The sequence below is a fragment of the Durio zibethinus genome, chromosome 22 (genome assembly GCF_047325235.1).
Source record: "Durio zibethinus cultivar Kanyao isolate XHJ-2024 chromosome 22, ASM4732523v1, whole genome shotgun sequence".
Lineage (NCBI taxonomy): Eukaryota > Viridiplantae > Streptophyta > Magnoliopsida > Malvales > Malvaceae > Durio > Durio zibethinus.
The window spans coordinates 1,641,985-1,927,611 of NC_143183.1; the positions used below are offsets into that span (position 1 = coordinate 1,641,985).

The 285,627-nt window shown below is 31.4% G+C and overlaps 25 protein-coding genes, 4 non-coding genes and 4 pseudogenes across 52 annotated transcripts; 20 read left to right on the forward strand and 13 right to left on the reverse strand.

Annotated features, from left to right (window-relative positions):
* Positions 1-4,574: 4,574 nt before the first annotated feature.
* LOC149512431 (uncharacterized) lies at positions 4,575-6,744 on the forward strand (annotated as a pseudogene). The gene is made up of 6 exons (XR_016331900.1): positions 4,575-4,656; positions 4,850-4,934; positions 5,049-5,192; positions 5,324-6,000; positions 6,085-6,429; positions 6,554-6,744. The product of XR_016331900.1 is annotated as an uncharacterized LOC149512431 (transcript).
* A 13,543-nt stretch (positions 6,745-20,287) lies between these two features.
* Positions 20,288-24,546, forward strand: LOC111307641 (alanine--glyoxylate aminotransferase 2 homolog 3, mitochondrial-like). Its single transcript, XM_022905695.2, has 9 exons — positions 20,288-20,654; positions 20,881-21,111; positions 21,361-21,531; positions 22,605-22,748; positions 22,862-23,041; positions 23,516-23,741; positions 23,860-23,973; positions 24,059-24,145; positions 24,223-24,546. Exons 1-9 carry the CDS (start codon positions 20,397-20,399, stop codon positions 24,264-24,266), a joined length of 1,455 nt encoding a protein of 484 aa, XP_022761430.2. The 5' UTR covers positions 20,288-20,396; the 3' UTR covers positions 24,267-24,546.
* A 3,636-nt stretch (positions 24,547-28,182) lies between these two features.
* Positions 28,183-31,935, forward strand: LOC111307642 (alanine--glyoxylate aminotransferase 2 homolog 3, mitochondrial-like). The gene is made up of 9 exons (XM_022905696.2): positions 28,183-28,556; positions 28,767-28,997; positions 29,248-29,418; positions 29,997-30,140; positions 30,254-30,433; positions 30,913-31,138; positions 31,253-31,366; positions 31,451-31,537; positions 31,617-31,935. Exons 1-9 carry the CDS (start codon positions 28,299-28,301, stop codon positions 31,658-31,660), a joined length of 1,455 nt encoding a protein of 484 aa, XP_022761431.1. The 5' UTR covers positions 28,183-28,298; the 3' UTR covers positions 31,661-31,935.
* Positions 31,936-44,191: 12,256 nt separating this feature from the next.
* On the forward strand, positions 44,192-57,497 carry LOC111307643 (regulatory-associated protein of TOR 1-like). 5 transcript variants are annotated; one of them, XR_016331993.1, is made up of 24 exons: positions 44,192-45,055; positions 45,970-46,072; positions 47,536-47,618; positions 47,699-47,857; positions 47,959-48,075; positions 48,201-48,358; positions 49,261-49,415; positions 49,516-49,660; positions 49,745-49,823; positions 49,992-50,093; positions 50,497-50,580; positions 50,673-50,783; positions 51,209-51,562; positions 51,659-51,848; positions 52,365-52,949; positions 53,101-53,418; positions 53,499-53,628; positions 54,875-54,999; positions 55,083-55,228; positions 55,329-55,430; positions 55,522-55,633; positions 56,002-56,087; positions 56,509-56,593; positions 56,729-57,497. XR_016331993.1 is itself a non-coding variant. In XM_022905698.2 (24 exons), the coding sequence occupies exons 2-24, from the start codon at positions 44,789-44,791 to the stop codon at positions 57,065-57,067; spliced, it is 4,023 nt and encodes a 1,340-aa protein (XP_022761433.2). In that variant the 5' UTR covers positions 44,254-44,440; positions 44,775-44,788; the 3' UTR covers positions 57,068-57,497. The 5 variants fall into 5 exon arrangements, 4 of the variants coding, with proteins under 4 accessions (XP_022761432.2, XP_022761433.2, XP_022761436.2 ...); XM_022905698.2 differs by lacking the exon at positions 55,522-55,633 and having other exon boundaries at positions 44,254-44,440; positions 44,775-45,055; XM_022905697.2 differs by lacking the exon at positions 55,522-55,633.
* Positions 57,498-57,650: 153 nt separating this feature from the next.
* Positions 57,651-62,821, reverse strand: LOC111307644 (TOM1-like protein 6). Of its 3 annotated transcripts, none has more exons than XM_022905705.2 (9): positions 62,462-62,821; positions 61,956-62,034; positions 61,750-61,848; positions 60,810-60,923; positions 60,504-60,661; positions 60,319-60,400; positions 60,130-60,215; positions 59,478-59,756; positions 57,651-59,078 (listed from the first exon to the last, which is right to left on the reverse strand). In XM_022905705.2, exons 1-9 carry the CDS (start codon positions 62,590-62,592, stop codon positions 57,908-57,910), a joined length of 2,199 nt encoding a protein of 732 aa, XP_022761440.2. In that variant the 5' UTR covers positions 62,593-62,821; the 3' UTR covers positions 57,651-57,907. The 3 variants fall into 3 exon arrangements, with proteins under 3 accessions (XP_022761440.2, XP_089607792.1, XP_022761441.2); XM_089751666.1 differs by having other exon boundaries at positions 61,183-61,848; XM_022905706.2 differs by lacking the exon at positions 59,478-59,756.
* Positions 62,822-66,355: 3,534 nt separating this feature from the next.
* Positions 66,356-68,797, reverse strand: LOC111307567 (protein LURP-one-related 15-like). Its single transcript, XM_022905585.2, has 3 exons — positions 68,314-68,797; positions 67,791-68,012; positions 66,356-66,649 (listed from the first exon to the last, which is right to left on the reverse strand). Exons 1-3 carry the CDS (start codon positions 68,590-68,592, stop codon positions 66,503-66,505), a joined length of 648 nt encoding a protein of 215 aa, XP_022761320.2. The 5' UTR covers positions 68,593-68,797; the 3' UTR covers positions 66,356-66,502.
* A 6,706-nt stretch (positions 68,798-75,503) lies between these two features.
* Positions 75,504-78,523, forward strand: LOC111307224 (putative disease resistance protein RGA3). The gene has a single exon (XM_022905238.2). It carries the CDS (start codon positions 75,524-75,526, stop codon positions 78,071-78,073), a length of 2,550 nt encoding a protein of 849 aa, XP_022760973.2. The 5' UTR covers positions 75,504-75,523; the 3' UTR covers positions 78,074-78,523.
* Positions 78,524-78,692: 169 nt separating this feature from the next.
* LOC111307225 (probably inactive leucine-rich repeat receptor-like protein kinase At5g48380) lies at positions 78,693-80,295 on the forward strand. Its single transcript, XM_022905239.2, has 2 exons — positions 78,693-79,092; positions 79,210-80,295. Exons 1-2 carry the CDS (start codon positions 78,817-78,819, stop codon positions 80,098-80,100), a joined length of 1,167 nt encoding a protein of 388 aa, XP_022760974.2. The 5' UTR covers positions 78,693-78,816; the 3' UTR covers positions 80,101-80,295.
* A 1,638-nt stretch (positions 80,296-81,933) lies between these two features.
* On the forward strand, positions 81,934-89,242 carry LOC149512432 (probably inactive leucine-rich repeat receptor-like protein kinase At5g48380; annotated as a pseudogene).
* A 2,855-nt stretch (positions 89,243-92,097) lies between these two features.
* LOC149512433 (probably inactive leucine-rich repeat receptor-like protein kinase At5g48380) lies at positions 92,098-93,474 on the forward strand. The gene is made up of 2 exons (XM_089751996.1): positions 92,098-92,260; positions 92,378-93,474. The coding sequence occupies exons 1-2, from the start codon at positions 92,237-92,239 to the stop codon at positions 93,224-93,226; spliced, it is 873 nt and encodes a 290-aa protein (XP_089608122.1). The 5' UTR covers positions 92,098-92,236; the 3' UTR covers positions 93,227-93,474.
* A 1,781-nt stretch (positions 93,475-95,255) lies between these two features.
* LOC111307645 (probably inactive leucine-rich repeat receptor-like protein kinase At5g48380) lies at positions 95,256-97,543 on the forward strand. 5 transcript variants are annotated; one of them, XM_089752005.1, is made up of 3 exons: positions 95,256-96,433; positions 96,554-97,232; positions 97,331-97,543. In XM_089752005.1, the coding sequence occupies exons 1-3, from the start codon at positions 95,537-95,539 to the stop codon at positions 97,336-97,338; spliced, it is 1,584 nt and encodes a 527-aa protein (XP_089608131.1). In that variant the 5' UTR covers positions 95,256-95,536; the 3' UTR covers positions 97,339-97,543. The 5 variants fall into 5 exon arrangements, with proteins under 5 accessions (XP_089608131.1, XP_089608130.1, XP_022761442.2 ...); XM_089752004.1 differs by having other exon boundaries at positions 95,259-95,960; positions 96,048-96,433; positions 96,554-97,543; XM_089752006.1 differs by having other exon boundaries at positions 95,261-95,960; positions 96,252-96,433; positions 96,554-97,543.
* A 3,624-nt stretch (positions 97,544-101,167) lies between these two features.
* Positions 101,168-102,582, forward strand: LOC149512434 (probably inactive leucine-rich repeat receptor-like protein kinase At5g48380 pseudogene; annotated as a pseudogene).
* A 3,107-nt stretch (positions 102,583-105,689) lies between these two features.
* Positions 105,690-106,520, forward strand: LOC149512435 (probably inactive leucine-rich repeat receptor-like protein kinase At5g48380 pseudogene; annotated as a pseudogene).
* A 2,179-nt stretch (positions 106,521-108,699) lies between these two features.
* LOC149512436 (uncharacterized) lies at positions 108,700-110,274 on the forward strand. Its single transcript, XM_089751770.1, has 2 exons — positions 108,700-109,727; positions 109,840-110,274. Exons 1-2 carry the CDS (start codon positions 108,831-108,833, stop codon positions 109,933-109,935), a joined length of 993 nt encoding a protein of 330 aa, XP_089607896.1. The 5' UTR covers positions 108,700-108,830; the 3' UTR covers positions 109,936-110,274.
* Positions 110,275-122,895: 12,621 nt separating this feature from the next.
* Positions 122,896-124,096, forward strand: LOC111307646 (2-alkenal reductase (NADP(+)-dependent)-like). The gene is made up of 5 exons (XM_089751439.1): positions 122,896-123,033; positions 123,077-123,107; positions 123,256-123,422; positions 123,534-123,616; positions 123,691-124,096. The coding sequence occupies exons 1-5, from the start codon at positions 122,896-122,898 to the stop codon at positions 124,094-124,096; spliced, it is 825 nt and encodes a 274-aa protein (XP_089607565.1).
* A 1,170-nt stretch (positions 124,097-125,266) lies between these two features.
* LOC111307648 (2-alkenal reductase (NADP(+)-dependent)-like) lies at positions 125,267-128,960 on the forward strand. Its single transcript, XM_022905710.2, has 5 exons — positions 125,267-125,669; positions 126,266-126,443; positions 127,553-127,719; positions 128,054-128,136; positions 128,472-128,960. Exons 1-5 carry the CDS (start codon positions 125,430-125,432, stop codon positions 128,848-128,850), a joined length of 1,047 nt encoding a protein of 348 aa, XP_022761445.2. The 5' UTR covers positions 125,267-125,429; the 3' UTR covers positions 128,851-128,960.
* Positions 128,961-128,966: 6 nt separating this feature from the next.
* On the reverse strand, positions 128,967-137,810 carry LOC111307647 (ACT domain-containing small subunit of acetolactate synthase protein). Its single transcript, XM_022905709.2, has 12 exons — positions 137,512-137,810; positions 137,185-137,398; positions 136,647-136,730; positions 136,491-136,559; positions 135,237-135,320; positions 134,961-135,113; positions 133,337-133,423; positions 132,275-132,379; positions 132,068-132,190; positions 130,869-131,021; positions 129,428-129,493; positions 128,967-129,269 (listed from the first exon to the last, which is right to left on the reverse strand). The coding sequence occupies exons 1-12, from the start codon at positions 137,727-137,729 to the stop codon at positions 129,186-129,188; spliced, it is 1,440 nt and encodes a 479-aa protein (XP_022761444.1). The 5' UTR covers positions 137,730-137,810; the 3' UTR covers positions 128,967-129,185.
* A 6,616-nt stretch (positions 137,811-144,426) lies between these two features.
* On the forward strand, positions 144,427-150,926 carry LOC111307649 (integrin-linked protein kinase 1-like). Of its 3 annotated transcripts, XM_022905711.2 has the most exons (12): positions 144,428-145,210; positions 145,736-145,810; positions 145,926-146,030; positions 146,854-146,939; positions 147,217-147,337; positions 148,032-148,111; positions 148,324-148,386; positions 148,507-148,628; positions 148,741-148,826; positions 149,175-149,299; positions 149,571-149,702; positions 150,742-150,926. In XM_022905711.2, exons 1-12 carry the CDS (start codon positions 144,791-144,793, stop codon positions 150,746-150,748), a joined length of 1,422 nt encoding a protein of 473 aa, XP_022761446.2. In that variant the 5' UTR covers positions 144,428-144,790; the 3' UTR covers positions 150,749-150,926. The 3 variants fall into 3 exon arrangements, 2 of the variants coding, with proteins under 2 accessions (XP_022761446.2, XP_089607966.1); XR_002692160.2 differs by lacking the exon at positions 150,742-150,926 and having other exon boundaries at positions 144,427-145,210; positions 149,175-149,450; positions 149,571-149,703; XM_089751840.1 differs by lacking the exon at positions 150,742-150,926 and having other exon boundaries at positions 149,571-150,733.
* A 147-nt stretch (positions 150,927-151,073) lies between these two features.
* Positions 151,074-158,760, forward strand: LOC111307650 (uncharacterized). Of its 3 annotated transcripts, none has more exons than XM_022905717.2 (14): positions 151,074-152,951; positions 153,057-153,369; positions 154,479-154,625; positions 154,716-154,804; positions 154,926-155,018; positions 155,719-155,845; positions 156,381-156,445; positions 156,582-156,756; positions 157,033-157,227; positions 157,354-157,401; positions 157,649-157,795; positions 157,889-157,971; positions 158,309-158,424; positions 158,518-158,760. In XM_022905717.2, exons 1-14 carry the CDS (start codon positions 152,410-152,412, stop codon positions 158,607-158,609), a joined length of 2,232 nt encoding a protein of 743 aa, XP_022761452.2. In that variant the 5' UTR covers positions 151,074-152,409; the 3' UTR covers positions 158,610-158,760. The 3 variants fall into 3 exon arrangements, with proteins under 3 accessions (XP_022761452.2, XP_089607964.1, XP_022761449.2); XM_089751838.1 differs by lacking the exon at positions 158,518-158,760 and adding an exon at positions 158,135-158,223 and having other exon boundaries at positions 158,309-158,357; XM_022905714.2 differs by having other exon boundaries at positions 158,309-158,760.
* LOC111307653 (mogroside I-E synthase-like) lies at positions 158,746-160,704 on the reverse strand. The gene is made up of 2 exons (XM_022905723.2): positions 159,590-160,704; positions 158,746-159,468 (listed from the first exon to the last, which is right to left on the reverse strand). Exons 1-2 carry the CDS (start codon positions 160,238-160,240, stop codon positions 158,746-158,748), a joined length of 1,374 nt encoding a protein of 457 aa, XP_022761458.1. The 5' UTR covers positions 160,241-160,704.
* A 958-nt stretch (positions 160,705-161,662) lies between these two features.
* LOC111307651 (zinc finger BED domain-containing protein RICESLEEPER 2-like) lies at positions 161,663-166,615 on the forward strand. 3 transcript variants are annotated; one of them, XM_022905719.2, is made up of 5 exons: positions 161,663-161,794; positions 162,145-162,278; positions 162,437-164,407; positions 164,483-164,556; positions 166,082-166,615. In XM_022905719.2, exons 2-4 carry the CDS (start codon positions 162,248-162,250, stop codon positions 164,554-164,556), a joined length of 2,076 nt encoding a protein of 691 aa, XP_022761454.1. In that variant the 5' UTR covers positions 161,663-161,794; positions 162,145-162,247; the 3' UTR covers positions 166,082-166,615. The 3 variants fall into 3 exon arrangements, with proteins under 3 accessions (XP_022761454.1, XP_022761453.1, XP_089607965.1); XM_022905718.2 differs by having other exon boundaries at positions 162,216-162,278; XM_089751839.1 differs by lacking the exon at positions 164,483-164,556.
* Positions 166,616-166,676: 61 nt separating this feature from the next.
* On the reverse strand, positions 166,677-168,588 carry LOC111307652 (UDP-glycosyltransferase 74F2-like). The gene is made up of 2 exons (XM_089751842.1): positions 167,881-168,588; positions 166,677-166,807 (listed from the first exon to the last, which is right to left on the reverse strand). The coding sequence occupies exons 1-2, from the start codon at positions 168,577-168,579 to the stop codon at positions 166,700-166,702; spliced, it is 807 nt and encodes a 268-aa protein (XP_089607968.1). The 5' UTR covers positions 168,580-168,588; the 3' UTR covers positions 166,677-166,699.
* A 17,578-nt stretch (positions 168,589-186,166) lies between these two features.
* Positions 186,167-188,347, forward strand: LOC111307654 (uncharacterized). Of its 3 annotated transcripts, none has more exons than XM_022905727.2 (4): positions 186,167-186,341; positions 186,549-186,808; positions 186,898-187,216; positions 187,443-188,347. In XM_022905727.2, the coding sequence occupies exons 2-4, from the start codon at positions 186,621-186,623 to the stop codon at positions 188,169-188,171; spliced, it is 1,236 nt and encodes a 411-aa protein (XP_022761462.2). In that variant the 5' UTR covers positions 186,167-186,341; positions 186,549-186,620; the 3' UTR covers positions 188,172-188,347. The 3 variants fall into 3 exon arrangements, with proteins under 3 accessions (XP_022761462.2, XP_022761463.2, XP_022761459.2); XM_022905728.2 differs by having other exon boundaries at positions 186,556-186,808; XM_022905724.2 differs by having other exon boundaries at positions 186,566-186,808.
* Positions 188,348-190,784: 2,437 nt separating this feature from the next.
* LOC111307655 (BTB/POZ and TAZ domain-containing protein 3-like) lies at positions 190,785-195,726 on the forward strand. Of its 2 annotated transcripts, none has more exons than XM_089752016.1 (6): positions 190,785-190,953; positions 192,029-192,400; positions 192,775-192,905; positions 193,357-193,663; positions 194,433-194,746; positions 195,472-195,726. In XM_089752016.1, exons 2-6 carry the CDS (start codon positions 192,059-192,061, stop codon positions 195,599-195,601), a joined length of 1,224 nt encoding a protein of 407 aa, XP_089608142.1. In that variant the 5' UTR covers positions 190,785-190,953; positions 192,029-192,058; the 3' UTR covers positions 195,602-195,726. The 2 variants fall into 2 exon arrangements, with proteins under 2 accessions (XP_089608142.1, XP_022761464.2); XM_022905729.2 differs by having other exon boundaries at positions 192,034-192,400.
* A 1,993-nt stretch (positions 195,727-197,719) lies between these two features.
* Positions 197,720-200,611, reverse strand: LOC149512437 (proton pump-interactor 1-like). 2 transcript variants are annotated; one of them, XM_089752015.1, is made up of 8 exons: positions 200,482-200,611; positions 199,957-200,260; positions 199,471-199,665; positions 199,158-199,283; positions 198,895-199,065; positions 198,421-198,615; positions 198,223-198,321; positions 197,720-198,095 (listed from the first exon to the last, which is right to left on the reverse strand). In XM_089752015.1, the coding sequence occupies exons 2-8, from the start codon at positions 200,248-200,250 to the stop codon at positions 197,928-197,930; spliced, it is 1,248 nt and encodes a 415-aa protein (XP_089608141.1). In that variant the 5' UTR covers positions 200,251-200,260; positions 200,482-200,611; the 3' UTR covers positions 197,720-197,927. The 2 variants fall into 2 exon arrangements, with proteins under 2 accessions (XP_089608141.1, XP_089608140.1); XM_089752014.1 differs by lacking the exon at positions 200,482-200,611 and having other exon boundaries at positions 199,957-200,358.
* A 623-nt stretch (positions 200,612-201,234) lies between these two features.
* On the reverse strand, positions 201,235-206,394 carry LOC111307656 (putative disease resistance protein RGA1). The gene is made up of 4 exons (XM_022905731.2): positions 206,010-206,394; positions 202,304-205,857; positions 201,761-201,948; positions 201,235-201,602 (listed from the first exon to the last, which is right to left on the reverse strand). The coding sequence occupies exon 2, from the start codon at positions 205,808-205,810 to the stop codon at positions 202,769-202,771; it is 3,042 nt and encodes a 1,013-aa protein (XP_022761466.2). The 5' UTR covers positions 205,811-205,857; positions 206,010-206,394; the 3' UTR covers positions 201,235-201,602; positions 201,761-201,948; positions 202,304-202,768.
* A 136-nt stretch (positions 206,395-206,530) lies between these two features.
* LOC111307657 (sm-like protein LSM36B) lies at positions 206,531-209,441 on the reverse strand. Its single transcript, XM_022905732.2, has 4 exons — positions 209,186-209,441; positions 207,842-207,997; positions 206,930-207,043; positions 206,531-206,841 (listed from the first exon to the last, which is right to left on the reverse strand). Exons 2-4 carry the CDS (start codon positions 207,954-207,956, stop codon positions 206,795-206,797), a joined length of 276 nt encoding a protein of 91 aa, XP_022761467.2. The 5' UTR covers positions 207,957-207,997; positions 209,186-209,441; the 3' UTR covers positions 206,531-206,794.
* Positions 209,442-211,313: 1,872 nt separating this feature from the next.
* LOC111307659 (acyl-coenzyme A thioesterase 2, chloroplastic-like) lies at positions 211,314-215,911 on the forward strand. Of its 2 annotated transcripts, none has more exons than XM_022905736.2 (5): positions 211,314-212,182; positions 212,390-212,567; positions 213,783-214,252; positions 214,891-215,019; positions 215,538-215,911. In XM_022905736.2, exons 1-5 carry the CDS (start codon positions 211,511-211,513, stop codon positions 215,676-215,678), a joined length of 1,590 nt encoding a protein of 529 aa, XP_022761471.2. In that variant the 5' UTR covers positions 211,314-211,510; the 3' UTR covers positions 215,679-215,911. The 2 variants fall into 2 exon arrangements, with proteins under 2 accessions (XP_022761471.2, XP_022761472.2); XM_022905737.2 differs by having other exon boundaries at positions 213,855-214,252.
* Positions 215,912-216,237: 326 nt separating this feature from the next.
* On the reverse strand, positions 216,238-221,954 carry LOC111307658 (formin-like protein 2). 2 transcript variants are annotated; one of them, XM_022905735.2, is made up of 5 exons: positions 219,844-221,954; positions 219,526-219,725; positions 218,452-218,696; positions 216,550-217,412; positions 216,238-216,466 (listed from the first exon to the last, which is right to left on the reverse strand). In XM_022905735.2, exons 1-4 carry the CDS (start codon positions 221,361-221,363, stop codon positions 216,591-216,593), a joined length of 2,787 nt encoding a protein of 928 aa, XP_022761470.2. In that variant the 5' UTR covers positions 221,364-221,954; the 3' UTR covers positions 216,238-216,466; positions 216,550-216,590. The 2 variants fall into 2 exon arrangements, with proteins under 2 accessions (XP_022761470.2, XP_022761468.2); XM_022905733.2 differs by having other exon boundaries at positions 216,238-217,412.
* An 8,561-nt stretch (positions 221,955-230,515) lies between these two features.
* On the reverse strand, positions 230,516-230,711 carry LOC149512438 (U2 spliceosomal RNA). The gene has a single exon (XR_016332207.1). It is a non-coding gene; the product is annotated as a U2 spliceosomal RNA (small nuclear RNA).
* A 7,344-nt stretch (positions 230,712-238,055) lies between these two features.
* LOC149512439 (U2 spliceosomal RNA) lies at positions 238,056-238,255 on the reverse strand. The gene has a single exon (XR_016332214.1). It is a non-coding gene; the product is annotated as a U2 spliceosomal RNA (small nuclear RNA).
* Positions 238,256-243,922: 5,667 nt separating this feature from the next.
* Positions 243,923-244,119, reverse strand: LOC149512440 (U2 spliceosomal RNA). Its single transcript, XR_016332210.1, has one exon. It is a non-coding gene; the product is annotated as a U2 spliceosomal RNA (small nuclear RNA).
* A 34,748-nt stretch (positions 244,120-278,867) lies between these two features.
* LOC149512441 (U2 spliceosomal RNA) lies at positions 278,868-279,063 on the reverse strand. Its single transcript, XR_016332208.1, has one exon. It is a non-coding gene; the product is annotated as a U2 spliceosomal RNA (small nuclear RNA).
* Positions 279,064-285,627: the final 6,564 nt, after the last annotated feature.

A 285,627-nucleotide genomic window follows, 5' to 3' on the forward strand; every position in this document is an offset into this window, starting at 1 on the left:
AATGGTTAATGCTGAGACACCTATGAGTAATGACCTAGTGATGGTGGATGAAATTTGTTAGTGCTGAAAAATTCATTGAATGATGGTCAAGTGATGATCGATTGATGAAGCTTATTCCAAAGCATTGAGAAACTGAACAAGGAAGAATGTGAGTGGAAAAGATAATTTAGAGTTACACTGGTTTGATCTTAGAAGAGCAGTGTAATTGGATCTCTGAAGAATCAAAGGGCTTGATGCCTAAGAAAAGAGCTTGAGAAATTTGAGTACCATACATTGAACAGGAATTAATTGGCCAACATTTGCATAGCATGCATTGAAATTCATATGCATTTGCATAGCATACACTACTTTCAGGAAAGTATAGTGTATAAATTCAAGAAGCAAAGGTGTTCCAACATCCCATATAGAGAAGACAGATATGAAGATATTTTGTAAGTTTGAAAAGAAACTTGTCAGGTAAGTTCCAATCCTTGAAATAGGATGTCTTTTGGTATCAGGGTTGATTTATAAGACCTTTGGGCATAATCTCCTGAAATTCCTTCAAACACAACTTTCAACTCCTTTGGACATGATTGTCAAGGAGCAATTTACTTTTTAAAGTTTCGTTGCCTCTGTTTAGAGAAGCAATTTACTTTTCAAAAGTCGTGGTGCCTCTGTTTAGAGGAGCAATTTATTTTTCAAAGTCGTGGTGCCTCTGTTTAGAGGAGCAATTTACTTTTCCAAAGTCGTGGTGCCTCTGTTTATAGGAGCAATTTATTTTCCAAAGTCGTGGTGCCTCTGTTTAGAGGAGTCTGTTTAGAGGAGCAATTTATTTTCCAAAGTCGTGGAGCCTCTGTTTAGAAGAGCAATTTATTTTTCAAAGTCGTGGTGCCTCTGTTTAGAGGAGCAATTTATTTTCCAAAGTCTTTGAGCCTCTGTTTAGAGGAGCTTTGGTAAAAAAACAAAAAATAAACAAAAATAAACAAAAAAACAAAAAAATAAACAAAAAAAGCAAAAAGAAAACACAAAAAAAACAACAAAAAACAAAAAATGACAATGTTGAGTTGAGTCTTGATTGGGTGTCTACGTCTTTGCACAATTTCTGTTTCACAGAAAATGTGCAAAGAGGGGCAGCTGTAGACACCCAATTGGGTCCAGGCCCAGATCAATTGGGCCTGACCCAAATGGGTAAAACCAATTTAATTTCTATCTGGTATTATTTTTATTATTTTTTTTCTTTCTTTTGTATTTTTATGTATTTAATTATTATTATTATGTATTAATATATGTATATCTGTATTTATTTATTTTTTTATTTAGAATAGATTTATATGTATTTTATTTATATAGATATATTTATTATATTATTATTATTATTTGTAATATATTTTTGGATTTATCTTATTTTATTTTTTTAATTATCTGTCAATTTTATTCATTTATCTCATTTTTTTTATTATCCGATTATTATTTTTTTTTCTTTTTTTGGAAGGTTGAGATTGAAGCTGAAGAATCCTACTGGGAATGGGGATTCAATCAGAAGAGTCCAGATTGGATTCAAAGATTGAATCCCCATCCAAAGAGAAATTGGGATTGATCAGAAACTCCTGATCAATCCTTATAAAAGGCACCCTCCTGGAACAGATTAAGAACACACAGAAGAAAACAGTGAGCCAGAGCTACTGATTTGAGAGGAAAAGGCGTAGAGAAGAGTATAGAAGGCTAAGAAAAAGTTTAGGAAAGTTCTAGGAATCATCAGAAATTTTTTGGAAATTTTTTGAAATTTTTTTTTTCTGGGAATTTTTGGAAAATTCCAGATTTCGGTTGAATTTTTTGGCGAAGTTTAAATTTTTCGATGAAAATTTCGGCCAACCTTGAAGTTTTTAGTGACCTGCCCAGTTTTCGGCCAAGAATCCCAGAAACTGGTGATCTTTCGGCCAACTTTCGGTGAACCTCTGGTGAAATTTCCAGATTCCGGTGACATTTTCCAGAATCCGACGAAAATTTCATCGGTGTTCTTCAGCTTTTAGAGAGAAGAGAGAAAAAAAAGAAGAAGAGAGAGAGAATGGAGGAGTGTTCTACCAAAAAACAGAGGGAAGTGCCTTTTATACCCTCTCAAAATGACGTCGTTTTGGCCTTAAGTAACCCAGAAGATCCGCGCGTTTTACCAAGATCCGACCCGACCCGAGCGTCGACCCGCTTCCTGACCCGCGCGTGCCTTCCCCCCTCCGAGCCAAGCCGAGCCGAGCCGAGCTCCCAAGCTGCTTCTTCGAGCCGTTTTTTTCTTCCTTGAGCCGAGCCGCGATCCGAGCCGCTCCAGGTTTTTTTTTTTTTGAATTTTTTTTATTTTCATTCATTTGTTTTTTTTTTTATTTATTACATTAGGTTTATTTAATATTCTTTTTATCTTTATTTTATTTTTATTTTTTTTTTACTTTTCTTTATTTTTTATTTTTATTTATTTATTTTTATTATTCTATTTTCTTTAAATAAAAATCAAAATTTCCAAAAAAAAATATTTTTAGGGAAAAGTTGAAAGTATCAATTTTCCTTGAAAATCAAAATTTCAAAAAAAGTATTTTTAGGGAAAAATTGAAAGTATCAATTTTCCTTAGAAATAAATTTTCAAAAAGGGATTTTTGAGGAAAAGTTGAAAGTATCAATTTTCCTTAAAAATCAAAGTTTCAAAAAAAATATTTTTGAGGAAAAGTTGAAAATATCAATTTTCCTTAAGAATAAATTTCCAAAAAATATTTTGGGGAAAAGTTGAAAGTATCAATTTTCCCTACACAAGAACAACCATCATTTCCTTCCTTTCTATTTTGATTTTGATTTTGATTTTTCTTTAACTAATCCGACGACGGAGCCTCTGTAAGTGAAACAGTAGTTTTTCTTGCATTCTCTTGAGGTGAGGGAATTTCTCAATTTTTTGTTAAAAGTATTAAAGTCAATTGAGAACAATTTTCAATAATTAATTACTTGGTAAAATTTTAAGGCTTACTGGATAACATAAATTTAAGCTGGTACCATCATTTGATGGGCGTTGTGAGGGTGCTATAACCTTCCTCACACGTAACCGAACTCTCGAACCCTGTTCTGGTTAGCAGACCTGAACCTATTCTTTTAGGGTCCCTTAAGCTTAGGTGTTCCCTGAAAGGACAGATTCCTTAGGTGGCCAATCGCACCTAGATAAAAAAGATTGGTGACGACTCCCTAAAGTAAATGTCTAGCGATAGATCTCTGGATCTAGACGTTATGACATCAGATAATCATTATTTTGTCCGAGTTGACCTCCCCTAGGTTCTGCCCTAAAACTCTCGGCCTCCTTAAAACTTTTACTAAAAGACATGGTTAAGAATATGTATAAAAAAAAGTAGAGAAAAACTTTAATGTTGGAAGAAAAGCTTTTGAGATAAAAAAAATTCAGATTAAGCTGAAAACGAAGAAAGAAAAAAGGTGGAAAATAAAAGCCCTAATAGTCTTTTATATATCTACGTTACAAATCAAATGAACAGCACAAATTGCACCATGTGTCAGATTGAAGAATGAAAGATGTCTTTTCATTCTCCTTCTTTAAATTTTCCCATTTAGATTACCTATCTCCTCATTTAATGCCATCATATCGATAAAATTAGATGAATCCCAGGTCAAACCAACCAAATTGAACAACTCTCTAAGGCAGACCGAATGTTTAGTTCATCATAAAGGTTCAAAGCAAAAACTCGAATCCAAACTCCTAAAATAAAACACAAGTCTCACGTCGACCAGACGAACCCCACGCTAATCTCGAACAATTCCGAATAATTATCACCTTTGTAACCTTCAAACCAATTGTGTAGTCAACCTAAGACATGCTTAAGATCAAACAACCACAAGGTCAAACCCCAACTTAAATCTAGTTGTCCCCAAATATCGATCCCCTTTTATGACATCAACTTTGAAGAATCAACTTTCACATCATTTCTTTTTACCTACCTACCCTAATCAAGTGCGTCAATCACACATTTAGCAATCTAATACTCAGACTGCTTGATAAAGAGACAGAGTATTAGAGGCATTTGGTGGTCAAAAGAGTATAGTGGTCTTTTTTCATATTATAAGCCTTCAATAGACAACTGGGAGTAATTTTGTCATTTGTATTAACCTGATATGTCAGGTCGTCTGATACATCAGTGCCACATCAGCTTAGCATTGTCCTTATTATCCCTCAATGGTCCCTCATTGTTTACCTATAAATGTAAAGGTTCAGGCACCATTAAGATAAGTCTCAACTACTCCTATTTCTTCTTATTACTCTAATTCTGATTTTATCTGTTATGACTTATACATTGGAGTGTAAATGCAGGGAACAGTTCCTGTCTTTGTATCAACCGTCCTTTTTTTTTGTATTTCCAAAATATGACCCTGAGATCGGAGCTTAACACAAACAAGAAAGTAGGTGAAGTAGAAGGAAATGACAATAATGACCTGTAGCCAGAAAATGCGATCAGGGGCACTGAAGTTGTTATTTTGAGATGCTCTTCGAAGTTTGAGTCAATCAAGTTCCTAAAGCAATGAGGGAAGAAAGAAACGAAAGAGGTTTAGAATGAGGAAGTATGTGTAGGAAACTTTCAATGGAAGAGAAAACTCAAAATGTAAAGGCAATCCCTTACATACTTGATCTTTCAATTATCTTATGTGAGAGGTTAAAATGGGATGACTTAATTAAAATAATTGATAGTTGATAGGATATTTTCATAAAGCTCAAGAAAAGTTCACTTGGATAATAGTTAGTTATATCTAATGATCCGAGACAAATGTAAATCATATTTAATAATCCCAGACAAATTAAATATCATATAATCAATTTTTGAAATGACTGCTTAATTAGATGTATATGATACTTTGGACAAGTCCTTTCTATACTTTGAACAAATCCTTTTTTTGATGAAGAGTGAGTCATTTTCTTGGAACTGGTGACGTGATTATCGAGATGTGCCTTATATGGATAACCCCAAGATATTATCAAGTTGACCGCTAACAATTGACTTAGACATAACAAATATATTATTACATTGACAAATAATATTGCCAAACGTTCTGTTTATCAACCGCCGCCTCTGTTTCTCAACCGCCGCCTCTGTTTCCCGCCAAATTCATCTACCATTTTGTTCTTTAAAGAAGATGAAAGCAACCTAGAAACCCATTTCCAGCCCTGCTGGGTATTCTTCAATGAGTCCTCCAATCTCTCTGAAGTAGTTTTACTTGTATAAGAGAATTTTGGGTCTTTTTTTTCTTTGGCTTAAAATGAACTTTTTTTATTTGAATAATTGAAATGTTTGGATTTTTTTTAGAAACAACAAACTACTGCTTAAAAGTCTTTTGGCAATGAATCTTCAGCTGAAGAAGCAAGCAATTTTCTTGGGCAAAAAGTTTAAATGAGAAGCAATCTCAATCTAGCTACGAAAAAACCTTTCCATCACTGAATGTTAACATTGGTTCTAGTTCCATAGTAGGAACTTTAATCAAAGGAGAACTAGGATTGGTTCAGGATTGGGGCTGAGACAAGAAACTGTTAATTCATCTGAACTTGCAAATAATGAAGGCCTGCAGGAAAAACGTTCTTTGTTTAGTAATATTGACGGCCAAAGTAGCGAATCCAACAATCGAGTAGGTACCAGGAATTCTGATTGTTCTGAGGGTAATTAAAGGAGAACTAGGATTGACCCTGGATTGGAGCCGAGGCGTGAGACTGATAATTCATCTGAACTTGAGGGAACTGCAATTATTGCAAGCCTGCAGGAAGAACATTCTTTGTCATTTTGGAAAGAAGAAGATTCATATTATTTATGTCCGAAAATCTCCTTCGGGCCGAAGCAAATCCAAGAATGTAATTGGTACCAAGAATTCTGATTGTTCTGAGTGTTTGCCTAGGTTGAAAGGTTCAACATCTGCCTTCCTAGAAGTAGAGGTTTCAAAACACAAGAAATCCTAAGGCCTGGAATGGTTTTGTTGAAACATTATATCTCCCTCCGTGATCAGGTTTGTCCTTAAGGCTTAGATTTAATTCAAATAGCTTTCTCACTGTATTGTTATCTTTTATTTGTTTGTTTACTCATTTTTCAGATCAATATAGTCAATCCTTGTCAAACACTTGGTGAAGGCTCGGGGGGATTTTATAAGCCCGGCAACAAAGATGGAGCAGAACTTAGTGTCTTCATATGATGTGTCTTGGTCTGAACTGGGATCCTCAGTCAAGAAAATATAACAAGCGACATCCAATTGATGATTGCGAGCCATCCAATATTCCACATGAATTTCGTCTTCTGGTTCAACGAGCAATCCAAGATCCACATCGCCTTATCAAGAAGGATTCCCATATAGTCAATCCAGAAGATGAACTTCCTTCAATGTCTCCAAACAGATGAATTCTAAACTTCTATACTAGATACGGGCGACTTGGTTTCTATCAGGGCTGTTCTTATTTATCATTTCTTTTACTTTCTACTCAAGCATTCTTAGTTACAAAAACGTATTCACCGTTGAACATCAAAGATTTGTGAAAGTTTTACAATAAAAATAAGCTTCACAATGGAGGATCGAGATGGAAGCAGAGAAAGTCTCCATAAAGGATTACCAGTTATCTCTTTCTCTATTGGTGATTCCACTGAATTCCTAATTGCCATATAGAATAGGAGAAATCTGTATTTTGAAGCTTCCTTTGGTTAGAAATGTGTAATACAGAAGCAATATTTATAGAAAGGTCAGCTGTTTCCAAATTTTCAATCGTTTGGTTCTGTAATTCTTTGCTGTTTCTGCCTGAGTACCTGTTCTTTTTCTGCTTGCTTGTGGAAGGCACTTTGCTTCTTATACCAGCATGTGCCATGTATGGTTGAAAGGATAAATACCGACAACATCGATCAGTTCTTTAATTAATTGATGAAACTTCATTGACTTATTACATGTGTGCCACACGATTGGCAACATGAAACATGTCAAAACAAAATAACCTATCAAAAACTTTATAATATTCATGCCTCGCAGTGAAATGCATCATTGGCTCGTAACAAGATTAAGATGCCCTGTTATCACAATATGTGGTGATTGTCTGGCAAGTCGGTTCCCATCCTTTTGCTTATCAGATCATCATCGTATTAGATTTTTAATACATCTTTCTTTTGAGAAAATATGAATTATTTACATCTTATTGATTTGCGAATATGTTGTTCAAACTTCATAATCAGCTTTAAGGGTGATCTTATTTTCAAATTTTCAGGCTAACTTCTTATTTTTCAATGCAAATCAGTCGCATTTACTAACATATGAGTCTCATTTGTCCACTCACATTGTGAATGATATTTACTTTGAGAATGTCAAAATATGCATGAAACAGTATAATTCTTATAAGTGACAGAAAAAACTCCAAAACCCGAATGAGAAAACAGGTTGCACAAACTCAAAATTTAAAAGTCAAAGCTTAAACTTGAAATGATATAAATTTAAAAGAATCCAAATCTTGCATGCTCTCAACCCAAGATGGATTTAAACCCAGAAAACTTTGAACCCAAATGATCTCATCAACCCTATATTAACCCGATAAAAAGCCCATAATAACCAGAACTTAATGTTAAAAATGCAAAATAAAATTATCAATTTTATTCTAACTTAAATTTAAACCCAATTAAACTTGAAATGACTTGGAAACAATTCAAACTTTAAAAGACAAATCCAAAAACAACTCAAAACTTGACGTGGACCAAAACGAGCTCAAACCATGATGTGACTCGAACTCAAAATCTAATTGACCCTCCGGTTGCTGCCTCAAGTGATCCTCCACATATCCTAAAAATAAAGAGTTAAAGTCTTCCACCTTTTGGTTTAGTGATTACGGAGGTCTTATGAAGATATAAAGATCCTGATTTTGAGTCAAGATTTCCTTCCATTTTTCTCTTATAAGAGTTATACCCTTCCTCGAATTTTAAAAAAAATGAAGAATTGCAAACCCAAAGAAAATGGGGCATAACACATCGATAATCCCTAACAAGAGTATGTTTGCTAAATCACCCCGTTAATGGTCGATTAGATCTTCCATTGTTGGAATAACATTAGGTGGTTGATATAATCATTTTCAAATCAATCACCATCCTTGCTGATCACTTTCCTATGGAGTTTTGCTTTTGTTATTGTACCATCTGTTTGAAAGGTTGTTTGTCTTTGCCCTCTAAATGGGATGCCAATAAAAAAAACCACTACTCCAAGTCTGAAATTTAATTAATTTATATAATATTTTTAAAAAATACTATTTAATACCTTACAAACAAACGATAATTTTTTTTTTTTTATTTTAAGATTGTGACTTTTTATGTAGAAAAAAATAGCATGCTATAAACTAGACAGGATAGAAGAAGAAAAAAATGTGGAAATCCTACACGGCAAAACATACAACGTTGGTGTCATCTAATGAACTTTGATGTTGAAAGCCATCTTTTGTCCAACAAAAACTTGGGTTTACATATGAACTTACACACGTCTCCTTAGGCCTTCCAAACACACGTCTCCTTAGGCCTTCCAAACGTCATCATTATGGCCTAAATTCTAAACAATTATCCATCAATATTATAGCCTTTGTGGCTGAAAACGATTATCACAACGTTAAAAAAATTATTTTATGTTTACTTTGCTCTTGGAGATGATTCGTTATTGATTCACAAGCAATTTATTGCTGAAATATGATTAAATTGGCATAAGCCGACTTCACTAAAACGCATATTCATTTTTTTTAAGGAGATTTGAAATATTTTCTTTAGACAGAAATCATATGCCCTTCATAGGCATTAACTTCTTTATTTTTTCTAAAAGAAACTATGTACTAATCATTTAATTAAATATTTATACAAATATATAATCGAATCAAGTTAAATCGATCCATTATCATATTCAAACTCAGTTCAATTTTAAAACTCCAAGATTGGCTCCAACTTGATCGAGTTTCATTTTTTATACTCAAACTTGATTTGTAATATATTCGAGTTATTTAAGTTTGTCTTAATATATTAGGTAAAATTATAAATCTACATAAAGTAATATATTTTTATCATTTACTAATTTTTAGCACGTGCGTGACTCATATGTAATTCTTATCTTTAAAAATTTATTTCAATAAATAATTTTTTTGATATTATGATAATAATGATAAATACTAATAGTTTAATTTTGATTTTTGTATACTATAAGTAAATTTTGAAAATTTTTTATATAATTTTGATTTTGATAATCTTTGATAAAATTTTGGTAACCTTCAATATATTTTGGTAACTTATGATGTAATTTAAATAACTATTAATACAATTTTAATAATTTTTTATAAAATTTTAATAACCTCTTGATGTAATTTTAATAAATTTTTGATAACTTATAATATACTTTTGATAATTATCGATAAAATTAGTGTCATCATATATTTAATAATGGATTCCTGTAAGAAGGCAAGGGTTCAGTTCTAATGTAAAATAATTTTCATTTTATATAATAGCATTATCTTTTCATTCAAATTTAGAATTTTTTCACTAAATTTTTTTATTGAATAAGTTTAAGGTAGGTTTATTCTAGACTCTCAAGATAAAATTTTTAGCTCCATTTCTACTAGTAACCAATATTCAATTCCCGATAACTTCAAGTTTTAAAAAAATTATCAATGATTGACAGTTTAGTTATCATTAATTTATTATTATGTTATCAGTGATTTACTATTAAGTTATCAATGATATATTACTAAATTATCATAATTTACTACTAAATTACAATTGATTTATTACTAATTTATAAATAATTTACTACTAAATTATGACTGATTTACTATTAAATTGTTAATGATTTACTACTAAATTACTAATGATTTATTATAAAGTCATAACTAATTTATTATTAATTTATCGGTAATTTATTACAAAGTTATCAATGATTAACTAATTTGCTACTAAATTATCATTTATTTATCACTAAATTATTAGTGATTTACTACTAAGTTATTAATAATTTACATCTAAATTATCAATGATTTACTATTATATTATTATGCATTTATTACTATATTATCATTGATTTACTAAATAGCTTTTAGTTATTTACAACAAAATCATCACAAATTTACTACAAAATTAGCCATAATTCATTATCAAGTTATCATTGATTTATATTAAATTATCCATGATTTACTCTTAAATTATCATTAATTAACTATTAAGTTATTGATGATTAACTATTATTAGGTTATGTTGATTTACTTTTAAGTTTATAATGATTAATTACTAAACTATCATTTATTGACTATTAAGTTATTTACGATTTACTACTAAATTTATTAATTTATTATTACTATTAAATTATAATTGATTTACTATTAAATTATAACTAATTTACTATTAAGTTATTATCGATTTATTACTAAGTTATCAATTGTTAACTACTAAATTATCACTTATTTTTTTACTAACCTATCATTAATTTACTAATATGTTGTTATATATTTACAACTATGAAACATGAAATTTAAAAATCCATTAATAATATATGAGATAATTTTTTTAACATAATAACATTATTGTTTTATTCAAGTTTATAATTTTTTCACTAGTTTTTTATTAAATATGTTCATGATATAGGTTTATCCTAATTCCTAAAATAAAAGTTTTGACTTCTTTTCTGTTAGTACTCAGGGTTCAATCCTTGGCAACTTTAAGTATAATAAGCATTGTCAATAATTGACAATTAAGTTATTAATTATTCACTACTAAGCTATCAATGATGTATTACTAATTTATGAATAATTTGCTACTAATTTATGAATGATTTGCCATTATATTATGAATGATTTACAAATCATTGTTAGTGATTTACTACTAAATTATTGATAATTTATTACAAAATTATTACTAATTTAAAATTAAATTATCTATAATTCACTACCAAGTTATAACTATTTTATATTAAATTATACATAATTTACTATTAAGTTATCAATGATTAACTATTATGTTATCAGTGATTTACTACTAGTTATATTGATTTACTCTTAAGTTTTAAATGAATAACTACTAAATTATCAATTATTTACTACTAATTTATAATTTATTTCTACTAAATTATTTATTATTTACTACTATCAATTAATTAATATAAAATTGAAACTGATTTACTATTAAATTATCACTAATTTACTATTAAATTATCAGTGATTTATTAGTAAGTTATCAATAATTAACTATTAAGTTATCACTCATTTTTTGCTAAGTTATCCTTAATTTAGTATTATGTTGTTATGCATTTATAATTATATTATAATTGATTTACCATTAAAGTAATGCATTTATTATTGTATTATTACAGATTTATTAAAAAGTTATCAACTAGTAACTATTAAATTATTATTCACTTACTATTAAGTTATAATTAATTTATTATTAAATTATCTATTATTACTACTAAGTTATACTGATTATATTTATGTTTTTAATGATTAATTATTAAGTTATTAATTATCCACTTAACTATTAAATTATTAATTATCCATTACTATGTTATCATTGATTTATATATATCCAAAAAGAAAATGATCGCAATATATGCTAGATGATGTGATTCTCCATAAAAATTTTCTTCTACTAAACAAAAAAAATTGTATGTTTTTATTATTGCTTTATTGTTATTACCATATTCAAAATGATTTTTTAATATTTTGATGCCAATTAACTTCTCCATTTTGGAAAGAATACAAAATATTATAAAGGATCATAACAATTCAAATAATGTTTAACTCTATATTATTGTTTTGAATGAGTATGAACTATAATATCTCTTTTAAATGAAATGTTTGAATTATTTTTCTCAACCTATATAACAGCAACTTGATCAATAAATTAACGATTATAAACTCGTTAATCTAGATTAGCGTTTCTACAATATAAATTTCAAAATCCTCAAAAGGAGATATATTCTTTAATCTCTATAAGACTTAAACATAAGCATTTTCTTTTAGAATTATTATTAGCATCTCCATCACTTTTGCACTAAATTTTTCATTGTGTTGTGTTCTCATTCTATTTTAAAATTTATTACCTGTGTCATAAAAGTATAGCTAAAATAATATAGATTAATCAATTCAAACTTAAAATAATTCAAAACTCAGATTAAGTATAGATAAATTTTTTACTCATTTTAAATTTTAATTTAATTAAAAATAATATAATACACATAATTATAAAAATGAACTAACTTGACTTGATTTCAATTGATTTTAAAAGTCAATAACTAAGTAATTATTTAAACCCGAAATGATTGAATATAATCATAATCCAAATTAAAATAGTAACCTAATCAAAATCTAATATTTCTTATTTATCTTTCGTAACAATTTAAAAGTTTTTTATTTAAGAATTTTTCCCTTTCTCTTCAATATCTTATTTTTATTGTCTTTATGGTTGAATTAGTTAATTAATTTTAAAAGTATTTTTAAAATGAAATTGCAATTATAAGTAATTGAATATTTTTTATTTGAATTTAAGACTATTTAAATCCAAATTTTTAAATAAAGAGAAACATACACCAATTATTAAGCCAAATTTACTTAGTTGTATAAGTAAATAATTGAGTACACTATAAATAAAAGTAGATAATAAAATTTAACTCAACCTAATTGGTCACTGATCATTATTCTAAAATCCAACTCAAAATAATAAAAAGTTAAAATTCAAAATAATTGAAATATTAAATACACAATTAAATAAAAGATTTATCAAATAAACTTTGCTAATAAATGTCTTTAAATCACTTTTAAGTTTAGTTAAATTATAATTTATAATAATATTTTTCTATTAAATGTAATAATGATAATTAATTCAATAAATTTCAATTCCTTTTAACAAATATTACCTTATATAACACCTTAAAATTTTTTATACAACTGTAAATATTCTTAAACTGATATAAAACAGAAAATGAAGGAGTATACAATGTTTTTCTAAATAAAAAAGTTACATATTAATCTTAAAGAAATTTGAAACTACTACATTTGTATAATTTTCATTGAATATCATATAACACTAACCTTTTTTGTTATACGAAAAAGATGCAGTTATACATAACTAATCAATCTTTCATCTAATTTTTTTGCTTAGGATAATCTTTCATTCATGCTTGTATCAATTGCATATAATTGTATGTTTTCTCAATTGAAAGCTTAATTTTTCCTTTATTTAAAAAATTTTATTATACATAAAGTATTATTATATAAAAATATTAAAATATATATTTTTAAAAATAAAATAAAATAAAATCCCAACTTTGGTACTTATCATGTTTTATTAAGAAAATTTCAATTCTAAGAATAACAAACTTGTTATGTAATACCTATATAATTTATACTAATTTCATTTTCAGTATTAACAATATAAATTTTCATGAATTAATATAATTTTGGTATAAACGCATTCAAAAGATAGTTCCAATGAATTTAGTCACACCTTAAAAAAATTCACCAAAAACAATTAATTTTACTTAACTTGATAATTTTTTATTGAAAATAATTAATGTTAGATCATTCAACCACCTAGATGACAAAAAAGTGAGCAATTTAAGATAATTAAGAAATATTAAATAATCTTAAGATATAAATTAATTATATATAAACAATTTAAGATAAAAGTTGAGAGAAAATTAAAACAATTATTGTTTGAATCAAGGTGAACAATTTTTATAGCAAATTAATAATACCTAATCTTGAGCTACTAGTAGCTCCACCATCTCTTAAATTATCTAATTCTATAAGTGAAAAATCAAATTAAAGTCATAAATCACATAATGCTAATTGCTGGTGAAGGAGGTGCAATTAATTTTATGTTAGTTTTTTTTTCATGAGAATAACAATTATAAAATTCTAAAGAAAAAAATACAAAAGATAATTTAATTATTGGGATTAAAATGATTTAATTATGTTATCAATATTTGAATGATAAACTCCTAAAGCATATAAATAATAAAATCATAATCTTACATATGTAGTTAATATATCAAAACAAAAAATTGAAAGGCCAAAAATTAAAAAAAAATTGCTTAAATGATTTAATTATGATTATTTTTAATGAATTTATTTATCAACATAAATTGCATATTCAATAGCTTTTGCAATAACTGAAGCAACAAATTTCACGTAATTGTTTTTAGTCTTATCTACATTAAACTTTTATATCGTTTTATTTGTATTTTCATTTAATGTGAAAATTCATTTTACTTATAAAAAAGGAATTTAATAATAAAAATAAAATCATTTAAATTTAAATTTAAATTTATACAAAATTACTAATTGTATTTTAATCAATCACTTTAAATAATTTTGGAATTAAAAGTTAAGGGTTTAATTAATTACTTTTAGCACTTCTTTAATTTAATTATAAAAAAAGAATTTAATAATAAAATTTTCATTTAAATTAAAATTTATAAAAAAATTTACTAAAGATATTTTAGTCAAATCACTTTTAATACTTTCAAAATTAAAATTTTAAAATTTTAAATGATTTAATTTCTCATAAACTCTATTTTTAATTCTTATTGATTTAAATTAAACTTAAATAAATTAATAAAAATTATATATTTAAGGATAAATTTGTTAATTTAAAAATTTATAGAGGTATTTAAGTCGATTATTATTAATATTTTTTATGTTCACACTTTTATACATATATAATTTATATATACATAATAAAATATATATAAATAAATACTCGATAAAATTACAAGTCTCTCAAATTAAGTATTAAATTATTTAAACTCGACTCCACTCATTATTTGAATAATTCAATCTTGATCTCTTTCGCTCTATAATAAATAAATCAAGCTCGAATATTCACTAAATCAAATGAGTAACTCACAAATAGCATGACTCGTTCACACCCTACATAAGTGCACTAAAAAGTATATTCTTTGCTATTGCTTTCAGCTTGGATAAGATTAAAATGTTTGATGTATAAAATATTTTAGAGGGAACATTATTATAAAACGACAGAAGTATCTAAGCAAATGATGGATTAGGTACATTATCCTTTAACGATTAATTCCCCATCTATCCCGAGTTTTGTACCAGATACATTAGCTAGAGACCTTGATTTCTGAATTTAGATTTGCTTTTGGGGTAAAGGGAATGGCCATTATCTTGAATAAAGGATAAGGTCTTGTTGCCCTTTGATAAGACTAAAAGAGAGGTTCTAAATTAGATTTGAGTTTCAAGTCGCACTATTATAAATTTTCTCCCGATTTCATCGTAGTTTTTTAATTTATTTGCTTAGTTATTTATGAGTTTTACATTTAATAAAAAAGAAGCGATCGCAATCAAAAAATAAAAAAAAAATAAACCGTAAATATTAAAATTTAAAATTATTAGATGTCAATAATTATATAAATTAATTAAATAACTTAAATTTCGGTTTATGCGATAAGTAACATTGCCTTCACTAATCTTAGACATGACACAAAATTTTCTGTCGGAGACACCAATTCGGTGCAGTTTGACTGATTTGCAAAGACTGTAATTTCTGAATTTAGATTTCTTTGTGGGGTAAAAGGGAATTACCCGGAAACTTAAATATGCATAAGATTAACATTAGGTTCTTCCTTAACCTAAAATTTGAACCAGGTTCATTAACTGATGTCTTAATTTTAATTTAGTATTGCTAATGGGTTAAAGGGAGCATAACCACATTTTTTTTTTTTAATTTCGATCCTCTAATCTTAGAGATACCATATAATTTCTGGTGTTGATCAATAATTTGGTGTAGTTAATTTGATCTTTTAAACTAAGCGAAATATTCTAATTTTGAAATATTATAGTTTGAGAAATTTATAAAAAAAAAAAAAAGAAAACCAATTTTTTCTCTCAAATTTCAATGTCACTGACAATTCGAACTCAGTATCATGTTTACAGTTTATACTATTTTTTGAGAACCTCTACGTTAATGCCAAACTCACCGTATGCTTAAGGCTGCATTTGGAGCTAAATGGAACTGCGTTTGTTATGAAAATTCGTGTCAATTGTACTGTACAGTGTAAAAATATACATTTGGTAACATGAACGCACGGTACAAATGGATTCTCACCGTGCTGAATCTCAAAAATATAACTGGTGCTTTGTGCTCCAGTGAGAAAACTCACCTCTACCAATTCCTATCTTTCCAAATAAGCACCTTGTTTCATTTTTATTTTCTTTTGCTTTTACTCCTGACGGCATAAATGTATAGTTAATTATTGTCTTTTTTTTTTTAACTTTGATTTTTTATTTAAAAATTTTTAATATTCCTTCCCATTTCCATTTTTTTTCAAATTTTATAATTTTTTTATAATAAATATAATTATTATTTTAATGTGAAAAATAATTATTGTCTTCTAAATTATTATCAATTTGTGTAAATATATTATTAATTTTTAAAAAATAATTTTTTATTATTATCAATTTTATTAATTTCTAAAATTTAATAACAAAATTATTATTTGAAATAAAAATAATTTTAGTAATTTTAATTATTTATTAATTTTATAAATATCAAATTATAATTTAAATTTTATTATATATAAATTTCAATCTAATATTCTTAATTGTCATTTTTTATTTTCAATACATTTCATCTCACTACTATTGCTACTTTTGTATTTAAACACACATTTCACTATTGATATTAATTTCATCGTTATTATATTTAATCTTATCACTACAATAATTAATCTCACATCCATCATTATTTTCAATTTCACCAAAACTAATTTCATCACCTATCCAAATGAACCTTAATAAAGACTTCATGTTAAAAACAACAACGATAGCTTAACTTGTGAGGTAAAATAAGTAAATAAAATTAAACTTGTTAATGGGTTGGATCAAATTAAATCTGGTTAATTTTTGAAATCCTTTGACTAGGGTCTAGTTTGGCCTATCAACTCAAACATATTTGATTATTTATTAAAAATATTGAATATTAAAAAATTACTTTTATATTAATATTTTATATATTTTTAAATTTAATTTAAATATTTTATTTATTTATTAAATAATAATTCAATTTGAATTGGTTTGAATTTCAAAACTCATATTCAAGACTAACGGTATATAAATCTATACGTAATAAAAAAAAAGTGAATCCAATCAATAAACCTAGCTATCTCAAAAATAAATGTTTTTTAATTCGAATCTTACTAATGACCTTTCACTTATATTACTTAATGCATGACTTATGCAAAACACAATATTTTTTATCCTACTCGGAATGATTGATTAGCAACTTAACTATCAAGAATTTCGTTTTAAAAAATTGTTATTGTCACAAATGCATAAACTATTTTCTTTTTCGTGTCTTGCTTAGGTGTGGGGATAACAAAGAGCAATTATTGACTTATATTATATGTCACAATTAATTTGACTAATCGCATTTCCTCATTCTACATAGCTTTTCTCATGGTTATTTTGGCAATTAAATATAAAAATAAATTAATATCATGAACAATCTTTAAATTATTGAAATATTTAATATAATATTTAAATTTTAAAAATCTCTAATATAATATTGAATTATAAATTTTTTAAATAATATGATATTTAGGTATTATTTATCTGTCATGTATTATTATTTGAAGTTAATCATATTAAAAATTAATATCATTTTAATTAATAAATTTATATTTTAAATATCACATTGAACATTTAATTATACTTTAAAAATCGTTAATAATATTAGCTTTATAAAAATAAACTTAAACCGGTAAAATATAGCAACATTGATTAACCATTAATTAATGAAATTAACTTTGTTGGAATAGTGTTTATATATATATATATATATATATTCATTAGCTGGTTTTGAAAATAGAATATTTGACATTAATTGCATTAGTGAATTATAATTGATTGATAATTGTCAATATTTTATAGTATTTTGAATCTTTCCCTGAGACCCCTTCTCAACAAAGAATATATGATCATATTTTTATTTGATACCTTCTCGATAATGAATTATCATCATTTTTATTTCTATTCTATGATTGATTATCTCACTTGAACTCAAAAATTGAAACGAAATTCAAGTTAACTAATAATTTTTAATTTGAAATCATATTTATGATTAATAGTTTTTCTAATAAATACTTCAAAGTGAAAAATAAAATAAAATATAAATAAATAAAATTCATAGTGTCGCAGTCATCTCATAAAACACTCTATTTTAGCAAGCTGCAGAAAATATTTAAGTCACAGTTTTCACTAGGGTTATAAATAAATCAAATATGAATAAATGAACATATATTTGTCATTTTTATTCATTTATTTTTAGAGGTATTCATATTCAATTCGTATTCGGTTTATTTAAATAGTAAATTATTTGTATTCGATTTGTGCTAAATTCAATTAAGTTAAATGAGCTCGTTCATGAGCATTAAATGAGAATATTCATTTAAATTATATAAATATATATACATATATCTATTTATTCGTATTCGATAAATAATAAATTATTTGTATTCGATTTGTACTGAATTCAATTAAGTTAAATAAGCTCATTTATGAGCATTAAATGAGAATATTCATTTAAATTATATAAATATATATACATATATCTATTTATTCGTATTCGATAAATAATAAATTATTTGTATTCGATTTGTACTGAATTCAATTAAGTTAAATAAGCTCATTTATGAGCATTAAATGAGCATGTTCATTAACATATATAAACGAACATATTTATAAACAATAAACAAATCATTACCAAATAAATTCAAACAAATAAATTATAAATGAACATAAACGAACCTAAACAAATATAAACAAACCTTAAAATAGAATTAAGATAAACGATAAAAATATAATTTTATTAATATTATTATAAACAAACAATAAACGAACAATAAATGAATAATAAACGATAAACAAACTTTAAATAAGTTTGTTTATGAATATAAATGAACTTAACAAACCTCTATTCGTATTCAATTCATTTAATAAATGAATATAAAAATATTATTCAAAATCTGTTAAACTTAATAAACGAATATAAGCGAACAAAAACCAAACATATTTACGAACAATTCATCGAAAACTCTGTTCATTTACATCCCTAATTTCCACATGAAACTTGAATTGCTTATTCCTTGTGTTTACTCTACTAGATAAATCTAAATGCTTAAAACATTTTTCTTCCGTAAATACAGATTTTAAACCTAAAATACAATAAATAGTTTACAAACAAATTTATATTTTTCTTACATATTTGGTTGATTATTAAAATAATATACCTAAAAAATTAATTGAATTTGAACTCAAAACTTAAGTCAAATAATTTATATAATCATTTTTAATAAGTGATATCCAATAAATTTAAAGTTTAAATATCAATATTTATAATTTTTTATCTTCAAATTATAATTATTTTTATAAAAATATTAATTGAATTCATTTAAAACTTATAAGTATAAATTGGAGGCCACATGCAAAGAAAAAAATGATAAATCTTAAATAAAGTTTACTTAAGCATTTTTTTTTCTATATTTGAATTCGGCTTAATTTTTAAGTAAGATATACTATATTTACATAAAGTCAAATGCCCTAATACCTTGTCTAATAATTTATAAATTATAGTAAAATTTTTAATATAATAATTAAATTTTAAAAATTTTTAATTTGATATTTGAACAATAAATTATTAACTTATATAATATTTGAAGAGTTATTTGTCTTTCATGTATTATTATTTGAAATTAAACATATATAAGTATCATATTAATTAATAAATTTATAATTTAGTTATCATGTTAAAAATTTTAAAGTCAAGATATCATATTAAATATTTTATTATAATTTCAAAGTTATTTATGATATTAATTCAATTTAAAACTACAGAAATAATAAAATAATAATTTATATAAAATATATTAAAATCTTAACTAATAGGGTTATTGATTGTTGAAAGGTGGAAATTTTGTTTTGTTTTTTTTAAGGGTAAAAATTTTATAAACTTTCCATTCTCATTTTTTGGTAAAAACAGTAGGGCACTTATCAAGTTGTCATTTATGAAATACTTATAAATTTCCCAAAATTATGAGACCCTGAAAATCAGATATGTCGTGGCACTGTTTCATTGGACAGCTAATTATAGGCTGGGCAAGAAGTCAAAAGTGTAATTTAAAGACGAAGAGGGGCATTTTTAACCTCTTCCTCAGCCGAAAGATACCAATAACTCAAGAACACGTCAACAAGGAGTTCCTTGCCTATATAGATTTTCCTTTCTCAGTCCTTTCTTCCAAACGCCACCTCCTCTGTCTCTCCTTTAACATTGCCTCTTTCCTTACAGCATTAAATACTCCAAACACAGTCCCACGTTTTCGGAACTGTTTTTAGCTTAACGGCGGAGATGAAGATGCAGAGATTTATTCCTGTGAGCAGTGTCTTGTTGGAAACTAAATATTCTCTGCGATGGTGGCAACGACAAAACCGCTGCTTCTCTCAGGTGGCTCGAAACGAGGTTGCTGACAACGGTGGCGTTGTTGTTCCAAAAATGCCCCCATTTGATTACTCTCCGCCTCCTTACACCGGTCCCTCCGCCTTTGAGATCCTCTCCAAACGCAAGGAGTATCTTAGCCCCTCCATGTTTTACTTTTACAACAATCCCGTGAGTTTTTATTCTTTGTAACACGCTATCCATGGAGTTCTGAGATACACAACCAAAAATCAAATATATTTTTTTTATTTTTAAGATTCAAAAAAGCAACGTTTACAACGTGTTTTTTTCATGCAACTCATGTATTTTAATTTGAAGCGTTATTAACAATCTATTTTATATATTATTTTTTATTATAATTAAAAATAATGAATATTATGGTTTTTTTTTTTTTCAGCTGAATTTAGTGGACGGGAAGATGCAGTATTTGTACGATGACAAGGGGCGAAGATACCTGGATGCATTTGGAGGGATTGCTACGGTGAGTTGCGGCCATTGTCATCCTGAAGTGGTCGACGCAATCGTCAACCAAACCAAGCGCTTGCAACACTCCACTGTCCTCTACCTCAACCATACCATCACTGATTTCGCTGAGGCCATTGCCAACAAGTTGCCCGGCAATCTCAAGGTCATTGCTCCACTCGTTTAACTATCACATCATCAATGGTTTCCATGGCTTTCTCGTTGTATTTCGAATATACCCTTGTTTTTGCTTTGAACATTAATCAATATACAAGTGAAAATAGGAATACCCCATCGTTTCTTTTTTCATTATTCATCAATTATAGTTGATAGATTTGCTTGCAAGTTGGATTTTTCAGTTTCGTGTGTTCTTTTTGCATCTTAAATTTGCGTTTCTATATTTGTGGCTGTGTAGGTGGTATTCTTTACAAATTCAGGGACAGAAGCGAACGAGTTGGCAATGATGATGGCAAGATTATATACTGGATGCCATGACATAATATCACTGAGGAATGCGTATCATGGGAATGCAGCGGGGACCATGGGAGTCACTGGCCAAAGTAACTGGAAGTTCAATGTTATACAGGTATATGATGCACATTTTTATTTTATATTCCTGAAATTTGATGCTGTTTTTTGTTCCTTGGATATCATTTCAGTGTTGACCCAGATATCAATGTGTGATTAAAATAGTTGAAAATGAAATAACATAACTATCTACCGAAAAAAAAAAAAGAAGAAATAACAAAAGTAGGTGGTGGTTAGGACCTTTTGATGTTGATATATTGTTTAATTGAAATTTACTTCCAACGTTTACTTACCATAGAAAACTTTGTCCATTATTGGTATCATGTTTTGAGGAGATCATTTATCAGAGTGCCTAAAATGCTAAATATATGCAATTTTAATCTTTTGAATGGAAAGTAAAGACAAACTTTTTTTGTTTAAATTTTAATGTATTTATAGAGTGTAATGGAGAAACTGAATTCATTGAAGATAATATCTCAATTGTGGAAAACTATCTGCATTCTATTTAAACTTATCGGCAAACTTGTGAATAGATTTACCCCAAAGTTGCATGGGTCAAAAAAAATTTTTAATGCATCACATGATGTTAGATCTTTTTATCACATGGACCACTTTTTGTTATCTTGTACAGTATCAGGTCCATAATTTTGACAAGGAGTAGCTAGCGAACCATGCGTATGATTTCAGTTACAACAAATGCTGATATAAAGACAAAAATTCACCTCCATATCTCTCTCATTTCTAAAATTCAATCATTCCCATATCTGATAATAGCTAATGAATCATTCATTAGAAAAGAGGTTTCTGTTATCTTTGGTACACATATATGTTCATGCGTTTTGGTGATATGCAAAGTACATAGAATTAAAATCAAGTCAACCTAATTCTCGCAGCATGCCCAAACTAGTTCTTGTAGATTTTCAATGCCTATAACCAGATGTTATTGCAACCATATGCGCTATTCAATCTGATGGATAAACCATACATTGGGCTTATGTGCTTGTCATATATTTTAGAAACATGATATGTTAGAGTTCCTTTTATCATTTGAAATATACAAAGTTTTGGTATTATAAAATTAAACTTAATATGTCTACATAAGTATAGCTAACTCATAAGTATGTTCATCAGAGTGGAGTTCATCATGCCTTAAACCCGGATCCATACCGAGGTGTCTTTGGTTCTGAAGGAGAGAAGTATGCCAACGATGTCCAAGAACTTATCCAGTTTGGAACTTCTGGCAACATTGCTGGTTTCATTTCTGAAGCTATACAGGTAGTCACCAATATTCACCATCGCCCTCAATTTTGACTTCCTGCTATCAACTTTCCATGATTTCCGAGAGAAGACAACACTACCTAACATTCCTTCTATTTTTTCATTGACAGGGAGTTGCTGGAATTATAGAATTGGCCCCAGGTTACTTGCCTGTTGTTTATAACACCATAAAGAAAGCTGGAGGTCTTTGCATTGCTGATGAGGTCCAGGTTGGGTTTGCTCGCACAGGGAGCCATTTCTGGGGATTTGAAAATCAGGGCGTTGTTCCTGACATAGTGACAATGGCAAAGGTTAATTTTCTCTTTTTCTTGGTTATAAAAATGTACTAGCTACCTCCCTTTGCTCGATATGACAATTGTCTTATTGTGATGGTAGCTTTTTCCCAATCTTGGCTTCTTATTCTGGATTATGGCCGGAGATAGGAGAATCTCATGCCAACCGTTCTATTTGTTTTAAATTCATAAGCAGTGGCGGATAAACTAGTAGGCTAAACAAGTACATTGTTGAAAAGATACAAAGTCACATGCCTTGCTATTGTTAGCATTTTGTATAACAAATTGAATGATGATTGAGATAAAAATTAGAATAAGTCACCATTATCTATTTTCACTTCAACAGTTAAAGGTAATTGTATTAGTTTCATACAATACAGGTTAGCCTTGTCTTAGAAGCTGGCCTGCATATAGCTATAGAGTGCATTGGAAATAACATACCTCCCCATTTACTTCTTCCGTGTTAACATGTTTCTTTAATTACATGGACAGGGCATTGGAAATGGCATCCCTCTGGGTGCTGTGGTAACCACCCCTGAGATTGCAGAGGTCTTGACCCGCAGAAGTTACTTCAATACCTTTGGTGGGGGTCCTGTATGTACTGCTGCAGGGTTAGCCGTCCTGAATGTAATCGAAAAAGAAAAGCTTCAGGAGAATGCATTTGTTGTGGGGTCCTATTTGAAGGAGAGGCTAACTGCACTAAAAGATAAATATGATCGTAAGCTTATCCTTTCTCCTGTTTATTGAGCATTAGACATTCTCTTGCCCCTCCTTACTGAGAAAGAAAACCAACAGTAACTGGCATTGCTGACTGTACCATTTACGGAAATCTGCAGTTATTGGGGACGTGAGAGGAAGAGGATTGATGCTTGGAGTTGAATTTGTCACTGATCACAAGCTCAAGACTCCTGCAAAGCTTGAAACTCTTCATATAATGGACCAGATGAAAGGTTAGGAATCTTCCAATCCCCACAGGAATCCTGCCACGGATTATACTTGCTTCAAGTTACTAATAAACCGATTTTCTTATTGTAGATATTGGAGTGTTGGTTGGGAAAGGTGGATTTTATGGCAATTTATTTAGAATTACCCCTCCTCTCTGCTTTAACAAGGAAGATGCAGGTCAGTTGCTCCTCTTTGATGATTCTTATAGCAATTAGCTCCCTTGTGTTTGTAATGCATATGATTCCTGGTTGCAGATTTCCTTGTAGATGCGATGGATTACTCCATGTCAAAGATGTGAAGGCTCCAAATTCAAATGTGAATAAAGATATCTCTATGATCATTCACAAGTTGTTCTAATCAGTGCTGTAATCAGAACATCCCCTATTGTGAGTGAAAACTATCAATGCAGATACAGATTTCTTTCTTCAATAAGTTAAACAGACATTGCTATGGTTTTGAAAAGCCATGAGTCCACAACTGGTTGTCTCTTCAGTTGATGAGTCAACAACTGGTTGTCTCTTTGTTCAAACTCTCTTTAGTTGAACTAGTTGCAATAAGAGTAAAGTTTGGTGAGTTAATTTTCCCTTCTCTCCCTCCCGTTTACTTAAAGAAACGGTTTGAATTGCCCTCTCATAAAACACTCTTTTTCGCACGCCACAAAAAATATTCAAGCCACGGTTTCCACATGAAACTTGAGTTGCTTGTTCCATGTGTTTACTCAAGTAGACAAACTTGAGTTGCTTGTTCCATGCTCAACCATTTTCTTCGGCAAATACGGATCCTAAACCTAAAATACCATGAATAATTTACAAATAAGTTTATATTTTTCTTACATATTTAGTTAATTATTAAAATAATGTACTTAAAAAATTAATTGAATTTAAATTTAAAACTTAAGTCAGTTTATTTATAGAATTACCTTTAATAAATAATATTTAATATTTTTTAAAATTTTAAATTTCTTTTTTATCTTTAAATTATGATTTTTTTTATAAAAAAATTAATTGAGTTCCTTTAAAACTTAGTAGTTGTAAATTGGACGCCACACGCAAAGAAAAATGGTAAATCTTAAATAGAGTAAAAATACTTTGATAATTTTTTTTTCTAAATTTGAATTCAATTTTTTTTAATTCTTTATTTACCCTTAAACCTCTTTGTCTTATTATATGCCTAACTAAAAAATATATTATGTATCTAAATTCTCAAAACCGTAATTTTTAAGTGTCAATTCTAGTGACATAACAACTCATTCAATAAATAATTGACTGAAATTGACATTTTAAATAAGATATTCATGCATGTACCTCAAGTCAAATGCTCTAATACCTTATTTAGATTACTTATAATATTATCTAATAAAATTTTATATTTCTTTTCTATTGCTCTTCATTTAATATTGCAAAAAATAAAGAAATCATATGCACATATAAAAAAAAAATCTAATGGTTTAAGGGTTGTTTGTTTTTGTTTCCATCTTCTATTTTTTGTTTTTATTTTAAGTTTTTTTAAATTAAAAATAAAATATCTTTCGTAGATTGTTTTTATTTTTTATTTTTGAAAACTAAAAAAAAATTAAAAAAAATTTTGAAAATTGACATTTTAAGTAAGATATACATGCATGTACCTCAAATCAAATGCTCTAATACCTTATTTAGATTACTTATAATATTATCTAATAACATTTTAAGTAAGATATACATGCATGTACCTCAAGTCAAATGTTCTAATACCTTATTTAGATTACTTATAATATTATCTAATAAAATTTTATATTTCTTTTCTATTGCTCCTCATTTAATATTGCAAAAAAGAAAGAAATCATATGCACGTAATAAAAAAAATCTAATGGTTTAGGGGTTGTTTGTTTTTGTTTCCATTTTTTGTTTTTTGTTTTTATTTTAAGTTTTTTTAAATTAATAATAAAAATATGTTTCGTAGATTGTTTTATTTTTATTTTTGAAAATTGCAAACAAAATTTTAAAAAACTTTGAAAATTATTAAAAGCACAAAGATGGTGTTTTCAATTTGACATTTTAAGTAAGAGATACATGCATCTACCTAAAGTCAAATGCTCTAATACCTTATTTAGATTACTTATAATATTATCTAATAAAATTTTATATTTTTTTTCTATTGCTCTTCATTTAATATTGCAAAAAAGAAAGAAATCATATGCACGTAATAAAAAAAAATCTAATGGTTTAGGGGTTGTTTGTTTTTGTTTCCATTTTCTGTTTTTTGTTTTTATTTTAAGTTTTTTTAAATTAAAATTAAAAATATGTTTAGTAGATTGTTTTTATTTTTTATTTTTGAAAACTGAAAACAAAATTTTAAAAAATTTTGAAAATTGTTAAAAGCACAAAGATGATGTTTGCAATTTTTTGAAAATAATTTGATTCTGTTAGCACATGAGTACTATTCACAAAAATTACAATCAAACAGGTGATGCTGCAATTATTATATTAATAAAATAATATTTTTATTATATAAATAATATATTAATAAATAAATAATGCATTATATAATTAATATAATATATGATATTAATAATATATTATTTATTAATATATTATATTATTATATAAATAATAATATAATATATTAATAAATAATATATTATTAATATCATATATTATATTAATTATATAATGCATTATTTATTTATTAATATATTATTTATAAATAATATTATAAACATATAAATAAATAATATTATATTATATTAATAGATATTATTAGATAATATTATTATATTATTAATCAAAAATAGAGTCTAAAAACTTTAACCATTTTCTCTTACATATTTTTATTTTCACATTTTTAAATTTAATAAATTAAAAATAAAACAAAAATAAAACGAAACAAAATTTTTAGAAAAATAAAACACACAATAATATCAAACAATCCCTAATAATCAAATCTTTCCCTAATCACATGGGTTATACTTTATTTTCATTTTACTCTCAATTTTTCTGTTTTTTATTTCCATTTAGACAATGGTAGTTTTATTTCCATGAATGGTATTTCTTTATCATGTACTTTTATATAATTCTACTATTTGGTTTTAATTTTATTAACAAATGAACGACAAACAATTTTTAAGATTATTATTAAATTTATTAATCAAAATTATTTACAAATAATTATTTAATATATCATTATGGTGGAGTTTTATCCTCTATTAATAGATAGAATTAGAGGATTAGCAACGGATAATACAGTAATACTTTATTTGTCCCATTTTCTCTCCCTATTTGAATTTCATATAATCAAAAGATTCTGTATTTTAATTTAAAATTAAAATTAAAATTTTTTCATAAAATTGACGTACAAAGATTTTTAATGTTAAGAAATAAAAAAAAATAATTTTGAAATATCAGAAGTAAGAGAATGTCAGCTCCTTTTAATATTCCGTACAAAATGACTTTAAAAAAATAATTTTTATAGTTTTATTTAGCAAAAAGTTTATTGAATACAAATTGAAACAAAAAAAATAATATTTTAATTTTACTTATAAAATTAAAAAGGGTTAGTATTATAAGTGAACTTTAAATTATAATGAAAATTTTAATATAATACTTAAAATTTAAAAATTTTTAAATAATATTTAAATAATTAATTTATTAATTAATATAATATTTAAAAAATTATTTATTTTTAATATGTCATCATTTAAATCAATTACGTTTAAAGTTGATATCATATTAATTAATAAATTAATAATTTAAGTATCATATTAAAAATTTTAAAAATGAAGTATCATATTAAATATTTTATTATAATTTAAAAATTATTTATAATATTAATTTAATTTAAAACTACATAAATAATAAAATAATAATTTATATAAAATATATTAAAATCTTAACTAAGAAAGGAAGGTAAAAAATTGTTGAAAGGTGGAAATTTTGTTTATTTTTTAATGTAAAAAATTTATGAGCTTTCCATTTTCTATTTTTGGTAAAAACAGAGGACACTTGTCAAGTTGTCTAATAAATTTCCAAAAATTATGAGACCATGAAAATTAGATATGTCGTGGCACTGCTTCATTGGACAGCTAATTTTAATCCATCTAAGAAGTCAAAAGTGTAATTTTAAAGATAAAGAGGGGCAGTTTTAACCTCTTCCTCGACCCAAACAAACTAACAGCTCAAGTACACGTCAACAAGGAGTCTCTTGCCTATATTAATTTTCCCTCCTCGGTCGTTTCTTCCAAACACCAACTCCTCTGTCTGCTTTAAAATTGCCTCTTTCCTTACAGCATTAAATCCTCCAAACACAGTCCTACATTTTCGGAACTGTTTTTTTTTTTTTTAGCTTAGCCGCGGAGATGAAGATGCAGAGATTTATTCCGGTGAGCAGTGTCTTGTTGGAAACTAAATATTCTCTGCGATGGTGGCAACGACAAAACCGCTGCTTCTCTCAGGTGACTCGAAACGAGGTTGATGACAAAGGTGGAGTTGTTGTTCCAAAAATGCCCCCCTTTGATTACTTTCCGCCTCCTTACACCGGTCCTCCCGCCGCTGACATCCTCGCCAAATACAAGGAGTATCTCAGGCCCTCCATGTTTTACTTTTACAGCTATCCTGTGAGTTTTTATTCTTTGTAACACTCGATCCATGGAGTTCTGAGATACACAACGAAAAATCAAATAAAATTAAAAAAAAAACTTTAATATGTGTTACTAAGAATCAAAAAAGTGATACTTTTGATTTTTACAACGTGTTTTTTTTTTCATGCAAGTCATATTATTTTTATTGTAATTAAAAATAATGAATATTTGGGTTATTTTTTCCAGCTGAACGTAGTGGGTGGAAGGATGCAGTATTTGTTCGATGACAAGGGAAGAAGATACCTAGACGCATTTGGAGGGATTGCTACGGTGAGTTGCGGCCATTGTCATCCTGAAGTGGTCGACGCAATAGTCAACCAAACCAAGCGCTTGCAGCACTCCACTGTCCTCTACTTCAACCATACCATCACTGATTTCGCTGAGGCCATTGCCAACAAGTTGCCCGGCAATCTCAAGGTCATTACTCTGCTCGTTTAACTATCACATCATCAATGGTTTCCATGGCTCTTTTGTTGTATTACGAATATACCCTTGTTTTTGCTTTGAACATTAATCAACATACAAGTGAAAATATGAATACCTCATTGTTTCTTTTTTCATTATTCATCAATTATAGTTGATAGATTTGCTTGCAAGTTGGATTTTTCAGTTTTGTTTGTTCTTTTTTGCATCTTAAATTTGGGTTTCTGTTTTTGTGGCTGTGCAGGTGGTGTTCTTTACAAATTCAGGGACAGAAGCGAACGAGTTGGCGCTGATGATGGCAAGATTATATACTGGATGCCATGACATAATATCATTGAGGAACGCGTATCACGGGAATGCAGCAGGGACCATGGGAGTCACTGGCCAAAGTAACTGGAAGTTCAATGTTATACAGGTATGATGCACATTTTTATTTCATATTCCTGAAATTTGATGCTGTTATTTGTTCCTTGGATATCATTTAAATTTACTTCCAATGTTTACTTACCATAGAAAACTTTGTCCATCATAGGTATCATGTTTTGAGGAGATCATTTATCAGAGTGCCTAAAATGCTAAATATATGCAAGCATTAGTTCCTTTTATCACATGGACCACGTTTGTTTTCTCTTACACCGTGGTCCATAAATTTTGACAAGGAGTAGCTAGCGAACCATGCACGTGTTAGAACGTGCACATATATGTTCTTGTGTTTTGATGATATGCAAAGTACATACAACTAAAATCAAATCAACCTAATTCTCTAAGCATGCCCAAGCTAGTCCTTATACGTGTTCAATGCCTATAACCAGACGTTATTGCAACCATATGCCTTATTCAATCTGATGGATAAACCATACATTGGGCTTATGTGCTTATCATATATTTTAGAAACATGCCTTTTATCATTTGAAATATACAAAGTTTTGGTATTATAAAATTAAACTTAATATGTCTGCATAAGTATAGCTAACTCATAAGTATGTTCATCAGAGTGGAGTTCATCATGCCTTAAACCCGGATCCATACCGAGGTGTCTTTGGTTCTGAAGGAGAGAAGTATGCAAAAGATGTCCAAGAACTTATCCAGTTTGGAACTTCTGGCAACATTGCTGGTTTCATTTCTGAAGCTATACAGGTAGTCACCAATATTCAGCATCACCTTCAATTTTGACTTCCTTCTATCAACTTTCCAAGATTTCCTAGTGAAGACAACATTACCTAACATTCCTTTTATTTTTTCATTGACAGGGAGCTGCTGGAATTATAGAATTGGCCCCAGGTTACTTGCCTGTTGTTTATAACACCATAAAGAAAGCTGGAGGTCTTTGCATTGCTGATGAGGTCCAGGTTGGGTTTGCTCGCACAGGGAGCCATTTCTGGGGATTTGAAAATCAGGGCGTTGTTCCTGACATAGTGACAATGGCAAAGGTTAATTTTCTCATTTTATTGGTTATAAAAATGTACTAGCTACCTCCCTTTGCTAGATATGACAATTATCTTACTGTGCTGGTAGTTTTTTTCCCATCTTGATTTCTTATTCTGGATTGTGGCCAGGGAACGGAGAATCTCATGCCAACCGTTCTATTTGTTTTAAATTTATAAGCGGTGGCAGATAAACTAGTAGACAAAACAAGTACATTGTAGAAAAGATACAAAGTCACATGCCTTGCTATTGTTAACATTTTGTAAAACAAATTGAATGATGATTGAGATCAAAATTAGAAAAAGTCACCATCATCCATTAGCACTTCAACAGTTAGAGTAAAGGTAATTGTATTAGTTTCATACAATACAGGTTAGCCTTATTTTAGAAGCTGGCCTACATATAGCTATAGAGTGCATTGGAAATGACATACCTCCCCATTTACTTCTTGCCTGTTAACATGTTTCTTTAATTACATGGACAGGGCATTGGAAATGGCATCCCTCTGGGTGCTGTGGTAACCACCCCTGAGATTGCAGAGGTCTTGACCTGCAAAAGTTACTTCAATACCTTTGGTGGGGGTCCTGTATGTACTGCTGCAGGGTTAGCCGTCCTGAATGTAATCGAAAAGGAAAAGCTTCAGGAGAATGCATTTGTTGTAGGGTCCTATTTGAAGGAAAGGCTAACTGCACTAAAAGATAAATATGATCGTAAGCTTATCCTTTCTCTTGTTTATTGCGCATTAGACATTCTCTTGCACCTCCTTACTGAGAAAGAAAACCAACAGTAACTGGCATGACTGTAACATTTATGGAAATCTGCAGTTATTGGGGACGTGAGAGGAAGAGGATTGATGCTTGGAGTTGAATTTGTCACTGATCACAAGCTCAAGACTCCTGCAAAGCTTGAAACTCTTCATATAATGGGCCAGATGAAAGGTTCGGATTCTTGCAATCCCCACAGGAATCCTTCCACGGATTATACTTGCTTCAAGTTACTAATAACCGGTTTTCTTATTTTAGATATTGGAGTGTTGGTTGGGAAAGGTGGATTTTATGGCAATGTATTTAGAATTACCCCTCCTCTCTGCTTTACCAAGGAAGATGCAGGTCAGTTGCTCCTCTTTGGATGATTCTCATAGCAAGTAATTTCCCTAGTGTTTGTAATGCACATAATTCCTTGTTGCAGATTTCCTTGTAGATGCGATGGATTACACCATGTCGAAGATGTGAAGCCTCTAAATTGAAATGTGGATAAAGATATATGATCATTCACAGGTTGTTCTATCCAGTGCTGTATCAGAACATCCCCTATTGCAAGTGAAAATTATCAATGCAGATATAGATTTCTTTCTTCAATAAGTTAAACAGACATTGCTATGGTTTCGACAAGCCATGATTCAACGATTCGTTGTCTCTCCACTTGATGAGTCAACAACTCGTTATCTCTTTGTTCAAACTCTATTTATTTGAAATAATTGCAGTAAGATTAAAGTTTGATGGGTTAATTTTCCCTTCTCTTCCTCCCCCTTACGTAATCGAAAGAAACGGTTTGAATTGCTGATATTATCTTCATCCATTTCAATCAAATTAGTTGGAAAGAAAAGAAAGTGTGAATAACGAGTTGATCTCTTCTTTCCCTTCCTTCTTTCCATGCCTGATAATGGTTTAGTTCAGGTACAGGAATTGTAATAAAGAAGAAAAGCATAATGAAGGAATTTTTTTAGGAAAAATGAACGATATTGTACTTCATACTGGATATTGATAGCGAATCGTATGCATATGGCTCGTCTTTGCTTAACTTAAATACTAAAATACATTCTAACTTCTTTGTCTTCATGTTACTATAGCTTATATTATATAACCTGGCTGCCGAGGCCTTCGTCTCAAGTTAAACAAATCTTGTTGGTGCAATATATTAGTAAAATCAAAATCGATTAGAGATGGATTTATACTCATCTAAACTCCAACCTGATTTCTTAATAATTTCATACAACTTCAGGTTTAAAAAAAAATCATAATATCTTCGACTTGATTTCGATTTTCCAAAAAAAATTGTTCTTATCATATTAGGACAAGTCGATATGCATTATTTTTTCATCCCTTATTTGTATAATGTAGCTATAAAAAAATTAAAAACTGAGCAGAAGATTTCATCTCAGAGATGTAAAATAAATCATAGGATGGACAGGCCTGGAATGCTCTATGAGATAGAAGAAGAGAAGAAGGCTATATTTATCCTATTATTATGTAACTCAAAACAAAATCCTCAAGTACCAAAAGACCAAGCACAAGAAAGACAAAATAAAGTACTATGGGCGCTCTATTCATATGCCATCTCACTTAATCGCTTTAAGGTTGATAATAACGTTTCAACGAAAGGTGTTGAATTCAACATTATTTACATACATAGAACACTCACTAGTGTTGTATTTTACTTTGTTTGCATTAGTATGTATCATTTCATTCATTATATTGGGAAGTTCCATGTTATGCTATATTTCATGTTTTACATAAATGGATGGTAAAATCTACTTTATAATTAAAAAATTATTCTTGCCTAGAATTTTTTATGTTCTTAGTAAGTCTAATAATGGATGGTTAATTAGATAGACAGTAAAACTAGAAATAAGAAATAAAAACTATTCTTTGGTATAAAGTAAAACGAGATATGAAGAGAATTGTAAGAAGAATTTGTAAGTGTTGGTATCGAAATCTAACCTTACTCAAATCTAATTCATAAAAAAGGTGAATGAGCCATTTAAACTAAAACCCAAGTTCAAAAAACCATATTTAGATGCTCGGAATGTTATAAACAATCATGCATAACTCGTCAAAAATTTACTCATTTTATCTGAAATCGGGTAATCTTAAACTTCGAATCTTTTTTGAGTATTTCTTAAAATTAGATTAAAAACCCTGATTGGATTCGAAACAATGAACAAAAATAGAGATTGTTAACAGATGAACCTTGTGACATTATTAATCATACATAAATCTGCTAGTCAGCAGAATTTAAACCGACTCAAACTGAGAATATCAGGTAATAAATAAAACTAAGAAGAGAAAAACCAGAATGAACTCAAAATTGAACATTCTTGCAGCAAAAAGAAATAAAAGCAAAGAGGACCAATAATTTTCATGTTGGAACAGCCATTGAAGAGGGCATGGGATAGTATCTCCTGTACTGATTTGCAGAGGGTTGGCGAGCCATCAAGCTTGAGAATCTGAAGGCTGACATGAGAATGTAAGCCAAGTCCATGAGCAAACTTGAAAGCTCTTGGAACATGCTTATGCTCTTCCTTAACATCACACTCATCACTACCGAGACTGTTTGCTCAAATCTAGGCATTTCATTCGTTGATCTGGGGATGAGAAAATTTCATACTATATATTGAATGTTGCATTATTATTTTTAAGTTCTTAAATCAAACATAGTTTCTCTTGTTTTTACTAAAGTACCCCTCTTCTTTAATTTTATTTTTAAAAACAAATAATTTAATTACAAAGTAGAAGTGAAATAATTACTTATAGCAAAGTTGTTATTTGCTAGTGTTAAATTTTGAAAACACTAAATTTAGGAGTTATCTCAATTAATTTATATAATTATTTTTAAAAAATAATATCAAATAAATTTAATATTTAAATTATTATTTATTAAAGGTAAATCTTTTATCATATAGAATAATTTTTTAAATGACTAATTATATCCTCGGACAATAATAATAATAATAATATTATTATATTATTATTATTAATACATTTAATTTTCTTAAGAAAAAATTTAATTAGAAATTTTAAATTCAATTTTTGATGTATAAATAAGGTGGCTAATTAAATGGGGGAGAGCAAGCTATCTTGCATTTTGCAGTTTTTATTGCAAAAAGACAAAAACAAGTTAAATTTAAAGATCATAGATAATTTTTTTTTTAGTACAAAGTTATTATCAAGCATTTTGGACACTATTAAAATGTAAATTTTATTTGACAAATTTTGTAAATTTTAAGACAAAAAAAATGGTATGGGGCAGAAAAGTAATTTCATCCGAGTATTTAAGAGGCACTGGTGCGCAGACGTAGATGAGGACATTATGGGCTCATATTGTAGTTGCGGCGGCCATTTTCACGCCGTCCGTACGCCCAAATTCAATAATTTTGATTGAAAAATGTCGACACTATTTCGAAAGAGAGTACTAAGAAAAACAGTGTTTCTCCACCAAAATAAAAAAACAAAAGAATAAGGAGAGACATTGTATTTGCCCACATAAAATAATGCTAATTATTGAAGTTTTCCTTTTTGTTTGCTTTAATTTGTTAGCAAAAAATAAGATAAAACAATTCAATTTGAAACTCAAATGTTTGTTTTTTGTGGAAATACATTTTTTATAGTATAAAATTAATTATTCGTCTAGGGAGCAATTAAACTCATAATTAAATATTAATTTTATATTCTAAATTAATGAATTATTGTTTTTAGAGTTAGGTACATGATAGTATCACGAACTTAAAGAAAAGTCTTGAATCTCACATTAAACATAATAAGAAGGTCACTGAGGTATAAAAGGGTTCACACCACTTCTATCTTGTGAGGCGTTTTCGTATGACAAAATCATGAGGTCAAAGGGGTCAGAATGGACAATACCTCACAAGGATGCGAACCGTAGCAGAAAGACTGATTTGAGACGCCGGAAGGGTGAATGCCCGGGTTCCGAAGCCGCGCGGATTCAAAGCTTAAGTCTCGACTTGTGACAAGTAGTATCAGAGTCAACCCTAAATCGTTCGATTCACGCCAAGTACTTTGAGGCAAGTAGGTAGGGTGACCAGCTTCTGTGACGAGAGCGTCACAAGGTTGGGTGCAGGAAAATGTCACGAACCTAAGGAAGAGTCATGAATCTCACATCGAACATAATATGAGGGTTACTGAGATATAAAAGAGTTCACACCACCTCTACCTTGTGAGGTGCATTTCGTAGGACAAAACCGTGAGGCCAGGGGGGTCACCTCTGCCTTGTTAGGCGAATTGTGTGAACCGTGACAGGAAAGCTGATCTGGAATGCCGAAAGGGTGAATATCAGGATTCCGAAACCATGCGGATTCGAAGCTTAAGTCTCGACTCGTGACAATAGACAGATCAAACTAATTTGTGCTTGTATTTTTAGTTTCATAGTCACCATATTTTATGTTTTTTTATATAACAAAGTTCGTAAATGAAGATAAAAAAATTAGAAATGTTGAAATTTGAATTAATTAAAAATATTGTCGAGTCAAATCAAATCAATAAAATAAATAGTTCAAACTCAATTTAAAATTTGATATTCGAAACTCAATCTAAATTTAATTAAGTTTTAATTTTTAAATTTTAATTCGATTCAAAATAAAAATTGAATTATTCAAATTCATTCAATTAAATTTATTTAATAAATTATAATAAAATACTTTAATTGAATCAACTAGTTGAATCAAAATCGAATCTTTTAACGGTTTAATGATCGGTCCGGTAATTAAAACGCTAAATATGTTCTTAAATACATTTATTTGATTATGAACAAAAGCTAAGAAAGAAAACATTACAAGGCTGCAAAATCTAATAAGTGCTTCTACTTAGCAGAAGGACCAAAGCAATACCTCTAGAATGGGGCTCCCAAAAGATTGCTAAATTTACAGTTTTTGTGGAAACCATGACTGGCTGTCAAAGAAGCTGTTTGTGTGCCCTACCTACAAAGATGTAAAGCAAAAATCTGTGGAGTGAAGAACATATTCATGGGGCCAAATAGATTGAGTGTGAAGCCTGTGATGAGCTCGGAAACACACCAACTGCCTGGCAAACCGACCATCAAGTGCCAGCCATGAAGTTGGTACTCTTTAAATTTTCTCATTAAAAAATGGGCCCTTTTGATTCATCATGGTCTGTATTGGACTACCCATGGACCAGAATTATCCAGCTTCGGTTTGATCAAGTTGTGCACCTTCACAACTTTAGTGGGCTTTTTTTTTTAATTTTAATTTTATTTAAATTTGAATTGAATCAAAAGTATATTCATTATTCGTGTATTTATATTATATAAAATACTAAAATTTATATATTTATATTATATTTTATATAAAAATTATATGTTATAATTTTTGTTAATACGTAAAACATAAATTATACTTTATGATTTTGTTAAACTCACATATATTTATTGTTAAAATTTTAAGTTGTATTATTTTTATATTTTATTTTCGTATTATATCACCATATTATATTTTAAATTATTAAATCTAATAAAAAAGGTAAGAATGGATTAAAATTTTGAATTACTTTCTTGCATCTCCTTTATTACTATTTTAATTACTTTTTAATATTTTTTTAAATATACTAACCAAATTATGAATGTTATCATTTTATTTAGATAAATTTATATATTTTGCTCTAAAATATATTTTTAAATTTTAATTTGTATTTAAATAGAATCTTAACATTTAATTTATATTCAAATAAATTCTTAATATAAATTAATTTTTTATTTTAAGTAAAGATTTATATCAAAACAAATCAAAAGTTAAAATTTTATTTGGAGACAATAAAAATTAAAAGTTTATTTAAAAAATAAAATAATTCAAAAAAAATTTAATATTTGAACCTCTTCAATACAATTCTAAACACCATTCATAAATGTAAGGTTCATGATTCATGACTTCATGAATATATTGAAAAGTAACTAAAGATATTTTAAACCAAAACCTCTTGGAAGAAAATGGAAAATTTATGAAAAGTGAGATTGACATCATTCATGACCTACACAATTTCATCACTATATATAAACATAGGGAAATTAAAGAGTTTTTGACTTTTTGGATCACAATCATAGTCAATGTTTCATCTAGTTCCATTAGTTTAATTTATGATTCATGATGATTAAGACAATTGAATTTCTTTTAGGGGGAAATGGGTGTGACAAGAGACTAAAATATAAGATGGATTTTGCTAAAGTAATATCGAAAATCATCCATTTAATATAAAATCATTCTTGTAAATGATATATTAATTAATTTTAAAGAGTGTCCTAAAAATATGCATTAACAAAATCCATGAAAGATAAGAGCACTAAGAGCTTTGGAATGTTCAAACGACAGCTTAAAGAGAAAATTTCTAGTCAAAAAATCAAGTGGATCACTAAATAATTGTGATTTTTTTCCACTTTGACAGGATTTAACAGTTTGTGATATAATAATCAATAATTAGAGAGCAAACCGGGTTGGTTTAATTGATAAGATTATTCATTTAGTCGGTAAAAAATGCCCGTCGCAATAATTAATTAATAGTTAATCATGATTTTGAATTTGATCAAGTATTTATTAACTCATTTTGATGTTATACATTGCAAATTCAGGTGATTTAGCAAGGTCTAACAGTAATTAATCAAATCCCATATCTTCTGATTTTGACACCATAATCCAAACTCAAAGTCCAAATCAATTCATGTGTAACTTGAGTTAAACACTTCAACTTATTATAATGTTAATGTGGACAAATTATAATATTATCCATCCATGTGTAGTTTGAATTTCAACTTATCACTAAAATTAAAAATTTAATATTTTATCAAACCTAAATATAACCATTATTAAAATTTTAAATAGTGTCATTTTCATGATTTATTTTTGTATCGTATTTTAAATTGTCAAGTTTAATCAAAATGATAAGATGGATTAAAAATTTGAATTACTCTCTTGCATCTCCTCCATTACTATTTTATTCATTACTTTTCAATAAGTTATATATATATATATTTCAATAAGTTAAAATAAAAAAAAAAATCTATGAATTTTATCATTTTATTTATATAAATTTATATACTTGTATTGCATCAAAATAAGTTTTTAATTTTTAATTTGTATTTAAATAAGTTTTAACATTTAATTTGTATTTAAATAAACTTTTAATATAAATCAATTTTTTGTTTGAAGTAAAGATTTATATAAATACAAATAAAAAATAAAGATTTTATTTGGGTATAATAAAAATTAAGACTTTATTTAAAAAATAAAATAATGAATGCATTGAAAAGTAGCTAAAGAGACTTTAAATGTTGGAAGACAATGGAAAAATTATGAAAAGTGAAGATTGACATCATTCATGACCTAAACAATTTCATCACTATATATGAACATAAGGAAATTAAAGATTTTTTTTTTTTTTATCACAATCATAGTCAATGTTTCATCTAGCTCCATTTGTTTAATTTATGATTTACGATGATTAAGACAATTGAATTTCTTTTCACTAAAACAATCACATTGAAAATTTGAGGTGGCAAAGCACTAAATAATTGTGATTTTTTTCCACTTTGACAGGATTTTACAATTTATTTGATTTAATTGATAAGATTATCCATTTAATCGGTAAAAAACGTCCGTCTCTATAATTAATTAATAGTTAATCATGATTTTGGATTTGATCAAGCATATATTAGCCCATTTTGATGTTATCCATTGCAAATTTAGGTGAGTTAATAAGGTCTAACAGTGATTAATCAAATCCACTGTCTCCTGATTTTGACACCATAATCCAAATTCAAAGTCCAAATCAATTCATGTGTAATTTGAGTTAAAATTTCAACTTATTATAATATTAATCAGGACAAATTATAATATTATCCATTCATGTGTAACTTGAATTTCAACTTATCATTAAAATTAAAAATCTAATCGACAAATTATGTATAATTTTATTTATGTATTTTTTTTAATTATCGACAAAAACAAATTACGGAGTTTTTGGCTAATTTTCACCCCATTGATTCACAGGTCCCTATCAAAATAAATAAAACATGTAAAAATTAACAAGTAATTGTCAGTTGTAATCGAATCAAGAGAAAATTTTCAGACATGATCTTGAATAAAGTTTTGCCATTCATGTTAACGTTTTTGCAAGTACCCGAAGGTAGACAATGGATAAGACAGTGCCCAAGACGTGGACGGTCTTGTCTTAACAAGTGATTAATTAAATTAGTTTATATTATTATGCTTTATTATAAGAGTTTACCTTTGAAATTGATCAAGTGATTCTACTGAAGTGGCGACGCATTTGTCATATGTGCCTTTTAAAATTGTACTAATTCTTATTTCAAGCTTATCTTTTTAATGTTCAAATTCTTGAAACCTAGATTATCCTTCTTTTTTTTTTGTTGTATTTCAATATAAAATTAAACAATGAAATTAACAACTAATATATGCAAGGATCAAATTATGATCTTCTAATTTCTTTATTTTATATATGTCTATTTAAGGCTTCATCTAAAAATGCGGTGGCCAGTCAAAGCTTTTCGATGCAATAAAATCTTTCCTATCACTATTAGAAATTAAACATAATTTGGTTGTATTTGTTACATAAAATGATGAATTGAAAAATGATTCAATTTAGATAATAATCTTATCTCTTATTTAATATTATCTTAGGTAGGTATGATTAAGGGTGTAAATGATATATTAGTACTCGTAAGTTACTCGGGTTCGATTCGAATAAAATTTGAATTCCGTTCGATTATTACCGAGTCGAGTTTGAGCTCGAGTAGCTCGCTTATCGATTGAGCCGAGTTTGAGTATTCTTATACCCGGCTCGAGTAGCTCGCGAGCTTAATCGAGCTTTTATATTTAAACTTTTTTTTATTATTTTAATTAATAAAATATCTCGAATTTGAGTTCGAACTCGAGTACAAATAATTAAACTCTTGTCGAATATAAGAATAAAGTTTATTTTAACATATTAATCGAGTTTAATAGAGCGAGTTCGAGTAGCTCGATTTCGATCACGAATCGAGCTCGAACTAAAAAAATGAAACTCGATCGAGTTCGAGCTGAATATCAAGCCTCGAGTTGGGAGCCGAGCTCGAGCTCGAGCTCGAGCCGTATCGGTTCGACTCGACTCGATTACACCCCTAAGAATGATGCATATATATATATGTCATTCTCCTAGCATATTGAAAAAGTGGGGGTTTATTATAATTCTTAATTACGGAATAGATGACCGTGTATCTAATAAAAGAAATCCTAATAAAATTGTGTTTATTACATAAAATGATAAATTGAGTAAGATAACAATCTTATCTCACATTTAATATTATCTTTAAGATTAAATAGAAGGCATGATGCATGCATATATAGATATAGATATAGATATAGATATAGTAAGTCATCCTCCTAACAATAGCATATTGAAATTTTGGGGAGTTATTACAATTCTTACTTATGAAATAGATGATTGTGTATCTAAAAGAAACCTCAATTAAATTGTGTTTGTTGCATAAAATGATGAATCGAGTAAGATAATAATCTTGTCTCACATTTAATGTTATCTTTAAAATTAGGAAGGTGGGATGCATATATATATATATATGTATGTATATATAGGATAAGTCATCCTCCTACTATATGAAAAATGGAGGATTAATATAATTCTTAATTATGGAATAGATGATGGGTCAATTTGATACTTGGATATGTCATTTTTATGTTTCCTATTTTACTTATATTTTATTTTTAAAGCTTTTGGCAAAAGCATATATTTTATTTTTTATTCATGTATTTTGTTCTTTTTTGTATTAATTTTGAGTCTCTTTGTTCATTTTGAAATTAGAATCCCATTTTTATTTTTTATTAACAGAATCATATTCTTTTATGGGTTAAATTAAGGCTAAATAAGCCAAAATAGTTTCTAAAATTATAACATATTATTCCACCTTCAAAATGAAGCATCTCAAGTAACACTTCAATGTAATTTAGCTTAGCTGGCTAATAACAAAACTACATTGATTGGTCAATATCCTTACCATTAATCTCTTTGGATTTCATGTCTTTCTCTCTTTAAATAAATAATTTATTATTTATTATTTTCATAAAGAATAAAAGAAAGGAAATGATAACATAATTTATCATGTCATTGTATTATTATATCATTTTGTGAGTTAAAATATGAGATGCTAAAATGAGGGTTAAATTTAATTAGAAAATAGAAACCCTTCCCCTTTAAATCCTCCTAATTTAGAGGGTTTAAGAAAAAATTTTGAAGTTGAAGCCCTCCTTCATTAAAATTTTTTTCCAAATAAATGATATCTCAAAATCTAAAAGATAGAATGTAGTTATTAATATTATTATTAAAGATTTAAAAGAATCAAATTTAAGATTGTAAACAAATCGAATGTTATTCATGATTTATTCGTTTTATGATTTATTCATTTAATTAATTAATTTTAAAATATTATTCGTAATAATTTATTAAATTTAATAAACAAATTCAAATCAAATTTATTTATAAATTGTTCGTCAAATGCTTTAATCTTTTACACCTAATTAGCTAAGATGTTTATAAACTAAATAAAACAGATTTTTTTGCTTAACTAATGAATCTTAAAATATTATTTATGATTATTTATTATATTTAAAATGAATATAAATAAATAACAAAAATAAAAATTATTTAAAAATTATTCATCAAACGATTTATTCATTAAAGACCTAATCAAATCCCTTATCAATTCACAAATAAACTTATTTGTTAATCAGAAAAATATTGTTTCCTCTTTACTATATTCAAATATTTTCTAAGGAGTGGAAGAGTCAATCTCACTCTCACACCTGCATCAAATTGAATGATATTATTAATGTTATTAATAATATTATTAGAAATTTAAAAGAGTCAAATTAAAGACCGTAAACTAATCAAATTTTATTTGTGATTTATTCGTTTTATGATCTATTTATTTAATTAAATGAATTTTAAAATATTATTTATAATAACTTATTTAATTTAATAAATCAATAAAAATTAAATTTATTTATATCATAATAAATTATTAATTATTTAGAATTACATAGGATTCATTAAATTATATATGAAATTCATATTTATAAATGATGAACTTTAATATAAATTTTTATTGTAATTAAAAAATTACTAGATTATATTAAAATTTATTGCAATTGGAATGCCCTTATATATCACTTTTAGATTGTCACGGATGTTATAGGTACTAAACATTATGTCACACACAATTTTTAAAATGTTTTATTTAAATAAAAAGGTTAATTAAATTAAATATTTTAAGTGCTCAATTGAGCTCAATAAATAATATAATTTGTTTAGATTCAATCACTATTTAGCAACTTTAAATGTAAAACTTAATTAAAAGATTTAAGTTCAAATATGTTTTTGATAATACATGCAAAATTTTAACATTTAACACGAATAATAAGATTGTAAGAAGGATTAATCATGTTCTTGGCATAGGATAATTCATTCCTCTTTTATTATACTCTTAAAAATTACATTAATAATTTAAATTATATAAACTTTGATAAAATTAATTTTAATCAATAAATAAATTATTATATCTTAATCTTTGCAAAAATTAAATATAAGATATGATAATATTATTTAATCTAATCCTATTAATAATATCATCTTATCCTATCATCTTATAATCTTATGCATCAAACACATATAAAATATGAGGAGCGAACATAACTTTCTTTTAGATTAAGTACATAAGGCTTTTTATTTAAAATATCTAATGGAAAGTAAATTTAAATATGCTTTAAAAAAATAAGTTTAAATATAAAATATTTATGTTGATGGAACTAACTGAGAAAATTAATAATATGAAAATTTCAGTTAAAATAATATGTAATGTATGCACAAATTTTGGTCAATATTTACTGAACAGTGAAATTTTGGTAAAAATTACAAATAAAAATGTTTATTCAAATAAAATATCAAAACATATTTAAATTGATTCAAATTTTATATATTTAATTTATGTAAATTTAACTTTTATTTTATAATTTTTTATTCTTAATAAAAATACCTTGCGTAAAAAACTAATTAGGATGCCTATTCTTTTCTTCTTTGCTAATGATAAAATTGGTTTCTTTTTTTCCTTCGCTTCATAAGTTATATTTGGAATAAATCTTTATTAGCTTATTCAAAGCCAAAGGCCAAAGGCAATAGAATTTTTGGAAAGATGACAACTAGTCGACAACAATTCAATATCAATGGAAAAAGAATTGATGCAAGCATGCGATCCAACATTTCTTTCTTTTTTTTTTTTGGTAAAGAAAGCAGAAATTTAAGAATAAAGAAATGAATTATAAGTATTACATTTTAAAATTTAAAATTATTGGATATTATTTTAAATAAAAAGCATGGAATTCAGTTATCTTATGCAAGAACTTTACTTCTTATTGTATATATATTTTTTATAATCTTCTTATTATATTCTAAAGAACACATTTGATCCTATATTAAAAATTAATAATTTGATAAATATTAATAACTTTCCTATTATGTGTAACATAAAATAAATCCAAGATTAATGGTATAATTACTTCATTAAATAGTAAATATATTAAAAAAATGGACCTAATTAAAAGGAATATGTGATGAAAGAAACTAGGAAAACATATTATTAATAATTTTAAATAATTATTAATTATTTTAAATAATTTTATTAAATTAGTTATTATTTTGATTAAATTTGATTATTTATGTATTGATATAATGTAATTATTAAAATTTACATATTAATATAATATTTTATATAAAAATTATATATTATATTTATATCGACATAAAAATTTAAAACATAAATTTTTAATTTTAATAAATTTATATATAATAATTATTAAAATTTTAAATCCTTCACCTTCATTATTATTATTATTATTTTTTATCACGCTCTCATTGTGCTTTAAATTATAAGTCTGATTTTGATTGCCAGGTGAAAATAGATTTAAAAAAAAAAAAAAAAAAAGATACTTAAAAAAATGAGAAAATGGAAAGAGACGGAAAGAGAACAGCAACGCACGCACACACACTGAAACAGATAGTCACACTGACTTTTGACAAAATCCTTCTTTTGAGAGTTGATACCCCTCCCTTTCTCTCTCTTTGCTTTTTTTTTTTTTTTAAAATTTTTTATTTAATTTCTTGTGCCGCCATTGTTCTATGCGTCACTACCACCATCGTCGCCGTCACGTAGGATTCGAAATCCTCTCTTTTCCCTTTTCTTTTATTTCCGCAAATTTCGGAGCTGGATTCTCTCTCTTTCCTCTGGCGAATCTCCATGCGCCGCTGGTTCAGCGGCTTCGTTGATTGAATCCTCTCTCCTCTTCTCTTCTCTCTCGATCTCTCTCACTTTCTCTCGTCGATAGGTTTCGAGAAAAAAGGCCAGGGTTTTTGCGGATATTATTTTTTATTATTAATTAAATTTTCACCCGAGGTCTTTTTTCTTTGTTTATTTTTTTTTGGGAGATTTCGATGGCATTGGGCGATCTGATGATGTCGCGGTTTTCGCAATTGTCGTTGGCAGTATCCAATCATGTCATGGACGGCAGCGGCTGCAGTGGCGACTACCATGAGGATGATTTTGCTCCCGCTGACGCGGCCTCTCAAAGGAGGGATTTCGATACTGCATCCACCAGCGATTATGCCAATGCCGCTACCTCCTCCGCCGCAGCAGCGCCTAGAACGATGGCTTACTTGCTTCAGACTATTGTTTTATGCGAGCTTCGGCATGCTGCCTTTGAAGCATCCACGCCCGCTGGACCCTCTGATAGTGGCCTTGTCTCCAAATGGCGCCCTAAGGACCGAGTAAGTCATTTCCTTTCCTCCTCGTTTTGTTCTTTAGTTATTCCATTGATCTGACTCATTATATCTAATCATAGGCTGAAAAAAATGAGAATTTATTAAGACTGCTGTAGCAAAAGATGGGTATGAAAATTTTGATAGGTTATTAGAAATGATATATGTATCACATCACAATTGCTAAAATCAATCCATATCCATGTCACTTATGGTATGAAAGTAATATGTGAATATGATTTTAGTGCATTGAATGGAAGAGGGGAGAATTCTCGGATGTGCTAGCCTAGCATTATGGAATTCTTAGTGCAATTAAGTTTCACTGAGATCCTTGAATTTGGTGTGGGCAAGGGGGCAATAGCAGCATTCTATTGCTGACTTGGTTCTATGTAAAAGCATTAGAGTCATTAGGAAGTTCGATAGTTTGTACAATAAATAATCTACTTTTTTTTCCATTCCAGTATAACCTTTGCCTTATGATTCACTGAGGAGAATGAAACATATTTCAAATAGTTGGTTGTGCATGAAGTCATCTGATGAAAACACTAGATGCCTTCAAAGGAGAAATTTATTTTGTTCAATCCTTTTGTCTTTTCATCTGTGATAAAGTAACATTTCCCATAACTCCTCTAGCTTTGGGTTTTAAACATGCCATGGTGAAATCTATTCTATTTTTATCTCTTAATGTGAGCTTAGAGTTTAAAAGCAAAATAAGGAGAAAATATTGTGGAAGATTGTTATGTCTTCTTAAAAAGATTTCTAAAGCCTAAGCATGTAGAATAAGGAAGAATACAATAATTAGATAATAGTATGTTTGTTCTTAATAAATATTACAAATCACCCAATAAGAGTTATTTTCCCTTTAATCTGTCATGATATAGAAGGCTTGAACATATTCACTTGACTCTCAACTTTATATGCAGATGAAGACAGGATGTGTAGCTCTAGTTGTATGTTTAAATATTAGCGTTGATCCACCTGATGTAATAAAAATATCTCCTTGTGCAAGAATGGAGTGCTGGATTGGTATGTTTTCTGTGACAATTCTCTCCTCTTGTTTTTGCATGTTTACTGTTTAATGGTTCTTAACGCATTGATGCTCACTATTATTATTTGGTAATCTTTAATAGGGTTTATTTTATTTATCATGCAAAGGAACGAAATGCTAGTGGCTTATTGGGCATGCATGAATTTTATTATTGGCTATTGAGTTTGCCCTTGACTGTTACTTTCTCTACTCCATAATAATTGTCCTTATTTCTGCATTAGAATGTCTAAAGAGAATTAAGAGAATTCTTGTCCAAGAGTACTAATTACAGTCAATCTTCCAACTAAGCTCTTTTCTCTGTAACCTTTTATCAGTTGAGAATAAATGAAGTACCTCCATTTATTTAAGGGTAAATAACTATATGTAGTTTGGATTCATTTGACATATATTTTAAAAATCTTTGAGCCTTTTCAAAGAGGAAGATAAATGGGCTGTCTTACACAGGCTTGGCATTCCAGAGCCCCATACCCACGTCGGTGTGATACAACATGGATTTGGCTGCGGAATTCGCATCCCACATGGCTCTAGTTTTTCAGACTTGGCTCTTTCATTGAAGCAGTAAATAAAAAAACCAATCCAGAAATTGAACAAAAATAGATAACCAGATGGCATCATAAAAGAAAGCGTGAGAGGAAGTATAAGAGGGAAAAAAACAATGTAAGCCTATGTTTCATCATAAGCCCATTTAAAAATTAAAAGAAAAGAAGATGAGCTGAACTTTGGTTTTGGGGCAATATAGGCCCAAATTTTTTTATACTTTTCTCATACAGGGCCCCAATAAACATGAGGTTTTGTTTGATTCAAATTGATTTTTCAAAATTTCTAACCTTACAAGTAGTATTATATTCCCTATAAATTTTTACTAGATCCCTGTACCCGTATCTTATTTTTGACACTTTTTTAGCTGAATCCATAAGTCCAAATATTTAACAAAAGAAGGGATTGACACATGGAGACATACACATGTCAGATAGTCATACCTGAGTCAATGTAACATAGAAATTTGGAGCAGCAGGTGTACCTTTCTTTAAGCATGTATTTACTGTGGTATGGTGTTAGTGGTAGTGGCAACCAAGCAACAGAAAATTGGATAGAAATTTGGAATAAGAACTATTGAGTTTTGGGGGTTAAGAAACTGTTGCTTATAGTGGGGTTGTCGCTCTATGAAAATGGTATGCAATTAGCATGGAATCTCAAGAATGCTTATCTATTTATTATTTCGATATATAGTTTATGTACTAGCAATTATTTATTTGGTTGCCAAGAAGTTTGAATCCTAGTATTGAAATTACACAAAATAAATTTCCATTATATTTTTTCTTCCATCATCCATCTCCTGGTGACCAAATGGTGTAAACTGTAAAAAAATGTGTTTTATTTTTAATTTTTTTCTTTGGGAAAGTTAGTTTGCTCCACTTTTTCTTTCTTTGATTGTTGGCAGATCCTTTTTCTATGGCACCACCAAAGGCACTTGAAACTATTGGGAAAAACTTGAGAGATCAATATGAGCGGTGGCAGCCCAAGGTGTGAACACCTTACCGTACTATGTTTCCTTTGAGGTTACTCTATGAAGTTTATTATCTAATTCTTTTTTTTATGACCAGGCTCTCAGTAAGGTTGAACTTGATCCTACAGTGGATGAAGTGAAGAAACTTTGTAATACTTGTCGCAGATATGCCAAGTCAGAGAGAGTTCTATTTCATTATAATGGACATGGTGTGCCAAAGCCAACTGCAAATGGTGAAATCTGGCTATTCAATAAGGTGTTCGTTTGTTTAACTATTATGCAACAATTCTTGTTGCTTCTCATTTGCACTATTTGCGAAATTGTATTCCTGCTCTGCCTGATCTTTTTTGTGTGCAGAGTTATACACCGTATATTCCTTTGCCTATCAGTGACCTTGATTCATGGTTAAGAACACCTTCTATATATGTTTTTGATTGCTCTGCTGCTGGATTGATTGTTAATGCCTTCATTGAGGTATTTGCTTGTGTTCTGTCCTTAAGTTGTTGGTAGTGTATTTTATGGTTTCCATATATTCAAATTGATATTATTGTCTTCTTTCTCTAGCTTGATTTGATTTTTTAAATGAATTTGGTTGATAGCTTCTTGACTGTGGCACTTCTAACTACCCTGGATCTGCACGAGACTGCATTCTATTGGCTGCATGTGAAGCACATGAGACCCTTCCTCAAAGTGCTGAATTTCCTGCTGATGTATTTACATCATGTCTTACTACACCTATCAAAATGGCATTGAGATGGTAAAACTTCTTGTATTTTAGGTCTTTTTTTTCATTTGCAAAATGTTGGCGTTTTTGATATCCACACTGTAGATAAGTAATGACTCTACATCTTTCAGGCTCATAAAAAGTGTTCATCTCTCCCTTTTTTTGGCACATTACTTTTGTTTTTTTAATGTTTTGAGAAGTAAACTCTAGACCTTCATTTCTTTTTGTTTTCTGTTGGAATTTAGAATTTAATGAGTTAGTACTGTCACTATAGATGGTATTTGTGGGGATTGAAATTGTGTGAGATGCTTTGTGTAAAATGTCATGATGCACTGTCGTTTGGTGGCTATTAGCTGTAAATTGACTGTTGCACATGTCTTTTATCTGTAAGGTTTTCAATAGTTGCTTAATAACTCCTAGCATGATATTGAGGTCAAAGTAGTTTTTCACCTATTTAGAGAAGATGAAAGTACCTATCTGTTTGAGGAGTGATTTTCTCCTTGCAACTTTGATGCCTTGAAACAATTCCCTTTAGTTTGCAGAAGGTGCTCTATTGGTAGTTATCAGGAGATGTGAACATGACCTTGCACCTGGGATATGTTGGAAGATTTATAAGGTGTTTTTGTTATGTTGATCTGTTGTTTAGCAAGTTTTATGTGATATGATTAATTAGGACTAAGTACTACATTGAATACTCAAATTAATATGTCTATTTGCTAGGCTAAAGATATCTCCTTTGTATATACGTTTTGAATTAGCTTTTACTAATGTTCTCTGTTTACTTCTTGCTGTTTCTGGATTGTTATAACAGGGGTATTCACCTTATTGTGCGTTTTTAATTTTGCAGATTTTTTTCTAATTTAATTATATTTGATTATGTTGTGTAAAAATGGGCTTACTAATTTGCTGTTTCTGATGGTTATCGTCGTGCCCAGGTTTTGTACACGTTCATTATTTCACGAGTCTCTTGACTGTTCACTTATAGATAAAATTCCAGGCCGTCAAAATGACCGTAAAACACTTCTAGGGGAGTTGAATTGGATTTTTACTTCAGTGACAGACACAATTGCATGGAATGTTCTTCCTCATGGTACTTCTTTGAGTCTCTTGATCAGTTGTGTGCTTTCTTTTATAGAAGTGGTCCTTGTCTTCTGATTTATTTAATCAAACACTTCTTTTTTGTGATGCAGACCTTTTTCGGAGATTGTTTAGACAGGATTTACTAGTTACCAGTTTGTTTAGAAATTTTTTACTTGCTGAAAGGATCATGCGCTCTGCAAATTGTTCTCCAATTTCTCACCCAATGTTGCCACCAACTCATCAGCACCATATGTGGTACTACAGGGGACATTCACTAACTTTACAACTTGTTTCTTAGTGTTTTTTTTTTTTTTTTTAATTTTCTTCTGTGCACCCCAGGGATGCATGGGACATGGCTGCTGAAATTTGCCTTTCCCAGCTACCATCTTTGGTTGAGGATCCTAATGCAGAGTTCCAGGTGTGTTTTTCTTCAAAGTCCTTTGCTAACATGAATTTGTTGCTCTGAATTTTCCTGATGTGTACTGGAGCTAGACTAGAATTACTAGAGTAGCAGGACAAGAAGGTGCTTATTTTCAGTTCCTTGTCTTCCCTTATCATATCTGAGATTTCTTTTGCTTTGTTTCAGCCAAGTCCATTTTTTACTGAACAGCTGACAGCTTTTGAGGTATGGCTTGACCATGGATCTGAGCACAAAAAGCCACCAGAGCAATTGCCTATCGTTCTTCAGGTGCTGTATGATTTCCTGGTCCTTCTAGCTATTGTTTGGTTGTCCTTCTTATTTTATTGTGGTTTTAAATTTAGTCGGATATATGTTAAACAATTTTATTCTATTGAGTCCTCAGTTATCTAAGTTAATATTTGATGGTAAGGTGGAGAAATTCTCCTTCAGAATTGCCACTGCCCATTGGCATAGTTCCTAATAACTTCATTTTTGGATTGAAATCCCATTACTAGGAATTTGAGCTGTTGTGTCTGTTTAAAGAGTAGTTTATTTTGAAGTATACCCATTGATAGGTCAGTCTGTTATGCAGGACTACTAACATTGACATGTCCAATGAGTTTATAGTTACAATGGCTTAATTATGTAAAAATTTAATATAATGATTGACAGGTCACCATTGATGTTTCAGGTTTTGCTTAGTCCACGCCATCGATTCCGTGCACTGGTTCTTCTTGGAAGATTCCTTGATATGGGACCCTGGGCTGTAGATCTGGTAGTTATTGATGGGTGTACTCTATTCTATGTGCTCTTTTTTGTGTTCCATTATATGCTGTTGTTTACTTCAATAGTGGTTTCCTTTTTTAGGCCCTTTCTGTTGGAATATTTCCTTATGTTCTGAAGCTGTTGCAAACAAGCACACCAGAACTGCGTCAAATCCTCGTGTTCATTTGGACAAAGATTTTGGCACTTGATAAGGTGTGTCCACAGATGCTTCATGGTTTTGTGATGAATATTTGTTTGCTTATGCTGATATAGCTACTTATGCATACTATGCAACTTATATACTTGTGCTAACATTTTGAGTACTATGCGCATGCCTGCCTTTGAGCCTAATGTTTAGGTCATTAAGTGCTCTATTGTATATGGTGGAAGCTTCTATATAGTTGGCCTATGGTATGTGTTTAAAATTGTTGTTGTAGTGGTGAAAATTCTAATGTTTCACTTCTTGCTGTTGCCCAAATAAATATGTGTTGATGGTCCGCTGTGTGTGTTTGTTCACACTTAGGAATTTAATCTGCTTCTCTTATTCTATTTGATGTCTTATTGCAGCAGTATATGTTAGCAGATTTACCTCACCTTATACTGTAGTAATTTTGAAAATTTATAATCTTGGATTGCAGTCATGTCAGGTTGATCTGGTAAAGGATGGTGGTCATGTTTATTTCATTAGGTTTCTTGATAGCATGGAAGCATATCCTGAACAGCGTGCAATGGCTGCATTTGTTCTGGCTGTAATTGTGGATGGGCATAGACGGGGCCAGGGAGTCTGTATTGAAGCAGGGTTAATCCATATGTGCTTGAAGCACCTTCAAGATTCCATGCAAAATGGTGCACAAACTGAACCTTTATTCCTTCAGTGGCTTTGCCTGTGTCTTGGAAAGCTGTGGGAAGATTTTAGTGAGGCTCAGATAATAGGTCTTCAGGAAGATGCGCCAGCAATATGTGCTCCTTTACTTTCTGAGCCTCAGCCTGAGGTATATCTTCTCTCTAATTTTATATGTTTTTTAATAAATGGGTAGTTTCTATTTTGCTTGTTGCAGGTATTTGTAATCATAGGTGTTTTATTTCAGGTTAGGGCTTCTGCAGTTTTTGCATTGGCTACATTGCTTGATGCTGGGTTTGACCCATTTAGAGATGGTGTTGGAGGGGATGAAGAATGTGATGATGATGAAAAGAGTAGAGCTGTGATTATTATTATTAAAAGCCTCTTGAATGTTGTTTCTGATGGAAGCCCTCTTGTCCGGGCAGAAGTTGCTGTAGGTATATGGTGGTTATCTTGTTCATATTTCATATGTTAGGATTGATAATTGCTTAGATTGTTCTCCCCAGTTTTTAACATTATCATGACATAATTGAATGAATATGACAGAAACTTGGCAGTATGAAGCACCTCGAAAAGTTTCTGTAGCTTTTTTGCTAATGCCTGAGGATTACCTGTAATATATTCCAAATTCTGGATCATTGTGGGCCTCCTAAAAATTTTCAATATTCATGTTTTTGTATATAACATTTCTGTGCTATGGTGTAATGCAAAACATTAGAGCAACTTGCAATTGTGGTCACATTATACTCTTTGTTGTACAAGTTGTCTATCAGCATCTGACACTGTGATTAGAACCTAATATTTGCATGTTTTGTGCTAACATGATTCTGTCTTTGAATTGCTTTCTTTCCTGATTCGGGGTTGTGACTTGTGAGTTGGTGTTTTACAGATTTACTGTTTTTCTAAATTAAGTTGGTGGATCAATGTTGATGCCTTGTGTTTTTTCTTGGCAGCTCTAGCACACTTTGCCTTTGGACATAAGCAGCACTTCAAGTCAATTGCGGCTGCATATTGGAAACCTCAGCCTAATTCCCTTTTGAATTCATTGCCTTCACTGGCTAATATAAATGTTACAGGAAATGGAAATATAGTCTCATCCCAAATAGGGCCTTTAATCCGAGTTGGAAATGACAGCTCAGCAGTAGTTCGGGGTGGAAGAGTTTCCACTAGCAGTCCTCTTGCTACCTCTGGAATCATGCATGGGTCTCCATTGTCTGATGATTCATCTCAACATTCTGATTGTGGAATATTAAATGATGGTGTCAGTAATGGGGTTGTTCATCATTCAAGGCCAAAACCTTTGGACAATGCAATGTATTCACAGTGTGTACTGGCTATGTGTACTTTAGCTATGGACCCGTCTCCACGCATAGCAAGTCTTGGCCGACGGGTTCTTTCTGTTGTCGGGATTGAACAAGTAACAAACTCTGTGAAGTCTGCTGGTAGCAGTGCTCGGCCTGGTGAACCAACAACTTCCTCACCCTTTCCTAGTTTTGCTGGATTAGCTCGTTCTTCTTCATGGTTTGAAATGAAGGGAGGTAATGATTTTGTTCTCTGTTAATTTCTCATAATGCTTATCCTGAAAACTGTCACCTTTGCTTTTCCTTGATATCTGCTTGCAATAGTGCTATATTTTATTCTATTTAGACATTAAAGTTACAAGATTTAATTGGGAGATGATGTTCACAGGTCATCTGCCTTTAACGTTTAGAACACCTCCTGTTAGCCCTCCTCGACAAAATTTCTTCACTGGCATGCGTAGAGCTTGCTCTCAAGAGTTCAGGCCACATCTGATGAATTCTCCTGACTCAGGATTAGCTGACCCACTTCTGGGTTCTTGTTCTGGGGGGCGCAGTTTTCTTCCACAATCAACTATCTATAATTTTAGTTGTGGCCACTTCTGCAAGCCACTTCTTACTACATCAGATGATGGTGAAGAACCATCGGCCAGAAGAGAAGAGCGGGAGAGATTTGCAATGGAGCATATTGCTAAATACCAGCACTCCTGTATGCCTTTTAACTTTGTTTTTGGTTTGTTTTGCCAGTTTTCACTTTGAAACTAATAGGTTTCTCGTTTTCTTTGCTAGCTGTTAGCAAACTTAATAATAATAGTCAAATTGCTAGCTGGGATACTAGATTTGAGACAGGTACAAGAACAGCCTTGGTGCAACCTTTCCCTCCTATTGTGATTGCAGCTGATGAGAATGAACGGATTAGGTTTGTGATTTCTGTGTTAATGGATTCCTGTAGCAAGTCAATTCCAGTTTTGAATGTTAAATGATTTGAGATAACACGCCATTAAGAATTGATATGTTCTCATGTTCAGTCTGTGGGAATCTATCTATTAAGTGAAGGTGATAATTTTAGGCCAAATTAGAAATGTGAGCAGGGTAGCGGAAACTTATTGAAAACATTGGTAGTTTGGGATATTCACTTTTTTTTATTAGAAAATATATTTCCTTAAACCTTTTACTAGAAGCTTTAGAGTAACCTATTAGGTTCTGAGTAATGAAGAATGAAAATGCCCTTGAAGTTTTAATTGAGGAATGGGCATGTCACTATTTCATGCCCGATATAATTAACTAGGAACGAGAGTATATGCCATTGTGAGTTTTTCCATGTAAGATACTCTAATTTGCTAGCATTGACCTGTTTTTAAAATTTTAGAGCATGTTGGTTCAAGTACTTGTACAATTCAAGAACAGTTTGTCTTTATCCCATGATCTCAAAAGATTTTCTCTTCCATTTCTGAAGCAAAACCATTGGTCTTAGTTTTTGGAATTTATCCTTGTATTCAGTAGATATGATACTTCACTGATTTTGGAAGAAAATTTGAGATGTATTTTTAGTGTAAAATTCTACATACTCAGTTAATAAAAATTTGTTATTCAATAAAAAAATTAGTATCTATTAATGAGATTTATTTTTGATGTGTTTTTTGTATAATACTATATAATTCAATGAGTTACAACTTGTCATCTCATTGAAATGTTACTTATTGAAATTAACATTTATTTGTAAGGTTTTTAAAATTTTTTAATAAGATGGTGAGCTGTAATCATTGATGGTGCAAAAAGTTATACACCAGAAATGCATCAATTTGAATCTTATTAATATAGATTTTAAAAAAGATTTGGCAAGGTGGCCAATTGTGATTCATATTCACATGGTATGAATAAGATATAAACTCTTAACTTTAAGAAGATTGATATTTTTGGTTTCTTATAAGATCTGTTGCTAACCTATAATTATATAATGAAAAAGTAGAATTCTCTTATTCATGACAGGTGATATATTGTAAATTGCTTTCTGCAAGTGGCTCTTGTTTTGTTACTGAAAAATGAACAATGCTTCTGAAATCAGTTAGCTGAGTTTGGTACTACTTTTTGTTTTCTGTGACACTTTCACCATTTGTTTTTGCAAATTATTTGCTGAAATTTAATTTTTTGGTTTTTCTTTTCAGGGTATGGAATTATGAGGAAAACACCCTCCTCAATGGTTTTGATAATCATGATTTTCCAGAGAAGGGAATTTCTAAACTCTGTCTTTTGAATGAGCTTGATGACAGCTTATTGCTTGTCGCTTCATGTAATATTCTTTTCCACCTTTTTCTTTTAATGTTTCATGGTGGCTTTGTTTTGTTAAATTAATTTAGGGCTTATCTCTTGCAGGTGATGGAAATATCCGGGTTTGGAAAGATTATACACTGAGGGGCAAGCAGAAACTCGTTGCTGCATTTTCTTCAATCCAAGGTCAGAAACCTTGTGTGCGGAGTTCGAGTGCTGTTGTAGACTGGCAGCAGCGATCTGGATATCTTGTATGTACTTATTCTAAGAATGTTATCTCTAAGAAAGTGTTCCTTGCTCATTGTTTGATGCCTAATATAGTATTCTTCATTGCTTTGATATGACAACTAGTATGCTTCTGGAGAGATATCATCCATCATGCTTTGGGATCTGGATAAGGAGCAGCTTGTTAATTCAGTACCGTCAGCCTCGGATTGCACTGTCTCAGCACTGGTGGGTCTTCAATCTCCTTTGCATTTATGCTCATAGTTTACCTCATCAAAGTAGCAATCTTATAGAAGTTACAAGTTTGGAAAAATTACAGCATATCACTATCGGATTGGCAAATAAGAAGCATGCTGTATTGGATAACAAGCTATGCTGGAAAGTTGTTAAGTTTTATTAGTTTGGATGCTTTCCTGAATGTTCAGAAGGAGGTTAGTTATATGTCAGATTACTTGAATCGTACCTTACCTTTGCATTTGATTTAAGTTATTTCTTGGGTTTGATGTGTAAAGGAAGGTAATTGTTTTGTTGTTTTTTTATTTGGTTTGTTTGTTCTTTTTGTTTTTCTGACATACTTTTCATCTAGGAACTGAAACTGCATTCCATTCTTGGTGAAGAATAAAAATGGCATATGATTTTTCTTCCACTTTCATTAAAGATCTAACTCTTCAAGGTTATCTTGTCATGACTTGTAGTATTGACCATTAATAGTTTTTTTTCGTTCTTTGCTTTTCTTTGTTTTCACAGTTTATTTCAGTTGCCTATTTTCCTCATTGATTTCCTTTCCCTATATTTACAGGCTTCTTCTCAAGTTCATGCTGGTCAATTTGCTGCTGGTTTTGTGGATGGTTCTGTAAGACTCTATGACATTCGGACACCGGATATGTAAGCACTCTATAATGAATTCTTTATTTTTTTCAGAAGATAATGAATGATATTCTTCTGGAATGATGGATTTTTCCTGTTTGTGATATCATTTTGAGCTTCGAATGATGTGACCTTCCCCATTGTTGATTTTATTCCTGTGACCTTACCAGTTTAACATAGATTCCCTTCCCATTAACTTTGTCAACTAGTGGAAGTGAAATATTTTACAACTAGTTTATTACTATCATTTCACTCATCCAACAGTCATCACCATACACTTGATATTGCTCTCATAAACTTGGGAAACTTGACTGCTTTTATAGTGCTTAACACCTCCCCTCATTTTTACTTGCCTCCCTCTCTTTTTTCGGAAGAAAATGCTCTCTCATGTTCTCATCTGTATTTTCTGTCTGACCCAAGATTGTTATTTATGTTTTAGGCTGGTTTGTGCAACTAGGCCGCATACTCAGCAAGTGGAAAGAGTTGTGGGTATTGGCTTTCAACCTGGACTTGATCAAGGAAAGGTAAGCAGCCCGCAGGTCTTACGTTTGGTAAAAGGGGTGTTCAAATGTTGTCATCATCTTCTTCCCTGTTGAACATTTCATTGTGGTTTTGATTGAGGAAATACAGATAGTTGATGAACTTTACATGTTTTTCAGATTGTTAGTGCATCCCAGGCTGGCGATATTCAGTTCCTTGATATTAGAAGTCAAAGAGATACTAACCTTACAATCAATGCTCACAGAGGCTCACTTACAGCTTTAGCTGTTCATAGACATGCCCCAATAATTGCTAGTGGCTCAGCGAAACAGTTAATCAAAGTCTTCAGTCTGGAAGCCGAACAACTAGGCATCATTAAATACCAACATACCTTCATGGCCCAGAAGATTGGTTCTGTGAGCTGCCTTGCCTTCCATCCCTACCTAGTGTTGCTTGCTGCTGGTGCTGCTGATGCCTGTGTTTCTATCTATGCTGATGACAACTCTCAGACAAGATGAATGTTCAATTCTTTCCCAATTTCATAAATTTGGGAGGCAGCAAACGGTGGTTGAAACATTGTTAGCACAAATTTCATGGAGTCAGAGATCCAGGTTAATGGGTGCAAAAATTTGAGTTTGGATCATTAAGCGTTCGGTGTTCTGATGCCACATTTACAATTTGGGTGTTCCTGGAAATTCAGGGAGCACAATCCGCTGATTGTAATGCTATATATATAGAGACATATTCATTAGCCTCCGGTGGTGATTGTTTCACACATGTTTGGAAGAAATCCTATCCTGTATATGGGCTTTAACAAATAATTTGTTATATAATAGGTAAATCCATGTAAATAGTTTTCCCATTATTTCATCCTTTTCAGTGTGTTCATTGTTCCAACTCTTTGTTTAATTTGTAAAAGCAGCAAACAGACTTTTGTCATTATCATAATTTAAACTAGCGGAAGAAGATAAGTTGTGGGCAAGCCCGAACTTTCTGCCACTCCCCAAGTCGCTGCCACTTTAATTGTAAAGTCTAGCATCAACCATCCCAACAAATATTCCCCAACTATATCTGGTTCTAACAAATAACAAATTTACAAAATCAGATCAAACTTTGGTTGGGTTCGTAATGAAATCACCTTAATTGACGAATCACCATAATGGTTGTTTTAGTAAGAACAAAAACTATGACATTCTACTTAATTCTGGAGGTGGCAGTGACAGAAGGCTATAAACATCTTAGGCATCACACAAGGAAACAATAATGAATCACATATCAATCTGAGAGACAATTCCATCTTAGATACGGATTTAGACCATATTCGTATGGACATATCGATGCATAAAAGCCACAATGTCTCATTTCCTTCCACCAACCATACTTTGAGTAGTACCCGACAAGCTAGGGGATGTATTGCTCGTCGTCTTAAGCCTTCCATTGGCATTTCCAAGCACATTCAAATCTTCAAACAATCTGTATGATGGAATAAAGGGCTTCTGTCCTGCCACAGGAGCGGGATTCCTAGGTCCCACACTCGCCCAAGAATCCCCATTCATTGGTGCTCCATTGCTGCCTTTTACGGGGAATGAATTAACGTGCTGCAAGGGTCTGCTCCCTATCACAGGATTTGATGTGGTAGAATTCACTTGGGGAGTAGAAAACATGTTATTAGTAGAGGATAGATGATTTTGGCTGTTCAAATAACCTGGAGTTGCAGCCCATGGTGGAGGGGGATACCCAGATGAGTATTGAGGATATTGAGGTTGAAAATGTGGCTGATATTGAGGTTGCAAGAAAGACTGGGCTCGAGTTTGGGATTGTGCTTGGACCTGCGGTTGAGTTAGCTGTTGTGCTTGGTGCAGAGGTTGGGGCTGGGGATGGGATTGCGGCTGCAGATGGACTTGGGATTGTGCCTGTAACTGTAGTGATTGGGACTGTGGCTGGAGTTGAGGTTGGGGTTTAGTTTGGAACTGAGATTGGGCCTGATGCAGTGAATTTGACTGGTTTTGAGTTTGGGATTCTACCTGGAACTGGCTTTGGGATTGGGATTGTGGGTGAATTTGAGGTTGGGACTGTGGTTGTACTTGTACCTTCTGTGGGGAATGATATTGTGGCTGCACTTGAGGCTGAGACTGAGGCTGAGGCTGGGCCCAGGGAACAACATAACTATTATAAGGCAGCTGTCCCTGACTTCCAAGGTATGTTTGGGAAGTGTAAGGATATCCCTGGGTGCTAGGAGGAACAGGAACCTGATGCATATTTTGGTGAGATGCAGGTGGTGTAGAAGGGGTATGGGGAGAGGAAGCAGATGTTGTTGACAAGGTGAGGCTTAGAAGATCAATCAAGTCCTGCTCTTTTGTAGTCCTAACGGGTGCAGGTCGATCTAGCAAAGCTAATGCATTGCTCGGAGTAGAGGTTGAAGCAGTTGGCATATTCGAAGTTGTCAAAGTAATATTGTTGATTGGCACAATAGCTTCACTTGTTCCAGCAGATGTACTCTGAGAAGACGTGGACTGTGCTCTGGAATGCCTGCACTCGCAATAAACGTGAACCAGTCAAGAACTGACCTAAACCTAACACATTTTAAAACTATGATGTTTGATCACAGATGAAAAGAAACAAGGTCAACAAGCTCTTGGCCTTTTATAAAGGATGATAATAGTTATCAAGACTTGAGATGGGTTCTGCCGAAAAGAGTTGACTAGTATGTCTAAACAATAACCTAAAACCAAGTTCTGTGTTTCTTTTTTTTTTTTTTTAATAAAAGGAAAGAACAAATAAATTATCATGGGCTGTGAATTGTGATTAATGCTCAGATTCTCTATGTGGATTTTGCCTAACTACAAGCGATATTCACTAACAAAAAATTACTTATTTCTAGGATTGTGACAGGAAATATACGATGAATTAGAGGTTAGCAAATGAAACCTTCTAGCTAGCTGGGCAAAATCATCTTCCTCTTCTTCCTCTTCATCAATCTGGCTTCTTGTCACAGAAGCAACGGGTGTAGGTGGTCTAAAATTAGGTGCTGGACTTGAATTCTTCACTTCATTTGATTTGTTGGAGTTACTTGCTACAGTTGGCTTGGAGTTTACACCAGTATATTCAATTGGCAGGGGGGAACCTGAAGCTATGGCATCATGTTTTGCTAGTAAGCTTTGCAGGCCATCATTTAGTTCAAGACCTCGAGCTAAAAGTTCCTCATCCCTGCCACATAGCCAAGAAAGAACTTTTGTATTTACACATTGACCGCGTGCAAAAGAAAGAACTTCTGACTTTTATAGAAATCCACACACAAGTCATGTGCAAACAAAGAAACATAAGCATAAAGGTGGATGCCATAGATAAGATGACCATTAAGATGATGATAATTACAAAAAAAAAAAAAAAAAAGCTTTCAGGACACAAGCTTTTATGTTCCATGGTGCATCCCATTGTTAGCCCTAGACCTCCCAAATAGGGTTCCAATAATTGGGCAGAACAATCTGATAGAGGAATTAGTGAACAGAGATAATAGAGAAGGCTATGTACTGAAAATCATTAGCGCCATTTAAAGAAGAGAAATTTGGAGACAACTAACCCAGTGGTTGTAAGCATCTGCATAAGCTTTTTTTGGTTGGAACGGCATCGGTTGACAAGATCAACTATCACTTCATCTTTTACTGCCTGCCAATACAGACAAAAAGTACAGTTAAAGATTTCACTCTCAAATTAAATTAAATAAAGGTTTGATTAAAAATAAAAAAGGTTTTATTATTGTTGTTCATACCGCACGTTCACTGGGGTTTACAGCTTGCAGCATGTCACTTAAGAGGTCCATAACATCCCTCATAGATTCCAAGCTAGACAAACTAAGATAATCAAAGACAATTTCAGCCAAAAGAAAGTAGTGAGACAAAAACATCTATAGATGAACAAACAAACGTTATAAACAAAACTAAAGTGAATTTAGACCTTAAACTTTCAATCTCTGTAGCCATTGTTTCGTCAAGCCTTCTAGAAGAATTGCTTGGCATTCCATAACCAGGATGATTCAGGGTTGGATGCGTAGCAGGGGGTGTAAAGATAGGAGCTGCGTTCGATGAACGCTTGGGAAATTCTACTCCAGAACGCTGCCATTTGTACAGTTATATAATATTAGAATCACTAGAGTAGTCAAATACGATGAGAGTAATTGATCTTAGAAGTGGAAATCCTTGGATATCATGTCCTTGATGCCGGTCCAGTATGAGACATAACTACTTAAGGTGCTATGCTTACCCTTAGCTCATCATATGCCCAGTAGTACTGAGGATATTTACCCCCAGGACCACCAAATGCCTCCTGCCAAGATTCCAACAAAGCCAAGATTTTATCCCTCACAAGCATATCAGCCTGCAGAAATCAGGGAGTCAGGCTCATTAAAACTGACAGATAGATGGAGATTTTAAATAGAAAGAGATGGCAGATGAAGCATTTAGATCAGATAAAGTTCAACAAACAATAATAGTAATAAAAACTGTCATATATCAGCAAAACAATGTGAGAACAAGATAAAAATAAATACAAATGAGATGCTAAATCCATGCACCAAAAGTCAAAACATGCATAAAAAGCATTTCAGCTAAACCAATGACTTGGTCAAGGAAATCACCTCAAAAGCAAAATAACCGGACAACCACTACAATTCAACATTCATAACTAGCTCAATGATTTTCAACACCCATCACTTTTGGAGTCATGTCATCCTTCAGAAAAATTCCTGTCCTCACAGATAACATGAACCAAACTTAAATTTGGGATGCAAATAAGGCAGCTAGCATGTACCCCATTGGTTCACAAACACTAGTATCAGTCCCCAGTTGAAAGTGAATGCTAAGCACCTTCAATGGAGAAATAAGATTTGTCTTCCTTCAAAGGACATATGTTACATCATTAATTTTCCTCCAACATCTTACCACATGCACAAATCTTCATCCAAGAACTACATTCGCAGCACTCTTGCTTTTATTGTAGACTTTTGCTCCATAGCTAACAATGACCCCTTGAAACCTAATGGCTCTAAACTAGTTCTATGCATTCTAAAGACCATTAAATTAAGATAACTATATACGAGCAAGAATCCTTTTCGAAAAGGAAAGAAAGTAAGCAATAATAGTTTTAACCAGAAGAACAAGACCAACAATTCTTGTTATAATCAAATCAGGAAGATCAAAAGTACCCTCTTCTTCACAATTTTGACCATCTCCCCCAATATATTCCTCTCAGCAATCTGAAAATGGACATAGTCACCACAATTCTTCACCATCGTCTCCAAAAGCTACAAATGGTAAATGACACGCTGTTAATCCACAAATACACATGATACATGAAATCCCCAAAAAACAGAAAAGCAATTTTGAAAAATTATTTTCCAATAAAACTTACCGTTAAAGCAAGTAATTGCACTTTAGAACTCTTGTGTTGCAACCTTTTCTTCACAGCCTTTACAACATCCTTTGCTTGCCTGACAAATTCAACATCCACAGATCATATCAGTAAACTAGAAATTTTTATATTTTTATCAATTAAATGTTTTTTTTTCCTCAGAAGGCCTTTCACTTTACAGTAATGGTTGAGAAAATTTCACCACTTTTTCTTCAATTAGCTTCATCTATTTCAACACAAAAACTAGCTTTAAAATATCAAAAAAAGCAGAGAAAATTCAATAAATTCCATCAAAGAAAAAGAAAATCAACATCCATAATTCAACTATATTAGATACATAAACCAAAAGAAAAACAAGAAGATATGGGAAAATTACAAAACAACAAAATTAAATATCAACATAAAAGCATGCACGTGGAAATTAAGAAATTAAACAGAAAAAAAAAATCAAAGTCAACTCCTTTACAAAAATTGACGAAGAAGAAAAAAAGATTGAAACTTTTTACCAATGATTAGAATTAACAGAATCGCAAATATCGATGTTAATAGTCCAATCGGGACCGATTAGAAGATCGCTCGTTGCCTTGTCTACTGCTACTGTCGCAGCTGACGATGAAGCTGATGACATCATCATCATCTTTTCTCTTCTCTTCTCTTCCTTTTCCTTTAAAAATAACAAAATATTTTCTGCTTGTTTCCCGAGAAAATTCCACCAAATGAACAACAACAACAACCTCAAAATTTTCCCTAGAAAATCACACCAACTTTTCCTTACCTTCTGTTTGGATGCCTAGAAAAAAACAAAAAAAAAAAAAAGAAACTGAAAACCCTAGAGAAAAATATAAAAAGCGAAATTCTTTCTTTCTCTCGTTTTCTCGGCTTTCCTTTTAAAGACCTTCCAAGCAAGAAAATTTCATTTCATTTGTAATTTGTAATTTTCTACGGAAAATTCGTTTCTTTTTATTATTAAGCTTTTTTCTCCTCCATTAGTGAGCTTACCGACGCGCTCTATTATATCGTGAAAAGAACGCGCTGCGTTGGTGCAATCTTATCTCGTTAATGGTTTAGCAGATTACGAGGAGCCACTGTTGGAATTAATGTTTGGTGGTGAAGAAAGTGAATTTTCTAGGAAACTTCTTTTTATCAACTTTTGACTATAATTTAAATGTATTTATATAATTAAAATTAAATTAAACGTCATCGTAGAATTTATTTAATTAATTTTTTTATCCAAAGAAGACAAATTCCAGTTAAAATTCACATCCACATGTTTTCTTCAAAAATTTTTAATTATTAAATCACTAGGTAAAAATTATTTAATTAATATTTTCATATGTACGAATAATATTAATTAAAATTATACTATATAAACATTTTTAATTAATAAATAATTACAAAAGATCTTATTTAATTACAATCAATCGGTTCTTATAAATATCCTTTAATCAAATCTTTTTAAAATACAATTTAGGAAGAACATTTTTTAATTTAATTATAAAAAAAATTGTCAAATAGAGCCGATTTTTTTTAATTTATTTATTTTTGTAAAATAAAGTGTGAGATGGGACATGAATTTCCTAAGAAATTAACGGAAAATGCCAATTATTGTAACTATGTAAAGAGCAAGTGACGAGAAAGTTATTGGAAGAACAAAAGAAGCAAATCAATTATGAAATATGCCTTTGGCTTTGAATTTTTATGGGTTGGAAATAGAATTTGGAATTCCATTTCCAAACATCTATGATACTTCATTTATTCAACAATTTGTTCAATTATGCTACCTTTTGTCCAAATTTTAAATTTCGTAATTATGATCTCATTATTTTTGTAAAAAAATTTAATTTTATAAAATTAAAATTAAATTTTCTAATACTTATAATTTTTAATTATTTTTAAGTTACGATATAATTAACATAAAAAATATTAAACTTAATAATCGTTGAGATTTTAAGAATAAAAATTTTAAATTCTAATTAAGTCGTAATCCAAAAAGAAAATGATAGATAAATAAATGAAAAAGGCGTGAGGAGGATGATTTGATTATCTTGTTGAAGGAGGTGGAGGCAACTAACCTTTTTCTTCACATCAAAAATAATAACAAGGACAATACTAGTCAGAAAGATAATAGATTATATGTGAGATTTGGTTAATTTTAATGGAAAAGGATTGCGACATTTAATTTTATAATAGTGGTTGGCGGCGTATATCTTTGACTCAACCAATATTGTTATATGTCAGATGTTACTCCAATAATTAAGCACTAATATGGAGTGGCTGTCATCCAGAGTGAGAAAAAAAATGAAATAAAAAATTATTTAAAATCATAGCACACGATTTATTTTATTTGAATTAAATTTGAATAATAAATATATATATTAAATTTAGATTAAATTTTAAATTGAGAAATGAAAACTTAATTGAATAAAAAAATTATATATTTTTATTAATTTTTATGTATGTTTTAAATTTTTATAAAATAAAAATAATTGATTATATATAAATTTATTTAAATATATTAAAATTTATATTAAAATAATATATAAAAAATAAAAAATAAATTAAATAGATAAAATTTAATTTAAATAAAATCAATTTAAATTCAAATCGAATTTGACAAATTTTATTACTCGTAATCCTACTTAGCCTATGCCCAACTACGTATTTATTCTTGCTGCATTTAGTCTTGGTCTTCGGAGAATAAGAAAGCATAGCCAATTAAAGGTTATTGGAGTTGATCAGTATCCCACTCACTCACCCAAAAGAAGGCATACAGGAAACAAATCCTTTTCGAATAATTAAGTTTTTTTTTTTTTTGTCTTTTCCTTTCCTTTTAATTCATTATTTTATTTTTAATATTTAATATTAATACGATCTGAATTTTGAATACTAAAATTTATTAAAATTATTTTAAAATTTATATTCTTGATAATAAAAATTTTCAATCTATCAATCTTTATTTTTTAATTAATTTTTTATTTTAATGAAAAATCTTACGAACTTAATTAACCTAAATTACAATTCTTACGTTTTGGGTTTTTCCGTTGTTGGTGTGGGAAACTATAAGCAAAAAGCAAGTCAACGGTTATGTGTTCCCATCATTCCTTGTGTGACAGCCATCATGATTTCAGGTCTTCCATGGAAATACAATAATTCTCCATCAAATTGCAAAAGCAAAAATTTTTCTAGGCATTGATGATGGGTGCAATCAAGGTATCCTACCCTCCCAATTTCCCCTCTTTCTCTTTCAATTTGTGGATGTTGACATGTGCTAAGCCTAAACCAAAGGGGTTGCTCGCAACGGATAAAATATACATGAAATTTTTTAAGTGAAATCTATAAATTTTGAAAAAAGACTTAATAATAATTTTAGTAAAAAATTTAAATCAATAAATTAATAAAAATTAATAATACTAAAAAAATTATTTATAATTTAAATTTGATTGATACTTATTAAATGATTAAAAATTTATCAATATTTTTATTAAAAATATTTATATAAAAATATATATATTTATTAATTTTTTTAAATCGATATATTTAATTTATGTAATGAAATATTTAATATATCAATTTTAATTTTTATTTAATCATTTTTAATAAAAAATTTTACGAATTTTACTTAAAAATTGTCTAAAAATTTCTTGTTGGCAACTATCACAGCCTAGGATACTCCTGCTTTCGAAACAGTCTGACCATGCATAAAAGCACAGCAGGCATGCAATCGATCACCCCCAGCAAAATTAAAGGCACCATTGTGAACACATGCGCAACTATATCCACATATTGTTGGCCCATGCTCCAGCAAAAATTACTGCAGATGGTTAATCAAGGTTAATTACATACTACTAATTACTTTTTGACAGCTTTTCAAATTCAATTCGAAGGCATTTTTTATCCACCAAGGTTAAATGTATGCAATTTAACTATAATTGTCAATAGGACAAGTCCAATAAGGTTTGTATTAGATTATTTTGAGATTGTCAACATTTAAATTTGAACTATGATTATTAGAATTAAAAATTAAGTATTCAAACAAATCATGTATCTGTTGATTGTATCACATTATTTTGAGTTAAAAAGAAAATTAAGTTATTTCAAATAATTAATCATTTTGAATTTGTATTAATTATTTAGACTTAGACACTTTAATTTAGTGGGTTCGAATTTAAATTCTTTTGAGTCAAAATTATAAATTTTTAAAATTTAAATTAATTTAAATTTGAATCATTTCAAATTAAAATTTTTGGTTTTTCAACTTTGGATCGATATATGTTAAGGTCAAATAACTTCAGAGTCATTAACATTTTTCTAATTAAATCGTGTTTGATTGTGTCAGATAAATTTTTTCTTGGGCTATCTTTGTTAGCTCTAAATTCAAATAAGAAAATAAAAACTAAAAATGAGCAATTAAAGTAATTTATTGAACATACATAGATATCAAAAGGAGTACAAAGTTCAACATTATTTAATATGTCGAGATAATGATATGTGGATACATATACAGCAAGGTTTCCTCTCAAAGGGAGGAGGATAGTGGTGTTGTATGTTCAGTCCTCGCCACTACGATCAGCATTGATTTCATCAAGAACAACCACCAGAGCAACAATGAATGCGTAATCAACATTAGGGTATGCAGTAACTCCATAAGTGTCTGTGTCAAATACCATGGTTTTCACGTTGTGTTTTCTATGCATCTGCATATGTGTTGCACACACCCATTAATGACTTCAAGCTAAGATTTCCAATCAAACTCTTAATTGTTATATTTTATGATTATTGAACGGTGTAATAATAATATTTTTTGTTATATATATATATATGTATGTATGTATGCATGTATGTAAGTTTCATCAAGAACCATTAGGGTATGCAGAAACTCCATAATTGTCTGACTCAAATACCATGGTTTTTACGCTGTGTTTTCTCTGCATCTGCACATATGTTGCACACAACCATCAATAACTTCAAGCTAGGATTTCCTATCAAACTCTTAATTCTTGTGTTTTATGATTATTAAACAGTGTAATAATATTATTGTTTGTTTTATATATATGTATGTATGTATGTATGTCTCATCAAGAACCATTGGGGTATATAGTAACTCCAAAATTGTCTGTGTCAAATACCATGGTTTTCATGCTGTGTTTTCTCTGCATCTGCATATGTGTTGCACATACCCATTAATGACTTCAAGCTAGGATTTCCAATCAAACTCTTATTGATTCTTATATTTTATGATTATTAAACGGTGTAATACTATTATTTTTTGTTACATGTATATGTGTGTGTGTGTTTCATGTCTATTACGTTATTATTATTGGAAAATCCTGCATAAAAACTTAAATTTTGGTTAAAAAAGATTGAAAGTATGATTTGTTTAGTACTTCGACTAGTTTTTTATGGTCAACGGAAGGATCATGATATATGAAATCCCACCTTCATCTAAAAATTTATGAGAAAGTGAGAGTTATACTAAGTGTCTGTTCGATGCTAGAGTCGTGTTTGGCCTCAAACACGTTGCTAGTGTGGAGAGAATGAATCCCCACTGCACTAAAGTTCATCATCGAATGAGAACTTAATTACATGAACAGTGGAGAAAAAGGGGAAGTTTTTTTTTTTTTTTTTTGGGTATTTAGGAGGTTAAGGTCTAAAGAAAATTGGAGAATGAAAAGTTACAAGGGTGGGATCGATCCCAAACCTTGTTGGAATCCATTTCTTAAAGAGAGTAGGTTAACTATTTGATTAAGACACGCCCACATGATCCAAAATGATATTTGCTCTTCCAAAATGATAAAAAGGGGATGCAATTAAATTAAAGCGTTTACAACTAATTACCTCTGCAATTATGGTGTCTCCAGCATAAATAGTGCAACTGCTCTCATGCCAGCCCCCTTTGATCCTGAAATCAGGCTGTGATTCACTGGTATTGGATGCCAAGAAAACGTCTAATGTTGTCTTGAATTGGAGCATAGAAGATTTCTTCACACTGAATAGCAAATCATTGGAGCTGTTGCTTTCTCCTTTAAAAACTTGCCATCTCCTATGTACTGTCAATATCTGACAAATCACATATAAAAATGATGCCTTAAGTTTCAATCATAATTCATAAATTTTCCTGTATCTACCAATGAAACATTTAATTTCACTTGAAATATACAATTTCCAATCATATAATGATTTAATGATCAATTAAACAAAAGAGCAAAAAAAGAAAAAAACCATAGTTTTAACGGTTAACGTCTTCTGTTTCTGATAAAAAATTGAAAATTTTAGATCGAAATGAGTTCAGACATATAAGAGAAACATATATTCTGTGTCTTTTAGGACATATTTGGTCTAAAAGGGTAACAAAATTTACCTTCTGTTTGAGAGAGACGAGAGGATTTCCAGCGGCGTCAAGTAAAACGCGACGATCACGAAGGCTGAACAGTTTACCTTTAACCTTGAAAATAGGGTTACCATTAACGTCGGTAATATCAAAGTTATTTTCTGCAAGTGTAAATACTTTCTGTTGTATTTTAAGTTCCACGGGGTATGTGGCTAGGAACTGTTCTCCAATCACCACAATGGGGTTAGCCACCGGTGTATAGGCATTGGCCGGTGCTGGCACTGGCAGGTTTCCTCCTATTGCTGCCATTGAATTTATTATCAAAAATTTCAGGGAGAATTTGAAATTTTCTTTTGTTTTTTTGGGTTTTTGATCAGAATTCTTCCATTAATATTTGCAATTATATATGCAAATTGATCAAAAAGCCAAAGGCGTCGGTAAAACTTGGAATGGTAAATGTGTGTGAATTCCAGGAGATTTCTGTTGCAACGTTACGTGTTCGAATTAAATTCTTTCGCCGGTTACTGGTTTGTTTGGAATGAGGCCAAGCCGGCCATGAATTGTTTTGTTGCAACGCTTTCACGTATAACAATGCAAATTTGTTTTTTACCTTTTTTTTTCTCAAATTCAACTATCACAAAAAGGGACAGATAATTAACTTAAAGAAATGGATAATTGACTATTCGCTACAAAACAAACAATTAATTTTCCAATAAAGTTTGTACAAAAAATTTAACTATCTGGCAGAAGATGTATTTAGATTCTGTTTGTAAAATAAAAATCATAACTGAAAAATGATTTTGAATGGTGAAATTTTTGCATATTTGCTGGTTGTTTTAGTTTGGATTGTCCAGTAATTTATATTCTTCTTGATTACTTATATCAAAGATTAGTATTTGATTATGATTGTAATTGATTTGTACTTTTATACATAATTTCATTAAAAAAATTGAATACTCCCATTGTTCCTAATATAGTACTTTCTTTCATATTTGATGAAAAAAATAATCTCAAATAATATTCAAACCGAATATGTCACGTAGCAAAAAAATTAAATTATCTCTCTTATGTAAATCTAATAGGAATCAAACAAATATAGTTAACAAATAAATTACTAAATTACAAGTACAAGAATATAAGTAATTTACGTGAAAATCTTCTCAAAATAAAAAGTAAAAATCATGAGCAGTAACAAATAATATTCATTATCAAAATAATGAGAATACACAATTTTTTTTAGCTAGAACTAGAGGTATACAACTATAATATCTCAAAATTAAACAATTTTGATAAGGAAACAATCTTGTAAGAGAAAATTGAAAAAGTTTCAGCAAATTTAGAGATTAACAAATACTCACAAAATTAGTAGGTAAAAAACTCAAAACTCGATCTCCACCGTTCAGACTGAAGAATAATGAGTTTTATACACACAGATAAAATTTTAGCCAATCGGACAACGGATTGACCTTGATTAAACTACTTGACTGAAACTGCACAACACCCTCTTTTCTCCATTTTTTTTTCTATTTTGCCGCTACACTCTTTTGTTTCCTTTTTTAGTCATATAAAGGTTTAAAACCCTATAACTAAGAATGAAAGAACTAAAAAGTCCCTGGTGAATGGGCTTTAGTTTTAGGCCACCTTCACATGAAGGAAACTAAGTCCAACAAATTTCTCATTTTCCAGCTATGTAGAGGGAATCGCCTTTCCGATGATCAAATGACAAACTTCAAGCTTCTCCCTTGGTAGCTATACCAACTCAGAAGATTATTCTCATGCAAAGACTTTATCTCATCTTGCATGGCATCAACCCACTCTTTTTTGTTTTCATTTTTCATGAGCTCTACATAATATTCGGGTTCTCTCTTGTCAGTTATTAATACATGCTCATCAACAGAATATCATGTGAAAGGCTGTCGATCTCTAGTAAACTTTCTTATTGGAACTTTTAGTAAAACCTCCGGCTGACCTCTGATATTGGTGACTATTCATGGGTATCATCACCCACCTCAACCTATGTAAGACTGGTATCAACATCACTTGTATTATATTGATTATCCTCAATATCTTCAACCTCTATAGGCACATGTGTTAGAAGAACTAGATCCAAGTTAATCAAACCATCACTGCATCATGGAACTAATGTATCAATCTTTTGAATATATTCAATGCTCTGGTCTTCAACAAAAACAACATCCCTGCTTCTCACAAGTTTCTTCTACATTGGATCATAAAACTTATAGCCAAACTCATCTTGGCTATAGCCAAGGAACACACATTGTCTAGTCTTAACATCAAACTTGGACCTCTCATCTTTGAGAATATGTACAAAAGCCTTACATCAAAAGTGCGCAAGTGATCATAGGACAACCTTGCCTGACCAAATTGTATTTAAAATATCAAAATCTAGAGGAACACATGGTGAGAGATTCAAAACATGTACAACTATACTCAAAGCCTCACCCCAAAAAGATTTTGATAACTGTACTTATGAAAGCAAACGTTTCACTCTTTTTATTAGTGTGTTGTTTATCCTTTCAGCTAACCTATTTAATTGAAAGTTTTAGGAGGTGATTTTTGATGTCTAATACTTTACTTTCTATAATACTCATCAAAAGGTCCAGTGTACTCACCCCATTATCAGTTCTTATGCATTTCAATTTCAACCCTATTTGTCTTCTAACTAAAGCATGAAATTGTTTAAATACATATAACACTTGGTCTTTTGATTTCAAGGTATAAGCCCATATTTTCCTTAAATGATCATTTATAAAAGTCACAAAATAGATGAAACCACCAAGTGTTTTTGTTCTCATAAGATCACAAACATCGGAATATACTAAATCAAGTATACTTGGCTTTCTTGATGGAAGGGATGTCTTGAATGCAATTCTAATTTTTTTCCCTGCCAAGTAATGATCACACTTCTTTAAGGATACATTCTTTATTCTAAAAAAAATATTTTTCTTAGCCAAAACCTTCAAACCCTTATCATTTATGTGACTAAGTTGCTTGTGCCAAAACTTAGTTGTATCATTATTATCTATTGCATTGATAATGGAATTAGATACTTTTACTTGCATCAAATACAATAAAGAGTGCTTCATACCCCTAGCTACAACCATAGAACCTTTAGTGAGCTTCCATGACCATCACAAAAAGTGTTGCAAAATTCTTCATCATCAAGTATCCTTGCAGAAATTAAATTCATGCAAATATTGAAAATGTGTTTAACATTTTTTAAGATCAACATAGTGCGATTATTGGTCTCTAAGAACACATCTCTCATACTAATGGCTTTAGTTGAGCCATCATTACTCATTCTAACACTCCTGAAATCATCAAATGTGTAAGATGTAAAATAGTATTTTCAAGATATAGCATGAATTTTGGCATTAATATCAATCACCCAACTAATCTCATGGTATGTAAGATTAACAATATTATCATCATATAAAATAAGGAAGTCATCTATGATAGTAACAACTTTATCAGCATCATTACGATCATCATTCTTCTTTTCTTTATCTTTGTCACTATTGTTGTCACTTTTCAACTTTCGACAATACTTTTTATACGCCCTTTTAGACCACAATACTAACACTCAACAATGGCAAATTTGTTAGACTTACTCTTGCTTCTGTCTTTATTTTTCGGACCTTTGCTTTTATTCCTCCCTCTATTTTTTATGACTAAGACCTCAGACTATGAATAAGAACCTTGTGACTTTCTTCTCATCTCTTCATTCAAAACACCACTCTTAGCCAGATCCATAGTAATAATACCATTTAGGGCTAAGTTAGATAACATTGTTCTAAATGTCTCTTATGAGTCCGACATTGTACCAAAAAGCTATAAGCCCTATATCTCATCTTCAAACTTGATATTCATGCCAGCCAATTGATTAATAATACCTTGATATACATTCAAGTGATCTATCATAGGAGTTCCATCTTGATATTTCAAACTCATCAATTGCTTAATTAAAAACAGTTTATTATTCCTAGTTTTTTTAGCATACAATTCCTTAAGCATGCTCCAAAGAGTACATGCATGTGTCTCTCTACTAACATATTTCAAAACATTATCATCTACCTGCTGTCTAATATAATCATATATCGGTCGATGAAACAAATTCATTCGACATTTGTTTTATTTTCAATAACAAATATAGGCAAATAATAATTCTTCATATAAAGCAAGTCTTCTATCTTCCCTTTTCACACATGATAATTTGAACCATTCAAATTAATCATTCTACTTGTATTGGCTTCCATTATTCAACATAATGCACAAATCAAATAGCCTGAACTCTGATATCATTTTGATAGAATAAAATAATCTCAAACAATATTCAAATCGAATATGTCATGCAGGAAAAAAATCAAATTATCCCTCTCTTGTATGAATCTAGCAAGAATTAAACAAATAGAGCTAATAAATAAATCACCAAACCACAAGCACAAAGACATAAACAATTTAAGTGAAAACCTTCACAAAACAAGGAGTAAAAACCACGGATAGCAATAAATAATCTCCACTATCAAAATAATGAAAATAAAAAGTTATCTCTAGTTAGAACTGGAGGTATACAACTACAATATCTCAAGATTAAACAATTTTGGTAAAGAAATAATCTTGCAAAAGAAAATTGAAGAAATCTTAGCAAATTTAGAAATTAACAAATACCTACGAAATTGGTAGGTAGAAAACTCAAAACTCGATCTCCACTATTCAGACTGCAAAACAATGAATCTAAACACACTAATAAAATTTCAGCTCAATCGGACAACAAATTGATTTTGATCAAACTACTTGATTGGAATTATACAAAACCTTCTTTTCTCTCTTTTTTTTTTCTCTATTTTGCCGCCACACTTTCTTGCTTCTTTTTCAGTCATATAAGGGTTTAAAACCTTATATCTGAGCATAAAAAGACTAAAAAGTCTTTGGTGAATGGGTTTTAGTTTTAGGCTACCTCCACGTGGAGGAAACTAAGCCTACCAATATTTAACTTGTTCGGGGTTCCTTAATTAAGAGAGTGGTATGATATTTCTTATTGTGTAGACTTTGTAATCACTTCTACCACTAAGATTTTTGAATAATTATTATTCTAATGTTTGAGAGAGTTCATTTCATTATAATTGGCATGGACTGACATTATAACAGCTAATTCTGAAAGCTGAAATCTAGTATTTGAAATCAGTAAATGGGGTCTTTCCAGTGGATAATCAGAACTGTTTATCATGCCAGGAGAGATAATCGGTTCTTCATTTGCAGATTCTCTAAAGAAATCAGGCAGAGGATGTTGAACATATCAGGCATTCAGAGAAAGGTGGGTGATTGAAATCTGAATTTAACTGGCCAGCGCTAAGCTTAGGGGGAGAGCTTTGATTACTCTCATGGCCAGGATTGCAGAGAAAGCTGTCATCGATTATGCAAGACAGGAAAAAAAAAATAAAAGGTTGGCTGGATTTAGCCTTCTGTTTCTACTCCACAGCATCGAAGGACTCACCCGAGGGAAGCTTTATGGACTTAAAGGCGTTTCCAAGGAGTCCGTCAACTCTGCTCTTTGCCAGAATGGGGGTTTCAGCCCTGGGATTTTTGCTTAAATTGTATTATAAAGTGTTTTGTTTCCATGTAATATCTTAACTGTATGCTTGTTGCTGACCATTTCCTACTTTTTCTGGATAAATAAAAATTTTTGCTTCTCCCAAAAAAGGGTTATTCTTGTAATGCTAAGAGGCACTTGCTGCATTTTGTTCTTACAGCATTCTATAAATTCTGTCCACATTTTCGCTGGTGTCCTTCGAGTGCAAAGTTACAAGTGCTTGTCAATCAGCTCTCATTTCATAGTTAAAAGACTAGAAAATTTCTTGAAAAACAGAGTTTGTGAGCAAAGCATTGCTAATATCCACATCACCAAAGCTAACAACAGTCAATTAGAGAGTCAAGACATGATGGTTGTTTCTGGTTGCAGTCATGCTCAAACGTTGGTCCTTATCAGGTTGCCGTGCCCAGGGGTGTAACTGTAGATCATTGCCAAGCGTCTTTACTTTAGTCTTCTGTCCCTGAAATCAAACATCTTCATCTTTCTCATTTTTCCTTGCTTAATTACGTGGTTCATATATAGACGCTATTATCTTAATCAATCACATTTGCTTGTTAGATTCCCAAGTCGGCCTATTGACTTCCCAAGTCTTCAATTCCAACTCGTTTCCAAGTCTCAATGAATGCTTAGAAAGCAAGGGTTCAAAATAGTCAATGTTGGCTCAATTTATTGAGCAAATTTCAATTTGAAATAGAAGGAGTCAATTTTCTATCTCTTTTTTTCTTTTTTTTCACATTGAGATCTTAACATCAAGGTCTCAAAGTGATCTTGGAGATAACAGCAAAGTTTCCTTTTAACTTCATTTTTCCAATTCTCAGAAGTTCCAAGCATTTATTTACTTTCTATAATATGGAAGTGGTTGGTGCAGTTGTGGAGGTGATACTATCCAAGGTGATTTCAGTTGCAGCCGAACAGATTAGCCTTGCAATGGGTTTCAAGGAGGAGTTGACAACGCTCCATGACTCACTTACTATCATCCAAGCTCTACTGCAAGATGCGGATAAAAGGCAAGAAGAAGAGAGGGCCGTTAAGCTTTGGCTCGAGAAGCTTAGAGATATTGCTTATGAAGCTGACGATGTACTGGATGAATTTGCTTATGACCTTCTTCGAAGGAAGGTGGAGATTCAGAACAAAATGATGGAAAAGGTCAGCTGCTTTTTTTCGACTTCAAATTCTATAGCATTTGGTGTCATGATGGCTAAAAGAATTAGAAAGATTAATACATCTCTTAGAAACATCAACAACCAAGCCAATCTGTTTGGACTCCAGAGGAGAGTAACTGATATGATTATTCTGCCTAGAGGAAACCAAGTGTCCCACTCTTTTCTTGGAGATTCAACCCAAGTTATTGGAAGGGAATATGATGTTTCAAAAGCAATTAACCTGTTGATTAACTCGACTTGTCGACAAGCCCTCCCTGTTTTATCGATAATAGGGATGCCAGGTCTTGGAAAAACAACTTTAGCCAAATTAGTTTGCAAACATGAGCAAATACAAGAACATTTCAGTAGAATAATATGGGTTTGTGTATCTGACGATTTTAATGTTGAAAGTATTTTACTAGAGATGTTGGAATCTCTTACCCGAAATTCGTTTGCCATTAAAAACAAAGATACTACACTTCATAAAATGCTTGAAGTATTGGGAGGGGATAATTATCTTCTTATACTTGATGATGTATGGAATGAGGATATGGAGAAGTGGGAAGATCTAAGAAATTGCTTGTTGGGAATAACAAGAAATATGGAGAGTAGAATTATTGTGACAACTCGAAAGGAGAATGTAGCGTTGGCTATGGGAACACTTCCTGGTTATATGCATCATCCGCACAGACTTGTAGATGAAGAGTGTTGGTCAATAATCAAAGGGAGAGCATTTACCGGAAACTACTCTTCCATACCTCTAGAATTGGAGGTTATTGGAAAGGAAATTGCTAAAAGATGTGGAGGTGTGCCATTGGTTGCACGGGTTATAGGTGGAACATTGAGCAATAAAAGTGACAAAGATGAATGGATGTCAATCAAAGATAGTCCTGCTTGGTGTTCATTTGAAATGGATAATGGCATTTTACGTGTACTTAAATTGAGTTTTGATCGGTTACCTTCATCATCCTTGAAGCAGTGTTTTGCATACTGCTCAATCTTTCCTAAAGACTTTGAAATTAAAAGGGAAAACTTAATTCAGCTTTGGATGGCTGAAGGGTTTCTTCAATCCTCTGAAGTAAGTAAGGTGGAGATGGAAATTATCGGTAACAAGTATTTCAATGACTTAGTATTGAATTCCTTGTTCCAAGATGTGGAAAGGGATGTATATGGAAACATTAAAACTTGCAAGATGCATGACTTAGTTCATGATCTTGCTCTGTTCGTTTCAGAAGCAGAATCCTTGGTTTTCGAGAAGGCTGGTTCCATGAATAATGCTTCTCGTATTCGACGCTTGAGTGTCATTTCCACCGGAGAAGAGGCACCAACTATTCCAGAAGCTGTTGCTACAAAGTTGCGTTCTTTGTTTTCCAAGGTTGATATCTTCAACAGTATCTCAGAGGAACCCAGAAGCCTCCGAGTCCTAGATTTTCAGAATCCTAACGTTGAGAAGTTGCCAGCTTATCTTGGCAAATTGAAGCATTTAAGGTACCTTAACATTTCAAGAACTAAAATCAGAAAGTTACCGAAATCTTTCACCCGACTCTACAATTTGCAGACGTTAAGACTCATGGACTGCAGTCTCGAGAGGCTTCCCAAAGGAACAACAAGACTGGTTAGCTTGAGGCATATTTATTTTGATGAGGAAAAGATTATGCCAGTCAAGATTGGATGCTTAACAAACCTTCGAACATTGCCATTCTTTTATGTGGGAGTGGAAAAAGGACACCAAATTGAAGAACTTGGTTGCTTGAGCCAACTCAGAGGAGAATTAAAAATATACAACCTTGAGCATGTAAAAGAGAAAGCTGAAGCCATTAGAGCTAAGTTGCAAGAGAAGACAGAAGTATATGAGCTGGAACTGTTATGGAGCTTCAAAAGAGAAGGCTATAGCAATGACAAGGAAGTATTGGAGGGCCTCAAGCCTTGCTCAAATTTGAAAAGCTTAATGATTGTAAATTATCAGGGAGACAGCTTACCATCGTGGATGCTGATGACTGTCCATGGTTTTGGCTACACATTTCCCCTTGACAATTTGGTTTCTTTGAAACTAAATAAATGCACGGAATGCATAAACATTTCGAGTCTTGGGCAGCTGCGGAATCTAAAAATTCTTGAACTAGATGGAATGGAGAGGGTGAAATGCATATACAACAGTGACACAGCAAGCAATAACTGGGGTTGGGGTGAGGCAATCACACTATTCCCTTCATTGAGACGATTCAGCTTAGAGAATATGAGCAGTCTTGAAGAATGGGTACAAGGTGTGGACCTGGGGACAGAAGGAAGAGAAGACATCGTCTTGTTTCCACACCTTGAGGAGTTAATTGTCTTGAGCTGTCCAAAGTTGAAGTGTGTTCCAACAGAGAGAGGATTGACATCTCTTCAAGCATTTCATGTTTGCTACTGCGACGAATTAAGAAATTTAAATGATGGAATATCTGCCTCCAAAGTTCTAAAAGAATTAAGATTGTGGAGGTGTCATGGTCTGATCTCTGTCCCCAAAGATATAGGGGAACTTCGTTCTCTTGTCCATTTAGAAATCTCTTTTTGTCCGAAATTGACAACAATTCCGGATGAGATCTTTGGTTATCTCAGCAGTTTGAAGGAACTAAGAATTGGTTTTTTCTCAGAAGAGTTAAAGGAATTTCCAGGCCTCAATTCAATCCACCTTCTGCATGCGTCTCTTGAACACCTGTACTTATTTGGATGGAAAAATCTAAAGTCTCTACCACCTCAACTTCAACACCTTGCTGCCCTTAAATTGTTTGTAATATGTTTTTTCGATGGAATAGAAGCTTTGCCAGAGTGGTTGGGAAACTTATCTTCCCTTCAAAGACTACGAATCAGTAATTGCAACAATGTGATGCGGCTACCTTCTATGGAAGCCATGACATGTCTCTCCAAATTACAGGGACTTGAAATTAACAGGTGTTCAGCATTGACAGAAAAATGCACCAAGGAGAGTGGCCCTGAATGGCGAAAGATTGCTCACATTCCTTACATTCAGATTAATTGGCAATGCATTCAGTATTGAGCATGCAGCCTAAATCCTTTGAGAAACCTTCATTTTCAGTAATCGTTTGAGTGAGTAACCTTCTTCATATGTATGTTCCTTCGTATCAGTCCATTGTACTTTATTGGTCAAAAGTTTCCCTCTAAATGATGTGTTTATAACATTATCAACTGTTGCACGACTTAATTATTTCATCTGTTGGTTAGTTTGTACATCACCATGGGACAATGCATCTTGAGCTGATCACACGGGAGGATCAAAGTCAAATGAACTTTGATCAATGGGTTATTGATCTCTGAATAAGTTCTAATCTCAATGATATAATTGATAAATCCTTAATTAAACGAGGATTTTATCTTGCAATCTTTCAAAAAATTTTAGAGTTGCATGGAAACTCCCCCAAGTCCTCCTTTCAAAGTGTTGACCCATAAGTCTAACTGAAGGCGCATGGAAACTCCCTTTGTTTTTTCCCTCGCCCACTAATTCATTTTCTCTGCCTTGTGATTTACTGCTTCAGGACACGCTTCTAAGCTTTAATTTCCATGACTAAGGCTTAGGACTTGGCGACTTGCTTTTGGCTCTGGATTATATGCTTGGAAAATGCACCTTCATTTCCCCAGGTTGTCACTATATATGAAAAGGGAACTTTTTAAATTCATTTAACTCTTATTTGCTTTTCAATCATAAACCTAGGCTCGTTACTTTTTCCAGCCTTGTATTTTAATCTGTTCTTTATTTATTTCTTTAGAAACTTCTTCATCTCCATGACCTTTGATCATAACAGGGGTCTTTGTGGTTGGTCTTTGGAGCCATGCAAAGAGCAAAAGTTGATATTTGATAATTCTTTCAAGCTTGGGTTTATAATCGGGTATATTGTTTTCACACTATCAGCTATGACTGTTTTTATATCCTACTGTGTCCCTCGGACACAAGTGAAAGAGGCGAAGAATGTGGTATTAGCATCCTCACTGCTTAATAGGAAGAATAAGAAGAAAAAAGCTGACCAAGACAATGAATTGCCAACTTTGCAGCTTCTACAGGTATCTCTGTTTTCTCTTTCCTCGTGCAAGTTTGTGTTTGTTTGCAATTACATATAATTGGAATATGGGGATTATGTTTAATTTGGTACTGATATTGGAGATTGGTTTCTTGCTCAGATCCCTAAGTTGGAGAGGATGGTTCCTAGTATGAGTTTTACACAACTCAGTAAAGCTACAGATGACTTCAGGATATCCAATATTATTGGGGTTGGAAAGATGGGAACAATGTACAAGGCAATTCTCCCAAATGGTAGGTTGATAGCTGTCAAGAAGTTAAATGACTCTCAACTGATTACTGAAGAATTTGTATTTGAATTAAAGACATTGGGTAGTTTGAGACATGTTAACTGTGTTTCACTTTTGGGATTCTGCATAGAATCAACTCAAAGGCTTCTGGTTTATAAATACATGTCAAATGGAAACCTTTATAATTGGCTGCATCCTGTGCAAAAGGAGGCAAAGATCCTGGAATGGCCATTGAGGGTCAAAATTGCAATCGGATTAGCAAGAGGTTTGGCATGGCTCCACCACATCTGTAGTTTTCGAGTAGCTCATCTTAAACTCAGCTCAAAGTGTATTTTACTTGATCAAAATTTTGAGCCCAAGTTATCAAATTTTGGGAAGGCAATGCTCATGCATCCAAATGACATTGGTTTAAACAGGCCAAGGGGTTTCTCCATAAATAGGGAGTTCTGGGAGTGGGACTTTATTAAGAAGGATGTTTTTGCCTTCGGGATTGTGCTTCTTGAGCTGATTACTGGGGAAGACCCTAGCAAAGAAACCAAATGGAAAGAAAGATTCAGTGGGAACTGTCAGCTTTCCAATCATAAATCTCTAACTCAGCAAGGACCTGATAATGGTGAGATCTCACATTTACTTGGAGTGGCATCCAAGTGTGTTCAGCCATTTCCTGAGCGAAGGCCAACAATGCTCGAAGTGTACAAAACATTAAGGGTCATTGGAGAGAAATATGGCGTAGTGGATTATTCTGAGATTGATAGCCGCTGAAACTTGCTATATGCTAAGACTGCATCAAATGTGATTACACTCATTCTGATGCTGCAAATAATTCTCTAATATGGATCAAACCGAGCAGGCTAATAAATTTGCAAGCGTATCAATGTTAGAAGAGAGAACTTGTTTTTAAATTCACTTGTTATGCTGATTTTAGAGATACAATAATGAAAATTAACATTCTTTTCATGTGTTTCAAGTTTCAACATAAAGTTAGATTCCTACCCAAAAAAAAAAAAACATATAATTGGATGTAATATATTTTAAAGGGTACAAAAATGCCCTTTAATTATAATTAAAAAATATCCTCACTCTTTTTTTTTTTATTGCAATCAATTAATCCCTCCAATATCTATTTACATACTAATTAAGCTTTTATTTGAATAAAAAAATAATTCCATTAATTTTTTGCCAAGATCAAATTCAATGTTATATTAATAAATGGATTAAAGTTGCCACATAAGGCAATTAATATGTGTGAAAATTAAAAACAAAAATTTCTTCCTTTTTTTCTTTTTTTCTCTATTCTCTCTTTCTTTCTCTCTTTCGTAGAGTTCTTTAAAGGTTTAATTAACTATAGTTTAGAATTGATTGATTAAAGTTTGCTATATGATTAAAATTTCATCTATTTAAGGGTTCAAATGAATCTTATATAAATAATTAAAAACACAAAGCCCTTCACAAAAAAGAAAAATATCCAATGTGTATAATCTATTATTTTGACACATGTAAGATTTCAAATAATCGTCATGTATATTATATTTATTGAGTTTTATTTGATTTCATATAAATTTTAAAATATTTTAATGCATTAAATATATTTATTTTCTCTTAAAATTTCTTTTAATTTATTTTTTTTTTACATATGTATGTAATGTAAAAATTGACTCCTAATTAATTATTTAATATAATCATATTTGATTAAATATAATATCCAACCGAATAATTAATGTAACCTATGTATAAATATAAACAACAAATATATTTAATTAAATTTTCGTTATTAAGTTAATGAAATAAATTATTTCTGACATCAAGACTGCTACTTAAAAAACATCTTTAGTTTTTAATATAAACTTACACAATTTTTTTAATGAATTATGAGAAAATTTTCTTGATTCCTTTTCCAATTTTAAGCATGAAATTAGGAAAAAAAACATTAAAAAAAGTTGTTAGTAAACGATATAATTTTCATTAAAAAAAGAAAAATAGTATATACCTTTAGAAAAGTGAAATATTTGAGACTTTGAGGATGAGATCCTAAATTTTGGAACTTTTGTAAATTTGTTGGTCTCAATTTGACTTTTGTGTTTAAAAAAATGACTAGTCTTATATGTCCATATTTCAGATTTAATCCTGATGGAAAAAGAAAAATTGATGAATTAAACATTTTATTCTAATTAAAACTCCCAAGTCTTCATTTCAACGGTTGACCCATAAGTCTGACTGAAGGCGCATGGAAACTCCTTCCTTGGCCCCCAGATTTCCTTTCTCTGCCTCTTCGGGACACGCTTTCTAAGCTTTAATTTCTACGAATAAAAATTTTTGGCTTTGTAATAAATGCTAATTGGAAAATTTAGCTGAATTCTACACGGTTTACTTCTTGGCTTTGATTAGTCGAAATTGAACGTTCTTCGTTCTTACTTTATTTTCCAAGTTATTAGAGTAGTTGGTATAGAGATTGATTGAGACTCTGATCAGAATGGCACTGTCATGCTCACAAGTTGGCTTTAAATTGTTATTGCAACTCTCTTTCCTCCATTCATTTCACTCTTTTCTATGGTTTCTTTTTCCTAAATTTCATCTCTACCTAACTTTCCTTAGCAAATGATATATTCTTACATGCAAATGGCTCCAAACACAAGACGTGGCGGTTAAGTATTGCTTCATATTTTGTTGTGGTCATTGTTGGGTGCTGTTAGTATGTGCTACGTGGACGATATCAGGTGCTTGGAATCTATAAAACATTCCTTGGATGACCCTCATGACCGCTTTAAATCTTCATGGAACTTCGACAACATGACCGAGGGTATTAGCTGTCGATTCGTTGGGGTTGAATGCTGGCACGTGGACTCGAATGAAGTGCTAAGCATTATTCTAACTAACATGGGTTTGAAGGACCAGTTTCCGCGGGGCATTGAGAGATGCTGGAGGTTAAAAGGATTAAACCTTTCAAATAACGAGCTTTCAGGACCCATTCCATCAAATATTTCAAAAATATTCCCATGTGGAACTGCACTTGATCTCTCCTTCAACAGATTCTCTGGTAACATACCAAAACAAATATCAAATTGCAGTTTTTTAAGTACACTGAGACTTGATAACAATCAACTAACTGGCCTTATTCCGCCAGAACTTGCTCTGCTAAGCCGGATCAGGAAATTCAGTGTTGCTAACAATCAATTATATGGTCCGGTCCCTAACTTTTCTTTTAGCGAGCGTTCCTATACAGGTAACCAGGGACTATGTGGTGTCCCTCTGGAGCCCTGCATTAATAGACCTAATTTCAGAGACTCCTTCAAAAAAGGTTTTGTGATAGGTTATGCCTTTTCTGTAGTTTCAGTTATAAGCATTTTTATGTCCTACTGTGTCCCCTGGGTGCACCGAAATGAGAGGAATAAACCGCTGCGGCCATTTATGTTGAATCCGATATTGAATAGGAGGAGAAACAAGAGAAAACATTCACATCAGACAAGCCAAATGCTACATCTGGATCTCCTAGATGAAGCCAGCAAAGAGTTACACCTTTTTTTCTCCCTTTATTTTCTTCAAATTCAATATTTGTAGGAGCCAACATGCTTGTGTGTTCTTCCTGTTGCACTTGAAGCAATAATCACAACAATACGGAAGCAATAGATAACAATCAATAACAAAAAACGTAGGAAAAATAAAGCACACCAAGATTTACGTGGAAAACCCTCCAGTGTAGAGGAAAAAAACTACGAACCACCAGAAAAATCTTCACTATCAAATAATAGGTATACAAAGTTCTTCTCTAGCTAAAACTAGAGCTAATCAACAACTAGAGAAACAATTGGAGAAATCTCACCAAATAAGTGACTCAACAAATACACCCTAGATTTGTTCCTAGAGAGCTTCAAACCCGATCTTCATCGTTCAGAATGTAGAACTCTGAATTATAAACCTCCTGACAAGGTTCCAACTCAATCGGATCACGGATCGACTTCCGTTCAACCAACTCTCTCTTCTTCTTTTTCTCTCTGCTTTTCCTGGCTTTTCTTCTTTTTCTACTTGGTTTTCGACACACCCTTAAAACAACCCTACCTCTTTTTTATTAAGTAGCTAAGGCTCTGTATAAAATGAAAGATCAAGGCCTATGGCCTTGACTTGGTCCAAAACCACTTACATGAGGCTGGACCCCATTTTCCTAACAATCTCCTCCTCCAGCCCCATTAGGAGAAGATTCATCACCATAGCAATTTCATTTGGAACTTACCTTGGCCAGGGAACTCATTCCAATCAAGTTACTGCAAAGCTTAAGCTTTTCTCTGGGAAGTATCTTAGTCAACATATCTGTTACATTCTTATCAGTATGGACTTTCTTCAAAAGCAACTGTTGTTCTTCAATCACTGAACGTAACCAATGATATCTAACATCAATGTGCTTTGTTCTAGCATGGTACATGGCATTCTTACTCAAATTTAAAGCACTCTGGCTATTATAAAATACCACATACTCTTTCTGATTCAACCCCAATTTAAGAAGAAAATTTTTCATCCAAAGCATTTCTTTACATGCTTCGATTGCTGCAATATACTCAGCCTCTGTAGTTGACAAAGCAACACACTTTTGCAACTTAGATTGCCAAGATACAGCTCTTTCTGCAAAAGTGAACAAATACCCTGAAGTAGATTTTCTACCATCAAGATCGCCTGTCATGTCAGTATCAGTAAATCCTTCTAGAACTAGTTGTGAAACTCCATAAGTCAGGCACATTTTTGAGGTACCCCTCAAATATCTAAAAATATATTTCATTGCTTCCTAGTGAACATTTCTCAGATTAGAAAGAAATCTACTCACTACACCAACTGCATGAGCAATGTCAGGCCTTGTGCAAACCATAAGATACATTAAATAATTGACTGCAGAAGAATAAGGAATACTAGACATAGCTAGTTGCTCTTCCTTAGACACTGGACAAGATTTCTTACTTAGATGAAAATGATTGGCAAGTGAACTGCTAACTGATTTAGCATGTTGTATGTTGAATCTACCAAGCACTCGTTCAACATACTTTTCTTGTGACAACCACAATTTTCCAGCTCTCTTATCTCGGATAATGTCCATACCAAAAATCTATTTTGCTGGACCTAAATCTTTCATATCAAAAGACTTAGACAATTGTTCTTTCAACCTGTAAATCATACTAGCATTTTGTCCTACAATCAACATATCATCAACATATAATAATAGGATAATGAAGTTACCATTAGAGAATTGTTTAACATACACACAAGAATCTGTTACTGTTCTTTTATAGTTATGATTCACCATAAAAGAATCAAACTTCTTGTATCACTATCGTGGACCTTGTTTCAAGCCATACAAGTTTTTCATCAATTTGCAAACTAAGTGCTCTTTCTCTTTCACTTTAAAACCCTCAGGCTGATTCATATAAATGTCCTCATGTAAATCACCATGCAAAAATATAGTTTTAACATCAAATTGCTCAAGCTCAAGATTTAAACTAGCTGTCAATCCCAGTACCACTCGAATAGAACTCATTTATACAACTGGAGTAAAAATCTCATTAAAATAATGCCTGATTTTTGAAAAAAAACCTTTTACTACCAATCAAGCTTTATACCTCACTAGTTTGTCACCATCTTTTTTCAACTTGAACACCCATTTATTCTTTACTGACCTCTTTCCTGTTGGAAGTTTAACAAGATCATAAGTACCATTTTTCGCAATGACTCCATCTCTTCTTTCATTACTTTTAACCAGTGCTCTCTATCTGAAGTAGTCTGCACATCTTGAAAGCTTTTTGGCCCTCCTTCACTAATAACTAAAATAAAATCTAAACTTGGATACCTGGTAGATGGCCTGCACTTTCTAGTAGATCTATTAGGCTGAGACTTTACATCACTTGATGTCGAATGTAGCTCTTCCTGCTCAACACTCTCAGGTAGAGAGGATTGCTCCCCTTGCTCAAAACTAATTGTATCTGGCTCATCACCTACTATGACTGGCTCATTCATATCCTCAAGTTCTGTTTCTTGCTCATTTTCACCATCTGTGGCTCTTTCCTATGAAATTTTTATCGGTGTTGAAATATCACACTCAATAGTAACTCGTGTAGTCTTCTCATTTTTCTCAAGGTCTGCTATGATGGTTTTTTTTTCATGAAAGATCACATCTCTTTCTGACTGTCTTTTTCTTTACTGGATCTCATACCCTGTAACCAAATTCTTCATCACCATATCCTACAAACACACACTGTGTGGCTTTACTATCAAGCTTTGATCTCTACTCTTTCGACACATGCATAAATGTTTTATACCTAAAAACTTTCAAATGAGAGTATGAAGTATCTTTTCCTGTCCACACTCTTTCTGGAATGTCAAAGCCTAAAGAAACTGATGGTGACCTGTTAAGTAAATAACAAGCTGTATTGACTGCTTCACCCTAGAATGTCTTTGGTAATTTTACCATCCTCAACATACATATGACTTTTTCCACAATGGTGCGATTCATTCTTTCAGCTATACCATTATGCTGTGGTGTTCTAGGTTCTGTCATCTCATGCCTGATCCCATGCTTTGAGCAATACTCTTCAAAGCCTTTAGATGTGTATTCCCCACCATTATCAATTCGAATACAGTTCAAGGGTAACCCTGTCATCCTTTCAACCATGGCATGAAATTTTTAAAAATACTGTAGTACCTGACTTTTGTATTTCAACATATACACCCAAGTCTTATGTGAAGCATCATCAATAAAAGTAATAAAATATCTGCTACCACCTAATGACTCAACCTCAATTGGACCACATACGTCAGAATAAATTAATTCTAATCTATTTTTTTTCTCTGAGAACTTTTACGAAAAGAAACTCTATGATACTTACCAAACAAACAATAATCACATGAATCAAGAGACATACCTTTGGTCAAGGGAATAAGAGACTGCCTTGCCAAAACCTGTAACCCCTTTTCACTCATGTGTGTCAACCTCTTATGCCATAAGTTTACTGAAGCATCATTTTCAACGGTATTTACCTGGTTACCGTTCAATTGCATCCATGTCTTATACATTGTGCAGCATAGTTTTCCCCTTGTAACTACCATAGATCCTTTGAGAAGCCTTCACTGTCCATTCTTTTGTCGACTTTCATATCCCTCCTTATCAAGGACATTAATAGCAAGCAAGTTCATTCTCATATCTGGAATGTGTCTGACATCCCTCAAAGTCAATATGTAGCTTGTACTAGTTTGTACAATAATATCACCAATCCCAATAACTGCGATACACTCTTGTTTCTCATCTTAGTATAACCAAAGTCTCCTGCTTTATAAGTTGTAAACAACTCTCTTTTAGGAACACAATGATATGACGCTCCTGTGTCAACTATCCACTCAATGTCGGGATCACTAACATGATTACAATCATCATGTGTACAAATCAAAGTAACTGAATCACTATATGAATTCACTGTTGCAACATTGCCATCATCTGAACTCTTGCTTTTCTCATCTTTTCACTCTTGCTTTAAGATTTTACAGTTTCGTTTTATATGACCCGCCTTACCACAATAGAAATACTTCACTTTACGTCTAGACTTGGATCTATGTTTAGACTTACCACGACCTTTTGAGTCCTGATTTCTGTCGATGTTTGTACCCGTTGTTCTCTGTGACCAGAGCTTGATTCCCAGGGTCTACATCTTTTCGCCTTATTTCTTCATTAAGCATATTGTCCTTTACCATCTCTAATGTCACCTTATAATCAAGAGCTGAATTAAGAACAGTCACAACTAGAGTATTTTAGCTGTTTGGTAATGAACCTAAAAGAAATAACGCCTTCATTTCATCATCCATCTTAAGCTCCATAGTAGTCATCCGATTAAATATATTTTAAAAATCACTCAAGTGCTCTGTAACAAATCGTCAATCCCTGTACTGTAAAGTTACAAGCTTTTTAACAAGCATAACTTTATTCATACATGTTTTTCTCTCATACAATACTGTCAATTTTTTTCAAACAATGTGAGCATCTGACTCCTGCGCTACATGATGGAACACGCTGATATCAACCCATTTTCTGATTATAGCCAGCGTCTTTCTACCTAGCTTCTTTTAGCTTTCATCTGCTGGTTTAGTCGAATCATCCAATACTGACTTATACAAATCTTTGCAGTATAGATGATCCTCTATCATAGGCTTTCAAATTGAATAATTCGATGCTGTCAATTTTATCATGGAACCTGTATCACCCTCCATGATCTCAAACAGAATTTACTTCTATCCTAGGTTGCTTCTGTATCGATGTCTCAAAATAACCCTCGCTCTGATACCACTTGTTACGCCTGAAACAATAATCACAACAATACAGAAGCAATAGATAACAATCAATAATAAAAAACGTAGGAAAAATAAAGCACATCAAAATTTACATGAAAAACCCTCCAGTGTAGAGGAAAAAAATCACGAACCACCAGAAAAATCATCACTATCAAATAATAGGTATACAAAGTTCTTCTCTAGCTAAAACTAGAGCTAATCAACAACTAAAGAAAAAATTGGAGAAATCTCACCAAATAAGTGACTCAACAAATACACCCTGGATTTGTTCCTAGAGAGCTTCAAACCCGATCTTCACCGTTCAGAATATAGAACTCTGAATCATAAACCTCCTGACAAGGTTCCAACTCAATTGGATCACGGATCGACTCCGTTCAACCAACTCTCTCTTCTCTTTTTTCTCTCTGTTTTTCCTGGCTTTTCTTCTTTCTCTACTTGGTTTTCGACACACCCTTAAAACAACCCACTTCTTTTTTATTAAGTAGCTAGGGCTCTGTGTAAAATGAAAGATCAAGGCCTATGACCTTGACTTGATTCAAAACCACTTACATGAGGGTGGACCCCATTTTTCTAACACTTCCAATCATGGCATAGCCACAAGACTGATGCAGTTTGTATTTATAACAGATATGCTGGCGAAACTAGTTTCAAGAATGAGTTATACAGATCTCAAGGAGGCAACAAACGACTTTAGTGCAGATAACGTCATTGGATTTGGACACGTGGGGACAACCTACAAGGCAACATTGTCTAATGGTTGCCTTCTGGCAATTAAGAGGTTATTTGACACACAAAAGTTTGATGAGCATTTCATAACCGAATTGAAGACACTGGGAACATTGAGACATGATAACCTGGTGCCACTCCTTGGATTCTGTATAGAATCAAAAGAAAAGCTTCTGGTTTACAGATATATGTCGAATGGCAACCTTTATAATTGGCTACATCCTTCAGAAGAAGGTGAGGCAAAAATCATTAAGTGGCCATTGAGGGTGAAAATTGCATGTGGGATAGCAAGAGGTCTGGTTTGGCTTCATCAGAACTGCAGTTTCCGTGTAATCCATGTTGATATCTCTTCAAAGTGTATCTTACTTGACCAGAATTTCGAACCCAAGATTTCGAATTTTGGAGAGGCAATGCTAATGAAATCAAATAACACTGACTGGAGCAGTAACGTCTATATGGATAGTGAGTTTTGGGAGATGAGTATTGTCAAGGAACATGTTTATCGCTTTGGAATTTTGCTTCTTGAACTGATCACAGGGGAGGATCCAAGTCAATTGACCAATTCCTCAAACACTGGTAAATTGGTGAAGATTGATCTGTCAACAAGTTCTAATTTCTATCATGTCATTGATAAATCATTGATTGGTGAGGCTTTGATCTTGAAATCTTGCAGATTCTTAAAGTTGCATGCAACTGTGTTCATCCCAATCCTGATAGAAGGCCAACAATGCTTGAAGTCCACAAAACAATAGTTGCTGCTGGCTAGGTATATGGTGGCCCTAAAACCGGCTCTAAGCTAACTAAGGTCAAACAGGATGGTTCATGAATGCAGTGAATATTGTTTAATTAAAGATTGTGTTTCACATGATTGTTGTTTAAAGGTTGTGTTTCAAACGAGTATTGTTTAATTTTAGTAATAGATTATCAATACATCATTATTTTAATAAATTTATTTGAATTTATGCTACTAATTATTTGTAAATTGTTTTATTTTTCAATAAATAAACAAGAACTACCCAAGTTTAATTAATAGAAATTTTGCACGTTAAGAATGAAATTTAAAAATAAAATAAACAAATAATATTAAAGAATTTTTTTTTTATAAAAAATATGTTTATAGATATTGATTAAAGATTCTTTAATTATTATTTTTAAAAATTTTGCATTTAAAATAATATTTTTATCAAAATTTTTTAAATATCACTTCAATAAATTTTACTAAACTTCATTGATATTTTCTAGAAAAACAAAATCTATTAGTCTTCAAGACCATAAATTTTGGAGAATTTTCCGACCAACTCATTTACGACTGGCTTACTTGGCAAGCTGCCATATATGATCAAGTATTGCAGTATTAACGCATGTTAATTCCGATCACAGGAAAGCAGCAATGAGCTGATTTGGAGGCAGATTATAGAGGTAGTCAAAGTACAACTGATCCCCTAGAAGCTTAGACTTGAATTAAATCGGTCATATTATTTTAAAATAAAATTTAAAAGTAAAATAAAATTTTTTAATAAAATAATTTATCAAGTAAAATTCGTATATTTAATCCAATTAATGATAAATATTTATTTATCCAAATAATTTTATATAAAATATAAAATTATTTCATAATATCTTATTGATCAATAATGTCTCCGATGATTAAATAATCTTTTCTATTTTATATTCTAACTTATCACAATACTAACCAAACTTATTATTTATTTATCTGTTAAGAAAAAAAAATAAAAATGAACAAATCACAGTTCAATAAATATAAGCTCACATACTTTATAAGATCAAGCATCATTTTTATACATATCATATAAATCATTTAAAAATATTCATTAAATCATAATGTTAAAATATTTCAAAAATCATTATATTTAAAATATTTCGTAAATGATAAATCAAAATCAAAACATGTCAATTCTTAAACCATTGAAACATATATTGTCATTTGAATACCTTAATCAAACCAAACCATTAATCAATCTTTAGAAATCATCATATACAAATCATGGATCAATCTTTAAAATTCATCATCATCATCATCATCATAAATCATTATTATCATTAGTTATGATCACTACTATAACTAGTGACATTTGTCATATATCGACAATTTCATCATCACGATCATTGTTAACTATTATAACCCACTAACCAGGGCCTTACGCTAATTATTATTACCCATTGTTAAACTAGTTCTGATTTCAATGATCTCACTTTTCAGGGATATAAAAATGTAATTATCATAAAATCATTCCTTAAACATAAATCATTTTCTTATTTGATTCATAAGCATGATCCATCATTTACATAGCAAAAACATAAAATAATCATTTGCTTGATCCTATTTTCATATATCAAAAATAAAGAAATAAAACATTTACTTGTTTAGAAACATACATAGGTTTGAAAACAAGTAAAGTGTGTGAGATTCTACTTACCTCATTTTAATTTCACTACTTAGTTTTTCCTTCAAAATAATTAATAACCCATTGAAGATCATTTCAACATATCAAAAATTAATCAACTCTTTTTAAAACCATATATACTAAAACAACTACTAAGTTATACAAAAGTTAACTCAACTAACTAATACTAGCAGCTTGACCTCCTTTAATTAAAATGACCATATCTCAATATATTCAAATCGGGATTAAGATCTCTTTAATACATTAGAAACTAGACTTGATAAGCTTTTTAACAATATATGATCCACCTCATAATTCTTTATAGATTAATTATAATAAATTTTGTAATCCACTTCAAATGCTGCTACCACATAGCACGTATGCCTTCTTATAAAAATTAAATATTTATCCATAGGAGACTCCAAATTCAATTCTACTTGTTAGAAAGTAGACTTAGTAATAATTTCAAACATGTATGGCTCAATTCTTAATTTATTGTATAAAATTTAAGATAATTTTCGTAATTCAACCCTAATGATGCTGCCATACAACTTGCATATCTTTAGTAAAAATTAGACAACTCTTTCTAAAAAACTCATATTTGACGTTTATTTATTTCATTAGAAAGTAAATTTAACATGCTTTCCAATGATATATAATGGTCATAACAATATCTAATCTTTTGATATAAAATATTATTTTAATCCATTGTTGTAGATAATAGCATTTTATCCAAAAATAGAATTTTTCCTTTAACATTTAAAAATTCAAATCCTCACTTTTAGCCTTTAAAATCTACTCAATAACCATCATTAAATATTAATAATATGAAGTAAATGAAACCCAATAATTTATCCAAATCGATCATGAAGATTAATGAAAATTTTCATAATTTTTCTTCATTTTTCTCTTAGAACTTCAACTCCAAATAATAGCAACCAACATGATATAGATGTTAAATAAAAAGATGGCACATACTTATCTTTAGGAGATTAACTCAATTGTATCTTCTGATTTCGAATCTCCAACTTGATTTTTTATGCTCCTAACCCTAAGGAATATGAGGAAGAAAAACTTTCATTTTCTTTCTGTTTCATAATAGTTAGGTTTTCATTCATTTAATACTTTAATTATTTTTTACTAATTAATCTCTTAATAAATTGATAAGCTTTAGTATTAATCTAACCTAATTATCATTTGGGCTATGATATTACAATAACAGGGGTATGTGTGGTTGGTCTTTGGAGCCATGCAAAGAGCAAACATTGATATTTAATAATTCTTTCAAGCTTGGGTTTATAATTGGGTACTTTGTTTTCCCACTATCAGCTATAACTGTTTTTATATCCTACTGTGTTCCTCGGATACATGTGAAAGAGGCAAAGGATGTGGTATTAGTAACCTCACTGCTTAATAGGAAGAATAAGAAGAAAAAAGCTGACTAAGACGGTGAAATGGCAACTACGCAGCTTCTACAGGTATCTCTATTTTCTCTTTCCTTGTGCAAGTTTGTGTTTGTTTGCAGTTACATAAAATTGGAATATGGGAATTATGTTTAATTTGGTATTGATATTGGAGATGGGTTTCTTGCTCAGATCCCTAAGTTGGAGAGGATGGGTCCTAGTACGAGTTTTACACAACTCAGTAAAGCTACAGATGACTTCAGGATAGCCAATATTATTGGGGTTGGAAAGATGGGAACAATGTACAAGGCAATTCTCCCAAATGGTAGGTTGATAGCTGTCAAGAGGTTAAATGACTCTCAACTGATTACTGAAGAATTTGTGTTTGAATTAAAGAAATTGGGTAGTTTGAGAAATGTTAACTGTGTTCCACTTTTGGGATTCTGCATAGAATCAACCGAAAGGCTTCTGGTTTATAAATACATGTCAAATGGAAACCTTTATAATTGGCTACATCCTGTGCAAAAGGAGGCAAAGATCCTGGAATGGCCATTGAGGGTCAAAATTGCAATCGGATTAGCAAGAGGTTTAGCATGGCTCCACCACACCTGTAGTTTCCGAGTAGCTCATCTTAAACTCAGTTCAAAGTGTATTTTACTTGATCAAAATTTTGAGCCCAATTTATCAAATTTTGGGATATCAAATTATGGGAAGGCAATGGTCATGCATCCAAATGACATTGGTTTGAACAGGCCCAGGGGTTTCTCCATAGATAGGGAGTTCTGGGAGTGGGATTTTATTAAGAAGGATGTTTTTGCCTTAGGGATTGTGCTTCTTGAGCTGATTACTGGGGAAGACCCTCGCAAAGAAACCAAATGGAAAGAAAGATTGAGTGGGAACTGTCAGCTTTCCAATCATAAATCTCTAATCCAACAAGGACCTGATAATGGTGAGATCTTATATTTACTTGGAGTGGCATCCAACTGTGTTCAGCCATTTCCTAAGCGAAGGCCAACAATGCTCGAAGTGTACAAATCATAAAGGGTCATTGGAGAGAAATATGGTGTACTGGATGTTTCTGAGATTGATAGCCGCTGAAACTTACTATATGCTAAGACTGCATCAAATGTGATGAAACTCTGATGCTGCAAATAATTCTCTAACATGCATGGATCAAACCGAGCAGGCTAATAAATTTGCAAGCTTATCAATGTTAGAAGAGAAAGCTTGTTTAAATTCACTTGTTATGCTGATTTTAGAGATACAATAATGAAAATTAACATTCTTGTTATGTGTTTCAAGTTTCAACATAAAGTTAGATCCCTACCAAAACCAAAACAAAAGAAAAGGGCAAAGGGTACAGTATAGGCTATAGGGTAAAAACACGAAGTCCTTTAATTATAATTAAAAAATCATCCACACTCTTTTTTTTTATTATTGTAATCAGTCAAAACTCTTCAAGATCTATTTGTATCTAATCAATCTTTTATTTGGATAAAAAACTTAATAACATTATTTTTTTAATTAATTTAAATAAAATTTCGTGTAACGTAAATAAAATACATTAAAATTTCTATGTAGTATAATTAATATATGTAAAAATTTTTAAAAACAATTATTTTCTTTCTTTATTTTCCCTCTCAATTTTGTTCATATATCTCTTTAAAAATTCAATTGACTTTGGTTCGAGAATTGATTGATTAAAATTTATCATATAATTAAATTTCGTTCATTTAAGAGTTAAAATGAGTAAAATTAAAAAATTAAAGACTTAATTGACTGTAATAAAAATTAAATGCGTAAATTATTATTGAATTATAGTTCATAAGCATTTTTAATCCTTTAATCAATTATAATATAATATAACATAATATAATATTTTTATTGACGATATGACCCTCTCTATGGTTGTTCTTAAAAAATTGAAAAGAAGCAAACAGCAATCAATAAAAGCAATTTTGAGGACCCTGCCAAAACTTTGCAAAATTTCAATTCTAATTTCATCCCTGACATCAGGCCTGCTTCTTGAAATGCATCTCGAGTTTCACTATAATATAATATAATACACCTATTGACCATATGACCCTTTCTTTGGTTGTTCTACTGCGAAAAACAAATGAAATTTGAAAAGAAGCAAACAGCAATCAATGAAAGCAACTTTGAGGAGCCTACCAAAACTTTGTTAGAAAATTTTCAATTCTAATCATCCCTGCTTCTTGAAAAGCATCTTTAGTTTTCAATATAAACTTACACAACATTTTTAATTAATTATGAGAAATTAAGCATGAAATTAGAAAAAAAAAAAGTTGTTAGTAAACAAAATAATTTTCATTAAAAATGAAAAATAGTATATACCTTTATAAGAAAAGTGAAATATTTGAGACTTTGAGGATGAGATCATAAATTTTGGAATTTTTGTAACCTTGTTGGTCTCAATTTGTCTTTTGAGTTTAAAAAAATGACAAGACTTATATGTCCATATTTCAGATTTTAATCCTGATGGAAAAAGAAAATTTGATGGATTTTTAATTTTTTTCAAATGTAATCTTTTCAAAGTAGGAGGTGTTAAAGTGGTGTTATCCCACGTCCTATAATTTTATATTTAAATTAGATTTTTTTATTTAATATAAATTAATTTTAAATAAAATATTTAAAATAAAATCAGAATAAAAAAAATTTTTATTGTCCTTTCCAAATTTGTTGTATGAAAGGTTTCTTTCATCTTTGTTTATACATAATGAGCCTGTTAAAATATTGTTATCCCACGTCCTGTAATTTTATATTTAAATTAAACTCTTATTTTTTATTAATTAATTTTAAGTTAAATATTTAAAAAGAAAAAAACTCTTTTTGTACTTGAATTAAACGTTTTATTCCAACGAGAACTCCCAAGTCTTCCTTTCAACGTACGGTGGACCCATAAGTCTGACCGAAGGCGCATGGAAACTCCCTTAGTTTTCGCATGGCCCCTGAATTCCATTATCTGCCTTGCGTTTTACGGGACACGCTTTCTAAGCTTTAATTCCTACGAATAAGACTTGGGAGACTTGCTTTTGGCTTTGTAGTAAATGCTAATTGGAAACTTTACCTGAATCCTACATGATTTACATTTGGCTTTGGTTAGTTTACAGGAAATTGAACATTCTTCTTTACTTTATTTTCCAAATTAATTAATGTAGTTGGTATAGATGATTGACTGAGACTCTGATCAGATTAGCACTGTCATGCTCACTAGTTGGCTTTAAATTGTTATTGCAACTCTATTTCCTCCATTCATTTCACTCCTTTCTACGGTTTCTTTCACCTAAATTTCATCTCTACCTAGTTTTCCCTAGCAAGTGATATTCTTACATGCAAATGGCTCCAAACACAACACTCGGCTGCAAAGTATTGCTTTATATTTTGTTGTGGTCATTGTTGGGTGCTGTCAATATCTGCTCCGTGGACGATATCAGGTGCTTGGAATCTATAAAAGATTCCTTGGATGACCCTCATGACCGCTTTAAATCTTCATGGAACTTCAACAATAATACTTGTGGTTTCATCTGTCAATTCGTTGGGGTTGAATGCTGGCACTCGGACTCGAATGAGGTGCTAACCATCCGTCTAACCAACATGGGTTTGAAGGGCCAGTTTCCTGTCGGCATTGAGAACTGCGGGAGGTTAACATCATTAAGCCTTTCAAATAACGAGCTTTCAGGACCCATTCCATCAAATATTTCAAGAATCTTCCCATATGGAACTAAACTCGATCTCTCCTTCAACAGATTCTCCGGTAACATACCAAAACCAATATGCAATTGCAGTTTTTTAAATACACTGAGACTTGACAACAATCAACTAACTGGCCTTATTCCGCCAGAACTTGCTCTGCTAAACCGGATCAAGAATTTCAGTGTTGCTAACAATCAATTATATGGTCCGGTCCCTAACTTCTCTTTTAATGAGAGTTCCTATGCGGGTAACCAGGGACTATGTGGTTTCCCTTTGGAGCCCTGCATTAATAGACCTAATTTCAGAGACTCCTTCAAAAAAGGTTTTGTGATAGGTTATGCCTTTTCTGTAGTTTCAGTTATAAGCATTTTTATGTCCTACTGTGTCCCCTGGGTGCACCGGAGTGAGAGGAAAAAACAGCTGCGGCCATTTATGTTGAATCCGATATTGAATAGGAGGAGAAACAAGAGAGAACATTCCCATCAGACAAGCCAAAAGCTACATCTGGATCTCCTAGATGAAGCCAGAAGAGAGGTACACCTTTTTTTCTCCCTTTATTTTCTTCAAATTCTATATTTGTAGGAGTCAACATGCTTGTGTGTTCTTCTAATCATGGCATCGCCACAAGACTGATGCAGTTTTTATTTATAACAGACTTCTATGCTGGTCAAACTGGTTTCAAGAATGAGTTATACAGATCTCAAGGAGGCAACAAACGACTTTAGTGCAGATAACATCATTGGATTTGGACAGATGGGGACAACCTACAAGGCAACATTGTCTAATGGTTGCCTTCTGGCAATTAAGAGGTTATTTGACACACAAAAGTTTGATGAGCATTTCATAACCGAATTGAAGACACTGGGAACATTGAGACATGATAACCTGGTGCCACTCCTTGGATTCTGCATAGAATCAAAAGAAAAGCTTCTGGTTTACAGGTATATGTCGAATGGCAATCTCTATACTTGGCTGCATCCTTCAGAAGAAGGTGAGGCAAAAATCATTGAGTGGCCATTGAGGGTGAAAATTGCATGTGGGATAGCAAGAGGTCTGGTTTGGCTCCATCAGAACTGCAATTTCCGTGTAATCCATCTTGATATCTCTTCAAAGTGTATCTTACTTGACCAGAATTTCAAACCCAAGATTTCGAATTTCGGAGAGGCAATGCTAACGAAATCAAATAACACTAACTGGAGCAATAGCTTCTATATGGATAGTGAGTTTTGGGAGATGAGTTTTGTCAAGGAAGATGTTTATCGGTTTGGAATTTTGCTTCTTGAACTGATCACAGGGAAGGATCCAAATCAATTGACCAATTCCTCAAACACAGGTAAATTGGTGAAGATTGATCTGTCAACAAGTTCTAATTTCTATCATGTCATTGATAAATCTTTGATTGGGCGAGGCTTTGATCTTGACATCTTACAGATTCTTAAAGTTGCATGCAACTGTGTTCATCCCAATCCTGATAGAAGGCCAGTAATGCTTGAAGTCCACAAAACTATAAGTGCTGTTGACAAGAGATATGGTGGCCTTAAAACCGGCTCTAAGCTAACTAAGGTCTAACGGGATGGTTGATGAATGCAATGAATATTATTCTATCAACATATCATATGATCGTTGTTAAAGATTGTGTTTCAATTGAGTATTGTCTAATTTTTATAATAGATTATCAATGCAGCATTAGTTTAATAAAAATTTTTGAATTTACACTACTAATTATTTGTAAATTGTTTTATTTTTCAACAAATAAACAAGAACTACCAAAGTTTAAAACAATTAACAGAAAGTTTGCAAGTTAAGGATAAAATTAACAATTAAAAATTATTTTTCCATTTTGTTTTAATCCCTTCTTTAGTTCATTGTACGATATGAAAAAATCTGAACCGTATATAATTACATAAACTTCTTGACCTTAAGCGAGTATCATTGACGCAATTAGGCTAAAATAGGAAGCGAGCCCATGCACAACTCTTACTCCATGCAAAGCAGAAAGCCCATTTCTAAAAGGTCAGTGTCTTTGACCCAATTAGTGTCCGAAGAGAAGTTATAGGCTGAATAAAATATTCCTCATTATTTTCAATAGGAAAATATATCCAAACAATCTTTTTGCTCTTTGTCACATAATCCATGTTTTAAACAATTTAGTCCAACAATCCCACACATATTTTGGATTTTTTGTTTGTTAACATAAAATTTCGTTCGTCACATTTCGTTTATTGAAAATAATGGCAAAAATTGAATTAATTTTAAAAAATCAATGAGAGACATACAAAATAAGATGAAAAAATACTTGAGAATCGAATTAATTTATTTTTCTGAATAAAAAATGCATAAAACCTTTCAAATTATACACCCTTACCTTCCACATAGATATCTCTCCTATAAATACTAGACCTCTCCTCTCTCAGTCACTCTTCAATATATAGTTGAATTTGTAATTCTAGATCTCTATATAGTATTAGTTACAGAGAAATTAGAAAAGAAAGCAAATTAATTATTAAGATGGCGGATGGGTCGGCAGCCATTGATGAAGCAAGCAACATGAAGGTTGTATTGAAACACTATGTATCAGGCTCTCCTCAAGAAACAGACATGCACTTGACTGCAGGAACCATCAAACTAAAAACATCATCGGACTCCAATGCAGTAATTGTCAAGAATCTTTTTCTCTCCTGTGATCCATACATGATTTTCAAAATGATGAAGCTCGAAAGACAATTCTCTGACCCCATACGTGCCTGGTTCGGTTAGTTCTTATCGGTGTTGAAATATCACACTCAATAGTAACTCGTGTAGTCTTCTCATTTTTCTCAAGGTCTGCTATGGTGATTTTTTTTTCATGAAAGATCACATCTCTTTCTGACTGTCTTTTTCTTTACTGGATCCCATACCCTGTAACCAAATTCTTCATCACCATATCCTACAAACACACACTGTGTGGCTTTACTATCAAGCTTTGATCTCTACTCTTTCGACACATGCATGAATGCTTTACACCTAAAAACTTTCAAATGAGAGTATGAAGTATATTTTCCTATCCACACTCTTTCTGGAATGTCAAAGCCTAAAGGAACTGATGGTGACCTGTTAAGTAAATAACAAGCTGTGTTGACTGCTTCACCCTAGAATGGCTTTGGTAATTTTACCATCCTCAACATACATATGACTTTTTTCATAATGGTGCGATTCATTCTTTCAGCTATACCATTATGCTGTGGTGTTCTAGGTTCTGTCATCTCATGCCTGATCCCATGCTTTGAGCAATACTCTTCAAAGCCTTTAGATGTGTATTCCCCACCATTATCAATTCGAATACACTTCAAGGGTAACCCTGTCATCCTTTTAACCATGGCATAAAATTTTTAAAAATACTGTAGTACCTGACTTTTGTATTTCAACATATACACCCAAGTCTTATGTGAAGCATCATCAATAAAAGTAATAAAATATCTGCTACCACCTAATGACTCAACCTCAATTGGATCACATACGTCAGAATAAATTAATTCTAATCTATTTTTTTTCTCTGAGAACTTTTACGAAAAGAAACTCTATGATACTTACCAAACAAACAATAATCACATGAATCAAGAGACATACCTTTGGTCAAGAGAATAAGAGACTGCCTTGCCAAAACCTGTAACCCCTTTTCACTCATGTGTGTCAACCTCTTGTGCCATAAGTTTACTGAAGCATCATTTTCAACGGTATTTACCTGGTTACCGTTCAATTGCATCCATATCTTATACATTGTGCAGCATAGTTTTCCCCTTGTAACTACCATAGATCCTTTGAGAAGCCTCCACTGTCCATTCTTTTGTCGACTTTCATATCCCTCCTTATCAAGGACATTAATAGCAAGCAAGTTCATTCTCATATCTGGAATGTGTCTGACATCCCTCAAAGTCAATATGTAGCTTGTACTAGTTTGTACAATAATATCACCAATCCCAATAACTGCGATACACTCTTGTTTCTCATCTTAGTATAACCAAAGTCTCCTGCTTTGTAAGTTGTAAACAACTCTCTTTTAGGAACACAATGATATGACGCTCCTGTGTCAACTATTCACTCAATGTCGGGATCACTAACATGATTACAATCACCATGTGTACAAATCAAAGTAACTGAATCACTATATGAATTCACTGTTGCAACATTGCCATCATCTGAACTCTTGCTTTTCTCATCTTTTCACTCTTGCTTTAAGATTTTACAGTTTCGTTTTATATGACCCGCCTTACCACAATAGAAATACTTCACTTTACGTCTAGACTTGGATCTATGTTTAGACTTACCACGACCTTTTGAGTCTTGATTTCTGTCGATGTTTGTACCCGTTATTCTCTGTGACCAGAGCTTGATTCCCAGGGTCTACATCTTTTCGCCTTATTTCTTCATTAAGCATATTGTCCTTTACCATCTCCAATGTCACCTTATAATCAAGAGTTGAATTAAGAACAGTCACAACTAGAGTATTTTAGCTGTTTGGTAATGAACCTAAAAGAAATAACGCCTTCATTTCATCATCCATCTTAAGCTCCATAGTAGTCATCCGATTAAATATATTTTAAAAATCACTCAAGTGCTCTGTAACAAATCGTCCATCCACGTACTGTAAAGTTACAAGTTTTTTAACAAGCATAACTTTATTCATACATGTTTTTCTCTCATACAATACTGTCAATTTTTTTCAAACAATGTGAGCATCTGACTCCTGCGCTACATGATGGAACACGCTGATATCAACCCATTTTCTGATTGTAGCCAGCGTCTTTCTACCTAGCTTCTTTTAGCTTTCATCTGCTGGTTTAGTCGAATCATCCAATACTGACTTATACAAATCTTTGCAGTATAGATGATCCTCTATCATAGGCTTTCAAATTGAATAATTCGATGCTGTCAATTTTATCATGGAACCTGTATCACCCTCCATGATCTCAAACAGAATTTACTTCTATCCTAGGTTGCTTCTGTATCGATGTCTCAAAATAACCCTCGCTCTGATATCACTTGTTACGCCTGAAACAATAATCACAACAATACAGAAGCAATAGACAACAATCAATAATAAAAAAACGTAGGAAAAATAAAGCACACCAAAATTTACATGGAAAACCCTCCAGTGTAGAGGGAAAAAATCACGAACCACCAGAAAAATCTTCACTATCAAATAATAGGTATACAAAGTTCTTCTCTAGCTAAAACTAGAGCTAATCAACAACTAAAGAAAAAATTGGAGAAATCTCACCAAATAAGTGACTCAACAAATACACCCTGGATTTGTTCCTAGAGAGCTTCAAACCCGATCTTCACCGTTCAGAATATAGAACTCTGAATCATAAACCTCCTGACAAGGTTCCAACTCAATTGGATCACGGATCGACTTCCGTTCAACCAACTCTCTCTTCTCTTTTTTCTCTCTGCTTTTCCTGGCTTTTCTTCTTTCTCTACTTGGTTTTCGACACACCCTTAAAACAACCCACTTCTTTTTTATTAAGTAGCTAGGGCTCTGTGTAAAATGAAAGATCAAGGCCCATGACCTTGACTTGGTTCAAAACCACTTACATGAGGTTGGACCCCATTTTTCTAACACTTCCAATCATGGCATAGCCAGAAGACTGATGCAGTTTGTATTTATAACAGATATGCTGGCGAAACTAGTTTCAAGAATGAGTTATACAGATCTCAAGGAGGCAACAAACGACTTTAGTGCAGATAACATCATTGGATTTGGACACGTGGGGACAACCTACAAGGCAACATTGTCTAATGGTTGCCTTCTGGCAATTAAGAGGTTATTTGACACACAAAAGTTTGATGAGCATTTCATAACCGAATTGAAGACACTGGGAACATTGAGACATGATAACCTGGTGCCACTCCTTGGATTCTGTATAGAATCAAAAGAAAAGCTTCTGGTTTACAGATATATGTCGAATGGCAACCTTTATAATTGGCTACATCCTTCAGAAGAAGGTGAGGCAAAAATCATTAAGTGGCCATTGAGGGTGAAAATTGCATGTGGGATAGCAAGAGGTCTGGTTTGGCTTCATCAGAACTGCAGTTTCCGTGTAATCCATGTTGATATCTCTTCAAAGTGTATCTTACTTGACCAGAATTTCGAACCCAAGATTTCAAATTTTGGAGAGGCAATGCTAATGAAATCAAATAACACTGACTGGAGCAGTAGCGTCTATATGGATAGTGAGTTTTGGGAGATGAGTATTGTCAAGGAACATGTTTATCGCTTTGGAATTTTGCTTCTTGAACTGATCACAGGGGAGGATCCAAGTCAATTGACCAATTCCTCAAACACTGGTAAATTGGAAAAGATTGATCTGTCAACAAGTTCTAATTTCTATCATGTCATTGATAAATCATTGATTGGTGAGGCTTTGATCTTGAAATCTTGCAGATTCTTAAAGTTGCATGCAACTGTGTTCATCCCAATCCTGATAGAAAGCCAACAATGCTTGAAGTCCACAAACAATAGTTGCTGCTGGCTAGGTATATGGTGGCCCTAAAACCGGCTCTAAGCTAACTAAGGTCAAACAGGATGGTTCATGAATGCAGTGAATATTGTTTAATTAAAGATTGTGTTTCACATGATTGTTGTTTAAAGGTTGTGTTTCAAACGAGTATTGTTTAATTTTAGTAATAGATTATCAATACATCATTATTTTAATAAATTTATTTGAATTTATGCTACTAATTATTTGTAAATTGTTTTATTTTTCAATAAATAAACAAGAACTACCCAAGTTTAATTAATAGAAATTTTGCACTTTAAGAATGAAATTTAAAAATAAAATAAAAAAATAATATTAAAGAATTTTCTTTTATAAAAAATACGTTTCTAGATATTGATTAAAGATTCTTTAATTATTATTTTTAAAAATTTTGCATTTAAAATAATATTTTTATCAAAATTTTTTAAATATCACTTCAATAAATTTTACTAAACTTCATTGATATTTTCTAGAAAAACAAAATCTATTAGTCTTCAAGACCATAAATTTTGGAGAATTTTCCGACCAACTCATTTACGACTGGCTTACTTGGCAAGCAGCCATATATGATCAAGTATTGCAGTATTAACGCATGTTAATTCCGATCAGAGGAAAGCAGCAATGAGCTGATTTGGAGGCAGATTATAGAGGTAGTCAAAGTACAACTGATCCCCTAGAAGCTTAGACTTGAATTAAATCGGTCATATTATTTTAAAATAAAATTTAAAAATAAAATAAAATTTTTTAATAAAATAATTTATCAAGTAAATTTCGTATATTTAATCCAACTAATGATAAATATTTATTTATCCAAATACAAATTATATAAAATATAAAATTATTTCATAATATCTTATTGATCAACAATGTCTCCGATGATTAAATAATCTTTTGTATTTTATATTCTAGCTTGTCACAATACTAACCAAACTTATTATTTATTTATCTGTTAAGAAAAAGAAAAATGAAAATGAGCAAATCACAGTTCAATAAATATAAGCTCACATATTTTACAAGATCAAGTATTATTTTTATACATATCATATAGATCATTTAAAAATATTCATTAAATCATAATGTTAAAATATTTCAAAAATCATTATTACGTAAAATATTTCGTAAATGATAAATCAAAATCAAAACATGTCAATTCTTAAACCATTGCAACATATACTGTCATTTGCATACCTTAATCAAACCAAACCATTAATCAATCTTTAGAAATCATCATAAATTATCTTCATATACAAATCATGGATCAATCTTTAAAATTCATCATCATCATCATCATAAATTATTATTATCATTACTTTATCATTAGTTACGGTCACTACTATAACCAGTGACATTGGTCATATATCGACAATTTCATCACCACGATCATTGTTAACTATTATAACCCACTAACCAGGGCCTTACGCTAATTACTATTACCCATTGTTAAACTAGTTCTGATGTAAATGATCTCACTTTTCAGGGATATAAAAACGTAATTATTATAAAATCATTCCTTAAACATAAATCATTTTCTTATTTGATTCATAAGCATGATCCATCATTTACATAGCAAAAACATAAAATAATCATTTGCTTGATCATATTTTCATATAGCCAAAATAAAGAAATAAAATATTTACTCGTTTAGAAACATATATAGGTTTGAAAATAAGTAAAGTGTGTGAGATTCTACTTACCTCATTTTAATTTCACTACTTAGTTTTTCTCTCAAAATAATTAATAACCTATTAAAGATCATTTCAACATATCAAAAATTAATCAACTCTTTTTAAAATCATATATACTAAAACAACTAAGTTATATAAAAGTTAACTCAACTAACTAATACTAGTAGCTTGCCTCTTTTAATTAAAATGACCATATCTCAATATATTCAAATCGGGATTAAGATCTCTTTAATACATTAGAAACTAGACTTGATAAGCTTTTTAACCATATATGATCCACCTCATAATTCCTTATAGATTAATTATAATAAATTTTGTAATCCACTTCAAATGCTGCTACCACATAGCACGTATGCCTTCTTATAAAAAATATATATTTATCCATAGGAGACTCCAAATTCAATTCTACTTGTTAGAAAGTAGACTTAATAACAATTTCAAACATGTATGGCTCAATTATTAATTTATTGTATAAAATTTAAGATAATTTTAGTAATTCAACCCTAATGATGCTGCCATACAACCTGCATATCTTTAGTAAAAATTAGACAACTCTTTCTAAAAAACTCATATTTGACGTTTATTTATTTCATTAGAAAGTAAATTTAACATGCTTTCCAACGATATATAATGGTCATAACAATATCTAATCTTTTGATATAAAATATTATTTTAATCCATTATTGTAGATAATAGCATTTTATCCAAAAATAGAATTTCTCCTTTAACATTTAAAAATTCAAATCCTCACTTTTAGCCTTTAAAATCTACTCAATAACGATCATTAAATCTTAATAATATGAAGTAAATGAAACCCAATAATTTATCCAAATCGATCATAAAGATTAATGAAAAATTTCATAATTTTTCTTTATTTTTCTCTTAGAACTTCAACTCCAAATAATAGCGACCAACATGATATAAATGTTAAATAAAAAGATGGCACATACTTATCTTTAGGAGATTAACTCAATTGTATCTTCTGATTTCGAATCTCCAACTTGATTTTTTATGCTCTCTAACCCTAAGGAATATGAGGAAGAAAAACTTTCATTTTCTTTTTGTTTCATAATAGTTAGATTTTTATTCATTTAATACTTTAATTTTTTTTTTACTAATTAATCTCTTAATAAATTGATGAGTTTTAATATTAGTCTAACCTAATTATCATTTGAGCTAGGATATTACAATAACAGGAGTATGTGTGGTTGGTCTTTGGAGCCATGCAAAGAGCAAACATTGATATTTAATAATTGTTTCAAGCTTGGGTTTATAATTGGGTACTTTGTTTTCCCACTATCAGCTATAACTGTTTTTATATCCTACTGTGTTCCTCGGATACATGTGAAAGAGGCAAAGGATGTGGTATTAGTAACCTCACTGCTTAATAGGAAGAATAAGAAGAAAAAAGCTGACTAAGACGGTGAAATGGCAACTACGCAGCTTCTACAGGTATCTCTATTTTCTCTTTCCTTGTGCAAGTTTGTGTTTGTTTGCAATTACATAAAATTGGAATATGGGAATTATGTTTAATTTGGTATTGATATTGGAGATGGGTTTCTTGCTCGGATCCCTAAGTTGGAGAGGATGGGTCCTAGTACGAGTTTTACACAACTCAGTAAAGCTGCAGATGACTTCAGGATAGCCAATATTATTGGGGTTGGAAAAATGGGAACAATGTACAAGGCAATTCTCCCAAATGGTAGGTTGATAGCTGTCAAGAGGTTAAATGACTCTCAACTGATTACTGAAGAATTTGTATTTGAATTAAAGACATTGGGTAGTTTGAGACATGTTAACTGTGTTCCACTTTTGGGATTCTGCATAGAATCAACCGAAAGGCTTCTGGTTTATAAATACATGTCAAATGGAAGCATTTATAATTGGCTACATCCTGTGCAAAAGGAGGCAAAGATCCTGGAATGGCCATTGAGGGTCAAAATTGCAATCGAGTTAGCAAGAGGTTTAGCATGGCTCCACCACACCTGTAGTTTCCGAGTAGCTCATCTTAAACTCAGTTCAAAGTGTATTTTACTTGATCAAAATTTTGAGCCCAATTTATCAAATTTTGGGATATCAAATTTTGGGAAGGCAATGCTCATGCATCCAAATGACATTGGTTTGAACAGGCCCAGGGGTTTCTCCATAGATAGGGAGTTCTGGGAGTGGGATTTTATTAAGAAGGATGTTTTTGCCTTAGGGATTGTGCTTCTTGAGCTGATTACTGGGGAAGACCCTCGCAAAGAAACCAAATGGAAAGAAAGATTGAGTGGGAACTGTCAGCTTTCCAATCATAAATCTCTAATCCAACAAGGACCTGATAATGGTGAGATCTTATATTTACTTGGAGTGGCATCCAACTGTGTTCAGCCATTTCCTAAGCGAAGGCCAACAATGCTCGAAGTGTACAAATCATAAAGGGTCATTGGAGAGAAATATGGTGTACTGGATGTTTCTGAGATTGATAGCCGCTGAAACTTACTATATGCTAAGACTGCATCAAATGTGATGAAACTCTGATGCTGCAAATAATTCTCTAACATGCATGGATCAAACCGAGCAGGCTAATAAATTTGCAAGCTTATCAATGTTAGAAGAGAAAGCTTGTTTAAATTCACTTGTTATGCTGATTTTAGAGATACAATAATGAAAATTAACATTCTTGTTATGTGTTTCAAGTTTCAACATAAAGTTAGATCCCTACCAAAACCAAAACAAAAGAAAAGGGCAAAGGGTACAGTATAGGCTATAGGGTAAAAACACGAAGTCCTTTAATTATAATTAAAAAATCATCCACACTCTTTTTTTTTATTATTGTAATCAGTCAAAACTCTTCAAGATCTATTTGTATCTAATCAATCTTTTATTTGGATAAAAAACTTAATAACATTATTTTTTTAATTAATTTAAATAAAATTTCGTGTAACGTAAATAAAATACATTAAAATTTCTATGTAGTATAATTAATATATGTAAAAATTTTTAAAAACAATTATTTTCTTTCTTTATTTTCCCTCTCAATTTTGTTCATATATCTCTTTAAAAATTCAATTGACTTTGGTTCGAGAATTGATTGATTAAAATTTATCATATAATTAAATTTCGTTCATTTAAGAGTTAAAATGAGTAAAATTAAAAAATTAAAGACTTAATTGACTGTAATAAAAATTAAATGCGTAAATTATTATTGAATTATAGTTCATAAGCATTTTTAATCCTTTAATCAATTATAATATAATATAACATAATATAATATTTTTATTGACGATATGACCCTCTCTATGGTTGTTCTTAAAAAATTGAAAAGAAGCAAACAGCAATCAATAAAAGCAATTTTGAGGACCCTGCCAAAACTTTGCAAAATTTCAATTCTAATTTCATCCCTGACATCAGGCCTGCTTCTTGAAATGCATCTCGAGTTTCACTATAATATAATATAATACACCTATTGACCATATGACCCTTTCTTTGGTTGTTCTACTGCGAAAAACAAATGAAATTTGAAAAGAAGCAAACAGCAATCAATGAAAGCAACTTTGAGGAGCCTACCAAAACTTTGTTAGAAAATTTTCAATTCTAATCATCCCTGCTTCTTGAAAAGCATCTTTAGTTTTCAATATAAACTTACACAACATTTTTAATTAATTATGAGAAATTAAGCATGAAATTAGAAAAAAAAAAAGTTGTTAGTAAACAAAATAATTTTCATTAAAAATGAAAAATAGTATATACCTTTATAAGAAAAGTGAAATATTTGAGACTTTGAGGATGAGATCATAAATTTTGGAATTTTTGTAACCTTGTTGGTCTCAATTTGTCTTTTGAGTTTAAAAAAATGACAAGACTTATATGTCCATATTTCAGATTTTAATCCTGATGGAAAAAGAAAATTTGATGGATTTTTAATTTTTTTCAAATGTAATCTTTTCAAAGTAGGAGGTGTTAAAGTGGTGTTATCCCACGTCCTATAATTTTATATTTAAATTAGATTTTTTTATTTAATATAAATTAATTTTAAATAAAATATTTAAAATAAAATCAGAATAAAAAAAATTTTTATTGTCCTTTCCAAATTTGTTGTATGAAAGGTTTCTTTCATCTTTGTTTATACATAATGAGCCTGTTAAAATATTGTTATCCCACGTCCTGTAATTTTATATTTAAATTAAACTTTTATTTTTTATTAATTAATTTTAAGTTAAATATTTAAAAAGAAAAAAACTCTTTTTGTACTTGAATTAAACGTTTTATTCCAACGAGAACTCCCAAGTCTTCCTTTCAACGTACGGTGGACCCATAAGTCTGACCGAAGGCGCATGGAAACTCCCTTAGTTTTCGCATGGCCCCTGAATTCCATTATCTGCCTTGCGTTTTACGGGACACGCTTTCTAAGCTTTAATTCCTACGAATAAGACTTGGGAGACTTGCTTTTGACTTTGTAGTAAATGCTAATTGGAAACTTTACCTGAATTCTACATGATTTACGCTTGGCTTTGGTTAGTTTACAGGAAATTGAACATTCTTCTTTACTTTATTTTCCAAATTAATTATTGTAGTTGGTATAGATGATTAACTGAGACTCTGATCAGATTAGCACTCTCATGCTCACTAATTGGCTTTAAATTGTTATTGCAACTCTATTTCCTCCATTCATTTCACTCCTTTCTACGGTTTCTTTCACCTAAATTTCATCTCTACCTAGTTTTCCCTAGCAAGTGATATTCTTACATGCAAATGGCTCCAAACACAACACTTGGCTGCAAAGTATTGCTTCATATTTTGTTGTGGTCATTGTTGGGCGCTGTCAGTATCCGCTGGGAGGACGATATCAGGTGCTTGAAATCTATAAAACATTCCTTGGATGACCCTCATGACCGCTTTAAATCTTCATGGAACTTCGACAACATGACGGAGGGTTTCCTCTGTCGATTCGTTGGGGTTGAATGCTGGCACGTGGACTCGAATGAAGTGCTAAACATTACTCTAACTAACATGGGTTTGAAGGGCCAGTTTCCTCAGGGCATTGAGAACTGTCGGCGGTTAACAGCATTAAGCCTTTCAAATAACGAGCTTTCAGGACTCATTCCATCAAATATTTCAAGAATCTTCCCATATGGAACTGCACTTGATCTCTCCTTCAACAGATTCTCTGGTAACATACCAAAACAAATATCAAATTGCAGTTTTTTGACCACACTGAGGCTTGACAACAATCAACTAACTGGCCTTATTCCGCCAGAACTTGCTCTGCTAAACCGGATCAAGAAATTCAGTGTTGCTAACAATAAATTATATGGTCCGGTCCCTAACTTGTCTTTTAATGAGAGTTCCTATGCGGGTAACCAGGGGCTATGTGGTTTCCCTTTGGAGCCCTGCATTAATAGACCTAATTTCATAGACTCCTTCAAAAATGGTTTTGTGATAGGTTATACCTTTTCTGTAGTTTCAGTTATAACCATTTTTTTGTCCTACTGTGTCCCCTGGGTGCACCGGAATGAGAAGGACAAACCGCTGTGGCCATTTATGTTGAATCCGATATTGAATAGGAGGAGAAACAAGAGAAAACATTCCCATCAGACAAGCCAAATGCTACGTCTGGATCTCCTACATGTAGCCAGCAGAGTGGTACACCCTTTTATTCGCCCTTTATTTTCTTCAAATTCAATATTTTTCATGCTTGTGTGTTCTTCCAATCGTGGCATAGCCACAAGACTGATGCTGTTTGTATTTATAACAGACTTCTATGCTGGTGAAACTGGTTTCAAGAATGAGCTATACACATCTCAAGGAGGCAAAAAATGACTTTACTGCAGATAACATTGTAGATATCTGATTTAGTCTGGATCTAAATCAAAGGTTCTGAAACCGATTGGACTCATATTTGATCCAAGTTTAATTGTCAAAATTGTATTTTACCTTGTTTATCTATATGTTTTTTATTTATCCTTTTTATTTTATTTTGTTATTTATTTTATCTTGCTTCTTTGTTGGTTATCTTTAATTGTATTTCCTTATATTTATCTAATGTTTTAAAATTTACCTAATTATTGAAAAAAAAAAAGAATGAATAGCTATAAATTAAAAAGGAGTGACTAGTTATAATGTAGTTTTATCATGATTAAATTTGAAGTTAAACTTTTTAAAGATAAATTTTATTTTTTCATGATAATCTTATTTTTTTAGAGTTAGAATCGATCTAAAATTCTCCTTATTGTGCTATATAAATAGACTTTTAAATTACAAAACAAAAAAAAAAATAGCAATCAGAGAGCAATTCAAAAAAAAAATAGAGGAAAAAGTAAGAGTAAGAGTTTGATAACAACTAAACGCGAAATTCCAGCGTAATTACCCATATTCCAACAGCCAAATATAGAATCCAATAATCCACACCTAAGCCGAGTCGAGCCGCTTCCTAAGCTTTTCCAGTCAAATTTGAGCCTACAACCGAACTCTGCTCCAACCACCAAGCCGAGGCATAATGTTTTGGTATTATTTTTTTTCTCCATTTTATTTATTTTATTTATTTGTGAGTTATATTTATTTAATTATTATTACTTATTTATTTAGGATATATTTCTTTTGTTTTTTTTTTTTAATTTTGGGAAAATTGTTAAAGAAGTTAATTTTAAATTATAATAAATATAAAATAAAATTTTAATAAGATTTTGAGAGGAAAAATTTAGATAAAGTTTCAATAATAATAATTAATATTTATTTTTAAATTTAAATAAAAAATCTAAATAAATTTAATAAAATTTTTGGAATGAATTAATAATTATTCTAATGATTAAATTCTTAGAAATTTCAAATGTAAATTTTCTAAGAAATCTCTAGATAAGAAATTTTTTTAAATTTAACTCAAATGGTAGAATAATTTATATGAAATTTCAGTAAAAGTAATTGTATTTCTTTTTAAATTAAAAATTAAAAATATGACTTTAAGAAAATTTTGGTGTGAAAATATATGATGATTACCCAAAGATGTAATCTTAATAAAAATCACAAATTGTTGAATTTTCATAAGATTTTTACGCAAAAAATTTTTTTTTTTCTAAATTCAATCTAAATGATGGAAAGATTTAAATAAAACTTCAAAAAAAAAATAATTGTCATATTATTTTTCTTTTTTAAAGGATAAATGATGAATAAATTGAGACTAAATTTAGGAAAAATATTTTCAAATTAGGCATAAATGATGAGAAATTTAGAAATGAAACTTATAAAAATAAAATAAATTTCGAGGATGAAATTCTTAGTAATTATAAATGAATGATTATCTAAAAGATTTATTGGTAAGAAAATATCTCTAATTTTGGCCCAAATAGTGAAAAAATTATATATATTTTCAATAAAACAAAAATTTAACAAAAAAATAAATAATTAAGTCAATTTCCAACAATAGAACCTTTTCAAGAAAATAAATGAGATTCTTGAATGCTCTTAAAATAAGAAAGTATTTTTAAAGATTTTATCATATCGAAGGAGAAGTTTTGAAAATATTTTTAATATTTAAACATTAAAATAAAGACCATTAGAACCAAAATTATTATTAGGATAATTTAAAATTAAATGGTACCATCTTAGGATAGGCATTGTAAGGCTACTATAACATTTCCTACACGTAACCAAACTCTCGAACTTAGTTCTGAAATAGAGACCAAAATATATTTTTTTAGGGATCCTTAATCAAGCTTAGGACATTCTTAAGATGATAGATTCATTAGGTACCCAATCACACTTTAAACAAATATTGGTGACAATTTATTTGGTTATGTCTAGCTATAGATTTATGGATCTATACATTATGACAGTTTGGTGACTCCATTGAAAATATAGAAAGTCAGGCTATTAATTAATTTTAAATTATCCTAACTTTTGGTTTGGTTGATCTTGAATTATTGATTATTCTTTGTTGGCATTTACTTTGTTCTTTCACTTGGTAGAATTTTGAATAAAGATATATGTGCTCCTTTACACACATTATGACATGTATATACATCACATGAGCTCTATACTTGGGCTTCGTCTCTCTCTTAAGAAAAAGTAAAGTACCTACGCTTTTGTGATATGATAATCTCCACAATGACTAACGAAATACTCATACTCAAATTGAATCATTCATTGGTAGCATGTGATAGACGATGATTGGGATTGTCTTACTAGTCTGTGATGGACAATGATATAAGGCACAATTTGGAAACTTGTAGAATCAATCCCAAACCACATATAGTAAGCCGTAATGAACCTAACCCATAGGTAGAGCCATGTCCTTCCTTTTTGTAGAAATGATCCAAAATTAGGTCATATATTTTTTGTTATATGTGAGCTGTTCACTAACCTATTTATCTTTTTCTTCTTTCATATTGGATGCTTACTCTGTTCTTATTTGGTATTTTTGTTAGCAAGAGTCATATCTCATTCATTCATAAAGCATCATCATTCACATAATACATCCATTATAATATTGCATAATACAGACATATTTTGCTTTATTTTGGGTAGCAATTTAGGAGAAATGGGTGATCAATTAGAAGCGCGATCCAAAATGTTGCACTTATCCAAGAAAATTTGGGCATGACTTACGAGAAGTAAAAACACAACTTGCCAAGCTAGTGGAAAGGGTTAAAAATCTTAAAGTGGCCCATTCTCAAAAGTCCTCACCAATTCATGTGTACATTAAGCAACCAATTTTCCAAGATCAAAAGCCTCTCAAAACATTGATGCTGGGCATGCCAGTGCATCCGATAACCCAAGAAAAAATCAAGTAAAAAAAAAAGATAAGGCTTTCTAACTTCACGCCAACCCCATAGATTGGCTCATACCCAAATCTTTATCCCTAACTATAATAACCTTTTTTGGCACTACAAACAAAACTTGCTCCCATTCAACGCCCCCAAATTGGCCCAAACCCATCTTATGGCCCAATTATAAACAATGCTAATCAACCCATCCAGCAATCAAATTTTCTAATGAACCCCCAGCATTATATACCCATTTTTACTCCAAGACTTGCACCTACAAGTCTACCAATGGCTTAACCCAAGAAATCATTAAGTAAGATAAAGGAGAGAGCCATAATTAATCCAATCCCTATAACATATAGTGAGCTATTTTAATTATTTTTTCAAAATCATCTGATAGCACTAGTTCAATTAAAACCATTAAAACCTTTTTATCGTAAGTGGTATATTGCTGAGGCTCAGTATGATTATCATTATGGGAAGACAAGCCATTCAATAGAAAATTACCTTGTCTTCAAATACAAGGTGCAAAGTTTGCTCAAATATGGCCTGTTAAGTTTTGAAGAAAATGGAAAGCCCAAGATTGTTAAGAGGTCATTGCCTAATCATAATGGCTGAAGAAGTTATTCATGGTAGTATCATGATCTTGAAGTTGAAATATAGAGCTAGGCAATAAATTTTAGGGTTTTTTAGGAATGTTTTGGATATTTTGTTAGAATAATTTTTTAAGTTTTAATTAAAGATTTTTTTATTTATTTCCTTTCTTATTATGTGTGATAGCACTCGATGCATCCATTCATTCATATAAATCTTTTCTATTTGCACAAATTTATAGTTAGACATCATCCTAATTAGATAATTATAGTAGTAAAAGTTCAAGTGCTTGATTGTCAAAGTAATCTATTCATTAAGCCAGAACAACATAGCCGAATTAAGAAAATGGAGAAAGCTCAAGATGAAATAAGAGAAGATTTGGCGTAAATAATGGAAATGTTGAGAAATTTTAAAAAAAAATGAAAGAAGCCTACATACAAAAATTTCAAGAGGCATAATCATAACAAACAACCTTTTTTAGGGCATACTCTTATCCCAGAATACCATCAACAATTGCACTAATTTTAGTTTTTGATGATCCTAAAAAAGCTAAAAAAATTGAAAGAAAGTTCATTTAAAGCATTAGAAAATCCAAGTTCTCAAAGAAAAATGGATCTCATAAAGAAAAGGCTTTGAGCTATTGAGAGAATAGATTTTATGGATCAATGGACGTATTGGAGCTTTGCTTGGTACCAAATATTATTATTCCACCCAAGTTCAAGGTTTTGAAATTTGAAAAATATAATAGGACTAAATGTTCAATGATCCATATCACTATGTATTGTAGAAAGATGGCTACCTATGCTCATGATGACAAGCTTCTAATTTATGTATTCCAAGACATTTTACGGGGTCCATTGTTATGTGGTATATTCAGTTGGATAGAACTCACATCACTTTATGAAAAAAATTGGTTAGGGCATTAGTAACCAATACATGCATATTATGGAGTTGGCTCCAGATCGTTTGTCTATACAAACAAAGCATGAAGATGAAAGACATTGAGAGCTTCAAAAAATATGCTCAAAAATGAAGAGATGCTGCTACCTAAGTTCAACCATTTCTAATTGAAAAAAAAATATTACAATTTTGTTTGTTAACACTCTTAAAACTCTATATTATGAGAGGATGATAAAAAATGCAACTAAGTATTTTGCTAACATGATCATATTTGAAGAAATAATAAAGAATGTTATACAGAATAAAAAGCTTAAAGAGAATAATACAGCTAATAAAAAAAAGTTGGTGCACTTAGAGTGGAAATATGAGATGTTCAAGCTGTGATATATGAAGGGCAACAAGTTGAAGACTTTACCCATTACCATCCCTACCAACCTTGTTACCCTACCATAAATAACCTTACTCAGAATCTTTACTTTCACCAGCTAGCCCAACAATTAATTCCTTATACATGTCCTTATCCCCAATCCACTGTTCAATCATTAAATAGTAAAAAGAGATCAAGAAACATTCTTAATAAAGTTTCAATTTTGATTTCTAATCTTTTATCTCCGTTGGTAAAGTACCAATATCTCACCCCTAGTACATTTGAAAACAATTCCAAATTCATCAGTAAGAGTTATGATCCAAACAGTAAATGTGATTATCACATGAGGGCAATTGGGCACTCAACTGAAAAATGTAAGCAATTGAAATAGAAGATCGAAATTCTCATTCACAGTGGTACCTTGACCCAAAAGCTTTTTAAGCAATGAAAATTTGCTTGGTTATAGGTTGATGTCTTGAACACGCATTTTGGGAAAATTTTAGAAGTTTGTAATAAGTTTTTGTTTCCAAAATTTTAATTGTTTGGATTTCTACATAATTAATTTTTCAAATGCATATGAAAAATTTCAAAAACTTTTGGTGATTACTATTAAGAATAAACATCATGAGCCATTGCCCTGAATATTTTATTCTCTTTAATTGAAAGATTAAGAACCTTGAAAATCTTTAACAATGAAAGCTTCACTCCACTTAAGTATAATGAACCTTAAAAATTATTGATCTTTGTTTGGGCTATAAGCAATGAAATGGTCATTTAATTTGTAAATCTTTTAAGGCACCCTCCTAAGCTTTTGGATTTTAGTGATTTAATGAATGTCAAGGCTATTTCAAACTCTTCACCACCCCAATCCCAAATTCTCACAAGCCATATTTTCTTAAGTTGTTCAGTATGTTGATTTATGCAACATTTTTCTGCTTTTCAATCTTTCATCAAGTGATCCTTTAACCTCATCTTGGGATAAATCTACTAAAAAAACTAAACTTACTTGATGTCCTAAATAACTTTTTTTTTTACTGTTTTGTTTGATGAACATCTGAATGGATTGTGAAAAGTAAAATTGTTAAGCTTCACTTGAGTAAAAAATTGAAAAAATGTATTATGAGTACGAGTTCCAAAAAAAAGGCAAAAAAAAAAAGATGATTATGATATCATGCATGTAATACCATGACTTGGCATTTATTAAAATACTATATATCAAGAATTGAAAAGAGTGCCAAATGGATTATATGTTAAAAGATTGTATTCATTTGTAAGCCTAAATGAAGAGACATTCATATTTCCTTTCTTATTTAGTGGTCAAGTTCTTTTTGATAACTAAGATCATAATATGCCAAACTATTACTTTCTTTTAGAAAATCAAGTTGTGATTTATCAAATTCATTTTAAATAGTAATCATCAGTTTTTAAAAGATTTGTTCACACATGAAAAATTGATATTAGTGTGGGATAACGTCCATTGATATTAGTATAGGGCAACGTCCATTGCTACTGGAGAAAATTTTAAGAAATGTTTTAAAAGTTCATTTAAATCTCAATGTTGATTATGGGAAATAGATAAATACCATGATGAAATAAATGTTTATGAGGCAAGGTGAATGCTAAAAGTAAGGGACCATCAGTGAAAAAGATGGGGTTTAAGTTTAAAAAATTTTGAGAATGTTTCTTTTAGTTCGTGAAAAAACCTGCCAGCCAGTCTAGAGGCTATATCATGGAAAAAGAGAAGGAAAAAAAGGTTTTTAGAATCATATTGTCACAATTCAGAACACATGGTATAGATTTCATACATTATATCCATTGCATACATTTCATGTATTATATGCATCACATTCATTTCAGGTGTCACATTCATTTCAGGTGTCTTTAGCAAATAGGAGAAAAAGGTTTAAACCTAAAATCTAATGAAAAAGAAAACTTTGATATAAAGATTAAACAAGATTTTATCTTGGGTATTTGTTAAAACTTTTGAGTATTGATTTTAAAAGCCTCGAGGTAATACTTTTTAAATCCTTCGGGTACATACTATAAGATTTTGAATACTTTTTCTCAAAGACCTCCAAGCATAATTTTCAAGTCCTCCAAGCATAATCACCAAGTCTTTTGGGTAAGATTCATAAATCTTCTAAGCTGAATCTTTTAAAAGACCTCTGGGCATAATCACCATATCTTTTAAGCAAGATTCGTAAGTTTTTCAAGTAAAATTCATAAGTTTTCTTAGCTGAATCTATTATAAGACCTCCAGGCATAATCACCAAGTTTTCGGGCAAGATTTATAAGTCTTTCGAGCTGAATCTATTTTAGAATTGAGATTTATAAGATTAATGTGTATGATCTTTTAAAACCTTCAGGTACCTTTTTTAAAGTTGTAAAGTCTTTATTCAAAGAAGCATTTTTCAATATTAGGAATGATTTGTAAGACCTCAAGGCCTAATCTCTTAGTTTTTCAAACACGATTTATAAGATCTCCGAGCATGATTATCAAAACCTTCGGGTGTTGTCTTTGTTTTTAAAGTTATGTACCTCTATTTTCAAAAAGCTTGACGTAAAAAAATAATAATAAAAACAAAAAAAGATAAAAAAAAAGAGGGGTGAATAATTTGGACCTATACGTAATTGGCAATTTATGTCATTGCATAATTCCTATTGTACAAAAAATAAGCAAAGAATGGGCAATTGTAGACATCTAATTTAGTCTGAGATCTAAATTAAAGGTCCTAAAATCAATTGGGCTCAAATTTGATCTAAGCCTAATAGTCAAAATTGTATTTTTACTTTGTTTATCTATATTTTTTTTATTTATCCTTTTTATTTTATTATATTATTTATTTTATCTTGCTTATTTGTTGTTTATATTTAATTATATTTCTTTTTATTTATTTAATTTTTTTAAATTTATCTGGTTATTTAAAAAAAAAAGATAATTTAAAAAAAATGAATGGCCATAAATTAAGGAGTGACTGGCGATAATATAGTTTTATTATGATTAAATTTAAAGTTAAACTTTTCAAAGATAAATTTTATTTTTTGATGATAATCCCAATTTTTAGAGTTCGAATCAATATGAAATTCTCCTTATTGTGCCCTATAAATAGACCTTTAAATCATAGAACAAAAGGATAGAACAATCAAAGAGCAATTCGAAAAGAAATAGAGAAAAAAGTGAGAGCAAGAGTTTAACAGCAATTGGGCGCAAAATTCCAATTAATTACCTAGATTCTAGTAGCCAATCTTAGAATTTAGCAACTCACACTTAAGTTGAGTCGAGTCACTTCACAAGCCTTTTCAACTATTCATACCTACAGCCGAGCTCTACTTTAGCCACCAAGCCAAGCCATGGTGTTTTGGTATTATTTTCTTTTTCTTTTTCTTTTTCTCCATTTTATTTATTTATTTTTTATGAGTTGTGTTTATTTAATTATTATTATTATTATTTATTTATTTGTAATATATTTCATTTGATTTTTTTTTAATTTTAGGAAAATTGTTAGGGAAGTTAATTTTAAATGATAATAAATATAAAATAAAATTTTAATAAGATTTTGAGAGTAAAATTTTAGATAAAGTTCTAATAACAATAATTAATATTTATTTTCAAATTTAAATAAAAAATATAAATAAATTTAATAAAATTTTTGGAAATGAATTAACAATTATTTCAATGATGAGATTTTTAAAATTTTCAAATGGTAAATTTTCTAAGAAATCTCTAGGTAAGGAATTTTTTTTAAATTTAACCTAAATGGTGGAATAATTTAGATAAAATTTCAATAAAAGTAATTGTATTTATTTTTAAATTAAAAATTAAAAATATGACTAAAAAATTTTGGTGTGAAAGTATATGATGATTATCCAAAGATGAAATCTTAAGAAAAATCACAGATGATTTAATTTCCATAAGATTTCTAGGTAAAAAGTTTTTTCTAAATTGAACCAAAATGGTGAAAAGATTTAGATAAGACTTAAAAAAAATAATTATCATATTATTTTTTTAAAGGATAAATGATGAATAAATCAAGATTAAATTTTAGGAATGATATTTTTAAATTAAGCCCAAATGGTAAAAAATTTAGAAATGAAACTTATAAAAATAAAATAAATTCTAATGATGAAATTTTTAGTAATGGCAAATAGATGATTATCTAAGAGATTTCTATGTGAGAAAATATGTCTAATTTTTGCCCAAATTGTGAAAAAAAAATCATATATTTTTTCAATAAAATAAAATTTTACCAAAAAAATAAATGATTAAATTAATTTCCAACAATGAAATATTTTCAAGAAAATAAATGAGATTCTTGAACACTCTTGATATAAAGAAGTATTTTTAAGGATTTCGTCAAATCGATGGAGAAATCTTGAAAATTGTTTCCAATATTTAAACATTAAAATAAATACCATTAGAATCAAGATGATTATTTGGATAATTTAAAATTAAATGGTGCCATCTTAAGTTGAGTATTGTGGGTATACTATAATTTTTCTCACACGTAATCAAATTTTCGAACTTAGTTCTGAAATGCAAATCAAAAATTATTCTTTTAGAGATTCTTAGTCAAGTTTAGGATATCCTTAAGATGATAGATTCATTAGGTAGTCAATTACACTTTCAAAAAATATTGGTGATGACTCTTTAGATTTTGTTTAGCTGTAAATTTATAGATCTATACGTTATAACAAATATCATTAGATTTGGACAAATTGGGACAACCTACAAGGTAACATTGTCTAATGGTTGCCTTCTGGCAATTAAGAGGTTATTTGACACACAAAAGTTTGATGAGCATTTCATCACCGAATTGAAGACACTGGGAACATTGAGACATGATAACCTGGTGCCACTCCTTGGATTCTGCATAGAATTAAAAGAAAAGCTTCTGGTTTACAGGTATATGTCGAATGGCAATCTCTATAATTGGCTGCATCCTTCAGAAGAAGGTGAGGCAAAAATCATTGAGTGGCCATTGAGGGTGAAAATTGCATGTGGGATAGCAAGAGGTCTGGTTTGGCTCCATCAGAACTGCAATTTCCGTGTAATCCATCTTGATATCTCTTCAAAGTGTATCTTACTTGACCAGAATTTCAAACCCAAGATTTCGAATTTCGAATTTCGGAGAGGCAATGCTAATGAAATCAAATAACACTGACTGGAGCAGTAGCTTCTATATGGATAGTGAGTTTTGGGAGATGAGTTTTGTCAAGGAAGATGTTTATCGGTTTGGAATTTTGCTTCTTAAACTGATCACAGGGAAGGATCCAAGTCAATTGACCAATTCCTCAAACACTGGTAAATTGGTGAAGATTGATCTGTCAACAAGTTCTAATTTCTATCATGTCATTGATAAATCTTTGATTGGGCGAGCCTTTGATGTTGAAATCTTACAGATTCTTAAAGTTGCATGCAACTGTGTTCATCCCAATCCTGATAGAAGGCCAGCAATGCTTGAAGTCCACAAAACTATAAGTGCTGTTGGCAAGAGATATGGTGGTCTTAAAACCGGCTCTAAGCTAACTAAGGTCTAACGGGATGGTTGATGAATGCAATGAATATTATTCTATCAACATATCATATGATCGTTGGTTAAAGATTGTGTTTCAATTGAGTATTGTCTAATTTTTATAATAGATTATCAATGCAGCATTAGTTTAATAAAAATTTTTGAATTTACACTACTAATTATTTGTAAATTGTTTTATTTTTCAACAAATAAACAAGAACTACCAAAGTTTAAAACAATTAACAGAAAGTTTGCAAGTTAAGGATGAAATTAACAATTAACAATTATTTTTCCATTTTGTTTTAATCCCTTCTTTAGTTCATTGTACGATATGAAAAAATCTGAACCGTATATAATTACATAAACTTCTTGACCTTAAGCGAGTATCATTGACGCAATTAGGCTAAAATAGGAAGCGAGCCCATGCACACCTCTTACTCCATGCAAAGCAGAAAGCCCATTTCTAAAAGGTCAGTGTCTTTGACCCAATTAGTGTCCAAAGAGAAGTTATAGGCTGAATAAAATATTCCTCATTATTTTCAATAGGAAAATATATTCAAACAAATTTTCACATTTTTGCTCTTTGTCACATAATCCATATTTTAAACAACTTAGGTGTTCCCAAGATTCATACATATTTTGGATTTTTCGTTTGCTAACATAAAATTTTGTTCATCACATTTCGTTTATTAAAAATAATGGTTGAAATTGAATTAATTTAAAAAAAATCAATAAGAGACATACAAAATAAGACGAAAAAATACTTAAGAATCGAATTAATTTATTTTTCTGAATAAAAATTGCATAAAACCTTTCAAATTTTACACCATTAGCTTCCACAAAGATATCTCTTCTCCTATAAATACTGCACATCCTCTCCTCTATCACTCTTCAATATATGGTTGAATTTGTAATTCTAGATCTCTATATAGTATTAGTTACAGAGAAATTAGAAAAGAAAGCAAATTAATTATTAAGAAGGCGGATGGGTCGGCAGCCATTGATGAAGCAAGCAACATGAAGGTTGTATTGAAACACTATGTATCAGGCTCTCCTCAAGAAACAGACATGCACTTGACTGCAGGAACCATCAAACTAAAAACATCATCGAACTCCAATGCAGTTATTGTCAAGAATCTTTTTCTCTCCTTTGATCCATACATGATTTTCAAAATGATGAAGCTCGAAAGACAATTCTCTGACCCCCTACGTGCCCGGTTCTGTTAGTTCTTCTTCCTCTCTCTCTCTCTCTCTCTCTTTCCTTTCTCTCTTTCTATTATCACATCATGGATACAATCACATTAAGATTTTTTTTAATTAATCTATTCGTAGAACTTAAAAATTTCACTAACAATCTCTTCTTAGCATGTTTATCAAAGAGTCAATTTTTCCTTGCTTGAGAAGAAATAGAACCAATTAATATACAAAGTTTTGCAAATTGTGGTATGATTAAAAGGTGATATGTGGTAGATTTTGTTTCAATTTTTTTTATTATGCCATTATAATAATATTTATCATATAGCAATAGTAATCTATAGATAAAATATTAAACTTTTAATTTTTCAATCCGAGATTGTTTCGTTTAGTAGAAATTAACTAAGTCCATAAATTTCTCTAACTTTTTCCATATCCGTGATGGCCATCTCTTCTAATTGCACCCACAAATATATTTGCTGGTTTCTATATATGGTCATGTTTCTAGTTTACTTAATACGATTTCTTCCCTTTGCTTTTTTTTATTTTTGTTAATGATTTTCAATACAGTGAACAACTTTTTTTAATCTTTCTTTTTATTGAAGAAACTAGAATGAACAAGATTATGTATTATTTGATAAATAAAAGAAAATCAATGCTAAGAAATTAAGTATTGAATTTTGAGTTCTAAAATATTTAAATACTCAAATTTTTACTTTAAAAATTGTTTGGTATCCTATCCAAAATTAAGTAAAATATATATTTTATTTTTTTTTCTAAGTTGCCAATGATTAAAAGAAAACTAATAAAATGTAAATAGTCAAAATAACAACTATATAGAGTTTTTTTTTTTTTTTTAATATATGCAAGAGAAAGAAATCCCCCTATATCTCCCTTCCTCCCTAACCATTTGTATACAAAAAAGATCTCTATATCACATTTTCTACACATGATCTCAACTACCATGAACAATATTCAAAACACCATCCCTTCATCAATTACTATTGTCTCTCTCTTTTAGAGAGAAAAGTAATGGCAAGGCAAGGCATTGAAGAAGCAAACGTCATTAAGGTGACACTAAAAAATTATGTGTTTGGTTTTTCAAAAGATACAGACATGTAATTGAACATTGGTTCCTTGAAATCAAGGTAACATAGAGCTGTAATTATGGAAATGTTGTCAAAAATCTATATATGTCATGTGATTCTAACATGACAACACGAATGATTAAGATTCAAGGACATTGTGTTCAGTCTTTTAATCCGGTTTCAGTCAGCGATTCATGTTTTCCTTAATCTGGCTGTCTATTTTCTATATGCTTAAAAACTATATTTAACTTTCTTTAATTGTTTTTTATATATATTTGGTGGTGTCATATGGTCAATTACTAGTCATTTCCTTGAGTAACTGACCATTTTTTTGGAAATATGAAATATGATGCAGCCTATAACAGGATATGGCGTGGCTAAAGTTTTGGATTCTGCATGAATCCGGGCCTCGAAAAGGATGATTTGGTTTGGGGAATGACTGGTTGGGAAGATTATAGTCTGATTACAGATACAAATCACCTGTATAAATTCAACACACTGGTCTGCCTCTTTCCTACTATGCTGGAATTCTTGGTAACTAATTGCCTTTTGCAATATATATATATATGAACTATAGATTCCTAACAATGTTAATGGAAGGAAAGTAGGCAAGTTAGGCTCCATTTCATATATGCTTTTGCTTCATAGATGACACATTCTCTATATATTGTGATCGGAGAAGCAGAATAATAGATGAAATTAATACTAAAACTTTCCTTACCTGACTGTTGTTTGTATATGTAACATACTTGACAGGTATGCCTGGTATAACAGCATATATTGGTTTCTATGAGCTTTGTTCTCTTAAGAAAGGAGAATATGTGTTTGTTTCAGCAGCATCTGGTGCAGTTGGCCAACTCGTGGGGCAGTTTGCAAAGCTGCAAGGTTGCTATGTCGTTGGCAGCGCCGGAAGCAGTGAGAAGGTAGCCAACGTATTTCTTAAACATGATTTCCCCATCCAATAATGAGTTTTATCCACCTGAATCACTTCTCTGATTTAACACTACTGCTCATTTTCAATGCTTCAATTTAAGTTTGATCTATTGAAGAATAAATTTGGATTTGATGAGGCTTTCAACTATAAAGAAGAGCCAGATTTTAATGCAACATTGAAGAGGTCAGTACGTAGGAATATTACTTACAACAATCTGATATTGAAATCTAATGCCAACCCATTAATTGTCAATGCAGGTTGTTCACAGAAGGCATCGACATTTACTTCGATAACGTTGGAGGAAAGATGCTTGATGCAGTTCTAATCAACCTGAGATCCCATGCTCGCATTGCTATGTGTGGGATGATCTCTCAATACAACCTTGAACAGCCTGAAGGGGTTCACAATTTGACATCGATCGTGATGAAACAAGTTCGAATGCAAAGATACCTGGTCTTCGATTACTATCATCTGTACCCGGACTACCTTGAAATGATATTGCCAATGATTAGACAAGGGAAAGTTGTGTATGTAGAAGACATAGCTGATGACCTGGAGAATGCTCCAGCTGCCCTTGTTGGACTCTTCAGTGGCCGCAAATTGGAAAACAGGTGGTTGCGTTTAATTGCTTGTGATCCAAATCCAAGGCTTTACTTTGTTTAAATCAATGCTTTTAGACATTCAACAAAGGAGTTGGATATATACATCCCTTCTCTTCCCTTCTTTTTTTATTTTTATTTTTCTTTTTTACCAAACACATTGCTTGAATATGTAAAAACTATTGTGACACCCTTTGGATTTTGATTAAAATTTAATAGAATTATTTGTTATTATTAAGAATAACTATAATTTAATGTCTTTATTCTAACAGACCAAAAACCAATAATTTTTATTAAGAACCAAATTAATAAATGGATAAATCTTAATTCATAATAATTTATTAAATAGATAGATGCTTTAAATAATTCAATTAGGCAATCTGATTTTTTTTTCATAAAAGTTTAACAAAGTTATATATTAAAACTTTAGCTAACCTAAAAACTTAATTATAATTAAATCTAAACTCCAAACCATCATAAACGTTAAAACACACACAAAAACCTTTTTTTTTTCTGCCTTCTAAACATAAAAACCAATAAACCCTTGTAAAATTAAAATTTACATGATAAAATCCTTAGATTTGGTATTAAAATTACTAAAATTAATAACAAAAAAAAATAATTTATATGAAGCACGAACATATCTAAACCCTTTACATGTCTGTATCTTATCCATATCTAATATTTTGACGCTTTTGATGCATCAAAATATGTATCGAAAATGACTAAATATGGTAAAAAAAAAATATTTCGTGCAAATAACGACACCTTTTTTTTATTATTTTATCTACCAATAATTTTTCTACACAATAATAATTCTCTTTTAAAAATAACTCAATACCTATCATATATTTTTAAATAATTATTATAATATATAAAAAAAATTTTATTATGATGTTATGTCGTATACGTCTTCTAATTTTTAAAGATGGTTATGTTCTTGTGTCATGTCATATCTGTCTGTTCTTGATAAGATAATATCAAAATACTTTTGTTTTTAATCAAATGTGAAATAAAAAATTTTTAAAAAAAATTGTTTCATGCATAATATTAAAATCTTTTAAAAATATATATGTAAGAAATCACTTAAATTTAATATTAAAGTACTAAAACCTGTATGACTGGGCAAGATACAATTTAATGTCCCTTTCTAATTTTCCATAATTGATGCCTATCAAATCTTTACTTTAACATCCCATTCTTCTTTTCCACCCTTTCACATACCAAAATATCTGCTTCCACTTTACTTTTGGAACAATTAATTTTCTTAACATCACCTCATCCTGTCAGGCTGTCACTGCCACCTTCACTCATTTCTTCTTCTGTTTAAGTTCTTTGGTCTTGGGTATCTTGGCTTCTTCATTGTGAAGTCTTCAGTTTTGTTTCAGCTGAGAATAATGGCTGGTGATGAAGTGGTAAGGAACAAACAGGTGATATTGACGAACTATGTGACTGGTGGTTTGCCCAAGGAATCAGACATGGAAGTAAGAGAAAGTAGCATTCTACTGAAGTTGCCAGAGGGTACTCGAGATGCAATTTTGCTCAAGAATCTCTACTTGTCTTGTGATCCTTACATGAGAAATCGCATGAAGAAGGCTGAAACTTCTTCATATGTGGATTCGTTCCAGACTGGCTCAGTGAGTTACATAACCAGTACAGAACTCCTATTTCCATTTCTTTCCATTTACTGCTCTATTTTTCAATAATTTTTTCCTTTTTTTTATCTTTAAGTAACTGATCTTTGCATGCAGATTTTGATGACTTCTCTGGTAATTCTTGGTCGATTTGAAGTTTGATGGCTATTAAGACTGAGTTAATATATAGAAATATGGATCAGAGACTCATGAAAGTGTATCTATATTATGAATCATCACAGGAAAATTAGGATTATTGTAGTTTGTGAATTTGGGTTCTTCTTATTATGTTCAGTGATAGTGAAGAATAAATCGTAGTTCAAATCATTGATGATTGTTTAGATAGGTTAATTATAGCTGTCTATGACTAAAGCTACAACAAAACTACAGTGGATAACTGAACTCTCTCATATGATTTAAGATTCAAATGGAGCATTAATTATTTAGGACAGTGCCAAGAGACAAATGTATCTAATGTGCTGCAATAGAAACTGAGTTCAGCATTCTATTTCAAAATAGGGGAATAAGAAAAGAACATGGTATGTCGTTTTCTGATTCTGCTCATATTTAGCTGACCTTTAAGTGTTTACATTGCACAGCCTATAATTGGTTATGGAGTGGCCAAAGTTCTGGATTCTACTCATCCAGATTTCAAAAACGGCGATTTGGTTTGGGGGATAACTGGTTGGGAAGAGTATAGTCTCATAATAGCACCAGATCGTTTGTTCAAAATTCAACACACAGATGTTCCTCTTAGCTACTACACTGGACTTCTTGGTAAGTGTATTTCATATTTATCAAGATGAGAATCTTTTTAGTATTGAGGAAACAAAATTTTTCTCTGTTTTGTGATAATGTATTGGCTAATTATTTGCACAAGCTAAATGATTATGCTAGTTCAATATATTTGGCTACAAGCGAAAATGGGTTTTCTCATTTCGTTGTTGTAACATTTTCCAGCATCGTAGCTGAAGGATATCGATGGGATCAGTCTCAAAAATCTTTGTTAATAACATGAAAAGAACCCCTTTTTTATGATGTAATAGATTTGTAAATGACTTATTGAATCATTATGTTAGGCTTTCGTGTTCCTCCAACTCCTTCCCCCAGCTTTTTTTTGTTTATCTTGAAGTTATCTAGTATTGCAGAATACTTTTGGAAGCAATTTTGCTATAAAAGAGTTGACATGGAATTTGGCTAGAATGACCTTTGAGCTGCAACTTTTTGCTTTGGAAACTGCAATTCTTGATGCATTTTCAGAAAGCCTCCATGGCAGTTAAAGCTACTTCTAGCAGACTTCAAATCTAATCAAAATGGAGTGCCACTTTGTAGGGCACTTATCAGATATGTAGTCACTGCCTTAGGCTTGGAGATTAAAGTACTTAGTAGACTTAAGCAAGTAATCAATCTGAAACCAATGGACAGATATAACTCATATTCTAAGCAAATTGTGGTAACTGTTCCTTGTCACAAGAAAATGTTACTTATGGTGTTGCCATACTGAGACAAGGCTAGCAATGTTAAGAAACACTTTTTGTCAAAGAACATAAACCAGAGCAACTTTACAATATCGAGTCAGGTAGTTTCCTGCCACTTATAATCCTGTTTATGTCCTTTGTTTGGCAATTCAAATTTAGTTGTTAGATTACACTTGTGTACAAGTGCCAGCAAAACACATATAGTTGATAACGCATGTAAATCAAGAAGGATATCTATTCTGTTTACCATTTAACTTTGGCTCATTATTGTTTCTCTCCATCTATTAATTCTGCCATATTGAGAGTTAACTACATATTATAAGTTGCATGCGGAAGCCTTTATAATCATCCTCTGTTTCCTCAGGTGGCCTTACGCTTATTTAATTGTTCTTCAATTTGTCATCATAGGTATGGCTGGTATGACTGCTTATGCTGGTTTTTATGAGGTTTGCTCCCCGAAAAAAGGAGAATACGTCTATATATCAGCAGCATCTGGAGCAGTTGGTCAGCTCGTTGGGCAGTTTGCAAAACTGTTAGGCTGCTATGTTGTTGGAAGTGCTGGCAGCAAAGAGAAAGTGAGTTTTGAGATGATGTGCCATCTTTATCACAGTTTTGTGTATCCGCTAGCTTCATTATCTGATTCTGTCCAGCAGTATGCATTACCCATGAGACTTTCTTGATTCTTCTATTCAATTATTTTATTCTCCAACGTCCATGGAAAAGGTGAAAACCGGCACAAGTAAATAAGCTTTTGAACTGAAAATTTTTGGCCAAAAAGTTTCCATTGCCGCATGTTAATTGTTACAGCCACTATCCCTTGACTTCATTAACCAGTTTCTTGTTTTCAGTTTTGCAGTTCTCCGATTTTCCCCTTTTATCTAATTATCTTTGTAATTTCTACAATCAAAGGTTGAATTGCTGAAGAATAAGTTTGGGTTTGATGCGGCTTTCAACTATAAGGAAGAGCCAGACTTAGATGCTGCTTTGAAAAGGTCAGTAGCATAAAGATATTTTAGTAGAATTTTGAATCATTTGGCTGACCTACCACTCGGTAATGCTCTACAAGGATTATATCAGTAATTATTAAACACAGACAGGCCTGGTCTTCCAATCTGCTGACCGGTGACCTGGCCATTGGACCGGTCCAGTTTTCATGGTATAACGACCTTAAAGCTTCAATCAGCTGAAAGTTCACGATACATATTACCAACCTTAGTAACAATAGTCCACTTAATAATCTGTTCAGTCTGCTTTTTATTTAAGGAGTCAAGATGCTATTTTATATTCCGATGTCATGTATAGTCCCAATGCTGTATTACTTTTTCAGGTACTTTCCAGATGGCATTGATATTTACTTTGAAAATGTGGGGGGAAAGATGCTGGATGCAGTGCTGCTCAACATGAGGATCCATGGTCGTATTGCTGCCTGTGGAATGATCTCTCAGTACAACAATGAGCAGCCTGAAGCAGTGCACAACTTGATGCATATCGTGGCGAAACGGGTTCGCATGGAAGGATTTCTGGTAGGTGATTTCTATCACCTCTATCCCAAGTTCCTAGAAATGGTTATACCTTGCATCAAAGAAGGGAAGATAACATATGTTGAAGACATAGCAGAAGGTCTTGAGAGTGCTCCAGCAGCACTTATTGGCCTCTTCACTGGTCGCAATGTTGGGAAACAGTTAGTTGTACTCTCCCATGATTGATATAAGCTGTACTACAACTTTTTTAGTGAGGTTGCTTGATTGATGTATGTGCTTTCTTAAGAACAGATCCAATTTTTGGTTGAATAAGAAACATCCCAAACTTATATAAATCATCATTGAAGCATCCTCAACACAATCATAGTATTCATCATTACCATGATTGTCATACATAACATAGTATGATTAACCAAAATCAATGCCTTAAATACACAATTGGTTCTACAAAATATTTCACCTCTTCTTGGGCATTCAAACATAAATTTTTTTGCCACTAAGCAAAAATTTATACAAAGAATTTTTTGGCATTCACAGGAAACCTCGAAAATTCTTTGAAATTATACAGGAAAAGAATATCCACGTAGATATTTCGAGTCCACACCCGACTCTCGCACCAATGCGACACGGCCAGTCCGTGCAACCTAAAATGAAAAAGAAAAAAAAAAAGAGAAGGAATGATATGTAATGTATCATAAAGTTTTTATAATGCTCGGAAGCCAAATGTCAATGATATATCATATTAAGCAAAAGAAACATTATGTTATAGCTGCTAAGAAGAGTTATGAAACGGAACGCGAACCTCACAAATGCCATAGGGCTCCAACAATCTCTGCAGTGCAACCATTTTGTCTAGATCTCCTGTAAGCTGCAACAAGCATTGAAATCATGTTTATGAGTCTCTGCAGTTAGAAAGAAATGCTAATAGATGCAAAGAAAAGTGAAAGCCTGAAAAACAAACGTTAGAATTCGGAGTTCACATGAAAAATGTGCAATGGATTCAAGAACCATGATCTATGAAACTTGCATTCAGCAATTATGCCTCCCCCACCAACAAAGAAAAGCAAGAAAACAAAAGGAGAGAGTGGAAATAGGCAAGCAAATTTTTTGGAACCACCATTCTGAATTTTGCGTTCTATCAAATGCAAGCTGTATTGCTCATAATAATGTTTGCAAAGAGACTAGTAATCGTGCATCCATAAATCACCTCCTACAAGACCAAAGAAGAGAAATATAGATCATGGGATAAATTTGATTCACCTTATCTAAGACATGGCTTCTTCCACACCAACACTTAAAGCTGATTCACCTTTGAACAATATTGCTTCAAAGTGGTTTCTCTCTTGGCAATCCAAAAAAGCTACTCAAACATGCTTCAGCATATGGCATGACACCACAATTAAATATTTTTTCCATAGCAAGATAAAATGCGAATTTGTTTATCTCATGCTAATGGCATTAAACTTTCTTTCTTTTGATTATTTTTTTGAGATGAATCAGTATCTCAGGATTTCAGCCCAACTAGCCAAGGTCACATGAAGTGAAGGATCGGCTTGCTGTCTGAAATGAAGAGTTTTCCTTGCTGACTCAAGCAGGAATTTATTTGCTTTTACTGAAAACAGTGACACTTGGTGATATTCCTATCATAGAATGATGACTTAAAAGTCGAGTAAGCAACCCAAAGGACTAATGGAAATCCTAAATTCTGGAGGTGTAAGTAAAATTAATAATTAAAAGAAACACGTCATTATTTGATAATTAGCTCGTTATCTTGTATGACAGCAACAACTTTTGCTTAATGACACAATGTAAAGGGTATAAATTAGGTAAAGTTGCTTAAATCTTTTTCCTCAAGTTTGCCAAAATAAACACTGTATTTAGAATTGTTAAATCAACAAAACAAAACAGGTATAAGGCCATGGCTAAGTTAGCAATTTAAGCACGACTTATTGTCATTTGGAACTTGAGGAGAACATAAGGAACCTTATCTAAGTACCGTCCTAATAAAAGAACACAAGGGATCAAGTCAAACTCCACTTAAAAAGAAAAAACACAGCAATAACAACACAATAAAAACACCTCTGTTGCAATACAATTCAACCATTTCCTCTGATATTACATGCCACTTGCCATTGTGTTTGCACTGCACTGGTAAAAGCTAGCTACTGCTATGTATTTGATGCCAATAAAAAATGGATAAGAAATATTACAATGTGCAAACACAAATCTCAAAAGATATTTACCTCAAGAGTGACTGTGTGGCCAGAAACATCAACAGCCCTGGCCCTAAAAATGTTGGCAATGTCGAGGACATCTCGTCGAGCAGCAGCATTCACAGCAATCTTTATCAACATTAATTCTCGTTCAGCAAATGGCAAGTGGGTAAGATCCCGTACCTAAGAAGTGAATGACTGTCAGCCATTGGTTCACTCAAGATAACAAACAGGCAAAGAGAGATTTCCTATTACACCTCATGGATAATGTTGCCTCTATCAAATTTCTACATCAAAAGATCAAAAATCTAGACTACCGAATCATGTCATATGCAGCTCAAGGAAATGATACAAAACCTACATGAATTTACCTTTCCTATCATAAATAATTGTACTATATCACAAGGAAAAAAGAAAAAAAAAAAAAAACTTAAAAAGGGGCAATTCCAAGGGCATTACTCTAATGAACTTTGCAAGTTGGTTGAAGTTACTCAGTATTAAACACTAAAAGTATATCTCTTGCACAAAAACTATATATGGCACTGAGTTCATGCATCTAGAGTACAAATATTTTGAAGAATGACAAGAAGCAAGTCACTTTACAATTTTTTATATTTAAGTATGACCAGAAAAGCAAGGCAGTCCATTTACAACCAGATGACCATGCAGGAACAGATTCAATATTACAAGTTAGATAATGAAACTTACTCAAAGTAAATGTTACAGAAAGAGTAAAATGTCTCATGCGAAGAAATCATCTGGAATGGGAGCAACTTCTAAATGCATGTCTCATCTATAATACGAAAGTATTGAAGTATGACTGCAAGGAAGTCACTCCATTTAAAAATGTTCATAGTAAAGTATATTGCAGTCATAGAATATAATGCCCAAGTGATGAGGAAGTTTCCAAAAACAGCTCATCAACTAAAGGGAGTGCAAGATTTTCTAAAGGTTTCTAATCATTTGCACCTAACAGCCAACCACAAATTTCATGAAACCATCATGTCTACCCCTGTGGTGTCCATTTATGATCCTTGTAAGCAGTTTATCTCTGTGGATGCACAATGCAAATTTTCTGAAGGAACAAAAATTGGAACATACCAACTTCGACATTTCTTGTTCTCAGGCTATTTATGCATTACCCAACAAACAATTTGCCAAAATCCATACAATTTACAAGCAATTCCACTAGCAGATTATACAAAATGCACCCTTTCAATTAATCTCACCTCATGCAGATCTACTAGCTTATAGAGTTGCTGCACTAACTTGCTAATTGATTCATCTGTACCCGGAACAACAGTTGTAATGCGGGAGAGACCCTCAACTTCTGCATGTCCAACTGCCAAACTCTTGAAGAGAGTAAAGAAGATTCAGCAGATAAGAAACCCTACAAAGAGAGCAGGAGAGCAAACAAATAATGGCAGTAAGCTCACCTGAATATTATAGCCTCTTCGAGCAAAAACCCCTGTAACAATGTTTAGAACTCCGGGAGCATCATTTACCAGCATGGATAAAGTGTGAGATTGAAGTCCACTCGTCTGAAAAATATTAAAACAATTATTAATGTTTTTTATGCTAAAATACACTAGCCTACAACAAAGATATATTTCAAATAAGGACAAAATGGTGACTCGTGAAGAAAAGCTTGCTCAGCACCAAATGAGCAGGAAATTGAGAACTTGTAGAAACTAACCAAAACTCAAAATTAATATTGGCTTATATCTGGTTATCTTTTTTTAATAAATTCAAAAAGCCTTAAAACTTTTAGAGATTCTTCTATTGAATAACAGCTTCAGGATTGTCCATTCAGACATTGAGGAAGACAGTTGACTCTCCTATTGGAATAAAATAACTTAACTAACCTCTGAGTAAAAATACTAACAGTGACTTTTGTTTCTTTAAAGTTAAGGTTCCTTGCAAACACAAATGTATATCGAAATTAAGCAGCAGCGAGACTACATATATTATTATTTAAAAATCACAATAAGCATTATCATCTTCATTCACTCAGAAGATATAAGAAAGTTCCAGGAGATGACTCATCTTAAGCATGAAGGATGAGGTAGCATACAAAATTCATACTTAGCAAGCCATGAACCATATTTTCTAAATGGCTTCTATTGAGTTTCAAGAATAATTTACCAAAATATAACATGATTATAAGTTTAGAGAAAGTTCAAAAGCCATGACAAGAAGAAGTTGGTGATTTACAAGGACAGGACTTCCATACTTTCACGCTAGGTCACTTCCTACTACATTAGCCCCTTTTTCCACAATAGTGCCCCTTGGAACATAGATCCAAGCATGTTCTAGAACAAGGAATAACATTTCAAAGCCAAACCAACGTCAAAGTGCACCATTCTCACAAGTCATCAAGCTGGTGGTTTCCTCATGTATGCTTAACAGCCACCATAATTTAAGGAGCAAGAGTGTGGAAAAGTGTGTGTCATAAAGAGAGAGAAAAGTGACACAGAACCAGCAATAAGCATTCTTACATCGTCATCAATAAGAACACCCCAATGAGCATCAAGAACTTGATTGATCATAAAACCATCAGACGACTCCACTGGATAAACATCCCCCTGCATGAATAGACAAAAACACATAAACTATGGATTTTAGAGAAGAAAAAATATGCAATTGAAGTGATATATAAGGATAGAAAAGCACAAGGACTGTGAAAGATGGAAGCATCAATTAACATGTGAAGAAGATGTTAAAAAAAAAGGAAGAAACAGCGTTAAGTCAACAGTGCAAATTGATGAGGCAAACAAGGTATGAGAAGTATACAAACATGCACAACTACAGAGTCTGCTGCAGAAGACAAACAGCATTTACTTAATATAAATTTGAGTAGCTATCAGTATCTAAAACCACTTAACAAGAAAATAGTTCAACATATTAAAAATGAACAACAATCATAATAAACCAAAAACATAACAACACAATGTATCAAAATGTCAACATACAAATGTCAGACCAAGAATATAAAGTGCCAATAGGTGATGATACATCCCTAAAAGTCCAAGTACCAAAATGAATTCAGTAACAAGAGTGTGTTATAAATGCACATATCTGTGTAACATCCCTTCTGAACTGGCAAGCAGGTAAGCTAATTAAATTCAATACCATTGACCACAATTTATTTCCATATGTAAATTTTTTTCAACCAACATTTTCTTAAGCACTTTGCAGGTTTAAAAATAAAATTTAATAACATATCAAAATTTTTCACAGATAGTATTGTATAAAGGGCATCATGTATGAGCCTCACAAGAAAATAAGCATGTAACAATACATACCATATACACCATTTTAGCATTTTTTTTTTTGGGGTGCAATTGAGGCCAAGGCCTAGGGCGAATCGGGGAAAGGGAAAGTTGCAAGTACTGGAGATCAAACCCAAGCCTTGCTGGAATCCACCTCCTAGAAGAGGTGGGTGAATCATTTGGGCTAAGCCTCAAGTTCATCAGTTTAGCATGTCTTGTTAACCATATCTGAATGACCCAGCCCATATGTTTCTATTAAAGAAAAGACAATCCCAGAAGCAAAAGTAAACAAGTTACTTATGAGTGTTGTGTTGTGTACATGCACAACATGCACGTATGTGTGCATGAAAAGCAATGTAACTGCTTTAAAATTTCTTTATACTCCATTTTTTGGTGCATTAACTCTTTTGGTTATTCGCCATCCCTATTTTGAAAGACAGAAACTGGGATGTACATTAGCTGCAAGTACTATGGTCTATTTCTAAGACTTATCATATAGAACAAAGGCATCAATCATTAATTTATTTTAATCCATGATTAAAAAACAAATCGAGGATCTCTAATGTAAAACAAATCGAGGATCTCTAATGTAAATAACTAACTAAATGCTTATAATCGCATTAACAATAAATAAAGATGTCTATTTCTACTATAATCCTATATGGTGCGATCTACAAGCCTCAATTTGATTTTATACCTGTCTTTAGAAACAGTCACAAAAGCATGATAGATAATCACTATTAACCTAACTATAGATACAGCATCTTCCATGGTACAAAGAAATAAAAAATAAATAAAAATAAAATCTTTGCAAGGAAAATTCTAACTGAAAACTGAGAGGAATGCTTACCCCTCCAGAAACATCAGCCTCACTAACTACTGATCTATCTCTGGCCCCTGCAAGAGCATTAACAGGTACTGTTTCTTCAAGATCTGGGTATGAAGCTGCTGAAAATCGCCAGAATGGAGCGGATGCACCCATTTTTTCCCTTCTGAGGGCAATCTATAGGAGACAGAGGATAAACATATAATAGCCTTGAACTAATAAATGAAGTTGAATGGTGGAAGATTAGTAAAGTACCAATTAGAAAATTTTCATCAACCAATTTATAGGAAAGATCAGTACCTTTCCTGTTCTAGCAATTTCTTTGATCCCAAACTTGCTTAAATTTCTTTGCACAGCAGCCATCTTCCCTGGATCTCCTGTTACCTGGGTTTAACCCATGATAATGATTTAACATTGCAAGAATATAATCGAATACCTCCACACCCCTCCCCCCCCCCCCAAAAAAAAAAAAAATGCTCCATCAGATAGTCTTGTAAGTAGCTCTGAGTAATACTCACTTCAAATGTCAACAAGTTGAAGCATGAGAAGCGCTTCATAAATTTTCTGGTTTTCACTATTTAGACTTGTTAGATAATTAGCACTTTAACTCATTCACCATCTTGGAGATTGTGATATTCTTAAACCCTTAAAACTCTTTGTTTACACCCCAGTGATATCCTTTGTTTCTGTTTTCATCTCCATATTCCCATCTAAAGATTCGAGACGTAATACTGGACATGATGAATAACAAAAAAGAAAGCTGCTTGATTCATTTTTAGAAATAATATTAGGATTTGATCTATTCCTCTGTCAGAAACCAAAATGGAAAGAGAGGGATACAAAATCTCAGTATGAATAACTCACACAATGGATAGCAATCTGATGCTTTAGTCTGCTGAGCCAAAAGTTAAATACTCTGTCCTCAAAAGTCTTTCTCTACCCTTATTCTTAAATATCTTTCATTAACAATCAAAATCAGAAAAAAAAAAAATTGAAAGAAATGTCTCAAGTGTATTAATCTTGCTTTGAACTATAACACAACAATTTTAAACTTTTTCCAAAATTGATAATTACTTAAAAAGTTTTGAAATAAGCATCTGCACAAACATAATGGAATGAACTTAGACCAACTTCAGAACAAAGAGTTTTATTCCATAGAAACAATTATTTATTACATAAATAATTTTCTAAGTTCCCTAAAAGATAAGTTAGCACTCCAAATTGAAATATGAAAGGAGGGTTTCTTTAACCGGTTTTCAATAACACTAGCCATACTTTAATTAGTCACTCTTAGTTCCTACACTGTGGCTACTAAAAATTCTTCATTCTCAGTCAACATGCACTCTCACAGAAACTCGTCTGTAGGCAAGCACCCAAAATTCTGAGCAACACAAGATAATCTAGTCATACTCACAATCTTATTATTTCTCCCATACATTATAATAACACAAGCACACTTTTCAAATTCAACTTATGCTAACATTATGTGTATTGGGGGTTGGAGAAACAAGGAAAAGAAGGGCCAAGTACAAAGTCATTTCTTCCATTCATTACCTCAATAGTTAGTGAGTGTTCTGAGATATCCACAATCTTTGCCCTGAAGATGTCCACTAACCACATGATCTGATAAACAGGAAAAAGTTGGCCAATCAAAGGGAAAAAATTACAAGAAGGAATTCTTTACATTCTAAGAATCATTGCAGGATTTACCTCAGCTCTGAACTTTGGATCAGCATTCACTTTTATTAGCATTAGCTCGCGTTCAACCTGGGGCTCATTTGAGAGATCTTCAACCTTCCATCAGATTAAAATAAGTAATTTGAGAAATTGACATATAACACAATCAATTTTCGCTAAGATGGTAAAGAAAAGGAGAAAACAAGGGAGAGAAAAGTAATCACTTAATACCTCATTGGAAATAGAAAGGTATAGTCATCTAAGGAATGATGGCAAATAATGAGAATACGAGGTACTATTTAAGACTGCCATCTACCCTTTTAAGATATTCTAATGAACAATCTTAAGATATAAAACTTCAACACTCCATTTGATAGGAAGGAAAAAGTTATAATCTAATGGTTGAGCTACATAACAACATGTCCTAGACTAATAGTTTGTAGCTCAACCATTAGATTCGAACTTTTTGAATTTTCAAAAGGAACAAACTTTAGCCTCTGGGGAAGATAACATAATGCTTAACAAAGCCAAACAATCATATAAATATGAAGAGTTCAGGGAAATATTGTACCTTCCAAACATTGACAAGCTTTTGCAACTGCTCTACAACTTGTTGCAGCACTCTATCAGTACCAGAGACAACTATGGTGAAGAGTGCCTTATCTTTGTTCAGACCAACTGCAAGGGACTCAATGTTATACCCTCTCCTTGCAAAAACTCCAGCAATTCTGTTAATCATTCCACTTTCGTCGCCAACAAACACCGAAATTGTGTGCCGCCTCACCCTTGATTTATCACAGAAGGCAATAGGTGAGGAAACCATGGCCAGCAACTATAGTAAGCAAATGAAATCGAAATAAAAAACCCAATATGGAAAAGAGTATATTAGATAACATACTTTGATCGAGTAGGAGTAGTAGAAGGAACAGCGCCGTTGGCAGAGAAAGTTTTGTTGGAGATCTTTTCATTGACACTCCTTGGAGAAAGCGCCAGTTTCTTTGGGACATGGCTATTGGGTCTTCCTATCTTTTCTGGGAAAAAAATGGGTTTCCAAGCAGTGCCTGAGTCAGGCTTTGCGCACTGGATTGGTAGGTGAGAAGTTGAGAGAGCCGCCATGAAAGAACAGAGGATATACGAAAGGAGACCGACTGTTGTGAGAGCAAGATTCTTCTGAAATTGCCGAAATAGAAATCCTAGGATTTTGTTAACCATACGACAGCATTTTATCTTCCTTTCTTTAGAAATTAACAGACCGTTATGAGGGGCAAAAAAGGAAATTCAAAATTAACATATCAATTTAAGAAACAATTGGTTCTTATTTCTTAAAATATTTATAAAAAACAATGGATAATTTAATTTTTTTCGTAATTTTTTATAACAAATCTATGATAGATTGACAACTAACACCTCAAACAATACATAAATTTACAGTCATAATAATAAAAAAAAAAACCATTATTCTTTTTTTTTATATAATTGTGAAATATTTTTTATTTTAAATGTACAAATTGGATTACACCTTATACAAGTTTTTAAAGATCGGATTAAGCCCAACTCATAGAAAATCTTTAGTTGTATCACACGCACACAATATCTTCCGTAAAGATTAGTATATATTTTGTATTTTATAATAGATTTATATTTAATATATTATTAATATATTAAATATGTATATTATCAAAAAATTATATTTTGATACCTTATTAATACATAAATTAAAATTTTTGAAATCTTTAACAATAGACATTTATTTTTTTTATAAATTTATAGTACTACTATTTGCACCATAACTTTTTATTACTACACTTTAAATTTTTAAATTTTAATAAAATTACTTGAATATTTATTAGTTAATTACCTTTTTTTTTGTCTCTCAAATCCTATTTTGAAAATTTATTTTCAAAAACTTTAGATTTCCAAAGTTTTTAAAAGATTTTGGACATTTATTTTTTAAAATCTTTAAAATTTTTCAAAAATTTCGGATTACACCTAAATATTTTAAACATGAAATATTATAAAACTAAATATAAAATCAAATAAAAATAGAAAAAACAAACAATTTACTTTTAATTTTATTGTTTTTAACTTCAAATTGGTGACATTTTCTTTAAATTTGGTTTGATTGATGTTTAAAATTTTTTTATTTTTTTGTTGGGAAAATAGAAGAGACGGGATGTTTGGATTTTAGTAAATTTGTGTTTTTGTTTTTGAGTATGCTGAATAAAAAATTGGTTATTAATAATAGTGGGATGTGAAAATAAAAGGGTGCAAATAGCACCACTCTAAATTTAAATATTTAAAATTTATATAAATTTATTGTTAAGTACTTTATTTTTTTTAATTTATTCACTAAGAAGATGTCATGACTTATAGATTCAATATTAAGATGTAAATGATATATTTATGCTCTCAAACTATTCATGCTTAGTTCAAATAAAGCTCGTATTCGATTCAATTATTACAAACTAAACTTGAGCTTAAATATCTCAATTTATTGAGTAAGCTGAGTTCAAGTGTTTTGATATTCAACTTAAGTAGTTTATGAGTATAATCGAATTTTTATATTTGAGTATATATTTTTATTATTTTAATTAAAAACTAAAATTTTACTTTTATATATTAATTCAAGTTCAAATTCAAACACAAGTAATAAAGTTTTAAGTTAAACATAAGATCAATTTTATTTTTTATTCAATAAACAAACATACTTGAGCTAGATCTCAATTTTATCTTAAATTAAGCTCGAATTTAAAAATTAAAATTCAATTAAACTTAAATTGAATTTTGAATAAAATCTTTTATATTAAATTTTAATTTTAATTTTTCACTGTATTAATTTGACTCAACTAGATTACATTCTTATTCAATACACTGACAGTGTATGCAAATAAACCCAAGTAATATTTTCATCCAACACATTAAAAATCATGAATAAAATTATCAACTATTGTAATTGATGCAAACTTATTACTACAAAAAATAAACTATAAATGATGAACTAATTAACCTTAAAGAGTGTTGGCACTCATTAGCAAAACCCTAAAACAACAAAATAAAAGTATTTATAAATTTTAATTAACATTTATGTTTTGATATTATATGCTTATATTTATTTTATTAAATTTATATAAAAAAATTAAATATTTATCATTAAGTGCTATACCATCCTATACATCTTTGGAACTCAGCACACGAGGAGGAGCTTGCTTTCATTCAAACTATGCTTCAAAAATTTGCCAATCAAAACCCAGAGCTATAAATGGTTAGACCATTTACTTGTGATTGCTTTTTCTCGAACCTTAACAAACTTAATTTCTTTAACTACAATGAAATTAAAAAATATATATTTTTAAGCTATGTTTGGTTTAAGAAAATTTTGAGAAAATAAAAAATGGAATCCTCGGATTTTAGCAATAAATATTCGGTGAAAAAAATAAAAAATAAATATTTTATTGGACATTTATATTTTCACAAAATTAGGTAGTTTTTGTACTTCAGCTTAGATCATATTTGTTATAATGAATCATATGCAATTCAAACATTAAAGCAATGAGTATTAATTTGACTTAATATTAGTTGCAAATTCAACTAAACTCTATGGTCCAAATTTGAATAATTTAAATGTTAAATTTAAAAATTTTTAATTTTAATTTATATCAGTATTATTTGTTAAATAAAAATATAAAATATTTTATAAAAATTTTTACGTGAATGTCATATAATAAAAAATAATTGATTGATCTCAAATATTTTGTATAATTTTAATTTATATTAAAAAACGATGTTAATAGTACGTATAATAAATATATAATTTAAAAATATTTATAAAATATTGTATATATAAGTTGATATGTTTAACAAAATTAAAATTTGAATTAATATAATATATATGATTTGAAAATTTAATATATATATAAATTATATATTATTTAAAAATTCAAGATACAAATTATACATATTATTTCTTTAGATACCAATTATATATTTTTTCAAAGTTCAAAATTTAAAATTTGCGTATCTTATTATATATTTTTAAAATTTAAATATTATATTAAATATTTTATTATAATTTAAGAGTTGATATTAACCCAATTTTCATAGCCTAACCTTATCCGACCGATCAGACACGCCTCATTGTTACGTTTTTTAATAATCAAGGCAAAGAGAATTCCATGGCCAATGGCCCAATTGTTTTAAACATTTAAGAATCCTTCAGGGTCAATTTTACCGTCGACTCTTAATGTGTTCCCATGTCTTTATTACAAGTTGACAATGTCAGCAGCCCTAAACTCACTCAAGTTAAACCCCTAATCACTTATTGCAGATCAGATCCAACATTTTTTTAAAACAGAAGTACATAAATTTCTATGAAAAAATCATTCTCAATAACAAGTCAAGTCAATCAAATTTAAAAAAAAAAGAGAAGTTCATTTTAGTGAGGATAAGAAGTTTATCTCCCCATTAATCAAGCTTTTTTTTTTTTAGTTAGTTTAATTATTTTTTGTAAATTATAATTTGAATTTTAAAAAATATTTTAAAATTTTAAATTTAATATATTAAATGAAATATGTACTTTTGTGAAAATATTTATAAATAAATTTAACAATTTATATATTCATATCAAATAAAATATTAATAATTTACATCTTTATATTATATTTTATACAAAAATTATATATTATAATTTATATCAATATAAAATATATATATTTTATATTATTAAATTTGTTTATAGTTTTTATAAAAGTTTTTAATTATATTATTTTTATATTATATAATTATATTATATTTTAAATTATCATATCTATCTATAAACATTTTATAAAAAACCTAAGCTTTTCTTAATGAGACAGATCTTAGAGCATATTGATTTAGATTAAGGGTATAATTAAAAGATAGATTCACATTATTTTGTTGGGTAATGGCCTCGAGGGCTTCAGAAGAACAGGAATCCACATGTTGGCTGAAGTGCTTTAGGGGGGGGGGGGGTTCCCAGTTCCCGCTAGCCCATGGATTTTTCCTACAAGTCAATACTTGGTGGCCCATCCTTGTCGCATTGGTCCCACCTATCCTACATTCGCTGTCCTCAATCCCACTTGTGGACAATACAGTTAAAGACACGTTTCGTACCGAAAAAGATAAAGTAAAGACACGTTTGAGTTTGGAGTTTTGTGAAGCATCAACGATGAAAATGACCTTCGTTTTATTTGGAGTGAGTGACTCTGGAAACCATCTATCATATCCAATTTGATGTCGGCCAAATGCAAAAACTTCTAATTATTGGAGTAATCTTATTTAAATGGGGCACACAGAATGATATGTTATATAGATGGGCACACATAAGTATGAACTTTAGATAGAAAAAATATTAGAGTTAATTATATGAATAATTTTTAAATTACAATAAAATATTTAATATAATATATGAATTTTTTAAAAAATTTAATATAATATTTGAAATATAAATTTATTAGTTAATATAATATTTAAAAAATTATTTATATATTTCATGTCATCGTTTGAAATTAATTATATTAAAATTAAATATTATATTAATTAATTAATTTATAATTCAAATATCACATTAAAAAATTTTAAAACTAATGTATTATATTAAATATTTTACTATAATTTATAAGATATTTATAATATTAACCCAAAACATTAAAATAATAAAAAAAATATTTGAATTAAAACTTTTACTAAATTGATTTATGCTATAAGGCAACTTTTATAATTTTTTTCCTTACCTTCGTAGTGTAACTTATTTTATTAAAAAAAAAGGCATTATCCTTACAAAAAGACATTATCCATGTCACTCTATTATTTTAATTACATTTCATCATTTTTTTTTACTTGAAGATATCAAAAATTAAAATTTGATCATTGATGTTAGAATCAATACTTTATCAATAAATTTATATAATTGATATATATGATTTAATTAATAAATGTGAATTCCAAATATTTGAATAATAACAATAATAAATACATTAATATAAAATAATAAAATAATGAAAAAAATCAAATAATTTATTATTAATATTATTTTCTTTTTCCTTTTTTTAAATAATATTTCTCTTGCTTCTTTTGGAAAAGAAAATTTTAATTAAAAAATTATCATTTATTACTTAAAAGACTTTATCAATTTATAATCAAATTTTAATATATTATTTTGGAGAATATTTAAATTTAGCTTAAATTTAGTTGATGACATTGTCATTAATTATTGAATAAAAATAAAAAATAAATCACAAAAACATCAATCAAGATCAAATGAAGTTTTAATAAAATATCAATATGGAGAAATCATAGCTAATTTGTCAACAATAAAATTAAAGTCACGTTTGAGATTTGTAGTTTTTTAAGTCGTCAATAATGAAAATGACCGTCATTTTGTGAGTGGCTATGGAAACTATTATATCCAATTTGAGGTCGGCCAAAAGCAAAACTTCTTATTATTGGAGTAATCTTATTTAAATGGGGCACACATAGAATGAAATATTATGCAAATGGGGCACACGTAGTGTGAACTTTAGATAAAAAAATATTAGGGTTAATGATATAGATAATCGTTAAATTATAATAAAATATTTAATATGATATTTAAATTTGTAAAAAAAATTATTATAATATTTAAAATATAAATTTATTAATTGATGTGATATTTAAAAAATTATTTATATGTTTATTATTATCATTTAAAATTAATTACATTAAAGTTGAATATCATGTTAGTTACCGAATTTATAATTTAAGTATCACATTAAAAATTTTTAAAACTCATATATCATATTAAATATTTTATTATAATTTACGAGTCATTCATGATATTAACTCAAAATATTAAAACAATACAAAAAAAAAAAAACTTGAATTTGAATTTTACTAACTTGATTTCTACAATAATTCAATGTTTATAAACTGTTGTCTCATTTTCATACTACAATTTCTTTTATTAAAAAAAAAAGACATTGCCCATACAAAAATTAAAAGTGATATTATAAAATTATTTATTACTCTATTATTTTAATTACATTTCATCATCATTTGTTTCTCGAAAATATGAAAAATTAAATTTTAATCATTGATATTAAAATCTATATATAATAGACATATATAATTTAATTAATATACGTGAATTCCACATATTTGAATAATAATAATAATAAAAAAAAATATTAGTATAAAATAATAAAGTAATGAGAAAAAATAAATCATTTAATATTAATATGTAAATAACTTTTTTTTTCTATTTCTCTTACTTCTTTTGGAAAAGAAAAATCTAATTCAAAATTTTATCATTTATCAATTAAAAGACTTTATTAATTTATAATCAAAATTTAATATTATTTTTGAAAATATTTAAATTTAGCTTAAATTTAGTTCATGACATTGTTATTCACTATTGAATAAAATAAAAAATAAATAAAAAAATCAATCTAAAGAAATATTAAATAAGACATATTAAATAAATTAATAATGTGTATTTTTTAGATTTAATAGTATAAAATATGATATAATAATATAAAAAATACATAATATGAATAAAAAATATAAAATTAATATGATTTATAATTTTAATAATAATAATTATATATTAATTTATTAAAATTAAAAAAATATTTTATATTTTATATTATTTTGGATGATGATATATAACTTTTTTATAAAATATAATATGAATATAAGAATTTGAATATTTTACATTAGTAAAATGCATGTATCGCTAGATCTATCGTAGCCTAGGCTACAGGCTCTAGCACGTTTTATACGTCCAAATTACAGTATAAATAAATTTTTTTATGAACGCCATTTTCGCTGGCTTTGTTTTGTTATCCAAATTCCACCATTTTCTTCCTCCTTTTTCTCTTTCTCTGACTCTCTATTATTTCCATTACCATGCGCTTCGCTCGGATCTCAAATCCTTTCTCTTACATCATATCCTCCTTCACTTGTTCCTCATAATCTCTTTCCTCATCCTTCCTCGGTTCGAAATCGAGAGCCCTGAGCTTTAACTTTTATTACCCTTTTTTTTCCTCTCGGCTCTCGATCCTTTGAAGCCAAAAAAACATTACATTTTGTTGTTTCCTTGATTGGTATATAAATTTCATTGCTATTCCAAGTTTTTCACTTGATTTACGGATTACCCTTTTCTTGTACCACAAGGAACAGCCATGGAAAACTTAGCAGCGCAGCTAAAACGGGGAATCTCCCGCCAATTCTCGACTGGGTCGTTAAAACGGACTTTCAGCCGGCAATTCACTCGGCAGTCGTCGTTGGACCCACGGAGGAACAATCTACGGTTCAGCTTCGGTCGGCAGTCATCGCTGGACCCCATTAGGAGGAGTCCCGTGCAAGATGAGCTGACGGTGCCGGAGAACCTGGACTCCACCATGCAGCTTCTGTTCATGGCGTGTAGAGGGGATGTTAAAGGAGTGGAGGATTTGTTGAATGAAGGCATTGATGTTAATAGTATTGATTTGGATGGCCGTACCGCCTTGCATATCGCTGCTTGTGAAGGTCACGTTGAGGTTGTTAAGCTTCTTCTTAGTAGGAAGGCTAATATTGATTCCCGTGATCGTTGGGGTAGCACGGTACATTTCTTTTCTTTTTTTATTTTTATTTTTAATTTTCTTTTAAATCCTTTAATAGTTTGAACTGTGTGGAAATTTGTGATTAATTTATTGTTATGATTGTGATTAATGATCTTTATCGGTTGGTTTTTTTGAATTTGGACAAGGAGATTTTAAAATGTGAGATTTTTTATATTTAAACCATTTAGCTTTGAATGATTTGTGGGATTAAGTACATGGAATTGGGATCTTGGTGCTTGGATTTGGAAAATTAGGATGAGAAATTAAGGAGAAAAGGTGGAATATAAAAGTGCATCATTTTGAGATTCTAATTTTGATTTCCTTGATAACATTCCATATGGCTGATTACTTATAAAAAGCAGTTTGATTCATGATGAATATGAATGTGTGTTGAGCAATGTTAATAAAGTTATTGATTTCCTTCATAACACTGCATATAGCAGATTACTTATAAAAAGCAGTTTGATTCATGAAGATATGAATGCTTTTTGAGCAATGTTAATAAAGTTATTTTTATATGGGCAGGCAGCTGCTGATGCGAAGTACTATGGAAATGTAGAGGCGTATAATATTTTGAAGGCCCGTGGAGCAAAAGTTCCAGTATGATATTAAACTTTTTTTGTTTTTTGTCTTCCATCGATACGTTATTTCTGTTTGTGATTGATGATTTATGCCTGTATGAAGATTGATATTTACATATATGTCATGATATTAGAAAACCAGGAAGACGCCGATGACAGTTGCTAACCCTCGAGAAGTTCCAGAGTATGAGCTAAACCCATTGGAGCTTCAAATTCGGAAGTCTGATGGTATAACAAAGGTATGGGTTCTCTTCATTTTCTTTTACTGGATTGATGCTTTTGGAAACTCATGTATGGTCCAATCTGAAAGGTGATCAGGTTGATTTGCATATAGTATTCTGCATTTCATTCACTATGGTGTGAAATGATTAGTATTCTGCATTTCATTCCACTTTCAAGAGGCATGATACTTATTGTGGGCAATTGTTACACTTGATGAAAGATTACTGGGCATCTTTGAATTGTTATAAAAGCATTAAAGTGTTGACAGAATAGGGGGCATTTTTTCTTAATTGCTTTTTTAGGTTTAATAGTGGCTTATTTGGGATTGGTTTGGATGTCACATGCATCCAACATTTACTTTTGGTCTTTGCATTGTTACTAATTTGTTAAAACAATCTATTGTCTTTTATTGTCCTGGTGGTAAGACATTTTAGATTGCTGAGAAAGACATGTTTTCTTTAACTTCTCAAGATTAAAGGTTTTCTTTTTCTTTTTTTTGTTGTTTTGTTTTTAACTTTTTTTGTACAACTTGGAATTTGTCAATCATATTATGAAATGGTTAAACTTCTAATTTTTCTAAGAAAAGAATTTAATTCTGCATAATCTCCCTCAAATATTCACCAAACTGTTGTTCCTTTCAGCAAACTTTTGTATTATCCTTGACCATATCTTAGGCAGTCATGGTCATTCCCTCTGAGGTTGATGCGCAGATCTGCATCTTGATGAATTTATATTTGTTCTTTATGTTTGAAAGACTAGAAGTGCTATATGATGCTCCTCGTTCAGTTTTTTTGTGCTTTTTATAGATGAATTTTTAACATTTCATAAATCACTTGCCAGGGATCGTATCAAGTGGCAAAATGGAATGGCACTAAGGTCTCTGTAAAGATACTAGATAAGGAAAGCTATTCAGACCCTGAAAGCATGTACGCACTTATCTTGTTTTCTTTCAGATATGTGTTTGACTCATGTGAATGACAGCATACATATGTCCTTTCCTTTCTGACATCAGTCATTTACACTTATGATGTTACTTTTATAGAGTTTATTACATATTTTATTTGGTTACCATATATTTCTTCTTTTTTTGAGAGCTGTATGATTTTTCCAAATCTTGTGAAAGGGATGATAGGATTTTCTTTGTTTACCAACTTTGTTGCACGATCTAACACGAAAGTATATTCATATCTCTTCCCTTAACAGAAATGCTTTCAAACACGAGCTAACTTTACTAGAAAAAGTTCGACATCCAAATGTGGTTCAATTTGTTGGAGCTGTTACACAAAATATTCCCATGATGATTGTTTCAGAGTATCATTCAAATGTAAGCATATCTCTCTCTCTTCCGCTCCCTACCAGCCCCTTGACTATCTTGTCTGTATTTTGTTCTGTCAATTTGTCCGTTTATCTGTATATATGCATGCTTCTATGTTCAATTATGATACAAGATAAACACACTGCTTGTCCCTTTAGAGATAACAGAGGAAAAAGTGGGATGACTAGAGAATGAAGATTTCCTCAAAGGCCTAGAAATTTTCTCCCATATTGTTTAGGTGGTGTCAAAATATAAAATGCATAAGCAGAAAAATTAATAGGTAAGGGAAAAAGAGTAGGATGTATGTCATTTTGCAACCAAGACCACTATGTATTGCATGTGTGGAGAAACAATGCATTGAGTAAAGACTTACCCATTTCCTGGAGTGTTTCTTAATGAATGAACTTAACCTCACGACCATCTTAAATCATTTGTGGATACAACTTTGTTTTCTTTCTCCTGCAGTTCTATAGTGGAGCTTCTGATATTTCAACCTTATTCCACATAGTTTTCATTCAGTTTAGTTTTACATATTCTGGAGATGGTATGTACTTAAAATATTCTGGCATGGTTTCTGTATTTGGTAATTAAAATGTTTTCTACACTAGGAATTGTTTAGCGGCATAATTTGCTTTGTCTAGAGAAAGTCTTTAGTGTTTTACTCACCACTTTAACATTACTATGGTGATGATCCTTATTTCAGGGTGACTTGGGAAGCTATCTTCAAAAGAAAGGGCGTCTATCACCATCCAAAGCTTTAAAATTTGCTCTTGACATTGCCAGGCATGTGTTTTTTTTGTAATATTCTCTATATTATCACTTTAATCATCATAAGTTCTATTTTTGGCCTATGCAAAACTCAAACGTTAATGTGCTGAATATGCTTCTTGTACTTCTATCCTACATTTTCCTTTATTTAATAATGCATGGAACTGCTTCTAGTCATTCATTTCTCCTGGTTCTTCACTTTTTGACTATCATTTTCTTGATATCAGGGGAATGAATTACCTTCATGAATGTAAACCAGATCCTATCATTCACTGCGATTTAAAGCCAAAGTAAGGCAACCACTGTAGAAGTTGATATAATGCTTGCAGAAATTGCAAGTCGAATTTTTTTTTAATGTACTTGTTGTGATGTACTGTTCTTTAATATTTGAAATTTTGGTAAGGTGCCAGAAATGTTTTGCTGGATAATGGAGGTCAGTTGAAGGTAGCTGGATTTGGTTTGTTAAGATTGTCAAAAATATCACCTGACAAGGCAAAATTAGCACATCCAGAGGCTCAAGTTGATCCATCAAGTGCGTTTGTTACCAAAAATGTTTCCTCTGGATGTTCAATATAAGAATGATACATGTATTCTTTATGCTATTGGTAAAACTGTGACTAATGATTCGGTTTTTCTGGTTGTAGATATATATGTGGCACCTGAGATTTATAAAAATGTGATATTTGATCGAAGTGTTGATGCATATTCTTTCGGTGTTATGCTATATGAGGTACATGGTCTCTCAAAATTTTGTTGTCGACTAATGCAAATGTTACTTTCTGGCTAAAGGCAGTTTAATTGTTTTTGAGAGTTTCATTCCTTGTTTTTCTTGCTGACATCTTTCAGATAGTGGATGTGTTGGATTTTTCTAAAAAAGATGCTCACCTGTTTCCACCATTGTGATAATTTCCTCTGTAGCTCTGTGTGTGTGTGTGTGTGGGTGAGAGTGAGTGAGAATAAGTCAATGTGGGGATTTTCTGGGGAGGGGGTTTAGGGAAGTAATTATTCGGGCAAAAGGTGCTTTTTAGTTTGATAGTAGGTATTAACCATTTTCTGTTTTGTTCTTTTGTGAATTCAGATGATTGAAGGAGTAGTGCCTTTTCATCCTAAGCCTGCCGAAGAGGCTGTGAAATTGATGTGTTTAGAAGAAAAGAGACCACAATTCAAGACCAAATCAAGAAGTTATCCTCCAGACTTAAGAGAGTAAGTTTGGGATTTGAGATGAAGAAGAGACTTTCCTTGCTTTCTAGCTTCAAGTTCATTGAATTAGCGACAGGGTCATTTTTCTTTGTGCGTGCGTGTGTGCATGTTTGTTTTGTCTTCCTTACAAATTTAATTGGAAAGAAAAACCCAGGTTTGTTTTTTATCTCTCTTCTCACAAGAAAAAAGTGCAGTGCATCCTATGGCTTATCTTGTGTCAAACAATATATTTACAAATATTCTAAGCTTTACTGCCATTGTAATATATGGACAGGCTGATTGAAGAATGCTGGGATCAAGAACCTGTTGTTAGACCAACCTTTTCAGAGATCATTGTACGATTAGACAAAATAGTTGCCAACGGCTCAAAACAAGGGTGGTGGAAAGACACTTTCAAGCTTCCTTGGTATGCTTCTATCACTATTTTTTTTGTTTAGGGTTGGTTTGTATATGTTACATGTGAATGAAATGTTATTGGAGTTCCTCGAAGTATCATGACCATACACCATGTATTAGCTAAGGCTTTTAATTTGAGCTCGAGTTTATCTTTTGCCCCTTAAAAAAAAATTCAAGGATGTTCTAAATTGAATTTCTGATTAAGATACCTTCTGATTTAGTAAAAGAATTAGAAATAAATGACTTGAAATGTTAAGCTGTCCATTCATTGTTAGTATGATGGAATGGATTATTTACTCCAGCAGCAAGTTTCAATGTCATTTTTGTTTTTCATACAAGAAAAGTTAGAGGAGGTAGTTAGATATCACAGATTGGAACACTTAGGACTAACTTCATTATGCCAGATTTGAAGTGATTTTAACATATGTGGACCCCAATTTCCATGCGTGTGCTTATAATAGTGTGAGACGTTCAATTTGCATAAACAGAAGTGTTCTCACACATACATATATATATATATATATATATATGTTCTAAACGAGAAGTTCAACTTTGCATATACACATATACACACACCTTGTTAACAAGCAAAGGGTGAATGGAGATAACTTGTTTTGTTTTATCAAAGAGTTTGTTTCGAACACAGGAACTGCTTATTCCTTGCTGATTGTTGTGTGGCTATGTGCTTACCAGACTGCCAAAATGCAGAATGGCAAAAGAAGAGAAAGGGGCTTTTATGGTTTTTGTTTTTCATCATATATCTAAGGGATATTAACCTGAATCTGTTACTTACCTCTAGCGACCAGATAGCCTAGATAAAAAATCTTGTACTAAGAAATGGAATTTTTTAGGTGGTTAATTACTAAGAACATTTGATTAATAATAGTAATATGTTTTGCTCAAATATAATGAAATTCAGTTTTAAAGCATTATTATATGCATAGTGAAAGATTTTTAGTAGAGTTCATCCTCGCAAATCTTATTATTTCAAAATTTTGAAGTTTGCCTTTTAATCTAATGCATTACATCTTACATGTTATTTTTTGCAGGAAATAAGAGAGGGTTCAGTTCTGTTCAATTTGTTCGAAAAAGAGAAAATATGATGAAGATTTTGAGGGAGGTTTCGATCTCGAGTTTTTGTTGCTTCATCTTAAAAATTGTATGTTACAAAAACCGAGTTAACAAAGTATAAAATCATGTTGAAATAAAGCAAAAGAGTGATCTTTCCTCTCTATTTCTTCTATCTAAAAATTGAAACAGTTTGTTTCCTTGTTATGTATAATGTGTAAAAAAGCTTACAAATGAAAAATTATAAATCAGAAGAATTAATGTACTTGTACATTTGGTGAACTTGACAATAAAATTGTTGTTTCAGTTTTGAAATTAAAAATTTCAATAATTTTTTTTAAAATTTTAATATTTTTTTGTCCCTCCAAATTTAAAATATATATTATTTTATTTGTCTTTGATTTTAATTTTTTTCCCACCAAATTTTAAAAGTATATTATTTTATTTATCTTGTTGATAAAAAAAATAGAAAAAGGTCCACATTTCATAAAACAGCCCAACTAGTCAAGATTAAAAAGTCAAAACAAATCAAATCTTACTGTAACAGAGTAACTTTCCTTGTCCGCAGAGTAACGGTCGTTGTACCCTTTTAAACCCTCCCACTCCCTGTCCTTTAAACCCTCCCAGTCTTAAACCTTCCTGCGTGTTCAACTTTACCTTTTTCTTCTTTGATTTTTTTCTTTCATTTTATAAGTTCAAAATTTTTTTATCCATTAAAAAAATATTCTCTCTCAGTTCTCGTCTACACACTGTAAGTAACATGACTTTTTATTCAACAATTTATTTAATTTTTTTTGGTTATCCTTGAATTTTGCTACTTCAAATTTTATTTTACTGTAATGTTTGTTTTACTTAAGTTTTTTGGTCAATATCAAATATATATTTGCTTTTGCATTTTTTGGTTTTCAAGTTTCTGAAATGATTCTTTTAGTTGTTAATTTCGCTACATTTTCTTTGACTTCTTATTTTTTGATTCTTGTATTTTATTACTTCAAATTTTTTGATCCATAATAAATGTTCTTTTTCAGTTCTCACCCACAAACCTTAAATAACATGCTTTTTATTCAAGAATTTATTTAACTTTTTGGTTATTCTTGAATTTTGCTGTTTCAAATTTTATTATAATGTTTGTTTTTTTTTATTAATTTTTTTACTCAAAACTAAAAATTAATTATAATTATCGAATATATATTCTCTTTTGCATTTTTTTGTTGTCAAGGTTCTTTTTAAGTGGAGTGAAAATGGATGTTAAGTATTGTTTGAAATGAATTTTGAACAAATTTTATGAACTGCTTGTAAATTTTTTAATAAAATTTCTTGTTTTCGCTTTTCTTTTATGAGAAACAGATGCTTTGAATTTTCCTCTTTTTTTTTTTTTTTCAGTATTTTTATAGCTGCATACTTTCTTTCTGTCTTTTTTCTTTTAATTTTTAATTTTTTTCAAAAAAAATTTCATTTGAATTTATTTGTTAATTTTTGACTTGAACAAAATTAAAAAAAATCTAATTTTACTTAACTAGCTCCTAATGTGATGCAATTGAAGATAATTTTTCTTTATTTGAAATGTTATCTTCATCAGGTTAATAGAGTGGTTGTTGCAGAAACGTGAATGTGCTCTGTTGTTGACAATAAAAAAATTGATATTGATAATGGCTTCTAGAACGATTTTAATAAGGAAGAGATTTATTTCTGATTACCTGAATGGCTTTTCATTCTCAGTCCAGACCTCACTGTGTCATGGCCATCCTACTCATAAGTTGAAATCATGTAGTTTTGAAGATTTTAATCGTGTAAAAAAATCAGATGTAAATTCTCTTACCAAACAGGATTTAGTAGGTTTTTTGGGGTTAGAATTCTCTAGATGCTCAGTTTTGTGTCCTGGAAGTGCAAGATTTCAATTCAATTCTCCATTAAGTGTCATGTCATATTCTGTTCGTCATTCTTCGACGGCTACTGCTAAGCAACCCGAACGAGATAATGAGGGAAATGAAGAATTGGTCTCTAAAAAGAGAAAGGAAGCATCTGCAGAAGAATGTGATCAAGCTGTTGAAGGTTTGAGTACCGTTAAAGCCAAAGTGAAAGCCAAACAGTTAAAAGATTTTCAAAAGGTTGCCAAATCCATTTTGCAAAAAATATGGGTTACAACAATTGGGATTGGTCCTTCTTTAAGAGCTGTAGCTTATATGAGCAGGTCAAACTTTATTCTTTTAATTATTAAGGTTTTTAATAAATCAGTTACATGATTTGAATTGATTTTTGATGTATTGTATATTTAATATTCTATTTCTTTTTATAGGGAGGATTGGGCAAAGAAACTTGTTCTTTGGAAACACGAAATTCGTTCTACTTTGCAACATTATTGGTTGGGTTTTAAGCTACTTGGGGTTGATGTGAGGATCAGCTCAAGATTGCTGCTAAAGCTTGCGGGTGGTAGAAGTTTATCTAGAAGGGAGAGGCAACAGCTGACTCGAACTACTGCTGATATCTTTAGGCTAGTCCCATTTGCAGTTTTTATCATAGTCCCATTCATGGAATTTCTTCTGCCTGTTTTTCTAAAACTGTTCCCCAACATGTTGCCATTGACTTTTCAAGACAAGATGAAAGAGCAGGTATATAGGCATTCTTTTTAGAATATCTCCTGTTAAGGCAGGAAGCTTTGAAGTTAGGTTTCTCCTTTATACATGCATGATAAAGTGGGTGAAAATGAGCCAGCATTTTCTTTGTCAGCCTTAAACTGATATATTTTTATTCGTTTGGTTTTCTTTCCAAACAACAAGAGTTTTCTTTCACCATAATTTTATTACGATTGCATATGTGAATAAATTTGTGTTAAATTTTCTGAAAACATTTTATGCAAAAAAGGGCTGGTGGATATCAATACTTGCTTGAGCTCATATATGTGAACAAAATTACTAAAATTTGTGTTCACCTTGTTTTAAGCTTCATATATAGATCAGAATATGAGTTTTTAGCCAGTGGGATGTTAAATTACCTTGCTTAGGAGAAAATGGAGAAATAGAGAAAAGAAGCATAGGAAAAAGAATCAATAACATAAAACGTCTGAGATTATAATATTAAGTATTAACTGATAATATGTATGGACCTATTGCTGATAATTTGAAGCCGAGAGATATAAATAGATAGGCATTGGCCCTGCTACATAAATCAGGAATATTAAGGTCTCTTTACATATTTTTTGCCTTTATTTACGAGGTAATCTGCAAAATATATATTTTTGAGAGAGGATCATTATCTAGGCAATTGAAGGATTTGTGGTATTTCTGTTATGTCAAACATTAGGCTGGGTTCTGATTTTGGGGTAGTATTATTGAATGAGTGCTGTAGGCGTCTTACTTTCCTTGTAAGTATCCTAGTTTGTTGTTTCTTTTTCTAGTTGTTCTAATAACAGTTACTTTTTTTCTTATATTCACCAGTTTCCCTTGATAGAAACTGGACCAAATCTTTCTTCTTCGTTTATAAATATTTTATTAATCAAAGTTATTGGATAAATAAGATTTCTCTGTGTGTAAGGGCGTGCAAGCACACTTGCTTGTGTCTATGGAATGTGCACTTGTTTGGACCTATGTGTATGCGTATGAGGAGGCAGATTTTTGGTGTTAACTGTGCAAAGTGTGTGTGTGGCTGTGGCATGCCCCTGCTCTCCTCCCTTTCCTTTTTTTTTTTCCAAGGCATGTCTTCTTACTTACTGAACATGTAGGAAGCACTGAAAAGGAGGCTTCATGCAAGAATAGAATATGCCAAGTTTCTTCAGGATACAGTCAAAGAAATGGCAAAGGAGGTTCAAAATTCTAGGAGTGAAGAAATTAAGCAGACTGCTGAAGATCTTGATGAATTTTTGAACAGGGTAAGATACTATCTCATCTATGATTTTTCTTGTCTCTTTTCCTTGTTTCCATTATTTAACTTTAGCAATTGCATTCTTGATATTTTGCAGGTCAGAAGGGGTGCCGTTGTATCCAATGATGAGATTCTTGGCTTTGCCAAGCTGTTTAATGATGAACTCACTCTGGATAATATCAGCAGGTTGGTCTCCATTTAAATGTTCTTGTATTTGAAAGCTTTTGACTAATTAATTTAAATTGAATTGTTGATTCAGAAAAGTTGTGCTATTTTATTTCATGTTCTTGTTTTTTTCTTCTGCCAGGCCCCGATTGGTAAATATGTGCAAATATATGGGAATCAGCCCTTTTGGAACAGATGCATATTTGCGTTATATGCTTCGGAAGAGACTCCGATGGTAAAACTTGTTTATCCAATCTGAGCTAATTTAAGTGTTACATGCCTTGTTTTGGCAGAACATGCCAATGTAGTTGGATGTATTCGAGAGTAGTGAATGAATTCTTCCAGATCTTCTCCATTGAACTTGTGTTTTATCGTGGTTGCTTGGGCAGATTAATTTCAACTGAGGTTATTTGACTTTATCATTTATGAACTCATGATAACATCTTGGCTTTGGAGAGGAATCTCGTTATTGTGTGATTTCTGGTTCCTTTTTCACTTGTAAAGTTTAAATATAATCAAGTTACCCCTTCAAGCATAACTTGTGTTGCATTTTAAAACCACGTGGTTTCATGGTATGAGTATTCCCTTAGGCTCCGTTTGATTGGTGCTTTTGCTTTTTGCTTTTTGTAATAAGAAAGTGAAAAGCAAAAAATCCCAAATGAACCAAAATAAGAGGAGTTATGAGTCTTGTTGAAATTTGGGTTTGATTTTCTTGGTATGGTATTCTTGAAATCTGGTTTTCTTTCTAGCGGAGTTTAGTTGAAGCTATTTAGTTTCTTTAGCTTTTCTTCACTTTAATATTTGGGACCCAACTAAGCTCTCTTTTTAAAATCCTTTCTCCGTCTATCTCATCCCTTTGCTTTTTCAGTAATTTTGAAGTCATTGTGAATGTTGTTATTGTTACTATTTTCTTATTGTTATTATTTATGTTTTAGGATTAAGAAGGATGACAAGTTGATTCAAGTGGAGGGCGTGGAGTCCCTATCAGAAGCTGAACTTCGTGAAGATTGTAGGAAGCGAGGCATGCTTGGAGTGCTCTCAGTAGAAGAATTGCGTCAACAGGTGTTTTGTTTTTAATTTTTAAGTGCTTATTTACTTTTACCTTTGCCAATTAAGTCTTGAGATTCTGCAATCTCTATCTGCACCTTATTTGCAATGATAAGTTGTTGATCAGATATTCTATGGTCTCATGTGTTGATAGGCTTCTGAATTTGCTTATTTTCACTTTTGGTATCACCATTATTTATATTTTTTTTATGTTGTATGGTCCGGTTATGACAATTGTACAAACATACCCTACTCCAAAACCCTACCATGCCAAAACCATCCACATGAAAGAATATTAAAAAAAAAGGGATTTAATTATGCTGTATTGATTTAATTCTATTGGAACAATCTTTTTTTTTTTTTTTTTCTGATTTGGTGCGTTTAGATGCTCGGATGAGATGATTTTTTCAAAAGAATTGTTTTATCTTTATTTTTTAAATTGTCTTGGAGGGACTTGTTAGTGTTTCTTCTATTTATTGGTTATGTAATTAATTGCAATATCACGTACATTTTTATGTGACTCCTTAACAAGGCTAACATCTGCCTGCAGCTTCGGGATTGGCTGGATTTGTCTCTCAATCACTCAGTCCCATCTTCCCTTTTGATCCTTTCCAGGTGATTTGAAGTTTTGTTTTATGTTTTCTTTCTTCCCATGTTTTGTTGGTTACTGAAGTTCATCAGTTGACGCACGTGTTTACCTTTTCTTCATCAGATCTGAATCCATATTATTCTGATTTGATACCCTCTGAAGGGCCTTCATTGTATCAGGAAAGCTGAAGCCAGAAGATGTTGTTCGAGCTACCCTTTCTTCTCTACCTGATGAAGTTGTGGATACCGTTGGTGTTACAGCTTTACCATCTGAAGATTCTGTTTCAGAAAGGAGAAGGAAGCTGGAGTACCTTGAGATGCAGGAAGAACTGATCAAGGTTGAAAAAGGAAGATGGTTTTTTTTTTTTTTTTTATATATATTATTGCCATATAATAGCCTCCTCTACTGTAGGGTGCGTACCATTGGGGCCTCCTATGGGGCTAAGTTGGTCCTGCTTTTTGTGAAATAGTTGGGTATAATCTTAATGTCCTGTAAATAGAGGCCTCAACTCTTAAAGTTTTCTGCTTAGGCTTTAGAAATGAGCCTAAAAGCAGCTTTCCGGATCTTGAGCACTTCTTTTGAATTGCCTTGTTCTAAATTGGTACCTTTGTAGAAGGAGAAAGAGAAAGAAGAAGAAGAGCTGGCAAGGGTGAAGGAATCTAAAGCTAGTGAAGAGGATGTGGCATTGAAAGAGATGACTATCCCAACGGCTAGAGAAGCACAAGAACAGGCTATAGCAAGAACATTGGAAAAGCAAGAGCAGCTTTGTGAACTCAGTCGTGCATTGGCTGTTTTAGCTTCAGCATCTGTAAGGACTTGATTTTAAGATTCTCTTCAGTGGCTGTCATTCTGTCAATTCTATTCTTTCTATTGTTTTCTTCCTAGCATTGCCTCTTGCAATGTTGATTTGACTTACTTTGTTCCTAATATGTAGTCTGTGAGCCGAGAGCGTGAAGCGTTCCTGGGTCTTGTCAATAAGGAGGTATGTTATAAACTTGGATAGCATTTTATTTGGTCGTAGTGAAGAAATCTGGGTGCATGACGTTCATATTTTACATTTAACTAGTTATTGGCAGAAGTCAATGAAGCAAGTTTAAAAATAAGACATAGTTTTTGTGCAATGTCCTTATGGTATTCTTAACTTGGAAAAATCATTAAAGAAATGATAAATCTGCTAGTTCTGTTCCTTTTTATTTTATGTTGATGTTGGGTTTTTCCAATGTTGCCAGATAGAACTTTATAATAGCATGGTAGAGAAAGAGGGTGTAGATGGTGAAAAGGATGCCATTAAGGCATATAGAGCTACAAGAGAGGAAGGTGACCATTCTAGTGAAGCGTCTGAAAGTGATGAGGTTTCTTTGGCACTTACTGAAAAGGTAAGACTCATGGGAACTAAGTTTTGTTGCAGTTTCTCTATTTCTTATATTGTTATAGAAAGCAAAGCATTTACCATTCTCGTCACTTGTTAGGTTGATGCCATGCTCCAAAATCTTGAGAAGGAAATTGATGATGTAGATACAAAAATTGGTGATCGTTGGCGATTACTTGACAGGTGCAAATTTGTTTTGGATTGTTTCCTTTTCTCCTGTCTTGGCTTTGTACTATGATGCTTGCAAATAGTGTGATGTTTTGTTATCATAATGTTATGTTTTGTTATTGAAAAAGATTAATGGAGTTAGGTGTTGTTATTCATATCAACTGTCACATGGGAACAGTTACCGGCATCAAGGACGGGGTGACCCTAAACCCATACTTGATTAAATAATATTAGCTGAAGTCATCTTGAAAAGCTCATGGACTGATCGTAAGAAACAGTGTCATGCAATTTTTGCTGATCTTGGCATTTGGTGTATGTAATCAAATATGTGAAAAATGTTCTCTGTCTGCAGAGATTATGATGGGAAAGTCACTCCTGAGGAGGTGGCTGCCGCTGCTATATACTTGAAGGATACACTTGGCAAGGCGGGTGTGCAAGAGCTCATCAGCAATCTTTCCAAAGATACAGGTCAGCTAAAACAATTTTCCTTCTTCATGGTCAATCACTTGATTTATTTGTTCACAAGACGGACTATATGCTCTCATCGTTTCAATTTAATAGATGGTAAAATTCTCGTGGAAGACATTGTCAAATTGGGCAGTCAGACAGAAGATGACAATAGTACCGAGGAGGCGAGAATACAGAGATTATAGTCTTTTTTCGACTTTCATTTAATTTTTTATTTCTCCTTAATACATTTTGTAGTTAGCATTCTAGTTGGTCCAATGCATCTCTTGGCACAATCTTTGACATTGTTCAAATGTTTATAAATAAAGATGGAAATAGATGCTATTTACATCTAAGTTGAGCTACAAATTCATCTATATTCTTGTCTGAGCTTCCCCCTTCATTGACTGCCTGTACGGCCAGTTTCTTCCACTTATCTGAATTCCATTTTATAGCTTTACTTTTATCTCCTCCCATGATTTCCCTTATGCACCGTTCTATCTCTTCCTTTGTGATGATTCCTTTGTCATCCATCCGAGCTCTTATTCCCACCTGCCATACATCGGCAACAAGTTTGGCATTTGTTGTTTGATCTGAAAATTGTGGCACTGCTACCATAGGCACCCCCAAGCTTAATGCCTCCAGTGTCGAGTTCCATCCGCAATGAGTCATGAAGCAACCGACTGCCTTATGAGCTAAGACTTCTAATTGAGGACTCCAAGACACTACCAGCCCTTTCTCTGAACTCTCTTCTAAGAAGTTGGCAGGAAGCTTTTTCTTCTCAGTTTCTCTAACTACCCACAGGAAGTAGCTGTTGCTTCCCTTTAGACCTAATGCTAGATCTTTCATTTGCTCCTCTCCTAGGGCCGCCAAGCTTCCGAATGATACGTAAACAACTGAGCCTGTTTCCTTAGAGTTTAACCAGTTATTGCATATGTCGATCTCAGGCTTGAAGAGGTGTATGCCGTAATCCTTGTCATCCTCCAGCCGTTTGTCTAGGTACTTTGATGGAATTGTAGGTCCAATTGTCTTGATTGACCTCAGGCTTCCCATCCAGCTCAGTACCTGCTCGGAGTTATCAACAAATTTGGGGTTAAACCACACATGAAGTTACAAAATTCACTTGTTTAGTTGGCAAACGAGCATATTTTTAACTTATATCAGAAATCAGGATGCATGTATGTACCTCCTCTTCTAAGCTAGTGAAAGTATTAACCAAAACCCAGTCAGCTTTTCTGAAGTTTAAGAACTGATTCACTGACAGGTGTGTTAAGGCTGGATAGGCTCCTATGTCATAAACAAAAGTTGGCAGGTCGTATTCTTCAAGTAGTGGCAAGCCAACAATCGAGAAAGAGGACTGAGCAGCAAGTGGAACCTTGAGCAATCCTTCATGGACGTTGTAGAAGATGGTATTGACCGCACACGATTGAGTGAAGAATGCAGCTCCATGGAGGCCTTGCTGTTTGGCTATGTCGAGTGCCCATGGGATGACTGAGTCGTAAATTAGGCAACTGACTGAGTGGTTAGACTTAGACATGCCTAGTTTAGCAATGATCTGAGGTAGTCTTAGTGTCACAACTGCTTTGAAACGCTCTAGATATGCATCAGGACTTTCTACTAGTAAATTGTCTGCTTCAAGATCATCAGAAATAGGCTCAAGTTTGACAGGACCGTCCTGCACTGCCAAAGGCTTATTGCCAGTGAAGGTAAGTAGTGTGACTTCCAGACCCTTGGAAACCAGGCGTTTTGAGAACTGTAGCATTGGGTTAACGTGACCTTGGACTGGGAAAGGCAATACCAGAACCTGGGTTTCACAAACATTTTCTTGTTTCTTCATTTTACCTCCTCAATGATCTGATGAACTACTGATTCCCCTCTGTTAAAAACAAGAAATTTATGCGTCGTGGAAGCCTAGCACACCACAAAAAATTGGTGGAAATCAAGAAATCTGATGGTATACACCATGCATCTTCTCCTGCATTAAATTATTGATGCTTGGTTATTGAAATGTCGTTTCATGATCATTTATCTTTGGTCTTTGATAGTACATTCATTTACAAAATGCATGGCCCAGCCCAGTTTGGTCATATCACTGTTACGTACTTCCATGCAATATGTTTGTGGTCATTGCATTTTCCATTATCTTTGTTCCATTATTGTCCTCAATAAGAAACAAATAATTAGCTGGACTTGGACTGCCTTTTGAAACGCTTTTGAAATCAATAATAGAAAGTGCTTATTTCAAGTCACGCAGATTGTTGTACCTATTTACTAGATTAACACTTATTATTATTTAATTATTAACTGTCACGTCACTATAAATGATAATAAATATCTAGATTTTTCCTTATAAAATAAACTCGTCACTTACAAAGGAGAGATTTATCCAACACTTCCACAAGCATCATTTTAAAACAATATAATTGGCTTACAAGAGAATAGACTTACAATTTATTAGAAATTATTAAATATAATTTATGTGTGTATGAAATTATTAAATATAATTTATAATTATTTACATAAATTTTTTAAATTTTATGTAAATTTATTATTAATTATTAATTATTTCGAATATATCATTATTTTTTTATATATAAAATAAAAAAAAAAGTTTATTGTGATTTTTTTTTCGTAACTTAATGATTAAAAACCGAATTAAAAATTGTGTAGGCATAGATTTAACTCCGTCGTTCCCTTTGTAAAGGCACTAATTTTTTTTTATAAAAAAAAAAGTATTTTATTGTCTTTTTTTTTTTTTTACTTTAAATAATCAAACGTTCACTTGTCTCATTCTTTCTCTCACGTTTTAATTTTTTTTCTTTTTTTTTTTTTTGAAATTTTATATTAATAATAAATTATCTATTATTCAAGTATTTCACCAAATAATGGGTGTGCATAAAGCTAATTGTATATAATGTATTTGACTAAATTTAAAATTATCAACGAAGAACCAATAAAACTAGAAAATTTCAAAATAAATTAACTAAATTAATAAAAAATAAAAATAAGATTTTTTTGGCCCTTTTTTAAATATATAATGCATCTTTATGATAATCACATAATATTAAGTTAATTTCCCCTTTAATTAATAAATTTATCAAATTATTTAATTAATTTTTTAAAACAACCAAAACGCAAACTATATTGTCGCTTTGTCCAAGTGGTTTAGTCAGCCATGAACAGTTCTGCCCCTGCGAAAGTTCTATTTTTTTTCCCCAATTTCTCTATTTTTAATTATATCGTCCATCTTTGGGTCAATGGTAATCAATCAAGTTTAGTGAGTCTGAAACTTAAAAGAGTGCCTTTTGCTTTTGGAATTGCCTCATTTTCATTTGCACAATGGCAATTTTGAGGGTTTTATGTATATATTTGCTTGGCGATCACAATTAAGGTGCGATCTCTTTTCTCCTTATTTTTGATTTGGGTTTTAGGGTTTTTGTTCATCGCTTATTTCAGCTTTTGCTCTTCTTTTCTCTGTTTGTTAAAGTTGGAAGTTGAATTCTTTATCAATCTGCTAAAACAAATTTAAAAGAAAAGTTTGTTTGTTTGGTGGAAGAGAAAGAGTGGGAAAATTTCTGCCTTTGATTTTGATGTAAGTTGAAAGGGCTAAGAAATTGGGTGTGTTTTGGAATTTAATTATCATCCCGATATCAATTATTTGCTAATTGCTCAAATGTTAAATTAGCTTAATTGCTTCTGCTTACTATTATGAAATGAATTTACCCATCTCAATTTTCGCAGGTTTGTTCAGTTCTCATACATGGACTTTGCTTCATTTCAACTAATTTATTGATTGACACTCTCCCTTGTAGTTTTCGCTTTCGATTTTCGATAATAACAGCAAATGGATAACTTTGACCAGAAGCTTGGTCCAGGTAATCTCTCTTTTCTTTGCAACCAAATAAAGAATACCTTTGTTTTGTTCGTAATTTCGATTCTGTTCCCACTTGTTTACTAAGAGTGCTCTTTTCATTGCCTTTATTTATTTTCCCTTGTATTTTGAAACATTTCTCATCAATTCTCTCAACTGCAGATTTTTTCAAGAATCTCACAGGGGAAGCCATTGCCCCGTTAAACGTGGTTCATGAAGAAATATATGAAAGCTCGTCAAAGCGACCAAAAACAACATCTAAGGTCTGGGACGTTTTTGAGAAGCTTCCAGCACAGCAAGGAGATTCCAAAGCTATATGTAAGTTATGCAGGAGGATATATACTGCTAAAACCACTAGTGGTACTTCTCACTTGAGACGTCATATTGAAGCATGTGTTAAACGCGGTAATCATGATCTAGATCACCGCTCGATAGAAGCATGCTTTAAACCTGTTAACCGTGATGCTAATCGCCTCACTCTTTCGCATGACACCTTGATTGCTGCTACTACGTCCTTAAAGAGCTATAAATTAGATGTGGATGAGATTCGTCAGGCAATTGCAATGATGATCATTGTTGATGAACAACCATTCAGAATGGTTGAAGATGCAGGTTTTAGACGTTTATTGAGTGCTGCATGTCCTGAATTTCCGGTGCTGACTACGAAGTCTATTAAAAGTGATATAATTTCCATTTATGTGAAGGAGAGAGAGAATATCCGTGAATTGCTAGCAACATGTCCTGGTCGGATTTGTTTGACATCCAGTACATGGAAATCCAATTGTGATGATCATTTTAATTGTGTCACTGCACACTTCATTGATCATGAATGGAGATTGCAGAAGAGGATTTTAAGTTTCAAGCTTATACCTCCTCCATATGATAGCTTGTCTGTTGCAGATGAGATAGCTTTGTGTATGGTTCAATGGAACATTGAACACAAGGTGTTCAGCGTTACTCTGGAGAACTTGTCGAGTGATGATTGTGTGGCTAACATGCTTAAACCACGTCTTGATGCGAAAAAGTACCTCCCTTGTAAGGGTGCATTTTTTCATATGAGTTGTTTCTTTCGCATTTTGAATTTGATTGTGGAATCTGGTTTCAACCTGGTTATTGATATCATTGGAAAACTTAGACTCGGTATTAAGTACGTGCAGCAATCCCCCCATCGGAAGAAGAACTTTTACATAATTGCTAAGACATTGAATTTGGATACTCAAAGAAAGTTGTGTCTTGATTCTCCTACTAGGTGGAATTCCACATATAACATGATAGAAGTTGCTTTGTGTTATAAGAATGCATTTGTGTACTCGGCAGAACAGGACAAAAACTTTATACACAAATTATCAGAAGATGAGTGGGAAAAGTTGAGTGTGTTATACAAATTTCTGAAAGTCTTTTTCGAGGTGACATGTTTATTTTTTAGAAACAGACAGCCAACTTCAAATTTATATTTCAAACCCGTGTGGAAAGTTCATAGTCGCTTGTTTGATATGGTTAGAGGTCCAGAAAATTTTATGACTTTCTTGGTCAAGGAAACGCACACTAAATTGAACCAATACTGGTCAGAGTATAACTTGATCTTGTCATGCGCTGCAATCTTGGATCCTAGGTATAAGATTAAGTTTGTTGAATATTGTTACACCAAACTGTACGGTAGTGGTGCTCAGAAATATGTTAGTATAAGTGTTAACACTTTGAATGGCCTGTTTGGTGAATACATGCAAAATTCTGCCTGCCCTTCTCGTACTGCTGTGTTATCAGTTGCTACCAGTAAAATCTCCAATGATAAAGATGATAATGACGGGTTTGAAGATTATGAAACCTTTCAAAGTGCCAGATTTCGAACTCAAGTGGAGAAGTCTCAACTTGATCTTTATTTAGAAGAACCAAGCCATGACCTAAACAGTGAAATAGATGTCTTAGAGTATTGGACTTTATGTTCCCTGAGGTATCCGGAGCTGTCGAGAATGGCTCGTGATGTTTTAACCATTCCAGTGTCCACTATTGCTTCTGACAGTGCATTTGACATTGGTCCTCAAGTGATTAGCGCTGATCGTAGTTCTTTAAAATCAAAGATGATACAAGCTTTGGTTTGTCTTCAAGATTGGATGCTGGCTTCTGATAGAACAAGTAAGTTGGTTTATTGATTGCATATCATAATTGCTATTGTCCTATGCATAACTGCTTTGTTTAAAATCTCTGTAGGAGCTTCAGGCTCTATGGAAAGCAGAACTGAAGATGATAGCTCCAGTTCTAGTGATGGTGATGATGATTATTAGGTAATTTTTTTTTAATCATATATCTATTGCCATTGTTTTTTTAAATATTTTTCCCCAGTTTAAAAATTTATCGATATTCTTTTGTGTATTGAGGGGAAAAAGAAAGATCATCAGCCCTTTTGTTGGGTCTTGTGTTAGTGGGTGCGTTTTCGTTCTGGTGATGGTTGGTTATATTGTTTCTGAACTTCACGAGTTCTTCAGGGATTATTAGGCCATTCAGTTTCCCTGTGAGCTTTTTCAAATTGTGAAATGCAATTCCTTTTTCATTTTCTGGTTGGTTTGGCCCAGCTCTGTGTGGGACTTGCCAATCAATCTGACCTGAGGGATACAGTTAGGCATGGTGATATAAATGACTTCGAATGTGCTATGTTGCTTCAGGCCTAAACTTCTTTTCAACTAGTTGAGATATTTACGGGGCCGTTTGGTTGATGTCACCTAGTAAGGAATATAAGTTTAGCATCCCTGGATGAAATCGGTGGCCAATTCAGGTTGTACACTAGTGGTTCGATTTTTTGATGATAAATTGGCCAGTCTAGAATACCAAAAATAGAGGAATCCCATTAAGGTGCATGCATAGAGCTATGAACCATATCCTTGGCAAGCCCTGAATTTTAAGTATTAATAACAATGAGTGGGCGGTGGTGCCACCAGCCTTTTAGTTTTATTGGTTATGCAAATTTTGTTTTTTGGTAAATTATTCAGTATTACAACCTATTTGTTTTCACTATTTGCAACATTGCACGCACAGGCTGATCTGTTTAAGTAGCAGTGAAGCCTACTAAGAGTGGTAGGTTTTTGTTTGTTGGCTCTTTGTGATAGCCATCAATGCTATTTTCTGTAGGCAAATTACAAAAAAAAAAAAAAAAAAAGGGAAAAAATGCCTTGTGGTTAGGCACAAGAGAAAATTTCCCTTTGAAGTTGAAAACTAACAGCTAACCTCCCAAAGCTTTATTCATTTAGAAACTTGTTTAACACTATTATAATTTTGCACAATTGTTCATCTCTTTTTAAAAACCAGAAAATGGATTTTTACTGAAAAATAATAAAATCACACAGACCTGGTGCTTGAGCTCAACTGAGCTTGAAAGCCTAAAAACTCAAGCAAACCATGAAGCAGAAATGCCCAAAGCCATCAGAACTAGAAAACTAGGTCAGATTTTGGAAGTGATGCATATTTGTAGGCTTTGCAACGAGAGTCTTGAACTTTTGAGTTCAAATGAGAGATGAATTATGAAATTGGTGTCTGAATAACGGGAAAGAAAACAGAGAACTTTCATTTTATGAATAAAAGAAAAGGAAATATATTAGTGACGGGAAAGAGTACTGATAGAACTCGTTTTTTTTTTTTTTTTTCCATCTTTATAAGCCCACCAATTTCAGGCAACTCAAGGTGAACATCCATGGCATTCTAGTATGTGTATATAAATGAATACTGCATGTGACCAAGAATTTGCATTTAGAATGTTCGAATGCTTACAAGCATGCAGGGTTTTTTAACTTATTTCTTCCTCTTCCATATTATCAGAAGTGTTGCAGAAGAGCTAACTTGCTTCCAGGAAATTTTGAGAAATGGTGAGATTTGATGGACCTTTATATGACTCAGAGTGATAAACAGATGATGGCAGATCAATCATCTCCGGCACAGTGCTTGAAGGCAATGGAGCAATGAGCTCTTCCAAAGGGTCCCTGAAACTCTAAAATTCGATGGATAATTAATGGCATTAACTGCCCAAGATTGAGAGAAGAATGCAGCTCCCTGAATACCTGATTTTGGAGCAACATCTAAAGCCCGTGACATAACTGGAGCATAGACAAGGACTTTCAAAGAAAAGATCAGAGCAATTTATTATTAGCGAGCTTGGCTAGCGTTTGAGAAACTAGTGTTGGTAAAAAGATTGAGATATTCATCCACTCTAGGATTTGCTCATTCAATTTCTTCAAATTATTCAGGCTTTGTGCTGACCCTGAGGCCTTTTGAATCTAAGCACTTGGACAATTGGAGCATTGCATTTATGTGACTTTGTATTGGAAGAGGAAATACCAGCAGGAGTTTTGTCAATTCTTTGCATCCGCTCCACTTCACTCACACTCTCAAATCCCTTTGTGACTTTATTTGTAGCATTTGGGAAGCTTTTGAATGGAATTAATGAATGGACAATAAAGGATAAAATGAATTTTGGTTGATGTACACAAGGGGCAGGCCTCCTTGGCAATTCTGCTCTCCTTCCCGAACACAACATATGAAAGAGACCTGCCTTTGGAAATAAATCTGATAATTTAAACATGACATGAAAATAAAACAGAAAAAATAATGTATGAATTTAGTGTAATCGTATTTTGTGTTTTAATTGTGTTTACATGATTAAGACACGGTATTATTTGTATCATATTTATGTCAAATAGTGATAAAACGTTTAAAATATAATATTATTCATGCAAGTATATATAACATACAAATTATTGAAATTATTTTAATTTATTTTTTAAATAAATTAATAATCGTATTTATTGTATTATTTTGATGTTTAAATAGATTATAAATATTTAATTTTTAATTAATTTTTTGTTTAAATACTAATTAAAATGATATCTTTTAGTTTAAATAAATAGATTAATCATGTCTAATATGTTATTCGTATTAAATTGTGTTAATCATGTCATATCATGTTACTTGAATTGTGTTAAACAAATTAATTTTAAACGTATTAATCATATCGTGTTACATATAATATGTATAATAAATATATTGTATTTATATTTAAATTATTCATATTATTTAAATATTCGTGTTATATTTATATCAAAATTATTCATATTATATTTGAAATTGTGTCTTATACGAAATACGATATAATAATACAAATTGTTAAATTTACTTAAAAACTTGAATTATGTCAGTTCAAAGAAAATAAAATACCGATAAAATTTTGATGTATTATTAATATATAAATTTTATATAAAATTAATAAGATGATATATAAAATTTATATATCAATAATAAATTAAATATAAATTTTAAAAAATATCTGGTATTATTCTATTTTTTTTATAGATATAATTAAAGTTGTATTTTTTAATACATTTTTTGGTAAATAGTTAAGTGATTTTATGAGATGCTTTACTGTGATGCCATTTGTCATAACTATACCAATATGAAAAGGACTAAGGTAAATTTTATTGCAGTACTAGAAAACCAAAACAGCTTAATTATCTAATGTAAATCGACAAATTAAAAAATCTTATTGATAGGGTTTTGATTAAATGATCAAAACTAATAATCGCGATTATAAAAAATATTTTGTAGGAAAAAAAGTTAAAGCTAACCTCATGTTCCAACTCGTAGAAGGTATTAACAAGAATGAAATCTGCTTTGTCTGCATTAGAAAACTGACTCAACACCAACTCAAAGTAAGAAGGATACGACCCTGCAACATAAATGAATGATGGCATGTCTCGAAGCTGAAGCAATGGCAAACCAGGGATGGAGACAGGCACTGATGAAACTGGAAGACTCAGTCGTCCATGGTAAGCATAATAATATATGTAATTAACAACACATGCCTGAGTAAAAAAAGCTGCTCCGATTAAGCCGAATTGCTTTGCTACATCCAAAGCCCATGGAAGGAAAGCATCATATAGTATGCAATCAATAGGATGGGATGAGTTTTTGTATTTTCTGATGAGCTCAAATAGGGTTTTTGATCCAGCAACTTCTAACCTTTTGAGGTAATCGTCGACGCTGTCGGCTTCCGAGAAGCCGCCTTCGTCGCAGCCATCGGATATGGTGTCCATTTCGACGCCCGAGCCAAATGATTCAGGCTTCATGGTTTGGGAGATGAAGAGGGTGGTGGCAAAGGTTGCCTTGAGTCCTTTGGAGGATAAGCGCTTGGAGAATTGGAGCATTGGGTTGATGTGGCCTTGGCTTGGATAAGGAATTGCCAACACATGGGCTCTATAATCCTTTGTCTCCATCTCTTCCTCTCTCTCTCTCTCTCTCGAATTTAATGTATGATCTTCAAGCATATTGGAGTAAGATATTTATAAGTGAAATAAAAAAAATCACAATCTTATAGAAATTTTGAGGTTGAACATCTTCACAAGTTTCAGCCACAAGATGAGCAATTGAAATTATGGCTAGTATCGATTCGATGTTCTCATAGAAAATAAGTCAATATATATATATATATATATATTATATTTACAAAAAAATTTAAAATAAATAAATTATTCAATCTTTCAAATTAAGATAAAATATGTTATATTCGATAAAAATATTTGTAAATCACATATTTGAAATAATCCCAATAAAAAACCAACAATTAGATTCGAATATAAAATTTTTATATAAAAAATGATTCTTATCAATTCAATCAATTTTTTATTAATATGTATTTTCTTTTTCTCTTGTAGATACTGAATTTTGTTCAAATTTATTGGATTAAATCTTGTTTTCAAAATTTGTTTATTAATATCAAAATTATTAATTAATTAATTATATTAATAAAAAATATTTATAAAAAAAAAGAAGGGGACAATGGTGCCATCTGGCACCACCCACCTCTGCAGCCACCGCGCCCTCATGAGAACCTAGGCTAACCCACTTCTATACCCTGACTGCCTATCACTTTCCCTTACCTTGCCACACCAACCTCCACCTGCTACCCCTCAAGCTGACCTTATAAAGCCAACCCCCAAACTGGTGACCAAAAAGGAAAAAAAAGGCATACATCGACACCCAAGCTCTCATGCCAAACCACTCAGTACCTGCACTCAAACCAATCACCTTTTGCTCAGAACCCAACCTCACATCCAGTACCCATACACCAAACACCAGTCATAGCCTCAAACATAAAAAAATTAGCCCCCAGAACTAGACATTCTTTCGCCACCCCTAATCACATACCCCAAAACCACTCCTTACTAGTCTTAGGAACCCATATGCCCTTGACAACCAACAACTGAGCCTCTCAGCCTCGCATTTACCCATACAACGCTTCTAGCTCGAAATGTACTATCTCGGCACTAGAAAACAAACAAAAAAATAGCCATAAAAAAACATAAAAAAATCATAAACACAATTCTCTCCGTAAAAAGGAACTATCGGCATCGAGCTACCTGTAAAAAAAAAATCAGTGTTGGTTTATATAAAAAAAAGAAAAGAAATGAACATTGAAACTTTCAACCCTAATCTACGCCGCTCAGGGCTGTTACTGACAAAAGAAATGCTGAATCAGGAAAGAGTGCATTGAGGAGAATTTTATGGAAGTTTTTTGGTATTTTCTATCACTGACGACCATCATTGGTGAGGACCTTAAGCGGCGACAGGCTCGACAGCATGGCACTGAATTTTGATGAGGTTAGAAAGAATTTTGGGGGCTGAGGATTTTTTTTTTCTGAAGAAAGGAAAAAGTGAAGAAAAAAATTTTAAGTTTTATATAAGGTTAAAGAAATCCAAAACGACACTGTTTTAGGCTAAGGAGGATCAACGCGTAGACTCAAACTTGACCCAATCTGGCAACCCGTCTTTCAACAAGTCCTAAAATGGAGCATTTGCCATGAAATGCACTACTAGCGAAATGAATTTAGGTACGAGTTATGAGGGCATGTTAAAAAAAATAAAAAACAAAAAAAAGCAAAAAAGAAAAAAAATGGTTATTACATCATGCACTTAAAAAATTTGAGCAAATCTAAATAAAGTCCTGACAAATTCAAATTTTTGAAAAGGGACAAGGAAAGTCCAAAATAAAACAAGCCAATAATTCAAAAAAAAAAACACAAAAACTTTGAAAATGAAAACCTTTCTTCAAGTTCATTTTCCTAAAAGGAACTGCACTTCAATTTAAGTATTTATGTTTGAAATGACAAATGACCACATTTCATTATCCCTTTATAAACATAAAAATTTATCCCTTGTTACCCCTTTGAGCTTGATTGAAATATTTTCAAATAAACCTTGACTTAGGATCACCCTCCACACTGGGAGACAAAATGGAATGCGTTTAAGGGTTAAGAATGGGGATGTCCAATGGAATCTTGTGTGTTAGGACAAAACTCGAATATAAAAGTTCACAAAAGCTTTGAATCCACTCAGTGAAATAATGCAAAAAAAGAAAAGAAAAGAAAGGAAGAATAAAAGAAGGAAAAATAAAAGAAATGAATGGGTGGAAAACATAAGAAAATAAAAGGAAATATACCGTAGAGTGTATCATTCAAATAAAAAATGATCTTTAGTTTCAAATACTCTTAAATACTTATTTTGAGCATTTTTATCATTTTCTTTAGCAACCCCTATAATATTTGAAAAGTTCATATTGGATCAAGTATGAAGGCTTAAAATTGAAGAGTTTCTTTTGAAAAAAAAATGAATCTTTTGAATTCCCCTTTATTATGTAATTTCTTGTTTGAATCGTTAACCACTTTTGAAAAAATTCTTTTCAAAAAAATTCTTTTCAAAAAAATTCTTTTCCTTTTTTGGATTAGGTTTGAATTTTTTAAGTGCATGGTGTGTAAAAAAAATCAAATAAAAAAAATAGAAATAAAAGTGGCTCTAGAATGAAAACTCTGAAAAAGGCAGTCTAGAATAAACCCTGAAAGGCCACCCATAATGCTAAATATAGTGGATGCTGAATAAAGGTAAAGCCAAATCTTTTTGAAAGATTTAAAATATCAAAGCCCATAAGTCTAAGATGGATTGATTTTGAAAGTCTCAACTTTTGTCCATTCCCAAATAACTTTTTTAAATCTCAAACCCTTATAGTGGACTTTGACATATATCAAAATATTGCATTTAGAGACTAAGGAAAATGTTAAATATATTTGGTTTTCAAGAAATTTATATTTTAAAAAAAGCTTATATTTCATCTGTGAGCTTGCATGAAAAATTGTATGTCTCTTTTATTCCCTTCAAGTGTTGAAACCTTTTAAATAAATAAAAACCTCTGTCTATAAAACCATTTCATTCATTTAGAAAGAAAATTCCCACCTCTTTCATTTTTTAATGAGATTGTCAAATTTTTTTAAAAAAATTTAAGTCCAGTTTTGCTAACATTAATAAAGTCTTAAGCCTAGATTATCTAGCATCGATAAGATTGAAGCCTAATACAGTTAGCATGTAAGCCTAGATTAGCTGGCACATAAGTCCAGTTTAGCTAGCACAATAAGCCCAAATTAGTTGGTACATAAACTGAGTTTAGTTGACACAATAAGCCTAGATTAACCGGCACATAAGCTCAAATTAGCTGAAAAAATATATACCTATTTTTATCACTTTTAAGTGGTGAAATCTTTTTGAATTAGCAGGAATCTTTGGGTGCTAAATCAACCAATCCATTGAGAGAGATTTTTCATTTTTTTCATTTCTAATAGGAATTGTCAATTCCTCAGAAAAACTGAAATCTACATAAAATTTAAACTCAGTTTATTTGGCACAAAAAATTTTTAAACCCAATTTAGCTGGCCCCAAGGGAAATCTTAAGCCCAGTTTATCTAACCTCAAACGAAATTTTAAACCCAGTTTATCTGGCATTTGAAAAAATATTTAAGCTCAGTTTATTTGGCCCCTAATAAAATTTAAGCCCAGTTTATCTTGCCATCGAAAAATATTTAAGCTCAATTTATTTGACCTCTAATAAAAGTTAAGCCCAGTTTATTTAGTCCCTAAAGAAATCTTAAGCCCAGTTTATCTGGCTCCTAAGAAAATCTTAAACCCAAATTAGCTAGCACCCAATGAAGTTTTAAGCCTAATTTTTCTGGCACCAAAGAAAGATTTAAGTCTAGATTAATTGGTACTAATAAATGTTAAGCTTAGTTTATCTAGCCTTCAAACAAAGATTTAAGCCTAGTTTAGTTTTTCTGGCACCAGAGAAAGATTTAAGTCTAGATTAATTGGTACTAATAAATGTTAAGCTTAGTTTATCTAGCCTTCGAACAAAGATTTAAGCCTAGTTTAGCTGGCCTAATGAAATTTTAAGCCTTGTTTATCTAGCATCAAAGAAAGTTTTAAGCCTAGTTTAGTTGGCATGCAAACCTAGATTAACGATTCTTTCTTTCCTAACTTACGATGTTGTCCCGATCGTTCTTTTTTATTCGACTTGTGGTGTTATTCTTGTCGATTTTTTGTTTTCGACTTGCATTGTTTTCTCGATCAATTTTTTATATTTTGACTTGCAGTGTTGTCCCGATTGTTTTTCTTTATTTGACTTGGGTGTTGTCCCAGTCGATTCTTTATTTCTGACTTGTGATGTTGTCCCAATCGTTTTTCTTTATTTAACTTACAGTGCTATTCCAATCAACTTTTTGTTTATTGATTCACGGTGTCATCCCGATCGTTCTTTATCACTTGACTTATGATTCAATTTGAAAAAAAAATAAAAAATAAAAAACTTTTAAAAAATTCTAAATCGTTATTCCAAATAAAATTGATGTATTTGTTTTTGTCATATTCTTGATTCTTAGTAATGTGCAAAAAGATATAGCAGTAGACATTGCATTTTATCCAGATTTACTGAATTAAATCTTGTTTTCAATATCTATTTATTAATATTAAAATTATTAATTAAATAAATATATTCATAAAAAATATTTATAAAAAAAAGGAGGGGATAGTGGTGCCATATACAGCACCACTGGCATCACCCATCCCTGTAGCCACCATGCCCCCATAAGACCTTAAGCCAACCCACTCGCATACCCTGACTGCCTATCACTTTCCCTTACCCTACCAAACCAACCACCACCTGTTACCCCCCAAGTTGACCCTATAAAGCCAACCTAAAACCAGTGACCAAAAGGAAAAAAAGAGATACACCGGCACCCAAGCTCCCACGCCCAAACCACCTAGCACCTGCACTCAAACCAATCACCTTCTGTTTAGAACCCAGTCTCGTACCAAGTACCCATACACCAAACACTAGCCATAGCCTCAGACACCAAAAAGCCAGCCTCAAAATTGGACATTCTTTTGCCACCCCCAACCCCATACCCAAAAACCACTCTTTACCAGTCCTAGGAACCCATACGCCCCTAACCACAAACATCTGAGCCTCCCAGCCTCACACTTACCTACAAACACACTACCCTGGCACCAAAAAACAAACCTAAAAAAAATCAGCCACAAAAAAACATAAAAAAAATCTCAAACATAGTCCTTTATGTAGGGAGGAACCATCAACGCCTAGCTACCTACAAAAAAAATCAATGTTGGTTTATATATAGAAAAAAAAAAGAACACCGAAACTTTCAACTCCAATCTACGTCGATCAAGGCTGTTCCTAACAAAAAGAATACTAGATCTGGAAAGAGCGCATTGAGGAGAATTTTTTAGAAAATTTTTGGCATTTTTCAATCATCAACGACCATCGACACGACTAGCAATGGTGACCTCAGATGACAGCCAGTTTAACAGCATAGTGCCAGATTCTGGCTAGGCCAGAGAGAATTTTAGGGGTTGAGATTTTTTTTCTAAAGAGAAGAGAAAGTGAAGAAAAAAATTTAGGTTTTATATAGGGTTAAAGAAACCTAAAACGACGTTGTTTTAGGCTAAGAAGGATCCTCGCGTAGACGCGAACCTGACCTAAGATATGCACGACCCGACCCGATGACCTGTCCTTCAACCAATCCTGAATGATTCGCCAAATCGCCCCTCAGTTGGTTCAACTGGATCGAACCGTCGAACTAACTGAATCAACATTGACCAGTTTAAGTTTTTTTTTATTATATATATTATTTATATCATTTTAGTTTTATTATTATTATTTATGCATGTTTAAGACCTTTAAATTTTTTAAGAATAAATATTTGTTGTTTCATAATAATAATAATTATTAATAATAACAAAATAAAATAATAAATAAAAGATAATAATAACTGAAAAATAATTATCTAAAAAATGATAATAAGAATAAAGTAATAAGAAAAATTTTCTTACCTAGATGTTTGAGGGAATATAATCATGTTTTTAATAATGATAATTTCGTCTAAATGTTAGAGAATTATTAAAAAATAATTATTAATAAAATTATTAATAATAAATTGTTATAAAATAAAAATACACAAAAAATTTTAAATTAATTTTAAAATATCGAACTTGTTTCAAAAGTCCGTTTAAATATTGAAGATTCTTAGAGATGTCGTGTTTTTAAAAAATAAAAATCATTTAAACCCTAAACACTAAACACTAAAACTTTAAACCCTTCAAACCTTAAAATCAAAACCCTAAACCCTAAAATCAAAACCTAAACCTTTTAAACTCCAAACACTAAACCCTAAATCTTTTAAACCCTAAACCCTAAAATTAAAACCATAAGCCTTAAAATCTAAAATCAAAACCCTAAAAATCGAAAACCGTAAAACCCTCTAAATCCTAAAATTAAAACCCTAAAACCCTAAACTCAAAAAAAAAAAAATTTAAAACTTTGAAGCCCCAATGACATTAAACCTATACTAAAACATGTTCTGAAACTTTAAGGATACATGTAAAAATCTTAAGTGGAGTAGCTTGTTCCTAAATATCGCCTAAATAGTGGAGTATTTAGGAAACTTTATTCCATTAATTTTTTCACGTGAGTCCTTAATTCGTTTTAACAATGGGGTTAATAACTGATAAGCTTTAATAAAAAAATAATAATAAAATGAGATTTTAAATATGAATAATCGTACCTAAACTCCATCTAAATGTTAGAGAGTCAAGGTGATCTTTTATATTTAAGAATCTAATTTTAAATTTGTATTTTATCATCATACATAGCACCTATTGGCTTACATACATTTATTTGTTATTATTTGCATTCATTTGCATTTCTTTGTCTTTAAATTTTTACTTGCTATTTGATAATATTATTATTTACTTTTTCACACAAAATGTTTTTTTAACAAAAAAAATTATTTACTGTAAAAATGTGAAGTTATAAAATAAAACAAAAATAACATCCCGAGAAAAATAATTTTTGATACTCTGTCTAGATATTTGAGAGTTATCAACAATTATATTTCTCAAAGAATGTTGTTTTCATTTTTAAGGGATGTCATGGTAAATATTAGTTAAAAGCATTATTTTAAAGTTTAATTTAGATGTTGGAGAATTTTAAAATAATTCTTTAACTTAAAGATTTCATTGATACTCCTAAATAAAAAATTTTGATAAAATTAATTTTTTAAAAAATAATAAAAGGGGATTATTATTAAATTTCAAATCAAAATAATTTCATCCAACATAAAAAATAGCGTATGATTAACTGCTACCAATTTATGAGTATTGTAAGAGTACTAATCTTTCCACACGCGTAATCAACTTCTAAACTCAACTTGATTTTTTTAGATTAAATTTATTTTTTTGATAAATTTTAAATCTATTTTTATAATCTTATTAAAAAGATAAATTTTTGAGTGATCAATTATACCTTAAAAAAAATTTATGACGATTCCTATCATTTTTCTTGATTTTGAAATTCTTTTAGTCTAACAATCCCAAAAATGTTACGACAAAAATATCAGCTTAGTCAAATGTTGTCAAATGATAATTGAGAAGAGAAATCACATGGCAAACCACTCTACTTTGCTATATCATTTACACTTGATGATCATGCGTTTTGAGCAGCGGACGAAATTTCCTAATGTCTTCCTTTTATTTTCTATCTTTTATTTTATTGTTAATAATATTTTTACTTAATTACCTTAAAATAATTTTTAATCTATTGACAAAAGTTTTATATTTTAAATTAGAGATAAATATTTAATATAATATTTAAATTTTAAAAATTTAGAAGATATAGTTTATAGTAAGATAATATTCTCTAACATGCGGATTATATGCTCTTTGCTTTTCATTTTTTTTTTTTTTTTGTATATTTGGACAAATTTGTTACAAAAAAGAACATTTTTTTTGAATCAAAGTTTTATTTTCATGAAACACAAGACTTATTTTTTTCACAACGAAAATAATAATAGCTTGAATAAATAAGACATGTAAAATTTGTCATTGTACTAATTAAAAAAATGAATTTAATTGTCTATTTTTTACCAAAAAAATAAATAAATATATAAAAAGTTGTCCATAAACTTAGCATGTTTATTATTACCATTTTAATAATCTAATGGAGCTTAACCAATTAGTACCACCCCTGGATGAGATCAAAGGAGTTAATTAGGATTCTAACATAAACAAATACCATACGGCCCCATGCTAACTAAAATATCTAGACGCCATTCTTTAAAAGTTGAAGACTAATGCTATGTTTGGCTCTCACTTATTATACATACTAGTATTTTTATATATTTATGAAAAAAAAATTAAAATAATAATTTTAATTTAGTTTATATTATATTATAAAACTTAGATGATTTTAATAAATTTTAAGTTTCACTTGTTTATGATATGATCGCTTGTAATATCAAAGAAAAAATTCATTATCTGTTAATGATTGAATGATCAGACACTAATACTTATATACGTTGTTAATGAAAATGTTATTTTTTGAAATCAAATATTAAAATAAAAAATTTCAAAAAATTAAATGATAAAAAAGAAAATATTCTTAATTTTAAATAAAATTATCTCAGTTATTAAGTTTGCTTCAGGTATTAAACCAATATTTATATTGAACTAATAATATAATTTTTTGAATTACTTATAAAGTATCTAATTTTTAATTCAGTTTAACTAATGAAATCTTAACATTAGTTACTTTTTTAAGAGAAATAAAATGTGTTTTTCGAACTATTAAAATTAAAATTTAAGTTTATTTTGCTTCTTAATTTCTTATAAAGTTACTTCAAGGCAAAAATAAAATCATCTAATATTAGAAATGAATAAATAATTAAAATGTAATAACAGTTCTAATAATATTGTTCTATATCAAAGTAAGAATTCCATTTTTTTAGTGTTATATCCAAATAGGTATTTTATTTTTCATTTTTGAAAGTTAGTTAAATTTCAATAGTAACCAAACATAGCCTAAAATTTTCCTAAGCTTTAACATTTCTTTAATATTATTAAAGTGGTAATCAGTAGTTAGACGATGATATCAAGAGCGATATTCAACGACTGCAGGTCAAAATTAAACAATGCAAGTTTGTTTTTTTTAATAATTTGGACAGATAACATAAAATGATTACAGCTCAGAGAAATTGACTTCATTACAACTTTTCTTATTAACATGTTTCAAGCTCATCAAATGATAATTGGGAAGCAGAATCACATGGCTAACCATTCTGTTTTGCTATGTCATTTTATATTTGATGATCATGTGTCTCGAGCTGTGTGCGAAATTTCTTAATGCCTTCCTTCTATCTTCTATCTTCTATTTTTTATGTTAATAATATTCTTATTAGAAGAAAGATCAATTTAAGTAAAAATTTTAATTTTATATTTTTTAATTATTAATTTTAATAAATAAAAAAGATGAAATTAAATCATTTTTTAATTTATCTTTTTAATCTTTTAAATTTATTAAAATTAATTATTTAATAAAAATATAAAAATAAAAAATTTTATATGAATATAAATTAATCTTACCCTTTCTTACTTAATTACCTTAAAATAATTTAATAATAACCTTGTTATTTTTGCTATGAATAGGTCTAATCTTTAAATCAAACATTTTTGTTTTTTGTTTTTTTTTTAAATAGATGAGTGATCTAAATACAAACGTACATTGCAGAAACACAACCTGAAAATCAAATAATCAAATAGGAATACATAGTTCAATGAAAAAAAAAAAATGAATTGTTCTCTAATCTCCACAAATATACGCTAATATTTAACTATATTTTTTTTCATCTCCAAGCTTTTAATTTAATAATTAAAAACGTTTAAAAGAATATCTAAAATTTGATTTTGAATCAGACTTTTTTTTTTTATTTTGTTTGTATTAAAATTTTATCCTTTTAATGAAAAAAAAAAAAAAACTATATTTTCAGCACCTTCCAGGACATCTCAAGCCAGAGCTGGAAGACATAGCTCGTCTGGAAAATCCAATGGCCGCCGGTTTTTCTGATTATCGAGATATCCTTCGGCAGTTTGTTTCACTTTATGACTTTGAGGCAGAGAGCGGAATCCATGGACAAAAGTCAAATTCATAGTATTTCAAGGTAACATCCATCTTTTAAATGTACGATGTAATATTTAAATTTAAAAAAAAATTTATATTGATATTTAAATTAATTTGATAATTATTTTTAATATAATTAATTTTAAATAATTATTCGTGATAAATAAATAATTTTTTAAAATATTATATTAATTAATAAATTTATAATTTAAATAATATATTTAAAAATTTTAAAATTCAAACATAACATTAAATGTTTTAAAATAATTCAATAAAATTCATGATATTATCTGATTTTTCAATTTTCTTGGCGGCTTCCCTTTATGCTCTTATAGACAGTCTATTCTTTCATGTTAGCTGTAAATTATAATTTACTCTTTGTTCAACAACAGCAATTTTTTTATATACAACAATCAGCCTGAAGGAAGCTAAGATGGATGCTCACTCTTTAGTATTTTCCTGGATCTTTAGCTCTTACCCTTCACTTTGCTTTTTTTTTTTTTTCCTAATGTTTTCCTTTTCCTTTAATATCCTAGAGTTGTCCAAACCCAATTCTTCGATCCTAAATTTAACTACAAATAATATCTTAAAGAAGATTGAATTAAATCATTATTTTATTTTAACATATATTTTTTTAATTTAAATTATATCATATAATCGTATTATTAAAAAAATTAAATATTTATTACATAGTACATGTTATAATTAAATAATAAATATTTATTTAAAAAATCATGTTTATAATGTATAATAAAAAATAATTTTTTGATAATATGATTACATAATATAACTTAAATAAAAATGATCTATGCTAACATCAAATAATTGATTCATAAATTTTGCTGGTTTGTCCAAATGCATTTACTTTACTTTAGAGGAAATTAAAAATTTTAAAATTATTTTTTAATAAAAAAAATTCTAAGTTGAATTTTCAAATCACTGTTAACATAGTATGATACTCGACATACAATGAGAAAAAAAAAATATATTACATTGAATTCAAGGACAGCGAAGAACATTTGCAGAATAACACTAAACATGTATTGTATAAGAAGTTATTTAAATTTTCCTGTTAAAACATGAAGTTAATCAAATATTGCCTCATTGAAAAGACATATACAATCAACAAATCTAATTAATTAATCATGAAGCAAGTTAAACTGAATAACTAAAACATGGAATTAACACTATCCATGCATTGTGATTTTAATTGTCAAAGACACCAGTTTTTATGTCATCAGTTATTTTTTGTTTACAGCCAATATCAATATGCTATAAGCAAAATTTTAAAATGTTCTCATTCACTAAAAGGAAAGTATGCATAATAAGTGAATTAACTACATTTTCATACTATATTTCCGTTAACTATGGGCACTTGTTAAAAATATCCTAGTCATTGCCATTATTTCTAAGATACATAAGAGAATACCTTCTGGAGTGATTTTTCCAATATTAAGGCAAGATCTCCAGTGCTGAACTATAAGCAATGCTGCTTCTCAGTTCCTTCCCCACTATATCATGCCACAAGAATTAAACAAAGGAAAATACAGTTATTGTATTTGGGAAAGAAGATGACTTTTGAACAAAAAGTTTTCTGATAAAGAAAAACAAGACAAAAAAAATTTTAAGGAACTCACAAGCCATTGTTTAATAGAGGATAACCTAAAATTCTAATGTCTGCAAATTACAGAGGAGGCATGGCTTCCTTAGATGGCAGATGCATTGAATTCTCACATTTCCGCTCTATAAAATCCAGTGTTGGATAAATATCCAACTCTAAGCTTCATCACTCTGGTGCATTCTTCTGTCAAAAACATTTCAGAATTGCATGGAAAACAGTGAGGTTTAGTAAAGGTTTTAATCAAATTAAGTACAACAACTTTTTTTTGCTTAACAAAAAGACTGAAAGATCAAATATAAGTTAACAAAGGCTCTGATTTCCCACTGTAAATCCAAACTTTTAAACAGCACACATCAAATGAAGCACGAGTAGCATGTGTAAAATGATGGAACAAAAGTTTTGATGGGGAAACTTTTTTAAATTATTTAAGTTCACATGTATTATGATTTTAACATATCAAAATGTAAGAAGTTCTCAAGAGAGGGATGAAAAACAAGAATACAAATAACATTTGGGTTAAAAATGTAACTTACCAAATCTATGGTGTGAAACAAAGGGACAACGAACTTTTGCAGTGTGATTAGAAAATTTGATGCCACATTGGTCCCCATGTAATCAACTGGGTTCTTCATTAGAACTAAACAACAGAAAGAAATTCATCAATTGTTGTCATTAGGATGAAGTGAAACACCGATAATAAGGTAATAAAATCCCCAAGGAATTGCCAAGATAACTAGATGCAAAAATAGACTTATATCATGTTTGTAAAAAAAATCACAAACAAAATCCTCCCCGTAGGGAAGAACCAGCAGCGTCGAGCTATCTGTAAAAAAAAGTAAAAAAAAATTATCAATATTGGTTTATATAAAAAAAAAGAAGAAAGAAAAGGAACATCGAAACTTTCAACCCCGATCTACATCTATCGGAGCTGTTCTTGGTGAAAGGAATACTAGATTTGGAAAAAGTGCATTGAAAAGAATTTTTTGAAAGTTTTTTTAGCATTTTTCGATCACCAACGACTATCGACGGCGACCTTAGGCGGTAGTTGGCTCAACGGCACAATGTCATGATGCCAGATTCTGGTAAAACCAGAGAAGATTTTAGAGGCTAAGGATATTTTTTTTCTGAAGAGAGAGAAAGTGAAGAAAATTTTTTTGGGTTTTATGTAGGGTCAAAGAAACAAAAAACGACATCGTTTGAGGCTAAGAAGGATTTGCGCGTAGCCCTAACTTGACCCGGGATCCTCATAACCCTATCCAATAACCCATCCTTCAACCAACCTTGAACTAGTTTAATTGAATCATTGTTCGAACCGCCCTTCAATCGATTCAATCGGATCGAACCATTAAACCAACTGAACCGGCATTGATCGGACCATTAATCGATCTGGTTTAAGTATTTTTTTATTTTTTGATTTTTTTAATTATATATATTATTTATATCATTTTAGTTTTATTATTGTTACTTATGCATGTTTAATACTTTTAAATATTTTTAGAATAAATTCATAATAATAATAATAATTATTATTATTAATAAAATAAAATAATAAATGAAAGATAATAATAACTAAAAAATAATTATCTAAAAAATGATAATAAGAATAAAGTAATAAGGAAAATTTTCCTACTTAGATGTTTGAGGGAATATAATCGTATTTAAATAATGATAATTTCGCCTAAATATTAAGAAATTATTAAAAATAAATATTATTAATATTATTAATAATAAATTGTTATAAAATAAAAATACACAAAAAATTTTAAATTAATTTTAAAAAAATTGAACTTGCTTTAAAAGTCTGCTTAAATGTTGAGATTTTTAGAGATGTTCGTGTTCTTAAAAAATCAAAACCTTTTAAACTCTAAATACTAAAACTCTAAACCTTCCAAAGCTTAAAATCAAAACCTTAAATCCTCAAAACCCTAAAATCAAAACCCTAAAAATTGAAAACCCTCAAACCCTAAAATCCAAAATCCTAAAACCCTAAACCCCATAAAAAATTTAAAACTTTTAAGCCCCTATGACATTAAACCTATACTAAAAATTGTTTCAAAACTTTAAGGATACGTGTAAAAATCTCGAGTGATGTAATTTGATCCCGAATACCGTCAAGACAATGGTGTATTTAGGAAACTTTATTTCATTCAGTTTTTCTTGCAAGTCCTTAATTTATTTTAACAATGGGGTTAATAACTGATAAGCTTTAATCAAAAAATAATAATAAAATGAGATCTTAAATATGAATAATCTTACCTAAATTTCGCCTAAATGTTGGAGAGTTAAAGTGGTCTCGTTATATTTAAGAATTTAATTTCAAATTTGTATTTCATTATCATACATAGCACCTATTAGCTTACATGCATTTATTTGTTATTGTTTGCATTTGTTTGTCTTTAATTTTTACTTGCTATCTGATAATACCATCATTCACTTTTTCGCACAAAATGTTTTTTTAACAAAAAAATTACTTACTTTAAAAATGTGAAGTTATAAAATAAAACAAAAATAACATCCCGAGAGGAACAATTCTTGATACTCTGTTTAGATATTAAAGAATTATCGATAATTATCATTCTTAAAGAATGCTGTTTTCATTTTCAAGGGATGCCATGGTAAATATTAGTTAAAAGCATTATTTTAAAGTTCTGCCTAGATGTTGGAGTATTTTAAGATAATTCTTTAACTTAAAAATTTTTTCGATACTCCTAAATAAAGAATTTTGATAAAATTAATTTTTTTAAATAATAAAAAGGGATTATTATTAAATTTCAAATCGAAACCATTTCATCCAACATTGAAAATAGCGCATAATTAACTAATACAAATTTATGGGCGTTGTAAGGGTGCTAATCTTTCCTCAAGCATAACCGACTCTAAAGGCCAAACTGATTTTTTATAGACCAAAATTTATGTTTTTGATAAGATTTAAATCTACTTTTATAGTTTTATTAAAAAAAAAAAAACTTTTAGGTGATCAATCACATCTTAAAAAAGATTGGTGGAGACATCTCTCATTTTTTTTTATTTTAAATTTTTTTTTGTTTAGTGATTTTAAAATCGTTAACACTCTTTCACTCCCCTGGCCATTTATTTGGATTCAATTAGTTAAATATGAAATAAAAAAATTCAAAGTTTTGTATGATTAAATATCATATTTTTTAAATTCAAAGTTTTAAAAGGCTTATCTATATTCCCTCACATCCAAAGTCCATTAAGGTTCTATTTGGATAGGTGATGAAAATGATTACGATAAAATTGAAAATAATAATAAAAAATATTGTAATTACGATTGAAAAAAAATTTAATGAGAAATTTATATCGACTTGACCTCAGAAAAATTAACATTTAGATTCAACTAGTGATACGATGAGTTTAATCGTATCGCACTGAAAGTGTGCGATTAAATCTAGAGGGAGACTAAAGTTAAAAAAAAAAAACAAACTGTTATGGGTAGAAAACTTATGGGACTCTTTTTATAAATAGTAGTATAGATTCTCTCCCAATCTATGTTAAGCTAGCACTTAGCATGACATGTGTTATCATTTTGCAAAATTTTTAATTAATGAAATGTTTATCACTATGGAATTATTTTGTAAATTAATTAAAATTAATGAATTTTTTAAACTATATTTTTTTATAGTACTTTTTTTATCTCAACTTATTTGAATGCTATTAATATTTACAAAATTTTATAAAAATTTTGATTTTAATATATTTAATGTCAAAATTTAATTTTTTTTTAAATTAAAATTTTATGATTTTTAATATTTAAAAATATAAAATATAAAAAAATAATTTTTAAGATATAAAAAAAGAGTTTTGGATATTAAATAGGATATAATTTTAAGATATCTAAAAAAAATGAACAAAAAAGGAAAGGGATGAAGTATTTCTTTTTTAATATCTTATTATTATAATAAATTTTTATAAATAAATGTAACAATTTTTATTTAATATATTCAAATATATTATATACAATATAAAAATAAAATAATATCATATTTCCATCATATAATGTATATAAAAACATAAATGTGATAAATTTTTTTAATAGATAAAAATAGATATTTATTTGTTATATTTTTAAAATGTCATTTGTCATTTTAAATTATTTTAAATTTAATATTTATAAAAATTAGTATTATAATAAATTAACAATTCTATTCAATGTTAACTTCTAATCCCATTCTTATGTTAATATTAATAAAATTTTGAAATAAAATTGTATTAGTCTTCAAAATTTTAACAATTTGAGTTTTATTAATGATTTAATTATGATTATTATTAAAACTTTCGTATTTAAAAAAAAAAAATTTTGTTGAAACTCTTTTTCAAGTTTCAATTCATAAATTTATTATTGTGTTTATATTTTGATAATAATTTTTATTTTTAATTGTTCAAAAATATTGCAAAGCGATAGTAATAGTTTTCTTTGCAAATTATATTTATTTCTGAAGTAAATAAAAGGTGGTACTATTGGTTAAGATATATAGTAATGAGCATTTTTCTTTTTCTAGTACTAGGTTTGACTTGATAATTTTTTAAATAAAAAAAATAGTTACTTTTCAATAACCACTTTTTTGGCTTTTGAATTCATTTTTTTCTACAAAATCAAATTTTTATCATAAAATTAGAAAGTAAATAATTTTTTTAAAATAATTTTTTATTAGTTAGATTGTTAATTAATAATTTTAGTTGATCCTACTCATATTTTAAATAATTAAGTTTTAATCCACTTTTTATCACGACCCCATTATATATATATATATATATATATATTAAATTAGGACATGAAAATCAAAGTGTGGTAATAAATAATTAGATCACCTTCATTTTTTATTTATAGTTGTTTGCATATTAAATTAGTGAGTTTTTCAACAACTTAAATAATAAAGATGGTTTTGAGGTTTGGAGGAAGGTTTCAACTACTTAAACTATTTAATAATAATGAAGTTTTTGAGTTTTTTTTAGATTTGATAATTTATATATTTATATTTTATAAAATATTAATAATTTATATATTTGTATTATGTTTTAAGCGAAAATTATGTGTTATAATTCATATCGACAGAAAAATATAAAGTATATTTTTTATTTTTGATTAAAATTTTAAAATTATATCATTTTCGTACATTTTATTCGTATTATATTCATGTCATGTTATCGTATCATATTTTAAATAATGAAGTTTAGATTTTTTTTTTCAATTTTTTAAGAATGATAAATTTCTAACCTATATTCTCCTCGCATTTCCGTTTTATTATCTTCTTTTAGTACCTTATTATTATGACTTTTATTGTATAAATAAATATAGCAATTTCTTGCTTAACATATTCTAATATATTATATAAAAATATAACAATAATGTTTTTAGCAACAAATTTTAATTATTTTATTTTTATTTTTATAATAAAAGTAAAAGAATGTGAATTTTAAATTACATATATGTATTAAAATATTATCACATATCTATTTAATTTTTATATAAGATTATCGTTCATAATAATATGCTAGCTAAGAGATAAAAAATGAATCTAAATTTGAGAATAAATTTAAAAAATTTAAAATTTGAATTAAAAAAGAATTTGAAAAACCTCAAATAAAAATAAATGTAATCATAAATTATCTAAATTTGAAAAAAAAAACCTAAAATAATCTAAACTTTAAAAAAATTTTAAACTTTAACTCAATCCAAAATTCAAGAATTGTTGAAATTTAAATCTTTCATAAATCTAAAAAAAGTAATTTGATTAGCCCAAACTCAAAGTTGGCCCAAAGCTTAAAGGGTCAAATTATAAGAAGACCCAAATCATAAATAATCAAAACCTAAAATCGACCCAAACCTAATACCATAGGTCTCGAACTCCAACCCGGCCCGTTTCCCACCTGTCCCTTCACCCAAATAACAATTAAAAAAAAAAAGGAAAAATCAGCAGCCCTTGTTGCGTTTTTTTCCGACTTCGTTCCTCTTTCCCTGAAACTTCGATTTTCTCTTCAAATTCCCCAAAATTTTTCTACCCATCGGATTTGTCTCTTTAAAATTCACTCTCTGCAGTTTCTCTTTTGTTTACAGATTCATAATCGAACGCTTCGAGGGCTCCTACGACGTCCCTTCGGTACGTTGCTAGCTTTCATTAAAGGTTTTGCAAGTGAAATTGAAATTAATTTGAACAACGTTTGCTAGTTCAAAATTTTAGGGACTGCTTCTAGGGTTAGCTGCAATTTTGTGTTCAATCCGATATTATTGGCTAGGGTTAAGTACGAATTTGTTCAATATTATTGTTAAACCCGAAATTTTTAATTTGGTCTCGGATCTGATTTAGAAAAAAGTTTAAACTAGGGTTAATCGACGGTGGGGTGATTGGCTTGGCCGATTTGGCATCGAAAACTGAGAAATGGCATTGAAGTTTCTGAACAAGAAAGGATGGCATACTGGAAGCTTGAGGAACATCGAAAACGTGTGGAAGGCTGAACAGAAGCATGAGGCTGAGCAAAAGAAATTGGAAGAGCTTCGTAAGCAGATTCACGAGGAGAGAGAGCGGTCTGAGTTCCGTCTTCTCCAAGAGCAAGCAGGCCTCGTCTCGTACGTCTCTTTCCTTGTTTTTTCCCCCTTTTGTTATAGGAAATTAGGGTTAGGATTTTTTTATTTTATTTCAAATTTTGATTCTGCAGGAAGCAGGAGAGGTTGGACTTCCTTTACGATTCTGGACTTGCCGTTGGGAAGGGTGCCAGTAGCTCTGCTGCTGGAGGCAGCGGAGGTGGAGGGTTTAAGGCTCTTGAAGAAGCCCTCCCAACGTCCAAGGCTACGGATGCTTCTGCCAAGCAGTCTTCTTCTGTCCCAGGAGCCTTGTTTGAAGACAAACCTCACTCAGCCAATGATGCCTGGCGCAAGCTCCATTCTGATCCTTTGCTTTTGATTCGCCAGCGCGAGCAAGAAGCTGTTGCCCGCATTAAGAACAACCCTGTCCAGATGGCCATCATTCGTAAATCTGTACGTTATTTATCTATTCTATTGCTCTTTTTTTTTCTTTTTGGGTGTCTTAGCAAACAAAATATGCTTTTTCTGATAGATTTCTTTGTGAATATTGTTGTACTCTAAAAAGGGCGTTGGAAGAGCCACCATCAATCTTTGCAGTTAGGATGTGCTTTGTATCAGTTCTATGAGAATAACTATTGCAATTGCTAATTAACTTATGTTTCTATTAATTTTGTAACAGGTTGTAGAAAAGAAACAAAAGGAAAAGTCCCCTAATCGCAAGGAACACCGGAAGAAGCATCACAGCACTTCTTCCAAGCATCGGAAGCATTCATCATCTAAACAGGATTCATATTCTGAAGAGGACACTTCTAAGGAGGACAAAAGAAGTAGAAAACATCATCATAAGAGGTCAGATTATGAGGGCCACTATCGCAGAAGAAAATCAGACTCAGAAGATGGATTAAATGAAACAGAAGGTCAAGAGATGAATCGTCCCAAGCAGAAATACAGATATGATAATCAAGATGCGGTTAAGTCGAACCATGACAAGTCTAAACATGATAAACATTCTGCTCAAGCTCCACAAAGTATTGATGCAGATAAAAATCAAGAAAAAGATAGAAGGTCTTATGACCATAGAGCTACTGCACCTCGGAATGATAAACGACGGAATGTTTCCTCCAAACTTTCTGAAGAGGAGAGAGCTGCCAGGCTTCGTGAAATGCAAGAGGATGCTGAGTTGCATGAAGGGCAAAGATGGAAGCGGTTGAAAAAGGCTGAGGAGAACGATGCTCGGGAGGCTACACTGTCCAGCACATCTGTTGGCAGAAACTTCTTGGATGCTGCTCATAGAAGCGTCTATGGTGCTGAGAAGGGAGGAAGCTCAACTATAGAAGAGAGTGTCCGTCGCAGGACACATTACTCGCAAGGCCGTTTTGAATCAGAAGGAAATGCTTTTAGACGCTGATCGTCGTCATTTCTTTTTCTTTGCATTGGCAATTCTGATAAATCCTGGTATGCTCCTGCAACTCCAGGCAGGGGCATGCTTGCTTCTGGCTATCGTAATTGCATGTTATTGAAATACTAAGCTGAAAAAGAGTTATTGGGCCAAAACTGAATTAGATTTATCTTTTCTATTTTCAATTTCCAGAAGGCTTCCAATTAAGCTGGGAGATATCAGTTATAGTTGTACCATTGATAATTTTGTAGATCTAGTTAAAGTTTAATAACTAACTTGAAAATTTTATAATAGTTAAATAATTAATGGTGAAATATGTACAATATATCAATCATTTAATAATTCTCGATAAAAAAATATAAGCAAGAAAATAATAAAATAAAAATAAAAATAAAAATAATAGTTCACGAGTAATGTAGCAATTGGTTTTGACAGACACTTGGATGCAAAAGTGCGAAGATTTGAGATCTCATTTCATCTTTAACAGTGGGAAAAACATTGAGGCCCAAATAGAAGGGAAAAATAGAAAAGAAGAAATTGTAAAAATTGGCAACCCAAAGAAGAAAATCAACGGAATCAAAAGGCAGAGAAAATTAGGATCCACGTCATCAACCAACTCACCAACGTTAGATCAGATTCCCAATATTTCATCGCAAAATCCTCAGCTTTCTAACTGTCGTGAGTCATCCAAACTTGTCCATATCCTTGTCTTTCCTCGGCCGCCCCATTTTCTCTGTCTCTCTTTTTCCGCCCCACATCATCAAAACACGTGTCAATAAAAATATTGGTCCAACGTTTTTTGGTGACCTTGTGGTCTGGAGGAGACGTACGATGTGGCCCCCACTTTGCGAAATCAATACCACCACCCCTACTACACACCGGTCACAGTCACAGCCCATTTCTTCTCATTAACCTTTTTTATCGTCTCATAAATTCAAAATATCCTTATTTGTTTTTTTATTTTTTATTATTTTACCTTTATTTTTTTTTTCTCATTCTATTTTCTTTTTCTTCAACCAAACCCACTAAAGAATAAGAAGCAAAATCTTTTTCCTTCATTTAGAAAACATAATTAATTAAAATTTGTCTACAATGATCAAAATGGTAAAAAGTGTTATATTTAATTTTATTTTTAGATAATTATATTTCAATCACATAATATCAATAAATCTTTCATAAGTAAAAGAGAAAAAGAAATTATTACCTACATAAAAAGTTAAGAAAACAATCATAGAAATTAAAATAATTATTTTTATATTAATATATAAACTTAAACTTAAAATTAAAATTTCATAATTTCTTTGTTTTTAATTATGATTTTTTATAAAGATAATTAATAACTTAAAAGTTTTGAAAAAAATTATTTATTTTATTGTTTTAATTGTTGAAGACAAAACAAAAGTTGGCATGATTTTAAAAACAAAATTTGCCGACATTGCCAAAAAATCTTTGTGAGAGATTGAATGTTAAATGTAAATTATAGGCTTCTTTTGAAAAGTAGCTGTCAAATCACATTAGGGGAGACATAAAAAAAATTATCGAAAATCTTATGGCCAAAAAGATGTCCCAATTAGAGAAACAAAACAAAATTTGTTGTGATGAAAGCATAGAAAAATTGAATGGTTTTGCTTTAATTCCAAACCCGACTAAATACAATAGGAAGTATTGAAAAGGTTAAATTATTGGACAAGAGAGAACATATCAAAAAGGGTTTTTTCTATTGGTTCAAATTAATTTCGAATCAATTTTTTTTAAAAATTAATTATATTATATTATTTTTATTAATTAAATTAAAATTATTAATTTTAAAATTAATCAATTAAATTTAACTTGATTAATATTTTTAATTAATTGAATAATAAATGAATTTAAATTAAATTATATTTTAAAACTTTAATTTATCATATTTTAAATAAATTAAATAAAATTATTTAATAAAATATTTAAATATCAAAATATTATGTTAAAAATTATTATAATTTACGAAATAAAATGATCAATTTTATGTATTTTATTTTATATTTAAATTATTTTATATTTTGATTAAAATTTTGATTAATTCAATTAATTAAAATTTTAAATAAATTAATTGAAAATAAAAATTTTTTAAAACATTATTTTCATTAATCAATCTTACCAATTGATTTGTGTATTAAATTATAAATCGAGATAAATAAAAAAATAATATAAAAATGTCAAAGAACTTTCGTGACGATGATGATGACGATGAAAGTTATTCTATTAATATTATATTCATGTTTGTTCGAAACGTGAATTATAATTTTTTTTTAAAATGTCAAAATAATACTTACATTTAAAAAATAGCCAACACAACGTCACTTTATCTCTTTTTTCTTTTAATAATAAATAAATTTAACTAAAAATAATATTAAAATAATTAATCAAATTAAATAAATTTAACCTATCAATTCAATTAAAATCAAATTATAAACACTCTTCCATAAATTTATGTAAGTGGACGATACGTTAGCGCGAAAATATAGTAATAAAATAAGTGACAATTATTATTAGTGACAGTGAAATTTAAATTTATCACGAGATGAGTGGCGCGCACCGATTTTCATGTCACGATTTTTAATATATATGGAAACGGACAGTCAAAAAACGAACCCGTCTCCCCACATCTCGTCTTCTTTCTCTCTAGCAACTTATGTTATCTATGCACTAAAACTGCGCCGTTTTGAAGCTCTAATACCAATGCTCTCATTTGCGGTTTGCCCCATGTATCTCTTCCTTCTCTTCTATTTTCTTTCAGCGTTTTGATCAAAAGGTAAATTTTAATTCTTTTCTTTGTTCTTCCTTTTAAGCTCATTTTTTTTTAATTAAGCTTTTTCGGCTTTTAAAGATGACATTTTTTTTTTCTTCATGATCATCATATTTCTTTGCTTTTTTTTTGTTTTAATTAAATTTTATATACATTGAAAAATGAATTTACAATAATTTTGTTTCTTTTAGTTGATAATTTAATGTGAACCAACATTAAATTAGTGTTATTCCTTATAATTGATTTTTAAAATATTTTGTTCATTTTTTTTTTTTGGTGTCTATTCCTTATAATTTATTTTATTGGTTTTTTATTTTATAATGTTAGCTTTTATTTTAATATAATATCAATGGGCGGTTGAGTATTTTTTTTTATGGCTGATTATATTATTTTAATAATAATCAGACTCTAAGATTTATTTAACTTATTTATTTAATTATTATTATTAAATTTTTTTTTGTGGGTTTAGAATTATGGGTTTTGTTTCTTGTACATATCCTTGTTGATTGTTTTAAGATTTCCTTATCCTAGATTATCGGTAAGGGCAGGTAGCCGTTAAGAAACACTTTCTGTTGATACTTGTCCTGTTTGATTCAGTCAAGTTTTCTGCTTTGTTTATTAATTCATGTTAACATTCCTTCTAGGACTAGATTTTGACATTCTATGCTGGAACCTTAAGATTCCATCTAGGAAAACTCCATATATTTGGATGAGTTTGTTACATATTGGTCTCCTCTGTTGATGTTATGAAGTTGATTAATCATTGCAGTTGGTTTTAAATCAACACTTTCTGTTGATACTTTTCCTGTTTGATTCTGTTAAGTTTTCTACTTTGTTTATTAAATTTATGTTAACATTCCTTCTAGGATTAGATTTTGACCATTTATGGTGCAACCTCAAGATTCCATTTAGGAAAACTTTATATATTTGGATGAATTTGGTACATATTCGTGTCTGATTCGGTTCATGTTATAGAGTTGATTAATCACTGCTGTTGGTTTATATATTGTGACATAGCTCATTTGCGATTAACTACTTTTCGCACTTTTGATTGTTCTATTCTCATTTGTTTAATTTTTAGTGCAGATATTCTGGGAAGAAGTTATATTTGATGTCTCCGCCAGCTATTGATTCTGCCTTGCTATCCTCGCCTAGCGAGCCCTTATGTAGATCTTTTAATGTGTGTGTAGAGGTAGCAAATCCAGCCGAAATTTTACCTGTGCCGGAAGCTCCTATTTCTTCTGGGTCTGATAACTGTAACATTCCAAAACCACCACCTCTCCCTGGTAAAATGTGTACAAGAGCTAAGTATTTAAAAACGCCTCTGGAGTGCAGCTTTGTCCCAAAGGAAACAAAGGATATTTGGGACAAGCTTTTTAAGGAAGGGTATGGTGCTGATGTTTGTATTATCACTGAGGATAAATCATGTGTTGTAGCTCATTCAAATATTTTGGTGAGTTGATTATATTTCTTTTTTCTTTTTTATCTCTTTAAGTAGAGCAATAGAGTTGGCCTGATTTGTATCACAATGTTAAGGAAATTTTCTTCTAATTATTATATACATAATTTGAACAGTTGGTTGCTTTTATATGTTTATTCAGTGAATTCAATGAATTTTGATAGAAATTGGGCCAAGGGTCATTACTGCTCTTCTTCAAAAATGGAAATGATTTAATATTTGAGCTTGAATTGATTTCCTTATAAATGGTTGATTAATGCATTCATTTTGACATACATGTGAAAAAAATGGAAGCTATAGTACTATAATATTATCAATTCATCAATTCTAATTTCTGATTTATGATCTAAACATTTTCTTTTTTGAAGAGTGTTGCGTCACCTGTGCTGGGTAACATTGTCGGGCAATCAAAAGTCAAGCATGGCATGAGATTCATCAAAATTCCTGGAATTCCTCATTATGCTGTCCGCTTGTTTATTCGTTTTTTATATTCATCCTGGTATGTTTGAAATCTTTTTCTGCATACTTGCTTCCTAAAGTTTTTAGCAATAGTTTGTGAGCTGGGGCTGGAGAAACCATAGTTTAGCATATTCATCCTGGTATGTTTGAAACTATAATTTAGCAGTAGTTCCTTCATACTTGATATTTTAAAGCTGCCCCCTAGAATATAAAAATTATGGTTCTAAAAAGTTTCACACAGGAAAGTATACTGGTTCTGCCCAAACTGGATTCTGCTAGAAGAACATTTGTACATCTGAAAAAGGGGAAAGTGAAAGCAAGTTGTTTTTGCCTTTGCGAAGACTTCTATTTTTCCCTTTGGGCTAGTATTTTGTTATTAAGTGTTTAAACTTGATAGGCACTGCTAAATCGGCCTAAGGTCTTTATTTTGTGTGCTCATTTATCCTAGTTATAATTGGATACACTCAGTATTATTCAATATGGAAATGCAGTTATGAAGAGGAAGAGCTGAAGAAGTTTGTTCTCCATCTATTAGTCTTGTCACATTCCTACTCAGTTCCAGCACTAAAAAGAGTTTGTATTTGCTTCCTGGGGCAAGGCTGGCTTACCAAAGAAAATGTGATAGATGTCCTTCAGTTAGCAAGGAATTGTGATGCACCTAGGCTTACATTCATTTGTGTTCGTATGGTTGTAAAGAATTTCAAATCTGTATCTTCGACTGAAGGGTGGAAAGTGATGAAGCGTGCCAATCCAGCTCTTGAACAAGAACTTCTAGAGTCTGTTGTTGAAGCAGATTCTGTAAGTCAAACCCTTTTCTATGTTTGGAGTTTATATTTGTTATTCAATTTATTTTCATGATATAGCCCTCTTTTTGTTTTTTTTTTTAATATATATATTTGTTAATCAATTTGTTTTCTTTTTCCCTCTCTGGAGGGTTGTTTATTGCTATTACTATTACTTTGATTATTATTATGTTTGGGGGGTGAGGGAAGATTGTGGAGGGGTGAAGGAAAAATTTTGGTTCAAAACAACATACTCTTTGTGGTGTAATCTCTTCTCATCCTCTTGTCCAAAAGACTGTCCATTTTAGTCTTTTGTTGATGTTGGTCTCTTGACTACATCCTAAAATATTTCATCTCACTAATTCTCAGTTCTAATCATGCTTCTTCTTTTGAAAGCATAAACTGTATTGGCTTCCATTGAATAACCTATTTGCAAGTGCTGTAGATTTAGATAATTGTAGCATGGGGTATGATTATATCATATTGAAACATTTCACTGACTTGCCCTTATGAGAACCACTATGTTGTGATATATGTGTGTGACTATATGTATGGTGTCCTTTCCTTCCTTTCCCTCATACAATGTAAAATTTGGACCGACTAATTATTTCTTTGCCTTACCTATAAGACTGTAACTTAGAAAATAGGATCTTTGCTTTACTTGTGTTTCAGATCCTGGCTCAAAGTTTGATGCCAGAGTTTAGTGATAGTTGAGCTTATGCTTATATGTTATAAAATTGTCCTGTTTTAATCATTGGTTTTGCTTATTGTTTTCTTTCTCTCAGAGAAAGCAAGAAAGGCAGAGGAAAATAGAAGAGAAAAAGGTCTACTTTCAGTTGTATGAAGCAATGGAGGCCCTACTTCACATTTGCAAGGATGGCTGTAGGACAATTGGACCCCGTGACAAGGTGCTGAAAGGAAGCCAGGCTAACTGCAATTTTCCTGCTTGTAAGGGACTTGAAGCTTTAGTGCGTCATTTCTCCAATTGTAAGACTCGGGTCCCTGGTGGATGTGTTCACTGCAAGCGCATGTGGCAGCTTCTTGAACTGCATTCCCGCATGTGCAATGAGCCTGATTCCTGCAAGGTTCCTCTTTGTAGGTAAGCATTAACCTTTTACCAAACCATTATATCGACCACTTTAGAGAAAATATTTTAGAGTTAAAAAAGAGGAAAAGGATGATATTAGTTTACTGAAAAGAAAAGAAGGATTATGTATAAGGTTTATGCTTGTGTTAGACGATTTCATACTAGCTGATGAAAGCTTAAATATATTTAATTTGGTTTTTTGAGGTATTTGACAGGAAATATTTGTCTCTGGTTGGCAATGAGCCATAAACTCCTATTAGTATTTGCTCTTTTATTTATCCTTTTACCGTAGTATGTTTCTTTTGGCAGTAGTAATATCTATCAATTGGGCAAAAGCTAAGCTAGTTAGTTTGATTGATGCTGCTTAGTTTTAGATGAGGTTTGTAAAACACTATGCCGTAGGAGTTATACTATGCTCAATAACACGGCTTGCATGCATTGTCTTCAGACTTGGTTGATTTCTTATGTTGCTATGGTGATTGGAATGCTTGCTTCTTTAGAATACTTTTCCCCGTTAAGCTAGGGGCTTAGTGCCGATGATATCACCTACAATAGTAACATTGTTCCAAAATCTGATTGATTTATCAACGCTGGCTTGTACTGTACTGGTTACTTGGTTTTTTGATTGAATTTGATTTAAAGGATGTGATTGAAGGTTATTAAGTACTTGTCGATGGTGACAAATGTAGTGGAAACCTGATACCAGTGATTAAACCATCTCCTTTTCTATTTCGTAGGCATTTTAAAGAGAAAATGCAGCAGCAGAGCAAGAAAGATGAGACTAAGTGGAAGCTGTTAGTCAGCAAAGTTATTGCAACAAAGAATGCAGTAGGGTTATTCTCATCTCGGCGTTCAGGTGTAATTTGACATCTCAAATGTGAAAAATGGCATTACCATGTATTTTTATTTGAAGTGGTTAATGCTCCATAGTAACTTATAGAAGTTGTGAAATGGGAAAATTAAAAATAAAAAGAATATTATTAATGTGTTAATGACTTCATTAGAAGGATTAGTCTATTTTTTTTCTTCTTTCCTTTCCTTAAAAAGGCAGCTTGGTGCGTAGAGTTCCTGCTATGTCCAGAATCCGAAAAAGGTTCTGTTGTAGGCAGATTTTACATTTTTTTTTTTTTGTATTTAACATTTTATCTTTTCTTTCATAAAAAAAACTTAAAAACAGATATGTTACAAGCAGAGGCAACAATTTAATAAAACCTGTAAAATTAACATTTTTATATTAAAAAAAAAGTAATAATCTCATTATCTAAACACAAGGATGAGACCTTGATTAAACTATTGTTTTAGTTTTTCATATGATGAGCTGTTAGACTCGCATAAAATGAAATAAAGCTTTCAAATTTGGTTTCTAACTTAATTCAGACATTAAATGGCCAAAAAGAATTTAATTCAGACATTGCATATTTAGCAAGTACACAACTTGAGTGAGTTCATGAATGAGCTGTAAGAAAGTCCACAACTTGAATTTACAAACAAGCGCTAAATAAAAATTAAGGAAATCCATTCACAAATTTAATAAAATGGGTTGTCAAAACCATGATTAGATGCATACAATAAGATCGGTTTTGCTGTTTTGGTAATTTGAAAGACAAGCTTGGTGATAAAGATATCACGAGTCATAGGAAAAATTTGTGATCCAACGGTTAGAAATTGGAAAATCAAGATTTAGTGATTCAGATTCAAATCTATAAATAAGATCTCCAGTCTTAGGTTGTCTTAATGAACAAGTCATCAAGTAGAGTTGAGGGCTTTGAGTGTTTTGTTTTTCTTTAATAGAAAGCTAAGCTCTCCCATGTCTGGGTTGCACATGGTTTCTGATAAAACTATGGAATCAATCTCTGTCAAACCAGTTCGGGTTCGAGAGAACATGGTTTATGTGAATCCTCTGCGAAATCCCATCTCCAGCCTCCATCAATGGACTGATTTGAAAGCCAAAGACAAGAATGGCAATGAAGACATTGAAATTGGGTCGTATCAACGATTTCTGAAAAAGGGTTGCAGCCATGTTAATCATCTGTTGAACCCAGTGTCTGATATTCATGAATGGAGAGCTTTGTTGGCCAACGATACAAAGCCATTGATGACTGAGTCGCTGCCACAAGGTCATAGTCTTAAATCTAATCCAAGTTTGAAGGAGTTTGACGAAGAAGTAGCTATGGATGCTAGCCTTTCCTGTTGGCTGTCTTCTTCTGATGAAACTACAAATACAAAATAGTGCAAATTTCTATGGAGATTTTGAGGCTGTTCTCCACTCATTCTCATGAGTGAAGACTAAAGAGTTGGCAATCAAATAATCAAATTGAGTACTTTGGGTATGGATCAGGGTTTATGGAATATGTAGGAGATAAGTTTGATCCTGTTTAGGATAATTCGAATTGTATATTTTCTTTGAGATAAGTGTTTAATCAATGAACTCTTATTTGTTGAAAAAAAAAAAAATTTTATTTTAATGTATGAAAAAAAATAAAATTTAATTCTTTATTTCTATGATGATTTAATCATACAAAATAATTTGAATAATTCATAGCTTAATTATGAAATAAATACTTTCTTTTATATCTAAAAAAAAAAAATGCACAGATTGTTGCGATATACATGTCCCAAAAAGATTTACTTGACTTTCAAGTTAACTTTGTTATTTTGGATGTTTTTTTTTTTTAGTGAATCTATTTGTTTCATTCTTTTTAATTTATTATTTAAGCTCAATCTTTTTATTTTTAAAATTATCTCTCAACGAAATAATTTAATTATTTTTTTTTCAAAAACCTTTAAAAATTTTTTAATATGCTAATTTGAAATTTTTAAAAATTTACAAATATTATTATTTAAATCAAATTCAGTAATATACGATTGTTATATCCCAATAAACTTATTTAATTAGATATTATAATTATATGGTCAAAGAAATTACCTTACACAAGGCACTAATAAAAAATAGCAATTTTAAAGAAATTAACCAATTACAGTATCTTGCAAAACATAAACCATAACATTATTATTCATATCAAAAACATTTTTTGATACATCATATTTCTTGAACTTAGAAGGGATTACTTAGATGATTCCCTTTGGTTCACCATGGATTCTTAATTAAAGCCTAAACACTCTCTTCTTCATTGAACTTCTTGGAACATTTCCCTATTAACTGCTTCTTTTGTGCATCAAAATCACAATTGTTTTATAGGTTGAGGCCCTCAATGTACGCTAGTGTTTCTTGATCGCAGTTCCTGATCCGTCCATCCCTGCCCAATTGCCGGCTATGTAGTGAAGGTAAGATACTAACTTCGTAACTTACTCGGAAGGTTTTATCGTATGTATAATTCCACTCGAACATAAATCCATTAACCTAATTCAAAATAAAGTGTTAATAAAACGACATATGAAAACAAAATTTGTTTGGATATAAAAAAAAAATTGTAGCCCAAAAATGAAAAAAAAAATCATAAAAAATGATTATATGAAACGAAATAAACCTGCCGGTGAGAGACCTTCGTTAGAGCTTGAACATCTTTCTTTTCAGCGAGCTCCCTGGCATTGCTCAAAAGTGAAAGATATTCATGATACCTGCCATTCTGAACTAATAGATCATACATTTGAGTGTAAGGTGGGAAATTAATGTAATTGAAGCAATTGGGAAAATTTAATTAATTAGTGTAAATTATTATTCGTACCATCTCGTCAAACTGTTGCCTCACTTTCAAAATGCGTTTTTGGGCTTCATTCTTTTGCTTCCATATTCCCCATTGCTGCCTTCTGTAAGCAAATGCCTGTTCGTTAATAGCCTCAAGTTCTTTCTCCAAACGCGCAATTTCGGTCATAACTTCGCATTGCTCCCGTCTTAATTCCACCGATATTTTATTAACAAGCTACATGACAAATATGATACAATATTAGTGAATTCGAGAGAAGCACCCTTATTAGATTAAGCCATTAAGACCCAAGTCCAATTGGAAAAAAATATGATAATTTTTTTTTGTCGTATTTTGATAAGTAAAATCTTGAATATATCAGATCAATATGAGAGATTGTGCTCATAAAATTGCATGAAAAAAGACGAAGTCTAGACAAAATCGGGAGAAACTCCTATCAAAGAATTAAATAAAAAAAATAAGCCCTTGAGTTTAAGTAAAGTAAGAGTATTTTACCTTGATTTGCTCTTGTATGGCCCTTCTCACACTCAAGGGGTTCCAAATCTTGCCTTTATTAGCAAAGTCAGCCAAAGCTTTCTCTTTTCTCTCTTCAATCTGTTTCATCTTGTCAATCATTTGGGTATACCTGGTTTTATCTATATTTGAGCCGTCACTATACCACCGAATCTGCCATAGGAAAGCTTAGTCAGTAGAAGAAGAATTAGAAGAAAGACATGCATTAAGCTAAGATCATTGAGTCTCCAATTGTTGTCTCTTACATATTCTTGTAACAATGACCTTGGCTCAAGATCACTGAGGCTTTGTTGGCTACTAGCTATGTCTCTTAAGAGCTGCTTTTCTGTAGCCAAATTACTACTTCCATGTGACATCCAGCTTTGAAAGTCCTGTAATCGGTTCAAAAGTCTCATGAAACGCCAAATAATAATAATAAGATAGATTTAATGCAGCACAAAAATACTTTGTTTTGCGAGTTCGTTTTGATGCATTCATAATATTTTAATTTCACGAACGAAATTAAGAGATGATCACGTACAACAAAAGAATTATATTGGATTTTAAAGTGCGACTTACTTGACTATGACGTCCAGTTGAGTAGGACTTGATAGCTCTTCCTTTATGTGTAATCTTCTTGTCAAAATTCAGTTTATCCAAAACTACTTCTAGATAATCCAACATATTCTTTTGCCCGTACTCCAATCCGTATGTAATATCCCATTGATGATAGCTTAGCTGCTCAATTTGTGATCGAATATCTATCCTTTTTAACTGTCCACAAAGTCCATCAAATAATATATAAATATATAAATTTAATATTAATTTATTATTTACATCTATTTGTTTTATCAAAATTTGACAATTTAAATTTAAAATACATGATAAAACATTTTACAGATTTTACTAATGAAAGCATTTTGATTAATTTTTTTTTTTTATATTTGAATCGTGAAAATTTGAATTTTGATTATTGAAATTAAAATTTTAACATTTTATTAAAAGATCATACAACTATTGTCAAAATTTTCAAGAGATCATAAATGAATTGATATCATTACTTACCCTTAAAATTTTTTGTTCCTTGCGAATTCGAATTCTATCTTGATCCAATTTTTCGATCAACTTTTCTGTTTCTGAAATTTTTGATGCTTCATCTGGGTCTTTATAGGGCCAAAACTTAATAAAATAGAATTGATGAACCTTTTTAGAAGCACCACCAACTCTATCCAACACAATCTTCTTAGGCTGATTGATTTTCAAATTAAGGGTCTCAATTGCACCCGAATTTATGTCTCCTTCACCTTTAGGAACTGGAATTTGCTGCACCAAATTACCTTCCAAGCTGTCTGTTGCCATGATTTTCTGCCTATATTTTGATACAATAATACAAACAAGCTTTACTTTCATAGAGATATTATAAGTGTAACATTTACTTTTGGATGTTAAAAGAAATTTCACCATGATCATATATAAACATGAAAGAGATTCATAAAAATGCCAAAAAAAAAAAAAAAGAAAAAAAAAAGAAAAGGAAAAGAAAAAGTTCATAACAATATGAAAAATTGAAGGCATGGATTTGTTTGTTACCTTGGATATAGTCGATATGGCCTTTCCAATGCAAGAAAAAGGATGGCTAAATGCGAATATATAAGCTGACTATATATGCAAATTATGAATAAGATGAATAGAAAATTACTGTAACGTTTAGGGTTTTAAAGCTTAAAACCGAAGTCCTTGCACCTCACGCCAAGTGTTGAGTCAACTCCTTTGCCAGCACTTTGTCACAACTTCAACTTCTTCTTTAATTTTTTTTTTTAATAATATTTTATCAAATTGATTTTCTTAATATTTTATCATTTCTTTTAATTTAAAGAAGAAGAAAAGAAAGTTGATGATTCCGTATATTCATTCATATCAAATTCAAAATAAAAATATATTAGGATAATCTTAAAGAGGATATTTGAAATTGATTGTTTCTTTAATTGAAAAATAAAAAATTCGAATCCTACTCTTTAAGCAACAATATAAGCATTCGCCATTAATTTGGTCAAGTTATTAATTTAATTAATTATATTAGGTTACTAATTTAATTATATCAGTAAACTTAATTATAAACATCATCTATGTACAATTTCAAGCATTATTTAATTCGGGTCAATGATTAAGTGATATACTCTCGGTTGAAATGTATACTTGTTTACAGTCACTAGGCAGGCGATCCCGATATAGTCATACTCCAATTGCTTGTAGCTCAATACCACTATTTTATACTTTTATTTCAGTTTGATCTGGTGTTTAAATTTGCAGAATAATATATATGCTTTGAATGAAAATAATAAATGACAGAGTAAAATCTTTTCTTGCAATCTCTATTGAATAAATAAGGCTTCTGCAGTTGCAGGAAATTTAATTTCTTTTATGGTAAAATTGTCGACAAATGGACGACAATCACGGAAGCATAGAGGCTTCCTTCTTTTTCTGGTCTACAATGGACTTGTGTCCTTCAATCTCCACCCCTTCAAGTGCTTTGCTCAAAGTTGCAAAGGTCTCTTCCTTCCTCTTACTCTGAGATGTCCCAATTCTCATGTTGTTGGGGTGTGTTCCAATGTGTTGCAACAGATGGAGACAGCCTTGAATTTGGCAGTGGATGTTCCATTTCCATACTCTGGTATGCAAAGAATCCCATTTCAGCAAACCCTTTGATTCCTCTAAGAAATGAGAAAATGATGAGAAAAAAGAATTCAATGTTTTTGTTATTTTTTCTATAAGGGCAAATGGCTTTAAAAAAAAGAAAGTAAAAGAAAAAGTTTAATAAGAAATTTGCTGAAATCATGATTGAAGAAGATGGCTAAGTGATTAAACATACCTCTATTTCCAATTGACTTGAACTCCTTAACATTGTTGAGATAACTTGAATTTTTTACACAGGGATCAATCATCATTTTTAATTATGACTTCTGGAATGTCAGAAATCTTGGAACACTTTGGTCAAGGTCCTGCTGTTATGTCTGTGACATTCAACTCACTGCTTCATCTCCATGGCGCAACTTTAATCTGAAAAGGGAATTAAAGAAATACAGTCAGTGCAATTCAGAAGTTAAAGTCTGACAAATTCTGTAGCATAAAAAGTTCCTACAGACTAGGAAAAGAATGCCGAAACAAAAACTAATGTGCATTATACATAAGGTTCACTGACAAGAATGCCTAGAAGCAGGTGCTTCTTTGAAGGCTTACAGTTCCCTGCAATCCCGCCATGAAAGGAGGAGAGAAGGCAAAACAAATGGTTAACTATTAAGTTACTGTTATGAGCTTTCCTGAGTTCTTGTTTGAGTCTCATAAGTCAAAAGACAAAGCTCTCAGATAAGTAATTGACAATGAGGGATTGAGATTTGTAAGAAAATTAACTTACCAGAGGTATGAATTGGATCCACAGCTTCAATCTCCACTAGACTGACTAGGACATCATCTATGAAGATATTTGGAATATGGGAAATCTTGGACCACTCATGGCTGTTCTCCTCAGCACACCTTTCCTTCAACTTGGGACAATCATTAAGCTTAAGTGTCTGTAATTTGGAAAGGCATTGCATGGTTTCTATAGGAGGAAGATACATCAGATTCTTGCATCTCTGGAATTCAAGTTCTTGAAGACATGAGAGGTTTCCCAGCCACTGTGGTATAGCTTCCACTTCGTTGAAGTCCCTTATATCCAAAGATGTAAGGCCAGTGAGGTATTGAAGCTGATATGGTAGAGCTTTTAGTTTTTCCCATCCATATAACCAAAAATCTTCAAGGGAAAGATGGAGGTGCTGAATGGAACCAAAACCAGGAAATTCCTCCAGTTCTTCTGACAAACCACCAATACTCAACACCTTCAACTGTGTGAGGTGCATAGACTATCCGGAATGGTAGTCAGTTTTCCACAAAATGTGATTCCTAAAGAGCGGAGAGATTGCAATTTTCCTAGATCTTCAGGAACAGAGATCAAACTGGGGCAGTTGCAAATCCTCAAAACCTCAAGAGAAGTGCATAAGCACAACCCACTTGGTAGGCTTGTTAATCCTTCACATCCAGAAATTTCTAGTTTTGTAAGAGAGCAGAGCATATTTAAGCAGGGAATGGACATCAAATTAGAACATTCCCATATAGATAATTCTTTGAGATATGTAGATGCAGATAGACCGTCTCCTATGGAACTTAACCGCTCACACCATCTAACATCAAGCTTCTGAAGAGATGAAAATCCACTCATTACAGGAATGCTTTGCAACTTGGGACACCTCCAAATAATCAGCTCCTCAAGGCAAGGAAACACCACAACCTGTTCTCTTCCGATCATTGCTGCCTCCACCTCTTCCACCCATTTCTCCAGGCTGCTCATCTCCTTTAAAGTGAATTTCCTCAATGCTGGGAAGAGTGACAAAGCCTTCTGCCCTTCACACCTACTGCTGTTCAAATAAAACTCAGTACCTATATACTTCACATTCTCCATCCCATCTATTGTAAGAACTTTAAGATTGCACAATTGCCCAATGGTTGGAATGTTTTTGCAGTTCCTGCAACTGATTAATTTCAAATCCACCAAATTATGGAGCAGAAGTGAATCAACATCATTTGTCTTTGTCAACATCCATGATGGAAAGTTCTCTCCAGCGTAACCCGTAATAGTTAAGCTTTTCAAATTTGAGTGAGGCTGAAGACCTCCCAGCACATCTTCATCATTGTTACCCCCTTCTCTTTGAGAGCGCCACACAAGTTCCAACTTGTATATTCTTGTCTTTTCTTGGAGTTTAGCTCGTTTGGCTTCTTCATTGTCTCTAACATACTCAAGATTGGATATCTTTAACTCTCCTCTCAGTTGGCTTAAGGACCCCAATTCTTCAATTAGGTTTCCCATTTCTGTACCCACAGAAAACAATGGCAACGTCTGAAGACAGGTTAGCTGCCCAATCTCCAGAGGCATCAGCATTGGATCATTGAAAAAAATGTGCCTCAAGCTGACTAAATCTCTCATTCCTTTGGGGAGATTTTGAAGGCAAAAGCAGCACATGAATCTTAATGTCTGGAGATTATAAAGCTTAGTGATGGATTCAGGTAGTGCTCTGATATTGGTCCAGGAGATGTCAAAATACCTCAAATGCCTCAATCTTCCAAGTGAAGCAGGCAACTCTTCGATAAAAGCGCCCTCAAAATTAAGGACACGCAAGCTTCTAAATTCACCTGGAAAGTTGGGGTAGACATCAAACTTTGAAAACAAAGAGTGCAATTTCTGAGGGGTAGCTCCTGAAACTTTTGGAATCATTTCACCCTCATTAATGAAATTCAGATGACGAACATGAGACAAATCACCTACACAATCAGTCTTCAGAGTCAGTGTTTCAGATTTTGATACAGACAATGCAAGTTCATGAACTACATCATGCATTTTGCAAGTTGTAATATTGCCATATGCGTCCCTTTCTGCATCTTGAAATAAGGAGTTTGACAATAAGTCATTAAAGTACTTGTTTCCTATATCCTCCATCTCTGCAAGACTTCCTTCATATGGCCTACTTTCTGCAGATGGCTGAAGAAAACCTTGAGCCATCCAAAGCTGAATCAGCTGATCCCTTTCAATCTCATGATCTTGTGGGAAAATTGAACAATATGCAAAACATTGTTTCAAACAAAAAGGTAAGTTATCAAAACTCAACTTCAAAGTAGGTAAAATTTCATTGTTGTTTCCCAACTTCCAAGCATCACTATTTTTAATCGACAACCATGTATCTTTTTCCAATTTTAAGCCCATTGTGCCACCTAAAATGCTTGCAACAAGGGGCACCCCACCACATTTTCTTGCAATTTCCATCCCAATGTCCTTCAAATCTGAACTCACCAACCCTCCTCTTTTGCCGAATGCTCTTTCCTTGATAATTGACCAACACTCATCATCTGATAACTTTTCTAGGTGATGTGTATGCAAAGAAAGTGTCTCCATTACGGATGCCACATTCTGACTACGAGTTGTTACAACAACACTGTTTGCATTATTATTAATTTTTGATAAACGACTTTTCAATCTACCCCATTTCTCCCGATCCTCATTCCATACATCATCAAGAACTAAGAGAAATCTTTGCCCTTCCAGCTCTTTTCTAAGGTTCTGAATTATTGCATTAATATTACTCAATCCTCCTGCAGTTCTATCAAGAGATTCCAACATTCCCCCTAAAATCTTTTGGTCAGTAAAATTATCAGATACACAAACCCATATTATCACATCAAATATATTTTTCTCTTCTACTTCTTTGCACACTGATTTTGCCAAAGTTGTCTTTCCAATGCCTGCCATACCCACTATGGAAATAACCGAAACACCATGTTGGCCACTTAAGCTAATCAACATGTTCACAATCTTTGAGACATCATCTTTTCTTCCTACAACTTCTGAATCAAGGATGGAATCCGTCTCATAATCTCGGCTAATTTGGGAAACCCTGTCCATATTTCCAACTCTAAGTCCAAAACCAGCTGCATCAGATTTTATTTGAACTAGAGATCCATTTATCTTCTTAATTTTCTTAGCAAATCTGAAAGAAACTGACACAGGCTTGAAGAAAGGAAAGTAGCAGACCTTTTTCTTCAGCTGGTTCTGATTTTTTACCTTCCTTCTGAGAATTTCATAAGCGAAGTCATCAAGCACGTCATTAGCCTCATAAGCAATATCTCTAAGCCTCTCCAGCCAAAGCTGCACAGCCTTGTCTCTCACTTGCCTTCCATCAGCATCCTGAAGCACAGCCTGGATCATAGTAAGTGAGTCACGAAGCCTTGTCAGATCTTTCTTGAAACCCCAGGCCAGATTGATCTGCTCATTGGCAAGAGAAATCACCTTGGACAATGCTGCCTCTATAACAAAACCGAGCAAAGCTTCAGCCATCTTTTGCAATGATGCTCCTATGTGGATTCTGAAAATTCTTCAAATCACTGAAACAGAAAAGAGGAGAGAATGATGCTGTAATTCTGTAGTTAAAGGATGGTTGACTTTGTACCATCACAAGGCGGAAAGAGGTGTGGGAAAGAAAGGAGCGACAGTCAAAGAAAACGGCTGTGGATGGTAGCGAGTCAATGGGCCATACCCGTAAGTTAAGTCACAGCCATCAATGCTAGACGTTATTTTTAAGAATAGAAATGCATCTTTCCAAGCGGCTCATCAGCTGCATGCGTTGTTCATTTCCCTAAGACAAGTTATCCATAACTCACGCAAAGACGTAGAACAAGTTCAGGTCTTGTAAATTGGCTATGCATCCAGCATACCAGCTTCCGGGATACAAATCACTGGCTAAACGAGTCATCTTAAGATGAAAATCCTGTTGATCGAAGGAATTATACCAAGCAAGGGTAGCGCAAGCTTCTGGACTAACGATTTTAGACAAATGTAGACCATCATTGTGTAGCACCACAAAGCTTACTGGCATTTTTTTAAGAAATTGTAGCTATTCTTTCAAATTCCAGGACCTTGCGAGCTACACCGGAAGGTTCAACTTGAGTCATAGCATTCATTCCTTACAAAGTTTTCTTCTCTGTTTTCTGCTGATTTAATGCTAGTATTGTTCATTTGTGTATCCTTCTTTGTTAAAAGTAAAACAATGACATATCCTTAAAAGACAAAAACAGTTGGTTCAATTTAATAAAATAAACATGCAACTTAGAAGCGGAAAGGACACACTGATCTTAGAATGAAAGTATCTCTGCCACTTTCTTACACAGGTTGAACAAATAGAAAACCTTCATTGTTTCACTCAAGTAAGATGATCCAGTACCGTCTCACGGTATAATTTCTAAAATCCTCATATCCTAGAAACAAGTAGATAAGAACCGCTAGGACTTGTAGATGACATAATTCCTTGATGCAGTTGCAACACTAAGCCCCATCTGCTAATGTCCTCTTTGATGTACTGATGTAAAGTACTGCATAATTGAAATGAAATTTACCATCATCGCCAGCACAAATGCATAAATAGTATTAAATAAAATGAAGTTTATTAAGAATAATTACCATTATTTCCACGAATAAAAGCATCACCGTATTTATTTTTTAACTGTCCATTAACATATTCTTCTGTTTGCTCCATAGCTATATTCATATATCCATCAAGGCAAGCTAGAATACCTGCAAATGAGGGGGAAAGTTAACGGTATAAAACTCCCAGAAAGCCACAATTCTGTACCGCAATAATAGACTAAGAATTCAAATTTGAATGTCGGTTCTCCTTGTTTTCTAAATATATACAGAAAAGGCCATGGCCCAAAGCTTACACATTCACTGGAATCCATTAATATATTTCAGAAAGAAAATTTTCATAATATACATGATACACGCTATCTCTGCTATTTATGTGCAGGTGTCTCAAATATCTTAGGAGAAACTTTGCTGAATCCATACCAGATGAACATCAGCATGCAGAAAAAATAAGATCATGCCGTTCATGACAACTTTACATATCTTATGACAGAGTACAGGAAAATACTGGGGGACAGAAATAAAGAATAAGCATTTACTCTCTCCGGTAATTGACAAACAACAGCAAGGTCTCCCAAATGATTCATCACATGCAAATAACAATACAGTAAGTATCTAATAAATTCCAAAACTGTAAGACAATTGAGAAAGTAACTGGTACTCATTTCCATTTCCTGAGAGTTTGAGCCGAACTCTACACATGCATGAAAGAAAGTGAGACTTCATGGAATAAACCATACACAAATCACTCAAACAAGCTTTGAATGCATAACATTTGTATCTGTAAGGACAGACAATATGAAATTTACCCTTAATCTAATTAAGCACATTAACAATAACAAGCAAAACTCAAAATCCAAAAATAAATAACTCTAAATGCAGAATGGATCAGAAGCATACATAGATGAAACAATCATAGAGTGAAAGGGTAGATGCAGAGCAACCAACCTCTATAATCAACACCAGAATTCAGTTTCACAACAACTGGTCGCCCACGAATTGATTTGAGGAAATCCCCAGGTGTTTTCGTAGTTGTTGACCCTTTCTCTGCTGCAGTACTCATCTTCCTTATCGTAATTCCACACAACTTACTAATGTACACCTCTGCAAATTATAAGACAGTTATATTCAAGTGAATAATCCTGTGGGGGTAAATATAGGAAATAGGAACGAGGAGGTAGACAACAAGAAGCCAGGCTTTTTAGACGAGCACATATGAATATGTCGATAGAATAAACCAAGCATGCTTATGGATCTAGAGTAAAGAACAAAACGAATCAGCTAGAGTAGCTTCATACAGAATTCTTATTAACAGGCTTTCTCTTTTGTAATGAGACAATAATAATAAAAGTAGTAAAAGCGACTTCAACCTAACAACTCCCTTGGGGACACCTATTTCCAGCCCCACTAAAATTTGCAGCTTTTGAAGTATGATGGAGAAGTGAAATTAAATTTTATGCATTACCCTACAAATAATAGGGAAATGCCGAAAACATTTTAAATCAACAAATTTTTCATATGTATAATAACAAATAACCCATTTGTTGCAAAACCAAGACAAACAGGAAAAACATTGCATACTTTAGCTACCGGATTGGCAAACAGAAAAAGGAAAGACCCTTCACGCTGTGCGTTAAATCGCAAACAGAAACTTATTTCACAACTTAGATCAAAGGCACCTAATCACTATTTTTCTCTCCTCTTACTGCCACATTGAGCTCAGAGCATACCCGATAAATAAACAAAAGCTAATATTTTTCACCTAAAACGTTATCGGACAAACAATTTTCCAAATCAACATAAGAACAACAAGGGCTACTCTAAAGCAAGCTTCAGTTAAGTAGGAAACTGCAAACATGACAGCCTTTGAACTGAAAAGAACAAAATGCAGTCAAAAGGCTACCCAAAAACCTAAATATCAACCTTAAAATTCTATGCTTCTTAAAAAAAGATATATAAATTAAAATTACAAATTAGAATCCATGGGAAGGGTACCCATGAAATTGTCAACGTTATAAAAACTCAAAACAAATTCATACATAAACATAAATGGGTGAAATACATAGGTTATACCAAAATGGGTTTTCGTTTTTCAAGGTAATTCACGTTCCAAGGATGTTAATAGTTGAAAACAGCAAAAGCTTACTGAACAAATAGCCAGACAAGATAACATCAAGCTGACCCAACTATCTCATAGAAATTAAAAAAAATACCCCCACAAAAATAAGAGTAAAATAAAGTTTTAATCTGAATCTGAAATAGGAAAACAGTTTACAGCAAAAAAGAGCTTACCTTCTTGAGGTTGTTGTTCAGTTCGATCACACTTCACAATGGCAATGGCCGTGTCTAATTTGCTTTTATATTTTGGGAACAGATAGGTAAACGGCTCGTTTAACTCACTCTCTCTCTCTCTTTGTTTCAGTTGGTGGATAAGTTACGAAGAAACCCTAGCTATTTCCTAAACCTCTTACTCAGTATTTCGTTTTTTCTTTTTGATCCATTCGCTTTTTTTTTTTTTTTTTTTTCCCATAAAAGGTAGATGATTAGTGCAATACGTGATATAAAATATTAAAATATATATATTCATATTATATTTTATATAAAAATCATCCATTATAATTTTTATAAATATAAAAAATATTTTTTAAATTTTATTAAACTATTAAAATTTTTAATTATATTATTTTTATATTATATTTATATCATATTATTATATCGCATTTTAAATTTTAAACTTTCAAATAAATGGATAGGAAAATGAAGCATTTAGCTTTAATTTTGTGTTTTTCATTTTTTTTATTTTACTAAAGAGTGTATACTCTTTTAAGATTATTAAATTATTATTTTTAATATATTGAAAATCTTTTTTATGAAATAATATATTAAAAATTATTAAATTAATTATCAATTATTATATTTAATATAACTGTCTTCTTATAAATAGTAACTTAATTTGTAAAGATAAAGTAAGATTTGATAATTTATATTTTCGTATCGTATATTATATCGTGTTTGATATATATAATGATATGAATTATTAAAATATGAATACAATATAAATTATAAAATATATTTAAATTTTAAATAAAAATACGATACGTTTAATATACGTATTACATATAACATGATACGGTTAATATATATATAATTAATTTATTTAAATATAATATAAATAAATATAAATAATATGGATATACATAAATAAATATGACTAATATAGATATATCCGAATAAATACGACTAACAAAAAAAATATATATATATATAATACTATGACTAAAATAATAAATTTGACATATTAATAATATAAAAAAATATTTACAAATTAAAAAAATTAATACTCATTTAATATGTATTTAATTTATATATTTAAATTTTAATTTGTATTACATAACTATATTAATTTTTATATCAAATTTAAAATAATAAACTATTAAAGATTAAATTATAAAATAATAATATATATTACTTATATTAATATTTATATTGTATTTATATTATTAAAATAAAAAATAATTTTATAATAATTATTAAATGAATATCATAATTAAATGTTTAAAATATTTTTATATGAAATTAAATAGTTAATTAAGTATCATAATTAAAAGATTAAAAATTAAAATAATTTTTATATGTTTATACTAAATTAAAATAAATATAAAAAGCATGTTAAACGTATTAAATATATTAAACGTATACTCGTATTATAAAATTAAAGTAAACATATCATTCATATTACGTTATGTATTTAAACGAGTCAACACATATACGATATGAATTATATCATATCAAAATTTGTGTCGACACAAATAAGCAAGAAATATATTTTTTTTAAAAACACACATATAATTTTTTTTCATATCGTTTTCATATCTTATCATTATATTGTGTTTAAAGTTGTCAAACCTAAGATAAATTATAAAATTATTATTTTATTATATGAATTATTTAAATTTATAAGTAATCTTTTAGTTAATGTAATTTATTATTTTTTTAATTTTGAAATAAATTAATCATTATATTTCAAGTTTTAGATAAATTAAAAATATTCAACAAAATTTTTTTGTTATAAATATTTTATAATTAAAAAATTTATAAAAAAAGAACATGAAAAACTTGACGATCAACTAACAAAGTATAATGTAATATTATATAGAGTAGAAAATGTAGTGATGAAATAAGAAAAAAATAAAATAAAAAGAAAATTTTGGATTATTTAACATTATATTTAATAAAAATATCATGATAAAATAAAAAATAAAATAAAAAGTAAAATTTTGAATTTTAATTTCATGATTACTTTCTTAGGATCATGTCATATTTTAAATTATTTTTTGAATTATAAAAAAGATTTAATTGTTTTAAATTTTAAATAATGATAAATTTATTCTATAATTATTATGATAGAACTACACCAATTGAAAGGTTATGGTAAATTTGTATTGAATTATTCTTTTCTTTTTTCAAAATCCAACAAAACAAAGCCCTCAAGAAAACTTTCCAAAGTAACGAATGGAAACTCAACATGGATTGACCTGAAACTACCCTTCAGCTCTACATCTTCCTTCCATATTCTGATGGAATTAACAGCTCTTGATTTCTCTCAATTCTGAAACCATGAACCCATTTAAGAGATCACTTTCTAACCCTTTCTTCAGATTTAACAATTCCAAGTCCACACTTCTGCGATCCTCGATAAAAAATAGAAGTCAAACCAAAGAAACAATCAGTTCCCAAAATCCCATTTTCAGTTCCATGTTTTCTGATCCAACCTTGCCAGTTTTCACTGCAAATTCATCTTCATTCTCGAGGGTAAATACCCACTTCTCATATTCATTGAAACAACCAAAACTGACTTCAAAGACTCAAACTTTGCCTAAAATCAGGACCTTTTGTGTTAAAAAAACAAGCCCAAATGCTGAACTTTTTGCTTCAAATGATAGCCCTGTTGTTTCTACTGTTAGTCCACCAATTCAGAGCTCTCAGCCTATTGATGCAGGGTCTTCAATGAGAAAACCAATCAGTTTATGGCCTGGAATGTACCATTCTCCTGTAACAAATGCTTTATGGGAAGCAAGATCAAGCATGTTTGAGAAAAGTTCTGATGACAAGCAAGATTCACAAAGTGAATTAGTCGCAAAAACACCTTCAAGGAGCAGGACTAGTATTGTTTATAAGTTTTCTTCTGATTATATACTTAGGGAGCAGTATAGGAATCCTTGGGATGAGATGAGGATGGGGAAATTGCTTGAGGATCTTGATGCTCTTGCTGGAACCATCTCATATAAGGTACTACTATGAATTTTGAAATCTTTCGATAGCTACATTTATTTTAGTCTGTTTATACCAAAGCTTGTTTGAGTTTAGACTGGTGATAGTGCTTGAAATGGTGTGTGTGATCTCTGACATGGTTCTGTTGTGATAAGCTCTCTGTTTTGATATAACTGATAACTGAATTTTCAACTTTATGTAATTTGTTTGTTTGCTTTGGACCAGCACTGTCGTAATGATGATGGCGCAACAAGGCCTATATTATTGGTTACTGCTTCCGTTGACAAGATGGTTCTGAAGAAACCAATCCGTGTTGACTTTGATTTGAAAATGTCTGGTGCTGTTACATGGGTTGGGAGGTCATCTATGGAGATTCAGCTGGAAGTAACTCAATCCACACCAGGTAGTGCAGAATAATGGCTAGTTCATTGTTTTCTCCTTTTGGTCTGTGGTTGGCTGCAAATAATTTTCATTTACATGTGTAGATGTCTGTTTGTTTCTTCTGGTTCTGAATGTCCATCGTCCTATACTTTGTTGAATAAAAACATGTGAATATAAATTGATTATAAATTTTGAGTTTTGCTAAATACAAAAAAGCCAGATGGAGAAGCAATGTTTAGTTGCTTTCCACCATCACCTGTACTTTCTCACTTTTCACGGTACTCAAGCATATTAAACACTGCATAATCCTCCTTTTTGCCCTCTTTATTTCTTCCTACTGATCCAGTTGCAATACTATCTTGTCTCTCTACGACAAAAACCCTCCATAATTTTAAAAGTTTTTAACAAATTCTATTAAGGTACCGAGTATAAATAATATTCCAAGCAAGCAATGTGCCGGACTGATGTTCTCAAGAGCTTATTTGGAATGGGCAGATTAATAGTTTTACATGAATTTTAGCCACTGCACTAATTTCAATTTTGAGTTAAGATATCTATGGTCATGCCTTTTTATTCTACCCAAGGAATTTCTCATATTGCAATAACAATTAGCAGCTCATCTATATCACTTACTCTTGAAATATTATTTGTTCTTTCAAAAATGTTCCACTCAACTCCAAACCAATTAGGTCCTATACTGATGTTTTACGTATACTCTGCTGCCACCTGAAGTAGGTTTTTGTTCACAAGTTGTTTCTGCTCTATTGCTCAACTTTTCTGGTATCTTGTGGCCCGTTAATCCTCTATAGGATGCTTGGAGGATCCATTTCAACGTTTAAAGACCTGAAGTGAAGACCTGGAATCTCAAGGTTTAGAAAAGTGTATATATACCAAATGAATTTCTACCTTGCAGAAATAGCATACATAGATGCTGCTGAGTAAACTATTTTTAATGTTCTTTACCTTCTCAGAGTGTCATAAAAGGCCCTCTGATTTTGGTGATATTCTCCTTGCATAGATTGATTTTGGGTTTCTGTGTCTGTGTGTCAAAAATGAAAATGAAGGAAAAATAAGATTTACAGCCTCCTGAAAATTTGCTTGTTCAATATAATCCCTTGTTATGATTTATTTTGGGACTCAATAATGTACACAAATAATTTTTCTATATCTTAATTTTCTTGGAGTTAGTTATATCCGATATGCTTAGCTACATTCTAGTATAAAATCTGTTTTGTAGATTCTCCACATCCTTCTGATTCAGTTGCTCTTGTGGCAAATTTCACATTTGTGGCCCGTGACTGCAAGACAGGAAAATCTGCTCCACTGAACCAGATCTTGCCTGAAACTGAACATGAAAAATTGTTAAGGAAAGAAGCAGAAGAGAGGAACAAAATGAGAAAGAAGAAGAGAGCAGAACAAAAGAAGGATATTTATAATGGAGATGAAGACAGACTTAATGCATTGTTGGCTGAAGGGCGGGTTTTCTGCGACATGCCAGCATTGGCGGATAGAGATAGCATTCTTATAAGAGATACTTGTCATGAGAATTCAATGATGTGCCAACCACAGCAAAGGAATATTCATGGTCGAATTTTTGGAGGTTTTTTGATGCGGAAAGCATCTGAACTGGCGTTCTCAAACGCTTATGCCTTTGCTGGTGCAGCACCCTGCTTTTTGGAAGTTGATCATGTTGACTTCTTCAAACCTGTGAGTAGTTAGTACCGTTAAGTAAGGTCTCAATAGAACTTGCCAACAGCCACATGGCCTGTTGGTAGAGTGTCAGACTCTTAGTTCCAATGACCAAGGTTCAAATCCTAGCAGACTCAAGTATAGAAAAAAAAGGTCTAAATGAAACTTTGCAATAGCTAACCTTCACACCACATACAGTGGGCCTTTTGTCCCTTGGATCTTGGTAGCTTGTCAGATATAGAGAGTGGACCTCGCTTTTGTGCAGAATGATAATTAATGTTGTGAGTAGTGGTAATGTTAGTGATGGTGGTGAAGTTTGAGCTAGGAGTTTCTCATGGTAAGATGGGACGATATTCTCATATTAGCTGCTTCAGGAAACATCTTTTTCTAAGTTGAATGTTGAAACTGTTGAACAAATAATTATAACTTTCAGAAGAAACTCATAAATGCAGTTGCTTATATGTGCATTTGAGCAACAGGGGGGAGAGAGAGTGCTTGATAGCTTGTGTCGGTATATACCCTACCAATTTGTCCATTATATAGAAAGCTTTGCTGAAATTTACTTTGAAATTTTACATTTTTTATTTATATATTCAAAATGATCAAGTAAACAACTTATTTATTTATTTATTTATTTTTATTTTTGGCTGATACAGGTTGATGTTGGAAATTTCCTCCGTTTCAAGTCTTGTGTTTTGTACACAGAACTTGAGAATCCTGCTAAACCTCTGATAAATGTGGAAGTTGTAGCTCATGTCACAAGGCCTGAGCAAAGGTCAAGTGAGGTAAGTACCTGAATTAAACTGTATAAGAATGAAACCACGATTGTAATGAGTAGTATAATTGTTAGCTAGGTTGAACATGTCATTCTTCGTGGTTAAAAGCAGCTTCACTTTCTAGTTCCTTGCAGGTTAGATCTCAAATTAAACTTTTTCCAACCCTTGGGGTGGTCAGTGTCTAAACCCCACCCTGTAAATGAAAAGAATGAACAAAAGAAATCAACAATATTGAATATATGTGTGTGTGTGTGTGTTCGCGTGTGATTATATATACAAATTATGGTAGGTATATATCAGTAGATTTATATAAAAGTTGATTCTACATATGCATGCACATGGATCATCTTAAATGCTCTGAAGGCCCATAGAAAACATAAAAAAATCTTGCCGGCAGCCGTGATAATTATAGCTAAATGTTTAATTATCTTCTTCTAACTTTTGAGTCTCGTTAGCCAGTTTAATTTAGTACTGTTGAGATTGGAATGCAGTATTTATCTTTGGTATGTGCTATGCAATTTGAATAGGTATCCAACAAATTCTACTTCACATTTACTATCCGTCCTGAGGCCATGAAAGAGGGATTGAGGATTCGAAATGTTGTTCCGGCCACTGAAGAAGAAGCAAGACGGGTTCTTGAACGTATGGAATGTGAGAGCTCCCAATAGGCAACAATCATGAAAACTCTGTCAAGAGGAAAGAATGACACAATCACACAAACCTATTGTTTTAGAATTCTATGATTTTCTTGATCCAATCTTAAGCATCCTGTCAAGAGCAAAATATATATGCTGTTCTACTTATTAGTTTGAATCTTTCTCTGTATCTAAAATCCAAGGTCGACAAGCAATAAATCCATTTGAGGAATATACAACAAACTAAAACTCTTTCTCATTGTCAAGATGCAATGATGGAATTATTTTCATCTTAATCTCCCGGAAACAGATTGATCAACTGCCTAGAAAAGCAAGAAATATCACTAACTCTGAGCTCTTCGAACAAAGGACCATGTTCTTTGACCATGACCAATCTTTGCTTTTCTCTCTCTAATAAAAGAGTGCCAGATGAAACCAGGACCGTCCAAAGCACTCTCAGGCCTCAACCACAAGAAGAACTGGCATCTCTATCATTGATTTGATTGATCGATGCCTTCAGTTGGTTGTCCCCAGCACTCACAACTTGTTTCTCATTGATTTCCAGTACTAACAAATATTTGGCAGGTACATATCAAATCACAACAGATTCAACTTCTATCATTGAGCATAAACCTCAATTGAGTAACCAATTTATTTACAAGATAGATCTAACTTTTTTAGCTATACTAGTTTATTACATCCGGTATATTACACATAGCAAATAACTTCCAAAATCCTTTAAGTTAATATATTTAAGACATTACATTGACTGCTGCATGTGTATGTTGAGATTACCCACAAGCACATATTTGCATTGGCTGCTGCATTATGAAATGGGACCTGATTAGATAGATATAAGATTCGTGGATCAGGAACTTTGATGAAAATGATGAGATTTACCCACAAGCACATATGCAGATGTGAGACATTGATCAGGCACTATGATTATAATGATGATGATGATGAGCTTTCACCATCAGAGGATCCATAATTCTGCCTTCCATTAAGTCCGGGAAAAACTGGGGGATGGCCAGGATTTGGCAATGGACGTGCCGAACTGTATATTGTTCTCTCATTGATCTTGGCAACTTCCTTGCACACCTGATCAAGAATAGAAAGGAAATCCCTCACAACCATAAATATCCTGAAGGGATGAGCTTCTTCTTTGGCTGAGTTCCCATGGAAATATTCTGTTATCTCCTTCACCATAGAAAGAGCAACTCTCTCATGGGCTTGGATCCTTACAATCTCTTCCTCTGCCTTCTTCAGGAACTCATTCATTGACTCAGAGAATTTGTGGCCACTGTCTTTCAGCTCAATATCTTCATTTAATTTTAGAACTTCTTTTATTTTAGAGATACCAGTCGCAAGTTTTGAAACATCAATACTAAGAATATCTGAATCCATAGCAGCAGCCTTCTTCACACTGGTCAGCTCCCCACTTAGACCAGAAACAACTTGCAGACCAAGCTTCCTAAATTCAACATCATCTTGAAATTCAGATATCTGAATTTCTTCAGCTTTCGGATTCTGATTGGCACCAGAAAGGCGAGAACCTTCAGCTCTGATGATTTCCTGTACAACAAAATGTAGAAGTGTGGTTTTCCCATCAGTGCCCTTTACATCAACAAGCTTTAAGAGCGTGTCAAGCTTGAAGGCATGGGCATCGCCACGGTTGGTGCCAACATTCATGCGGTTCCCAGTTTTGAGGACTGCCTCCAAAAGCTTCAGAAACATTCTGCTGTTTCTTAACTCTCCACAAGCAGCCTGCAGAGGAGAAATAAGCTGCAGCAATTAGAGAATTACCACACAACAGTAAATGGAAATATTAAAATCCTTCATTTCAAACAGATAAAAGACCAGAATATAAATAGTAATGGTTATGAAAAAGACATTATCTTCATGAATACATGTGGCACACAGCTTTATCTAAAGTAAAATGGTGAAACAGTGCAATGTTGCCCCCAAAATTTTATTGAATAAATGTAGTCTTCATATCTATGAAGCTTGATTACCATAAGCATATTCACTTGTACTCAGCAGTCATATGCATTCCTACCAGAGAAGAAGATAATATCATGAAAGTTTTTCTTCTTTGGCATTTTTTTGGAATATTAACCAAATCTCCTTTATTAGTGATATTATTTCTGGCAACTGCATGGAATACTCCACACCAACTCTCATAGGATGCAGAGATTATGACCATTGAATTTTTTGGTAATAGCTTATGGGGGCCACGCATAATGAGTTAGAGGCTCTTGGATAATGCAACAAAATAGTGCACTATCTTGTGCCTATTGCAACATCATTACAACAGCCAAAGATGAACAAGCAGAACTGTTATCCTCTTAAACAGTAGGCAAGCTTCTTACTCGGAAAATCAGGAATATAGAGGTATACAATTGACTGTCAGTTGGATATATGACATAAAGAAAGAAAATATGATAGATTAATGAGACACATTGAAGCTCCCCAAAAGTTTCTTGCACTAGTAAATCTGATCCCCTAAAAGTAGAGAAAAAAGAAGTAACAATGAAGAGAAACAACTGACAACTCCTTTATTCTAAACTTGTTATCTTTTAACTTGCGGCAAGCTGCTGCAACTTTGTTGCTAACAGTCCTAATAGAACATGTTTTATCTTGAATAAAATTTGATTATGGTCCAAAAGTAAAAAAAAAATAAAAAAATACAAAGGTATTAATGATGAAGAATGACTGATATATACAAGATTCATAAAAGACATCTTAAAGGTTACCCAATAACCAGAAGCACATGAGTGCATACAGATGGGAAATTAAGACTTACCTCTAAAGTCTCAAAAGACCTTTTCAGGTACTCAATTTCAGAGTCAAAATTAGCAATGTAAAGCATTGCATCAACCCTCTTGAAGGCAAAAGGTATGTCCAGCACCGCCTTGAGGAATTTCTCAGCAGGACCTAGCTTAAAAGGGGATTCATCATTAAACTCCTTTAGCTTACGCTCTTCTTCTTTTGTAGTAGCCATCTTTAATAAGCTTTCTAGAAGCTCTGTCCCAAGAGTGTCTGAATTGCCTGTTTTCAGAGAATGAAGTTAATGCAGTTTAGAGGTAGAATAAAAGGTAAGGAAGGGGAGGGAAATGAAGAAACGATGGATGGGATGGTGAGAAAGAAAACACTAGGTTGTATTGGCTACTTTAGTTTGAAAGGCAATAAAGTATACAATTTTATTCTAGAAATAGCATTTCGAGAATTGGAGATATAAGCGCAACCATTTTCAGCAAAATATTTAACGCAGTTATGAATAGCATCAAATACACCATTATTTTTTCCAGGCCATTGCCATGTTAAACTTAACGATAGCCCTCATGAAGATGTATAGACAAATGGACAATAGATAGCAAATAGGTGACACCTCCAAAATCTGTCTCAACTCTCAACTGCAGAGGTTTTCTAGTAATCTCAACTCAAGGACAGAGAATTATTTCTTTACAAATGCTATACAAGGTACGGTTTTGACTGAGAGATAAGATTTTCTCAGTTGGGAAAGGCTTTTAATTTACCACCATCAAGGTCACAGCATAGCATCCAAAAAGTATATAATGAGTCATTGCAATTTATCCTTTTTTAATGACTGTTTGGTTTGAATATGGAACTCAAAGTTTTATGGTTGTGGCACAACTAAATCATTTCAAGCCTGGGGTTCTATGCATTAAAATGTGACTCTAGACTAGAGAGTATTTATCGTTCTTTTCCCTTTCTAGAAATCTATACAATTGTTTTGTCAAATATAACCCTCTAAAGACTGTGCCCCTAACTATAGGACCATTGCTTGTCAAAGATCTCCTTTATTGCTCTATCTTTTATTGATTCATTGTATTTGCCATGCATATGAAATGATTACCTTCCATAAGTGCTTCACAGACTTCATCAATAGTCACATTTAGTGCCCTCAATAAAATTGCAATGTTCTGAGACTTCTTTGGATCAAGCACCCGATTTTCCTGATTCACAGAAGGCAGAATCTGCCTGCGAACATTATCTTTGGTGGCCAAATTTGAATTATTCACCATAAACAGTGTCTCAATCATTTCCTCATTCAATCTGCAAGAACCATTATAGCATTCTACAACTTACCAAACACTCAAAAGTCGATAAACGTAGACATAAAATAATTAAATAACAAAAGAAGAAAATAAATTTAGAGATGCTCGTATCTTACTGGAAAGAGCTTGCTTTTATCTGATCCCACACCATGGCTCGATCTGAACTCGCTCTAACTTTATCCCAATGCAAAGGCTTCAATTTCGGTTTCGGGGTCTCTTCACTCCTCTCTAAGCCCTCGTTCTTCTTCAACTGCTCATTCATAGCCAAATTCTGCAACACCATTGGCCTGGAAGGTGCAACAAGAACCGGAGGCCCCCCAGAATTAGTTTCAGGAATAGCTTTTTCAGCTACTGGAACCTCCCAAAAACGAGGTGGAGGAAGGGGAGGAGGTGGTGGTGGCAACTTTTTAAGCACAACCCTTGATGGAGATTCCTTGTTCCGCACTGAAAAACTTGAACCTCTGTCCGGTGAATCCCTTTCTGAAGACGATGAAGATAACCTTGTAGATGAAGCTGAAGATGGGTTTTTTATTCTCACTGTATAGATAGGAACAACAGTATCTGGAGACTTGGATCTCTGACTCAAAGCACTTGAGTTCGAGAATGAATTTGAAGGTGAACAAGAGTTCGAATAAGGGTATGAAGCTGTTCTTGAGTTGAAGCTTCTACTTCCAAAGTTCTCACCTTGAAACTCCCTCCTTGAACTTGATCCTATTCTTACTGGGGGTGGACTCTCTCTTCTACCTGAAGACCCTCTCGGAGAAAAAAACTCCTCTTCTTCATCTTCAACATTGTTTTCAGAACTACCCATCTGCACATTTTGGAGAAGCTGTTCTCCACTTTGAAAAGTTTGGACTTTTGGCAATGGTGGCAAAGGATTCAGCTCCGGAGAGCCAAGCTTTTGATAAGGACAAGATGAAACTCCCAGCTTGATACCTCCATTGCTAGGAAGGGCTGTTTTTTCTGGGTCTACTCTAGGGTTTGCAAGGGTGCCTAAGTAGAGAAAATCTGAGCTGCGATTGGTTGAGACATAGCGTGGCGGTTGTTGCGGTGGTGGTGGAGGAGGTGCCTTTTGGGAGGCATCTGAGGGAGAAATGTTGGGAGGGAATAAGCGGAGGGAGTCTGAACGGGAAGCTTTGTCGTCAGAGGAAGTGCTTTGGTGGTTTCGATGGCGGAGGAAGAGGATGAGGGCGACGAGAGAGAGGATGATAGCAACAGCAAGGAGGGCGGAGGAGAAGGAGATGAGGAGGAGGTGGCGGCGGTGAGAGGCGGGGGAGGGAGAGTGTGGTATGAGAAGGGAGGAGATGTTGGCGGGAAAAGTTGGGAGTGTGGAAGGTGGCGGAGGAGGGGGTGGAGGGGAAGGTAAGGAAGGAAAGAAGGGACTTTGAGGGGTGGAAGGGGGAGTTGTGGAGAATGGATACTTGGGTTGTTGTTGTTGGTTGTGATGAGGTTGTGGTTGTGGGGAAGGAAATGGGGAAGATGAGGAAGGAGGGTAGATTGGTGGAAGAGAGGTATAAGGAAATAAAGGTTGGTGGAGGAGGTGCCGGTGGTAGTGGAAGGCAGTAGTGGCTGTAACGGTGGATAGAAGGAGGAGGAGAAGGAGAGGAAGGAGGTGGCTCATGGTAGTTGTTGGCATTACTGTTTTTGAACTTGAACCACACTCAAAACACCTTCCCAGACACTCACTCTCTCTCTCTGACTGTTTTTAACTATAACAAAAGGGTCAGAGGGTGAGAGAAGAATGTTCAAATTCTTTGATGAAAAGAGGTGAACTTTGTTGCTATAATGGGGTTTTCAGTTTTGGGGAGATGATTCAAGAATGTAAATGGGGCATAGTTTGAAAAGACAAAGCAAAAATATGCACAAGGACCAAACCAGACAACATGCGAGATCCAAGAAGGGATGTTTCAAGTTCCAACTCAAAGACAGAGGGAAGAGAGGGACAACATGTTGAGTTGAAGCAGGGAAAGGGAGAGAAATGGAGGAACAGTAGGAGCAATGAGAATGGCAGTTTAGACTTAAAACAGACACTTTTTCACCTCTTTTCAGAGGTGAAAGTGAACTGAACTTTGAGCAAAGCCCAATCTTTCAATGTAAAAACATGAGAATAGTCAACATAGATGTTTTAATATCTGTCTAAAAAGTTTATGATTGAAGTTCCATTGTTCCAGGCAAATCCAGGTTTGAGAATGGAGGGAGAGCGGAGGAGGAAAAGACCGGAAGAGGTAAGAGAACAAAGTTAAGAAATGTTTTTGAAGAAAACGCACAAGAGGTTAAAAATCTGACCGACAGACAGACATTGCTCATTATTGGGATTTCCATCATTTAATTTTCCATGTCTTGTGATTCTTGCAATTATATCAAATACCAAACTTCTGGGCCTGGTTAAAGATGAGCTGGTTACACCGTGAACCTGTGAACTATGATGAGGATGTGAACGTGAATCCACCAACAAAGCTTTTCACCACAGAAATTGTCACATTTGGCTGTTCACTGTACTGAAATCACTGATTCATCACATTTAAATCAGGAAAAAGAGCTGGGGTTGGAAGACACTTTGGATGAGCTCACGCTCTCATGGCTGCGACTGGCTATTGCAATCGAAGGAGTTGAAGACAGCAGGATGTAATAAAATGGACATACTGTAACTGTACCATATTTTTGTCCAAAAAATCCATGAACACTCGAACTTGAACTTTGTTTTGGACATTTTGATTCTCATCCTTTAAAAGTTTCATTCATTCAATAATAATAATAAAGTGTAAGCTTTTTAATCGACATACCAATCTTTTAGAATATTTTTGTTTTAGAAAATATAGATTCGAATTGTTTTCGTGTTTATTTTTAAGGCAAAATAATCAAATCCATAAAACAAAAATTTTTATTTTGAAAAATGTGCATATACTTTGTAATTAAATTAGTTAGCCAATTAGTTGAACAAGAGAAAAATTAATTTTCACTGGGTAATTCAATTCAAGAAGAAATAAATAAATAAATTCAATTTGTTTACATGACTCAAATAAATTAGTATTTATTTATTTTTTTATGTTTTTTTTTAATAATAGTGGGATGACTGGTTATTTATAACCGTAAATTTTTTTTTTTAACATTTCGTTGTCTTGAATGTTGGAATTTTTATCTCTTACTATTATAAATGGGATTTTTAAGCACACCTCCATATTTTTTATTTAAATATATTTTTTAAGTAAAATTATTTAATAATTTTTATATTAATTTTAAAGTTTTTGAATATGAATTTTCAATAAATTATATAACTTATTCAAAATATATATCCAAAAATTTTTTAAAAATAATATTTAAGTTTAAAAAAACCAATTGAAAAAATATATCTTTCAAAATTTTTTAAACTTTCAAATATAAAAATTCAAAATTTTTTACAAATTTAAAATTTTGAAAATAAAAAATATTAAAAATTAATCAATTAGTTTTAATTAAAAATAAATTTAAAAAAAAAAGAGTGAAAAGGGTGGGTGGGAATAGAATTCCTCTTATAAATTAGATTCTTTTTAACTGAATTTGAAAAACCTAATGATGAACTTTTTTATCTTTTTATTGACATTTGGGGTCAATTTCTTTCAAATTCAAACTTCTCTTATAAAGCCATCACTTTCGAACTAGTAATAATCCTTGTTTTGGATCATATATGGTGACTTTAAGTAAAGGGGGACCCTCTTGCCTTATATTTTCAAAAGATTATGGGAAATAGTACAATCTATGACATGAGTATTGGGAGTTGTATTAACTCTTTTTTATTATATTACTAATCATCTCTTCTCAATTAAGTGTTGAATCACATTTTTGTTATAAGATATGATTATAATGGTTGACATTATAACATGCTCGATGTTGATTTAAGAAAAAAAATTTGATTTTTAATAATAAAATTTTAATATAAATTATGTCTAAATATTTAATTAAATTAATAGATGTATAATTTTTAAAAATTTGAATTTTATTTTTTTCAAAGTTAAATAAATTTTTTTTATATTTTAATCAATTATTTATAATCAATACTTGTATATAATCAAATTAATAGAGAGTGACAGTAATAAAGATGGAAAATTGGAACGGAAGGAAGTCATTTGCAGATATGATTTCTTTTGGGGAAAGATTGTATTAGACAATCTGCAGCATTTTTCATAATCGGCGGTGCATCTTTTGACTACAACCAAAACCAATAAATAAAGAGTTATTAGGCTGTGAAATAGTTGGTAGAGTGTTATCCGCAGATCTCATGGCTGGGGATTGCAATGGTTTCGACTTAACTTTAAATATATAAAATTTGAATTTGATTTGATTTGATAATTTTTTATTATTTTTTATATTCAAATTCGATTTGATTTAATATTATTTAAAATTATATTCGATTTGATTTGACTTAAAATTAATAAAATATTATTTTTAATATAAATATAAAATTAAAAATATATAAATATATATAAATAATTAAAAAAATTATTTATATATATCAAATCAGGTCGAATTTATCTAAAATTCGATCTCGATTTTTTTTTCATGTCACTTGATTTGATTTGATATCCGATTTAAAAAAAAATTGATCTTAAAAAATTTAATCGGATCGAAATCCATCAATTATGAGTTTTTTTACCTTCTCTAGCCATGGCACTTATGAAGATCAGTTTGCAAGCTGTGATTTATTAAAAGTACAACTCGAATTTACGAGCCAGAGATTTAGCTCAATCCAGCGATCCCGTTATCTTTTTTAATACGTAAAATTTAATGAGTAAAGAAATTCACATTTACATCCTAATTGGAATTCTCTCACTAGAAAAAAAAAAAAGAAAAGGCAATTTATCATGCTTGCAATTTTCTTGTTATAGAAAATAGATACTCCCATGTGGTGAATATTATTAGTCGTCTCTAAAGAAAATTAGACAAAATAAAAATATAAATGTAAAATAATAAAAATTTTCTTATAATTTGATGATTCAATAATTAAGAATGTAAAAAAAAAAATTATTAAATATTTGTTACTAAACATTAGCATTTTTTTAACGTTTGAAAACATTTGATTAGGTGATAATTAGCAAATTTTAATTTTAATTTTTTTTTTTAAAAAAGGACTGAATATTCATACCAAAGTTGATCCAAAAGATTTTTAAAGAGAATAAAGAGGAAAAGCACCAGGAAAAAGGGCTTTACAAGATTTGATTCTTTTACTTTTCGAGAGGAAAAAATATTTATTTATTTATCTTTTAATTCTCTTTTTGTCACTAAAAAGAACGTGAAAGGTAAGCCTTTTATGCCATAAATTCAGAATGTCGTGACTGAAAAAAGGCAAATGAGCACTAAACAAGCTAAGTAGTGGTGGAGCTGTGGATTTTTCTTTTACCTTCGGTTTAAATTTTGATCCAATAGTAGTTCCTAGTTTGCTTACGAAATTATTATTTTGTATATTGATTGTAAAATATTTTATTAATTGAATGAAAATATCATCATGTACTTATTATATTATTATATAAATTTATTAAAAATATTAATATATTTTTAATTAAATTTTAATCATTAAAATTAAAATTTAATACTCTATCAGCATATAAAACTATAATAATTAAAATTTGATCTTTGATGTATTATATATAATAATTTCCTTTTTTTTTTAAAGTTAATCATGGGTGTTTTCAAATTTTATTTAGATTTAATACACATTTTTTATATTGATTTAGTGTATTTAATATTTTACTTTTGAAATATTCTCTATAATAATTTAATACATTTTTTTTTTTTTTTGCAAAGGAGGGGGGAGGAGGGATGGTGGGGGTAGAATCCACGCTTTACATGATTTTCAACTGACCTCTTAATTACTAGGCTAAGAGGGGAAAGTCAATTTAATACACATTTTTTCATATTGATTTAGTGAATATCATTGTGTACTTATTATATTATTATATAAATTTATTAAAAATTTTAATTTTTTAATTAAAATTTAATCATTAAAATTAAAATCTAACACTTTATCAACATATAAAACTATACTTATTAAAATTTGATCATCAATATATTATATATAATAATTTTCTTTTTTTTAAAAATATAATCATAGGTGTTTGCAAATTTCATTTAGATTCAATATATATTTTTTCGTATTGATTTAGTGTGTTTAATATTTTACTTTGGATTGATCATTTATTAGATCAATTCATATATTATTAGAATTGTCACTTAAAAATTACGAGATTGAAAGAATTTGGAAACATAATTAATTAAGTATGTAATAGAATAGGGGGATTTAAGGGTACAGTAAAAACTTAAAATAAAAAATTTTACTTTTGAAATACTTTCTACAATGAGTAAACCAGATTGAAAAAAAAAAAAAACTTTTCTCCTTATCAATTGTGACTAATAATTTATGAGCATAAAATAATTTTTTTCATTAGTAATTTTTTTTCTTTTTTTTTTTTTAATTTTCTCTTCTAGGGTAGTACCATTATTATTTAGTAAAGGAGTATGTTTTTTCTTATGGGATTCCTTTTATTTATGGGATTCCTTTCATTAGAAAGAAAATGTTTCTTCTTTCTTTTGACTTAAGTTTCCCAAAAGAATTGTTGAATGTTAGGTGTATCAAACATATGCTAGTAAAAATATGGAATTTGTTATATATCCTATTGCAAGTTAAAAAAGAACATATTCTATAATTTTATGTGATAATTTAAACTTTAGGTCAAGAATCTTTTTAATCTAAAGTTCATATATCACATATAATATTGTTTTTTTAATGTAAAAAGATCTACTATTACGTCTTAATTTTCTCCAAGGGAAAGATAATTGTCTTCCATCTTAAACATTAAGATTCAAACTCAAAAATTTCAAATTCTACCCATTTGGGTGTTCTTTAACTAGTTATTTTAATTAAATTTCACCTTAAATTCTTCAATTTTAACTACTACGCTCTATGAACCATAGAGAATAATTTTGTTTTAAAAATGCTTCAATTTCTACTTTTACCCCCCTTTTTTGCTTTTATAAGTAAAAAGATAAAAATTACATTTACATAAAATCAAATATTAATTTTGAAAAATAAAAAAAAATTCACTCTATAGATAACAAAATAGAAGAATTTACTTTCATATATGAAATAATTGTATTTGAATTACATTTTTACTGCTCAATCATTTTGCATACACCAAATAATAGAAAATTGGTGGGCTCCTTTTTGCTTATTTTGACTAGCAGTTTTCTCAAATTAAAGCATGCCTTTCATTGATTTTTTTTTTTCATTGTTTAATATGAAAAGGGAGAGCAAGAAAAAAAAAGTGTTTATTATATTCAAGAAATTCCTCATATATAAATGTTACTGAGAATTATGTGGGAAGTTCGGAAATTGTCTCCACTAATATCTTGTCTCATCTGCAAACTGGACAGACACAGCATATGTCATTGTTCTTTGCGGAAATCTTTAAGGTTTCATTGATGGATACTTTCATTATTTTCCTAAAAAATCAATAAAATACAAAATAATAAATAATAAAAATATCAACAAAAAACCTTAAGTTATTTAAAAGTTTAGGATTACCAATTTTACGAGTAAAAAGAATTCCTTATACTGCATACATATTTTTATTTTGAATTATAATTAATTATAATATAATAATTATAAGTAAAATGTTCATTTTTTTTTATTTTATTAATTCTATTATTCATAATTTTATTGAAAATATATTGAAGATTAAAGAGAGAGGCAAGTATATCTCAATTAAAGAAATTACATAAACAAATAAAAATACAATCCTAATCGATCAACCTCAATACACATATATTCATAATCTAAGAACCCTCAATTTAATATTTTTGAAAAATTACAAGGGTACAATTCCGTGACCATTAAAAAAGAAAAAGGAGAAGAAGGGTCCCTCGAATTCAAACAAAGATGCGTCTGTCTTGTGATTCCCAGATTGTCTCTTTTTATAGTGCTTACAACAGGTAGAAGTATAATAATATTTCAATCATTCAAACACAAATTTGGGGAATTGGCTCAATTTGAAAGGGCCAAAACCAGGGCCACACTTTCTCTAACCAGCTGTGACCAATCATACTGAGTATTTGTCAATTTGCCATGCATTATCATCATCATATTCTATTCCAGGTTCCAGCTTCAGGTTTTTCAATAGCTTTGGCCAGTTTCATCATTCATTATGTGACAATTATTCCACCCTGATTTGTATTTTTTGACAACTAATGCCCAAAACTGTTTGCAAATTTTTTTTAAAAAGTTTAGATTTTGGTAAGAAACTAAGCCAGGGTTGATCTTAGCACTCATTTGTGGCAAATCTTGAATTCTATTTTTGTTTACAGGAGAGCATAACCTTTAGGGGAAAAGGGGAATTGCTGAATTGAAACCAAAATTTGATATCCTCTTAGAGCCTAATTGCCTAACAGGCCAAGAGACGAAGAAAGTCAAAACTTGAAATTTGATTTTGAGAAGAAATTAACTAAAATAGCAATTTGACTAATAAAAAAGTCTATATGAGCAAGATGTGTTGTATCTAAGGAGTTAAAGCCAAAAACGGGTCACTATTAATGATATTTGAATTTTTTTTTATATCAAGGTGACAAATTTATTGATTGAATGAATTCCTTATCGATGATTTAGTTTCATTGATAAAATTAAAAAATTAATTTGATTTTTGTTAAATTTATATAATTTTGATTTAACACTTATGACAATACTATTGATTTTAAGATATGATTGATGGATATAGTAAATAAATAAATAACAATGTGATTTTAAGTTTTATTAAATTATAATTCATATAATTAGGTTATTAGACCAAAAAATAAATAAAGTTAAAAATTTTAGTTAAAGGCCAATTTAAATATATATATATATAAATAATAGATTTAAAATTTTTAAAATTTTTGGGAAGGCTAAGGCCCCTCAAGCTCCTATCATAAACTGCCTATATAGCATTTACATGTACTCCTAAGAAATTTTAACATTTGAGAGAAATTGGAGAGTTGAATACTTTTCATTTTGCTTTATTTAGAAATACAATAAGTCAAATTCAAACCGAAGCATGTGGCTTAATGTAGTGTAATTATCCACTTGTACATGTTATATATATTTATTGCATTACATATAAATACATAAAATAATAAATATACATTTGATTTTTTTCACATGCAACTACAACAAAAAAAAAATCAATTTATTTTATCACATAACTCTTTTTTTGACTTAGTTTTTCAAAATTTTTCACTTATTTTTTTTTTGTTCCAGTCACATAAGAGTGTCCAAAATCTAGTAATATAAATCCATTCACAGCTAGGATGAATAATCCTTCAAATTTAAGAAAACTTAGAGCCGCCTCGTGTTATAAATTTCTCATAGGCTTTGCCTTCCAGAAATTGCAATAACAAAAAATTGCAACCTTCCATTCTTCCTTTTATTGCATTCTTTTGTTTTAAGTTTGAATATCTCTAATGAATTAGATCAAGTTTTAGTCCCTTGTTGGGATTTGAGTTTAAAGGGACAAGAGGCTTTTCTATGCATACCATTACCCAGCATGTTTCCAAATAATGAAAGGGATGATGATGATCAGTTCTTTGATGATGCTTACATGGAAGATGTGGCCATATTCACTAATGATGATATTATAGAGTTTCTTGAGGGGGGCTCTTGTTGATATCGATCCTCCAAAGATGATCAGACCTGCTAGTAAATCAGTCATTTGAGGGTTGGAGAAGGTGAAGATTGATGAAAGATCATTAGTGTCGTGTTTGGTGTGCTTTGAAGATGTTTCAATAAATGCCTGCCCTACTCCCATGTTTATCATACATGTTGCATTGTTAAATGGCTTGAAGAGAGGAATACATATCCATTGTGCCGCCATGAAATGCTTGTTGTGGATTTTGATCTAAATGTCCCATTGCCTGCCATTGATTCTATGTAGATTCTAAGAACATGATTATTACTAATTGATTTCAATGTCGTTTATAGCATGTATTTATTATGGTTATGTTTTATTTTCTTTTTGTTTCTTTTGAACAATTTGTTTGTAATCTTAAGGGTACCCAAACTAAAATGAAATTGTCCATTTGGTACCCAACCCTAAACTCTATTCACCCAAGCCCTTATGATACATGATTATTAAAAGATATACCAAACTTTTGGTTCTGATTATGATGTTTTTCTATTTCTTATAATCTGTTATTTCTATACATGACCATGCTCTCTGCAACTATTGATATAAATTTTTGTTGATTAATTTGTTTTGTTATGCACGGTTTTTGAATAATCTTACAAGTGTTACAGTTATGCTATACCTTTGAGACCAAGATTGGTCCTAAAGAACATTGTTCAGTCAACCAATGTTTGATCAAATCAAGTGGACACTTTACAGAAACCAGGTACATACAGAATGTTGAGTTATTATTCATGAGAACAAACATGAGAAGCTAGAAACCAGGTACATACAGAATGTTGAGTTATTATTCATGAGAACAAACATGAGAAGCTAGTATTTCAACAAAATGAATTGATATGAAACTAGATCCAACTTTTAATCATCTAAGACTTTGCAATACTTATATATCTATTACACTTTTTGCAGAATCAAACTTTGTCCGTATTGGGTGTTTACAACATTCTTTTTCAGTTCGATGTTCTGTTCTTCTGTCTCTTTGTCTAGTAGCTTAATATAATTTGAGAAAAATCCTCTGTTTTTCATACCGTATGATCTTCAAAAATTTTTACAGAGATTTTCTCGTTCAACAGAGCGAAGACAAAATCCTTACCAACTCAAATTGATGGGGTGTGTCAGGCCCGTGCTATAGTGCAACGCATGGGCGACACTCAAACACCCCAGTAGCAAGCTACTGTTATGAGCCCTCCCCCTCAAAAAATTAATTTAATATCATGTGGGTCAATGACCCACGTATCAGATATTAAACTGATAAGAACAGATACTACACTTGATCTTAGCCAAAAGGCCGAGAAAGGTATGCTTAGAAAATGTTCTCAACTTCTCTTTTATAACTTGCCTCGCCCAAACCCTTTTCAACTGTTCATAATGTGGGATAGAGAACTCAGCCAAATGCAGGTGAAAGCTGATTGCTAGTACTTTGCAAACTCTCCAATAGTTACCTGCATATCAGAGCAAAATCTGGCAACAAGAACACTCGTAACAATTACCATTTCCTTGGGAGATTATTTATTAATAATTTGTGTGTTCAAAATGGTATTTGGCATCTGCTTTGAGAAGGCAGTAACGTAATCTATAGGTATAACTTCAATGTCTGGTTTTATGCTGTGTTTAGCTGCGATATCAGTCATCTATTGAGTCTCCTTCATCCTTTCAATCATGCTTCCTCCGACTATCTTCCTCATACAATTCTTTTTAATTTCTCAGTTTTAATACCAAATTATGTCCGGTACTGAAAATATACTATAATAAAAAACATTATGAACTTAAGATATCTATGCAGATCTCACATCATTGTTACATAACATATTAACAATAAATTTTTTATTATATATTTATTGTATAATGTATAAATACATAAAATAAGAAATATAAATATAAATTTGATTTTTTTCACATGCAACTACAAAAAAAAATCAATTTATTTTATCACATAACTTATTTTTTTCTTTTTTTTTTGGTTCCAGCGACATAAGAGTATCCGAAATCTAGTAATACCTAAAATCCATTCTCAGCTAGGATGAATAATCCTTCAAAATTAAGAAAACTTATAGCAGCCTCTTCTTTTATGTTATAATTTTCTCATAGGCTTTGCCTTTCAGAAATTGCAATTACAAAAAACTGCATCCTTCAATTCTTTTTTTTTTTCTTTGTTTAAGTTTGAATATGTCTAATGAATTAGAGCAAGTTTTAGTTCCTTGTTGGAATTTGAGTTTAGACGGACAGGAGGTTTTTTTGTTCATACCATTAGCCAACATGTTTCCTGATAATGAAGGAGATGATGATCAGTTCTCAGATGATGCTTACAGGAAAGATGTGGTCGTACTCAATACTGATGATGATATTACGGAGTTTCTTGAGAATGCTCTTGTTGATGAAGATCCTCCAAAGATGATCTGGCCTGCTAGTAAATCTGCCATTGAAGGGTTGGAGAAAGTAAAGATCGATGAAAGATCATTAGTGTCATGTTCGGTGTGCTTTGAAGATATTTCAATCAGGACTGAAGCCAAACGCTTGCCCTGCTCCCATGTTTATCACATAGGTTGTGTTGTTAAATGACTTAAAGAGAGGAATACATGTCCATTGTGCTGCTATGAAATGCTTGTTGTGGATTTTGATCTAAATGTCCCATTGCCTGCCATTAATTTTGATGTGGATTCTAAGAGAATGACTGCTGCTAATTGATTTCAATGTCGTTTATAGTATGTATTTGTTAGGGTTATATTTTACTTTATTTTGTTTCTTTTGAAGTTGAACAATTTGTTTGTAATCTTAAGGATACCCAAACTATAATGAAACTGTGCATTTGGTATCCATACCTTAAACCCTAATCACTGAAGTCCTTATGTTACATGATTATTAAAAAATATAACAAACTTTTGGTTCTGATTCTGATGTTTTTCTATTTCTTATAATCTGTTATTTCTATACATGGCCAAGCTGTCTACAAGTATTGATATAAATTCTTGTAGATTAATTTGTTTTGTTATGCAGGGTTTTTGAATAATCTTACAAAAGCATGCAGCAGTTTATACTTTCTGACAGCTTTTGAGACCAAGATTTTCCCTAAAGAACATCGTTCAGTTAATGTTCAATCAAACCTGTTGAACACTAGCTTCTCAGATTTGATCTAGTTTATCAATGCAGTAGCAAGCATTCAAGGGTTACTCTGAAGTAGGCCTTCAGACTCAAAATATTACTGCTAATATATGACATGATACAATCGATTATCTACAGAATGGACATTGACGAGCTTTAAAGGTGAAAAACAATGTTGTTTCAAGACTGTTTCCGACACCGGTTGTACCTGACTGCGCAGCCGCACTCGTTTTAACATTATGGTCTTGGAGACTGGGTGGTTATGTTAATTTCAACATGATTTTTTACCTTCCATTATGATAAAGTTTTCTCAAATTAAAGCCTGCCTTTCATTGTTTAATATGAAAAGGGATAGCAAGAAAATACAAGTGTTTACTATATTCAAGAAATTTCTCATATATATATATACACATATATATATTGCTATAATAACATATTATTAGTATATGTTACTAAGAATTCTGTGGAAAGTTAGGAAATTGTTTCCACTAATATCTTGTCTCATCTACACACTGGACAGACACAACATATGTCGTTCTTTGCTGAAATCTTTATGGTTTCATTGATGGATACTTTCATTATTATTTTTTTTTATAAAATCCATTAAAATACCAAATAATAAATAATAAAAATATCAATAAAAAACCTTAAGTTATTTAAAAATTTATCATTACTAATTTCACTTGTAAAAAGAGTTCCTTATATATATTTTTTTGAAAGGCAAATATAATTATTGAATAATGGAGCCGAAAGTACAAAACAGGAGTAACTAAAAGGGAAACTCCATAGAGCAAATGACAACAATTTAATGGCAACAATTACAGCCAAGCTACCATGTCTTGTGATCGAGAGACCCCTGCTTTGGCTAGTCCATCAGCAATAGAGTTAGCAACCCGAGGGATGTGACTGAATGAGACTCCTTTAAGATTACTTTTAAGCATGTCGATGTGATTCGCAATGTGCTTCATTCGCCAAGGACCCCGGAGCTGCCACTAGCTCAGAGAACTGCATTAGTAGAGTCACTTTCCAAAACCAAGTAGTGAGAATTAGCCCATTCTGAAAAAGCGAAAAAACAAAGACCTTCTTTGATAGCCATGAATTCAGCAAAGTAGGAGTCCTCATTACCGATGAATTTAAAAAAAAGAAAAAAAAAACTCCTTTAAAAGAGCCATGGTGGTCTCTGAAGACTCCACCTACAGCAGCCGGCCCAGGTTTAACATAAGCGGACCCGTCGGTATTAATCTTCATAAAGCCAGGATTGGGACATGTCCGACTGACTGCAATGTTAGCTCTGGAAGTAATGGGAGGGAAGCGGATATGTTTTGGGGGTTAAGAAGAAAGTCGTTGACAGAAGCAGCTAGTGAGGACCATTTACCTTTGCTCAATTTTGCGAGTCGCACTTTTATTATACCAAATTGCTGTATAAAGTCAGGTGCTTTACCTTGGAAGATGGTCTCGTTTCGATGAAGCCAAATAGACCAAAGGATCGCGAAGAAAAGCATTCCCCAGATTCTGTTGTTTTGATTAGGATGGAGAAGATTTTACCAAGAAATAAAGAAAGAGGATGCATCTCCTGGGATGGCCCAAGAGACTCCCCATACTTTACCATATGCCATCCAAACTTTCCACGGGAATTGGCATGTAAACATTAGGTGATTAACAGATTCAGCTTCAGTTTTGCAGAATGGACAAAAAGCTGAGTTGGATACAATAAGTCCTCTCTTTAGAAGCTCTGTTTTGACTTTTGACTGCCACCTTGCCGTTGATAATCTGCCAGCAAAAAACTTCAACCTTGGGGGGAGCAATTCCAGACCAAACCGCTTTTCATATGTTGTTTGAGTGGAGTGTCTTATTGTAGAAATAGTAGCAGAAGGTTTTCGATGAGAGGGCTTATATTGTATACATAGGCAATAAAATTCAATACCAAACACCTACTGTATGGAGAACAAGGGATTTGGTAAGAGATTTATACACATATTTTAAACAAATATTTAGGTGTTCAAACCGACTCAGTTAGGTGCAAATTATGCATATAATACATTTTTTAAGCCTTTTTTTTTTTGGTATTCGAGGTTAAAATGGATTGAATCCTACTCACTATTAATCAATTATAACAAAAAATTATGTAGATATTCATTCCTTTGTAAGTTTGAATTCTACGTAATATTGTAATGAATCATAAGTAATTTTGCATTATAATTAATTACAATACAATAATTTTCAGTGACATGTTATTTTTTTTAAAATTTTATTAGTATTATTATTCATTGTTATATTAAAGTCAACTAATCGATGATCAAAGTTTGATTTCATAATTAAGTCCTTGAATAACCTAGATGAAGCACATCTAAATAAGTATGTCATCTGCTTTAAGAAGATGTCTTGCCCTTCACTAAAAGAAGAACTCACCCAAAGCCACATCAGTAACTTGTTAATACAATTGTTTTAGAACTGATCAACTGGTATCTAATTTACTTGAAATCATTAAATACAATTTATACTTGTCTTAGATCATTAAATGCAATTCTTATACACTCACATGAATCTTCTTCGAATTTTATGCGGATATTCTATTAACTGTCAACTATCCCAATCAAACTATCACCATTGTCCTCACACAAGAGGTAAATAAAAAATCAAATACTCAAGGTAATATACAAAACCTAACACTCTCTAAACTTTTTCCATTGAAGCTTTCCACACACACTTTACCATTTCGTCTTCCTTATTTTCTTACCTTACCTTAGACATCATACTAACTTGAGCGTTCAGAGCAACAATTCCGACACCCCCTAACCATATTTTATAAATACAGGTCACAGCTATCTTTTTCTGCGGTCTTACTTTCCTCTTGCCAGTTAAGACATCAAAAAACACCATCAATATTATTTTAAATATATTGAAGATTAAAAAGTCATGCAAGTATATCTCAATTAATGAAATATTACATAAACAAATAGAAATTACAATCCTAATCGACCAACCTCAATACACGTATAATCATAATCTAGGAATCTCAATTTAATATTTTTGAAGAAAGTTTTTCTTTCCAAAAAAAAAAAAAATCCAAGTGTACAATTCCATGACCATTAAACAAGAAAAAGAAGGAAGGGTCCCTCAAATTCAAACAAAGATGTGTTTGTCTTATGATTTCCCAGATTGACACTTTTTATAGTGCTTACAACAGGTAGAAGTATAATAAAATTTCAATAATTCAAACACAAATTTGGGGAATTGGGGAATTTTGAGAGGGCCAAAACCAGGGCCACACTTTCTCCAACCAGCTGTGACCAACCAAGATAAGTATTTGCCATTTTGCCATGCATTATCATCATCATATTCTATTCCAGGTTCCAGCTTCAGGTTTTTCAATAGCTTTGGCCAGTTTCATCATTCATTATGTGACAATTATTCCACCCTGATTTGTATTTTCTGACAACTAATGCACAAAACTGTTCGCAAATTTTTTTTAAAAATGTTTAGATTATGGTAAGAAACTAAACCAGGGTTGATCTTAGCACTCATTTATGAGAAAGCTATTCGGTGGTTTAGTGAAAAATTATTATTATTATTATTATTATTTACGGGAGGGCATAACCCTAAGGAGAAGAAAAAATCTTGATTCCAAACCAAAATTTGGGGTTCTTTTAGAATCTATTTGGCCACCGAGTCAAGAAAAGGATAACGACAAATCTTGAAATTTGATCTTGAGAGGAAGTTAATTAAAAATATAATTTTGCTAAGAAAAAAGAGAAATATAAGCAAGATATGTTGTATCTAACATGAGTTGTACATTCAACGTTAAAACCAACAATGGGTCACCATTAATCATATTTGAATCTCACATTCTTTTATATCAAGAAGACGAGCTTACCATGGAGTCAATCCATTGTTGATGATTTAATTTTATTGAGAAAATTAAAAGTTTAATTTGATTTTTATTAAACTTATATAATTGTGATTTAATACCTGTGATAATATTATTGATTTTAAGAATTTATAAATTATGATTGATGGATATAGTAAATAAATAAATGACAATGTTATTTAAGTTTTATAAAATTATAATTCATATAATTAGGTATTAGCCCAAAAAATAAATAAAGTTAAAAATTTTTAGTTTAAGGCCAATTTAAATATACATATATATATATATTTATATATACACACACATATGCGCCAAGGATTTTTAAAATTTTTGGGAAGGCTAAGGCCCCTCAAGCTCCCATTATGAACTGCCTCTAGAGCTTTTACATATAATCAAATTTCTCCTAAGACATTTTAACATTTGAGAGAATTGGAGAGTTGAATACTTTTCATTTTGCTTTATTTAGAAATACAATGAGTCAAATTCAAACCTAAGCACGTGGTTTAATATATTGTAATTTTTCACTTGTACATGTTATATATATTTATTGTATTATGTATAAATAGATAAAATAAAGAATATAAATAATAATTTGATTTTTTCACATGCAACTACAAAAAAAAATAAAATTTATCACATAACTCTTTCTTTGACTTATTTTTTCTCATTTTTTTTTCAGCCACAAAAAAGGGTCCAAGTAATACTTAAATCTGTTCACAACTAAGATGAATAATCCTTCAAATTTAAGGAAACTTAAGAGCCGTTTCCTCTTGTATTATAAATTTCTCATAGGCTTTGCCTTTAAGAAATTTCAATTACAAAAAATTGCAACCTTCCATTCTTCTTTTTATTGCATTCTTTGTTTCAAGTTTAAATATGTTTAAATATGTTTGATGAATTAGATCAAGTTTTAGTCCCTTGTTGGAATTTGAGTTTAGAGGGACATGATGCTTTTCTATGCATACCATTATCCAACATATTTCCTAATAATGAAAGGGTTGATGATGATCAATTCTCTGATGATGCTTACATGAAAGATGTAATCGTATTCGATACTGATGATGATATTATGGAGTTTTTTGAGGATGCTCTTATTGACAACGATCCACCAAATATGATCAGTCCTGCTAGTAAATTGGCCATTGAAGGGTTGGAGAAGGTAAAGATCGATGAAAGATCATTGGTTGTGTGTTCAGTGTGCTTTGAAGATGTTTCAATCAGGACTGAAGCCAAACGCTTGCTCTGCACCCATGTTTATCGCACAGGTTGCATTTTTAAATGGCATAAAGAGAGGAATACATGTCCATTGTGCCGCTATGAATTGATACACTGACTCAAATGAAACTAAATCCAACTTAAAAAAAGGCAGCAAAACTTTTAATCATCCAAGACTACAATACTAATACGTTTATTACACCTTTTGCAGAATCAAACTTTACGTCCATATTGGGTGTTTTCAACAATCTGTTTCAGTTCTATGTTCTGTTGTATTTTTAGTCTCATGTCTCTTTGTCTAGCAGCTCTGAATATTTTGTAGCTTGCCTCCTAATTTAAATATAGAAAGCACCAAACAATTTGAGAAGAATCCTCTATTTTTCATACTGCTTTGATCTTACATACCTAACAAAAATCTTCTTATTTAACAAAGAGAAGCAAGAATCCATTTCAACCAGAATTGGTGGGGTACGCCTGACCCGTGTACAACGTTTGGGCGACACTCGAAGACTGACCGTGTAGTAGTGCAAGCTACTGTGATGGGGCCTTTCTCCCTCAAAAAATTAGTTTAACATCATGCGGGTCAATGACCCACGTATCAAATGTTAAACTAATAATAACAGATATTATACTTGATTTTAGCCAAAAGGTCGAGAAAGATATGTTTTGCGAATGTTCTCATAACTTGCCTCGCCAAAACCCTATTCAACTGTTCATGTGTGGGATAAGGAACTCAGCCAGTGTGTCACGGGTCGAGACTTAAGCTCCGAACCCGCGCGGCTCTGAGACCTGGGCATTCACCCTTTCGACGTCCCAGATCAGCCTTCCTGTCACGGTTCACACCTTTGTGAGGTATTGTCCGCTCTGGCTCCCCTAGCCTCACGATTTTATCCTTCAAAAGGCGCCTCACAAGGTAGAGATGATGTGAATCCTTATATACCCCAGTGACCTTCCTATTATGTTCGATGTGGGATTCAGAACTCTTTCTTAGGTCCATGACATTCTCCCCCACCCAACCTCGTGACGCCTTCATCACGGAGGCTGGCCACCCTGCTTACCTTCCTCGAGGTGCTTGACGTGGATCGAACGGTTTAGGACTGGTTCTGATACCACTTGTCACGGGTCGAGACTTAAGCTCCGAATCTGCGCGGCTCCGAGACCCGGGCATTTACCCTTCCGACGTCCCAGATCAGCCTTCCTGCCACGGTTCACACCCTTGTGAGATATTGTCCGCTCAGGCCCCCTAGTCTCATGGTTTTGTCCTATAAAAGGTGCCTTACAAGGCAGAGATGGTGTGAATCCTTATATACCCCAGTGACCTTTCTATTATGTTCGATGTGGGATTCAGGACTCCTCCTTAGGTCCGTGACATTCTCCCTCACCCAACCTCGTGACGTCCTCGTCACGGAGGCTGGCCCCCTGCCTACCTCCCTCGAGGTGTTTGGCGTGGATCGAACGGTTTAGGGCTGGCTTTGATACCACTTGTCACGGGTCGAGACTCAAGCTCTGAACTCAAGCGGCTCCGGGACCCGGGCATTCACGCTTCCGACGTCTCAGATCAGCCTGACCGCCACGGTTCACACCTTTGTGAGGTATTGTCCGTTCTGGTACCCCTGACCTCATGGTTTTATCCTACAAAAGGTTCCTCACAAGGCGGAGGTGGTGTGAACCCTTATATACCCCAGTGACCCTCCTATTATGTTCGATGTGAGATTCAGGACTCTTCCTTAGGTCCGTGACATTCTCCAGCACCCAACCTCGTGACTAGGGGTGTAATCGAGCCGAGTCGAGCCCGAATAGTGAGAAGCTCGAGCTCGAGCTCGACTCATAACTCGGGGCTCGATACTCGGCTCGAGCTCGATCGAGTTTTATTTTTCAAGCTCGAGCTCGATTCGTGATTGAATTCGAGCTCGCTCGATTAAGCTCGATTAATATGTAAAAAAAAACTTTATTCGTATACTCGATAAGAGTTCGATTATTCATGCTCGAACTCGAACTCGAAATATTTTATTAACTAAAATAATAAAAATATATTTAAATATAAAAGCTCGATTAAGCTTGCGAGCTACTCGAGTCGGATATAAGAATACTCGAATTCGATTCGATCAATAAATCGAGCTAATCGAGCTCGAGCTCGACTCGATAATAATCGAATCGAATTTGAGTTTTCTTCTAATCGAATCCGAATAGCTTGTGAGTACTAATGTATAATTTACACCCCTACTCGTGACGCCCTCGTCACGGAGGCTAACCACCCTGCCTGCCTCCCTTGAGGTGCTTGGCATGGATCGAACGGTTTAGGGCTGGCTCTGATACCACTTGTCACGGGTCGAGAATCAAGCTGCATGGCTCCGGGACTCGGGCATCCACTCATCCGATGTTCCGGATCAGCCTGACCGCCATGGTTCACACCCTTGTGAGGTATTGTCTGCTCTGGCCCCTTGGTCTTACAGTTTTATCCTACAAAAGGTGCCTCACAAGGCGGAGGTGGTGTGAACCCTTATATACTCCAGTGACCCTCCTATTATGTTCGATGTGAGATTCATGACTCTTTCTTAGGTCCGTGACAAGTGCACTAACATGTATCTTTTCATGACCAGTGAAAGCTAATTGCTAGTTATAACTGAGCAAAATCTGGCAACAAAAACACTCTAACCATTTCCTTGGGAGATTATTTATTAATAATTTATGTGTTCGAAATGGTATTTGACATCTGCTTTGAGAAGGCTAGGTTCATATAATCTATAGGTATAACTTCAATGACTTGTTTTATGTTGCGTTTAGCTACAAAATCAGTCATCTATTAAGTCTCATTCATCCTTTCAATCATGCTTATCTTTCTTCCTACCGTTAAGGGTATAATTCTTGTTAATTTCTGTCTTGATACCAAATTATGTCCAATACTAAAAATCTATCCTCTATATATTAAAAGTATCCCTAAAAGTTTAAGAAGTTGACAGCTGTCCTGACTTGTGGGTTTCGTGGGCTTTGAGATATGAGGAGTGGGTTTATGTTTAACTATCATTTTCTTTTTTTCTTGGTGTGGTGAGCTTTAGAATTTGTGGTATCTTAATTATTGTTTATTGAGTAGGATTTATTTTGAGTTTTGTTTGAGAGGGTTGAGGGCTCAGCATTATCGGTACTAGCGTTCAAATTCATAGTCACTTCTAATGATGTTGTATAAAACCTTCTTTAAAGAGCAGCAAAGTGAAGCCAATTATTGATCCTAAAGGCATTTTTTCTTTCTCTCAAATTGTCTAAAGACTTTTTTATGTTGAAATTAGAAGAGTTACAGGAAAAATGCTCATATACCAATCCCATGAGACAAAAAAATCCATGTAAAGTACCTAATATAATCCATTCATAGTATTTGATATTCAATTATGAATTTTAACTTTGGTTATATTAAGATATGAAATAACAAATTTTTTTAATAAATTAAATAATCCTCTCTATACTCTTAAAAATATGTGTCGAGTGTGTAGAGAATTTATAGTTAATTCTATTTAATGTTTATTTTTATTTACCAAACATAAATAATGAAATTTAAACAGTTTAAATCCTATCATATTATTCATAAAATAAATCTCTTTTGAATTTTAAAATATAATATTTAAATTGGTGTATAAAACTATATACATTAATTTACATGATTTCATCTTACATTACTGGTGTAAATATTTCTTAAACTTATATTGACTTTTAAATAAGTCAGAGCAATTGATCAGTTTGGTTAAGTCAATTATAAAAACTTAAAAATTGATTAAATGAACTTCATCTGTTCATGAAACCAAATTGACTAATTAATAGTACGAAAATAAAAATTAATCAAACTTACTTAAATCAGTTGGTTTCATCAATTTTGTTGGTCCTTTAATTTCCAGTTAGTTTGATCAAAAGGTTATTTGTTGTAACTAATCATTGTATTATCTTTTTTAATTTAACTATTTCCATCCTATGATTTTGAATTAATCCATGTGTGGATAATTAAGTTGGTCAAATTATGCAATAGGTATTTGTACTTTAGTTAAATGGTGAAATTAGTCCCTTTATCTTAATGTGTTCAAGTTGGATCCATATACTTCATTTAATTATTGAATTTAATCAAATTATTAACGGTTCAAATTTTTTTCGATAAACTTTATGATGTGGTATTTTGACTTTTCTAATGTGATATTTTTGCTTATATGATGATTGATTTTGTTGACATCTAAAATCTATGTGATCAAATATGATAATATGGCAAAATTTTTTGATATGACATCATTTTTTTCATGCTAACTTTTCTAAAATTGTATAGCTTATTCCAATACTTTGGTTAAATAGTAGAATTAGTCTTTCTACCTTTATGTATGTTCAAATTTGATCCCTATACTTAAATTAATTATTGAATTTAAGATTTGATCTAAAATAAGTAAAATAAAACTAAAATAAAAGACAAAAAAACTTTTCAATACAAATAGATTAAGTCATAAACAGAGTCATTGCATAGGTCAACACAAGCGTTGCACCTGACTCGTCTTCTAAAATAGCGTCGTTTCAACCTATTAAAAAAAAATTTTAATCTTCCTTTTTTCTCCTCTCTCATCCTCATTTTCCTCTTACTTTTCTTTGTAAGTTTTATTCAATGAACTCATATTTTAATAGGATTTCTAGAAACCAATAATTGAAAAATTCAATGTTCATAAAAAATTTATCCAAAAAAATAAAAAATTGTCAATACCCAAAAATTGATTATCAACACCACCATTTTGTATCATCATCTAAAGCAAAACTAAGCATAATATCCTAAAAGTTCTAAACCTCAAACCCTTAAAAAAAATTTCTCAATAAAAAATTATTTCTAATTGTTTTTGCTAGATGTCTTTATTTTTGTTGTATTATCTTGTAGATTGTTGTTACATTCTCAAAATTTTTTCAAATCAACTTTTCCAAAAAACATTTCATATTTTGCTTAATTTTTAATATTTTTTTTTTATTTTTTTTACTTTAACTTCTTGACTTTCACTAACTAAACAATAAAAATAAATAAATAAAATAATAAATAACATATTTTTAGATTTTTAAATTTGAGCTTAAAATTTAATTTCACAATTAAACTAATTGATCTAAAAATGATTTTAGAACCTAATGTCGAGATGATATTTGAAACCCATTTAATATTGAAAAAAGGTTTTCAAAAAAAGAAAATGTCTATAATTGCTTTTATTGTTGACTGTGTATCTAAGTTTATTGATTATGATTTTTTGTATCTAATTTTTACGTTTTTGTCATTTTAAAAGTTTTTTTTATATATTTCAAAAATATTATAAATATAAATTAACAAAAAATGAAAATAATAAAATAACTAAACAATGAAGAAAATATATAATTTAGTTTATGTTAGGCTTATAATCTAATTTGAGATTAGCTCAATTTGTCAAATTAAGTTCAATTAATAATTCAAATACTCAAAAAAATTTTATCTAAATATGAAAAAGAATATCATGGTCGAATTAATAATTTATGTTTTTATATGTTATTTTAGGTCAAATCTTAAATTCGATAATTAATTGATATATAAGGATCAAATTTAAGTGCACATTAAGGCAGAAGGATTAAAAGTTGGTGTGGAAAAATGACAATAAGTCAAAAAATTTTACCACATCATCATTTTTTACCACGTGGACTTTACACATCAATAAAGATAACAGTCATGTAAGCAAAAATGTTGCGTCAAAAAAGTAAAAATGTTACGTTGTCAATTTTAACAGAAAAAGTTTGAACGATTAACAAATTGACTAAATTTGACAATTAAATGAATAGAAATCCAATTTGAACAAATTAAGATAGAGAGATTAATTTCACTATTTAAACTAAAGTATAGTATCTGTTATATAATTTGACCTAAATAAGTTCATCACACAATAAGCACTTTCCACCCCACTCATCTCTGTCTATTGCCTTAAATTCATGTAAGATATAAAAAACAAATTCTAGGAGCAAACAAGAGAAGCTAGTGTTAGTATTCACGAGAGCAAACAAGAGAGGCTAGTGTTTCCAACAAAATGAATTGATACACTGACTCAAATGAAACTAAATAATACATCTATTACACCCTTTGCGGAATCACACTTTGTGTCCATATTGGGTGTTTTCAACATTCTGTTTCAGTTCTAGGTTCTTTGTATTTTTTGTCTTCATATCTCTTTGTCTAGCAGCTCTGAATACAGAAAACATCAAATAGTTTGAGAAAAATTTTGTTTTTCATACCGCTTTTATCATACGTACATTTAACAGAAATTTTCTTCTTAAATAGAAAGAAACCAAAATCTTTTTCAACTAGAATTGGTGGGGTGCGCCTGGCCTATGCAGCAGTGCAACGCATGGGCGACACTTGGAAGACCCCAATAGCAAGCTACCGTTATGGACCTTCTCCCTCAAAAAACTAATTTAATATCATGTGGATCAATGACCCACGTATCAGATATTAAACTGATAAGAACAGATACTACACTTGATCTTAGCCAAAAGGCCGAGAAAGGTATGCTTTGAAATCGCTCTCAACTTCTCTTTCATAACTTGTCTCGCCCAAACCCTATTCAACTGTTCATGATGTGGGATAGGGAACTCAGCCAAGACATGTATCTTTCGATGACCAGTGAAAGCTGATTGCTAGTTACCTGAATATCAGAGCAAAATCTGGCAACAAAAACACTAACAATTACCATTTCCTTGGAAGATTATTTATTAATATTTTGCGTATTTGAAATGGTATTTGACATCTGCTTTGAGAAGGCACGGTTCATATAATCTATAGGTATAACTTCAATGTCTTGTTTTATGCTGCGTTTAGCTGCAAAATCAGTCATCTATTGAGTCTCCTTCATCCTTTCAATCATGCTTATCTGCGTTCCTGCCGTAAAGGATAAAACTTGTTAATTTCTCAGTCTTAATACCAAATTATGTCCAATACTGAAAATATACAGTCAACTTAACGCATCTCTGCTTCGCAGATGATTTACTAATATTTGCAAAGGGTAAGTTGGATTCTGTTATTGGTGTAAAGGAGGTGCTGAAGGTGTTTTACACCTTTTCGGGCCTACAACTTAACTGTGAGAAAAGTGAGTTATATTCAACAGGAATTAATAGAGAGGAGCTCAGTACAATATAGCAGGTTTCTAGTTTTAAAATTGGATTGCTGCCTGTTAGACGCTTGGGGGTACCTTTGGTTACCTGGAGGCTCAACGGAAAAGATTGTGCGCCACTATTGGACAAGATCCCAGCCAGGATTAAAAGTTGGGCAGCTAGCATTTGTCTTACGGTGGAAGGTTGCAGCTAATCCGGTCTGTGCCGTTTAGTATGCAAAATTATTGGTCTAGGCAATTCATTATACCAAGGCATGTGCTTAAGAAGATAAATCAACTATGCTCCAGTTTTTTCTGGAAAGGGAGAGAAGGGTCAGCGAGGGAAGCTACATTGAGCTGGTGTGCAATTTTTTTCCCTAAATCTGGAGGACTTGGTCTTAAAGATATAGTATCTTGGAACCAGGCTTGTCTCATGAAGAATATACAGGACGTTTTTATTAAAGCTGGTTCAATATGGATAGGACGGCTAGAAGCTTATGTTTTGAAAGAGAGGAGCATCTAGCAGGCTCCAGAACAACAAAACAGTAGCTGGAACTGGAGGAAGCTACTTCAGCTTAGATAGATTGCACGGCAATTTATAAAGATAGAGAATGGAGTTGAGATCTGGCCTTTTCTAAGCAACACCTAGTCAGCTGCTATAGTATGAAATATGATTAGGCCGAAAAAAGAGAAGGTTGAATGGCATAAACTCATGTGGTTTCAATACCATATTCCAAAGCACTCTATGATCTTTTGGATGGCGATATTAAATAGACTTTCAACAAAGGACAGGTTGAAAACGTCGGGAATTGAGGTGGATGACAAATGTTGCCTGTGCCAGAGAGAAGACGAAACCAGGGAACATTTGTTCTTTGGATGTGATTATTCAAAAGAGATTTGGCAGAAGATATTACGGAAGTGCACGATCTTTAGGGGGTGGAGAACTGGTCTGAAGAGTTGAGATGGGCAGTGAGCAAATTGAAGGGGAAAGCTTTGATCTCCATCATATTGCGATTAGCCTGGAGTGCCAGATATCGGATATGGAAAGAGAGCAACAGCAGGATGTTACAGGTCCTTGAACACATAAAATATGCTGTGAGACTTCGATTATAGGGACTAAGTCAGATTGCTACGGATACAGTAGATAAGATGATGTGTGATACGTGGAATCTTAATGTTGCCATGATAGAATAGGCAGCAATTAGAGATGCATTTATTGATGGTTTGTAAAAGACAGTTGGATTGTTGTATTGCAGTAGAATTCTGCTAGCTTGATAAATAAAATACAAATTACCCAAAAAAAATACTGAAAATGTACTATAATAAAAAGTATTACGAACTTAAGATATTTACATAAATCTCACTTCACTCTTACATGATATATTAACAATAGATTTTTTTATTATATATTTATTGCATTATGTGTAAATACATAAAATATAAGATATAAAATTAAATTTGATTTTTTTCCCAAGCAATTACAAAAAAAAAATCAATTTATTTTATCAAATAACTCTTACTTTGACATTTTTTTCTTTTTTTTTTTTCAACCACATAAGAGTGTCCAAAATCTTGTAATACTTAAATCCATTCTCAGCTAGAATGAATAATCCTTCAAAATTAAGGAAACTTACAGCCGCCTCTTCTCTTGTATTTGTAGACACCTAATTGGGTCCAGGCCTAGATCAATTAGGCCTGGCCCAAATGGGTAAGGCCCAATTCAATTTTATCCTGTGTTATTATTTTTTTCTCTTTCTTTTGTATTTTATGTATTTTATTATTTATTATTATTATTATGTATTAATATATGTATATATTTATTTATTTATTAGATTAGATTTATATGTATTTTATTTATATAGTTATATATTTATTATTATATGATTATTATTATTATTTTGTTTTGTAATATATTTTTGGGTTTATCTTATTTTATTTGTTATTATTATTTTTTTTAAATTATCTGTCAATTTTATCTGATTTTTTCCCGATTATCAGATATTATTTTTTTTATTTTTTTTATACTATAATATCTTTTGATTTATCTTTTCTAATTATCTAGTATTTTTTTTATTTTGATTTTTATTTTGGAGGGCTAAGATTAAAAGTTGAAGAATCCCACTGTGGAGGGGAATTCAATCAGAAGAGTTCAATTGGATTCAAAGATTGAATCCCCGTCCAAGGAGGAATTGGGATTGATCAGGAACTCCTGATCAACCCCTATAAAAGGCACCTCCTGGAACAGATAAAGAACACAGAGAAAACAGTGAGCAAAGCTACTGAATTTGAGAGAAAAGAGGTGTATAGAAGAGTTTTCGAAGGCTAAAAAAGGTTGAGAAGAGTTAGGATAGCTGTAGGGATCGGAAATAATTTTTTAGAAATTTTTGGCGAAAAATTTTTCTGGAAATTTCTGGGAAATTTTCAGATTCCGACGAAAATTCCGGCGACATTTGAATTTTTCGACAACAATTCCGGCGAACATTTGAAGTTTCCAGCGACCAACCCAGTTTCCGATGAAGAATCCCAGAAACCGGTGATCTTCCGGCCAACTTCCGGTGAAATTTTCCAGATTTTGGCGAAAATTTCATCGGAGTTCTTCGGCCTTTTAGAAAGAAGGGAGAGGAAAAAGGAAGAAGAGAGAGAGAGGGGAGAGCGTTCTGTCGAAAAACAGAGGGAAGTGCCTTTTATACCCTCTCAAAACGACGTCGTTTTGGCCCTAAGTAACCCAGAGGATCCGCACGTTTTGTCGAGACCCGACCTGACCCGAGCGTCGACCCGTTTCCTGACCCGCGCGTGCCTGCCCCCCTCCGAGCCAAGCCGAGCCGAGCCGAGCTCCAAGCCGCTCCCCCCTGAGCCGTTTCTCTTCCTTAAGTCGAGCCGCTCCAGGTTTTTTTTTTTATTTTTTTATTTGATTTATTTATTTATTTTTATTTATTAGATTAGATTTATTTAATACTTTTTTATCTTTATCTTATTTTTATTTTTTTTCTTTATTTATTTTCACTTTTATTTTGTTATATTTTCTTTAAATAAAAATCAAAAAATATTTTTTGGGAAAAGTTGAAAGTATCAATTTTCCTTAAAAATAAAGTTTCAAAAAATATTTTTGGAAAAAAGTTGAAAGTATCAATTTTCCTTGAAAATAAAATTTTCAAAAAAATGTTTTTGGGGAAAAGTTGAAAGTATCAATTTTCCTTAAAAATAAATTTTCAAAAAATGTTTTTGGGGAAAAGTTGAAAGTATCAATTTTCCTTAAAAATAAATTTTCAAAAAAAATATTTTTGAGGAAAAGTTGAAAGTATCAATTTTCCTTAAAAATAAAATTTCAAAAAAAAAGGTTTTGAGGAAAAGTTGAAAGTATCAATTTTCCTTGAAAATTAAAGTTTCAAAAAATGTTTTTGGGGAAAAGTTGAAAGTATCAATTTTCCTTAAAAATAAATTTTCAAAAAAAATGTTTTTGAGGAAAAGTTGAAAGTATCAATTTTCCTTGAAAATAAAATTTCAAAAAAAAAGGTTTTTGAGGAAAAGTTGAAAGTATCAATTTTTCCTACACAAGAACAATCATTCTTTCCTTCCTTTCTATTTTGATTTTGATTTTTCTTTAAATAATCCGACGACGGAGCCTCTGCAAGTGAAACAGTAGTTTTCTTGCATACTCTTGAGGTGAGAGAATTTTCTCAATTTTCTGCTAAAAGTATTAGCGTCAATTGAGAAAAATTTCCAATAATTAATTACTTCGTAAAATTTTAAGGCTTTTGGATAACACAAATTATGCTGGTACCATCTTTTGATGGGCGTGGTGAGGGTGCTATAACCTTCCTCACACGTAACCGAACTCCCGAACTCTGTTCTGGTTAGTAGACCTGAACCTATTCTTTTAAGGGCCCTTAAACTTAGGTGTTCCCTAAAAGGACAGATTCCATAGGTGGCCAATCGCACCTAGATAAAAAAGATTGGTGGCGACTCCCTAAAAGTCAATGTCTAGCGATAGATCCCCAGATCTAGACGTTATGACAGCTTGGCGACTCCACTGGGGACTTTGAGAGTCAGGCCAGCAAATAATTTGTGTTATCCAAAAGCCTAATAAAATTGAACCATTTTTTTTTGTATATATGTGCTGCTATTCATGTTTTATTTACCTTGTTAATTATGTCATTCATATGCATGTGCATAACATGAGCTCTACACCCGAGCTCCGTCCCTCTAGGAGGGAGTAAAGTACCTATTGCTTTCGTGAGGTCTAATGCCTCCGCAGTGGCTAGCGAAATACTCCCACTCAAATTGAACCTTTTCCGTTTGTAGCCTGTAATGGGTGAGGATTAGGGTGCCTTACTAGTCTGTGATGGACAAGGATGTAAGGAACAATTTGAGGACCTTTAGACTTTGACCTTAAAACCACATATAGTGAACTTTAAGGGTGCCTAACCCATAGATAGAGCCATCACTCTTCCCTATTAAAATTGACCAAAAGCATAGGATTCATCCTTTTTACTTTGTGTGATGTCTAAATTTATTTAGTTATTTATTCTCTTTCTGGGTATACTAACCTTTTTTTTCTCTTTTGCATTGGTTTATGTGCATATCATAAAGTTGCATAAAGAACATTTGCCTAAAAAATGATCTTCAACAAATTTTTTCATGAACATCAATGAACACCTAGTTTGTTCTTCATCAGTATTAGCACCCTGTGAGACACCTAATGAAGTAAGGGCCCTGTCAGAAAAGACCTAACTGAAGATGGGAGATTGCTTGCCAATTGGGTATGAGTCTACTCTGTCTCAAGAAACATCTATCCTCCTCAAACAGAATAATTTAGAAGATTTGGTTGACATCTGGAAGAAGATGAGTCCGTCAAGATAAGAGCAGTTTTGTCAGAAACATGGGCATATAGCACACCTTCTAGCAGTGGCTGTTGATGATCAACTAATCAGAGCTGTAACATAATTCTGGGATCCTGCATACAAATGTTTCATCTTTAATGAAGCTGATATGACTCCAACCATCGAAGAATACTCGGTTTTGTTAGGTCTACACCTCAAGACTCCTGACAAGATATATGTCAAAAAATATAAGTCAGGATTTCGTAAAAGTCTGGCTCAACTCATGGGGATAGACAAGAAAGTTATGGATTCTCATACAAAGAAGAAACAGGAACAGGTTTGCCTACCTTGGAAATTCTTTCATGAGTTTTTGATGCAATATGCCAATGAAGAACGGGGGTTAGACATATTTGCCTTGGCTATATATGGATTGGTGATCTTTCCAAAGGTTTTGGGACATATCGAGATAGCGGTGGTTGATTTCTTTGAGAATGTGATCAATGGCTGTAATCCTTCAACGGTAATATTAGCAGAGACTATCAGATCTTTGAGTTATTATCGTCGGAATGGAAGGCGCTTCATAGGATGCATACAGTTATTGTACGTGTGGATGAAAAGCCATTTTGAACAAGGAAATGGTGCTTTCTCAAAGATTTACATCCGTAATCATTTTTTGATCAAAGAATTCTGTGAAAGTGGGTGGTCAAAACGAAAGTCCAAACAAGAATGGATAACTTTCTTACAAATGTTGGAAGGTGCCAGGGTGAGATGGTTAGCCCCGTGGATGAATCGTGAGCCTATGTTATACCAATGTGGGGATAGTACAATGGTTCCGCTTCTGGGTTTATGGAGAGTGACGAATTATGCACCACTCCTAGTGAGGAGGCAATTGGGGGGAGAACAGTTTATTCCTATGACTTATGGGTTGCATCAGTTAGATTTCTCTTACAGTGAGCTAAAGCATTTCAGAGGATGAATGAAATGATCAAAGCATGGAAAAATCCCCAAAGAGTGAGTCCTGGACCATTCACTGAAAAGGTCACCCCAGGTTACTTGGTTTGGAGAACAAAGAGAAGACAAGAAATGGTATTCACTTATGAAATCTCTCAACCATCAACAGAAGAAAAACTTGAAGAGACACCATCAGAGTTAGAGCTGGCAACAAAAGAATTTAAGTTTGAAAAGACCAAGTTAAAGAAAGAGATTCAGGAACTTCAAGAAGAAAAAGCCCAGTGGAAAGGTAGAGCTGAAAGTTATGAAGTTAAAGTTCACAAAGTTGCTAGAGAACGTGATACAGCTACTAAAGATCTAACAAAGTTACACCAGGAGCATAAGAGGCTATGTGTGAGAAAAAGGGCCAAAGAAATAATCATTGTCGAGCTAACTGAGGAAAATACAAGACTGAAGCAAGAGTATGCCGAATTGAAAAAAGAAAGTACCGAAGCACAGGCAGAACTTAACATGCTAAACAGTTATTTGAGTGGGCTAAGTCAAAGGTTGGAAGAACAAGGAGACCACATCGCTGCATTGGTTAGAGAACATAGAGAATTATCATACCAAGTCTGGTGTGGTAAAAGAGAGAACTTAGGAAGGCAGAAATACATTGAGCACTTAACAACCCAAATCCATAAAGGGGTGTGTAAGGCGAGAAAGATGGTGGAAGAGGCAGAGGCATTAAGACAAGTGGTGGCCCCAGTAGAAGAACATGGACAGCGTCTCTTGAACTTTATAGAAGAAGCCAAGGCCCAGTATGAACAGATCAAACAATTTTATAGTTATAATTCTAGGATGATAAACTCAATGTAGATCAAAGTTTTTAGAATAAATGAATTTTTTTAGTTGAATACCGTTTTGAGGCAAATGTTCTTTGCATACATGCATTTCTCATTCATTGCATTCTCATTCATTACACTTTAACCATGTGATAATCATACAAATTTACTAATTCTAAGATATGGTACTCAAGGTTCCAGGATAGCTCCGTCTAGTGAAAACCCTACCCATCGATTCAACACAAGATTCAGAGCAAGGCAAATGGAGCAGAAAAATTCCCAAAGATTTAAAAAGATAGAAAAAGCCCATGAGAAGATTGAAAGTGAGCTAAGCAAGATTCTGGAGGCTCTAAATAACATGAATAAGGGGAAAGGAGTTAAAGGAAATACAAGCCAGCAAGTTCCCCATTTACAAGAAGTGGCTGACCCATTGTACCCTTCAGGTTTTGGCCCACCTCAAGCCCAGTCTGCCCAAGAGGTCCCGTCACAACACTTCGCATATCCAACATATCCTGGAATGCCATCAGCTTTCAACCCTAGGCAGTATAATAGCTATATAAATCCTGTCTTCACTGAAAAGACAGCAGAACCAATTCCTGATCTAGATGATTTAAAAGAGAAAGAGAAGGAAAAGATGAAAGTGGAAGCTGAGGAAAGTTCCAAGATTAGCATGCTAGAGCAAAGGCTACGGGCTGTGGAAGGATTTAGCTTTTATGGGTCAGTTGATGCTGCTGGGCTCTACCTAGTTCCTGATGTGGTTATCCCCCATAAATTCAAAGTATCGAAATTTAAAAAATATGATGGTACAAAGTGCCTCAAAACCCACATCACCATGTATTACAGAAAGATGGTAGCTCATGCTCATGATGAAAAACTCTTGATGCATGTCTTCCAAGACAGTCTTACTGGCTCTGCGGCCAGATGGTATGTTCAGTTGGACAGAACTCGCATTCGTTCTTGGAGCGATATGGCATATGACTTTATCAGTCAATATTGACATATCATCGATTTGGCCTCCGATCGTTTGTCTTTGCAGAATCTGAAGAAAAAGTCAAACGAATCTTTTAAAGAGTATGCCCAGAGGTGGAGGGATATTGCTTCTCAGGTACAACCTCCTCTGACCGAGAAAAAAACTACAGTGCTATTTGTTAGCACTTTAAAACCTCCCTATTATGAAAAGATGATAGGGAATGCAACAAAGAATTTCACTGATATGGTAATCTAGGGAGAGATCATTGAGAGTGCCATTAAGAATGGCAAGCTAGAAGGAAATGAAGCATCTAGCAAAAGAATCTAAAAAAAAAAAGAAACTGAAGCTCAGGCTGTGAGCTTTGATAGACAGTAACTTAGAGGTTATTCACCTTACCCCCCACCAGAATATCCGTCATATCACCCTGTTGTAAATAATGCTTCCTTTCACCCATACCAACCATTTACACAACCACCATACCCCCAAACATATCAAACCTCTAATAGACCCCAAAATACCATGTACAGTTCTAACATTCAACCTACCCCAAGATCCCAAAATCGCCCAACTAACCCAATTGGTGGCTCGCGGGAGCAACGAACCACTCGTGAGAAACCCGTTTTTGACCCAATTCCAATGACTTATACGAAATTATATAAGGAGCTCTACAACAGTCATTTGATTGTTCCAAGTAAATTGAAACCCCTCAAGCCACCCTACCCTAAGTGGTATGATCCCACCGCCCACTGTGATTACCATTATGGTATTGCTGGTCACTCCATCAAAAATTGCACTACCCTGAAATATAAAGTGCAACGATTGATCAAGAATGGGATGATTTGTTTTGATACTGGAAGGATGACTGCGCCAAATGTTAGTGGCAATCCTTTGCCAAATCATAATGTGAATACTATAAGTGAAGAATGGGAGCGCCATGTAAAGAAGAAAGTGGTAGATATTAAGACACCTCTCGATCAATTGTTTGATGTCTTACGAAAAGTAGACATGATACAACTGGTAAGTCCACACAGCTATCATGGAGCATATATAGCTGGTACTAGTTGTAAGTATCATAGTGGGGCAGTGGGCTATTCCGTTAAAACCTGTGAGCAGTTTCACCAAGAGGTTCAAAAACTCTTGGATTCACATCACATAGAGGTCTACGAAAGAAAAGAAGACTTGAAAAATACTGAGGTGTACATGACTGATAGGCCTGAAAAGCTGTTTCCAAAACCGGTGACAATTCAGTGTGGGAACAAACCAAAGTCAGTCATAGACAAGCTCTTTCCCAGGCCGGTAAATTTTAAAGTCCCGACTCCTTTTCCATACGAAGATGATAAAGCTGTACCCTGGAGATATGGCTGTGACACTGTAGTTCAGGGACAGAAAAAAGAGGTCTCCAAGGTCGATGCTTTCAATATTACTGGTGTAGGAGGTATTACTCGAAGTGGGAGATGTTACACTCCAGAAATGCTAGAAAAAGCTAGAAGGGAGAAGGCTAAAGAAAGAGAAAGATGGAATAATCCAGAGATAGAGCCTGAAGAAGATCAGTCGAAGCCAGTATCAGAAAGGGAGGTTTGTGAATTTTTGAAGCTGGTAAAACATAGTGAGTATTCTGTTGTGGAACAGTTGAATAAAATGTTAGCTCGAATCTCATTATTATCGCTGCTGTTGAACTCAGAGCCACACCAAAATGCCTTGTTGAAAGTGTTGAATCAGGCATACGTGGCACATAACGTGTCTGTCGAATATGTGAACCACTTAGTTGGAAATCTAGTTATGCCAAATCACATTTCATTTAGTGATGATGAGATTCCTTTAGAGGGAAAAAGAAATGCCAAGGCTCTGTATATCACAGTCAAGTGCAAGAGCCATATCATAGCCAAAGTCTTTATCGATAATGGTTCTGGCATTAATGTCATGCCTATGTCAACTTTGGCAAGGTTACCCATTGATTACTCTCATATGAAAGACAGCCAGATAATTGTGAGAGCCTTCGATGGAACCAGAAAAGAAGTCCTAGGGGATATTGAGATGCCCTTACAAATTGGGCCATGCACCTTTAATATAAAATTTCAAGTGATGGATATCTCTCCATCCTACAGCTATCTGTTAAGAAGGCCATGGATTCACATGGCAGGAGCTGTGCCCTCTACTTTGCATTAGAAGATTAAGTTCAATATGGAAGGTCAATTAGTAGTGGTAGTTGGGGAAGAAGACATGCTGGTGACCCAACCATTAAACACCCCATATGTAGAGGCTGTTGAAGAAACATTGGAATGCTCCTATCGATCTTTTGAACTGGTCAATACTATAGGCGAAGGATTTCAAAGTCAGCCTTTTTCAAAGATAGTGGTGAGTCAAGTCATCAACAAAGACTGGTGTCCAGGACTTGGGCTAGGTAAAAATTTACAGGGAATTAAAGAACCTCCAACAATAATGGACAATAGTGACAGGGCGGGCATAGGTTATGAGATGGCAGAGTGGGAACTCAAAAAAAGGCCATCAAGAAGGACAGCAAGACTGATGTTTATCCCACACTTGTATGAAACCTTCAGACCTGGAGGATTCATGTACCTAGATGCAAGAAAAAGTGTGGAAGATGATTTTACCCAGTTAACCATTAATGCTGTTAATGAAGTGAGGGTTAACTAAGAAGAGTGGGTTCATCTTTGTCCACCAGATTATGAGCTGAACAATTGGAGTGCCATCGAGATGCCCTTGACTTTTGATTTAGATGCAATGTAATTGTAACATCCCAGTAGCTATTGCCCAAGGCATTGGTGTGATTTTTTTTGTTCGGGCCATTCATCATTTATTATTTTTAATAAAAATTAGGAAGTATGCATTTTCATTCATTTTTTCTTGTGTCTTCATTATTTCCATCTCTCCAAGCACATCTTGCCAACATATCCCATTTCATTCAATTGCAAGTCTTTAAATGAACATGAGGATAATCATGATAACAATCAAGAGGTTAGCTTTGAGAATTCAATTAACACTGATGAACTTGACAATGAAGAGAATTCTGAAGAATATGTTATGCCTCCAGACCTAATGAGAATGATTGAATAAGAGAACAAGCCAATTGAGCCTCATCAGGAGTTAGTGGACTTAGTGAATCTGGAAGATGAAGAAATTAAGAAAGAGGTCAGAATGGGCACTTCACTTTCATCTGAAGATAGGCAACGATTGGCAGACCTACTTCGTGAATTTGTAGATATATTCGCTTGGTCTTACCAGGATATGCCAGGGTTGAACACAGAGATAGTGGAGCACAGATTACCCCTAAAGCCAGAATGTAAGTCAATTCAACAGAAGCTGAGACGGATGAAGCCCGAAATGTTACTAAAGATTAAGGAGGAGGTGAAGAAACAATTTGATGTAGGTTTTCTACAAGTGGCTAAATATCCAGAATGGGTAGCCAATATAGTCCCAGTTCCTAAGAAAGATGAAAAAGTACGAATGTATGTGGACTATCGGGACTTGAATAAGGCTAGCCCAAAGGATAATTTTCCTTTGCCTCATATTGATACACTGGTAGATAACACGGCTAAGCATTTGATTTTCTCTTTTATGGATGGTTTCTCGGGGTATAATCAAATAAAAATGGTTGCAGATGATATGGAAAAACTACTTTTGTGACCATGTGGGGAACTTTCTGCTACAAAGTCATGCCTTTTGGGTTAAATAATGCTGGGGCAACATATCAAAAGGCCATTGTAACACTCTTTCATGATATGATGCATAAAGAGATCGAAGTGTACGTAGATGATATGATTGCAAAGTCTTGTGGGGATGAAGATCATGTCACTAGCCTCAGGAAATTGTTTGAGAGGTTGAGAAAATTTCAGTTAAAGTTAAACCCAGCCAAGTGCACTTTTGGGGTAAAGTCAGGGAAGTTGCTAGGCTTTGTGGTCAGTGAAAGAGGAATTGAAGTCGATCCTGATAAGATATGGGTCATCCAAAATTTGTCACCTCCTAGCACACCAAAAGAAGTTCGAGGTTTTCTAGGGAGATTGAACTACATTTCTCGATTCATCTCTCAGCTTACTTGCAAATGTGATCCCATCTTTAAGCTTCTCCGTAAAGATAATCCTGGAAAATGGAACGAAGAATGTCAAGAGGCATTTGATAAAATTAAGCAATATTTATCGAACCCTCCAGTGTTGGTGCCACCTGTTCCAGAGAAACCTTTAATCTTATACTTAACTGTATGTGAAAGTTCAATGGGATGTGTGCTGGGGCAGCAAGATGAGGCTAGTCGGAAGGAGAGAGCTATTTACTATCTGAGTAAAAAGTTCACAGAATATGAATCCAAGTATTTTTCATTAGAGAAAATGTGTTGTGCATTAGCATGGACTGCCAAAAGACTCAGACAGTATATGCTCTATCATACTACGTGGCTCATAGCAAAACTAGATCCAATTAAGTATATCTTCGAGAAGCCTTCTTTGTCTGAAAGAATTGCTAGATGGCAAGTAATGCTCTCAGAATATGATATTATATATGTAAGCCAAAAAGTAATAAAAGGGGGCGCTATAGCAGAATTTCTTACAGATCGTGCTACTGAAGAGTATGAGCCGATGAAGCTGAAATTTTCTGATGAAGACTTAATACTGTTTCCCAACTGGAAGAAAGGGAGCATGGAGAAAAATGTTGGAGAATGTACTTTGATGGAGCTGTTAATGCCTTGGGGCATGGAATTAGGGTAATTCTGATTTCTCTTGAAGAACGATACTATCCTGTAACAGCGAGGTTAAATTTCAATTGCACAAATAACATCGCTGAGTATGAGGCATGTGTCATGGGCCTGCAAGCTGCTGTAGATAGAAGAGTGAAAGTACTGAAAGTGTTCGGAGACTCAGCTCTAGTCATATATCAGTTGAAAGGAGAATGGGAGACGAGAGATTCAAAACTCGTTCCGTATCATAAGTATATTTTAGAGCTGACGAAATAATTTGAAAATGTCCAGTTTGATCACTTACCTCGGGAAGAGAATGTGATTGCTGATGCATTGGCTACTCTGACTGTAATGATTCGAATTATTAATAATACCGACATTCAGCCCATCAAGTTAGATGTCAAGGATATACCAACGTATTGTCCTAATGTAGAGGGGGAAGAAAATGGAAAACCTTGGTATTATGACATCTTACAGTATGTTAAGGATCAGCAGTATCCAGTTCATGTAACAGAAAATGATAAAAGGGTCATCCGAAGATTGGCTATGAGTTTTTTCCTGGATAAGGATGTCCTATACAAAAGAAGCAAGGATCAAGTATTATTAAGGTGTGTAGATGAGACTGAAGCGAAGAAAATCATTAAGAAGGTGCATGAGGGAATATGTGGGGCACATATCAGTGGACATATGATGGTAAGACAGATCATGAGAGCAGGATATTACTGATTGACGATGGAGAACAATTGCATTGATTATGCCCGTAAATGTCATAAATGCCAGATATATGCTGATAAGATTCGTGCTCCACCGTCTGCTTTACATGTTATGGCACCACCATGGCCATTTTCAATGTGAGGCATGGATGTCATTGGCCTAATCACCCCAAAGGCTTCTAACAGGCACAGATTCATTTTTGTGATGATAAATTACTTCACGAAATGGGTAGAGGCAGCATCGTATGCAAATGTGACACGCTCTGTGGTTTGTAAGTTCATAAAAAAGAGATCATCTGTAGATATGAACTTCCGGAGAGAATTATTTCAGACAATGCCAAGAATTTAAATAGTAAGATGATGCAAAAAATATGTGATCAATACAAGATCAAGCATCATAACTCGGTACCATACCGTCCGAAAATGAATGGGGCAGTTGAGGCAGCCAATAAGAACATAAAGAGGATTTTAGAAAAGATGATCGAGACTTACAAAAATTGGCATGAGAAGTTGCCATTTGCATTGCTTGTATATCGAACGTCAGTTCGCACCTCTACTGGGGCAACCCCATTCTCTTTGGTTTATGAGATGGAAGCTGTACTACCAGTGGAAGTAGAGATCCCCTATTTGAGAGTCTTAAAAGAAGTTGAGTTGGAAGAAGCTGAATGGATTCGAGAACGTTATAAGCAGTTAAATTTCATAGAAGAAAAGAGATTGACTGCACTGTGCCATGGTCAGCTATATCAAAGAAGAATGATGAGGGCTCATGATAAGAAGATTCGACCCCGTTGCTTTCGAGAAGGAGAGTTGGTCTTGAAAAGAATTCTCCCAATCCAACACGATAGTAGAGAAAAATGGACCCCGAATTGGGAAGGGTCGTATGTGGTGAAACGGGCTTTTTCGGGTGGAGCACTGATACTAACTAAGATGGATGGAAATGATTTACCCCATCCTATAAATTCTGATGCTGTGAAGAAATACTATGCTTGAAAAAAAATGAAAAAATGAAAAAAATGAAAAAAATGAAAAAATGAAAAAATGAAAAAATGAAAAAATGGAAAAAAAGAAAAAAAAAAGTGAATGAAAATGAGGACTCAAGGCGAAAACCCTAAAAGGGCAGTTTGAGTAATAAGGGATTTGTCTAAGTTGAAAACCTGAAAAGGTGGCTTAGATAAGAAGAATACAGCATCGAATTTGAAAGTTTGCTGATATGGAGGTTAGCAAATTCAAAAAAGTTCCAAGTTGTTAAATACATCAGAGGGTTGAGTTTTCAGAAAAAAAATTTGAGATGTGTTATCATGATTATCTGATTGTTCATTTTGGGCTTTGTCCCCATACCTATCCTTGTAATTCTTTCTTGGCCAAAGTTTGCCAACATTTTGCTAATATGAAACGTTTTATTTCATTCTTTGTGCCTTTTCCTGATAACTGTTTCCCAACCATTCATATTCTTTTCTTCTCAATACCCTACCATGAAAGAAACGTGCAAATGCATTCTTACTCTTTGAGTTTGAAATAATGATTGATGAATGAATAACAACATAAAAAGATCTTTACATTACATTGAATAAGTCACAGGTGAAAAAGGCAAAATCGAGATGTTCAGCTCCTGATTAGGACATTGAATTTGGGGAAGAGATTTTTTGTTACAAGAAGAATATGAGTGGAAGAAATAATTAAGCTACACTGGTTCGATCTTAGAAGAGCAGTGCAATTGGATCCTTGAAGAATCAAAGGGCTTAACACCCAAGAAAAAAAAAGAGCTTGAGAAACTTGAGTACCATACATTGAATAGGAATTAATTGGCCAACATTTGCATAGCATGAATTGAAATTCATATGCATTTGCATAGCATATACTACTTTCAAAAAAGTACGGTGTACAAATTCAAGAAGCAGGGATGTTCTAACATCCCACATGGAGAAGATAGATATGAAGATATTTTACAAGTTTGAGAAGAAACTTGTCAGGTAAGTCCCTAATCCTTGAAATAGGATGTCTTTTGGTATCAAGGTTGATTTATAAGACCTTTGGGCATAATCTCCTGAAATTCCTTCAAACACAACTTTCAACTCCTTTAGACATGATTGTCAAGGAGCAATTTATTTTTCAAAGTTCCGTTGCCTCTGTTTAGAGGAGCAATTTACTTTTCCAAAGTTCTGTTGCCTCTGTTTAGAGGAGCAATTTACTTTTCAAAGTCGTGGTGCCTCTGTTTAGAGGAGCAATTTACTTTCCAAAGTCGTGGTGCCTCTGTTTAGAGGAGCAATTTACTTTTTCAAAAGTCGTGGTGCCTCTGTTTAGAGGAGCAATTTACTTTTCAAAGTCGTGGTGCCTCTGTTTAGAGGAGTGCCTCTGTTTAGAGGAGCAATTTACTTTTCAAAGTCGTGGTGCCTCTGTTTAGAGGAGCAATTTATTTTCCAAAGTCGTGGTGCCTCTGTTTAAGGAGCAATTTACTTTTCCAAGTCATTGAGCCTCTAATTAGAGGAGCAATTTATTTTCCAAAGTCGTTGAGCCTTTGTTTAGAGGAGCTTTGGTAAAAAAAAAAAATAAATAAAAAAATAAAAAATGACAATATTGAGTTGAGTCTTGATTGGGTGTCTACGTCTTTGTCCAATTTCTGTTTCACAGAAAATGTGCAAAAAGGGGCAGCTGTAGACACCCAATTGGGTCCAGGCCCAGATCAATTGGGCCTGGCCCAAATGGGTAAGGCCCAATTCAATTTTATCCTGTATTATTATTTTTTTTTCTTTTTTTTCTCTTTCTTTTGTATTTTATGTATTTTATTATTTATTATTATTATTATGTATTAATATATGTATATATTTATTTATTTATTAGATTAATTTATATGTATTTTATTTATATAGTTATATATTTATTATTATTTTTTTTTTGTAATATATTTTTGGGTTTATCTTATTTTATTTGTTATTATTATTATTTTTAAATTATCTGTCAATTTTATCTGATTTTTTTCTGATTATCAGATTTTATTTTTTTTATATTATAATATCTTTTGATTTATCTTTTCTAATTATCTAGTATTTTTTTTATTTTGATTTTTATTTTGGAGGGCTAAGATTAAAAGTTGAAGAATCCCACTGTGGAGGGGAATTCAATCAGAAGAGTCCAATTGGATTCAAAGATTGAATCCCCATCCAATGAGGAATTGGGATTGATCAGGAACTCCTGATCAACCCCTATAAAAGGCACCTCCTGGAACAGATGAAGAACACAGAGAAAACAGTGAGCAAAGCTACTGAATTTGAGAGAAAAGAGGTGTATAGAAGAGTTTTCGAAGGCTAAAAAAGGTTGAGAAGAGTTAGGATAGCTGTAGGGATCGGAAATAATTTTTTAGAAATTTTTGGCGAAAAATTTTTCTGGAAATTTCTGGGAAATTTCTAGATTCCGGCGAAAATTTCGGCGACATTTGAATTTTTCGGCAACAATTTCGGCGAACATTTGAAGTTTCCGACGACCAACCCAGTTTTCGATGAAGAATCCCAGAAACCGGTGATCTTCCGGCCAACTTCCGACGAAATTTTCCAGATTCCGGTGACATTTTCCAGATTTCGACGAAAATTTCACCGGAGTTCTTCGGCCTTTTAGAGAGAAGGAAGAAGAGAGAGAGATGGGAGAGCGTTCTGCCAAAAAACAGAGGGAAGTGCCTTTTATACCCTCTCAAAACGATGTCGTTTTGGCCCTAAGTAACCTAGAGGATCCGCGCGTTTTACCGAGACCCGACCCGACCCGAGCGTCTACCCGCTTCCTGACCCGCGCGTGCCTGCTCACCTCCGAGCCAAACCGAGCCGAGCTGAGCTCCAAGCCGCTCCCCCCTGAGCCGTTTCTCTTCCTTGAGCTGAGCCGCTCCAGGTTTTTTTTTTTTTGATTTATTTATTTATTTTTATTTATTAGATTAGATTTATTTAATACTTTTTTATCTTTATCTTATTTTTATTTTTGTTTTACTTTTCTTTATTTTTATTATTTTTTTCTTTATTTATTTTCACTTTTATTTTGTTCTATTTTCTTTAAATAAAAATCAAAAAATATTTTTTGGGAAAAATTGAAAGTATCAATTTTCTTTAAAAATAAATTTTCAAAAAATGTTTTTGGGGAAAAGTTGAAAGTATCAATTTTCCTTGAAAATAAAATTTTCAAAAAAATGTTTTTTGGGAAAAAGTTGAAAGTATCAATTTTCCTTAAAAATAAATTTTCAAAAAATGTTTTTGGGGAAAAGTTGAAAGTATCAATTTTCCTTAAAAATAAATTTTCAAAAAAAATGTATTTGAGGAAAAGTTGAAAGTATCAATTTTCCTTAAAAATAAAATTTCAAAAAAAAAGGTTTTGAGGAAAAGTTGAAGGTATCAATTTTTCTTGAAAATAAAAGTTTCAAAAAATGTTTTTGGGGAAAAGTTGAAAGTATCAATTTTCCTTAAAAATAAATTTTCAAAAAAAATGTTTTTGAGGAAAAGTTGAAAGTATCAATTTTCCTTAAAAATAAAATTTCAAAAAAAAGGGTTTTTGAGGAAAAATTGAAAGTATCAATTTTTCCTACACAAGAACAATCATTCTTTCCTTCCTTTCTATTTTGATTTTGATTTTGATTTTTCTTTAAATAATCCGACGACGGAGCCTCTGCAAGTGAAACAGTAGTTTTCTTGCATACTCTTGAGGTGAGAGAATTTTCTCAATTTTCTGCTAAAAGTATTAGAGTCAATTGAGAAAAATTTTCAATAATTAATTATTTGATAAAATTTTAAGGCTTTTGGATAACACAAATTATGCTGGTACCATCTTTTGATGGGTGTGGTGAGGGTGCTATAACCTTCCTCACACGTAACCGAACTCCCGAACTCTGTTCTGGTTAGTAGACCTGAACCTATTCTTTTAAGAGCCCTTAAACTTAGGTGTTCCCTAAAAGGACAGATTCCATAGGTGGCCAATCGCACCTAGATAAAAAAAATTGGTGGCGACTCCCTAAAAGTCGATGACTAGCGATAGATCCTCGGATCTAGACGTTATGACAGTATTATAAATTTCTCGTAGGCTTTGCCTTTGAGAAATTGCAATTACAAAAAATTGCAACCTTCCATTCTTCTTTTTATTGCATGCTTTTGTTTCAAGCTTGAATATGTATGATGAATTAGATCAAGTTTTTTAGTCCCTTGCTGGAATTTGAGTTTAGAGGGACAGGAAGCTTTTCTATGCCTACCATTATCTAGCATGTTTCCTAATAATGGGAGGGATTATGATGATCAGTTCTCTGATGATGCTTACATGGAAGATGTGGTCATATTCGATACTGATGATGATGTTATGGAGATTCTTGAGGATACTCTTATTGATGAAGATCTTACAAAGATGATCAGGTTTGCTATTAAATCCGCTATTGAAGGGTTAGAGAAGGTAAAGATGGATGAAAGATCATTAGTGTTGTGTTCGGTGTGCTTTGAAGATGTTTAAATCGGGACTGAAGCCAAACGCCTTCCCTGCACCCAAGTTTATCATACAGGTTGCATTGTTAAATGGCTTAAAGAGAGGAATACAAGTCCATTGTGCTGCTATGAAATGCCTGTTGTCGATTTTGATCTAAATGTCCCATTGCTTGCCATTGATTTTGATGTAGATTCTAAGAACATAACTGCTACTAATTGATTTCAATGTCATTTATAGTATGTATTTGTTAGGGTTATATTTTATTTTATCCTGTTTCTTTTGAAGTTGAACAATTTGTTTGTTATCTTAAGGGTACCCAACCTATAATGAAACTGTTCATTTGTCACCCATACCTTAATTCCTAATAATCGATGTCCTTCTGTTACTTGATTATTAAAAAATATAACAAACTTTTGGTTCTGCTTATGATATTTTTCTATTTCTATACATCACCATGCTCTCTACAAGTATTAATAAAAATTCCTGTAAATTAATTTATTTTGTTACGCAGGGTTTTTGAATAATCTTACAAATGCATGCTGCAGTTTATACTTTATGACAAAGCTTTTGAGACCGAGATTTTCCCTAAAGAACATTGTTCAGTTAATGTTCAATCAAACATGTTGAACACTAGCTTCTCAGATTTGATCTAGTTTATCAATGCATTAGCAAGCATTCAAGGGTTACTCTAAAGTAGGCCTTCAAACTCAAAATATTACTGCTAATATATGACATGATACAATCGATTATCTATAGAATGGACATTGACGAGTTTTAGAGATGATAAGCAATGCTGTTTCTGACACCATATGTACCTAACTGTGCAGCTGCGCTCGCCTTAACATTATGGTCTTGGAGACTGGGTGGTTATATTCCTTAAATTTCAACATGATTTTTTACCTTTAATTATGATCAAGTTTTCTTCTCAAATTAAAGCATGCCTTTGATTGATTTTTTTTCCATTGTTTAATATGAAAAGGGATAGCAAGAAAAAATAATTGTTTATTATATTCAAGAAATTCATCATATATAAATATAAATATATATATATATTATTAGTGTATGTTACAAAGAATTCTGGGGGAAGTTAGGAATTAATTGTCTCCACTAATATCTTGTCTTATCTACAAACTGGATAGATACAATATATGTCATTGTTCTTTGCCGAAATCTTTAAGGTTTCATTAACAGATACTTTCATTTTTTTTTTATAAAAATCTATAAAATACAAAATAATAAAAAATAAAAATATCAATAAAAAATATTAAGTTATTTAAAAATTTATCATTACCAATTTCACTTGTAAAAAGAATTCCTTATATTGTATACATATGTGATAAAATTCAAAACCAAACACTTATATTTGGAGAATGAGGGATTTAGTAAGAGATTTATATACTTATATTTTAACCAAATAATTAGGTGTTCAAACCGACACAATTAGATGCAAATTATGCATATAATGCATTTTTTAAGCATTTATTTTTTTTAGGGTATTCGAGGTTGTAATGGATTGAATCATACTCACTATTAATCAATTATAACAAAATATTATATATATATATATATTCATTAGTTATAAGTTTGAATTTTACATAATATTTTAATGAATCATAAGTAATTTTGAATTATAATTAATTATAGTACAATAATTATAAGTGACATGTTTATTTTTTAAATTTTATTAGTAATATTATTTATTGTTCTGTCTAAATCAATTTGTTAACAATCAAAATTTGGTTAACACAATTAAGCCTTTTAGTTGTCTAAGCAAAGTATGCCTAAATAGCTATGTCACCTATTCTAAGGAGATGGCTCATCCTTCACCAAAATAAGGACTCACTTAAAACTCCACCAATAACTTGTTAAAACAATCTCTTTAGAATTGATCAACTGGCATCCAACTTGTTTAGAATCAATAAATGCAGCCTATGCTTACCTTAAATTATTAAATGCAATTCTCATCCAATGGATCTTTCTTGAATCTCTACAAATATCCTACAAACTATCAACTGTTTCAATTAGGTAATCACCTTTGATATAATACAAGAGGTAGATAGACACCCAGGTACTCAAGGTAACACATAAGACTCAACACTCTTTAAAGTTTATCCACCGAAGTTTCCCACACTTTATCATTTTCATTTTCCTTAGTTCCTTACCTTACCTTACCTTACTTTAAAGTCAGAGCATGCCTCAAAGTAACAATTCTAATGCCCTGTAATCATACTTTTTGGTTACAAGTCACATATATTTTTTCCTAAAACCTCGCCTCCTTCCTTCTTGTCAAGACATCCAACAACACCATCAACATTCATTATTTTATTTAAAATGTATTGAAGATTAAAATGTAACACAAGTATATCTAAATTAATGAAATTACATAAACAAATAGAAATTACTGTAGACACCCTATTTAGTTCGGACCCAAGCTCATTAGGCCTGGTCCAATAAGATTTGGGTTTAAGTCCATTGGACTCGGTTTAGTATCCAATTAGCTGGCCCCAATGGGCTTTTATTTTTATTTTCATTATTTAATATATATATTTATTTTTATTTATTAATATTTTTATTTTTTATCTGCTTTTATTTATTATTATTATTTATCTATTTTTTTATTTATCTAATTATTTTTTTCTTATCTATTAATATATTTATCTTTTTATTTTGATTAATTTTCGGTTAAGATTAGGATAAAAAATTGGAATGAATTTGGCTGTGATTTGAGAATTGGCAGAGTTGAGATTTGATTCAAAAATTGAATCCAAATCCCATAAAGAGTTGGGATTGATCAGAAACTTTTTTTATCAATCCCTATAAATAGGTGCTGGAAGAACAAAAAAAATACACAGAAAAACGTAGACACAGAGAAAAAAGGGATGGATTAGAATAATTTTTGTGGGTTAGAATAGTTCTAGGAATCGATGGAGAATTTTTGAAGAATTTTTTGCAAATTTTTTTCTGAAAATTTTTGAAAAATTTTCAGATTTCGGTTGAATTTTTTGGTGAAGGTTGAATTTTTCGGTGACTTTTTCGACCAACTTTGAACTTTCCGACCAGCTGCCCAATTTTCAGTAAGAATTTTCAGAAACTGACCAACTTTTCGACGAACTTCCAGCGAAAAATTCAGATTCTGACAAGAATTTTCAGAATCCGATGAGATTCAACCGGAGTTCTTCGGGTTTTAGAGAGAAGAGAGAGAAGAGGAAGGGATGAGAGAGAGAGGGAAGGAAGGTTCTGCTGAAAAAACAAAAGAATTAGCCTTTTATACCCGTCGAAAATGACGTCGTTTTGGCGTTACTGTTCCCAGATGATCCATGCATTTTGCTAAGATCCAACCCGACCCGAGCGCCAAACCGCATCTCCGAGCCGCTAGCTGAGTTGAGCCGATACCCCCGAGCCGTGTCTTCGAATCGTTTTTGCTTCCTCTAGCCGAGCCGCTAAGCCAAGCCGTTCCCAAGTTTTTTTTTCATTTATTTATTATTATTATTATTATTAGTAGTAGATTAGAATTGTTTAATATTCTTTTTTTATTTTACTTTTTTTATTTTTATTTTACTTTTTATTTTTATTTTTATTTTCATTTTCATTTTATTTTATTATTTTACTTTCTTTAAATAAAATTGAAAAAAAATATTTTTTGAGGAAAAGTTGAAAGTATCAATTTTTCTCGAAATTAAAATTTTCAAAAAAAATATTTTTTGGGAAAAGTTAAAAGTATCAATTTTCCTTAAAAATAATTTTTCAAAAAAAGGTTTTTTTTGGGGAAAAGTTGAAAGTATCAATTTTTCTTAAAAATAAATTTTCAAAAAAAGGTTTTTTTTTAGAAAAAGTTGAAAGTATCAATTTTCCTTGAAATTGAAGTTTCTAAAAAATATTGTGGGGAGAAGTTGAAAGTATCAATTTTCCTTAAAAATAAATTTTCAAAAAAAGGTTTTTTTTTTGAGGAAAAGTTAAAAGTATCAATTTTTCTTGAAATTAAAGTTTCTAAAAAATATTGTGGGGAGAAGTTGAAAATATCAATTTTTCCTGCACAAAAGCAATCATTTTTTTTTCTTTTTCTTTTTTATTTTCTTGATTTTTTTGTTAAATAATCCAACGATGGAGCATCTGCAAGTGAAACAGTAGTTTCTTGCATACTCTTGAGATGAGGGAATTTTTTCAATTTTTTGCTAAAAGTATTAGAGTCAATTGAGAATAATTTTCAATAATTAATTACTTGATAAATTTTTAAGGCTTATTGGATAACACAAAATTAAGTTGATACCATCTTTCGATGGGCGTTGTGAGGGTGCTATAACCTTCCTCACACGTAATCGAACTTTCGAATCCTGTTTTGGTTAGTAGACTAGAACCTATTCTTTTAGGGACCCTTAAACTTAGGTGTTCCTTAAAAGGATAGATTCTTTAAGTGGCCAATCGCACATAGATAAAAAAGATTGGTAGTGACTCCTTTAAGTCAATGTCTAACAATAGATCCCCGGATCTAAACGTTATGACAATTACAATCCTAATCGACCAACCTCAATACACATATACTCAATCTTTTTGTTTATTTTTTATTTTTTGGCAAGCACATATACTTATAATTTAATATTTTTTGAAGAAATTTTTTTTTGAAAAAAAATTACAAGTGTACAATTCCATGACCATTAAAAAAGAAAAAGGAGAAGGAAGGATCCCTCAAATTTAAACAAAGATGCATGGTGCTTACAACAGGTAGAAGTATAATAAAATTTCAATTACTCAAACACAAATTTAGGGAATTGGGGAAATTTGAAAGGGCCAAAACCAGGGCCACACTTTTTCTAACCAGCTGTGACCAACCAAAATGAATATTGCCAATTTGCCATGCATTATCGTCATCATATCCTATTCCAGGCTCCAGCTTCAGGTTTTTCAATAGCTTTGGCTAGTTTCATCATTTATTATGTGATAATTATTCCACCTTTATTTGAATTTTCTAACAACTAATGCATACAACTGTTTGCAACATTTTTTAAAAAAGTTTAAATTATGGTAAGAAACTAAACCAGGGTTGTTCTTAACACTCATTTATGGGAGAGCTATTCAGTGGTTCTCTGGCAAATCTTGAAAAAATTTTTTTTATAGGAGGGCATAACCCAAAGGGAAAGGGAAAAAAATCTTGGCTCGAAGTAAGATTTGGTGTCTTCTTAGAGTTACTTGCTCACAACATCAAGAGGTCTTGAACGACAAATTTTGAACTTTGATTTTAAGATAAAGTTAACTAAAATAGTAATTTAACTAATAAAAAAGAAATATGAGCAAAATGTGTTGTATACAAGAGTTACAGCTAGCAATGGGTTACCATTAATAATATTTGAATCATACCATTTTTTTAAATTAAGGTGATGAACTTATCAATTGAATCAATTCGTCTGATTTACTTTAATTAAGAAAATTAAAATTTTAATTTAATTTTTATTAAATTTATATATTTTTGATTTAACACTTATGACAATATTATTGATTTTAATATATAATTGATGGATATAGTTAAGAAATGACAATGTGATTTTAAGTTTTATTAAATTATAATACATATAATCAACACCAATTTAAATATACATGCATATATATATATATATATCTATATACATATAAATAGATAGATAAATAGATATACACCAAAGATTTTTAAAATTTTTGGAAAGGGTAAGGCCCCTCAAGCTCCCATTATGAACTGCTTCTAGAGCATTTACATATAATATAACCCATAATTTCTCATAAAAAATTTTAACATTTGAGAGAATTCGAGAGTTGCATACTTTTAATTATACCTTAGCAATACAATATAAGTCAAATTCAAACCTAAGCATGTGGTTTAATATAGTGTAATTATCCACTTATACATCTTATATATATTCATTAAATATTTATTGTATTATGTATAAATACGTTAACTAAAGAATATAAATTTGATTTTTTCCAATGCAACTACAAAAAAAAAATCAATTTATTTTACATTTTTCTCAATTTTTTCACTTTTTTTTTTGTTCCAGCCACATAAGAGTATCCAAAATCTAATAAAACTTAAAATCCATTTGTAGTTAGGATGAATAATCCTTCAAAATTAAGGAAACTTAGAGCCCCCTCTTCTCTTGTATCATAAATTTCTCATAGGCTTCAATTTTTTTTCTCATACAACTACAAAAAATAAATCAAGTTATTTTATCACAAAACTCTTTTCTTGACATATTTTTTCTCATTTTGTCACTTTTTTTTGTTCTAGTTACATAAGAGTGTCCAAAATATTGTAATACTTAAATCCGATGAATAATCCTTCAAAGTTAAGGAAACTTAAAACCGCTTCTTCTCTTGTGTTATAAATTTCTCCCAGGCTTTGCCTTTCAAAAATTGCAATTACAAAAAATTGTAACCTTCCATTCTTCTTTTTATTGCATTCTTTGTTTCAAGTTTTAATATGTCTGATTAATTAGATCAAGTTTTAGTCCCTTGTTGGAATTTGAGTTTAGAGGGATATGAGGGTTTTCTATGCATACCATTATCCAGCATATTTCTTAATAATGAAAGGGATGATGATGATCAGTTCTCTGATGATGCTTACATGGAAGATGTGGTAGTATTCGATACTAATGACGATATTATGGGGTTTCTTGAGTTTTTGAATATGGATTTTAAAGTTTTTGAATATGAATTTTAAATAATTATATAACTTATTCAAAATTTATATCCAAAAATTTTTTAAAAATAATTTTTAAGTTTAAAAAAACCAATTGAAAAAATATATCTTACACAAATTTTTAAACTTTCAAATATAAAAATTCAAAATTTTTTTTACAAATTTAAAATTTTGAAAATAAAAAATATTAAAAATTAATTAATTAATTTTATTTAAAAATAAGTTTTCAAAAAAAAGTGTGAAAGGGTGGATGGGAATAGAATTCCTCTTATAAATTAGATTCTTTTTAACTGAATTTGAAAATTCTAATTATGAACTTTTTATCTTTTTGTTGACATTTGGGGTCAATTTCTCTCAAATTCAAACTTCTCTTATAAAGCCATCACTTTCGAACTAGTAATAATCCTTATTTTGGATCATATATGGTGACTTTAAGTAAAGGAGGACCTTCTTGCCTTATATTTTCAAAAGATTATGGGAAATAGTACAATCTATGACATGAGTATTGGGAGTTGTATTAACTCTTTTTTTATTATATTACTAATCATCTCTTCTCAATTAAGTGTTGAATCACATTTTTGTTATAAGATATGATTATAATGGTTGACATTATAACATGCTGGATGTTGATTTAAGAAAAAAAATTTTGATTTTTAATAATAAAATTTTAATATAAATTATGTCAAATATTTAATTAAATTAATAGATGTATAATTTTTTAAAAATTGAATTTTATTTTTTTCAAAGTTAAATAATTTTTTTTTATATTTTAATCAATTATTTATAATCAATAGTTCGAATTCTAACTCGACTTGTATATAATCAAATTAATAGAGGGTGACAGTAATAAAGATGGAAAATTGGAAGCGAAGGAAGTCATTTGCAGATATGATTTCTTTTGGGGAAAGATTGTATTAGACAATCTGCAGCATTTTTCATAATTGGCAGTGCATCTTTTCACTACAACCAATACCAATAAATAAAGAGTTATTAGGCTGTGAAATAGTTGGTAGAGTATTATTGGCAGACACCATGGCTAGAGATGGTAACGGGTCGGGTTGGGGCGAGTTTTTGCTCGCCCCGAACCCGACTCGATTTTAAACATATAAAATTCGAATTCGATTCGATTTGATAATTTTTTATTATTTTTTATATTTAAATTCGATTCGACTTAACATTATATAAAATCATATCCGATCTGACTTGACCAAAAATTAATAAAATATTATTTTTAATATAAATATAAAATTAAATATATAAAAAAATATAAAAATAATTATAAAATTAAATAAATAATTAAAAAATCATTTATATATATATATATTAGGTCGGATTAGGTAGGGTCAGGTTTGCTTAAAACTCGACCTCGATTTTTTCTTCATGTCATTCGACCTGACCCGATATTCAATTTAAAAAAAAAAAAACTAACCCTAAAAAATTTAATCGGATTGAAACCCATCGATTACGAATTTTTTTTGCCTTCTCTAGCCATAGCACTTATGAAGATCAGTTTGCAAGCTGTGATTTATTAAAAGTACAACACAAATTTAAGAGCCAGAGATTTAGCTCAATCCGGCGATCCCTTTATCTTTTTTAATACGTAAAATTTAATGAGTAAAGAAATTCACATTTCCATCCTAATTGGAATTTTCTCTCACCGGGAGAAAAAAAAGAAAAGAAGAGGCAATTTATCATGCTTGCAATTTTCTTGTTATAGAAAATAGATACTCCCATGCGGTGAATATTATTAGTCGTGTCTAAAGAAAATTAGACAAAATAAAAATATAAATGTAAAATAATAAAAATTTTCTTATAATTTGATGATTCAATAATTAAGAATGTAAAAAAAAAATTTATTAAATATTTGTTACGAAACATTAGCATTTTTTTAACATTTGAAAACATTTGATTAGGTGATAATTAGCAAATTTTAATTTTAATTTTTTTTTTTATAAAAAGGACTGAATATTCATACCAAAGTTGATCCAAAAGATTTTTAAAGAGAATAAAGAGGAAAAGCACCAGGAAAAAGGGCTTTACAAGATTTGATTCTTTTATTTAGAGGAAAAAATGTTTATTTACTTATCTTTTAATTCTCTTTTTGTCACTAAAAAGAACGTGAAAGGTAAGCCTTTATGCCATAAATTCAGAATGTCGTGACTGAAAAAAGGCAAATGAGCACTAAACAAGCTAAGTAGTGGTGGAGCTGTGGATTTTTCTTTTACCTTCGGTTTGAATTTTGATCCAATAGTAGGTCCTAGTTTGCTTACGAAATTATTATTTTATATATTGATTTTAAAATATTTTATTAATTGAATGAGAATATCATCATGTACTTATTATACTATTATATAAATTTATTAAAAATGTTAATATATTTTTAATTAAATTTTAATCATTAAAATTAAAATTTAATACTCTATCAGCATATAAAACTATAATAATTAAAATTAAAACACTACAGCTCTGATACCATTTGTTGGGGATCACCACAGCTCTGATACCATTTGTTGGAGAACACCACAGCTCTGATACCATTTGTTGGACTAAAAGCCTCCAATCCAATCACACCAGCAGAAGCGAAATCAAACAATAAATCAAACACATAAGAGACAACAATTTAACGTGGTTCGATCCAACTGACCTACATCCACGGATGAGAAACAAGATCCACTAGTTGTAGAGAATTACAAACATACATCAAATCATCAATCTCACTCAACAATCAATACTCATAAGACACTCTCAATCTCCTCTAGTCCTATGGAGTATTCTCAACCCAAACAAACACAAACCCAAACCCTTGTGCACCCTTTCAATATAACCAAACACATACCCATATGCTCCCATACACCATACCTATGTGGACCCTCTCAATCTCCTCTAGTCCACTCACAAACAAACATACACACCCATAAGACGTAGAGCCTCAATACTCCTATGGGGTGTCTACCCCACAAAATTCTACAACTCTCTTACATCTTTTTCTCATACCAAACCCTGTAGAGACTTCACATATTTATAACCATACAAACTTGCCCATTAAGAATCCCTCTCCTCTTAGAATTCTTCTCTTGTAAGTCAAACTTACCTATTAAGAATTCTTTTCCTTTTAGAATTCTTCTCTTGTAAGTTAAACTTACCTATTAAGAATCCTCTTTCTCTTAGAATTCTTCTTTTGCAAGTCTTCTTGTCCATCAAGCAATATCTGACAAATCTCAAACAAATCTCTTATGGAATTTGAGTCAATATTCCCAACAATCTCCACCTTGACTCAAATTCCATCAATCATCTGCCTTCATGCTAGACATGCTTGGCTCCACCTGCAATGGAAGTCTTACAATCATCTTCTCTTCTCTTGTGTCTTCACGCTTCATACAAACCAATCCTCAATCTTCAAAACTTAAACTCGAACTCTTCTCTTGAATCGAGCTCCTCTAAGCTTACTTCTTCCTATGTCTCAAACCATGGCTCTTCCCATATCTCGAACCGTCAACTCTTCCCACGTTTCGAACTTTCAGCTCTGATACCACTTGTTGGGGAACACTACAGCTCTGATACCATTTGTTGGGCTAAAAGCCTCCAATCCAATCACACCAGGGGAAGCAAAATCAAACAATAAATCAAACACACAAGAGACAACAATTTAACGTGGTTCGGTCCAACTGACCTACATCCACGGATGAGAAACAAGATGTAAGAGAGTTGTAGGGTTTTGTGGGATAGACACCCCATAGGAGTATGGGTGTGTATGTTTGTTTGTGAGTGGACTAGAAGAGACTGAGAGGGTCCACATAGGTATGATGTGTGGGAACATATGGGTATGTGTTTGGTTGCGTTGAAATGATGCACAAGGGTTTGGGTTTGTATTTGTTTGGGTTGAGAATACTCCATAGGACTAGAGGAGATTGAGAGTGTCTTATGAGTATTGATTGTTGAGTGATATATAATAATTTTCCTTTTTTTTTTTAAATTTAATCATGGGTGTTTTCAAATTGCATTTAGATTTAACGCACATTTTTTATATTGATTTAGTGTATTTAATATTTTACTTTTGAAATACTCTTTATAATAATTTAATACACTTTTTTTTTTTTTTTTTGCAAAGGAGGGGGATGAGGGATGATGGGTAGAACCTACGCTTTACATGACTTTCAACTGGCCTCTTAATTAATAAGCTAAGAGGGGAAAGTCAATTTAATGCACATTTTTTCATATTGATTTAGTGAATATCTTCGTGTACTTATTATATTATTATATAAATTTATTAAAAATTTTAATTTTTTAATTAAAATTTAATCATTAAAATTAAAATCTAACACTTTATCAACATATAAAACTATACTAATTAAAATTTGATCATCAATATATTATATATAATAATTTTCTTTTTTTTTTAAATATAATCATAGGTGTTTGCAAATTTCGTTTGGATTCAATACATATTTTTTTCATATTGATTTAGTGTGTTTAATATTTTACTTTTCGATTGATCATTTATTGGATCAATTCATATATCATTAGAGTTGTCACTTAAAAATTACGAGATTGAGAGAATTTAGCAACATAATTAACTATGTAATAGAATAGGGGGATTTAAGGGTACAGTAGAAACTTAAAATAAAAAATTTTACTTTTGAAATACTTTCTACAATGAGTAAACCAGATTGAAAAAAAAAAAAAAAACTTTTCTCCTTATCAATTGGGACTAATAATTTATGAGCATAAAATAATTTTTTTCATTAGTAATTTTTTTCTTTTTTTTTTATTTTCTCTTCTAGGGTAGTACCATTATTATTTATTAAAGGAGTATGTTTTTTCTTATGGGATTCCTTTTATTAGAAAGAAGATGTTTCTTCTTTCTTTTGACTTAAGTTTCCCAAAAGAATTGTTGAATGTTAGGTGTATCAAACATATGCTAGTAAAAATATGGAATTTGTTATATATCCTATTGCAAGTTAAAAAAGAAAATATTCTATAATTTTATGTGATAATTTAAATTTAGGTCAAGAATCTTTTTAATCTAAAGTTCATATATCACATATAATATTGTTTTTTTAATGTAAAAAGATCTACTATTAAGTCTTAATTTTCTCCAAGGGAAAGATAATTGTCTTCCATCTTAAACATTTTAACCTAATCATTATAAGATTCAAACTCAAAAATTTCAAATTGGAATTTCAAATTCTACCCATTTGGGTGTTCTTTAACTAGTTATTTTAATTAAATTTCACCTTAAATTCTTCAATTTTAACTACTACACTCTATGCACCATAGAGAATAATTTTGTTTTAAAAAATTCTTCAATTTCTACTTTTACCACCCTTTTTTGCTTTTATAAGTAAAAAGATAAAAGTTACATTTACATAAAATCAAATATTAATTTTGAAAAATAAAAAAAAATTCACTCTATAGATAACAAAATAGAAGAATTTACTTTCATATATGAAATAATTGTATTTGAATTACATTTTTACTGCTCAATCATTTTGCATACACCAAATAATACAAAATTGGTGGGCTCCTTTTTGCTTATTTTGACTAGCAGTTTTCTCAAATTAAAGCATGCCTTTCATTGATTTTTTTTTTTCATTGTTCAATATGAAAAGGGAGAGCAAGAAAAAACAAGTGTTTATTATATTCAAGAAATTCCTCATATATATATATATATATGTATTTATAAATGTTACTGAGAATTATGTGGGAAGTTCGGAAATTGTCTCCGCTTATATCTTGTCTCATCTGCAAACTGGACAGACACAACATATGTCATTGTTCTTTGCGGAAATCTTTAAGGTTTCATTGATGGATACTTTCATTATTTTCCTAAAAAATCAATAAAATACAAAATAATAAATAATAAAAAATCAATAAAAAAGCTTAAGTTATTTAAAAGTTTATGATTACCAATTTTACGTGTAAAAAAGAATTCCTTATACTGCATACATATTTTTATTTTGAATTATAATTAATTATAATATAATAATTATAAGTAAAATGTTCATTTTTTTATTTTATTAATTCTATTATTCATAATTTTATTGAAAATATATTGAAGATTAAAGAGAGAGGCAAGTATATCTCAATTAAAGAAATTACATAAACAAATAAAAATACAATCCTAATCGATCAACCTCATTACACATATATTCATAATCTAAGAACCCTCAATTTAATATTTTTGAAAAATTACAAGGGTACAATTCCGTGACCATTAAAAAATAAAAAGGAGAAGAAGGGTCCCTCGAATTCAAACAAAGATGCGTTTGTCTTGTGATTCCCAGATTGTCTCTTTTTATAGTGCTTACAACAGGTAGAAGTATAATAATATTTCAATCATTCAAACACAAATTTGGGGAATTGGCTCAATTTGAAAGGGCCAAAACCAGGGCCACACTTTCTCTAACCAGCTGTGACCAACCATCCTGAGTATTTGTCAATTTGCCATGCATTATCATCATCATATTCTATTCCAGGTTCCAGCTTCAGGTTTTTCAATAGCTTTGGCCAGTTTCATCATTCATTATGTGACAATTATTCCACCCTGATTTGTATTTTTTGACAACTAATGCCCAAAACTGTTTGCAAAATTTTTTTAAAAAGTTTAGATTTTGGTAAGAAACTAAGCCAAGGTTGATCTTAGCACTCATTTATGGCAAATCTTGAATTCTATTTTTGTTTACAAGAGAGCATAACCTTTAGGGGAAAAGGGGAATTGCTGAATTGAAACCAAAATTTGATATCCTCCTAGAGCCTAATTGCCTACCAGGCCAAGAGACGAAGAAAGGCAAAACTTGAAATTTGATTTTGAGAAGAAATTAACTAAAATAGCAATTTGACTAATAAAATAGAGAAATATGAGCAAGATGTGTTGTATCTAAGGAGTCAAAGCCAAAAACGGGTCACTATTAATGATATTTGAATTTGCTTTTATATCAAGGTGACGAATTTATTGATTGAATTAATTCGTTGTCGATGATTTAGTTTCATTGATAAAATTAAAAATTTAATTTGATTTTTGTTAAATTTATATAATTTTGATTTAACACTTATGACAATACTATTGATTTTAAGATATGATTGATGGATATAGTAAATAAATAAATAACAATGTGATTTTAAGTTTTATTAAATTAGAATTCATATAATTAGGTTATTAGACCAAAAAATAAATAAAGCTAAAAATTTTAGTTAAAGGCCAATTTAAATATATATATATATATATATATAAATAATAGATACATATACACCAAGGATTTTTAAAATTTTTGGGAAGGCTAAGGCCCCTCAAGCTCCTATCATAAACTGCCTATAGAGCATTTACATGTAATCCACAAGTACTCCTAAGAAATTTTAACATTTGAGAGAAATTGGAGAGTTGAATACTTTTCATTTTGCTTTATTTAGAAATACAATAAGTCAAATTCAAACCTAAGCATGTGGCTTAATGTAGTGTAATTATCCATTTGTACATGTTATATATATTTATTGTATTACATATAAATACATAAAATAATAAATATAAATTTGATTTTTTTTTCACATGCAACTACAAAAAAAAAATATAAATTTATTTTATCACATAACTCTTTCTTTGACCTAATTTTTCAAAATTTTTCACTTATTTTTTTTTGTTCCAGCCACATAAGAGTATCCAAAATCTAGTAATATAAATCCATTCACAGCTAGGATGAATAATCCTTCAAATTTAAGGAAACTTAGAGCCGCCTCTTGTGTTATAAATTTCTCATAGGCTTTGCCTTTCAAAAATTGCAATAACAAAAAATTGCAACCTTCCATTCTTCCTTTTATTGCATTCTTTTGTTTTAAGTTTGAATACCCCTGATGAATTAGATCAAGTTTTAGTCCCTTGTTGGAATTTGAGTTTAAAGGGACAGGAGGCTTTTCTATGCATACCATTACCCAGCATGTTTCCAAATAATGAAAGGGATGATGATGATTAGTTCTTTGATGATGCTTACATGGAAGATGTGGTCATATTCGATACTGATGATGATATTATAGAGTTTCCTGAGGGGGCTCTTGTTGATAACGATCCTCCAAAGATGATTAGACCTACTAGTAAATCAGCCATTTGAGGGTCGGAAAAGGTGAAGATCGATGAAAGATCATTAGTGTTGTGTTTGGTGTGCTTTGAAGATGTTTCAATCGGGACTGAAGTAAAACGTCTGCCCTATTCCCTTGTTTATCATACATGTTGCATTGTTAAATGGCTTGAAGAGAGGAATACATGTCCATTGTGCCGCCGTGAAATGCTTTTTGTGGATTTTGATCTAAATGTCCTATTGCCTGCTATTGATTCTATGTGAATTCTAAGAACATGATTGTTACTAATTGATTTCATGTCGTTTATAGTATGTATTTATTATGGTTATGTTTTATTTTCTTTTTGTTTCTTTTGAACAATTTGTTTGTAATCTTAAAGGTACCCAAACTAAAATGAAATTGTCCATTTAGTACCCAACCCAAGCCCTTATGATACATGATTATTAAAAGATATACCAAACTTTTGGGTCTGACTATGATGTTTTTCTCTTTCTTATAATCTGTTATTTCTATACATGACCATGCTCTCTGCAACTATTGATATAAATTCTTGTTGATTAATTTGTTTTGTTATGCACGGTTTTTGAATAATCTTACAAGTGTTACAGTTATGCTATACCTTTGAGACCAAGATTGGTCCTAAAGAACATTGTTCAGTCAACCAATGTTTGATCAAATCAAGTGGACACTTTACAGAAACCAGTCACATACAGAATGTTGAGTTATTATTTATGAGAACAAACATGAGAAGCTAGTGTTTCAACAAAATGAATTGATATGAAACTAGATCCAACTTTTAATCATCTAAGACTTTGTAATACTAATACATCTATTACACTTTTTGCAGAATCAAACTTTGTCCATGTTGGGTGTTTACAACATTCTTTTTCAGTTCGATGTTCTGTTCTTCTGTCTCTTTGTCTAGTAGCTTAAAATAGTTCAGAAACATCCTCTGTTTTTAATACCGTATGGTCTTCAAAAACTTTTACAGAATTTCTCGTTCAACAGAGCAAAGACAAAATCTTTACCAACTCAGATTGATGGGGTGCGTCAGGCCCGTGCAGTAGTTCAACGCATGGGCAACACTAAAAGACCCCAGTAGCAAGCTACTATTATGAGCCCTCCCCCTTTAAAAATTAATTTAATATCATGTGAGTCAATGACCCACGTATCAGATATTAAACTGATAAGAACAGATACTACACTTGATCTTAGCCAAAAGGCCGAGAAAGGTATGCTTGATAATGGTTCTCAACTTCTCTTTTATAACTTGCCTCGCCCAAACCCTTTTCAACTGTTCATGATGTGGGATAGAGAACTCAGCCAAGTGCAGGTGAAAGCTGATTGCTAGTACTTTGCAAACTCTCCAATAGTTACCTGCATATCAGAGCAAAATCTGGAAACAAGAACACTTGTAACAATTACCATTTCCTTGGGAGATTATTTATTAATAATTTGTGTGTTCAAAATGGTATTTGGCATCTGCTTTGAGAAGGCAGTAACGTAATCTATAGGTAAAACTTCAATGTCTGGTTTTATGCTGTGTTTAGCTGCGATATCAGTCATCTATTGAGTCTCCTTCATCCTTTCAATCATGCTTCCTCCGACTTCCTCATACAATTCTTTTTAATTTCTCAGTCTTAATACCAAATTATGTCCGGTACTGAAAATATACTATAATAAAAAACATTACGAATTTAAGATATCTATGCAGACCTTGCATTATTGTTACATAACATATTAACAATAAATTTTTTATTATATATTTATTGTATAATGTATAAATACATAAAATAAGAAATATAAATATAAATTTGATTTTTTTCACATGCAACTAAAAAAAAAATCAATTTATTTTATCACATAACCTATTTTTTTCTTTTTTTTTTTGGTTCCAGCGACATAAGAGTATCCGAAATCTAGTAATACCTAAAATCTATTCTCAGCTAGGATGAATAATCCTTCAAAATTAAGAAAACTTATAGCAGCCTCTTCTTTTATGTTATAATTTTCTCGCTTTGCCTTTCAGAAATTGCAATTACAAAAAACTGCATCCTTCAATTCTTTTTTTTTTTTTTTCTTTGTTTAAGTCTGAATATGTCTAATGAATTAGAGCAAGCTTTAGTTCCTTGTTGGAATTTGAGTTTAGACGGACATGAGGTTTTTTTGTGCATACCATTAGCCAACATGTTTCCTGATAATGAAGGAGATGATGATCAGTTCTCTGATGATGCTTACAGGAAAGATGTGGTCGTACTCAATACTGATGATGATATTACGGAGTTTCTTGAGAATGCTCTTGTTGATGAAGATCCTTCAAAGATGATCTGGCCTGCTAGTAAATCTGCCATTGAAGGGTTGGAGAAGGTAAAGATTGATGAAAGATCATTAGTGTCATGCTCGGTGTGCTTTGAAGATATTTCAATCAGGACTGAAGCCAAACGCTTGCCCTGCTCCCATGTTTATCACATAGGTTGTATTGTTAAATGACTTAAAGAGAGGAATACATGTCCATTGTGCTGCTATGAAATGCTTGTTGTGGATTTTGATCTAAATGTCCCATTGCCTGCCATTAATTTTGATGTGGATTCTAAGAGAATGACTGCTGCTAATTGATTTCAATGTCATTTATAGTATGTATTTGTTAGGGTTATATTTTACTTTATTTTGTTTCTTTTGAAGTTGAACAATTTGTTTGTAATCTTAAGAATACCCAAACTATAATGAAACTGTGCATTTGGTATCCATACCTTAAAACCTAATCACTGAAGTCCTTATGTTACATGATTATTAAAAAATATAACAAACTTTTGGTTCTGATTCTGATGTTTTTCTATTTCTTATAATCTGTTATTTCTATACATGGCCAAGCTGTCTACAAGTATTGATGTAAATTCTTGTAGATTAATTTGTTTTGTTATGCAGGATTTTTGAATAATCTTACAAAAGCATGCAGCAGTTTATACTTTCTGACAAAGCTTTTGAGACCAAGATTTTCCCTAAAGAACATCGTTCAGTTAATGTTCAATCAAACCTGTTGAACACTAGCTTCTCAGATTTGATCTAGTTTATCAATGCAGTAGCAAGCATTCAAGGGTTACTCTGAAGTAGGCCTTCAGACTCAAAATATTACTGCTAATATATGACATGATACAATCGATTATCTACAGAATGGACATTGACGAGCTTTAAAGGTGAAAAACAATGTTGTTTCAAGACTGTTTCCGACACCGGTTGTACCTGACTGCGCAGCCGCACTCGTTTTAACATTATGGTCTTGGAGACTGGGTGGTTATGTTAATTTCAACATGATTTTTTACCTTCCATTATGATAAAGTTTTCTCAAATTAAAGCCTGCCTTTCATTGTTTAATATGAAAAGGGATATCAAGAAAATGCAAGTGTTTATTATATTCAAGAAATTTCTCATATATATATATATATACATATATATATTGCTATAATAACATATTATTAGTATATGTTACTAAGAATTCTGTGGAAAGTTAGGAAATTGTTTCCGCTAATATCTTGTCTCATCTACACACTGGACAGACACAACATATGTCGTTCTTTGCTGAAATCTTTATGGTTTCATTGATGGATACTTTCATTATTATTATTTTTTTATAAAAACCATTAAAATACCAAATAATAAATAATAAAAATATCAATAAAAAACCTTAAGTTGTTTAAAAATTTATCATTACTAATTTCACTTGTAAAAAGAATTCCTTATATATATTTTTTCGAAAGGCAAATATAATTATTGAATAATGGAACCGAAAGTACAAAACAGGAGTAACTAAAAGGGAAACTCCATAGAGCAAATGACAACAATTTAATGGCAACAATTACAGCCAAGCTACCATGTCTTGTGATCGAGAGACCCCTGCTTTGGCTAGTCCATCAGCAATAGAGTTAGCAACCCGAGGGATGTGACTGAATGAGACTCCTTTAAGATTACTTTTAAGCATGTCGATGTGATTCGCAATGTGCTTCATTCGCCAAGGACCCCGGAACTGCCACTAGCTCAGAGAACTGCATTAGTAGAGTCACTCTCCACAACCAAATAGTGAGAATTAGCCCATTCTGAAAAAGCGAAAAAACAAAGACCTTCTTTGATAGCCATGAATTCAGCAAAGTTGGAGTCCTCATTACCGATGAATTTAAAAAAAAGAAAAAAAAAAAACCTGCTTTAAAAGAGCCATGGTCGTCTCTGAAGACTCCACCTACAGCAGCCGGCCCAGGTTTAACATAAGCGGACCTATCGGTATTAATCTTCATAAAGCCAGGATTGGGACATGTCCGACTGACTGCAATGTTCGCTCTGGAAGTAATGGGAGGGAAGCGGGATATGTTTTGGGGGTTAAGAAGAAAGTCGTTGACAGAAGCAGCTAGTGAGGGCCATTTAACTTTGCTCAATTTTGCGAGTCGCACTTTTGTTATACCAAATTGCTGTATAAAGTCAGGTGCTTTACCTTGGAAGATGGTCTCGTTTCGATGAAGCCAAATAGACCAAAGGATCGCCTAGAAAAGCATTCCCCAGATTCTGTTGTTTTGATTAGTATGGAGAAGATTTTACCAAGACATAAAGAAAGAGGATGCATCTCCTGGGATGGCCCAAGAGACTCCCCATACTTTACCATATGCCATCCAAACTTTCCACGGGAATTGGCATGTAAACATTAGGTGATTAACAGATTCAGCTTCAGTTTTGCAGAATGGACAAAAAGCTGAGTTGGATACAATAAGTCCTCTCTTTAGAAGCTCTGTTTTGACTTTTGACTGCCACCTTGCCGTTGATAATCTGCCAGCAAAAAACGTCAACCTTGGGGGGAGCAATTCCAGACCAAACCGCTTTTCATATGTTGTTTGAGTGGAGTGTGTTATTGTAGAAATAGTAGCAGAAGGTTTTCGATGAGAGGGCTTATATTGTATACATAGGCAATAAAATTCAATACCAAACACTTACTGTATGGAGAACAAGGGATTTGGTAAGAGATTTATACACATATTTTAAACAAATATTTAGGTGTTCAAACCGACACAGTTAGGTGCAAATTATGCATATAATACATTTTTTAAGCATTTTTTTTAGGTATTCGAGGTTAAAATGGATTGAATCCTACTCACTATTAATCAATTATAACAAAAAATTATGTAGATATTCATTCCTTATAAGTTTGAATTCTACATAATATTGTAATGAATCATAAGTAATTTTGAATTATAATTAATTATAATACAATAATTTTCAGTGATATATTTATTTTTTTAAAATTTTATTAGTATTATTATTCATTGTTATATTAAAATCAACTTATCGATGGTCAAAGTTTGATTAACATAATTAAGTCCTTAAATAACCTAGATGAAGCACATCTAAGTAAGTATGTCACCTGCTTTAAGAAGATAGCTTGCCCTTCACTAAAAAAGAACTCACCCAAAGCCACATCAGTAACTTGTTAATACAATTGTTTTAAAACTGATCAACTGGTATCTAATTTACTTGAAATCATTAAATATAATTTATATCTGTCTTAGATCATTAAATGCAATTCTTATACACTCACATGAACCTTCTTCGAATTTCATGCGGACATTCTATTAACTGTCAACCATCCCAGTTAGGCTATCACCATTGACTTCACACAAGAGGTAAATAAAAAATCAAATACTCAAGGTAATATACAAAACCTAACACTCTCTAAACTTTTTCCATTGAAGCTTTCCACACACACTTTACCATTTCGTCTTCCTTATTTTCTTACCTTACCTTAGACATCATACTAACTTGAGCGTTCAGAGCAACAATTCCGACACCCCCTAACCATATTTTATAAATACAGGTCACGGCTATCTTTTTCTGCGGTCTTACTTTCCTCTTGCCAGTTAAGACATCAAAAAACACCATTAATATTATTTAAAATATATTGAAGATTAAAAAGTGATGCAAGTATATCTCAATTAATGAAATATTACATAAACAAATAGAAATTACAATCCTAATCGACCAACCTCAATACACGTATAATCATAATCTAGGAATCTCAATTTAATATTTTTGAAGAAAGTTTTTCTTTCCAAAAGAAAAAAAATGAAAGTGTACAATTCCATGACCATTAAAAAAGAAAAAGAAGGAAGGGTCCCTCAAATTCAAACAAAGATGTGTCTGTCTTATGATTTCCCAGATTGTCTCTTTTTATAGTGCTTACAACAGGTCGAAGTATAATAAAATTTCAATTATTCAAACAGAAATTTGGGGAATTAGCGAATTTTGAGAGGGTCAAAACCAGGGCCACACTTTCTCCAACCAGCTGTGACCAACCAAGATAAGTATTTGCCATTTTGCCATGCATTATCATCATCATATTCTATTCCAGGTTCCAGCTTCAGGTTTTGCAATAGCTTTGGCCAGTTTCATCATTCATCATGTGACAATTATTCCACCTTGATTTGTATTTTCTGACAACTAATGCACAAAACTGTTCGCAAAATTTTTTTAAAATGTTTAAATTATGGTAAGAAACTAAACCAGGGTTGATCCTAGCACTCATTTATGAGAAAGATATTCGGTGGTTTAGTGAAAAATTATTATTTTTTTTTTACGGGAGGGCATAACCCTCAGGAGAAAGAAAAAATCTTGATTCCAAACCAAAATTTGGGGTTCTTTTAGAATCTATTTGGCCATCGAGTCAAGAAAAGGAGAACGACAAATCTTGAAATTTGATTTTGAGAGGAAGTTAATTAAAAATGTAATTTGGCTAAGAAAAAAGAAAAATATAAGCAAGATATGTTGTATCTAACATGAGTTGTACATTCAACGTTAAAACCAACAGCGGGTCACCATTAATAATATTTGAATCTGACATTCTTTTATATCAAGAAGACAGAACTTACCATGGAGGCAATCCATTGTTGATGGTTTAATTTTATTGAGAAAATTAAAAATTAAATTTGCTTTTTATTAAACTTATATAATTGTGATTTAATACCTGTGATAATATTATTAATTTTAAGAATTTATAAATTATGATTGATGGATATAGTAAATAAATAAATAACAATGTTATTTAAGTTTTATAAAATTATAATTCATATAATTAGGTATTAGACCAAAAAATAAATAAAGTTAAAAATTTTTAGTTTAAGGCCAATTTAAATATACATATATACATACATACATATATATATATATATATATATATATATATATCTAGAGATACATATGCGCCAAGGATTTTTAAAATTTTTGGGAAGGCTAAGGCCCCTCAAGCTCCCATTATGAACTACCTCTAGAGCATTTACATATAATCCAATTTCTCCTAAGACATTTTAACATTTGAGAGAATTGGAGAGTTGAATACTTTTCATTTTGCTTTATTTAGAAATACAATAAGTCAAATTCAGACCTAAGCATGTGGCTTAATATAGTGTAATTATCCACTTGTACATGTTTATATATATTTATTGTATTATGTATAAATACATAAATAAAGAATATAAATATAAATTTGATTTTTTTCACATGCAACTACAAAAAAAAAAAAAAAAGTTATCACATAACTCTTTCTTTGACCTATTTTTTCTCATTTTTTTTCCAGCCACAAAAGAGTGTCCAAGTAATACTTAAATCCATTCACAACTAGGATGAATAATCCTTCAAATTTAAGGAAACTTAAGAGCCGTTTCCTCTTGTATTATAAATTTCTCATAGGTTTTGCCCTTGAGAAATTTCAATTACAAAAAATTGCAACCTTCCATTCTTCTTTTTATTGCATTCTTTGTTTCAAGTTTA

What these genes read in the sequence shown, in the direction of transcription:
- LOC111307641 (XM_022905695.2), top strand. Translation starts at nt 20,397, where the DNA reads ATGAAGATGCAGAGATTTATTCCTGTGAGCAGTGTCTTGTTGGAAACT. An exon ending in TCATTTCTGAAGCTATACAG is followed by an intron (nt 22,749 to 22,861) that starts GTAGTCACCAAT and finishes TTTCATTGACAG; the next exon opens with GGAGTTGCTGGAATTATAGA. An exon ending in CTTTAACAAGGAAGATGCAG is followed by an intron (nt 24,146 to 24,222) that starts GTCAGTTGCTCC and finishes TCCTGGTTGCAG; the next exon opens with ATTTCCTTGTAGATGCGATG.
- LOC111307642 (XM_022905696.2), top strand. Translation starts at nt 28,299, where the DNA reads ATGAAGATGCAGAGATTTATTCCGGTGAGCAGTGTCTTGTTGGAAACT. An exon ending in TTTACTTTTACAGCTATCCT is followed by an intron (nt 28,557 to 28,766) that starts GTGAGTTTTTAT and finishes TATTTTTTCCAG; the next exon opens with CTGAACGTAGTGGGTGGAAG. An exon ending in AGTTGCCCGGCAATCTCAAG is followed by an intron (nt 28,998 to 29,247) that starts GTCATTACTCTG and finishes GTGGCTGTGCAG; the next exon opens with GTGGTGTTCTTTACAAATTC.
- LOC111307643 (XM_022905697.2), top strand. Translation starts at nt 44,723, where the DNA reads ATGGCATTGGGCGATCTGATGATGTCGCGGTTTTCGCAATTGTCGTTG. An exon ending in AATGGCGCCCTAAGGACCGA is followed by an intron (nt 45,056 to 45,969) that starts GTAAGTCATTTC and finishes CTTTATATGCAG; the next exon opens with ATGAAGACAGGATGTGTAGC. An exon ending in AGATTTTGGCACTTGATAAG is followed by an intron (nt 50,784 to 51,208) that starts GTGTGTCCACAG and finishes CTTGGATTGCAG; the next exon opens with TCATGTCAGGTTGATCTGGT.
- LOC111307644 (XM_022905705.2), bottom strand. Translation starts at nt 62,592, where the DNA reads ATGATGATGATGTCATCAGCTTCATCGTCAGCTGCGACAGTAGCAGTA. An exon ending in TCAAAATTGTGAAGAAGAGG is followed by an intron (nt 60,924 to 61,749) that starts GTACTTTTGATC and finishes TGATTTCTGCAG; the next exon opens with GCTGATATGCTTGTGAGGGA. An exon ending in ACAGAGATTGAAAGTTTAAG is followed by an intron (nt 60,401 to 60,503) that starts GTCTAAATTCAC and finishes TGATTATCTTAG; the next exon opens with TTTGTCTAGCTTGGAATCTA.
- LOC111307567 (XM_022905585.2), bottom strand. Translation starts at nt 68,592, where the DNA reads ATGGCAGCAATAGGAGGAAACCTGCCAGTGCCAGCACCGGCCAATGCC. An exon ending in TCGTCTCTCTCAAACAGAAG is followed by an intron (nt 68,013 to 68,313) that starts GTAAATTTTGTT and finishes GTGATTTGTCAG; the next exon opens with ATATTGACAGTACATAGGAG. An exon ending in GAGACACCATAATTGCAGAG is followed by an intron (nt 66,650 to 67,790) that starts GTAATTAGTTGT and finishes ACACATATGCAG; the next exon opens with ATGCATAGAAAACACAACGT.
- LOC111307224 (XM_022905238.2), top strand. Translation starts at nt 75,524, where the DNA reads ATGCTTGAAGTATTGGGAGGGGATAATTATCTTCTTATACTTGATGAT.
- LOC111307225 (XM_022905239.2), top strand. Translation starts at nt 78,817, where the DNA reads ATGACCTTTGATCATAACAGGGGTCTTTGTGGTTGGTCTTTGGAGCCA. An exon ending in CAACTTTGCAGCTTCTACAG is followed by an intron (nt 79,093 to 79,209) that starts GTATCTCTGTTT and finishes TTTCTTGCTCAG; the next exon opens with ATCCCTAAGTTGGAGAGGAT.
- LOC149512433 (XM_089751996.1), top strand. Translation starts at nt 92,237, where the DNA reads ATGGCAACTACGCAGCTTCTACAG. An exon ending in CAACTACGCAGCTTCTACAG is followed by an intron (nt 92,261 to 92,377) that starts GTATCTCTATTT and finishes TTTCTTGCTCAG; the next exon opens with ATCCCTAAGTTGGAGAGGAT.
- LOC111307645 (XM_022905707.2), top strand. Translation starts at nt 95,537, where the DNA reads ATGCAAATGGCTCCAAACACAACACTCGGCTGCAAAGTATTGCTTTAT. An exon ending in TAGATGAAGCCAGAAGAGAG is followed by an intron (nt 96,434 to 96,553) that starts GTACACCTTTTT and finishes TATTTATAACAG; the next exon opens with ACTTCTATGCTGGTCAAACT.
- LOC149512436 (XM_089751770.1), top strand. Translation starts at nt 108,831, where the DNA reads ATGCAAATGGCTCCAAACACAACACTTGGCTGCAAAGTATTGCTTCAT. An exon ending in TACATGTAGCCAGCAGAGTG is followed by an intron (nt 109,728 to 109,839) that starts GTACACCCTTTT and finishes TATTTATAACAG; the next exon opens with ACTTCTATGCTGGTGAAACT.
- LOC111307646 (XM_089751439.1), top strand. Translation starts at nt 122,896, where the DNA reads ATGAATCCGGGCCTCGAAAAGGATGATTTGGTTTGGGGAATGACTGGT. An exon ending in CTACTATGCTGGAATTCTTG is followed by an intron (nt 123,034 to 123,076) that starts GTAACTAATTGC and finishes TATGAACTATAG; the next exon opens with ATTCCTAACAATGTTAATGG. An exon ending in TTTAATGCAACATTGAAGAG is followed by an intron (nt 123,617 to 123,690) that starts GTCAGTACGTAG and finishes TTGTCAATGCAG; the next exon opens with GTTGTTCACAGAAGGCATCG.
- LOC111307648 (XM_022905710.2), top strand. Translation starts at nt 125,430, where the DNA reads ATGGCTGGTGATGAAGTGGTAAGGAACAAACAGGTGATATTGACGAAC. An exon ending in CTACTACACTGGACTTCTTG is followed by an intron (nt 126,444 to 127,552) that starts GTAAGTGTATTT and finishes TTGTCATCATAG; the next exon opens with GTATGGCTGGTATGACTGCT. An exon ending in TTAGATGCTGCTTTGAAAAG is followed by an intron (nt 128,137 to 128,471) that starts GTCAGTAGCATA and finishes TTACTTTTTCAG; the next exon opens with GTACTTTCCAGATGGCATTG.
- LOC111307647 (XM_022905709.2), bottom strand. Translation starts at nt 137,729, where the DNA reads ATGGCGGCTCTCTCAACTTCTCACCTACCAATCCAGTGCGCAAAGCCT. An exon ending in AGCTTGTCAATGTTTGGAAG is followed by an intron (nt 136,731 to 137,184) that starts GTACAATATTTC and finishes ATCTGATGGAAG; the next exon opens with GTTGAAGATCTCTCAAATGA. An exon ending in AACACTCACTAACTATTGAG is followed by an intron (nt 135,321 to 136,490) that starts GTAATGAATGGA and finishes GGTTAAACCCAG; the next exon opens with GTAACAGGAGATCCAGGGAA.
- LOC111307649 (XM_089751840.1), top strand. Translation starts at nt 144,791, where the DNA reads ATGGAAAACTTAGCAGCGCAGCTAAAACGGGGAATCTCCCGCCAATTC. An exon ending in CCCGTGGAGCAAAAGTTCCA is followed by an intron (nt 145,811 to 145,925) that starts GTATGATATTAA and finishes TCATGATATTAG; the next exon opens with AAAACCAGGAAGACGCCGAT. An exon ending in TCGGTGTTATGCTATATGAG is followed by an intron (nt 148,827 to 149,174) that starts GTACATGGTCTC and finishes TTGTGAATTCAG; the next exon opens with ATGATTGAAGGAGTAGTGCC.
- LOC111307650 (XM_022905714.2), top strand. Translation starts at nt 152,410, where the DNA reads ATGGCTTCTAGAACGATTTTAATAAGGAAGAGATTTATTTCTGATTAC. An exon ending in CTTCGGAAGAGACTCCGATG is followed by an intron (nt 155,019 to 155,718) that starts GTAAAACTTGTT and finishes TTTATGTTTTAG; the next exon opens with GATTAAGAAGGATGACAAGT. An exon ending in CTTTGGCACTTACTGAAAAG is followed by an intron (nt 157,796 to 157,888) that starts GTAAGACTCATG and finishes GTCACTTGTTAG; the next exon opens with GTTGATGCCATGCTCCAAAA.
- LOC111307653 (XM_022905723.2), bottom strand. Translation starts at nt 160,240, where the DNA reads ATGAAGAAACAAGAAAATGTTTGTGAAACCCAGGTTCTGGTATTGCCT. An exon ending in TCACTAGCTTAGAAGAGGAG is followed by an intron (nt 159,469 to 159,589) that starts GTACATACATGC and finishes AACTCCGAGCAG; the next exon opens with GTACTGAGCTGGATGGGAAG.
- LOC111307651 (XM_022905719.2), top strand. Translation starts at nt 162,248, where the DNA reads ATGGATAACTTTGACCAGAAGCTTGGTCCAG. An exon ending in TGACCAGAAGCTTGGTCCAG is followed by an intron (nt 162,279 to 162,436) that starts GTAATCTCTCTT and finishes TCTCAACTGCAG; the next exon opens with ATTTTTTCAAGAATCTCACA. An exon ending in GCTGGCTTCTGATAGAACAA is followed by an intron (nt 164,408 to 164,482) that starts GTAAGTTGGTTT and finishes AAATCTCTGTAG; the next exon opens with GAGCTTCAGGCTCTATGGAA.
- LOC111307652 (XM_089751842.1), bottom strand. Translation starts at nt 168,579, where the DNA reads ATGCTTGAAGATCATACATTAAATTCGAGAGAGAGAGAGAGAGAGGAA. An exon ending in TCTACGAGTTGGAACATGAG is followed by an intron (nt 166,808 to 167,880) that starts GTTAGCTTTAAC and finishes TTCCAAAGGCAG; the next exon opens with GTCTCTTTCATATGTTGTGT.
- LOC111307654 (XM_022905727.2), top strand. Translation starts at nt 186,621, where the DNA reads ATGGCATTGAAGTTTCTGAACAAGAAAGGATGGCATACTGGAAGCTTG. An exon ending in GAGCAAGCAGGCCTCGTCTC is followed by an intron (nt 186,809 to 186,897) that starts GTACGTCTCTTT and finishes TTGATTCTGCAG; the next exon opens with GAAGCAGGAGAGGTTGGACT. An exon ending in TGGCCATCATTCGTAAATCT is followed by an intron (nt 187,217 to 187,442) that starts GTACGTTATTTA and finishes ATTTTGTAACAG; the next exon opens with GTTGTAGAAAAGAAACAAAA.
- LOC111307655 (XM_089752016.1), top strand. Translation starts at nt 192,059, where the DNA reads ATGTCTCCGCCAGCTATTGATTCTGCCTTGCTATCCTCGCCTAGCGAG. An exon ending in CGTTTTTTATATTCATCCTG is followed by an intron (nt 192,906 to 193,356) that starts GTATGTTTGAAA and finishes ATGGAAATGCAG; the next exon opens with TTATGAAGAGGAAGAGCTGA. An exon ending in CTGTTGTTGAAGCAGATTCT is followed by an intron (nt 193,664 to 194,432) that starts GTAAGTCAAACC and finishes TCTTTCTCTCAG; the next exon opens with AGAAAGCAAGAAAGGCAGAG.
- LOC149512437 (XM_089752014.1), bottom strand. Translation starts at nt 200,355, where the DNA reads ATGGTGAAATTTCTTTTAACATCCAAAAGTAAATGTTACACTTATAAT. An exon ending in GGTCATTGTTACAAGAATAT is followed by an intron (nt 199,066 to 199,157) that starts GTAAGAGACAAC and finishes TTCCTATGGCAG; the next exon opens with ATTCGGTGGTATAGTGACGG. An exon ending in CCATACAAGAGCAAATCAAG is followed by an intron (nt 198,616 to 198,894) that starts GTAAAATACTCT and finishes TTTGTCATGTAG; the next exon opens with CTTGTTAATAAAATATCGGT.
- LOC111307656 (XM_022905731.2), bottom strand. Translation starts at nt 205,810, where the DNA reads ATGGCTGAAGCTTTGCTCGGTTTTGTTATAGAGGCAGCATTGTCCAAG.
- LOC111307657 (XM_022905732.2), bottom strand. Translation starts at nt 207,956, where the DNA reads ATGAGTACTGCAGCAGAGAAAGGGTCAACAACTACGAAAACACCTGGG. An exon ending in TTCTGGTGTTGATTATAGAG is followed by an intron (nt 207,044 to 207,841) that starts GTTGGTTGCTCT and finishes CCTCATTTGCAG; the next exon opens with GTATTCTAGCTTGCCTTGAT. An exon ending in TTTTATTCGTGGAAATAATG is followed by an intron (nt 206,842 to 206,929) that starts GTAATTATTCTT and finishes TCAATTATGCAG; the next exon opens with TACTTTACATCAGTACATCA.
- LOC111307659 (XM_022905736.2), top strand. Translation starts at nt 211,511, where the DNA reads ATGAACCCATTTAAGAGATCACTTTCTAACCCTTTCTTCAGATTTAAC. An exon ending in AGTAACTCAATCCACACCAG is followed by an intron (nt 212,568 to 213,782) that starts GTAGTGCAGAAT and finishes TCTGTTTTGTAG; the next exon opens with ATTCTCCACATCCTTCTGAT. An exon ending in CTGAGCAAAGGTCAAGTGAG is followed by an intron (nt 215,020 to 215,537) that starts GTAAGTACCTGA and finishes CAATTTGAATAG; the next exon opens with GTATCCAACAAATTCTACTT.
- LOC111307658 (XM_022905735.2), bottom strand. Translation starts at nt 221,363, where the DNA reads ATGCCAACAACTACCATGAGCCACCTCCTTCCTCTCCTTCTCCTCCTC. An exon ending in ATAAAAGCAAGCTCTTTCCA is followed by an intron (nt 219,726 to 219,843) that starts GTAAGATACGAG and finishes TGGTTCTTGCAG; the next exon opens with ATTGAATGAGGAAATGATTG. An exon ending in CTGTGAAGCACTTATGGAAG is followed by an intron (nt 218,697 to 219,525) that starts GTAATCATTTCA and finishes CTCTGAAAACAG; the next exon opens with GCAATTCAGACACTCTTGGG.